Source organism: Anas platyrhynchos, chromosome Z (genome assembly GCF_047663525.1).
Source record: "Anas platyrhynchos isolate ZD024472 breed Pekin duck chromosome Z, IASCAAS_PekinDuck_T2T, whole genome shotgun sequence".
NCBI classification, from domain to species: domain Eukaryota; kingdom Metazoa; phylum Chordata; class Aves; order Anseriformes; family Anatidae; genus Anas; species Anas platyrhynchos.
The window spans coordinates 16,577,041-16,820,000 of NC_092621.1; the positions used below are offsets into that span (position 1 = coordinate 16,577,041).

The 242,960-nt window shown below is 38.5% G+C and overlaps 2 protein-coding genes across 9 annotated transcripts; one reads left to right on the top strand and one right to left on the bottom strand.

The window, feature by feature from the left end:
• Positions 1 to 60,135: 60,135 nt before the first annotated feature.
• Positions 60,136 to 86,500, bottom strand: EMB (embigin). Of its 2 annotated transcripts, none has more exons than XM_072031075.1 (11): positions 86,478 to 86,500; positions 80,806 to 80,889; positions 79,690 to 79,782; positions 78,229 to 78,318; positions 74,231 to 74,405; positions 72,901 to 72,989; positions 69,498 to 69,625; positions 68,269 to 68,551; positions 67,457 to 67,490; positions 65,528 to 65,601; positions 60,136 to 64,275 (listed from the first exon to the last, which is right to left on the bottom strand). In XM_072031075.1, exons 2-10 carry the CDS (start codon positions 80,831 to 80,833, stop codon positions 65,544 to 65,546), a joined length of 978 nt encoding a protein of 325 aa, XP_071887176.1. In that variant the 5' UTR covers positions 80,834 to 80,889; positions 86,478 to 86,500; the 3' UTR covers positions 60,136 to 64,275; positions 65,528 to 65,543. The 2 variants fall into 2 exon arrangements, with proteins under 2 accessions (XP_071887176.1, XP_071887177.1); XM_072031076.1 differs by lacking the exon at positions 86,478 to 86,500 and adding an exon at positions 85,793 to 86,063.
• A 15,290-nt stretch (positions 86,501 to 101,790) lies between these two features.
• On the top strand, positions 101,791 to 226,667 carry PARP8 (poly(ADP-ribose) polymerase family member 8). 7 transcript variants are annotated; one of them, XM_038170727.2, is made up of 29 exons: positions 101,791 to 102,012; positions 115,834 to 115,982; positions 116,355 to 116,507; positions 117,763 to 117,836; positions 118,510 to 118,564; positions 168,355 to 168,392; positions 173,592 to 173,681; positions 175,028 to 175,098; positions 177,425 to 177,502; positions 182,102 to 182,196; positions 185,260 to 185,320; positions 186,358 to 186,448; positions 189,891 to 189,957; positions 191,673 to 191,798; positions 193,861 to 194,425; positions 195,743 to 195,796; positions 195,899 to 195,994; positions 209,592 to 209,684; positions 213,427 to 213,552; positions 215,007 to 215,072; positions 216,357 to 216,424; positions 216,773 to 216,821; positions 217,672 to 217,784; positions 217,951 to 218,023; positions 220,040 to 220,109; positions 221,940 to 222,016; positions 223,099 to 223,168; positions 225,160 to 225,244; positions 226,284 to 226,667. In XM_038170727.2, exons 3-29 carry the CDS (start codon positions 116,491 to 116,493, stop codon positions 226,384 to 226,386), a joined length of 2,571 nt encoding a protein of 856 aa, XP_038026655.1. In that variant the 5' UTR covers positions 101,791 to 102,012; positions 115,834 to 115,982; positions 116,355 to 116,490; the 3' UTR covers positions 226,387 to 226,667. The 7 variants fall into 7 exon arrangements, with proteins under 7 accessions (XP_038026655.1, XP_038026652.1, XP_071887223.1 ...); XM_038170724.2 differs by lacking the exons at positions 101,791 to 102,012; positions 115,834 to 115,982; positions 116,355 to 116,507 and adding an exon at positions 116,721 to 117,193; XM_072031122.1 differs by lacking the exons at positions 101,791 to 102,012; positions 115,834 to 115,982; positions 116,355 to 116,507 and adding an exon at positions 116,721 to 117,193 and having other exon boundaries at positions 193,861 to 193,972.
• The last annotated feature ends 16,293 nt before the right edge of the window (positions 226,668 to 242,960 follow it).

Genomic DNA, 242,960 nt, shown 5'->3' on the forward strand with positions numbered 1-242,960 from the left:
CAAGTTCAAGTACCATTCTCAAAGCAGGGTCAACTAGACCAGGTTGCTAAACTTCTATTTCCATTTTGTTTTGTTTTGCTTTGTTTTAGGGAAAATAAAATAAGATTTTTCAATAGCACTAATGAGACCAGTGCCTTGCTAAAAGGGTAGATGAATAAGAAGAGAATGAGCCTGTTATTACAGGTTTCTGCATCTCCTGCATTTGTTTACTCTCTAGAGGTCACCAGATGGCCTCTATTTTATGCACAGGCCACTTTATTTTATAGTTGTGTGTAAATTCCATACTGTTATCATGAAAAACAGTATTGATACTTAGGTTAAATAGGTTTATTCCGTAGCCTCTGCTTTGGAAGTGCTGCCTATACAACCAGCTGAGGTACCTTTCTGTGGTTAATTTGAAACCACTCTGAGTTTATTAGGGCTCATATGTACTGTAACATAAAGTGATCCTGTCTGTCTGATATTACCTGATGCTTTTTTGTATCTCCTGGCGTAAACAGTGGCACTTAGCTACATGATACCCTATCTGTTCTCTGTTCCTCGTACTTCTCTGTTCACTGTTATTGCTGTCTGTAACAGTGCATTGAAATATTGGTGGGAAGGGTATTTTAATATTGTTTTGTATGTTCCCATCTTTAACGTGAAGACATCTTATGGATCAATTCCCTTTCTTGCTTATGATTTTGTACATGGGATTACTGGGAAAAAAAAAAAAAAAGTCACGGCCAAAGTGAAAAAACAGCAGCTATAATTAAAGCTGTCTTAGCAGTAGGAAACAAATGCAGTTTAATCACACAAGTATTTTGGTTTGCCATATGATAGACCTGAGAGGCTATTTCTAATATTTTCCTGTGTAAGATTCTGAAACGTGAATTTAGCTAATATATAAAGTAATAGAAAATGTTCAAATAGTTAATGAAGCTTGAAGGTTTCTTTTTTACTTGAAACAGTAATTTATTAAAATTAATAGAGGATGTGGATAAAGGCACAGTACAGAAACTGTTAAGCTTTTTAATTCAAATACAAATATTCAAAATTAATATACAGTTGTCATTGCTGTAAGATTATTTGCTCAGTTACTTGTCTTTCATGTGTATAAGAGTGTATTAGCTGAACTGAAGATAGAGTTTGGCTTTAGCATTTTTCCACTTTTTCTTAAGTTTTATAAACAAGCTTTTCATCTCCTTGGATTATCAACTGATTAAAAATCAGTTATCTACAGCCCTTGTTACAACTTCCTGTTGCTTAGGGACTTGTCACATCTATATTCTGCTGTTCTCTAGAACATTCCACAACCTTATAACATTGATTGCTTTCACAATCCTTTGTAGTATTTCTGTATGCTCAGCCATTGGGGTGCATATGAATGCATAAATGAGACTCCATTTGTATGGGTATATTCAGAAGTAACTTTTCATCTGTAGCTTGGTAATAGCTTGATTCATTATAGAATTGTAGATTAGTTTAGGCTGGAAAATACTTCTAAGATCATCAGATCCAACTACTAACCTACATGTCTTCTAAATACTTCACAGATGGTGACTCAACCACCCAACCCAGGCTTCCCTGGGAAGCCTGTTCCAATGCTACAAAAACTCTTTCAGTAAAGAAATTCCTCCTAATATCCAACCTAAACCTCCACTGGCACAACTTGAGGCCATTTCCACTTGTCCTATTTCTTGTTGCTTGGGTGTTTTCCACCTGGACCCATACATTTGTGTACATGTGAGTGGTTTAGCAGGTCACTAACCATTTCCTCATGGATTATGCTTCATTCTGCTGCCTGTCCCTATCTACCAGCTTGGGGAGCTGAGTACCCGGAGAACAACTGAACCGGTCTTGCTGCTAAAGACTGAGGCAATGAAGGCATTAAAAACCACATCCTTCTCCTCATCTTTTGCACTTATTTTCTCCCCACATCCAATATTTGATTTTGGTTGCTTATTCTTTTCTTGTTTATGTATTTATAAAGACATATTTTATTATCCTTAATGGAAGTAGATAGATTGAGCTGGAGTTGGGCTTTGGCCCTTCTAATTTTCTCCCTGCACAGTATTATGACTTTTTGGTAGTCCTCCTAAGGGTCCTGCTTCTCCTTCCAAAGGTCATAAACCTTCTCTTTTTCCTCCTGAAGTCTAGCCACAGCCCTCTGTTCAATTAGGCTGGTTTTCTTCTGCGACAGCGTGTCTTTTAGAACATGGGGACAGCCTGCTCCTGTGCCTTTAGGATTTCCTTATGTGATAAGGCTGACAGCTGTCAATGTCCAGTCCTCAGCTATGAAACCTGATATGGGAGAGGCTGGAAGCTCAGTGTGGAGCTGAGAAGTTAGAAACATCTGGGGTAGCAGGTGTGTACCTGAAGGGTTAGGTAGAGCATATCGAGTCCTTAATTACCGCAGTTCATATTCTTTTACAGAGCAAAGATATGCTTAACCAAGATCTGCCCTTTACTGAAGGTACACTGAACTGATTTTTGCTCTTATTACTGAGTACTTCTGTTTTCTATGTAAAGGTTATTTCAGTGTATAGTTTGATATATTTGCATAGATCATCTTCCTTTTAATAGTCTTAAAAATGAGAAGGAGAAAAACTTTAACTCTTTTACTTTAAACAAAAGCAGCTTTCTAAAATAGAGTGCTTAATCTGAGGCTTTTGTCTCTGGAATTTATTTAGAGAAGCTCAAAAGTTCAATATTGATATAATTATTTCTGTTCTAAAATCATGAAAACAAAAATAATAATAAAAAATAGATAAGTGTATGGAACTAAAAGAAAAGAAAAGAAAAGGAAAAAAAAAAAAAAAAAAGAAAAAAAAAAAGCTTCCAGCACAGAATTTGTTCCCTAGGGAGCATTTATCAGGAAGAACCCATGTAGTTCTTGATGTCTTACATTTTAAAAGCTTCCAAATTCCTGGTGTGAAAGAAGGGAGACCTGAGACCTGATAAAAGTGGAAAATACTTGCCTTAGAGTGCAAGGATGATATAAACTGTTTTAAAGAAGTGTATAGTTTTATAACTCCTTAGAGGTGATCTGTAGCAGTTTAAATCTGGAGGTTATGTGGAATAGCTACAAAAATGCTAAAATATTAATAATTTGTTAACTAAAGAACAACATGAACTTCCATATTGTAACATGACATGACTTTTTTTTTTTTTCACAGATAGGTAGGCAGATTTTTGTACCAATTTTTGATTTTTTAAGTATTTTTTGATTGCAAGAAAAAATAAATAATTTGGGGGGAAAAAGGCCCAAATTACTGTAAGATGCAGAAGCAACTGTCTATGATAAATTGTAGTAGCCTTGATGAACACAGTCAGATGGATGGATGTTGTGCAACACTTTCAAGGGCTGACTGGTCTGTTCCAAAAAAAAAAAAAAAAAAAAGAAGAAGAAGAGAGAGAGAATATCTGAGAAGAAAAAAAAAAAAAGTAATGTCAATGCACCAAGAAAATTTATCTTTAGAAATCTTGTAAATAAACTCTGGGCAATGAATGAAAAATGTTGAAAATAACATTTCATTCATCTAAAATCTCTAATACCTTGACAGATATAGCAAAGTGGAAAAACTTTGTTGGGTACATCTACATATATAAGTGCAAACTACTGCATACTTGAAACAGACTTCATTATTGTTCTTTATCCTGTTTTCCAAATCAGTAAATAAAACTTCGTTCTGGTAGGAAGAAAGTTCTTTCCTACCTTCCCCTCCCACCTTCCTTCTTCCCACAGAAAGGAAAAGAAACAAAATGATTCCATGTCAAGCCCACATGTAAGCCTATTTCTTATGGATTGTAGGATGAAGTGTGAACTCTGATCAAGCTTTTCATATGGCTTGGGCAGCATGGAAGTTTTTCTTCACATTTATTTAGCTGATAAATGAGCAGTCAACTGAGCAGTTTTCCCACCTTGGGAACACTGGAAGATTGGTTTTCACAGCATTTTCACAAGTTGTTTTGTTTTGTTTTGTTTTGTTTTGTTTTTGTTTTGTTTTGTTGTGTTGTGTTTTTCTGTCAGTTGTGGCTGATCTTGGCCAGAGTGTTCAAAGGTTGTCACAGGATCATGGGCATGCATTTCCACAGATTTCATTTTTGTAGGAAAATAAAATAATAACTTCAAAGTTTTGGCTGTATTCAGAGTACAGATTTTTGACAATGAATTGCCATCATGTTGGTGGTAAGTACTCAGTTCCTCAATATGAAAAAACTTACCTATGATAGGAAGGATATCCGTAAATTAGATTGTCACTAAAATTACCAATTTCCACAAATAGTTGGAAATATTGGAACATTTACCAATATTCCACAAATATAAAGCAATTTTTATAGTTTTTATATACAAGTTTTATATAACCTAATTTTTATAGTTAGGTTAACAATGAAAGTCATCTGGTTAAGGGTGTTGAATGAAGTATCTGCAGAATAACTTTAAACCTGTTTATTCATTTCCTAAAAGTAATTACCCTGTGGGCTTTGAGGAAACACATTTCTTACCATGTAGGATTCTTGAGAAACCTTCAGAGAGAATCTAGAATGAGATATCAAAGGATGGGCTTGGGTGGTGGTTCAAAAAGTTGTCATAGATCTGGGAGTCCTTTGTGTCAAAAAGAAATCTTAAGCCCTGAGAATTGTGCCAGCCATGAAGTAAGAATAAGAGGGGCACGGATCCTGAGTGTCTGCAAGCACTGAGATGAAAGAGTTGATATTAAAAAGTCATAGCTATATCTCTGACTGTGACAGCCCCTCAACAGTACAAGTGTCAGAACCTTATCCTACAACCAGGGAGGTGATGATTTAATATTTCATGTTGTTCTGGTCTTCTGTTTTTCTCACTCTTGCTGGTTTCTATTAAAAGACCTTCTCTATATATTAAAGTAGGCTGTTATAAAGAAAGATTCTAAGTTTGGATTGTTTGTAAAGAAACTTGTGTGTCTCTGAACCTGGAAGTGCTGTGGAATAAGAAAAAGACAATACATTGTCAGCTGATTGTAGCAGAGAAGTATGTGTAGTGGCTTTTTTGAGTGACCTAATGCAACAAGAATAGCATGCAAAGTGGTAAATCTGGAACTGAACATGCAAAGGGGTAAATCTGGAACTGATTTAATAGACGTGACTTACCACAAGTTCCTTTCTAATGGTAGCTAGAAAACAACCTTTTTAATTTCTAGAACTCTTAATTTGTCATTAAAAACTGATCAACTTCTTGCCCCAGTCTTGTAGTCTATGTGGCTCATCTTGGTAGCTCAGAGATTACCACCATTCTACCTACCTGATTGTTTTGGTACAAAGCAGTAGAGCTATGGAAGGGAAACTGCTTGTATTTACTACAAAAAATCCTGGCCATAAAAATATTTTTGGTTATTGTTTCTTAAATGTCTTAATGGTTATATAAAATAGTATAATGGATAATAAAATTTTGGAAGACAGAACCTTTCATCACTGTTTGTTGTCATCAGTTTTGATGCCTGTCAATTTTCAGGAGTTGGTGGAGGTATAATGACATTTAGAATGGGACAGCTGCTGGAGCATTTTGCTATAAATTGTTTGTCTTGCTTCTTAGCAGTCAATGCTGGGTCTTGATCCACTCACGACAACTATTTTGCTGCTGACCTATGTCAAAATGTCTGCTGTTTCGAAAAATGCCATTAAAGTTTTGTTGTTATAAACACTGAATCATAAAAGGAGGGTGGGGGGGAAGGCCATTGGCTATCTTTTGGTGGCTTTAAATGCAGGAAAAACAGGACTTGAAAGAGCATTCAAGACATTATTTTCAGCCTACAAAAACAAACAAACAAACAAACAACAACAACAACAAAAAACTGCTGCTGGAAGAAACCCCAAATTGGAAATCTATTTATACTTGGTATGATGTAATTAGCGGAGCATTTCAGTTTGAGTGGTCAATTTTTGCTTCATTCTTCATCTTTTCTTTTTTTTTTCCCAGTTTCCAAGAGCAACTAGAAAAGTAATCTTAATGGTGAAATATTTGCTCTTTATTCCATTCTCAGCCTTCAGAATGTCAAGGAGGAAAAAACTACTAATAAATTAAAGAGGCTCTAGGAGGCCACAGATCTGAACATTGGTATTTTTGCAAGAACATTTGTATTATGGGGTCTTTCTGGCTTTCTAAATGTGTGTGGGTGTGTTTTTACATTCAGGGTCAGGATGACTTCTGTAGAGAAGTTGGTACTCTGAAAACTTGATGTCTGCTAGATCACCTTTCAGTTTTAAAGAAATTGAGGAAGCAACTAGCAAGTGCTTGGGGCATTGCAAAGCCCTCTCACTGACCCTGTAGAAAGTACTGTGTGGTTCTTCTTTAATGTTTGATGAGTTTATCTATTCTGATTATATGAAACACAAATGAACTACTTAAAAGTGATTAAAAGATATTGCCATGAGCTCTTTTATAGGCAATGTTGATGGGACCAATATTCTGACACAATGCCAAATATTAAAAAAAAAAAAAAAAAATTTTTGGAAGATGTCGGATATTATTATATTTATTGGGTATTTTTCTAGGGTATTTTACATGATAAAATACTAACCGTTGCAAATTAAGGTAATTTATTCATTATTACCTCCTTGAAATGAGGTAACTAAACCACTGTAAAACTGAAAACTAAGAAAAAATAAAATAAAATAAAATAAAATAAAATAAAATAAAATAAAATAAAATAAAATAAAATAAAATAGAATAAAAACTTTTTTTTAAGAAATAGGGGGAAATAAAAGCTACCTCTAACTGGAAAAATTAAATACTCAGATCCTGGAAATACCTTTAAATCTGGATTTTTAAGTAGAAAATATGTTATTTAATTTTTAAACTTCTCATAAAACTGAATTTAAAAAATGCTTTCATATTAAAACATATCTGAGGAAGTTAAGTGGTAATTTATTTTCATGTTCACTTTTTGTTACTATATATAATTATTACTTTTTGAAAGGATGCCTGAAATTTAAGCGGCAGTAGAAATTTGAATATCGAATCAGGAAACTGCAACTTTACCAGAGTAATCTTTTCTTCCTTTAATGCTTTTAAGGAGATAGGAATGCTGTTTTTTTGAAACACAATTTTCAGGCAGAAAACTTTAATCCAGTCATACATAGTTCTGTTTCTGTTCTTAATAATGTTCTGAGATTTAAATAGCTCTTTACGGCAGCAATGGCTTATAACTGTTTTTTGTTTTTCCAGTGATAAGTAATGAATTAACAAAAAGTCTGTATTGCTTTGAAAAAATATTTAGTTATTTTTTGATTTGCTGCTCATTGTATTGAAAATCAAAAGTGAAATATTTATTTATCAATTATCAATTGTTATATTCTCATTTGGAGAAAAAAAAAAGTAAATGAAATCATTTGTACGTTGTTCTTCTGCCACGTAGGCCTTCACACACTGTTAAGAGTAGTTTATACATAGTTTGTGTATGTAAGTGTGTGTTTAGAGGCATGAGAAAAACTACCTATCCTTCCAAAGAAGTTTTCTTTGATCACAAATCTGTCTCTGATACTTTCATATGTGGACTTCTAATGACTTTATGGTTTAGATAATCAAAAAGTAGTATTGAATCTTTTGAATATGTGCTTAACACCACTCCTTTCCTCTGTTTTTCAATTTTGCCAAATGTAAAAGAAGCAAAATGAAACAAAAACACAACACTATGCAGTGGCCTTCTCAAGCCAATGCTTGTTTACCTTGTGACTTTCCAATACCCTGAGCAATCAGTTGCTCAGAAACATAGCATCCATAGATAAAAGTATTTTTTCAGCTAAAAATAAATAAATAAGAGAACTGTGCATTGGGCTGAACCCTGTTGCCTGTCTTGATGGTATTGAATTATTCCAGAAAGCTGACTCAGTTATCTTGTTCTTCTTCATCAGACAATGAAGTGTTGGTCTCCTAGATCCCATCACATGCTCTCACATCTCCAGACAAGGTATTTGACAGAACCTTTATCTAGGATGTTACAGTGATTGCTTTGCACTAGCTGGCAAAGCTCTTACAGGCCTTTCTAACAATATGAGAAACCACTCATACCAGCAGATGTCAGATCCTCAGTTTGATCAGAAAATATACCAGCTTAATGTGATGCTTTGTTGCATACCCTGCAGCTCTAAGGTATTAATTTCTCGATCTGTAACAGTGAAGTTGTAGAGACAGTCTTAAAATGTTAGTGCAAAGAGGTAATTTTTTTCCATGTGGAATGAAAGTAATCTGAATCCAGAGAGCATCAGATTTCTTTAGAGTAAGTTTGTATCTCAATTTAATCTCCTTAGCAAGGATTGCATCTGAATCTAATCTACTTCCAACGTGTTTGTGAGAGGGAAACTACATCAGGAAACCATGGATCTGAAGAAAATCTAATTTCTGATTTTGCTAGTCTCTGACACATTACTTATCTATTCCTTTCCATATTAACAACTGTCCTGTTCATCTCAGGTAGATCAAAAGCTTTGATAAGATACCACAAAAAATTGAGGTAGTATTTGCTCACACTTCTTCATTTGCAAATAGCCTCTTACCTAGCCCCAAGGCTCTTCAGTGTCAGACCTGACACTTAGAGATGACAAGTTTCCACTTTCCAACATTTCTCTAGAATTGTTTTTCCTCTTAGGAGCGCTTATAGTTAGTGACTTCTGTCTGCTGTGTGCACTGTGTGTTTTCAAGGAGGCTTTTTTTGTGATTCAGAAAATATTAGGTGGTATTTGTTGCTCTGTGAACAGATAATACAAATGACCACATGAGGAAGTTTTGATAATGTTTTAAATGATTGTGTCTGATGCATTATTAACAGTTTTCATTTAATGTGGATCATACTCTGGCAATGATCTGTCACTTCAAAAACAGCAAAGGTTTCAGCATCTATTTACTATTGTGGGTGTACTATACAGGCAAAAATAAATCATGGAACCATAGAATCACAGAATATTCTGAGTTGGCAGAGATGCACAAGGATCTCAGACCCACTCCTGGCTCCACTTAAGGAAAAAAAAAAAAAGAAAAAAAAAGAAAAAAAAATGTGTGAAAGCACTGTCCAAATACTTCTGAACTCTGGCAGCTTGCTGCTGTGACCACAGCCCTGGGGAGCCTGTCCCAGTGCCCGACCACACTCTGGGTGCAGAACCTTTCCCTAATACCCAGTCTGACCCTCCCCTGTCCCAGTTCTATGCTGTTCTTGTCCCTTAATCCTTACTCAGGGGCTGCCAAACATGTCATCACCACCTGCAAGCTCTGTACAGAACAGCCCTCCCTTACATGCAGGGCCACAACCCCAACTCACCGGCCCAGCCTGTCCCTTCTGAAGAGCCTATAAGAGCCCTTCATAACACACCAGTCACAGGACTCTTCACACCAGGTTTCACTCAAGCCAGTGATGTTGTAGCTGTGGGACTGAGTCAAGGCTTCTGTCTCCTCTTGCTTGTTCCTCATGCTGCATGCATTGATGTCGAAATATTTCAAATGTGCTGCAGTGTACCCAGCACCTTATGGAGCAGACTAAGAAATAACACATGCTGTCCATCAAAAGTTGTTGTGCCATCCCATAGTTAATGACTAGCAAGCCTGGTTTTATCCTTTTCCCCTTCAAAAGTAGTTTAATGCTCTATCAGTCACCCCTGTTAACTCCTGTGCAAAAATCCCTTTTCCCCTCTGAGAAAGATACATCCCATTAGGTGCCAGCAGGCCCGGTGTTCTGTAGGCCATACCATGACTGAGAAACCTAAAATTCTGCTGGTGACACTAGCCTCGGAGACACACATTGATCAGCTGGATCTGCCTAGTCCTTTCAGTATTGCTCCCCACTACTGGAAGGATAGAAGAAAATACCTGTGCCCCTGGTCCTTCAACCAGTTGTATCAAGTCCCTGAAGTCCCTTTTGATTGCCATTGAACTTTTTGCTACTTCATTACTGCCAATACAAAACAAACAAAACCAGTAATAGTTAATACACAGAGGGCAGTACCAGGTTAGTGAGTTCTCTAATAACATCTCTTATGTGGACCCCAGGGAAGTCGCAGACCCTATAGCAACCCTATAGGTTGGGTCTGGTTGGCATGTCACACCCTCTGTTCCCCTCAGAAGGGAGTCACCTATAACAAGGACCCTTTTACCTTTTTTTTTTTTTTTTTAATGGAGGTGGTTGTAATATGGGGGTACGCTGACTTGCCCTAGGTGCAAGTCAGTGTGGACTTACCTGCCTGTCCAGGTCCAGAGCCTCATACCCTTTGTGTAAGGGTGCCTATGAAGGTAAGGTAGGCAGGATTTAACCTGCCTCTCTGAGCAGAAACTTGCTTTCATTCCCCCCTTTCTCTTGGTTCCCCTCCTGCCTGGTGGCAAGACAGTAGGAGATTCTTCATTTCTTGTGTTGTGGCTGGCTGACACATCTGTCTCGGGGATGGTAGGGTATGGTTCCACCAGTCAATCTCCTTCTCCGAGTCCCAGATGTCCCTCAGCGTGCCCACCTCCTCCCAGCTATGTCAGCAGGCTGAGCCATTCTTCTACCTGGGTGCACCACCCATCCAGGGTACTCACGGCTGCTGCCAGACACTGACAGAAAACTCGGGCACACCCTGAAGCCTGAGACTCAGATAGCCACAGGTTCCCCTGGGAGCCCTGTCTGAACATTGTGGATGTACTCTGGTGCTGTCTCTGTGATGATGTGAGTAGTAGCATCACATCTATGATGATGTGAATGGTTAGCATATTTCCTTGTATTTTTTACACTGCAAGGTGGTGGGTTATTATTCACAGGGGTATGCTAGGATGCCTTTCCCAAAGACCTTGTGGAGACAGAAGTTCTCCTGAGGGCCATGCATTAAACTAGACACACACAGCAGCTGCAATGTTTGGTGCCTTCTGAAATGAAAGATGTGATATTTCTTTGATGTTTATTTAAAAATTCTAGTTTCATAACTGTTAACTATTTCTGCTCTGGGACAGGAACATTTGGTGAGCCTGTCAGCCAAGGCACAATTATAATGATATTATCTCTGTCATCAGTGCTCCAGACTGTTCACAAATGTGCCAGAAAAGCTTGTTTTGTAAGCACAGGCTATGAGAGACAAGATGAAAATACATTAACAGGGTGGCAAAAGTTTTTCAAGCAGGTAGGGAAATTACTCTGACTCCAGATGTACATATTACATTAAAAGTGGTGATCTTTGGGACTGTAACTTCTCTGCTGCATGGCTGCTGGGCTGGGACAGAATGGGGGAAGGATTCAGTTTACCAACATAAACACCAAATATGTTTACATTTTATATTCTGTCTCATCATTAGTGTTTTAAAATACCGCTATTTTAAAATACCGCTATTTTTTTTACCGCTAGTTTCAGCTCTAATGAATCAGCTCTAATCACAAGCTGGCTCTTCAGTTGTGATAGACACATCTATTCTATTTCTTTGTCCATGTCCTGAAAGGATGCACCTGTGTATGTGGAACAGTAGAAACAAATGGGAAACTCCACCCTCCTTCGGGAGAGCAGGGAAGGGATGGGAAGGAGAGGGGAGGGGAAAGGATGGGGACGGGAGGGATGTGGAGGGCGGGGGAGAGGGGGAGGAGAGGAAAGTGGGAAGGATGGGGAGAGGAGGGGTGGTGGAGAGGGCAGAGGAGGGGGGGGGGATCAGAGGAGTGGGGGAAAGAGGGGAGGGGGGAGAGAGAAGGAGGGGGGGAAGGGGGAAGGGGGGAGGAAGAAAACGGGAGGGAGGGGAGGGAAGGCGAGGCAAGGGGAGGCAGGGACGGCAAGGCAAGGCAAAGCACGACAAAGCAAGGAGCTTGCTTTATAGTTGATGGAGGAAGATGTGGTAGACATGTTTGATTTTTTGAAAATGTTCAGTTACTCCTCTGAGACAGTCACTTATTACTGACTAATTCCAGGTTGTGGTTTGATCAAGATTAGAAGCAGTGCTTATTCTTATCACAAGCATTAATTAAATATTATTTTTTTTAATATGGATATAACTGAATTGAAGATTACATATATTGCAACAGTAGCAACACATCTATGAAAGTACAGAACAAAAAGCAAAGCACACAGCTATACCTAACAGAGATCACAGAATCACAGAATATATTCACGCTTGTGATTGGCCATAATATAGATCAGCTAGCACATATCACATCTATCACATAATATAGATCAGCTAAAGATCACAGGCCATAATATAGATCAGCTATCAGATATTGCTGCTGAAGATATGAATATAAGCAAGATATTGATTAAAATAATAATAAAAAAGTTTAATTTAACTACATTTATACCAATCCACTGAGCCAAAGCGTTGTTCTCTGAAGGGAACAAGATGTACTAGGCAGTAGCTTTTGGTTAAACCTGAATTTCCAGTAGAGATGCAACAGCTAAAAACTTCAGAAATTACATTGTTCGTAGATGACAATAAGAGGATAATGCCAATAAAACCACAATCCTGTCAGCAAAAAGGAAAATGGTTTCTATGGAAAGGTAGTGATGAGATCAGTCTGAAACCTTTGGTTGGTTGCAAATGAAAATGATCCAGGAAGGTACTGAACAAGGAATTGAGATTTCCTAGGGCTATGAGGGGCCCATAGAGTGATGTATATGCTACTGGTAAGTATCAAATTACAAGATTTTTAAAGGTTTTCTCTTTCAAAACCCACATGAGACTATTAGAATATGTGAAATATGTTCATCTGATTCATGTCAATATGGAACAATGCTAGGGCCGCATGATGAAATGTGACCTTCTGTCTTACATACCTTTGTATAACCACAAGTCTAAGAGAAACAGAGTGGTTAATGTATATAGTTCTTGTATCTTGCAAAAGAATGGTCTAGCAATTCATGTCAATTCAGGGTTTGAAGGGTAAACCTTGAGACTCGGGTCTAGGGGATAACAAAACAAAGGAGTTTTCAAAAACTTCTGACTTTTGCATGGGACACTGCACAAGTCCCTGATATCCAGGATAAGAGATTACTAAATAAGGAGAAAGGGGAAGCTGAAGGATGACTGAAGCCTGGAAGGAAGACTACAAGCCTTCAGTAGGAGCGACCCCCCAGAGGGACCACTGGAGACTAATACGCATGAGTCTGTGGAGGGTTCGGATCCTGGGAAACTAATTATAATAACCCTTCCTTTTCTAGAAGTACCGATGAATATGTATTAGCCTAGAAGCATAAAAACCAGCCACCTGATGTAATAGGTATGCATTTTGGTGGAGCGGAGACTCCCAGCACACCCAGAGCTGTTTGCTTGCCTCTATTCGTTTAATAAATTGTAAACTTTAACTGCAATCTTATTTGGGACTCAGTCATTTATTACAGAATACAAAGATATAACAGTGTAAAAATAAATAGATAAACAATAAAAGCTTCCCTACTGATCATGGGGAGCAGTGGAAATAAAAGTGTTCTATATTAGAACTGGGGATAGGAAAAGGAAAGCTATTCTGAAGTCCATAATTGGAGTCCATGACACATTAAAGGGGATTTATCCAAGTCAAAGATTTACCTGTTTCAGAGCCCTGCTAACTTTCTCTAAGACAGTTTCACAAAATTGAACTTTTTAAATAAAGTGACATATATAACAGGTTCAGAACAGTCATTTATGAATTCACTTACTGCAATAGAGCTAATATATGATAATAATGCTAACAAAATGCTATCCTGGGTATTTGTCACCAAAGTGTGAAGGCACAGAGCTTACTAAGAAAGCATCCCTGTCCTGGTGGAAGACAAGAAGCATAGTCTGTTGACTGCCTCTTCTAGATTTCCAGTTTCTTCCTTGTCACCCCCACTCTACTTTTTTCCTCACTCTTTTTTTTCCTAACACTATTTTTTCCTCCTAACACTAATTTTTTGTTATTAACACTAACTCCTAACAGTCTTTTATAACCTAACCTTGTCTGTTCCCTCCCTGGGGTGATGTTTAGCATGATTTTGAGTGGAGAGTCGAGTACTATAGTCACGTATGTTTAGCATGTACTTCATTAAGCCCATTCTTGTATTCAGGGGCATTAACTTTAATATCCATTTTACACCTAATGAAGCAAAAGGTTTCACTCAGGCACCGTGGCCTTCAAGATTCTGTTCTGCCGCCAAAGCAGGGCCGTCCTGCCAACACAAGACTCCATCCTTCAGCAGCCTCTCATACCAAACCTGCAGACCTCTGTCCACATAGTTTGTGTAAGAGATGAACAGGAGCAAGCTGCTCAACAACCTTTTGCCCAAAGCTGGTGTTTAACAGTGACACTAGAAAGTCTGACTCTTCTTCACATTATCCACCTGGTGACTATAGCCACTCAGTTCAAGATACAAACCATGCTTGCATGGAATCAATCTTGGGGGTACCCCTTATGCTCAGATTTTCTTCATCTCAACCTAGACACAGCTCTAGCTCAGTCTATGCAGACATCGTGCACAACTGATGAATCAACATCCAGGTTAGCATGGATTTGATGCAAGCTACAAAACAGAATAGTTACAATAATTACTGTCAATGTAGATTTCAATAAAGAACAAGCCATCCTGATAGTAAGAATCCTAATTCATGCAAAAGTTTGTTCAACCATCCTCCTTCCATGCTTTCTGTAAAGTCTCTGCTCACTTTTGCCACGTGCCTCATGCTGTCTGTTTGTTCATTAAGGTACTGTGTTACTATTGGTATTTGGATGCAGCAGGCACTGTTGACCAAGTCCAAGTAGCCATACATTCCATTTTCATGCAATAATAACAAATCTAATGTCAGTCTGTTCTGTAGTGCCATGTTCAACATGGTTTGTAGTTGCATATTCAGTTTTTCCAGCATGACCCAAATTGCAGTAGCCAGTGCTGCAATTTGCCTGGTGAGGTTACACAACATCATTTGATTCTGGAATGCTGTGGCTTGAGGTGTGAAAATTGATTCCAGGGCCCATTTAACTACAGTTCCTTTCTTGGGGTATTGACAAGGGTCATTTGATTACCTTTTGGTTTGTCTCCATGGAGCTGGTGCAAGGTATTGTTCTCTCCAGAGGTGGCAAAGTGTTAACGCTTCCAGCACGTGTTGGCATCACTGACCTCTCACAGGTAAGTCTGTAGTCCATGTTCCATCACTACTACATGCGGTGAGTCCCATAGAGGGTTCAGTGAGTTCTGAACAAATCATATCAGACCAGGTATCATTATTAGTCAAATGAGACCAAGTGTCATTAATTGGGGTGGTACAGTTACAACAAATGCAGCATATTTGGAACGCTTGAGCTACCAGGCACAATCTTTGAATTCCAGCCTCTCAACTGCTGCAATTATAAACTTTAGTACAATTCCAATTATTGTGTTTTGAGCTATCTATGAACAATATTAAAGTTTGCATACCAGATACTGACCTGTATGGGATCATTCGGTAATCCAGTGGTCCCATCCCAATTAATACACCAGTCAGAAATCTGCATATAATACCAGTCATCATGCTGAGGCACTCTCACCCTAGGAATATGCATTCTCCGTAGTGTGTTTCTGTACTGTTCTCCAAACAACAGATTCTTCCAGCTTTTTCACCACTAGCCTTATTTTTTGTGGTAGCTTAGTGATATTGCAATTATCTATGGTTACACTTTTCTTAAGGGTCCACTGTAGGACATATTTCCCTTCCTCAGTGTGCCATGTTTGGTATGTTTGATACGTTTTTGTGTTTTCCACATAGCCTCCCTAGTTTGGGTCTGCCCCATGGTTGTTATTCCCCAAGTCACTGGTAAACTGGCAGACTGGGGAAGGGAAAAACATTCTGTAATTTGACTAACATTAGCCATGTACTCAAAAGCTTGAATTAATCTCAATATGAGATTTGAATTTTCAGGTTTTCCAATAAAGGCTCCTAATAATATGATCAAAATAATCCACATAGCTGTTCCCATGTTAAAATTTTGGTTTCTAAATTACTATCACTATTAAAACCACAGTAACTCCAAACATAAATATTAAAAGCCCTTGAGTGCATCCCAGCTCAGTGTAGCATAACCTGTTGTCCCGTGTGCAGTTTCTTGGTGTCAGTAGTCCTGTAAAATATAAAAGAGAAGATGGTCGGTCGTATGTGACTGACAGATATTAAGTTAAAAGGGGTGTAGTATCCATCCAGTATTGATTTGATGGAGTTTTCCAGAGTGATTTGCTTCCCAACCATAAGAGTTCTTTGGGATTGTTAGCACCATTTCCACTGTCCCATGTTGAGGCATTTTAACCAGCACAGGCTGGCCTGCATAAAAGCCAGTAGTGTGTTCCCCCACTTTTTTGTCTGCTTTTGGTACTACAGTTGTGGCAGGAATGCTAAAAGCTTTCATCTTTGGACAACTATCTTTACTCCATCTATTGTTTAATTGGTAGACGGCATCACAGAGTCGTAGATGCCACCCATATTTATAGGTTTTAGCATATTACTTTATCAACCCATTTGTTTGCTCAACAGTATCATTGGTTTGGGGGTAGTATGCGGTGCGAAGTACCCACCGGATCCCTTCCTCCTTTGCCCAGTCTTGTACCACTGTGGTTGTAAAGTGTGGTCCATCATCACTCTGAATCTCCTCTGGAAGGGGAAGTACACTAAACCATTCCTTCAGACTGTATTTTCCCCAGCTACAGATGTAACAGCACTGGCTGTGGTAATTCCTGAAATTAATTCCACCCCCACCAATTTGTTACCCCCTGAGGGTTGTAGTGGACCTATATAACCAATCTGCCAGGTGTGCCACAGCATTTTCTTTTCTCGGATATGTAAGGGAGGTGCTTTACTTGCATGGTCTTTGTTAAATCGCGAGTGGCATTGTGAATAGGCAGTGACTACTTGTTCACATAGCTTTACTGATACAGGCCATCTTCGAGCTATGCCTTCTCAATATAAATCAGCTTGACCAGTGTGGCCTTGTCTTACGTGTAACCATTCAAGTAAACGTGCCCATTTGTGGTCATCATTCACAACATCAGTATTTTGTAATTGTGTGAGATTGTCAACTTGCTGGTTAAACTGAGAAGTGACAGTGGCTAAATGATCATGTCCTTTTACCCAACCAATATGCAGTACCCTTTGTTCTCTTATTTGTAGCAATTGCTTCCAGCTGTCAGTTTGCCAGACAGGGACTCTATCTACCTGACAGCTGTTGGCTGCCCAGTGGCCTATCCACTCCGTGGCTCCTTTATAAACTGCATACGAGTCAGTATAGATATGACTGGCACCATGCTGTGCAGCTAGTAAGACTGCTCTAAGTTCCCCCACTTGAGCACTCCCTTTACCTGTTTCTTCTAATCTTTGTCCTGTGGCTACTTCTAAAGCCATGGCCTTGTATTTCCACTCATTATCTTGCATATAGGATGATCCCTCGGTGACCCATACCTGGTTAAAGTCACTGCCTTCCCTCAGAGGAGATGCCACATGAATTGGAGATGGTTTGCTTGGTGGGGTTTGGAATAGTAAATTACAGTTTATATCTTTCTGGAATTTAGATACCTTAACACTGCCTTTTGTAATAGGCATGATTTCATTAATACCTTCCAGATAGGCATACCACTTACAGACTTTGGGTTTCTTTTTTCAGATTTTGGGCAATACTTGCAGGGGGTACCATACCCTTGCGAACTATATCTAGAAGACAGAAAGGCCCTTGAACAATTACACTCTGCTCTCTTCTTATCTGTTCCACCCGCTTCACTGCTCGCACTAGAGACAGCAATCCTTTTTCAAGATCAGAAAATCTCATTTCATTGTCATTGAAAGAGTGAGAGCTAAACTCTAGTGGTCTCTCTGGTCCTTCTGGTCCCTTTTGCCAGAGGTTACAATGGGAACCATGCTTACTGAATCCCCATTCGACAAGGATAGGGTCAGTTGGGTGTAAGGAACATAGCTGTTGAAATAACCTCAGTTCTTTTATTAACAAATCCAATGCATCCTCATGCTCTTTACTCCAGACCCATGATTTCTGCTTTTTTAGCAGACTGTATAAGGGACGGGCAACTTTAGAAAAACAAGGAATATATTTATGCCAGTAACCTAAAGCTCCCAGAACTTGCTGCAACTCCTTTGTGCTAGAGGGACTCTGCCCCTGCTGTATTTTATCCAGGGTGTCCGGAGGAATAGAAGCAGCTCCTTTAATACACCAGACTCCCAGGAATTTAACCTCTTGCATGGGCCCCTGGCATTTTGATATAGGAATGTCAAATCCCGACACTATCAATTTTTCTCGTACAGCTTCCATGGCATGTCTGACTCCCTCTGCATTTTCCCCTCCTATCAATATGTCATTAATGTATTGATATATTACAGTGCCTGGTGGGGTGGAGATTTCTGTTAAAATCTTTGCCAAGACATTGTGAGCAATAGTAGGGGAGTGTTTACATCCCTGAAGCAGCCCATTAAAGGTATACTGTACACCTTTCCAAGTAAAAGCAAATTGAGCCTTATCATGTTCCTGGAACGGAATCATGAAAAACATATTTTTAACATCTAAAGTTGCCATCCACGGGTGTGATGCTTCCTGAATTTGTGTTACCAATGCTGAAATGTTTGGCACAGTGGCAGTTAAAGGTGTGGTATTGGCATCCAATTGCCTATAATCATTCATAAGCTGACACTGTCCATTCAGCTTTTCCAGCAGACATACAGGAGAATTGTAAGAGGAATGCATGCGAGCGATAATACCTCTTTCTTCCAAGTCTGATACCACCCTGTCAATGCCCAAATGCCCAGCTGCTAGCAGAGAGTACTGCCTTAACACATTCCCCTCATATATCACTTGTATGCAGGCTGTGTTTTGCATAGATGCAGCCAAGTCAGAGATCCCCAAGATCTTATTAACAGGGGAATCTCCTCTTTCTTGCGAGTCTAAACCACCATCCCAATAAGCAGCTTGTGTAGTCAATGAACAATTTTTTTATCTTCTGCAATAGTCAAAAACACTCCAGGACCCCCAGAGCCACCAGCCTCTTCCTCACTTAATGAGATGCTGTCTCCCCCCTCAAGGGAGACTCGCCACTCATGCTCCATCCTGGATTCCTCCGGGTGCCTAGAATACTTTTCCTGTAACTTTGCTAATTTTTCCAGAGACCATGGGATGGTTTGTACTGTAGTACAAACATTGTCTTTTCCATCATTTGCAGTTTCAGTTTTGATTAACGGTTGTATAGGTACAGGTTCTAGGGTAAAATCATAATCTGAATCTCCTACTAGTTCCTTGTTATCACTACTATAACAGATGTCTCCATTGCATGTCTCAGGATTTGTGCAGTGTATTAGTTTGTGGGTTTGTTTATCAGAGACTGAGGATGGCAGCTGATTTAGTAAGAGATCAAATTTTTCCTGTAGTTGTCTTTCTCGCCTTTCAGCTAAGGCCAACAGCATTTTAAGTTCCCTATTTTCTGTACCTAGTTTCTCCTGTTTTTCAATTTCAAAAACCAGTGATGTTTTCAGCCCTTTGTTTTCTGATTTTAATGCAGCATATTCCACATCTGCAATTCTTCCAGGGGGACAGGATTCTTTAACTTCCTTTTGCAAGCAAGATGACCAAGCCCCAAGTACAGCACTAACAATTCCTTTGCCTTTGCCTTTACATTTCCAAAGTTTTTCCTCACTTCTACATTCTTCTATCAGCTCTATCTCTTTGTCCTCATCATTCCAAAATTTTTGGGCCCATTCTTTTCTTGCCTTTGATGGTGCACACTTATATTTTCTCAGCAGTTTATCCATGGCAATCCTGCCAACTATGCCAACTTTTACACCACGTTAAAACAGATTTATCAGAGTCAAACATACGCCAGTTTCAGAGCTCTGCTAAAAACTTTAACTAAGTTGAATGTATTTAATAAGGTAACAGATATATTATTGTCATTGATAAACACATTTATTGCAATAGAGCTAATATATGATAATAATGCTAGCAAAATATTATCCTGGATATTCCTCAACAAAGAGTGAAGACGCAGGGCTTACCAAGAAGGCATCCCTGTCCTGTTGGAGCACAGCCTGTCATCTGCCTCTTCTAGATTTCCAGTTTCTTCCTTGTCACGCCCACTCTTCTTTTTTCTTCACTCTAACATTTTTTTTCCCCTAACATTAACTCTTTTTTTAATTTTTATTTTTCATGAGCTTCTTACAGTCTCCTATATCCTAACCTTATCTGTTCTCTCCTTCAGGTGACGTCTATGGGTGGAGAGTTAAGTACAATAGTTGTGTATGTTTAGCATGTACTTCAGCTTATTATCATATTCAGGGGTGTTAACTTTAATATTCATTATACACCTAATAAAGCAAAATTTTTCACTCGGGCACCATGGCCTTTGAGATTCTGTTCTGCTGTCAAAGCAGGGCCATCCTGCCAACACAAGAATCCCTCCCTCGGCAACCTCTGATACCAAGCCCATAAACGTCTGTCCATGTAGCTTGTATAAGAGATAAACAGGAGCAAGCTGCTCAGCTCCCTTTTGCCCAAGGCTGGTGTTTATCGGTGACACTAACAGTCTGACTCTTCTTCACAGTCTAAAATGTTCAGAAGTAATTCTAATCATTTTTCTTGGTTTCAGGAAAAAAAAATAACATCAGAGTACTGTGTCTGAACAAAACTGTTGCCTCCCAGAGATGGATCTCCTATGTAGACAGTTTGGTCGTTCTTATCTTTCTATATAGGAGGCCATCTATTCATAGAGAGTAAGAAAACTGTTATTCGTAGAGAGTAAGAAAACTGTCTATTCATATAGAGTAAGAGTGATTTACATTGTGTAAGAGTAATCAGTTTCCATAGCCTATTACAAAAGACAGAGGTGAAATAAACAGGATTTTCAAATGTGATATTTTCAATTTTGGATTCTTTAAAAAATAAATAAATCTTATGCCCAACTGGACACTCTGAAAATGAGATGCAGAAGTTTTTCCCAAACAACTTCATAGTAACAAATGGGGGAGACAATGATTTTATGGAAATAATTTCTGAAGATGTAACATAGATGGGATGTTGATGAGGCAAAGGAATGTGTTGAATATTGTGTTTTTCCACTACATTTTCTCATTTTAGTGGTATTCATAGCTGATCCTCCTGTTATTCATTTGCCACAGGCTTATTTAGGAACAGAAGCTTTGCAGTTGTAGTCAGGAAGAGCAGGAGAGTATTGTATGGGAGTGGTGGTGTGTTCTGTGGAAAAAGGTCAGCAGAAATTAGGCTTGCAGATCATAGTTATTATACGCTTTTTTTTTTTTTTTTAACATCTGAGTTTTGATACAGCTGTTGGGTGTGAATATACCAGTGGGAACATTCTTTTCACTTATCTGTTCTGTTGGTATGTATCAAAAGAAAGCAGAGGGAAGCTGATTGATTCTTGCCTGACTTTTCTTGTCTGTCCCAGTTAACTACAAGAAAGATTAAAAACAGTTCTTTGTCTAAAGTTTCTTTGTCTAAAAGGTGTAGGATACTGAAATCCTTATGTATGTATATATATGTTTATATATATATATATATATATATATATATATATATATATATATATATATAAGAACAGTGCTGTTTGTAGGAAAAGGAAAATAAATTGAGGTTTATGTTCTGTTATTGTTGCAATTAAACATGTATTTCCTGGAGCTATTAAACAACTAGGGATCCAATGCCTGTTCTTCAAAAGCAGTAAAGTGGAGTAATTTCAGTTGGACAGTTGGCAATAGAACACAGGCAGCTGTGGTATACGCAGATTTTGTCTCACTTAGAAGCCCTGCTTTTTAAACCCTTTTTATTCCTTAAAAGATAATACCTAGTGCATGGGTAATCCTGAAAGATGGTATCTTACCTTCTGGCAAAATATAAAAATTTTACAAAACATGTCTAAAGCTGTTTTGAGTAAATATATGGTAATAAATTACTAGTACACACTAGAATTTCTTCCTACATTTTTAGCATTAATTATGTTAACTACTATACATGCTATGAAAATTTATAAATGTTTTCTTGTAGTGTCAAGCATCACAGATGTCAAACTTAAAGAGTTTATTTATCTGGATATGTACATAAGTAAACTTTTTCTAGAATTAATCTGTTTATTTGAAACAGCATATGCTCACTGTGTTTTACATGTAACCATTAAAAATCTGTGAAATATTAAATATGATATTAACATAATTGATAATACCAGGAAAACAAACATTTTCTTCTCAGTTTTTCTATTACAGTACGTATAATAGGACAAAATATTTTCTATAGTGTATGTAAATAATGAGCATTAATTATTATTATTGATGCAAGACAAACTTAAAGTATCATGGTTATGAAGACTATCATCATACATCATGAAAGGGCAGCATATTCCCCAAAACTATGTAATATAAATGTAATACAATGACATAAATGGGATCATCCTTCTGTAACTATCCCAACAATTTAAAGTGCTTCATTAACATAAAGATCTTGCATAGAAGAGGATTTGCTGACATTTTTCTCTGATTTTGGGAAGCTTTTTCCCATGAGGCCTAGATGTCTGCATCCCACAGGGTCAGCAGCTGTAGGACCTGCACCAGCTGTAGGCTCACAGGCCCTCACTGATGATCCCACTCCTCTTCTCCTGTCTCTCTCTGGAAAAGACCTGTTCCTTCCCCTGGCCCCCCTAAGTGATTTGCTTGAATAGCACCATTTTATTGGGTTGCTGCTTAAATCCTGGGGTGCTCAGGATTTGAAGCTTTGCTTCCCTGACAGGGATCAAGCCAAGGCATGCAGATGAACAAAAGGGCCTCATTCTCCTGGAGTGCTTTTTGTGACCACCTGTCCCTTGAGGATATGATCAACCCCCTCCTGCATTCCAGCCACAGCCACAGCATCCTGGGCTGGAGGAGCTGGAACTGGTGTTGTAGAGAAGTGTCACATAATGGCTCCGACTGGTGTGGCTGGAGAACAACAGAGTACGTTGGGGTATGGAGTGACAGGGGTTGTCTGTGTTTCCTGTGTACTTCTCAGGATCTGCAGCCTGGCTGCTGGTCTGAGGGTTTGGACATCCCTGCCCCTTGGAAAGGGGAGGCTGGGAGGGTGGGAGTGAAGTGTGATCTTTTGCAGCATTTACACTGAATAAAATCACCACATATTCCAGGAAATATTCACAGAATCACAGAATCTCTAGGTTGGAAGAGACATCAAGATCATCGAGTCCAACCTCTAACCTAACACCAACAGCACCTAAGTTCTACATTTAAACGTCTTTTGAAGACTTCCAGGGATGGTGACTCCACCACCTCCCTGGGCAGCCCGTTCCAGTGCCTAACAACCCTTTCAGTAAAGAAATTCTTCCTAACATCTAACCTAAAACTCCCCTGGCGTAACTTTAGCCCATTCCCCCTCGTCCTGTCACCAGGCACATGGGAGAACAGGCCAACCCCCACCTCGCTACAGCCTCCTTTAATGTACTTATACAGAGCAATAAGGTCACCCCTGAGCCTCCTCTTCTCTAGGCTGAACAAGCCCAGCTCCTTCAGCCGCTCCTCACAGGACTTGTTCTCCAGGCCCCTCACCAGCTTCGTCGCCCTTCTTTGGACCCGCTCAAGCACCTCGATGTCCTTCTTGTAGCGAGGGGCCCAAAACTGAACACAGTACTTGAGGTGCGGCCTCACCAGAGCCGAGTACAGGGGTACGATCACCTCCCTAGCCCTGCTGGTCACACTGTTTCTGATACAAGCCAGGATGCCGTTGGCCTTCTTGGCCGCCTGAGCACACTGCTGGCTCATATTCAGCCGACTGTCCACCATCACTCCCAGGTCCTTCTCTGCCTGGCAGCTCTCCAACCATTCCTCTCCCAGCCTGTAGCTCTGCTTGGGGTTATTGCGCCCCAGGTGCAGGACCCGGCACTTGGCCTTGTTGAACTTCATACAGTTGACCTCAGCCCACTGGTGCAGCCTATCCAGATCCTCCTGCAGAGCCTTCCTACCCTCGAGCAGATCGACACATGCACCTAGCTTGGTGTCATCTGCAAACTTACTGAGGGTGCACTCAATGCCCTCGTCCAGATCATTGATGAAGATATTAAAGAGGACCGGCCCCAGCACCGAGCCCTGGGGGACGCCACTAGTGACTGGCCTCCAACTGGACTTGGCTCCATTTACCACAACTCTTTGCGCCCGGCTATCCAGCCAGTTTCTAACCCAACGAAGCGTGCGCCAGTCCAAGCCAAGAGCAGCCAGTTTCTTGAGGAGAATGCTGTGGGAGACGGTGTCAAAAGCCTTGCTGAAGTCAAGGTAGACCACATCCACAGCCTTTCCCTCATCCACCCAGCGCGTCACTTTGTCGTAGAAGGAGATCAGGTTCGTCAAGCAGGACCTGCCTTCCATAAACCCATGCTGGCTGGGCCTGATCGCCTGCTTGCCCTTCAAGTGCCGCATGATGACTCCCAAGAGGATCTGCTCCATGAGCTTCCCTGGCACCGAGGTCAAACTGACCGGCCTGTAGTTCCCTGGGTCTGCCCTCCGGCCCTTCTTGTAGATGGGCGTCACATTTGCTAGCCGCCAGTCAGCTGGGACCTCCCCCAATAGCCAGGACTGCTGATAAATGATGGATAGGGGCTTGGCCAGCTCCTCTGCCAGTTCTCTCAGTACCCTTGGGTGGATCCCATCCGGCCCCATCGATTTGTGCACATCCAAGTGCCATAGCAGGTCACCAACCAGTTCTTCGTGGATGGTGAGGGCCACATCCTGCTCCCCGTCCCCTTCCACCAGTTCTGGGTACTGGGTATCCAGAGAGCAACCGGTTTTGCCGCTAAAGACTGAGGCAAAGAAGGCATTAAGCACCTCTGCCTTTTCCTCATCTCTTGTAACTAAGTTTCCCCCTGCATCCAGTAAAGGATGGAGATTCTCCCTAGTCCTCCTTTTTGTGTTGATGTATTTATAAAAGCGTTTTTTGTTATCTTTAACAGCAGTAGCCAGGTTGAGCTCCAGATGAGCTTTGGCCTTCCTAATTTTGTCCCTGCACAGCCTCGCTACATCCTTATAGTCCTCCTTAGTGGCCTGCCCAATTTTCCAAAGATTATAAACCCTCTTTTTTCTCCTAAGCTCAAGCCACAATTCTCTGTTGAGCCAGGCTGGTCTTCTTCCCCGCTGGCTCATCTTTGGGCGCATGGGAATAGACCGCTCCTGTGCCATTAGGATTTGCCTCTTAAAGAGCGCCCAGCCTTTCTGGATTCCCCTCTTGATTTCATGCATCATTGAGGAAATGTTGGACAGAATTCCCTGCAACGGGCTATTCTTTGCTTTTGAAGAAACCACCACATGAAAAGCACTGCAATGTTTACTGGTCTCTCTGAAAGGAGAGCTGGACATGTAGAAGTGGCAGCAGCAGCATGCCAATGCGGACGTACGTTCCATACCCATGGTTGACCAGGCGCTCCCCTGTGTTTGGTGGGCTTTGCTCCACAGGAGCACTGGGTGCAGGAGCCTGATGAGAGCTGATGCTTGAGGGCACTCGAGCTCTGTGACCCCTTGACACTTGGCCACTGTCCATGCTGGGGGCACGACTCCCATAGCTTCTGGACCATCTGCGCTGCCATGGGGTTCTGCTGTGGGGCCTCTCCCTTACACTGTTCGAACGCCGATGGGTAGATGATCTGAATACATACTCCTGATAGTCGTCATCTGCTCTCACACTGTGCAGGACATGGTCAAAAGGCTGCCGGCAGAGTGGGCACAAAGCTGCCCTGGTGGCCCACTTCTGGATGCAGCTGGAGCAGAAGCGATGCAAGCACAAGGGCAGGCAGGCTGCATTTTTGATGTCACACAGACAGATGGGGCAACAGTGGGGTTCTGATGCCTCTGATGGCTCTGCCTGTTGTGTCCTGCTGCCAGTGGCCATCACAACAGAGCCACTTCCCTCCAGTGTCCCCTCAACACCTGAGGCCATGTTCTGCAAGAAAGATGTGCAAAGTGTCAGAGTTTTCCATGTGCTAGGAAGAGGAAAGCAAAGAAAACTCAAGAAAGCAGAGGGAGAAGGGAATTGAGGGCCTCCCAAAGGGTCTCCTTGAGGACTGAAAAGCACCAGCAGCCCTCAGGCCAGCCAGCCCCATGGACTGACCTTCACCCTGCCTGTCGCCTTGGCTCTCCCTGTGCTGGGAGGGGTTGCAGACTCTGTCCTCCCTGCAGAGTGGGTGCTGGGACCCTGGGGCTGCAGAGCAGTGAGGCCGTGGGCAGTCACAGCCACCCCACAGTGACATCACAGGGGCCATCAGGGCCACTGGGTGAGGAAAGCAAATGCCCCGGGGACGGGGGGGAGGGCAGAAAGCCTGCTTCACGGGATGTTTGCTGTCTTTTTGTGGCTTTGCAGGGGGTGGTTTAACCTCAGGGTAATCAAATCTTGTGACAGGAGGCTGGTGTGCCTGGGCAAAGGGCCTGGCAGTGGGCACTGGAGCTGTGCAGGCAGGGAAATCCTGGTGACCTCCTCAGTGCCAGCAAAGCGCTCAGTGCCTCCTCAGGTTCAGCTCCTCTGAGGCCCTTCAGAGGAGGTCTTGCACCTTCCACGACTGGGAAAACCCAGACATCACAGTATGTTTGAGGTTGAAAGAGGCCTCAGAAGACTTTCTTTTCCCCCTTTGCCCTATCACCCCAACTTGAAGCAGGGCCAGCCTGCCCTAGACAATGCCCAGGATGACATCCAGACAGTGTGAGCCAGCAGTGTGCTCAGTTGGACAAGAAGGCCAACGGCATCCTGGCTTGCATGAGAAACAGTGTGACCAGCAGGGCTAGGGAGGTGATTGTCCCCCTGTACTTGGCTCTGGTGAGGCCGCACCTCAAGTACTGTGTTCAGTTTTGGGCCCCTCACTACAAGGACATCGAGGTGCTCGGAAGAGTCCAGAGAAGGGCAACAAAGCTGGTGAGGGGTCTTGAGAACAAGTCCTGTGAGGAGCAGCTGAGGGAGCTATGTTTGTTCAGCCTGGAGAAAAGGAGGCTCAGGGATGACCTTATAAAAGGCTATAAATTCACATTGGAGTAAAATATTAATTTTCTAATTATTTGTATGTGCTTATAGTTTAATTAGCAGCAATGATTTGAAATTGTTTCAACTTGGGCTATTAATTGCATTATCTCAAGGTTAACAATATTTTAGAATCATAGAATCGTCGAATCATCATAGAATCATAGAAACACAAGGTTGGAAAGGACCTACAAGGTCATCTAGTCCTACTGTCCTCCTATCACCAATACTACCCACTGAGCTACTAAATCATATCTCGTAGCACCTTGTCCAGGTGCTTCTTGAACACTGCGATGGACGGTGAAACCATCACCTCCCTGGGCAGGCCACTCCAGCACCTGACCATTCTTTGAGATATTTTTTTTTTCCTGGTATCTAATGTAAATCATCCGAGATGCAACTTGTGGTCATTTCCTCAAGTCCTATCATTAGTTATCCGGGAAAAGAGGCCAACCCCCTCCTCAACACAGCCTCCCTACAGGAAGTTGTAGAGTTCAATGAGGTCTTGGCTGAGCCTTCTCTTCTCCAGACTAAACAATCCCAGTTCCCTCAGCTGCTCCTCATAGGACTTGTGTTCCAGACCTTTCACCAGCTTCATAGCCCTTCTCTGGACACACTCCAGCGCCTCGATGTCCTTCTTGTAGTGAGGGGCCCAAAGCTGATCACAGTACTTGAGGTGTAATCATCAGAGCAGAGTACAGGGGGATGATCACCTCCTTGCTCCTGCTGGCCACACTAGTTCTAATACAGGCCAAGATGCCATTGGCCTTCATGGCCACCTTGGCACACTGCCGGCTTACGTTCAGCCAAGCATCAATCAACACTCCCAGGTCCCTTTCCTCTGCACAGTTTTCCAGCCACTCTGCCCCAGGCCTATAGCATTGCTTGGGGTTATTATGGCCAAAGTGCAGGACTCGGCACTTGGCCATCATTCAATTTGCCTCAGCTCAGCAGTCCAGCCTATCCAGATCCTTCTGAAGGGCCACTCTACCCTCCAGCAGATTGACAGTACCTCCCAGCTTGTTGTTGTCTTCAAACTTACTGAGAGTACACTCAATCCCCTCATCTAGCTCATCAATAAAGATATTAAACAAAATAGGCCCCAGTACCAACTGGGTACTTTAATCAGAGGTTGTACAGATTTGATCAAAATGTTAGAACTATGAGAATCAAAGGTACATAAAATTTGGAAAGGGTATAAGGAGCAGGCTGAAAAAGCAGGTAGGTTGTTTGAGAACTTGGGAATTTATTTGCACCTTTTACTTTCAGTTGTCTGAGCATAGGTACTTAAAACAGAACCAAAACCAAAACAAAGATGCCTTGGAGATGTCTAGAAAGTCTGTGAGAATCTATGCTGATGAATGAGTGACTTTTTAATATTAGATCACAGTTAAATGAGATATTCTCTGATTATTGCACAGATTCTCAAGGATCTGACACCATTGGCTTCCGTATGTGGATTCAGAAGGTGGTGGAAATGTTTACAATACAAACAATTCAAACCAGTCTAACACAATGGTAATTAACATCAAGCCCACAAAAAAAAATATTTTGTCTTCAGCTTTTCTATTTCTTAAGAAAGCTTTAAGCTTCTATAGCCTGTAACTAAGTGCTTATGACATAGGGATTTCCTCCATTTATAAATCATATTATATGGTTACTAGAATTAAATACTCTATGTAACAAACTTAGATCCATACAGTCGTTTTTAGACCCACTGCATTCTGAAGGTAACAGATCTAAAAAAGACATTTGTGATGACTATTAATGATGACTTCTAAAGATACCTCAAACATTCAGTTTTTAGTTGTTATTTATTATTTTTAGTATGGTGGTATAAGACAGCTTGGTTTACAAGAAAGTGAAACCTTGTAATAGAAAGAACTATATCTTTCAAAGGAGACAATCCACTAATAATGGTGCCTACAATATCATTGCAGGGGGTACACTCACACTTTTTACCTGGAAGAACAAGCATTGTACTTAGGGGAAAGCTGATGATTAAAGTACAGCAGAGCATATGTATCTCTCAGAAAGATTAAAATCAAAAATAGGTCATGTAACATTTAAAGTTACATGAAGTAATTTGTTTTGAATCTTGTGATAGTTCCTAATATATTTAAACCATATTAAGCCATTTCAGAGGAAATGGAAGAATGCATGAACGTTTTATAACTACATTCAGAAGAGTTGTAACAAGTAATGAGACGACTGTACATGATTTGGCAATGATATAAAGCCTGCAGCACTGTATATCCTGTATGCAAAATAGGCACAGATAATGTAATAGTCTCCTTTTAGAGTCTTTTTTATTTTTCTTGCTTTGAGAGAATGAAAACAATGAATTAGAAAGATGGATACTGAAGACTTACTGCCCTCAGGTGTCTGTATAAGGATTAATTTGATCGTTCCTCTCTGGTTTTACTGAAGCAGCAATATTCGTCAAGGAAACATCTTCCTTTTTCTATCAAAGAAATCAGATTTCACATTTTTATCTTAAGTATCCAAATAATTTCACTTTAGCTTAGTGTGCGCATTGTAAGATTGATTAATTAATTAATTAATTAATAAGATCTTGTCTCAGACTCTGACAAAATACCTAAACTGAGCTTTTGCTTAAGAAACAATTTGTAACTGTTTTAATTGGTATTGTTCAAACCGAATATGTCATCTGTGTACAGCTAATGGTTAAACAAGGCAAAATAGGAAAACAGTGAATGAAGCATGATTTATGTACCCAGAAGCACTATAACAATCAAACAAACAAAAAACTAAAATGTGGAAAGGAAGGCATTCAGATTTGATTCTCTAGAGACTAGAGAACTAATGGCAATTATTTATATAGTGGAACCACTGGAGAACTGATGCTTTGTTCTTTATTCTGCATATCCATTGAGTTAATTCTGTGAACATGATGCTTCCCACGTTTCATATGTGATGTGGGTCACCAAATAGGGAAGTGCTGCTGGATGACTGAAGCAGGTGGGCTTCTCGTGGGCTCCTGTGCTCTGTGGAGGGCAGACTAAAAGGTAGAGTACAGTGGGAGCTGCCTTTCACTGCTTCAGAACCTCTTCCCTATCACTAACATCTGTTGTGCAGACCCAATGCACCAGCAGCTTCTCCAGCCTTTGGTGCTGTCTCTAAACTGAAGTGCTTCTTTCTGCAGTCATGCTCATAGACTCTGCTACTTATTCAAATAGTAGAAGCTTGTGCTCTTGGGGTGTCAAATATTGCTAACAATCCAATCTTGATAAAAGTTGTCACACCAGTATATACAGTTAATATTCTTGTATATTTAAGTATGACAACAAAAGAATATGAGTAATGCTATTCCAGAAGGTATACTTTGCAGGAAACTGAAATATCAGCTGGCATTCTTCTCTTGATATATACAAAACCTAACCACATTTTCCAGCATGAGATGAAGGGCCATACATAATACTTTATTTTTTTTGTTTGTTTTGTTTTGTTTTTGAATGGTAGAGTGATCTGTTCTTGTTAAGTCTTCTTACTACAGATTTAGAGATTTTAAAGTGGGGTAGCAATTAAACAATGTTTTCTGACCTAGAAGAACATGTCACTCTATTACCCCGCTTGCAGAATTTACAGTAGTAAGATAATTTAAGCAGTGCTACATTCATTCTAGAACTGTGTCCAATTAAAAAAATCCTGAAGTCTATCCTGCACTAGGCTAATTTGTGACTAACCTGGGACGAAAGGTGCTGCTTAAATTAAAGATTTTATTACTCAATATCCATAAATTTGGATAAGAATGATACATACACATTAAATACTTGATGAGTACACTGAAGGCAGTAGTATTTGTAGAGGGCCTCCTACAGCAGGTTTCCCAGGAGCATGTCCAGGCAATTTTGAAGACCTCCAAGAAAGGGGAATGCAAAACCTCTCTGGGCAACCTGTGCCAGGGCTCTGTCGCCCTCACAACACAGAAGTGCTTCAGAATATTCAGATGGAGCCTCCTGTGTTTCTGTTTTTGCCCATTGCCTTTTGTCCTGTAACTTGAAAGAGCTTGGCCCCATCATCTTTACAGCCTCCCTTAAGATGTTTGTACACCTTGATGAGATTTGCCCACCTCCCCCCTGTCCCCAAGCTCTTGAGTGAACCCTCAGCCACTCCTCATAGGAGACATGCTCCAGACCCTTCATCTTTGTGGCCTTTACTGGACTTTCTCCAGCTGCTCCATCTCTCTTTTGTCTAGTTCTGGGCTCCCCAGTATGTGCTTCTCCAAAGGTGACCTTACCTGAGGATAGAGGAAGTGTCACCTTCCTTTTCCTGTGGTAAAGACTCCTCCTAATGCAGCCCAGGATACTGACCTTCTTTGCAGCAAAGGCACAGTGCTGGCTCATGTTGAACTTGGTGTCAGCCAGGACCCCAAGTCCTTTTCTGCAAAGCTGCTTTCCAGACTGGAGGTCCCCAGCATGTACAGCCTGGGGTTGTTACTCCCTAAGTGCAGGACTTTGTGCTTCCCCTGGCTGAAAGTCATGAGGTTCCTGTCAGCCCACTTCTCCAGTCTGATGAGGTCCGTAAGGAGGGCAGCATGACCCTCTTGTGTATTAATCTCTCCTCCCATTTTTTTGGCACCTGCAAACTTCCTGAGGGTGTACTCTGCCTCATCATCTAGCTCATTAATGAAGATGTTAAACTGGACTGGACTCAGGATTGAATCCTACAGCATTCTGTTAGTTACTGGCCTCCAACCAGGATTTATACTATTCATCATAATACCCTAGGCCTATCCATTTAGCCAGCTTTCAGTCCACATCACCTTATCTAGTCCATGCTTCATCAGCTTTTTCTATGCAGATCTTATGGGAGACATTGCTAAAAGCCTTAGTGAAGGCCAGGTAGTCTAAGTAAACAATAACCATTGCTCTTCCCCTATCTACCAAGCCAGCCATTTCATTGTAGATTATTAGGCTGGTCAAGTGTGACTTCTTTTTGAATTCATGATGACTACTCCTGATCAGTTTATTGTCCTCAGTGTACTTGGAAATGGTTTGGAGGATTTGTTGTTGCATCATCTTCCAATGTGTTCCCAGGAGTTAAGTAAACATAATCTGAAAACCAAATTAAGCATGGGATGCAGATACACATTGCACAGAATAGCTAAATTCTATCTTTATTTAAATGTGGGGAAGTTGTACTGGAAACAGAAATCCTAGTCCCTAGCAGGTAGTCACAAGTGCAACTACAATTTTTACTATAAAGTAAAACTTTACTTATTTATGTATAGTAATCTTATCTTACTAGATCAATAAGATCAATAATGATCCCAAGTGAGCTTTCTTTTAAGGATTTGAGTATTGCTTAAGAAAATGGAAACAGACATTTTTTTGGTTACACATAGGAGCAGACACTTGGTACATAGTTTGCATACTCTCTGTGTAGCTCTCAATAGGTGCTATCCATGTGGAGGCTGTTTGGGAATGGCAGATCACCTGTGCTTTGCTGACCTCACTGGAGTCAGTGACTGTCTATGGATGAAATGCAGTAAAGGGATCTTCTGACAGTATGTCAGCTGGCCTTTGCCAGCGTCCACTCTCCAATGAGCTCTCCAGTTTGGAGAGTGTGGTACAGAGAGAATTTAATTGCAAAATGGTGTCAAGGATGAGTGAGAACTCTCTCCACAATTCATTACAGACACTGGAAACATGCTTGAAGAAAGGTTTGTGATGACTCACAAAGTCTACTGCTATTTTGCTTTATTTATGTTATACAAAAGAGACTGCGTTGGAAGACTAATTAAGTCACCCACCCCGTATGTTTTTTCTTCTTATGTCTGTATATAACAAATCTTCAGGATATTGAGCAGGCAGTAAGAGTAGGCACCTAAGTCATGTTGCAGTAGCTAATGAATATTGCAGTAGCTAATGAGTAAGCTATTTAGTTCTATCTTTCCACAAGGAATATTGCAAAATGGCCAGTATGCAAGGTATGCATTTTTTCATCTCTGTACAGAGGAAATGGATTTTTATGCTTTGCATGCATGAGACCAAATCTAGAAAGCAAATCAGCATGGTTGTGCTGACTGAACTTGAGATCTGCTGATGATCTATGTGTATGTGTGCACTCTCATGCATAGGGAGTTTCCAATATTTGTCCAGGCAAAATTAACAGTTATTCACTGTTTTGTTTTGTTTTGTTTTTGTTTCTGTTTGTTTTTTGTTTGTTTGGTTGGTTGGTTGGTTGTTGTTGTTTCTTTTTTTTTTTGCAATTTAGATATTAAGTAAACTTGAAATCAGAATTACGTAACCTACTAATGTTTTGCTAAAACAGTTTAGAGGCCATCCTTGTCATTTGTAAGACTGCTAAGTAGACTAATAAGTGCTAATTTCAGTGATCCAGACAGATTATATAGATAGACTGAAATATCTATCAGTGTGTATGTTGTGTGTAGATAAATAATTTAATCAGCCAAAAAAAGGGAATTAGAAAACTAATAGAATGAAGAGTAGGTATGAGATTGTATGTGTTTATGAAATATTTTATTTGTCCTACTCATTTTTTTTACCAGTTATGTTCACAATATGCTTTTTTCTTTCTGAGTTTTCCATCAGTATCAATTGCTTGTTACAGTATGTAATTTTTTAGCATAGTTTAGAGAGGTTTTTTTTTCTCTCATTTTAAAAGAACTTAAAAATATCAGTATATTTAATAAACCCCTGTGAGACTGTGAGACAGATGAATGCCATCAAGTAACTGTCTTTGAGAGTAGAGAAGAGTTTTGTACACACAACAGTTGTCATCTGGCTGAAGTCCAGATTATGAGGTGCATGGATGTTGCAGGTATCATTCTTCAACATTTGTCAAGCTTGTATGTGATCTATTATCCATCTGACAAAATGAAGAGTTCCTCTAGTCAATACTTTCAAGATGGGCAGTCCTTTTCTGATCTTCCCAGTAGCTATTCTCTGTATCACTTTGTTTTTTAAGCCAATCAGTGGCCAAAGCTCTATTAATTTTAAAGGTCTCTCCAAATATGTATGAGAACATGTCAGGCTTTTATTTATTTATTTATCTATTGAACAGAGCCATTCTTACTTATTTCTCATGAATATGTCATCTGGTTTATTCTAAGTGGATCTTTGGCTTTTCTACAGCTAATTCACCTAATGTGAAATCTTTCCTCCCCTTTCTTACTTCCAAGATCCCAATTATTTTTGCTTAGCCCCTATGTGTGTGCCTTCACACTTTGTATTATTATATTTGTTACTCCATTGCTAAAGATCACCCAATTCTTAATTGTGTTTCAGAAATATTTGTAATTATGTTATCTTTCCAGATAAAATCTTACACCTCTACAATATAGTTCTGGTATTGCTGGTTTTAACAGAAACTTCAGACTGTCTACATTTGAGAATTAACCTATCCAGTGCACATCATGTTCTTTTTGTTACAGGCTATTAATATGATTAATTGCCAATTAATTCTGTCGTGTTTCCTACTAGACAAACCATTTTTATATCAATGACATTACAAGAAACCATTTTTTTTCCAAATAAATAAACGTACAGCTCATACATTGACTATTGAGCTATTCTTTTTAGTAGAAAAACTCTGGAAAACAAATTATTTACTTGTTAAGAAACAATATATTTGCCTGTGATTTAGCTAAGCTTGTTTCTGAGGCAGCCCTCTGTTGTGGTTTAATTCAGCAGGCAGCTAAGTAGCACATATCAGTGGGCTCATTTCCCCCTATTATGGAGAAGAGAATCAGGGGAAAAAGGGGTGAAAAGGGTAAATACTCATAGCTTGAGACAAAGACTGCTTAATAGGACAGAAAAGAAAGGGAAAACAATATGAATAATGATAAAAGAATATACAAAGCAAGTGATGTACAGTACAATTGCTGACTGATGCCCAGCCAGTCCATGAGCAATGGTGGGCCCCTGACCAACTCCCCCCAGTTTTACTATTCAGCATGAAGCCATGCTGAATATCCTTTTGTCCAGCCTGGGCCACCTGTCCTGGTTCTGTCCCCTCCCAGCTCCTGGGCCACCTCCAGCCCCTCGCTGGCAGGGCAGCACGAGGAGCTGAAACTTCCTTGGCTCTGTGTAAGCACTCTGCAACAACTTAAAACATCAGTGTGTTATCAGCACCACACCAGCTGATAGAAGGGAAATTAACTCTATCCCACCTGAAACCAGGACAATATCCAACCCTTATTCTATACCATCTACATCATGTTCAGGTCCGACACTTTCCAATACTTCCCCGTTAATCACCACCATCTTTCCTGTCTTTTGATACATACACACAGATATAATTCTGTTAGTCTATGGTCTATCCCTCTAAAATGTAATTTGAGTTCATTTAATCTGTGACTTTGGGCTCCATCTGTCATAACAGTCCTTCAGGCTGGGCAATAAGGTGTGGCATTAGACACAGCTGCAGCCAACTCTAGTTCCATCACCACTGAGCTTGTGTGGTTCTATCACCACTGAACTTTGCTCAGTTACATCAAAATTCATTTTTCATTAATCTGGATAACTCTAACTCCTTTGATATGAGCAGGCATAGTAGTGATGACCTGCAGCATTATGTAATAATTAACATTATGAAATTAAAATCATTGGCTGTTCTCACACAAATCAATATCCCTATTGGACTTCCCCATTACCCACCAAGTGCACCCAGGTCTGTGACCAAAAGCATCCCCATGAATGAGTTTGCCTTTGTCCAAGGCAGTAATAGTCCGGCTCTCCTCCCCACTACGTTTTTATGTGCACTACAGGGACCTTATCCCCTTTGTGTGTAAGAGTTTGGGCAGGGCCAGCTTGGTTGGCAGATCTCCTAGTGTTGATTAACCTTTGCCAAATGTGTATCTCAGTGTTTGAACATCCATTGCTCTCAGTGTAATCTTTAACAGTCCACTGTATTACTTAATTTTCCCAAAGGCTGCTTCATGACAGAGGATGTGATACATGTATACCCACTCAATACCATTCTCTTTGGCCTAGATTTCACAGAATCACAGAATTTCTAGGTTGGAAGATACCTCAAGATCATCGAGTCCAACCTCTGACCTAACACTAACAGTCCCCACTAAACCATATCCCTAAGCTCTACATCTAAACGTCTTTTGAAGACTTCCAGGGATGGTGACTCCACCACTTCCCTGGGTAGCATGTTCCAGTGCCTAAAAACCCTTTCAGTAAAGAAGTTCTTCCTAACATCTAACCTAAAACTCCCCTGGCGCAACTTAAGCCCATTCCCCCTCGTCCTGTCACCAGGCACATGGGAGAACAGACCAACCCCCACCTTGCTACAGCCTCCTTTAAGGTATCTGTAAAGAGCAACAAGGTCATCCCTGAGCCTCCTTTTCTCTAGGCTGAACAAGCCCAGCTCCCTCAGCCGCTCCTCGTAGGACTTGTTCTCCAGGCCCCTCACCAGCTTCGTTGCCCTTCTCTGGACCCGCTCAAGCACCTCGATGTCCTTCTTGTAGCGAGGGGCCCAAAACTGAACACAGTACTTGAGGTGCGGCCTCACCAGAGCCGAGTACAGGGGTACGATCACCTCCCTAGCCCTGCTGGTCACACTGTTTCTCATGCAAGCCAGGATGCCGTTGGCCTTCTTGGCCACCTGAGCACACTGTTGGCTATGAGTTTGTTTCAGGAATGAGTCCTGTTGTCTCACTCAGTTCTTTGCAGGGTGCCATGTTACTGTAAGACTTGCTTTTCAAGGCCCAGTATAGTGTTCTGATCAGTGTCATGAGGCACGGCTATGTTTCCAGCCATCCAGTGATAGCTTCCACCATTGTATGTGGCACTTGCCTTGAACGGTTTGTGGCAGTGTGATATAATCAATCTGCCAGGCCTCCACATATTTATATTTCAACCATTGTCCTTCATACCAGAGAGACTTTAACCATTTGTCTTGCTCAATTGCAGTGCGTGTTTCACAATTATGGATAACCTATGCTATAGTGTTAATTGTCCAGTCTACCATTCAATTACCAGACAATCTTATATGTTAAATATCTTCCTTGATGGCCTGAGGTGTCATTGAACTATAAGTAATCCACTGTTAAGTTGCCCTGGTCCACCTGAGCCACTTTAGTCTTAGCATCCTGATCCACCTGCTGTTTGTTCTGATGTTCTTTGGTGGCCTGACTCTTGGCTACATGAGCCTACTTTTACAACCAGGTTCTCTACTCGGTCAGCAGTATCTTGTCATGATGCAGCAGCCCAGATGGATTTGCCTCTGTGCTGCCAGTTGCTCTGCTTCTGTTGCTCTGCTCTGTTTGTAGCCACCCCCACGGGGCATTTGCAGAACTATAAGGAAAAAGAATTTTAAAATTAACCTATGTTTTTTAGTTTTTCAACCTATTTATTATTGTTTTGCCCACCATTCCCCCAAATGATCAAATCTATGAAGTGCATTAGGTCATGCACTTTATTGTTACTGATATAGTTATTGACATTTCTACTCAGTTTGTGACTTGGTTTAACATACTTCAGTTTAGGAAATCAAGGGAAAAGTAGTCAAGGTACATCACTGTATATTAAACTCATATGAGTCTTTCTTAACAATTTTAGGCTCTGAAGAGTCCAAAATTGTGTAAATGCTAATTATCAAAAGGTATTTCTTTCTCAAACGATCATCACAGTTTGAGACACCCAGACAGACAAATAACCAGAGAAAATACCAAATGTATAGCTTTGTGCTCTAAAACCTTTTTCCCTCTGAGAAAGTTGTAAATTGGACCAAAGATCCTCACAGATCAAAGGAGAAAAGAAGCAAAAGGACAAAGATTAGGTAGCACTTCCCCAGGACATGCTGCCAAGGTTTCATTGCTAAAGGTCTGTCTGATTCAGATGTAGTATCCTGATGCATTTTTCTTGAACTGTAATTTGTTCACTTCTTACAGATCCTGGATAAGCTTTTAGCACCTACTGCATCAAGAAGTTTGAAAATTCGACTTCATAGTGTACTTGGTGCCCCTAATTTTGATACTGGAAAAGACAATAAATAATTGTTTTGTGTTTGCTGCTTTCATGCCATTCATAATTCAGGTCTCACATACAGGTCTCCAGCAGATCCCTCTAACAGTCATTTCTGTGCTGAAGAACCCTAGTGTAAGTGCTTTATTTTGCTGTTAGAAAGCCAGGAATGGACATAACAGGAACGACTAGATCTAAGACTCTCTGGCCTGCAGTAAGTTGGAAGTTTGTGAAATCAACAGGGAATGATTATACATTTTCTTTTCCAGTGTACAGGCTAGGGAACTTTAAATCAAGTTATTGTGGGCAAGCTGAGAACAAACCAAAGCTTTGGTGGCTTTTTGCATAATGTTCATTTAAACTAGGGAAATTTACTACCACAAGCTGCTATGCATACAGAAAGTTAGAGTTAGTTCAAAAAGCTTGTGAACAAAGGAGAAATCTTTTGCAAGTTCTTAATGCAGAGATACAGCACTTGGTCAGTAAGCACCAGACCTGCATGTTTTTTAAGGTAATGAGAGCATTTGGAAAAATGCTCACTCTGTTCTGATTAGTTCTATAAGCATACATTATGGACAGCTATCAGAGCATGGGTAATACATTAGATGGAGCTCTGATATATGCAGCCATTTTCACCAGCACTATCATGATTTTTGTTTGGCAGAATCTTTGTTTCTTCTGGTTTTATTTTCTGTAAGCTTTTGCCAAAACTAAGAAAACATGAAAACTCAGATTAACATCATAGTCCTTGATCAGGTACATCTAGGACAAAGACTTCCTTCTAAGGACTGAGCATAATAGTTTTGGTCAATTGATTTGTAAAGGCATACTTGTCTAGCTTATGTAGAAGCTGGCAGCACAGTTAATTTGAGGTCTTTTAGCTGAAAAATCCCTTTAGCAATATGTGCTCCTCTCTCTGCCAGGTCATTTGCCTGTGAAGCACGGAAGCTGACAGTAATATCTTTGAAATGAAACTGCCCTTTGGAATTACTGCAGCAAACATTGTTCTTTCTTATAATGAAAATTTTCCCCACTAGAAAGTTTCATCTGGCAAATACTGACTACGGTTTGTGATTTTTTTCTTCCAAGATTTTAAATTTAATAGGATTATTAACTTATTTGTAAGTCTGGCAAGAACTAAAATTTGTACAAATCCAAATACAGATGCTTATTTCTGGATATACAGAAGAATCCCTTTTCTTTCCACACACACAATGTATTATTTCTTAGAATCTTCCAGATAGTATGTGTATGAGTCATTTTTCCTCTTTGTACATTTTTTTTTTCCTAAAATTCAATTTCAGCTGTGTCGCTAAGATGTAAAATGACATTTATAAAATATTTTAAAGCCATTAAGTGTATTTTCACATACATGTATGCCTTCTTAAACTGCTATTTGCATGTTGGTTCCTCTAATACAGATATTAAATATAACTCAGGAGGCTAACAAGGTTAACTATTCTCTCATAGTCTGTTTTAAATTAGACATCTAATCCTGTATCTAACCATGTATCTAACCATGGCATGCTAAGTGTAGTTGTCCAGGCTGGAAAGGAAATAATGTTACTCTCCAAACAGACTCATTCAGTCCAATGTTTGGATGCCTAAAACAAATCAAAACACAATTTTTTAAACATAAGGGTGCATTTTAAAACTTTATTATATAAATATACTACTAAAATCTTTTTATATAAATATACTACTAAAATCGTGTACCCTTTCTGGCAATTTATTCTGAAACAGTTTAAAGGACTTCAATTCTCACATGCCTCTCAAGTTCATCTGATAGAGATTATTGCACTGAGAATCTGTTGTTTAAAAAGTCAAGGACACAGATGTTAGTTTCTTTTTCATTCTCTCAATTTCACTCATTAAAAGAGGAAGTGGTGAATGACTATCAGGACTGAAAACTGATTAACAGTGCAGCTGACTGAAGTTCTAGCTAGCTATTTTCAAAAGGGTGCTTACCCCAACATGGGCTGTTCTTCTGTATATCCAGCTATTTGTCAACTCTCTGACTCCATAGGGAAGGGGTCCCCAAACCTTTTTGATCATGTATTCCATCAGCAAAAAATACTTCAGAAAACCTACCTAATATAATTTGTTATTCGTTGCTGTTTCTACATGCATATTACTGTACTAATATACTATGTACATTATAACACCTGCACAAAATTAAGAGTTAAAAAAGGATACGTTAAAGAGGAAGTAAAAACTACGTTTTATTTTAAAATTTTACATATTTGTTTTACAAACACTGGTGCTCTGTGAGCCCAGACTTTTAGGCTCTCTTCTTATTTTCTTATTTACAAACTGGCTCTGGGTTAGCCTTTCTCAGACCAAATCTATTTCCAAAGTAACGGCACCCTGTGTTACAATATTGTGGGCTTAGTCCTTGGAGCTTCACAGAAGCATGTACTGCAAATATTCAGGCACTCCAAAAATTGATATTCACATCAAGAATGAGACAGTATATCTTTATGTTTGTAGCTCCCTAAGAAGCAAAGCTGTGTATTACTGATGAAGTTTAAAAGCATTTTTTTTTCTTTGTCTGCATCTTCCTATGCAGAGAAGCAGACAGAAATCCTCTTCTCTCTCTATTTTGTCAAGTCTTCTGTTTAGCCACAGTGGTCAGGGACAGAGACACCACAGGTTAATGAGCTGGATCAGGCTTCTCCAGAGCTGCTTAATTTGCACTTGCATCATGTCTCAAATACACAATGGTATTTCTAGGTGTCTCTGATTCTGGTGGCTGTGTTACAAGTGTCAGTGGCTTGAGCCTACCTGGAAGCTTAGATCTGCAGAAGAGCTTAGTATCTGCAGCACTGAGTGTTGTGATGCTGGCACTGATGTTCTTCAGCAGAACTGGAGCTCCTGGAAAAACACAATGGCTTCCTGTACAGTTCTGGAAAGGAATTGCATGCTTCAATAAAATTATAGAGGAAAATCATTGTACTAAGTAAAGAAACTGTGCCCTGTAGGGTATACTAAAGCTTTCCACGAGGAAATAGTGAAGACAGTGGTACTTGGAAAATTGCTGATGTTTTCAAAATGCAAAACTGAAGGAATGATAGTGAGATGAACTCTTACATTCATGTAAACTAATATAATTTGTTGGATTCAGGCAGAAGGAAATTAGGATAGGCTTTGGAAAATGACATTTTCTGCAAACTAATTCTTCTTCCTGACCTGCAAAAAGACAAATAAGTTCTTACTGCCCTATATACATTAAAATGATATAAATTTTCTATGTAGAAAAAATTCCAGTTTTGACAGACTGGAAAAGATGATAGCAAAATGGAAATACACATATCTTAAAAACGGACAGACATTTTGATTTGTAAAATTAGAAAGTTTCATTCTGAATGTTTTTTGTTTGTTTGGTTGGTTTTTTGTTTGTTTTTTTTATGAAGTTACTACTTCTTAGCTGATCTTGCTTCTTCAGTTCTGCAGTCAAATAATAATGTCATTTTCCTGATATTTCAGCTCCCAACCTCAGTTTGTCCTTTCCAAATTCATTTCTGTTTGGATTGAGAGAACTATCAATCATGCAGCTTAATCAAAGTATGCTATTCTTTGTAGCTGTCAGTGCTATCCAAAGTTTCATGTATATTAATATTGTAATTTTATTTATGCTTTTGAGCAAATAATGTGATACCTTGTGGGACACTGAAGAGGGAATAGAAGTCATCAAGACTAATAAGTGAGAGAAATGTATATTACAGAACAATGTTACAGTCTTTTAATCATTGTCCAATTTGTCTAATTTCTGGTTCCACATGAAGAAACAACTGAATTGTAGAAAAAAAAAAAAAAAAAAAACTGAAGCCTATGAGTAATTTCAGCTTCTCTTCCATAAATTACAATCAATCACATGTTTCCCACTTTAATTGCTGATGCATCATACCATCATATAAAATATTAGTTACCATTCCCTACATATTAGGCTGGGGAGTCCCTCACAAACATCCAGGTGTAAGATTCAAGTCATTTTTGAAAAGACAGCTCTGGGGAGGTAGAGGTTTTTCCAGAACTGCTGGTAAATTGGAGAAGACAGTAGAAATAAGAGTGATTTCATTGTTTAAGTCAGCAGAGAGAGGTGGCTTGCAGGCTGCACGCTAATGCCTATGCTGCCTTCAGGTCTGTCAACTAAAATTAATGACTTGCTGCAAACTAGAATGGACTGTTTTCTGTGAGCTGCTGGGGAAAAAAAAAAAAAAAAAAAAAAAAAAAAAAAAAAAAAAACCTTGGCAAGGTCACATTCTATGAAAACTGTGTTCTCATTAACCTCAACCCAGCCTAATAATCAGTAAATCAGTAAAAAATAAAATTCTAGTGTATATTTGACAAAAAGGCAGTACTATCTGATTATATTTGGGATACTAACAAGAGTTAAGGAAGCTTGTTCTATAAACAACACATTTAGCTAGATAAGATCTAGGAGGAGCAAAACCATATTTACTGAAATTAAAAGAAGCAAAATATGAATACATTCCATACCTGAGAATGAAATATGGTCCTATGATATTCCTACTAACATTATGCATCTCTTTTATAAAGCACAGACTCTGTAGGCATTTTAACTTCCTTTCTTAATTTTCCACTCTATCAGTGTTAATCATGAAGATGTGTTTTCTTTATGTTAAAGAAGGGCCACAATGTTTTTGTTTCATATTGTTTAAACTCCTTAGGAGATTTCATAATAGAAAAAAAAAAAAAAAAGAGAGGGGGGAGAAAGAGGGGGAGGAAGCTGAGACTTTGGATTCTTTGCCAAAAAATAGTGTATTTTGATCTGTAGCCAGGATACTCTGCCCAAACCAAGTCAAAAGCTATGTGCAAAACCACACCACATTGTGTCTTTATTTTTTCTTTCATAAACTTAAACTTGATGTTGTATTTTTTCAGACAGGAAAATAATTTTTTTCTCTTGAGCGAGTGCTAAGAAAATTCATGAAGCTAACTTAAAACAGAAGAAAAACCACAATACATTTTAGAACTGAAAATAAGGCAGCCTACAGAAAAACATGAATGAAGTTTAAGATCATCAAAATTTATTTCAAATACCACATCTGAAATAATACAGGAGAAAATTTAATGATTTTGCATGATATAAATTGACATAATGATGTTATACTAGTTGTCAGCAAACTATGCCATTATGCCAGGCACTGTGCACACAGTAACTCAGTCCACACCCCAATAAGCTCACAGCCTGCAGTGAAGCAGCCAGCCTCCAGCAGCTCTTTGGAGCTGCTAGCCGTCCTTGAAAGGAATAAATTCCTAAGAGGTTCTCAGGAGTATGTGTCTTTCTTATTTTACAGTCTCCCTGTGTGCTGTGGATTGGATGTTAGGAAAAGGCTCTTCACTGAGGGAGGGTGGTCAGGCACAGAAACATGCTTTCTGGGACAGTGGTCACAACATCAAGCTGCTGGAGTTCAAGAAGAATTTGGACAGCTTTCAGATACATGGTCTGATTTTGGGGTGGTTCTGTGAGGGATCAGGAGTTGTACTTAATGATCTGCACTTGGAGCACAGAAACCCTATGCGATGCTGCAGGCTGGGTGAGGAGTGGCAGGAAAGCTGCCTGGCAGAAAGTGACCTGGGGGTATGGGTTGATAGCTGGCTGAATATGAGCCAGCAGTGTTCTCAGGTGGCCAAGAAGGCCAACAGCATCCTGGCTTGGATCAGAAACAGTGTGGCCAGCAGCGCTAGTGAAGTGATTTTCCCCCGTACTTGGCTCTGGTGTGGCTGCACCTCTGTTCAGTTTTGGGCCCCTCAACACAAGAAAAGCATCGAGGCCCTGAAATGTGTCCAGAGAAGGGCGATGAAGCTGGTGAGGGATCTGGAGAACAAGTCTTATAGGGAGCAGCTGAGGGAGCTGGAGTTTAGAGCCTAGAGAAAAGGAGGCTCGGAGGAGACCTTATGGCGCTGTATAGTTACCCTAGAGGAGGCATTAGTGAGGTAAGAATCAGGCTCTTCTCACAAGCACCAAGTGATAAAATAAAGAGAAATGACCTCAAGTTGTGCCAGGGAAGGTTTAGGTTGGATATTTGGAGGAATTTCTTTACTGAGAGATTTTTGTGGCATTGGAGCAGGCTGCCCAGGTAAGTGGTTGAATCAAAAACCCTAGAAGTTTTCAAGAAGTATGTAGGTGTAGAACTTAGTAGCATGGTGTAATGGTGGACTTTAGTATTAGGTTATAGACTGGGCTAGATGATCTTAGAGGTTTTTTCCAACCTGTATGATTCTACAGTTCTATGATCCTTGTAGGTCCCTTCCAACTCAGGATATTCTGTTCTGAGTCAAAATTAATTTTGATTATGCTAACATTTATCATATTTGAGATATTGTACCTTTAGAAACAGATAACCTAAACTAAGTTTGAGGAATCACATAATTCTCTGGAAGAATAATAATAATCTTATATTTCTTTTGCCACATGGTAAAGGCAATGCTGTTCTCCTTTTTCACATCTTGAATTTTTTCTATGAAGCATTACTGAAGACATTTAAGATCTCTCTCTCATTTTTTCTTTATGAGCTAGCAAGTTTGTCTTTTTCCTTGTCACCTTGGAAAAGAAAAAATATACTCAATGAACTTTGTTGTTCCTAATTTGGAAAATAGCTGTGGGAACAAGTGGAGCCTTGCTAGGAAAAGAGGAATCTACACCTGTTATGACTGATACAAGTTGATGATTCAAGCCTTGCATCTTTGGCCTTCCTTGTTTAAAAGAGCCACTGAAGAGTTAGTCCAGGTTCATCCCAGAGCTAATTTCTTGATCATCTTACTATGATGCCTGACTTGAAGAAGTTGTTCAGCTCAGGCTGTTGTGTATACACAAGGCTACTTTAGATTTTAAATCTTTATTTTAAATCTCAGCTGTCACTGGAAACATCTCTCTCTGTCTCTGCATGAAGTGCAGGGTGAGCAAGATAAATAGACATCTTAGCTAGGAGGCTGAGTTAAGCATGCAGCATTAGGAGAGGTAATTCCTGGACCGGGAATACACTCCTACTACGAAACTTTAACATACCTCATCTCAGTGACATTGCATTCTTCATCACACACTTCCCTGTCATCTGTTATCTGACAAAAGCAATAGTATTTCCTGTAGTTTACAACAGCAACAAAACCCAGAAACTTAAGTGATTAGTGCTTAAGTAACTTAATTGTTTGTTTGGAAAGGAGTCCTATCTATTGTGGTGTGTGTGAAGTCTCTCTATTATCAGTCTCTGAATGCTTTCAATAAAAACATTGAATATCTTAAAAAAGGTATAGTAATTTAGGGGTATTATATAATTCTCATATCACAAAATGGTGACAACCCTTACAAGTATCAGAAATTAAAATGATGGACTCCTTATAAACGGTCTTCTTATATTGGCAGGCATGACTAGGGGGTAGATCAGTGGTGATCCACACCTGGGGAGAAACAGCAAGGATTGCCAAAGAACTATCTTTTGCTGAAAGAGAAGAAAAGGAATACCTAAGAAATGAAGAAAACAAATGAACTTGTCTCCCTGGGATTTTGGTGAGTGTCTATTAGCATTTAAAGCATGGTGTGGTCTCCAACACTCACTCAAAAAACAGAGAAACATCTCTGTGCTCTGATGAAATTCATAGTATTGCCTTTCATTGCTGTAGGCAATCCTGTCCAGTGACAGGATGCCAGAAGTGATGTATTTATTTCTAATAAGTTTCGCATCATTTTACGTATGAATGTCATGTCAGTTTTACAGGTCGGAGGCATGACTGTGCACCACATGCAGGTACCTGCAGTCCGTGTGTTTAGGGGTAATCCCGGCATGGGGTCTCAGTAATGACAGCTACTGGGTTAAGCGGAACAAAATCAGCTCGTCCTTAACACGAAGTGCTCAAAAAAGGCAGGAAGAAAGTGACATCTTCTGGCCAGAGAACAGATTTGCATAGCCCGCAGACACCAGCTCGCGTGTTTTAGGGAGAGCAAGAGGGAGTCGTCATCGTCTTTACTGAAATCTCCATTTGCTTTTAAAAATAAATGTTAGTGGTCATACCTAATTGTTTTCCACTGGTATCATTGAACCTCGTAATTTGGGCAATCTTAATAGTCTACTACTAGTATTTGGTCACTGATGTTTTTGAATTGGGTTGCACTAGATAGATGAACTCTAAATAAGTGAAAACACACTTTTTTCAACCATTTTTGGTTTTAAAACTTTTAATGAATATTCATTACTTAAGGGAATAGAAAGAATAATACATCTGTAGTGATATATGGTAATGGCATCTTCATTATCTTGTCCTAATGCTATATGGCATGCAAATAAGTGCTCGTCCTAACTCAGAGACTAAATTTATGCAAAGGAGAGTTTCATATTTTATAACACAGATGGTAAATTCCAACACCCAGTTTCTTTCAGTGTCTGAAAACTGATGGACAGCTTAGGTTGCTGAGTGCCTGAAATGCTCCAGGATAATTTAGTTCAGAAAAATTTTATGATATTCTTTCTGCATACTGAATTTACTAGAAGTCTTTTGAAAGTCACCATAAAATTTCCATGATTTAAATGTTACCTGTCAGTATAGACATTGATGAATAGAATTGGTGGTGAGAGCTGAGGAAATCATACAAGAGGGTTTTGTTTGTTTGTTTGTTTGTTTGTTTGTTTGTTTCTGTTGGTTGTCTCAGCTGATGTGCCAATTTAAGATCATCTGAGACTTTATCAAGACATGTAAACATTCTCCTAAAAGTTGCCTGGGGCTTAGTAACTTGGGCAAATCAATGACTTTCTATGGCGTACTTGAACTTAAGCTGTGACACTAGAAATGGAAAAAATTAAATAAACTAACACGTCTCTTTTTCAAAAGATGGTTGGGGATGTCTGTGATAGGGGCAAGAAAAAAACATCCTTCCCCTACTCCTCCTCCCCACTCCTTTCTCTGGAAAATAAATAGATAGATAGATAGATAGATAGATAGATAGATAGATAGATAGATAGATAGATAGATAGATAGATAGATAGATAAAAGTGTTTTGGTAATGAAATACCAGACCTTGATCATGCTTCTAGTTAGGTACATCGGTGCTTTGCCATTGCCCTTAATTTCACCAAGATAACTATATACCTTTCTCCTTGTGGATCTTCAATTATTCACCAACCCTTTTTTATGGAAATTACACTTCCACATACAGCTTTTTTTTTTCTCTGTTTTGTTCTCAAATTGTACGGTAATACTTTTTTTCCAAAAATCTTTTCTGCTTTATCCTTCTCAGCAACAATCTCTATCTACTGTTTTTCAGGAAAATCAGTGCACCATGTCTTGTGTTAGGCTGCATTTCAGTCTTTGGACTGTGTTTCTGTGATTCCTTCCATGCAGCGATGATGAACATCAATAAGTCTTTATAATCCTGTGTGCAATTTCATCGTCTTTTTAATCACCATTACTAGCATTGGAGTAACAAAAAGGCAACAGTATTTTGACTCCAGTTATCATGCCTTGATGAATGGGTTGTAGAATTTCCTTCCTCATCATTTTTCATTAAAATGTCCAACAGTTTAAACAATTTCCTGAAAAACATCAAGTGTCATATCATGTTTCCTGGCTGGTTTCACTCTGTCAAAGCAATTTATCAGCTGGCTCATTTGGTCCCTGAAGTTTGGGAGCAAACACCATGTGCACTTCTGTCACATTCTGCATTGTGCTAAGTGGATTTCCTTTTGGAGGCTGGGAGTCACATCTGTGTCAGACAGAATAACAGGGGTCAGGCAGGAGAAAAAAGAGATTTGCGTCTCTTTAAAAGTGACTTTTTGTGCCTTTTTGCCTATTGCAGAAATTATTCTTCAATTTATCCAGAACAATAACAATATATTTCTTCTGTGGAAACAAATTTAAACATAGGGTATATTGGCCAGTGAAATCATTGGAATAATAAATCAAATCAAGATACCTTATGTACTTATTTCTACATACTTAATTCCTTATGCCTTAAAGGGTGGGGGTAGGAGGTCGGGGTTGTATTCGTCATATTTCTTAAATATGTGTTATCATTACTTACATCTCGGAGGTTTTGGTTATGTTTTTGTTGTTGTTTCTTTTCTTTTCTTTTCTTTTCTTTTCTTTTCTTTTCTTTTCTTTTCTTTTCTTTTCTTTTCTTTTCTTTTCTTTTCTTTTCTTTTCTTTTCTTTTCTTTTCTTTTCTTTTCTTTTCTTCTCTTTTCTTTCTTCTCTTCTCTTCTCTTCTCTTCTCTTCTCTTCTCTTCTCTTCTCTTCTCTTCTCTTCTCTTCTCTTCTCTTCTCTTCTCTTCTCTTCTCTTCTCTTCTCTTCTCTTCTCTTCCCTTCCCTTCTCTTCCCTTCCCTTCCCTTCCCTTCCCTTCCCTTCCCTTCCCTTCCCTTCCCTTCCCTTCCCTTCCCTTCCCTTCCCTTCCCTTCCCTTCCCTTCCCTTCCCTTCCCTTCCCTTCCCTTCCCTTCCCTTCCCTTCCCTTCCCTTCCCTTCCCTTCCCTTCCCTTCCCTTCCCTTCCCTTCCCTTCCCTTCCCTTCCCTTCCCTTCCCTTCCCTTCCCTTCCCTTCCCTTCCCTTCCCTTCCCTTCCCTTCCCTTCCCTTCCCTTCCCTTCCCTTCCCTTCCCTTCCCTTCCCTTCCCTTCCCTTCCCTTCCCTTCCCTTCCCTTCCCTTCCCTTCCCTTCCCTTCCCTTCCCTTCCCTTCCCTTCCCTTCCCTTCCCTTCCCTTCCCTTCCCTTCCCTTCCCTTCCCTTCCCTTCCCTTCCCTTCCCTTCCCTTCCCTTCCCTTCCCTTCCCTTCCCTTCCCTTCCCTTCCCTTTTCCATTGCCCTGGGACTGGCTGGGCATCAGTCACTGGTGGTGAGCAACTACATTTTGTATAACTTGCTTTGTGTATTCTTTTTGTGGTGGTGGTGGTGGTTGTTTTTTCTTTCTTTTCTTTCCTCTTCTTTTCTTACCTTTTTGCTGTTGTTGGTGTTTGGTGGTTGCTTTTGTTTGTTTGTTTCTTTTTTAAATGTCCTTATCTCTGCCCATGAGTTCTGGTACTTCTCAATTCTCTCCCCCATCCCACTAGGAAGGGGAGTGGGCTAATGACTGTGGTGTTTAGCTGCCTGATAATAACAGCCATAACAGAAGTGTAACCCTTGGGGGCATATACCCCTAATACAGCATTTCTAGAAATAAATTTGAAGAAAAGATACTTAGTACTATTTTAACTATTTATTTTGAAATATTTAGTGTACTCCTTATCTTCATATAAAAATGCTAAAAACAATAAAGTGAATTACAGCTGAGGAGTTGTAGTTGCATTAATAAAACACTGGCTTGATAAAGTGTATAAATGATTTCTAGATGGTGATGGTGGTTTCACCCTGATGAACAGCTAAACTCCACCACATCACTTTGCTTTCTGACCTGCCCACAATCCCTTGAAGGATTCCTGAGCAGTTGTGTTTCCCCATTCAAGCCCATTGCATAATTAATGCTACACACTTACTCCATATATCATCAGTTGCATGCTGCGTAGAGAGGATTCTCCCTTTGAACGTCCAATGTAACATGGGTAGTCATGGTGCCAGGAAGAGCTGTGCTTCTGTACAAACAACTTCTGAAGAGTCTCAACCCCCCTCATATGCTGTTACTATCTCCTTTTCAGTTGGAGTGTAGTGGGCTTCTGATCCTTGATACCCCTGACTCCAAAATCCAGAGGTCGACTTTGAGTTTCTCCTGGGGTTTTCTGCCAGAGGCTCCAGGTGAGGCCATGCTCCCCAGCTGCAGTGAGTGTAAAGCCTATTTTTCAAAGCTGGTCCAGTACAGACAGGACCAAGGGCTACCTCATGAGTTATTTCTTATTTGTTTTGTATGAAAGCCTGTTGTTGCTCAGGGCCCCACTCAAAATAGTTTCTCTTGTGAGTCACTCGATATAGAGGACTCACAAGCTGACAATAGCCTGGCACATGCATTCTCCAGAGCCCTAAGAAAGCTTGTGTTTCTTTCCTGTTAGATGATGGAGACAGAGTTGTTGTCTTATTGATCATATCCATGGGGATGTGGCAATCTTTCTTGCCATTTTACTCCCAAGAACTGGATCTCTTGTGCAGGTTCTTTAAGCTTACTCTGTTTAACAACAAAATCAGCTTTCTGAAGAATTTGGATTATTATCTTCCCTTTCTCAACTACTTCTGCTGTGTCAGTCCACACAATGATTCCATCGATGTACTGCAGGTGTTCAGGAGCTTCCTCCTGTTCCAGCACAGACCAGATCAGTCCATGGCAAATGGTAGGGCTGTGTTTCCACTCCTGGGGCAGCCAATTCCAGGTGTACTGGATGCCCCTCCAAGTGAAAACAAACTGTGGCCTGCACTCTGCTGCTAGAGGGATGGAGAAACATGCATTAGTGATATCAGCTGTGTCACACCACTTGGCTGCATTTGATTCTATTTTATATTGAAGTTCTAGCATGTCTGGCACAGAGGTGGTGTGGCTTCATTCAGGCCACGATAGTCCAATGTTAGTCTCCACTCTCTGTTAGATTTTTGCACTGGCAATATGGGACTGCTAGGGGGTGAGTGAATCTTGCTGATCACTTCCTGGCTCTCCAGTTGATGAATTAGCTTAAGGATGGGAATCAGGGAGACACGGTTGGTGTGATATTGCCACCAGTGCATTACTGTGATAGCAATCAGCACCTGTGGTTTTTCAGCCCTCAGCAACCCCAAAACAGAAGGGTCTTCCAAGAGACTGGGCAAGGTGGACAGCTGCGTATTCTCCATACTTAAGGCAGCTATAACAAAAGACCACTAATAAATTGTCTTTGGGGTCCTTAAGTACCCGCTCTTGAGGTAGTCTATGCTAAAGATGCATGGAGCCTTTGGGCCAGTCACAATGAGGTGCTTTTGACACTCACTTCCAGTTAGGCTTACTTCGTCCTCCAATACAGCTATTTGTTGGGATCCCTCTGCCACTTCAGAAATGTAGATGGGTTCTGTCCCTTTCGAGGTTGATGGCATTAGGGTACAATGTGCACCAGAGTCCATTAAAGCCTTATATGTCTGTTGGTCTGATGTGCCAGGACATCAGATCCAAACAGCCCAGTAAATCCAGTTATCCCTTTCCTCTGCGTGGCCAGAGGCAAGGCCCTTCTAGTCCTGGCTGGAGTATCCATCACTTAATTCTGGCAAATGTGAAGCAGAGGTCCTTTCATTAGGGTCAGGAGTAACATCAGCCCTTCTACTCCTTTTGGAGGACTCCCAACAGAAACTGGAGCTGTAATTTTTCTAGGGCAACCCCTCTTGGCTGTTTTTGCTTTCAGTTCATGTACCCGAGCTTCTAGAGTTGAGGTAGGTTCACCATTGTGTGGAATAATTAGTGGAGGTGACTTACTAAGACTAAAGGTATGTCCACATCTTAAGAGAAGGTTCAGCACTGAGGAAAATTCCAGGGTGAGATATGGCAGATATGTCAGGAATCTGTTCCACAATAGTCTTCTCGGCAACATAACATGCAGCCTTAGATAGTGGCACCACTACAGGAGCTTGGTGTGCTGACTGAGAGAAATACCATGGAGGGTAGAGTGACATGGAGACAATGTGGCCAGGTTCCATGATATCACCACAGGGATGGCGAATTTGGTGGTACTATGGAACTGATAGACTGCATGGACAACCCTGAGCCAAACTGATAAAATGCATAGCCAGACTTTAGCCAGCAGTTTTCTGTTTTTGTCAAAATCTTGTCCTCTGGGTGAACTTTGCTCATTATAATCTCATTATAATGACAAAACACACCTCCATCCTGAAGGCTACCTGCCTCCAAAGTACAACCACCCTTTGCATACCCTCTGATTTTCTCTAAGCCTGTATCTTTAAAGCTAAGGTAAGAAAACTCTGTACCAATAATAACAAAGGTTTGTATGTGTAGAGTCATTCAAGCTCCATCTGAAAGTAAGAACAGTTCAAGAGTAAAAAATAAAAAGTGTATATAAAGTGTAAAAATAGCTCAAGAGAGGAAGAAAGTTAGGAAAGATAGCACAGACAAGCCAGGAGGACATCATTGACTTCTGAGATGAGTCAATGGGCTCAACCTCTTTTCTCTCTCTTGCCCTCCCCACACCTTTCCTCCCCCACCCCACCCCCATACAGATACCTATTGGGTGAGATATGGGCCCTTGGTGATACTGAGAGCTTCCCTGGGAAACCTAACATTCTTTATGGAGTTGTTTCCTAAGTTAATTTATTTGCAGTTGGCCATATTAGTCATATTTTTGTTATTTGCACATGCTTTGTAGAGAGTGTTTTTATCACTAGCAATCCAAAAGAACCTGTACTCCTGTTGCTTCAATAAACTGCACCAGTTAGTCATCTACTAGGCTGAATATGCATCATAAGATTTGTGCATCCGTGGTCATGGTAGTTCAGTATATTGTATGTCAATGGACATACAGTGCTGAATTGGGCATTGCTCAGAATCTAAGCCAGTCACCCCTGGCCCCTCCGATATCTAAGGACAAGCTGGAATTCAAGGGAGTTTAGTTCCTGCCAAACTTCTTTACCCTTTAATGAAACACATCCCACTTCCTCATGTCTTCCCTGTGGTCACACACATAAAGATACTCTTTCCCTCAAGGAGGAAAGCACTGTCACATAGTAGCTGAGATACTGGGCTATGTGCCTGAGAAGGAAGATGTATGTTCTTCAAGGTGCTGGAGTTGTTGGGACAGTTACTCCACGGCCAAAATTCAGGCCCATAGGGAAAGGGAGATTTTACAAATTTTATGAAATTGATGAATTTTCTTCATATTGCCAGAGCTAGCCAACCAATAAATCCACTGTTGGTTTCTCTCCATCACTCCAGTTCGTTGCTGCCAGTGCACTGGATTACAATGATTCACTCTGTACAAACTTCTTCCAAATGGACTGCTTGCACCAGATTTCATTTGGCTTTTTGGGTGCCTGGTCATTGTCCAGATCACTATTAGCTGTCTCCAGCATGGCTAATTCCCTCAGGTCCTGAAGACTTCTCTCCATGGTGGTCGACTCGCCTGGATGATATACGACATGGTCCTTGAAGGGATATCCTTCCTTCATGCTTGACAGGAGTCACCTCCAGAGGCTCGTGCCTTTTTCCCAACTGCTCTGTCAACAGCCCTTTCCCAGGAGAGGGATCCCAGCTGTCTGGCTACCAGCCTCAGTATCCCAGTATTAGGGCAGCCAGGTGAGAAAGTGCTCGCCTAGGTGAGATCTGAAATCCTTTCATATATCTCACAGCTCACTCAGAGATAGGGATTGGGTGTTTTCTGGCTTGTTTATGATTTCTGTCCTGCTGTTCTTGTGATGGTCCTGCCCTGCAGCAGCCTGCCCCTTCCACTTCTCCCTCATGGAACCTCTTAAGAGGAGCTTCTTCCCTTACAACACAAGCTATTTGACTATAGTCACCACTGACTGTTGCCCCCCTGGGTTAGCCACAGGGTGTGTTACCAGTTTCAGAGACCTCCTCCCCCCCTTGAGGGTGCTGGATAGAGTTAATTATCATTTGCTAGGAGCAGGCCAGGCCCCAGCAGAGTGCAGCAAGCTGGGCATTGCCAGGGTCAGGGCACGCATCTTTCAAACATTTTGTCAGCTTTTTAGGATTCTGTACTTGTTCAGGGGTGAAGCTCAAAACCATCAGAGGAGACAACCGTGACAGGTACCTGTCCATATCACAGAATCACAGAATCACAGAATTTCTAGGTTGGAAGATACCTCAAGATCATCGAGTCCAACCTCTGACCTAACGCTAACAGTCCCTACTAAACCATATCCCTAAGCTCTATATCTAAACGTCTTTTGAAGACTTCCAGGGATGGTGACTCCACCACCTCCCTGGGCAGCCTGTTCCAGTGCCTAACAACCCTTTCAGTAAAGAAGTTCTTCCTAACATCTAACCTAAAACTCCCCTGGCGTAACTTAAGCCCATTCCCCCTCGTCCTGCCACCAGGCACGTGGGAGAACAGACCAACCCCCACCTCGCTACAGACTCCTTTGAGGTATCTGTAGAGAGCAATAAGGTCACCCCTGAGCCTCCTCTTCTCCAGGCTGAACAAGCCCAGCTCCCTCAGCCGCTCCTCGTAGGACTTGTTCTCCAGGCCCCTCACCAGCTTTGTCGCCCTTCTCTGGACCCGCTCATATCCTCCCACACACCTTGCCACCCACCACCACACGGTCTCAGGGCAGTTTCCTGGGTGGTATTCTTAACTAATTGTTCAACTTTAGGAAAAAACAGAAACACAGTTTGCAGATCTAGCAACAGGAGTACCGAAGGATGTTCAAAACATGTAAAAGCTGTTGTAATTAACCCATAGGGAAGGGGGAAGGAGGTACTATTCCTTACATCCTCCACCTATTGACTCCCAGAGGAGAAAAAGGAGTGAGTGTAACTGTTAATATTATACAAGAAAAGGTTCCTGAAATACAGACAGGGTAGCAAGGTAGGGCCTGAATACCAGATTACACTCGAGGCCAATGCTTTAGAGCACAGTGAACTGAAAAACAAACAAACAGAACAAACAAACAAGCCACAGCCTTTAACAAGCTCTCAGACCTGATAGATAGCAGAAGGGCGAACATGGCACAGATCACATGAAATGGGATCACACAGAAAAATATTGAGAGCAAACCAGCCACAACATGACCAGCAACTATTAAATAAATATGGTAACTGTAAGTTCTCTCTAAAGCACTTTGGTGATATCTATTGTTATCTCAACCCTTCAAGCCCCACGCTGGGAACCAAAAAGGATTGTGGTGGTTTCATCCAGCTGGGCAGCTGCACTCCACCATCCCTCTCTCTCACTCCACCTCCTCAAAGGGAGACAGGGAAGAAAGCATGACAGGGAAGAAAAAAGTTTCACAGGTTGAGATAAGGATAATTTAATCAAATGGAAAAGATAGAGAAAAACAAGCAAAGGACATGTGGAAGCAAAGAGAGAGAAAACAGTTATTCTCAGCTTCTTATCAGCAAGTGATGTTCAGCCACACCTTGGGAAGAAGGGCCTCAGTAAGTTTCAGTGGTTTTGGGAAGCACAGATGTTTTCTTAATGAGAGACACACAACCCCCTCCTACCCCTCCCTTCTCCCTCCCAATTCCCAGCTTTGTTTGCTTTTTTCTACGGCTTTCATTGCTGAGTGTGCCATTTCACACTATGGAATATCCCTTGGTTGGTTTAGGTAGCTGCCCTGGTGATGTCCCCTCCCCACCTCTCGCCCACCCCCAGCCTGCTGGCTCTGGGAGGTTTGGAGGCAGTCTTGGTGCTGTGCCAGCACCACTCAGCAATAGACACAACACCAGTGTGATACCATTGCTGTTCTAGCTCTAGGTGCAGAGCACAGCACTGTGTGGGCAGCTGCAGGGAAAGTTAACTCCATCCCAGCCAGACACAATATAATGTCAATTTTCATAGGGGAAAATTAAAATTGGGAACACTGTGCCTTAATTTATTTTGTTCTTATGAATCTGTTTAGTCGTATGTGATGACATCACCTTGAAAAAACAGGTCAGTATTATGCAGCTGAAATATAATCATCGTAGTATTAACCCATAAGAATAACAGAACAACAAAAATCAGCATGTTTCTGCTCGAAGTCCTTAAAAGATACCAGGAAATGGTGTGAGAACAGGGTTGGCAAACAGGGATATGCTTCAGGGATGCCCACCACAGCTTGAACCATCCTTGGATTAAGCTTGTTGTGAGACAAAGGCTCTAATCCATGTTTGACAGACTTTTCTTCTGTGAATTTACATAATTACTTTTCAAGCTTGTCTACACTTTGACATTGACAATATGCTGCAGCAGTTAGTTCTCAGTTTAATGACATCTTCTGGGAAAACTACAACCTAACAATATGTAGATAAGCTAGCTGTTTTTCTCTTATCAACTTCTGTTACCTACCGCTTAAACTTGTTTACAGTTTCATTCTTCTACAATTCTGAAAACTGATTTTCACATTTAGAGTTTTGTATTATTGGCAAACTTTCTCATCTCACCAAGAACCCTTCTTGCTTTTATGAGTATGTTGAACAACACGGATCTTAGCACTGATCCCTTCGTATGCTCTGAAAGTTCAACATTATTCTTTACGTTTTACTGCTAAAGTCTACAATAGATCTATTGGTCTATATATTGGCCTATAATAGATCTATTGTTTCTTCCCTAGTCTTTTCAGGATTTTTGGTGTGCTTTTGGAAGTGCAAATTCACCAATTATTTTTTTCCACATGCTTACTGATTCCTTCAAATAACTCCTACAAGTTTGTGTAGTGATACTACTCCCTCTGCTGGCTCTTCCTCACTGTATTGTTTGTCTCCGCTGATTTTATTTTTGCTCTGCTGATGTATTGACCAATTTACACATCTGTCACCTAAAAGATTTCTTTCCAGATGCTCTCCAAACTGTAATTAATTAAGAACAGGGTACACTCTGTTCTGGAGGATAGATTTTCCCACATCTTCTTCTTATACTTCTGTAAGAGAGAGATGTGCTGCCCTGATATCTTTCCTGGCTATTTGTTCTGGCATTCCTGAGCTTGTCTAGGATCAGGAGGGAGTATACTTTGCACGATTTTTGAGGGATAGGTCACTAGGAGGACAAAAGCAAAGGCACACTGTACAGTTTTCATAGACAGTATTTGTGATCTTGCAAAAGAAAACATAAAATCTCTGGATTCAAAGAAAAGGTCATGTGATCCACTATTAGTATTGGTTTTTTTCCTGTCACTTAACATATATTAGAAATATTACATATATATTACATATATTACAAATAGCATCTTAGAAAATAAATTAGGAAGGGCAAAGTGAGTTTTTCCTAATGTTCAGTTTTAACTGTTGCTGTATGTAGGGTGTGGCAGAAAAATTATTAGCCTTGTTGACTAAGTTTGATGTCAATTTCATCAGCTAGTAAACAAAGTCTACTGTCTTCCACAGTAAAATTTTGCAGAGACAATTGCTGTACAGTAGCTAGTAGGAAACTGTTCCTTCTCTTTTCCTCTTCTCTTTAAAGCCAGGACTATCCCCCTTCTCCCTCTATTTTCTGGCAACTTTTCCTTGGTATGCAAGTTTTCCTTTGTATGCAGTAAGATATAGTGCCTGCAGACAACTTTACATAACACCTATACTCTTGTTAAATCAATAATGGCAATGTCATTGACCTTTTATTAGGTTTGATGTACCCCATTATCAACATAAGCTGAAACAGCAGCTAGTGCCATTCTTTCTAAAATGTGGGTTAGCAGAAAGTTTTCTGTTCCTTCTCTGTGCACACTTTGCTAGCTACCATCAACACGAGAAAACAGCCAAGCAACATGAAACTCCAAAGATGTGGAAGTCTGAAGTAAGTTATAGGAAGTGATTAAGAATATTCATTAACTCACAGATCCACACTGTTAACAACTGTGGCTTAGTAGAAGTGAAAATACCTGAGTAATTTTTAACCATAGCATCTTATTTCCTCATGATGGTATTTGAGGTTGCTGCAGATACTTGTAGTTCCCTCTGCCTAGCCTGACATACATGTAAGAAACACCAATTGGGAAGCTAGTTCCCCCGAGTTAACCAATCTGACAGAAATATTTTTATTTAATTGTCAAACAACACACTGCCAAATTGCATCAGATATCCTAAATAATATATGCACATATTTGGATGGAAAAAGGCCAGCAAAAACATTTACATACACTGTACTTTTCTAATTAGTGTATATATCTCTTGTTTATATTTTGTTTGTTTTTCAAAACATTTTCCCGATTCTTTATCTCCTTATTTTTTTTATTATTTATTTATTTATTTAATTATTTATTTTCATTTCTGTGCCATAAATGTTTATGGTCACAGACATTATTATGGGCACTTGCTGAGTGGAAGAACCACACTTTGAGCCTAGAATGATTCTAGCAATTCCTGATTGTGCAAGAGTAAAACTACAGGGATTATGCTACAGTTGTTAAAAATATGGAAAGGCTACTGCTATTGTATTTGCACAGAGGAGATGATTTATTTCCAAATCCACTGGACAACAGTTGAGCTGTCAAATTTTATATGGTATCATTTTATGTATGTTCTTTTAGAATTTAGAAGACACTATGACCATCAACAGCAAAGGATATAAATACTGCTATTCCTCTCTTCTGAAAGAATTCCGATTTTTGCCTCCCCATGCTATTACTGTATCTCCTTTCTACTTGCTGCATTTTAAATTTATATTGCAGACTTTTCAAAAAGCAATAGAAAAGCATTGGCAATGCAAGCATGTGGCTTAACTCTTTTATTCTATGACATTGTTTTCTCAGATGTCCTGATTATCTTTGCTGCACATCCTATATCTGCTCTGGATGTGACTTTATTGGTAGCAGTTAGCCGTTATTTCTACCATTGAGAATTCCTTGCTCCGAAGTACTAGTCTAGGCAAAAATACCAAGTACAAAAGCTAAAGGAGTACTCTACCCTCTTCCAAAAGTCTGCCTGCCTATCTTGGTCTCCTGTGCTAGGGAGATACAGCTATTTAGATAGCTGAAAAACAACTGACAAAAAGCACACTTGCTGCTGTGCGGTTTATTTTAATTATTTTATCTCAGCTGAACTCTGCAAGCAAATAGGGCCATCAGCAAGGTCAAGATGCGTTACTTACCCCTGGGGAGACAAAGCATTAATATGTACTAAGATGTCATGTTACACTGACATATTGCATGATGTAATCATAGCAGAAAGTAACATAATGAACTATTACTGGCTAGGTAGTTGCAGCCAGAGAGCGGTGGTGAATGGCTCTGTCCAGGTGGAGTCTGGTGATAAGTGGTGTCCCTCAGGGGTCTTCCTAGGACCAGTGCTGTTTATATCTTTATCAATGACATAAACAGTGGGATCGAGTGCACCCTCATCAACTTCACGGATGACACCAAGCCGAGTGGTGCAGTTAATATGATAGAAGAGATGTCATCCAAAGGGACCTGACAGGCTTGAGAAATTTGAGAAGCAGGCCCGCATGAACCTAATGAGGTTCAACGACACGTCCAAGTCCAAGGTGATGTACCTGAGTCAGGCAATCCCAGACATGAGCACAGACTGGAAAAAGAATCCACTGAGAGCAGCCCTGCAGTGAAATACTTAAGGATTCTGATGGACAAAAAGCTCGACACGAGCCAGCAGTGTGTGCCTACAGCCCAGAAGGCCAGCTGTGTCCTGGGCTGCACCAACAGAGGGGTGGGCAGCAGGTGGAGGGAGGGGATTGTGCCCCTCTGCTCTGCCCTTGTGAATCCCCACCTGGAGTGCTGCATCCTGGGCTGGGGCCCTCAGCACAAGACAGGTGTGGGACTGTTGCAGCAGGTTCAGGGGAGGGACATGAAGATGATCAGAAGGCAGGAGCACCTCTCCTACGAGGACCTTTTTGGTCTCATTGAGGGGAGACCTCTCTGAAACCTTTCAATACTTAAAGGGGGCTTATAAAAAAGATGGAGAGCAACTTTTTACATGGGCAGATTTGACAAGGGGGAGCAGTTTAAAAGAAGGGAGATTTAGATTAGATGTTAGAAGGAATCTTCACTACGAGGGTGGTGAGGCACTGGAAGAGGTTGTCTGTAGAAGCTGTGGATGCCCCATCCCTGGAGATATTCAAGACCAGGTTGGATGTGGCACTGGGCAACTTAATGCTGTGGGTGGCATCCCTGCCCACAGCAGTGAGATTGGAACTAGGTGATCATTAAGGTCTCTTCCTACCCAAGCAATTCTGTGATGATATGGAAGATCCTTAGATCTCTCAATATAGAGAGCAGAATTTAATATATATTTCAATTTCCAAGCCCATTGCTGAGATTTGTCTTCTTAGAATAAATAAAACCACTTAAATGTGTTTCCATATCTTGTGCTTTATAAAAAATAAAAATAAATAACAGTATCTCAGATGCTGAGACTCACCCTGCATAATTAGACTTCACTTCAGCTGTTTACGTTATCCTGGAACAATACCAACTTTTTCCCCCATTGACACAGGAAATAGAATAGGTTCTGATCAACTTACATGTCTCACTAAGAAGGATTAATTGCAGTATGTGCATTTAGAAAGGAATTACCTGGACAACACCTTCCTTTGACAATTTCTACCTAGAAGGTTATAGATCTGAGTAAAGGCAGTATGGTGGTCAAGCAGATGAACAGGTCAGAAGAGCTGTGGATGTTCCATGTTAAAGGTTATTCATACAGACAAAGAAATAAAATGAGTTCGATTTCACTTTTCCAAGGCAACACACAAATTCAGACTTCACTTTATAGATTCTTTGTTAAGTTTATTGTAATTATTTCTAAAAGTACAATATTGCTGTTTCATACTACTTATAACTATTCTCCTTATTGCATATATATTAAACATATAGGAGAAGGTATTTCATTTTCTGTATACATCTTACTGCTCAAGCAAAACAAAACAGTCAAGTGAGCACAGAGTATAAAATCAGAGAGTAAAATATGGCAAGCATCATAAAAGCAGTAGGCTCAGTAGTCTTTTAATAGAAAAATAGGTTTTGCTGTCAGATTTCCTCTCAAGCTCTTGACAAACATTTCAAAAGAGAAAAAAATGAACTTAACTATGGTAAACACATTATTTCCTTCAAGGCACTGTTGAAGAACTCATAATGTCAACTTGAAAATAATTCAGCAAGTCAGCTGATGGAAATACTACCCTACTAATGAAAAATAATACAATCATTATGTTCTTAAATGGAAGGTTGATTCAAGAACAAACCAGACAATATCTTTAAGAAAAAAAAAAGTCATTTTGGCTAAGATGGAACAAACATTAGAAGTTTGAAGTCTTATAAAATTCAACAACAAAAACAAGCCCAGTCAGTTGTCAATAAATTTAGACAAATCAAAGACCACTTTGGTATAAAGCTGTAAGCCTTGGAACTTTGATTATCTTATTTTATATGTAGTTCAATGCATTTTATGCGTGCATGTCCTCGAAGAGAAAACAGGACTGCAAAACTACTCGAAACGTGAAGTTTTCAAGAATCAACTTTTGTTTAGAATTAGAAAGTTTATTTTTAGTTAAAATTTTAGTTGCTCAGTCAACGGTGTTGAAAGTTTTAAATACATAAGGCAGAATATAAACCTTGTTTTCTTTGGCTAAAAAAAAAAACAATTACAGGTGCACACATGCAGATTTTGGTATCAACATTAGTAATAATGGCTTTTTTCCTCTCTTTCTCAGGATTGTACATCAACAGACCTACAGCTAATTATCCTGGCCCACTATTAAGTAATTCCTAGGTTTCGGTCCTTGGGAAGTATTCATATGGTTTTATGCATGTTCACAATCTGGTAAATTTGTCCAATATTTGTAGAACTTAACTAGGAATCTGGTCTTGCAGCTGCTCTGCATGTACAGGAAGTGGAGGGATTTTCAGTGAATAGCTCAAAGCATTAGGAAACATGGCCCTTTAGCATTCTTTTGAAGACTTTAGTGCAATTATTTTCCTCCACAAAATGCTTAATTTTTTTTGTTGGTACGGAGAACAGTAAGATATCACTTCTTGCCAAATAAACAAGGATTTGATCCAGGCAGACAAGGTTTACCAGACAAATACAATGGTTTGAATCAGCCTACCAGTTTAACTTAGTTGTTAGAGATGACTGCTTACTAGAATTAATACTGTGGATCCTTACAGTTGGATTTAACTGCTGTGTTTGAAGGAAATAACCTAAGAATTGTTTTTGGCTCTGATTCGGTATCTTTTGGCTTGAACAAGATGAAGAGAGTCTTTGCCTAGAATTACCTATTTTTTATTAATGGCCTTTTTTGTTTTGTTAAATGCTATGTTTGCATAATAAAACAGATACAAACAACAACTGCAGTAGGAACATTTTGAATATATACAACATGTGTTAACTATTTCTCATGAGATATGTATTTATAGATCCTTAGAGATTCTTTCATGGTATCTAAACTAAAAAAGTTGGTTTTGCCTTTAGAGTTACACCAGTTACTTACACCAATTATTTAATACTTTTTTTTTTTTTTTTTATCATTTCCCTCAGTATGGGAAATGATAAAAAAAGGACCTAGAAGGTCTGAACCAAGGCAGACATGAAGAATAAGCCTACTTGCCAACCCAAAAAATATCAAGTCCCTTGGAGACAGAGCAAGCAGAACATGCTGGTGGCAGGTAAAGATCAAGCTACGATTTCAGCAGCCAGTTTGATTCTAATACAGCGCTGATAGGATGAACACATCATAGATCTAAGGTACAGTTTAGGTTCTCTGGTTCTTGCCTTCTGTCACTGCAGCCCTTGTTCACTAAGACAAAACACTATTCATGTAACATGCCTATGGGTGGCCAAGACCTCATACCACAATTATAAGATCATGTAGAAATGCTAACTGAAGGCAGAAAAAAGTTGTTCCAGTTTCTGATGAGTAGTCCCCTGTCCCCTCCTCACCTTATAGTATGCTTTTTTGGACTGTACCTAGCCTCATTTTAGTTACAAAGAATTCTGCTTTATTCAGAATCCAATTCATAGACCTGTAAGTAAGCTTCCCCCCCACTTTTTTTTTTCCTACCACATATCCTACAAAAATCCATATTCTGTAACAAATGACAAACTTAAAATTATGTTTCAAACTATCAATATACAGAAGTAGTTATTTTTAACCTGAAAACATCTACTTGCTACAGCAAAAAAGCCTGTTATATCAATAAGAAATTCATATAAAAACCTGTAAATGCATTGTCTTTTATAGTGCATAGAAACTCCAAGGCAAAATATAATAAACATTGTATCTTATCAAGGGAAATCTTTATCAGTATTCAGCCCTTACAGTCATTCATTTCATATTTATATACTTCCATTGTTTTTTATTCAAGCTCTAACCTTTAATTGTTTATTGCTACTTTTTCACATTTATGTAGCAGCTTTAAGTACAGATCAGACTAGATTCTGCTCATTTCTAATAAAACAGCCAATGCTAGCCTTTACCTTTTTCTGTCTTCAAAAAGAAATGGCCACTTGAGGCAATGCAATTTATGTATTTTCTTTTCACTTGACTAGGGAGTTTGCAAATGCTGCCTGTTTTTTTCCTTATATTTTTGTTGGGAGAAGAAATGCTTTTGGTGGGAGAAGAAATGCTTTTGGAGAGCCCACTTTCTCCTGTCCACAACAGAAAATATTTTCTATTTTTTCTTTTGGATTAGCAAAAAAAGGCTAGTAATGCAATCAACTGTTTTTCTATTAGTTGCCTGTTCTTCCATTAGTTGCACATTTTCAATTGCCAAATATATAATGCAATTAATTAGTGTATTTATTATGGCAGCTAACCCTTCTACAACAATAGCATAATTTAAGCAGTGCCACAATTCTGTGTGTAAACAGAACTAGCGGTACTCATGCTGCTTTATTGTATTACCCTAGAATTTTTCGTTGTTCAACACCTGTTCATCACCTGTTCTCTGATAAAGAGTTTGTCAAGCAACACCATAAGCAGAAGCAAGTAGAAATACGAATTGCACAGTATATGTTAAGAACTGCATAGGTGAAATTCTTAAAATTTCTGTGTTCTGTATAAAGTATAGTCAGAACTGGTTCTGCATATCTCATACATCCTGTGGTCTACATTTGTAGAAGTGTAGAAAGGAATTATTTCAATTATATTTTGATATGATACCCCATTGCTTCGCTTCTTCCATCTATTCTGAAATAGTACCAAAACACCTAATCTGCACAGTATTCAAGTGCCTAGCCTATATGGAAATAGTCTGGCACCACAGCCATACGGCAGGACATCTTAAAAGAAATTCTTAAGTACTCAAAACATTTCCTCAAATATTTCCTTCTGATTTAAATAAAGCTAAGCAAAAGGTATAATGAAGACATTTTCCTGTTCACTGCATGTTGCAGAACTGCTGATGTTTCATTTAAAGTCATGATAAAGATTTCCCTTTGACCATTTCTTTGGTAAAAGTGGCTGTGTGTCACATTTGCTTTATATGCTAGTAAAAGGCATTTTCTTTGGTGGAAATACATTTTTGATCTTGCAAGTCCAGCTTTCTAACAAGCCTTCAATATCCACTTTTTGATAATATTACCTGTTCATTCAGTAAAAGCAAGCATAGTTCTAATTTATGACAAAATTAAACAGATCAGTCACAAAACAATAAGAAATCTGACCACATACAAACTGCCTTTTAGTAAATGACAAATATCAATGTTACAGACACCAAAAGTCTATACACAGTATATTAGAACTCATTATCTGTATAAAATGAGCTATTTCACAGCTATTTTAAAAGCATCATATTTCTCACAAGTGTAGAAGAGTCTATGTAGAAGCACGGTTGATGTTTAAAATGCATAGCTGCATATATCTTCTGTAGCTTTGTGATGATTTCCGCTTCTGTAGGCTTAATCTCCTGAATTAAAGAATAAACACGTTATGACATCAATTCTATTATTTTGCTGTGTAATATTTTTCTATGTTTGTTTGAAAGTAAGCTGCATTCCAGTTTATTTTTAATAAAGTATTTGAGTTCAGTTCATGATGGGCTAGGTAAATAATGAAACCCAATTTGGAGATGTGAATCCTTACTGATTCAGTGAGAGTCATATGTCACGACTATGGAAAAGGGTGCTTAACCCAAATGGGTTAAGTCCATGGGAGCCTAAGTCACAGCAATCAACAAGCACAATAACATGCAAGAAACAGTGAAGACAACATACTCTTGGAAAGCATTTGTTCTTGTTTGTTTTCTGATTTGTTATTCTCTTTATACGTGCTTTACCTCACACTATTCTCATTTTGTTCTTTAGAACAATGGACATGGAAATGTTCTTCCCTGAGGTAGGTGACTTCTGAGAAGGAAGAAGGCAGTCCAAGCAGTGACACAAATGCAAAGTCTCTCAAAGCTCTCATCATGAGATGATAGATCAGGGTGCCAGATGTAGAGGGAATGATAAAGGGGAAGCAGCTAGAGAGTGTAGGTTTGGTCCTCAGCTGACAGATCTTCTTACAAACATTTCCAGATGGCCTAAGCAGGAGCTTGTCATTAAACTACAGGACAGAATCTAGGAAGTTCATTACATAGCTTCCACAGGGATACAAATCCTCTGGTTTCTTCTACCACTAGTTCCTTCAGTCACTATCTATCGAGCTTTGTCTTTCCTAAACTCCTATAATCCCTTGTTTCAGATCTCTGGTACTGCCACATTCACCACTTTGAGTTCTACCCTTGTTATTGCATCCTTCCTCTATTAATCCCACTTAACATCTAAAATTCCAGCTTGAAAGATTCATCAACAATCCTGCATCTCAGCACCTACTCTGAAATTCACAGAAATGTTTCATGATCAGGAAGCAAACAATTAAGGAAGTTAATCAGGGTCCTAATTTAAGGCCTGCATGGGTGAATGGAACTACTACTCCACAATGACAGCATCCAGCTACAAAGTTCTGGACTCACTATCTTGCTATGTCAAACAATTAATGACTATATGTTGTTTCATCTAAATGGGAACTCTGTTACTATGTTGTCCCCACATTTAAATAAATAAACAAACATTACAAACATTTGGGATGGCATAGTGGATTTCTTCATTATCCTTGTACTAGGGTACACCAAGAAAAAGAAAGTAAACTTTGCTCTATGGATTTTGTCTTTTACTTACATTTCTAGGAACCGGATTAAACTTTTCTGTGTCTAGTGCTACTGTTTTCCACACCGTTGCTTTCTTCTGATTTACTGTAAGAAAGAGGATAAATTTCAAATCTCAACTTCAAAATGCAGGATCAGCATAGTCATCCCAAGATTCAGATTGCATCTGAGATATATTTGGTTTATAAGAAAAATAAGATTATACAAAACTGAAACAACAGAAACACAGTAAGTAGAGTCTTTGAGCCAAGTAGTGACGGTTTGAGTCAATCACTTTCAAAAACAACACACCATGTGACAGCGATAGTCTTCCCAGAAGTAACTGCTATGCTATCATTTCATTCAGTTCTTTTAAATTTGTATATAAAGTAAATGACCACATAAATAACATAGAAACAATACACAGGATAACATTGTCAGTACAACTGACTATATTACGTTGGTCACAATCAAGACTTATGCTAAACTTAAATTAACAGTTCCCTTGCTGAAAAAAAAATCTTTCTGAATCACTATCCTCCTATCTAATACATTGCTGGATGTGACATTTCAATTATAATCTCATCAACCAAGTTTAGCTACATATTAGTCATCATTTGACGTAACAGACAAGAAGTGTTCCTTTGGAGACATTCTCTGTGGTATACAAATTTATCTTCTAAGCAGCCAGTAGTTGAAATAACTTTCAATTATTAGAATGAGACAACTAGTAAGGAAAATCTATTATCCTGTGTACATGTGGTTATCTAATGAGATAGAGCTGTGAATTAAAAAATCAAGGAGCTGATCAAAACTATGGCATCACAAAACATCCCGCATTTCATCTAACATGAAAACTTACTACTTTAGTCCACTATATTGTGTTATAGTCCTATTGTAATACAGTTTCAGCACATTTATAAGAAGCATGGCTGAGCAACAAAGGCAATTATTCAATTTTCAGCCCAAGACATATCCCCAAACATTCAGCAGTATAATAGCACACTATATTCCCAAGACAAATCCCCACTTCATAGTATAATGGAATTACAGCTTTAAAGCTGTTTGGATAAGGGGAAAAGCACTAAAATGTATATTCAGCTAGCACTGAAAAAAGAATGGGAGAGTGAAAACAGTGCACAGAAACAAAGAAGGTCACCGCAGCAAGAAATTCAAAAAGGGAAAGGCACTATTCAGAGGAACAAGAACAGCAGATCCACGATAGTAGGGGAAAAGTCCTTGAGCGAAAAGAAAATGGGAGCCAACTGCAACACATCTAAAGAGAAAAAGGAACTGCTGGGCATCTTGGAAGAGAAAAGGAAAATTAATAGGACAAAGTGTCTGGACTTCAAGGGACAGGGAAGGGAGAGAAGTAAAATTTAGGTCAACTACCCTTTAAAAAACACATCATCCTAAGGTACAGTGAACCACCAACACTCTAACAGAACAGTGGCAGAAGTGCCTGCAGCTGCTCCCTTGACTCCAGCAAGGCAGTGGATCCAGTGCCCAGGGAGCCCAAGCTCTCTGCACAGTGAAGGGTCGCTCCTGAAGATGGAGTTAACAAGACAGCTGACAACACCAGCTCCCAACACCCAACCACTACAGCCTTACAGGGTACTTAGGACAATCAGGGCTTTGACTGCATGCAATTTAGAGAAACACATTAACAAGAACAAAACAGAAATATATCAGAAAAAAAATTCAAAGCTCTTCTGAAAAGTTTCCACTTGAATGTGTTTGTCCTTTTAGAATGAGAAGATAGTTTCCTAACAAAAGAAAATTGAAAATATCTTCCAAACACCAAAATTAAGTGCCAGGTAGAAAACAGCATTCTGCAATCCAGAGTTATGAAGTCTTAAGAAAGAGAATGAACTGTACTTTAGCATTCATTAATCTTTGCCAATTGGAATAACAATTAGTATGAAAGAAGTATTGAAATATAAAATATAAATTCTTTACTTACAGTTGCTCAGTTTGGTCAAATTCTTTTTCAATTTCTGCATAACAGGAAAAGGTAAAACAGAATTATATAAGGTCTTACTTGACTGTAAACACTAAAAAGAGTTATCCTATTGTTAATTATATCATTAATTCTATGCACAAGCAAAACCAATTTATGTTTTTTTTTTTTTTTTTTTTTTTTTAAAGTTTCTAATTGTTCCTCTACCTAGTGGAAATACTTGCAAATCTGTCAATAAACTTTGATCAAATTATATTAATGTGATTTTATATATAGTATATAACATGATATGCATTAATGTATACACATATATAGATATACAGATAAAATACATGCATACCTATGCATGTACTACCCACATATATAATACATACATATAATTATATATCAAGTCTTGTTTCGTCTTGCACATCTAGTTTGGCTCCTCTATGTGCCTTTGGTTCAGCAACCAGGATCACTGAATTTTGTTTAGATGTTTACTTTTTACCTACCACCTGCAGTTGCTTCCATTCCCACACATTCTCCAAACAGGTATAACAAAACAAATTAATTTGGAAGCAAGGGGAAAAAATATTAAGGACTGTATCAAATCATTTATGAGGAGCTATTTCATATTGAAAGAAATCCATACTTGAACTCAAGATTCATGGAAAAGATTAAAAATTCTGAAGTACATTTTCCTAAAACACTATATTATTTTATCAGGAAGTGTACAGACTAAGTCACACAGAACTTGTATGTGAAGCAGTGTAAGTCATATCCAGCCTTCGGCTGTAATGTCAATGGAAAACTAGGAAAGACTAAAAAGAGCCTACCTGCACATTTCTCTCTCCTTTTCGAATATATCTCAAAAAGGAAAATAACAGCTACTAATACAACAACTTCAGCCACTATTGCTAGAAAGGGCTTGAGTGGCACCATGAGTGACAGAACTTTAAGCTTCATTTTTCCTTTGCTTTTTCCTAGTTCAAAAGCAGCTTCGCACCAGTATACACCATCATCTTTACTGGTGAGCTTCAGTATCTTCAGTTGGGTTACATTGGGAAATGCTTTATCTATTACATACTTGTCCAACACCAAAGAGTCATTAATGGCAATCTGAAAATAGAAAATTAGAAGTCGTATTAATACAATGAGAAAGTGTTTAATCAAATTACTTGTAGCAGTTCTAGTATAGAAAGTAGTTTAGAGAGAGATGTAAAATTAATTAAGAATATGTCATTTATGAGATATAATTAGTCCACCTTAAATGGATTTAGAATAATTTATCTTAGCTGGGCACCATGCGTTCCCTTCATATTTAGTGAACAAAAATATGTACTGTTAGGGAGCAAGTTACTTGACTTGCTTTAGTCAATTAATTTAAGATCACATTAGCTCCTCAGGCTAATGGGGAACCTAAATGGTGGGAAACTGCTGATCTAGGCTCTCAAGGTAGGAGCTGAAGTGAAATGATTATTTCAGCTCCTTCAGAATCAAGTTGCACAACAGTGTCCACCTTCACTGATGACTACCTTCAGGTCCATTTTTAAAAAAGGTCTTATTGGCTAGGAAATGGGAACATGCTTGTAAAGACAATCAGAAAACGAACAGAGACATTCCTGTTCTCTGTCAAGTTTCCAAAAACATTACTTGTCTAAAGAAATCATCCTGCTATGGTAAGGTTCTTTGGTGTCAAACAGTAAGATTTGATAAATGTAACCATCATTAATATATTTTTTTATTCTTATTTATTTTTAAAAAGCTACCATGAGACTCACCTAGTTTGATTTACTACTTTACTCCAGACTGTAGGAGTATAGCAGAGACTTTTTGTACAATATTTATTTTCCAAGCCAGAACACAAACACTACATCTCTGTAATAATGAGTACTTCTAAATATCGCATAAATGCCTTTTTTGTTTTTAACCCCCCCCCAGCAGAGATTTGCATTACCTTTCATGGAAATGCAGTCTGTAGTGCCTGAAGTGATTATACTTTTCAGAGTGTCTGTGCTCTTTTTTTTTTTCTTTTTTTTTCTTGGCTGACATATGGGAATCTTACCTGTTCGCTTCCATTGGTCATATACCAGGTCCAAGAAATGGGAGTAGAATTGAGACTTTTACAAACCAGCACAGCTATATCTCCTTCGTAAGTGATTACAGGTTTGTCTTTTACATCAATTTTCGGTACTAAGAATAGGTAGAAAAAAGTTCATGAAGTGAGGACTATAGGTTTATACTACAAGAAGACAAAATATATTTAGATACATATTCATAGTAGTCTACTCGTTTTATTTCCCTTTGAATGACAAACAGGTAATTATACCACTTACCACATGACTAATGAAAAGTCATTTCAGGCTGATGTTCCAAATACAGAATTTCTACAGAAGACTACAGAAATACTGTTCTGAGTTTATATATAATCATTAAAGTTGCCAACTTGTATTGGTGATTTCTACCCTCGTTCATTTCCTCTTACCTCCTTGACAGCTGTGAACTAGGTTTCATTTTTAGTACATTAGACAGTTACAGAAGCTTTTCTGCAATTTCACTCAATTTAGAAACTGCCACACTTCTATTCCAGCTGTAATGCTACCAGGTAATAGCATCAAGCAAGATCTGCATGCAGATCTTTTTGTATATAACTGAAAAGGATCTTTATAGATTAAGGGAGTTTTATAGTTGTAAATATTTTCTTAGCTAAAGTAAAAACAATTTTGGGGTATATGCCAGTAAAAAGGACTTTTTGTCCAACCTTGCTAAGCAAGGAACCTGGCCACAAGAAACAAGACGTCAGGTTCCAACTTTGGAGCTATTTGTCCTAACTATTACAACTGCAAATACTCTGCAGCCTTCCAAGAGCAGAAGCCCATAAATGACTTTTGAATATGTTGAGGCATTGCACAGAGATAGAGCTGAGCAAATGTATCACGATAGACTACATATTTCCCCCTTCCCCTCCCTTCCCTCATTCTTTTGATGTCTACCAGCATGTTTTCCTTTTATTTTATTTTCATTTGTGAAGTTTCACAATGAAATGCTCTCTAAGTACAGATCCGGTACATCTTTTAAACGCTATTGGTCACACAAGAAAAAACATGCCAAAAATTTACTTTTAGCAGTTATGACAGAATGATTTGGCATATTTAAAAGAGTAGTGTCAGAATATCTTCACCTCTGTCATTAAAAGATACAACTTCACTAATAACTCCTACAACCTCCTCTGCAATTTACACATGGTGCAAAAGAAATCAAGTTGGAAAAAAAGCAGAAAACATGTCAAAGCAAATACAAAAATCCTTGTAGCCAGCCCAACAAATTTCCATAGTAGTCAAAAAGATTTTGGCCATGCTGATCAGTCTCAAAGCACAATTGTAGACCTAAGCAGCAACACGTGACCACCTCAGATATGATTACAGACATTAATGTCCATCATGCATTCTGGGATCTGGCTCTCCAACAGAGCAGTTTGCAGGCAGGGATTGTATTCTTTGTCCTCCCAGATTTTTTCTATTCAAGTCACCCAGAATGGAGACAAAACACTGCTGCTAAAAAAAAAAAAAAAAAAAAAAAAAAAAAAAAAACCACAAACAAACAGGTATTTATATCAGTTTTCCACACTGTTTTAAAGAACAGGTTTGTTTCACAGCACACATACCGGGACAGTTGCTGAAGCAAGCAAAATCCATGAACAAATGGCAAGTATAAATTACTGAAGACTACAATTTGTTAATGTAGCCATTAATATAGCCTTTGTTAATATAGCCATTATTACAACACTCTGTACTAGTTTAAAACACTCATGAAAAGTCACCATGTTTAATAATCTGAACTTCCTATAAAACTTCTCAAAACATTACACTTTCCTGCAGAAGAATTTAACTCCTCTCAAAGCCTTCAGGATTATTCCAAGCCAGGAGAGGAGTGGTGCCAGAAGAAGAAGCAACACATCCAACAGTGCCTAGCAGCCAACTGGAAAAGCTATTGGCATTAGTCACAGCTGTAATGACTTTAGCCATTTTGTCTAGACCAACACATTACTCATCTCTTGCTGCTTGAGAATTATTCTCACGGCATTATTGACTAAAAGATTCAAGGATTTCTTTCCTGTTTCCTGCACTGTTGCATTAATCATGTGACATGTTGTGCCAGTATTCAGCTACTGCGAGGCAATTCTCCCACCTTCTTATAATAAATCAACCAGTCCTATGCACTGTGTTCTGGAAAAGATTACTTCCTGTTGATGTATTTTTTGCCCTTACTGAAATTGTTATCTTACATTTTCAAAAGAATAAGGCTTCCCTTACCTTTTTTAATCTATACAAACTTTGGTAGCCGTTCAACTAAATCTTACCCACATATCGGTAAGAGAAGTATACAATCCCTTTCAGAAAAGAAGAGCTTCAAATAAACTACAACTTTGTCTTTCCACAGAATAGCAAGGTAGTCTTCCCTGGTTGAATGCTTGAAAGCAGATAACATCACTATGCAAAACTTTAATGTTCATGAGTTTCCTAAAGTCATATGACCAGATACCATGCTGAACAAAGCCAGTTTGCAGCACCGAGTATTACACAGCCTTGCCAGTTAGATCAGTTGAAGTTACAGTAGTTATTTAAGAGTCAAGAGTTTTTAGGAGGCCGTTTTCAGTCAGAATCTCTCCTAGTACAGAGTCTCAGGAGCTTTCATAAATCAAATGATTGCCATGCTCACTGCAAACTCTGGATGGTGTGTAGACTGAATGGAAGTAAATTCCATCTGAGATGTATCTCCTCAGTATCTTGTATTTGTTTCATTTCCATGTTTTCTCAGTCAAATGGATTTTACCTATAACTATCAATGGTGAAATTACTGGAGAAAGAAGGTCTAAGTGTTCAGCTCGTCACTCATGCTCTCCAATGAAGCACACTTACTGTTTATAGTAACACAATATATAAATTAAAGACAAACTGAAGCATTAATTTGGTGTTACAGAAATACAACTGAATTTGTTAAAAAAAAAAGTTACCCCCATTCTGCTAATCATTGCTGCTCATGTAACACTAAATCAAAGGCCAAGTTTTCAAGTCATCAGCTCTGCTGTCTGAAGAACTAATATGAGATACCATCCAGAGAGCCTTTTCCACTCTAACCAACCTGCACCAAAAGTAATGAATATGTACTCCCTCTGGAGGGATTGGGAAGGTAGGGGAAAAATAAGTTACTCTTCTATGGGGAGAGAAAAAAAAAAATAAATAAAATCAGCTTACAAACTTTTGTTTGTTATCAGGTTTTATTAAAAAGGCTTTTAGTTTCTGCTGCAAAACTTTAGCTTTCTTTCAGTTCTATGGAAATTGTGTTTGGTAGTCATACTCACTTAGCTTAGTGACTACTCATCAAATTAAACTGCAATTTCCATATTACCAGGAACCATTAATACCAGATTTCAATTGTCAGTTGAAGCAAAATATAACATAACTTGCCTTGTAAATGAAATACCACGCTGAATTCTTTTTCACCTTTCACGGTACAATTGTAACTTCCCAGCTTACTGTTATCCGAGATTGTCAATCTTAAAAAAAAAAAAAAAAAAAAGTTTCACCATGTTGGTTTGTTTTTTTTTTTTTTTTTGTGTGTGTGTCCTAGAGCCGTAAGTTACTGCTGATTAACATTATGAAGAAACCAGCAAAGTTTAGTAGTGGAACAGAGAACAGACACTGGTAAAACAGTAAGACGCCAGGTTCAGTGCAATGTAAACCAACACAACATTTTTAAGAAATTAAAAAGCATATAGGGAAAATACACACCATTCTTACCCTTGTTATTCACAGGCATTCACACAGGACCAAATGTCTTTAAGTAGTATAATCCACAACTTACTGAGTTAGATGTGGCTTTACCATGAGAAATTTATAGCATATGCTATAAATATAATGCTATATGAAATAATTTAAATGGTTTGATCTTTTTAAAGCCCATCCACCAATGGAATAGTTTAGGTCCAACACAGAACAGCTTAAGAGCTGTCACCTAATAGTTTAACAGCAGAGAAGATGCTGGACTAGATTGATTTTGCAGACATTTTTTGTGTTTGTGTACATGGAGTAGTAGAACAGTGATAGAACATTCTCATCACATTTTCCATTACAGAAATTTTATATGGACATTACTGATGTTAATTTCTTTAGGCTTTGTTTTCTTGGAACTACCTGGTAAAAGTTAACCCATTTAAGTCAAATAATAAAAAGAAAAAAAAGTAAATTGTATCAATTGAATAACAATTTTTACATTATTTCTCGAGTTTATGCAGAGCTGTAAAACAGTTCTGAAAACCTTTAAAACAAGCCAAATAATCTCTCCTGTAAATCTTATTCTTTCTTCTCTTTCTTCTGATGGTTATGAAGTAAAAAATTGGTCACTGATGCCATTCAAACCTCTGCAAAACAACTCTGATGAGAGAATGGTAGATAACAGTAGTAGGAAAAGAAATTGAAACCAATTAGCAATCTCAGACTGCAATTACTACTTTGCTTACTGAACAGAATTACCAGGCCTCAAAGAACCATTACCCTTATCCTATATTCTTGTCTTGAAGAAACATTATTTATCCAGCACTGAAAGAAGAAACAGGAGATCTTCCTCCAGGCTTGATGTAACTGCAACCTTCTTTCCTCTTCTCAGCTTCAGTATGCTATTATGAGCACCTATTAATCATTGCATTCAATTCTTTTTTAATATACACAGGCATATACACATCCCTAAATGAATGATGTAATAATTCCTTAAAGTCAAACTGCAAAGAATGCTACTTACTGGATGCTCCAGCTATTTTCCGTTTTATTGATGTGTCCAATTGTTTCATTTCCCTTCTTCCACGTCACTTGAATCACTTTCAGAGAGGAATATTTATCATGCAGTTTGCATATGAGCTCAATTCTCACTGCACGGTCCAAAGTGATATTTTTTACCACAGCAGGACCAGAATCATCTAACAGAGGTTGAAAAGAAGATATTTTTCATATAAATACTAATTTATTTGTTCTAAGGAAAGAAGAGATTCAAAGATAGCGCTCACCATTACACAGGATTATAGGTGGATATAGTATTCATTGTTACACTTTCCACTGTGAACAAATTACAATACAAATCAGCTTTTGACAGCAGGGTTTTTTTAAACATAACTGAGTTATTATATATATCCATTACAAAAACAACATAGTGACTCAATTATACAGGTAGACATCCTAGAAGGTTCAAATATAGATTCATATTCATATAACTGAGAGAAAGACAGATCTATGATTTGATTTTTTTTTTTTGGATTAAATTATGAAATACTTTGTTCTCACAGGAGGTGGGATATGAATTGGGGTAACAGTGTCTGCACAGTCTAAACCTCCGTTTTGACTTGTATCTGACATTAATTTTTTTGGACTTCAGCAAGGCTTTTGACACGGTTTCCCATAGGATCCTACTGGACAAAATGTCCACCATACAGCTCAATAAAAACATCATACGATGGGTGAGCAATTGGCTAACGGGCAGGGCCCAAAGGGTTATGGTGAATGGGGCTGCGTCAGGCTGGCGGGCGGTCACCAGTGGGGTCCCTCAAGGCTCCATTTTAGGGCCGGTACTTTTCAATATTTTTATAAACGATCTGGATGTAGGAATAGAAGGTATTTTGAGCAAGTTTGCTGATGACACCAAACTTGGAGGAGTTGTGGTCTCGGATGAGGGTGGAAAGGCCTTGCAGAGGGATCTGGATAGGTTGGAGAGCTGGGCGATCGCCAACCGCATGAAGTTCAATAAGAGCAAGTGCCGGGTCCTGCACCTGGGACGGGGAAACCCTGGCTGCACATACAGACTGGGCGATGAGACGCTGGAGAGCAGCCTAGAAGAGAGGGATCTGGGGGTCGTGGTAGACAACAAGTTGAATATGAGCCAGCAGTGTGCCCTGGCACCCAGGAGGGCCAACCGTGTCCTGGGGTGCATCAAGCACGGCATCGCTAGTAGGTCGAGGGAGGTGATTGTCCCGCTCTACTCTGCGCTGGTGCGGCCTCACCTCGAGTACTGTGTGCAGTTCTGGGCACCACAGTATAAAAAGGACATGAAACTGTTGGAGAGTGTCCAGAGGAGGGCTACGAAGATGGTGAAAGGCCTGGAGTGGAAGACGTACGAGGAACGGCTGAGGGCACTGGGCCTGTTCAGCCTGGAGAAGGGGAGGCTGAGGGGAGACCTCATCGCAGTCTACAACTTCCTCGTAAGGGGGTGTTGAGAGGCAGGAGACCTTTTCTCCATTAACACCAGCGACAGGACCCGCGGGAACGGGGTTAAGCTGAGGCAGGGGAAGTTTAGGCTTGACATGAGGAGGGGGTTCTTCACAGAGAGAGTGGTTGCACACTGGAACAGGCTCCCCAGGGAAGTGGTCACTGTACCGAACCTGTCTGAATTTAAGAAGAGATTGGACTGTGCACTTAGTCACATGGTCTGAACTTGGGTAGACCTGTGCGGTGTCAAGAGTTGGACTTGATGATCCTTAAGGGTCCCTTCCAACTCAGGATATTCTATGATTCTATGATTCTAAGATTAAAAAAAAAGGTTAACAACATTGTAATGAATACACACTTAGAGGATTAAAAGTGTATTGCTATATACATATAGTTCATCACAGAATCATAGAATACCCTGAGTTGGAAGGGACCCACAAGAATCACTGAGTCCCAATCCTGGTTCCACACAAAACCACCCAAAAACCAAACCAAGTGCCTGAGAGCATTGTCCAAACACATCTTGAATTCTGGCAGGCTCAGTGCCGTGACCACTGCCCTGGGCAGCCTGTCCCAGTGCCCAACCACCCTCTGGGTGCAGACCCTTTCCCTAAGCCCCAGCCTGACCCTCCCCTATCCCAGCTCCATGCCATTCCCTCGGGTCCTGTCACTGTCCCCAGAGAGCAGAGCTCAGCACCTGCCCCTCCACTCCCCTCGGGAGGGAGCTGCAGGCCGCCATGAGGCTTCCCCTCAGCCTGCTCTGCTCTGGGCTGAGCAAACCAAGGGACTCAGCTGCTCCTCGTATCTCTTCACCTCTAGACCCTTCACCACCTTTGCAGACCTCCTTTGGGCACTCTAACAGTTTTATGTCCTCCTTATACTGTGGAACACAAAGCTGCATACAGTACTGAAGGTAAGGCCACACCAGTGCAGAGTAGAGAAGGGCAATCACTTCCCTTGACAGGTTATATTAACGTTATATTAGTAATGTTATAATAGTAATATCAAAAGGAGCTTGACTTGTCATTACTTATATGCATCTATGTATCAGCCAGCTGCAAATTTTTTCAGTGCTGTAAAATTATGGATATTGTCCTGCTGCCAGTGAAGTTGTTAAAATCCACAACCTTATTATTGCTGGATCTGGCCTTTACTACTATAGCTGCTCAGCTTGAAACCAAACCATTTTCAAACCTATTTATGGCTGACTCCTATTAATGAGCCACTGGAATTATATGTGTCAATTTGAAAACCCTGCAATGTAGGAGAAAAAGTAACTGTTTTTTGGCTTTTAACCAGATCCATGAGCCTGAAGTACGCATAAACAGAAAGTAGGTTTCAACAGCAAAGTTATCCTCTCCAATCCATATAAAGAAACAGTGTTTTATGAAAGACAAAAATCACCTCTGACTTTGTACTCATCAACACTGGCATTTTATTTCATAAATTTTATTTCATGCCTTCTAGACACAACTGAGGTTAGCCTATCTAATACTCTGTGAAAATTCATTCTGGACCTCACCTCAACCGCAGGCCCACCCTATAGTACTTGACAGTCAAAAAAGTGTACTTGGATTTCACACCTTGAGTCCTTTCTCAGAGAAAAAGTTTTAAAGTACACCTCTGACTTGCTAATGAAAATCATACCTAAAAAGCAGAAAAGTCTGGCTGAAGCAGAACCACCAGATACTCCCAAAGAATATTCCAACTCTTTTGGGTCTGGCAGAGACATTTTCAGCTTACAGAACAGCATGCCCAGAACTCCAAGTCCCAGCTGAAAAATTACAGCTCTATTGAACTCAAGAGGTACAACACATCAATCTTATACAGCAGAGCCATAATCAGTGCAACTCATTTATTAGATCCATTTATTAAACTCAGTAAGTAAGCCAAGCATAACTCACCTCGGCTGTTTATGATCAAAGTAATTTTGCAAACAGAATTAGTTTCACAGTAGTAAAGTTTTACAGTCAGGTTAGTCACAGTGGCTAAAAATAGAAAGGGTACCTTTTGAAATTCATTATTCTAAAATTAAATCCACACTTGAAATGAATGGAACATGAAAACCCTATGCTGTTGAAGATTAGCCATTAGGTAGGCTGCTATCTAGGGCATCTGTACCAAGAGTACTTGTACCAGAGCAAGAAACAGACACTATCTTATTAAGTACCTAGTTTTATATTAGAAGAAAATCATTCTGTAAGAAAATACAGCATAAATGCTATGTGACTATCCTTAAAATATCATACCAGTATTTTGCACAGGAGTTCTAAATGATCTCTTTCAATTCTAAGTAATTCCCGTTAGATCAGTTTTTCTATTTATAACTATTATTTTTATATTATAACTATTTTTTTGGTTAAAAATAGCTATAATGCAACTAATTCATTCATTTTTCTCTAAATGACCTCATCACTTGCCCATTCACTTGCTGTGAATGGCTTACTTCAGAAAGAAGTTACCGTCATTTACCTCCTGAAACAGAAAATATTGCATGCAATCATTGATATTTGGTGTAACGTAACTGGAAGAGAACATACTCACCAGGAAGGACTACTTCATGCTTCTCATAAGAGCCATGAGATATGTTCGACTTGGTGTCCTGCTTGAACTCCTGCGTGGTAAGATCCAGACCTACAAGGTGGTAGGGAACGTGAAGTGGTATATTATGATGCTATAAAAGGTAGTCATGCAGAAATATGGTATTGCATGTTTCTTACAGCAATCTTTCAGGGGGAAAAAAAAGTAAAGCTTTGCCAAAGCTGACTCCTATGGAGATCCTTTCACATAGTTTGTATTAGTAGCCACAATCTTTAAGTATCAGGGTCATATGGCCATTTTTGTAATAATTATACCATTTTAGAATATGGTTTTTACTTTTTATATAACGCTTTAAATGTATATTTCAGAATACTCCAAAAAGGCCACAATTATCTATTTCACAGCCTGATTCAACAAGTCATTTTTAAATGCGTCCTTTTCTTAAGGACAGGATGTGGATCCTAGACCTGTACGGTACTACAGCAAAGTTAAACAGGGCTTAGAAAAGTAACAAACATTGGAAAAACAGGAAGAGAATACAGAAGGACGGAACAGTTATTCCTGATACCACTACAATTTAACAGCCACAAAGCTATAGGTAGACCATCTTCTCCAGATACTGCTTCACTGAATCTAGAGGCAAGAATGCTCTGGGTTTCAGTGGTACATGGTCAGAGTTCTACAATACTCCACAAGATTCCTGTTATACTCACGGGGAATTTGCTTCCCCCCATAGTATGCATTGACGCACTTTATCATCTGCCTTACTTAGGTGTAGTCCCTTCCTTCTGGGGGCAAAAGTGACATTTAAAAGGGATTAGATGGCCAGCAATATGCCTTTTCTGTAGGGCTAAGGACAGCATACTGCTAAGAGATTACACTTACAAATCTGCAAAACTTGAGATAGTTGTCAGGTAGGCAACTGTGGGATTAAACTTTATGCTTACCACTATACTTCTGCTCTTCACATTTCAAGAACAGCGCAATAAAGTAAATTAACAGAGGTGTAGCTTTAACAGCAGATGCAGACCAGCTAAGGAAACATCACCCTTCCACTTCTACATAAGTAATTGTTTCATTGGTTCTGTAAACAATTCAATTTCATTGGTTCTGTAAACAATGTGAACAATTGGTTCAGTAAACAAGTTCCTAGTAAACTGAAGTGCACGCTCCGGGAAAATGCAGTAGAAAATACACTTAAAGGAAAGGTCGATTCAATGCAACTACAGGAATCTTCCATTTTTTCAGTTTCCGGATCCTTTCTGCACAGCTTTAAACAGAACTTGTACAGTCTTGATTTCAAACTTTTTATGGAGGAAATATATTATTGGTAATTGCCAAGATAATTACTTGATAAGTTAAAACAAAAATGACAACAAAAAAAAAAAAAAAAAAAACCAAAGACATGGCAGAACCTTGGGGTAGCTGAAATTTCTAAAGTATAAGACATCTAATTGTTTTTACCAAGTGTAGATGCATCAGGTCCAACTGTCAAGTGATCTGTAATGCTGCCTCCCCGCGTTTGCCGGTTCACAGTTTGTGTAGTTGTCATGGGCTCTGAAAGGTTTAAAAACAAAGCTGTTAGATATCGACTTTATTATCTTTACATTTCAATGACAAAAAAAAAAAAAAAAATCCACACGTTAAATAAAATACACTATGTATTTTAAGCCATGTGTTTTACATACTTAGACAGTAGTTCTGTTCTCAGTTTTTTATTGTTTACATAATTTAATATGAATTATCATTTTAGGTTGAATCTGCCTAATCATACAGTACTGTAGGAGAAAATGATCCCAGGTTATGTAGAAGGAATGACTTCATTATCTCTCTTGTCTATGGATTGAGAAGGTTCCCAGGTGTTCCCCTTTGGAGTCAGGAAGGTAAGAGAAAACTGGGCTACAGCTTCTCTAAGCACTGGGTGGCAGAGTTGATCACTATGCAGTAAAAAACCCATCTCTGAAAGCCTAAGCATACTCAAGGTATTTCTTCTTTCCTTTCGCTGCATAAAATAATGATTTTAGAGGTACGGTTCTAAAAAACACACACACGCTTCTCAGCTATAGCTGTTGCCAGAATCTGGTTGTGCTGAAGGAAGTCCCTGCTAGTGGTTTGCACCTTGTCTATCTCTGAGCAAGTGTAAGCAGAGGTACCACATGCCTTCAAACTGATTGCCCATTCTGTAAAGCAAGTTTGTTTTGTTTTTTTTTCACCATGTCAGCATGTCAATTCACAACCTGAGGAATGTTATGCCACAGGCAATTAGCCTTATGCCCGGGTTGTGCCATCTGTGCTTTCACACCTTCCCTCATGCTTCAGTCAGTTTAAAGAAACAATAAACCTGTATATTAAGGTGGACAATGCGGGAACTGTCAGCTTTTTCCACAGTCCATGAGTTGCTTATGATGCTTACATTTTTGAAGTGGCTTGAAAAGGCCTAGATAATGCATTTGCTTCTTTTTCTTCTTAAGAATATTACAAAAGAATTAATTAGTCTGAAAGTGTAAACTCTACACACAGTAAGGTAGGATCATTGGGGAAAAAAGTATAACTCTAGGTATAGTGAAATAAAATAATTACCAGGAGATGATTTAAGTCCAGTTGGCATCTGAGTCAAAGAGTTCTCGTGAGTCTGATTGGCATCCTGTGGTGTCACAGCTAGATCTAAAAAGAAAAAGGCTTTAAAGAAGCTTTGTTCTCTCAGAAATGATTAAGAAATACCTAGTTCAAGAACAGAATTCAGAGAGCCTCCCCAATACCATTGGTTTTTTGACTTCTGAGCATAAACAGACAAAATGCAAAAGAACTTACTTTTAATTAGTTGACTTTCGCTTATTTTAGGCAAGAGAGCTTGAAGAGGCTCTATCTTTTACTTGACCTTTCTAATTACCTGATGGAGAGTTTTGTGTTCAGATCTTTTCCTCTAGTCAGCCTTTAGTCAGATCACTCTTCTCAGCTATTCTTCAGAAATTTCAGCAGACTAGTAAGCTTTATAACCAGTACTCAAGACCCATCCTGTTTGTAGGCTTAGCTTATGGCAGCAGATAATACTGATACTAATTGATTATTTTTAACAGATTGGCGGATTCAGCAATACAATAACAAATCCATTACAACCTCGCATACATCTACCTTTTGACAGAGTGAACCACTACATTACCTTCAACTATCAGCTTTTCTTTTGCTCATCAAAGTATCTGTGTCACCCTGTACACTGACTTCACTAAATAATGCTAATCACTATTTCAAATTTCCCCAACACCAGCACAAGTTTGATTTGACTCTTACAATACATTTTTTGTAAGACTCAAGCAACACTCCAGAGTTTTGCTTTACATTCCTGACTGGAGAAAGGACAGCAGGGGAAGAGGGAAATTTTTTAAAATTAGTTTTAGTATGCTGCTATGTCACTACTCAGTTGTGAATTCAAGATCCCTGGAAAATTTACAAAGACAGAGATGCTTTCAGCTTACTTTCTGCTCTCACATTTGGATGACAGAACTAGTTAGATTAAAATAAAGATTATCTTCACATGATTAGTTATTTCAGGACATATTCCATTGACTTATCTGTAGGATGTGTTCTTCCTTAGAGCAACCTCACATCAGTAGCTTTTAAGGGATTTGGCCAAATGCTGTTACAAAGCTGCATTTGTAGCCAGGGAAAGAAGGGCACATACATTGTGTTTTGCAGTTTTAAGTACAGACAGAAGAGGTAATAAACTCTACTAGATATTCAAGACAGCATCAAGCATGGAATGAAAAATGAAGAGCTGCATCAGTTTGAACACATTCATACTTGTTGAGAGCCATGTGCCTTCAGAGCAGCTGGTAAAGTTTCATACAAGTGAACAATGCTACTAACACTCGTATGCTGTTTCAGCACTACAGGCACAGACAGCCTACAGGCTTTCCCAGTGGCACCTCCAGTGTACTATCACTAAACTGCATCAGAATCATGCCTGGCTCGCACGATCTGCTCTCTCAATCTGCACATCATACTTCACCCAGTTCGGATCAAGATTATAAGGTAGTTGAAGAGTGTAATTTAAAACAAAGCATTTGTGGTTATTCACAACTGGCATTTTATTTTTCATAGTTAGTTAGTGCACTGGTCCCACAGCTGAAAGTGCCCCTCTGCCATTCTCCCAAAGAAGGTAAGAAATAAAGAAATTTGTTCAGACTGAGTACCTGCTGTCTTATGAACCAGCTGTGAGAAAGACAAGTCTTATTCTCTGCTTGAGAGAAGTGATGAGAGGGAGGGGTATAATGTTCCTGATATTAAGGATAAGGTTGAAGATCCATGAATTTTATATCTCTGCAGCATCTTGAGGCATTCTGAGGGAGTCATGGTGCCATGGATCACCTGATTCTGTGTCAGCTTAGTAGACATAGCACTTGCACAGTAATTAGAATCCCTCAAGATGATAAATTTAGAAGGCGCCAGTGCCAAGCTCTACAGCACCTCTGTTATCACTCTGCAATGAAGCCAAATACCATGTTAGTATGCAACATGGTTTGCATACTAACAGGATTCTCATCTTGGCTGTCCTCCTTGATTAACATACCAAGTGAAAGCAGTTGAGGAGTGTTATTTCTGATCACCATTGATTCTACATCTGTCCATACATAAAACTACATGGCATGGAAGTACCACCACACCTCATCCTTTCATATGCATCCTGCCGAATAGCATAGGTTATCGAGATGACCCACTGCTGCATGATCAGTGTGATCAAGGCAGGCAGTGATGTAAGCATATCCAATAATAACTTCTCAAACTATTGACTCAGGGCTGGAATGCCTTAGCCTACAATTGATTTGCATTAGCTTTAATCAATAGAGAGGACTGCTGAGTTCTTCTTGCCCTGATCTTTACACAGAAAGGAGCAGATGAATATGAGGACACCAATGTATTTTTCCACCACCCCTGCTGTAGCCAGTATTTGGGAGATAAAGCATGATGTATACCATACTTGTAATCACCAGAGAAATTTCAGGCTTTTTAATTTATTTGCTCACTTTGATTTCTACAAACAGCCTGGCCCACTTAAATGTCTTCACTAAAATGCAGCAGAGAAAAATGGTTAAATAGGGAAAGAATGAGATACAATTTGGTATAATTTAGCATCATTAATTTAATGTTTATTATCAATGAATTTAATACCCATTATTTCCTGTGGAAATGCATTCAGCAGTTTCCAAGACTGGCAGCCGGAATCTCCTAGTGCCACTAGAAAGGAAAAAGCTGCAGTCTGAGCTCTCATGAAGCACCGGAGGATCCAAACAAAGGGCTTTCAAATGCCCCTATGAGAAGCCCTGCCTTCAGGGCAAACCAGAAAACAAGAACACGGAAGCAGAGTCTAAGAAAACAGGTGTATCCACCACTCACAGAGCTCCTTGGTATCTTTAGGGGCGGAAGCTAGCACATGAGATGTGGTGGGTTTGCTCTTCCTAAAAGAATCTGGCAGCATGTGCTCCAACTAACCCAGGCAACTGAAACAGAATTCAAGTGAAGCAGCAAACTCTGAAGAACTCTGCATCTTGACACAGCAATTAGAGATTACCCTAAACTCAGTACAGAATAAAAGTAATGGTTAAAATATTTCAAAGCAATTAAATTTATCAGGACTGGAAGACAAAAGTAACAGAATCATAAGAACTACTCAAGTTACTTATCTGAAAATAACATCTAGGAGGCCTTTTGCATCAGCCTGACCAGCTGCAGGGGGATATCTCACCAAAACTCCTGCAACTCAGTGCTTGTGCATGTGGTACTCCTTCCATTTGCTTTTGCTGCAAACATTCATTTTGATTGAAGCCTGCTGAAGCTGCACTTCTCCAGAACATACTGTTTTCTGGACTTCACCAAAAGGCAGTGTTAGAATAGTTCTTTCAGTTCTTCCAAGGTTGCAAGAACTTTACTTTGGAGAACCTGTCCAGATAGTCTCTATGCTTAAAAGAATAAAGCAGTATTTTCCAGCACTTAAGGCAATATGCAAACCATAGTATGAAGCCTTTCTACTTACTCAAGTTGCTTCTCTTAAACGCTTTCATATTTATATGAAGTCTGAGAAACAATAGCCTCACTTTATACACACAGAGGGTAAAACAGGGTAAAGTCATTGTTTCATTTCTGATGTCTGCTCAAAACCAAACATGGTATCTACTACTTTAGAAAGATGGTAGATTTGCAGAAACTACCTAACAGAGCGTTTTTGTTTTGTTTTTGGCAAAGAGGATCTCATTTCACTGATGGCTTTACATAAGTTTAGAATTGCTTCAGTCACCATTAGGTACAGGCTCTGGTAGTAATAATCATCAAAAATTAAGTGTCATCTGGCCAGGTTGCCAAACCGTGACTCACAGGTTCCTACAAATATTATGCCATGTACAGTCACACAACTTTTTGATCACTGAGATCCTGTTAAAAAGGTATTTTACTTTATGTGTGTACATAAATACACATATTTTACACAAGCTTTGAGAACTACAAGACATTTTCTGTCCTTCAGTGTTTTCTTGTTAAACTACTATGAACTTGAAGATTATCACCATGGAGGAATCTGTATAGCTCTCCTCTCAGTGTTGGAGTGATTAACAGAGGAACCACAAAATGTGTAACTACTTACTCATATACAGCATATGGAAAATGCAGCTAAAGCATTAATAATATTCACGTAACATGCAGAACTGCCAGCCTTGGCAAGATGTGCCCCAACAACTGCATCCTCTATGCAAAATATGCAGAAATCTGGTATTTCCATCCATCACCCTTCTGTGGCATTCTGCCAGACTTTAGAAACAGTGGTCAATAATAGAAATCCACTAATTTTAGAAGTAAGCTCTTGCTTCCTTAGAAGGGGCTGGCCTGCTCTTGGACTGCTGAAAAACACCAGAGAAAGCAAACATCCCAGAACATTCAGGTCCTTTTTTCATGAATATTTTAAAAGCAGCACTGAAAGCTGCTACATAAGAATCCTCCAAGAGACATTTTTCAGACCCTTAAAGGTATACTGATGTTTGACTAAACTAGCTTACCTGCTTAAGGCTCAGAGGGACTGGGGGGTTTTCAGGACCTTAATAACGCGCTATTTGTTAAAAATATGGCAGCAACCAAGCACTACGCCTCAACCTCCCTTGCCCTAGCCTCGGGAACTAATAAATCCTCCCATCTGCGAGGCAGAAGGCGGGCAGGGCGGAGGATCTGGAGCCACCAGACCATCACCCGTCCCCGGGGGCGACCCCACTTGCCAGCAGGCCCGGGCTCTGTCCCCAAGCCGGTTTCGGAGGGACATGGCGACGCAAACCGGGGAGCAGGGGGGCTCGCTTCGACGCCCGGGGGGGGCGGCTGATGGAAGGACGAGCCTCACCGCCGGGCCGAGAGGCGCCTCTTGGGCACGCCACCGCCTCAGCCCGGCGGCAGCAGGACCCCAGAGGGATGCTCCGAGGAGCCGCGGGACCGGGTGCGAGGCGGCGCTCCCGGACCCCTTCACCCAGCCCACCCCGAGCCCCGCGGCGGCTTCGCACCGGCGCCGGCCGGCGAGAGGAGGGAGGGGAGCGCTTACCTGCGGGGCTCCCTCCCGGGAGGCTGAAGCAGAGGCAAAGCAGCAGCAGCAGCCGCCCCGAGCAGCTCCCTAAGCAGCGTGCAGGCATGGTGGGCTCTCCGCCGCTAGGATCCTCCGGCCACTCGCCCGCCCTCCCTCCGCGCTCCGCTCGGCGCCGCGCCCCGCCGCAGCCCCGCTGGCCCAGCCCCGCGATACCGCCCTGCTGGGGAAAGCCTGGAGCGGGCCGCAGCAGCTCTGAGGTGGGGTAGGGTGGGAGGGAGGGCCGGCTGCCGCAGCTGCGACAGGAGCCTAAATAAAATTAAAAAAAAAAAAAAAAAAGGAGAAGGAAGAAAAAAAAAAAAAAAAAAAAAAGCTCGCAACGCCACAGGCACGGCGAACCTCAGGAGGAGGTTGCACAGGTCGCCGCCGCGCCCCGCGGCCAGGACATGCCACCAGCGGGGCGGCAGCGGCCCCGCTCGGCCTTTATGCGGAGCCGCGAGGGCGGGGGTGGGAGCGGGCGGCAGGCGGAGGGGGCTGCCGGCCCACCGCGGCCTCGGCGGCGGCCCGAGGAGCTGCCCCAGCCCTTTCGGGGGCTGGCCGGCTTCGTGGTGTTGGCCGAAAGGGGGCTGCTGCCGCCGGACCACCTCTTGCCTGAACGAAGTCATGGGGCAGCTGGCTCCAGTAAGGTTTCCTGAGAGAAAATTACCTAGGGAAGAGCACGGCCTTTCTCTGCCCTTTGTCTGCTGATCTCCTGGAAAGCCCAGCTTTGAGGGTCAGTGGCTCTAAGGCAGCTGGGTTATACTGTATCAGAGCGCAGGCTTTTCAAGGGTCTTTGCTGAATCTCCTGGCTTGGGCAGCGACACCTGAGAGCACTATTTTGAACAAACATTTTTCAGGACTTGACTGCCTGGAACCTCTAAAATCAAAATTTAATTGGTCAGGATACCATAATGTATATGTAGTTGTGTGCACATACAAATAAATGCACTTACAAATAGAAATATATGTTGTTGTTACTTGATAAATAATTCAGTTTGGATTTTGCAGTATAAAATCTGGGCAGCTGGCATGCTTTGAAGGACAGTCTCCCAGATGGGCTACTTGCTTCTTCCTTTTTGTCAAAATAAGGCTGCTTCAGCTGATATAGAAGCTGAATTGTGCTTATGGTTTGTGTCAATAATGCAGAAAGGTCCCTGCATTTATGCTTTTACATCATCTTGGCATCATGACAGATAACAGGCTGGAAGATCTGTAGAAATTTATGCAGAGTGTAAGTAAATCAGATCTTCCACTTGTTGATTTTCCAGCACTGCACACCTTCATGCTCCCATCCATGTCCTCCAAGACAAGTACTCTTTGACAAAGGGGGGTGGTGAGGGCAGTGGGAGGGCAAAAAAGGCTGTGGTGGCTGTCTTACTGTTTTAAGATATGACAGAGCTGGTCGATGGTTCCAAATAGCTCTTCTTCCTGAAATGGGTGGTGGGACAGGCAGGTGTGAAGCGTCCTTCCTTGTAAGAGAGATAAGAAAACCTGATGTTCACCTGATTCAGCAGTTAGGTATGCAGCACGTTTTTGTGAGGCAGATTTTATCTACCAAAAAACCGTGTGGCTGGATTAGTGCTGGACAAGTCTACATAGAGGTCTGTGGCTAAGCTCTGCCTGCACGCAGGAATTGGGCTGCTAGTACAGTCAGACCTAGGATCTAGCTTTGTCAGGGATTGCCCAAGGGAAACATAGAGGTTATTTGTTTTGAGTGACTGTAAATGATGTCCTGTTTAGGATGGGCTTCTGCCTTTCTCACCAAGTTATCACAGATAAAGCATCAAAGCAGTCCAAGGGCATGCTGAGTATCTGTGCAGGATTCCTTCTCAAGTCTTCCTTGCAGCTTGTTGTTTGGTAATAATACATCCCACCCTTACCTGATGCTGCAATGGGAAGGAAAAACAAACAAACAAACAAACAAACAAACCAAAAACAACAGTTACTAAACGACTCTTGAGTGAGCTGGTTTTTGTTTTTTGTTTTTTTTGTTTTTGGTTTTTTTTTGACACTTGCAGTATAGCCACAAAGCAACGGAAGAGGGAGAAAGCAAACAGGAAGCTCAATTTAGAGGAACCGTTGAAGTAAAGAATCTAACAGCCTTTTAAGACTTTCAGTCCTGTAAAATTTTTACCAGGACTTCATTATTCCCCAAGTACTAATGCTGGATTTTTAGATCACAGAAAGTGTTGGAGTTTGTGATAGCAAATTATGAATAAACTAAGTATTGGGGGCATTCAAAAAAAAAAAATCAGTTCTCATATTTGCCTTTATTTTGAAACACTGACAAACAAGCAATTAGGAGTTTAAGGAAAAGTATCTCTATTTAAACTTTCAATAATAAGACTAATCTGTGCTGTCTATAAATACCCAAGGTATTTTCTTCTTTCTCTAGCTATCTCTTTTCTCTCCTTTCTAGATTGAAATTTTGACTTGCTCACATGGTAATTAGTTGGCAAATATGACAGCTGTATTGGAACAAGGATTTTTACTTTGACCTGTACTCTGGATTACAACTAAACATTTATGTTGATAAAACCTCTATTAGAGGGGAAGCTGCTGGTTTGTTCATCTGGAAGTTTTTTGATGAAAGTTTTAATGGCAGAAAGAAAGTAAATGGATCTCTGAAAATTGCTGTGATGCTATTGATTATTGTCTGAAGAAAAATCCAGTTGACAATTCATTACACTTCTCTTCCTACAGCATCTTTTGTGTAACAACTAACCACATGTTCTCAAAGCATATTTATTGGTGTTCATTTATTTCTGCTCATATCTAACAGCAAAGTAACCAAGAGACATACCTGATCCAGCTGTTTCCTTTGCTGAAGGCATGCTGTGTAAAGTCAGCTCATGATGTGAAACGGTAACTAAGCAAGAGCTGACTCAGTGCTCGACCACCCTCTGGGTGCAGAACCTTTCCCTAACCCCCAGCCTGACCCTCCCCTGTCCCAGCTCCATGCCGTTCCCTCGGGTCCTGTCGCTGTCCCCAGAGAGCAGAGCTCAGCGCCTGCCCCTCCGCTCCCCTCGTGAGGGAGCTGCAGGCCGCCATGAGGCCTCCCCTCAGCCTGCTCTGCTCAGGGATGAACAAACCAAGGGGCCTCAGCCTCTCCTCATACATCTTCCCCTCCAGACTCTTCACCATCTTTGTTGGCCTCATTTTGACACTCTCTAACAGTTTTATGTTTTTCTTATATGGTGGCATCCAAACACCCACACAGTTCTGGAGGTGAGGCCACCAGCATAGAGCAGAGCAGGACAAATCTCTTCCCTCACCTGGCTAGCAGTACCGCACCTGATGCACCCCAGTGTACAGTTGGCCTTTTTGGCTGCCAAGGCATATTGCTGGCTCATGTTCAGCTTGCTGTCAACCAGAACCGCCAGATCCCTTTGCACAGGGCTGCTCTTCAGACTCTTATTCCTTACTCTGTAGGTATATTCAGGGTTGCCCCCTTACAGGTGCAGAATCTGGCACTTGCTGTTGTTAAACTTCACATGGCTGGTGATTGCCCAGCCCTCTGATTTGTCAAGATCTCTCCGCAAGGCCTCTCTGCTCTTGAAAGAGTCAAGAGCTCCTCCCAGTTTCCTCTCAATTTAGTGTCATCCACAAACTTTCTTAGTATACTTTCAAGTCCTGCATCCAAGTCATTTATGAAAACGTTAAAGGGAATTGGCCATATACCTTAAAACCACTGGTAACATTTGTTTATAGATGCTTGCTGTAGATGCTATTCTACATCTAGATGGGATGAAGTAAAAATGCTGAATGCATGTTTCTGAAAGCCAAAGCTAGTGCAAGCCATTGAATGCACGTACAAGACAACAAAACTGAATTTTATTGTCTTCCCCAAACATTTATCTTTGGCTTGCTCTCTCTAAAGGATTTAACTGAACTGACCTCTTGGCTGGATTTTAAATTACTGGCTGATTATGCAATCTGCATACTCTGCAGTTGCCTACTCTGCAATGTCTGGATACTCCTGAGTGGCTGAGTCCTGTTACCTCCTAGCAGGCAATTTGCAAGATTAAGCATATAATCCCTATTGAGAATTCTGTCATTTATGAAACGCTTGCTAGGATCTGCACTGTCTTAAAACAAAAATTTGTGTTGTTCTTAAATTTTAGTTTGCTATCACTAATGATTTTAGAGATTGGCAATGCTTATCATACATGATATGACATTTTTTGTTATTGTAAGGGGGTTGATATTGCACAGGGTTGCACATTAGGTGGTGTGGGTCACCTCAGATGTCTTCATTCAAGTGGCAAAGGTACCTATAATCAGACACTGGCAAATAAAAGTCAGCCAAGTAGATTTTCGACTAGCAGTTCTTTTTGTTCCCCTCCTCCCCAGTAGCCCGAATAAAACACAGCTTAGGCTGAAACCTTTTGTAGAGAAAACTAAAAGCTTTTCTACAATCTGTTAATGTAGAAGTTCATTGTGATACCAATGTACGCCACCCGATCTGTTACAGTTTAACACAGAAGGCAGCTAAACACCACACAGACACTTGCTCACTCCCCTTTCCCTAGTGGGGAGAGAGAATTGAAAACAAAAGTGCAAGAACTGGTGGACTGAGATAAGGACAGGCTAATATGAAAGGACAAAAAAAAAAAAAAAAAAAAACCATACACAGCAACAAAAAACACAAAAGCAAGTGATGCACAATGCAATTACTAACCACCAGTGACTGATGCCCAGCCAGCCCCTCTTGGCCCTCCTGGCCACTTCACCCCTGTTTTATTGTTCAGTATGATGCCACATGGTGTGTGGGCATCCTGGCCAGCCTGGGCCAGCTGTCTTGGTTCTGTCCTCTCCCAGCTCCTGGTGCACTCCCAGCCCCTCCCTGGCAGGACAGCAGTAGGAGCTGAAACGTCCTTGGCTCTGTGCAAGTGCTGTTCTGCAACTAAAACATGGATGTGTTATCAGCATTATTCTCATCCTAAATCCAAAGCACACCACCACACCAGCTACTAGCAAGAAAATTATCCCAGCCAAAACCAGGACACTATCACAAGGTTTGTTTTACAGGTTGTTGCTTCAAAATATGCAGAAAATATTCTAAATGTCTCAAGCAAGACCAGCTTTTGAGGGAAGTGATATACTTCATTACAGTAATGTACCTGGAAAAAGTAAACCAGCCTTTGATCTGAATACAATTAGGGAACAGTTATTATGCATAACGTTAACTATGCTGAAGGCATTCAGTGTCAACTGCTGCTTTAGTAACATGAAAAAGAAGATCACCTCTGATAATTCTTTTTCATGAATTCTGCATTTTCCAACCATTCAGACTCTTTAAAAATAGTTTCTCTTTTGTTGCAAAGATAAAAATCACAAGAGGTCCTATGGACAATGAACTACACAGGAAAGTCTCCTCTGTTGTTCAGCTGTACTTGCTCAATTATTATTAGTAGTGGCCAGTGGGAGCAGTAAATAGTCTGGTGGAGCTGAGGTCTTGTTTACATCATTGAAATTAGGCTATGTGTGGTTCCTGCTCTGGGGGAAGTAATCTGTGTGCTACAGGAGATAATGCTCTTCTGGCTTTTTCTGTGTTTTTGGTGACCGCTTGTTGACTTTGCCTAATTCAACTGACCTGTTTTATAGCTTTACTGCACTGCATTTTTTTTCAAGTAGTCCAGACAAACCTAGTTTCTTTCTTTTCTTTTCTTTTCTTTTCTTTTCTTTTCTTTTCTTTTCTTTTCTTTTCTTTTCTTTTCTTTTCTTTTCTTTTCTTTTCTTTTCTTTTCTTTTCTTTTCTTTTCTTCGCTTCGCTTCGCTTCGCTTCGCTTCGCTTCGCTTCTTCCCTTCGCTTCCCTTCCCTTCGCTTCCCTTCCCTTCCCTTCCCTTCCCTTCCCTTCCCTTCCCTTCCCTTCCCTTCCCTTCCCTTCCCTTCCCTTCCCTTCCCTTCCCTTCCCTTCCCTTCCCTTCCCTTCCCTTCCCTTCCCTTCCCTTCCCTTCCCTTCCCTTCCCTTCCCTTCCCTTCCCTTCCCTTCCCTTCCCTTCCCTTCCCTTCCCTTCCCTCCCCTCCCCTCCCCTCCCCTTTCTCCTTTTGCAACACTGAAGATCAGACCTGAAGGACAGCATAAAATAAGTAACAAGCAATGTGGCCTAAGTCTTATTGATTGTATCCATACAATCAATGCAGGGAAGTCATTTAAGCTAAACAGCACACTATAAATTTATTAGTCATCTTCAGTAAACTTTACAAAATCTACCTCTAATAGCATTCTTTCATTTTCAAGGCTGTTTTCCATTTAATCTCTAAGTATTATTTTAGAAAGAGAAAAGAAGGCTTCAGCAAAAAAAAAAAAATCAGAAAGCTATGTAACTAAAACTAAGGTATTTATAATTTCAAAATCCTGAGTTTCTAAACAGTTCATATTGCTTTTTTTTTTTTGGATGCTTAGTGTATAGTGAAATTACATTTTCAAGCTCTTCTTTATAAGAATGTGGCATAGAAAATTAGCTGAAAGTTTTTTTTTTTTTTTTTTTTTTTTTATCATAGAACTGCGTAAGTGGGTGCTTTGTGGAAGAGAGAAGAAGAAGAAAAGGATCACCAAACCTGTAATAAGATCTTCATCTCTTTTACTGACTGCAGAGTTGTTATAGTCAAAAATGAAGAACTATGCTGTGATTTAATCACTTCATAACATTACTGAACACAGGTAAAATGTCCCATCCTTATCAGAACAGAGGCGGAGACTGCAGTCTGTATGAATTACAAACAACTAACGGCAGGTACTCTGATTATCAGTGTTCACTCTCCTAAAACTTATGCATCTATATACATGTTGGCAGAATCACTCTGCATCAGACAGTGCAAACAAATGTACCCTGGAATCTGCAAACTGTAGGAATTTACTTACATCTCTTGTACCATACACTATTTCTAATAAAGAGAAAATTCAGCTTCTTGGTTTATCACAGTGGTAATTCTCATTGCTTTTAATTCGCCCACATGTAACATGTATGTAATAGGTACAGAACTATTTAAATATTCTCTAAAATGAGTGTACTCAGAATTGAATAGGTTGATACTTTAATAAAATAAAAATAAGCATGTTGATCCAAAGGGAGGTAGTGTCTTTTTTCTTTGTGTGGGAAAGAAAACACCATTCTAAAGCAAAACAATTTGCAAATGTTTCTTGTTCTTCACATGTAGGAGGCCTTCTTTCAGAAATCGATTGTTTTTCAGTCTGCAAATATTTTGCTTGGAGTAGCGGAAACTGCATGTAGCAAACAGAGCTTAGACAAAGGAAGGAAAGCTACCAGAACTCTTACAAGGAACGCATTTGTCTGCAGTAAGGAGGAGGATCAAGAGTCAAGTTTTGCATGTCTAGAATTTGTGCAGTATATATTTGTACATAACCACTTTCCCTTGTTGGCCTTTACAGGCTGACTATGCATCAAATTCCTTCAGTTTCTCTCATGTCTACAGTGTTACACACTTTCTACTCCTGTTCTGGCAATATTTTCATCCAGTGCTGTAAACTGTCCCATGGAAAACGGTCCAATGGGATCTGTGAGAGAGGAACCACTGGGCTGTTGTACAATCATCTTACCTATCCATGTCATCCTTTTAATACTTAAATTTTATTTGACACTGGTGAAAATGAAGTTAAAGTGCCTTTTTCAGCTCAGTTTATGTCATACCAGAAAGGATCAAAGATGAAGGCGACTTTTTAACAGCAGATTTGATCTGGGAAGTGCTTCCACAAAGGATTCATCAGGCTCATACTATAACTTGTGCAACGTTACCAGTATTTCCAGGGAAAAAATACATATATAAGTGAAAGATGCTTCAAACACGTTAGTGTGTATGTTGTGAATTTCAAAGAAAAAAAAAAAAAAAAGGATGTTAATAGGTAGATTTTACTTTCATGTCGGATTCTGCAGTTGTTAATACATTCTGAAATGTTTCTGTACTGCTGGGGGAGGATTATGCAGAGATGATTTATCCTAACAGTTTTACTTTATAACAATTAAAAATATTAAAGATTCCTTATAAGGAGAAGAATATATAGGGCATATCAGCAGTGAAAAATCTACAAAGGCAATATGAATTTCTTCAGAGATAGCTGACATAAAGTTATCCTAGCTGATCTGTCAAGTTTCCTTCAGGCTTTGCAAATCCCACAGTTGCCCCAAAAAAGCATCTTTTCATTCTTTATTGTTCCAGTTTCCATTGCTTCAGCTTGTTTCACTTCTATTGGTTATGATTGCCACTGGAACCCATACTATACTGTATTGCAGAATTTCAGTTTACAGTGTAAAACTTTTTTCTTTTTTTTTTTTTTTTGGTAAGTATTGCATATTGATTAATTCAGCAGCAAGTTAGTATTGTTAAGAGAGCTTTTTATAAGGAAAAAAATCATTTTGTTTGTTTTTTAAATAACTCAGAAAAACAGTAAGTAACAAATTACAAATGATATTTGTAAGACTTTAGAAGGCATCTTGCTAGGGGTTGCGTAATTGTTTACCGGAAAATAAGGTTTCAGAGAATAATGTAAAGCAGACTGATGTGAGGATGTTGGGTCATTCTGACTGTTCAGATAACATATATTCCTCTGTCTGACTTCATATATTACTGGAAACAAGTCTGTCAGAGGAAATTGTGTTCTGTGTATATGGACCCCACTCACATGCATGACAACATTTAATTTGTCCTCATGTCAGCCATGTGGGTAGTGTTAACTCCAGACAGACACTAAGTAGCTCACCTGAGATAACCTGGAAAAAGTGTTACGCTTGACTGTTCTTTCCTAGCTTCTTCTGCTTTGTGTTAGGTTCTTTTTGATTCCGTAGGATAAAGCTGGGTAGAAAAGGCTATTCAGGTTGTAATGAAGAAGTCAGGGACATTCCCTGCTGGCCTATTTTATTCCTCCACTTTCGTTAAGGAGAGAGCAAGCCATGACTATTGTACAGCCGGCTTGTTAGGACTTGGCTAGGGAAGAATTTGATTTGCCCACTCTACAGATGGGGGCAACTGGCACAGGTTGCAAGGTGACCATGTAAGTCTGCAGTAAGTGTGAATCTGATGATTTTCAAGTAAGCAGAAGTTTGAATGCTTTTATACATTGGCATTATGTAGGCAATCAGATTCCATGTACGGCTGACCTGAAAAACTGCTGTTGTGTAACAGGTTTGTTATCCTCTAGGATTTCTGCAAGGAATTTGAACGTTTGTAGATCTCCAGGACTTGACAGTTACAGATCTACTGAACGTAGAGCTACCACAGTATATCAACTAGGAAAAGGCTATTTTTGAAGCTGAAGCTTCTAACAGAGATGTCATTTCTGGGTTTTACAGATAGATACTGTCCAGCTTTATTGTAAAAGTGGTATGCTCACTACTACGTTGGACTGTTCTAGGATCTTTAGAAGAAAAATTTCGGTTACACTTTCTTTCTGGTACAGACTTAAACCTTCCTGAATGCTTCATAAAATTAGATAAAGCTTCTCACAAAGTTGCAAACTCAAAGCCTATTAATTCAAAATTACGTCAAAGTTTTTTCTTCTCTTTTCTTTCTGCCTGAAATCTGTGACTAGCATGGTTGGAAAATACATGATCCTCTTTTCATATGCCTTTCTTAGTCACTGTTCTACTCAAACTTTGTAAGGGAAAAACAGACTCTTGTATGAGTATGGACAAATCCTGCATCATCTACTATATCCCAGTTACTCAGTGCAGCAGCACATCTCACTGTTTCTAGAGCTTCTCTGAAGCACCATTCCTGATCAGTGGAAGAGAAAACAGTTCTAAGGCAGCTCTTATTACAGTAGTGTATTTTCAGCAGTTTTGTGCTACAAAACTTGCTCTGCCCACCAAAACTCCACAAAACTTCCTTCTTAGTAGAAAAATAAACAAAACAAAACAAAACAAAATGGATTCATGTGCATGTATTACTTTTTTTTAGCAGTTTCCCCCTTATGCTACATATTAATTCTTGAAGATGTTTGCACTCTTTACCAGACCTTCATGCTCTGCGATGTCTCGGGTAGAAGTACTGCAGGTGTTACTACTGGAGAAACAGAGACACTTGCAAGGAAATTCCATCTGTAGATGGTCTTGGACTATGGAACACAATATGTTCCATATAGCATGTTATTTAATCTCATGAATGAGCAGACTGAGTGATGGGCTTTCAATTAGTTAATTTCGCTCTTGTTTTTTGCAAACTGCAAAAATTAATCTATTTTCAAGTATTCTTTGATGTTAAGATGATGTCAGAGTAAAGGGGTCACTGTTACTGTGCACATTTTCTTAAAACATACATTGCATAATGTTTTATAACACATGAAAAAAAAAAAAAAAAGAACACTTTGAGCTTTTCAAAAGAGGAACTTTTCAAAAGAGAACAGGATCTTGTAATGGCAACCTGAAGGCAACTGAAGCCGGATACAACATGGTTTCCAATTCTTTGTCTGTATGCCAAGTATGCAGCTTATCTGATTCACAGTATGACTGTCCACATTTAGTCCTAAACAGGCATCCTCTGTAGTTCAAAAAAAAGTAAAGGTCTGGGCTTTCTAAAAGGAAGCAAAATACAAAAGGGACATATCTGACAAAAGGACTGGATTTCTCTGGGAACTGACCAAATATTTCTCCAGAAGATTTCTACTGAGAACAGCACTGCTATCAAGTAGCATTTTTTTTCTCTTATTCAGATAATGCCTTTGTGCAGCATTTGCTACTTTTCTGCTCCTGCAGCGGAAGTTAGAGAATAATGTTTATTGTCTGCATATTTGTTTCTTTCTAGACATATTTGTCTGCTTTCTAGACGTTATGTACATGTGGTGGCTTTTGCCTTTTTTTTTTTTTTTTTTTTTTTTAGTGTGTGTATGAGTGTAATTTCAATGCAGAAGTAAAATCCTTAGCTCTATTTATTACTGGAAAAGATGAGATCAAGAAATATGAGCATCATTCCCTTAATGCTAAAACATTCTAAGTTTATATAGTATTCTTATCATTATTTCATTATTGCACTTCTTCCTGCATAGATGTAGAGGGAAAATGCTGCGTGTACAATGCTAACAGATCTTGAACTGCAGTAACAAAAAGCAGCTGATAGGAAACTGCATTAGGTTCTTCACAGCGTCTCTGAGGCAGCAGTTAGACTGGCAGTAGGCACTGACCAGAGAACAGAAGGGATCACACTAAACAGTAGCGTGTGATTCACTGTCAAATTAGAAACAGTCAAATCTCGCCCAAAGTCCACATACTTCTGGCACGGATGAACTTGGACTTGAGTGCAGGTTTGGGCCTGTATCTGGAAGGCAGTGTAGACATATCCAAAACAAACCACGTTTATATAAAATCCAACTAACAAGGAATATGCAAATCAGGCCTAAAGCAAAACAAGAAAAGTTTATCCAATGCAGAATTATTTTTTTGTATGATAACGACAAGTCATTAGTTTCTTTTCAAAGATAACAGTAGTCTGCCCTGGGGCACAACTCTGCCAGGAAGAAAATCTCCTGTTAATAATTCTGCCTCATTATCCCTAGGCAACGTTACTGCTGATATTAACATACTGACTTGAAGAGAGGTTGGATGGGTGGTAACAGATACTTTATTTTGGGGAAAGAAGGTGGTCTCTGCTCAGCTGGGAACTAAATTGACTTTCATCACAGTGAATCTTCCATTAAACATATTTTTAAATTAGAGTCTCTGCTTTACAACTCAGTACACTCTGTTAAACTAACAAGACGGGAAAGTACAGATATCTGCAACAATTAACTGGTGGGTTAAACATGTCTATAATATAAATGAATGATACATGCTAATCAAAAGCCTTCACTTTAATGACAACTGAGAGTAACTTCCATCTGTAATTCATACAGAATCTGTCCTTCTCTGTGAGTATTCACCAATTTTTGTTACAAATATTTATCATCACTCTGACAGAAAATTAGAATAGAAAAAGTACAGGCTTTGACCTCTTTGCACTTCCTGTGGCACATTATGTAGGGCACCTTAATGCTTTCTGGTTAGAGTAGTGCATGTCTGGACCTGATTTCTGACTAGCGAGCTGGAGGGATATCCTATTCCTGGCACGCCATCTAGTTTCCTCTGCAATTATGACTAGAAATCCTCTCTGAGTAGAGCCAGCCCTCGTCTCCCCCATATTCCATGTAAATTGGGATCTCCTGAATCCCAGCTCTAAGCAACAGAGGCACAGCTTGCAGCAAGCAGCCTGGCTGCCTGGCTACCCTGCCGACTGGCTGTGTTTGGACAAAAACTGTGAGGAGCCCAAGCTCTTATACCTGGTCCAGGAACTTTATTATTCCATTTTAAAGCCATCTTCATCCAAAAACAGATGTGCAGTTTCTTTTCTTTTAGTTAGGACTTCTCTAAAAATGAATATTCCAGTTGTTTTTAAAAGTGCTAAAATTATCTTCATGTAGAGTGGAAGAATGTTCTGGCATTAAAAGCTTAGAAATACAACAAAACTTCATGGTGCATTATATTGAGCACTGAACACTTTTACGACAGTAACAGCATTGCTGAGACTGGCTGTTTTTGTACTGCTGACCTGCAAGATTAAAGGAGAGGTGATAATTCTCTGGAGATACCTAACCTATGGTCTAGTTTTTAATGTTAAAAAAAATATATATATCATTACTTCTTGATAGAAGATCCTGCATGTTTGGTTGTTTTAGGAGATATTTTTTGTTGTTGTTGTGAGTGTGGAGGGAACAGGAGTGAGGTGAGACTGATTGTGGTAAATAACAGTCATAACATAAATGTTCCTAACAACTGAATTATACTGATAATATGGAGCTTCTGAAGTGTCAATTTTCTCTGTCTTGCATTATATTGTTCTGCTGAGTATTGCATAAAACTGTTGAAGCTATAATACAGTGTACAAGACATTTTAAAAGTGAGTATTTTATTGAACAGGTAGTTTTAAAGGAGGAGTGGAGAGTTTACAGTCGAAACAGAGGGGAAAGGCTAGAATAAGAAAGGAGCTGTGTGTGTTTTTATAGGGGTCTTCTACTCCTAGATCTGACTGCAGTTTCAGTATCTTCCACAATGAGGTCTAATAAAGAAACAGAAGTGGCACTTAAGCTTGCAGAGAATTTTATAGGAGGAACAAAAAAAATCATGGTTATGAAGAACTAGTACAACCACGAAGAAACAAAATAAACATTGTTAAACAGAGTGTTTTCAACAGAAGGTTGAAAAATTGAAATATTTTCAATTGTCAGCCCTTGCAATTTGCTCAGTCAAGAGACAAGGACATTGTTAGGATTCAGGATTGCATTTTGGAGTGTCTCATTTCTTCTTGATTGAAAGCTGTATTATGAATATTGGTCATATGACTAGATATAAAAGTGCAAATGTTCTAACATGATCTGTGTGATCTTTTTGCTGTTATTTTCTGATAGTGCTTAAATCACTCAAAGTTTTTCAAGCATTATTTCTCTCTAAAATAGAAAATTGGATTATGATTTTGCTGGATCTGTTTTACATGCTTATAAATCTGCAAGGATACTAAATAGTGAATGCTGGCAAAGAGTGCTTTATGTAACAATTAATACAAAATGAGGAGATAGCCTTAGAAATGATTCTTTGGCTTTTCCTCGTGAATATTAAAATGTGTTGTTTCAAACATTTGAATGGTACAGTTAATGCTAGTACATCTGCCTAAATGCTACTGATGACATCCCTGTAATCTGGTAATTACCAAAGTAAGACCAAAGTACTTCTAGTTGGTAATTCCAGAGTTTTACTGATGGTGATAAACAAAAATTTCAGCACAGGGGCTTTGGAGAACTTTTCTTTCTTTTAAGAAAGAAAAATAAAAATGGAAAGGTGTGGGTCAGGTTCTTAAAGGTTGCTTGGCACAGCACCCTAAATGTCTTTAAGTGCTAGGTGCTTCATGTTTCAGAAAGCATCTAATGAAACCAGTGGAAAACCTAGGGAAACCTCTTTTGGGAAACAATGGTTGTTCTGTGCCTTCCTATTCCTTTGCATGCCTATCCTTGCTTGTAAAGTCTGCACTTTTTTTTTTTTTTTCTCTTACTTGCTGTCTGCCTAAACTTCCCCTTTTCCCTTTATGGTGAGAAAAGTTGTGACCTGAGAAAGTAAGATGTGAGTCCATTTTTCCTGTCTTTGCTGGCACTAAATTCTCTCTCTGTTTACAATTCAAATGTGGTTCTAGATTTCATCTCAATGTTTCATTTTCTCAGAGCAGGGAAATTCATGTACTCCTGCACATGAAAATCCGTTCACCTACTTTTATGCTGCATTTAAAGCTGCCTATTCAGTACTACAATACTCACTATGTTTTTATGCATGTAGTCTGTCATCATTTGTATCTTCTCAGGGCTCCCACAGTCTCCCCCTCACCAAGAGCTGTCATTTCTTTTCCCTATCCCCCAGGCTTGTCCTGACATTCTGAAGAGCTTTGTGTTTTTAACAGACTCTCATCTGTCCCAGGTCCAAGAATGAAGACAATGCACTTATTTTGTAGCTATTTGGTGTTCTTTGTGATTTTTTTTTTATTGTTTTGGTAGCTGTCCTTGTACAGACACTTCAGAATATATTAATTTCCTGAACTAAGTAAGTCTGTCTTTGTCTCTTATACAGCAGTAAAAGTACATAACCAGATACTGCAAGCCTGTTCTCAAGGCAAGAGTTACTGATACCAACATCCCGACTACATTGCCCTTACTGCATCTATAGCTAGAGCAGATACAAGGACCTACCTGTCCCAGGGGCTGACCCTGACCTGAGTTGGCTGGTGAAATAAAAATTGTAAAATTACACTCCCTCAACATTCTCAGCGGGATAAGATTCCCTTGCCAAGAGGGCACTAAGAGGAGACTTGCTCTTTCCCTGGGGAAGCCTCCAGTCCATTGCTCGCTCCCTAACCCTGGCACGCCCCCTACCACTCTGCCACAGCTTGTACATTTGTCATGATGTAATTCAAGATTAATTAGGCAGAAGAGATGGACTGAAAGGGAGCAAGAATTGTGGCCATGTGGTCAGAGCACATGCTAGGGAGTGATGGGAGATAATTTAAATCCCATGTGTTTTGTTCAGGAACTGTTCTTGAAAAGGGGCATTGGGAATCCAATGTTACATTTAATTTTGCATTCCGAATTTTCACTTCAGAGTGAAAATCTTACCCAGTAAGTATCAAGTCACGTTTGTCCTGCATTGAAAATACTTGTCAGTCCTGTAATCAGAAGCAGAAGTGGCCCCAGCAGATGGGGAAGGTGCCAATCCCCACCCCCTGAAGTGCGCATGGCACCCTCTGTAACCCCAGCAGCAGTGAGCACAAATTTGAAAATGCACATTTCTTCAGTGGTGTGAAAGCAGAGGAGCAGCAGAGTATGGAGTGGTAGAAGCAGTGCCCTCCTCTTCCCTTCCCGCGCAAGGCCCGTCATGTCCTGCAGGGCAGAGCCCCTCACAGACTGTCTGGCAAGGCTGCCTGGAGGGCCTGGGCTAGAGGGCTGCTGGTGGGCTCTGTGACCAGAATCCGCCTTTTTTATGTATATCTTCATTTCTTGTTTCAAGTAGGTGGCCAGCCTGGGTGGAGACCATGACTCAGGCAGAGTCCACAAAGACCCGCAGGCTCAGGTTGGGGCGAGACCACCAGGGTAGGCAGCTCTGGCCTTTGCACAAGCAGACAATGCTGCCATGTGTGTGTTAGGCTCTGCTCCAGTCATTACACGAGAATTTCATCTAATGACAGTTTAATTAATAACAGACCTTGGAACAAAGACCAGGGAAAGGGTCTCGTGAACTTAAATCCCTTTTACATCACTGCTGGCCCCTGAAATCCAGTTAGCAAACAGGGACCGCAGGGCAGCCTCGCTGGCAGGACTGGCAGGGCATCCCCTGGGCATGGGACGCCTCACAGAGCAGACGTGGCACAGTGGCTCTTCCTGCAGCTCACGACAGTGTCTGACCCACTGATCATTAACTTGGCTCCTGGGACGGACTGACGGTGGGGCTGTTCCCTGTCTGTCCTGCGTGGAGCGAGTGTCATGGGACTGACTCTCCAGAAGAAAGGAGCTGGTTCTTAGCAGCACTAAAAGAAACTCTGAAACACTTGCATGGATTACAATGGAGACTGTCCGGGGTTGCTCAGCACATCAGTCCTGTCAAAACTAATGCATGATGCGCAGAAGCAGCCCTTCTGAGGCATACTTTCTAGCAGACCATGGCATTTGGATGTTTCCAAGGTAAGGTGCCAGCTAAACACTGTTAGTAGATAATTTATGTCTAATGCCTACGTGCAGGACCTGTCTCTTCCTTGGATCCATACCAGGTTCATATTAGCTATCATTTCATTATTACGTATCTCCTAAGCATTGTTTTCTCTAAAGGACTCATGTAATAATCAATTCAAAACAAAAATCTTTCGTTGCCTTGAGAGAGTCAAACACTTTGTTATTGTCATTGTGAATATCCTCAAAACTATAGTGGTTTTAGTTCAGTTTTTAAATGTCAGGTTTATTTTAGTTCAGTTTTTAAATATCTTTTTTTCTCTCACTCAGGGATGTCTAGATTTGATATCAGTGCAGGATTTTGGTATTTCATTTTATCTAAAGTAAAAATGGCAAAGGAGAAACATGGTAGTTTTTATTCCTTTAATTATGATTTGTTACTTTAAGTACATAAGTGAATTTTTACCCCTGACATGTAAATGTCTGAAGTAAAATAATCCTACCTATAATTTTAATATTTTAGCAATTAATGCAGTAAAAATACACTTGTATGTACAGTTTTGCTCACCCACTACTCTTAAATGCCAGTATCAACTGCATATGTTGTACATGTCAGCATTTTGCTTATATTTTTTATGCACACAATTCGTCATCACTTTGTACCTCTTCAGGGCTTGGCAATGATTTCTGCATAGTCTCTTCCAGTTGCAGTGTCCCTTTCGGAAAGTGTTTTTCCTTCCTGAAATTTCTTGGCAAAAGGCATAAGCAGGTGTAAAAGGAGAAGTGTTATTAAGTAAAGCAAAATGGCATTTCACTTTCAGAAAATATAGTGAAGCTTCGACACAATGTTAATTGTCCTATAACCCACAGCATTTTTGCATTATGTTGAAAAACAGCCAGACTTTTCCAGGAGGAAGTATTTTCATGTCATTTATGAAGGTATCAGTAAAATAACATTCAAATAAATAGAATCATTCCAAACTGGGAGAACTTGGAGAGGTCAATAATTATCTCATGTCAGGACTTTGGCTGGGTGATGCTTTTGAAGATGTCCAATCCTTTTTATGACCATATTTAGTATTGTCATATAACTCAGAGACCCTTCATAACTCCAAGTACTGAAACATCAAGATACTGAGAAGAGCTGGACTCAGTCATGTCCCCCTAGCATAGTTTCAAGATGCCTGTTTCACCTGGAAAAAAAAATATTTGGAGAAGGAATAAAGTATTTGCTACTGTCACAGAGTCAATAACTTTGGTAGGCTAATTACTTGCCATAAGCATCTGTATTTTTAGAGATGAACACAATGATATTAGATCTGAGATTCCAATTTCCTGAACAGGCATCAGAGAATATTAATGTAACCACAGAGGCAAAATTAGTATCTTCAAAGTAAAACAATAAACAAGCAAGCTACCCCTTGTTTGTATGCTTTCTCTTTTCTGAACAGGCTTTTCTCTTGCATTCTTTCACGTTTTTTATTTTGGCACGTTCATTTTCTATTCATACTATAAGACTATATTGCTAAATTTTATGCAACAGACACTATCAACCTTATATAAAATACAGAAGCAGTTTCCAGTAATAAATCTTGCATGTGCTTCTAAATTGGATGAAGTGTTTGGATCTTTTCTTAGGTCCTCCCTGCAGCATTATTAAGTGGAACAGTTATTACAAGACAGTGCAACACAGTCTGTATATATGGATGGCTGTTTATTAACCATAAGATGATAGTTTAACAGCAACACCTCCTAGTTGGCTTTGCTTAAACTACAAGTGGTCATGTTTCCTCAGAAACCCAGGAATGATTTTTTTCTCTTAATGAAAAATTTTGAGAATTTTTTGAGTAATAATCTAATTCAGAAAATCTCCATTATAAGAATATAAAGTAGTATTAACTTAGAATGCACATCATGAATTTAATGAATCTGAAATTGTATTTGGAAAAAAAGAGTTATCACAGATGTTTACTTGCATTGAGATATTTAACCACTTGGGGAAGATAATAAATATTTTACCAGTGAAACACTGTCAAATAAGCTGTAAGGTAAAACTATAACATCAAGGTTAAATTATGGCTATAGCCAAAGAGGGTCAGAATCTATCTTGTCCTACATCTTATACGGGGGTCTATAGGAGACTTTGCTTCTTAACCTCGAAGCACTGACTTTGACTAGCTCAAAAGGGGATTTGTAGCTTCTTTCTGCAACTCTTCCTCCAGTGTATTTTTCACCAGCCTGAAAACAGTGTAATCATATTGTCCATACTTTTGTTCTACTGCACATTTCAGTGGTGTGAATTTCGTTTTACCTGTCTTCATGCCTTTTGAAAAAAAATGTCACTGTGTTTCCCCTCTTTCTGATTTTGATGGAAATCTTGCACAATGGATTTTAAGTCATCTCTAAAACTGCTGGCAGAGCTCACAGACTGGAAGACGAGAGGAAGAGGAACAGTACGGAGTATAAGAAACTGAAGGCAGTGGCAGGGAGAAATGAGCAGATAGTCAGAGGATGACACCTCCAGCCCACAGCAGAGGAAGCTCTTGTAACCTCAGAACTCTTGCAATTAGTTGGACAGGGGAGATGGGTTTCAGAACATACACAAGCACTTTAGTAGGACAGCCAGCTTGCCTGTGGTTATTGAAGGAAGAGCTGGGGCATGTACAGGAGCCTCCTTCACTGTTATTAGCTGTACCCCAGCTCCTTAGACTGCCACAATAATTTTTGCCATGCTCTCCATGTTCAATGGAGAACTTGTAGCTATGTTAAACCTGTAGCAATGACCAGCACGCAAGTGGGGAGACAAAGGCAAAGTGTTTTGGAAGACATGATCTAGAACTCAGATTGTTACAAAAGCACAATTGCTTAAAACAAACAAACAAAAAACTTCCTTTCTTCCTCTTATTTTATGTTTAATCCTGTCCCCTTCCAAAGATTTCAACCCCACCTTTCTCCCAGAAGACCCCAAACAAAACAAAATTGCACAGATCAACTTGATGAGCAGTACTAGAGCCCCAGGAGTCTGTATAGGCAATTTTTAGCTTACAGAAATTTTGGATGTATGCAGCCTCAGTTGTCTAACTGAATAGTTCTGGTTATATACAGTTAGAGGGCAGTGGTACACACCTTAAACATCTCCTTTCTCACACAGATGTATATTATTTATCATATCAGAGACCAGAAAAGAATAAGGTGGGATTTAGCAAATACTGTCACTTCAAATGATTTTTATAATCTGTATTACGAAGTTAAATAGCATAAATGTACTCCTTTTCTCCCAGTTATTTCTGGATGTACATCAGAAAGTAAATACACAAAATCTTTAAATAAAACTGCAAGAGGCACAAAATATGCTTTGTTATTTGGATTCAGTGGGATTCCAATACAACATTTCTACAAGTACAAAATGTTTCAGGATAACCTGGATAAACTGACAAAAAAAAAAAAAAAGCTTAATACTGCATCAGACAAAGAATAAATACAAGGATACGAGTCTCTACATTAATTTCTTCCTGAAGAATTAGAAATGCTACATTACTTTCTTAAAAGGTAATATGGCACAGGATAATAATTTTAAAATGTGAAAGAATTTGATGGGACATATGCTACTAAAGGAAATGAGTTTCTGAACTTGTGCTCAGATGCTTACATGGAGAGTAACAATGCCCTTTTTTCTGCAGTATTTTTTTTTTCTGAATTATATTCCTCACAAGTGTTGTTTAAAATAATTTATTGGGTAGTGTTCTACTTTTCTATGGGTAGGAGGACAGAAGTGAGAGATGGTCTTAACAAGGCTTGCTTCCGTGGTTCAGTCAAGGAGCTCCCCACAGCCAAAATTCTGGCATCTATTTAGGTAGAAGGGTGACATTTGTTATTACAGACCATGAGAAGGTGGTTGCTTTAGTTGGGGCTCTGTGCTCACAGATTGTTTGCAAAGTGATTTTGAGACTGCCATTTCCCCTGCCATGGAAAATCTTTTTTCCTGATTAGTTTGTGTCCTTACCCACATGGCAATGGCCCACCCTCCAGATCTTAGCTATCCTCATCACCACTAAGGTGAAGAATAGCTCAGGTAATTGCACCACAGTATTTGGCTTTTCAATTTCTAAATCTCTGATTTGTGATGAGTTATTGTGTCCTTCTCACATAACTTTTCATGCAGTAAAGCTCTACTGGCATTTTTAGGAACCTTAATGTGAAGGGCAATATTCTGTACTCAGTAGAAGGTTTATGTTTTAGAACGTAAGTTTTATGTTCCTGCCTTTACAAGGGGTAAGTACTGATTCCTTCACTGTAATCAGTATATATGAGATCAGATTTGAACTTGGGAAACTGCTTGGAGTAGCTGCAATCTATCAGTGGGGTCTGCCACGGTCCTGTCCTCTCTCTTAAACCAGCACATTGCTTAACACAGTCAATATGCTTTAATAAGCCACTTGAAGAGCTGTTCTTGCAGGAAATTGTTTTTTATGTGCACCTTATTTTTGGTTTAATTCCCTGAACTAGTTCACTTTTCTGTTTCCCTCTTTGTGTGTATGCTTAAAAATCTCCTCTTTCATATCCATTTTCATTGTTGGATTTTTGACCCTAGATCACCATGCCAGAAACATGGCCTTAAGTATCACTAATGACTGTCAATCAAATATTTTTCTAAGAGGCAAGGATTTCAAAACTCCACAGTTGTTTAAACTATAACCTGTTTACCTGGACATTCTTCTTAGCTGGCCTTCTACCTTCTTAGGAGAGTGCCAGAGTAACATATAAACAATTGGTCTTTTTTATTGAGTAAGAAAAATGCCTTCAAAAGGAGATCTTGAATTATTTGTTCTGGTTAATTGTATGGATTTTTTTTCCCCAGCTAAAAATAATATTCTCTTTCATTGAGTAACGTGGTTAATGCATTCATTCCAGAAATGGGGAAGTTAAACTGAGTTCCTTTCTCTTCAGGAGACTTAGATCTTGTACTTCTAAACAGAGTGCCTTAAATATACTGCTCTCAGACGAGACCTTGTAAAGCTGTTTCTCTTTGTCTAAACCAAAAGTACATTCATTGAGCAAGGGGCTAGAATCCTCTTGAGTAACTGTTCAAACAATGGAGCTGAAGGTTCATTGCTTCTCCCTTAATGTGCAGCTCAAATGCAAGCTCTGTTCCACTCAAGACAGGAATAAAACCAAACTTGACTTCTACAAAATATCCTATCTAGAAGATGGAGGGATTTTCTGGGGCGAGGTGCTCTTGTTGAGGCTGTTTTACCTGCTTCAATAGCTATGGGGAGGCAAAGATGTGAAAGAAACAACAGGTGGCCTTGTATGACACAGAGTAAAAGTGCATTTAAAAAAGTGCCCCTTAAAAGGGCAGTTTTATTACTTCTTTTTCCTAAAATGAATGTCCCAAAGTGAAACTTATTGTTTCAGGCTGAAAAGAAAAACATTGTGTTAAATGGACCAGAACTTCTCTCTTATTTCAGTTAGAAAGAGATGACAGAAATAAGTTTAGCTTAATCCAAACCAAACATGGTTTTCTTTTTTCTTTGGTTCAACAGCAGAAGTCCCAGTCAAGGGGACCTCTGAATGCTGAAGGCCTTTGACCTGTCATTTTAGGAACACATATATCACATCTTCATTACTTAAACACCTTGGTGTGAACAGCTATCAAATCCTGTATTGCTTGAAAGCTGTTCACTCTAATCATGTCTTTAACCAATTATAATACTATATCCATGATTTGTGTGGGAATTATGTTACATGATGTCATATCTATTTCTTGATTGTGTAAACAGAAAAAAAAAAAAGAATTTCTGAATCAATTGTAAATAGAATCATAGAATGGTTTGGGTTGGAAGACACTTAAAGATAATCTAATTCCACCCCCCCCCCGCCATTAGGTTCACCTAATACACATACAAGATATAATACCTTTATTACACAAGTATCATGCAATACTTGTACAAGATATTAATATACATGAAAAAACTATCATGACTGCATACTGACATCATCAAATGAAAGTCTTACTGCATATTTTTGAAAACAAGCAAGTACAAGCAATGGGATGATAGCCAAATTGTAAGGGATTTGTAAATGTCTCCATGAATAATTTTTCCTACTATTTACCCAGCTCTTCTCTTGTGACTGACTTTACTGAAATGCTTAAATCAGTGTTGAGTATTTTAGGAGTCTACCCAGCTGCATTTCTCTTTTAGCATTCTCTTGTCAGAGTGAAATATTGTGCCAAGAGCTATATCTGTGTAGTTTACAGAATTTAGATAATTATGTAGGAAGACCAAAAATTAATTTAATAAAAATAAAAAATAAAAAAGGGGTTTATAAGTATAGAACTGTCAGTAGTTACACAAAAAAATCACCAAAACACAAAAACTAACATGAATCTTCTTACGTAACATTTTATCACTGCTTTGCACAACAAAACATTATAGAGAATTGCTATAAAACTGAAATAGCATAGCAATTATGATGGATGTATTAATCTTTCATTTAGGGGAACTGAAAATGTTTAAAGAAAAGGTTATTGAAACACTAAGTAATTATTTTTACTAGAAATTTCTTTCCAGCCTTGAAATGTTTCCAAATATTTAAGTGTTGGCCTCGTGGTTTTCACCACTTTGGAAGAAAACAAGGAAAGCATTAAACATAAAATGCTGTACAAAAATATGTAATAATTAATATTGCCACCTAGGAATCAGTAACAATGACCTAGTTTTGTTTGTGGCTGTTTTTCTATACTATTCCTGTAAAGCAATGATGTTGTTTGATTGACTTAGTCTATTTACACAAGTATACATTTTATATTGTGAATGTTAGAAGAAATTGGTTTCATAATACAAAAGGCATAGTATAAACACACTGTTAAAACTTGTAAAAAAAAAACTTATCAGACAACTGATCTAAATTTGATAAAATACTGAATTGCTGTTTATCGATGTTAGATTGGGCAAAATAAATACAAAGTTCAACCATAACAGATGGGGCTTCAGCAGGTTTTGTAAAATGGGCTACCTTCACTGCTGGCAGCCTGGACCTCATTTCAGAGAAAGAGAAAAGCAGAATTGAAGAATGGGTAAGAAAAAGAGATTAAATGTAAGATTTGGAAAACACAGTCCAGAAACAATTTTTCCTTTTCCTTTTCCTTTTCCTTTTCCTTTTCTTTCATCTTTAATTTTGTGGTTTTGAAGTAATAAGGCATCCCTCTGGGCTGTGGTAGAGGAATTGTGCAAGAGGGCATCTTTATCTTACTTTTAGTATGTAACCTTGGTCTTGTTGCATGTTTTATATATAAGAGAAGGAAATAAGAAAATAGCATTGTGAAAGTTCAAGCCCTTACATCATTATAGTCATTGCTTCATTAGTGAGTTTATTTCTCTTTCCTTACAAAGTCATTTATTAATTTTTTCAATAAAGGCAGTGGATTAATTTGGTATCCTTTTCAAGAATATGTGGCATTTGGGGAGGCTTGTTTTTAGTGTTTATCTGAATAAAACTATTAGAAATATTGAGAAACAATATTATTAGAATGATATTATTAGACTAGGTAGAGCTTCACCAGGCTTATGGAAATTGCCACTTGTATATGCATACACAGGTTTTAAATATCAGACTAAGAATGGATGTGAGTTAACTATGACCTGTGTTTAAAAACTAATTAATTGCTTCATTTTAATTCATTACTTGTCTTGCTTGCATCAATGGGACTACTCATGCTGAAAGCCTAGATGTGATTTGTAAAAGCAAGGTCTAACTGAATTCACAATTTCTGCGATGAAGGCTTAGCCTTTGATACTAATTGTTAATACAGATGGCCTTTTTTTTTTTTTTTTTTTTTTTTTTTTTTAAGAAGAAGTGAGAATACTGACACGATCTCCTTTTAAAAAAATCAAGTTAAGTACTTAACTATGTCTTTTCTTCCCACTAAAAGCAATCTTGCTCCTTGTCTCCCAGTTATTTACGGATGTTTTTTCATTAACACCTTTATTTTTTCCTCCCCTCCCTCTCCTGGTCCCTCACCCTCAACAACTGTAGATTCACCTCTGAGGGATCTTTCCCCTGTAAGCACTGCAGGCTTTGCTTTGCATTTGATTTATCTATTTTTGTGGGTGCATCAGGTATTCTTTCATTGCCACTTTTCCTGTTTCATTAATTTCTTATCTTGTAGACAGGCAGCAGTCTAACCACTGGGTATCAGAAGCTGGTCTTCTGCTGAAAATAATTGTGAAATTAGCACATGTTTTTAGAAGGAAAGACACGTACTTGATATGTAACAAGCATGTTTTTGTACTTAAACTGTACAAACTGCCTCAAATACATAAAAGAGAAATGATTTGTTTTTCCAAATACTTGGGTGGGTTTAATTTATAGCTCCACAATCTTTTTTGCCTAAGGATTTTTTAATTGTTTTAGTCTCACTGGGAAATAGGAAAGCCTGCAGATTTTTTTTCTAGTTTAGATTATGGCATTACTTAGTTTTTAGTAGTGACTTCTTCATTCTGGTACTGTTGGCTCCTACTGTACCTCAGGGTTAAAGTAACAGAAACCAGGGAACAGATTGACTTGTAATAATCACGAACATGGCTTGCAAACAAATGATCTTGGTAAGTACCAAAAGACACGGTCAATGGGATTAATACTGTACACTTTTGGCTGGGTTTCCTATGAGCTCTAAAGAAATAGACAAAACCCCACATAATGTACTCATGTACTCCCTTGTACTAGTTTAATGTTAAATACAATACGTGAGCTACTATTTATAAAAAGGAAAAAAAAAAAAAGGAAAAAAAAAAAGACCTACTCCGGCTCCTGCCAGGTTATAGTACCATTTTACCAGAGGGGAAACAGCCAGGGAAGATGGCCTATAAACAGATAAGAAAGAAAACCCCCTTTTTCTGGCCACTGGGGCTCTGTACATGAGACTATGGGAAAGTGCCTAAAAAAGACAAGGATGTAGAATTCAAAAGTTAGGCTGTTGTATGGAAGCTTGGGATGCTTTTGGTAAAAGATGCATACACTCATTAATTATTGTAAATGTCACTGTCTTTTATGTTTAGTTCCTTAAGATTAAAGAGTGCTTTGGTTTAAGAAGACTGAATGAACATTGCATTAACCCCCGGTCCCGATCTTCTGAAGGGAACAAATGCAGGCACCCAAATCTAATTACATCTCTGGGGTTCAACACAGTTGGTTGTGCAGTAGTAGCTGAACAAATGCTAAATGAGTTCGCATGGGTACAGGAAGCAGTGTAAGTGGCAGCAGCACGAAACTCTGCATGTGCTAATTTTCCCTTTCTTTGCTCCTCATTTAGAGTTAGGTCAGAGATCAAAACAGTACACCACAGCTTGCAGTATAAATGTGATGCAGTCTTCTGGTGGAATTAGTCTTTTGTTTCTAAGGTCTAATCTTGCAAGGTGCTGAGTGCTTCCCACCCTATCAGTTTCAGCTGAACTGAGAGTACTTGGCAGTTCCTTTTAAGTTTGGGTTACAAATTCTTAGTTAACGACAAGCACAGGTTGGCGGCAATTGAGGTTGTTATAGCAAGAAAGCATCGGTACCTGATAACAGATGGTGACATGGTGAATCATTTTTACTGTTGCAGAAAATGGACTATATGGAATATTTTTAGCAAGGTAAGTATTTTACAGTTTGAGTACTTTCTGGCATGACAATTTGCAATTAAGAAATTGCAATCTGGATATAGGCAACAAAGTGTTTTTTTTAACTATGCATTTGCTCAGCAATTGAGAGATTTGCCAGGTAGCAGGTTCAGCTGTGGTAAATTACACCAGTGATGCTATGGATTTTAGAAATAGTCTGTGTACCCTTGAGCCATTCAATAAACATTATTGCCTGTGACTAAATGTGGATTGGGAGAGACATGCTTACATGCTGCCTGCTCAGTGAATGAAGGCATTAAAGCTCTTGGGAAGGGAATTTAGAATAGATGCAATGCTGGAAAGTGAGCACAGCACACAGCCAAGTGAGAAATGGATCTCAGATTTTGCCTCTCCCCTGGGCTTAGGCGCTTATCTGCACTTGAGATAGGCCTCTTGGTTCTGATTTGGAAACCATTTCTTATGCTCACGCAGGATGATGTACCTTCAGGACTGATCACTGTTTGAGCTCAGGGTGTAATTCTGATAACAGTTAATTGTGGAGACAGTATTGTCAGCCTACGAGTATAAATTCACAGCTCTTATCTCCTAGAGCGATAGCCTAGCTACTGGGCTGCAGAATAATTGAGATGAAGGCCACGGCTACTTGCCTTACAGAGCACTACCAATGTGCAGCCAAACATGCCCATGATTCACAGAAACGATGATGCTGGCAAGAGGCAACTCACTTCAGGAGCTAGTGGGAGGCAGAGGGTTCCCCTTCTGGATTTGCTTGTGATTGACTTCAGAAAGTCCAGGATAAAAGGTTTGGAAATATTCCCACTTGCAGCTCTTCAAAAACTCAATTTCTGTGGACAAAATTCCATTATACCCCTCTTCTTTGAGCTGCTCTTGAAGTGACCTGCTAAGAGCAAGATGGAAGAGATGAACTCAATGGATATGATAGACAGGATCAAAACTTGAAAAGAGAGAGCAATGATGCTTATTAATGGTGTAACAGTAAATGAGGAAAGGAAGAAGAAACAGGAGAAATGAGGGTGGCATGCAGAGACTGAAAGATGAGATGACATTAGTGAAGGAGAAAAAACATGTTGAAAACATCATTAGAAAATGCACTGCTAGGAATTACAGTAAACTGTGGTATTATTTGGGACTCTGATTTCATTATTTATTGAATGTTACTGAGGCCATTTGTCATGCCAGCAACCATAGCTTTAGCTATTGTGGGCCTCAGTGGCATCTGGAAGGATGAGTACTCCCATCTTTGATGGAAAGCTATAGGCCATTATCAGCAATCCCCACATCTGTGTATAAAACCCACACATCCCTTGGTTTTGTTTGAGGTAACTCTTGCTGCTCTTTAACAGGAGACTTAAATAAATAAATACAATCACGTTGGAAATCTCAACACAGATTTAAAAAATAAGCCTCCCCCCCCACTATTATTCTACAATTGCTTTTCCCCCCCCGCTATTATTCTACAATTGCCAATAGAATACTTATCAATAAAATATGCTAGCAGAAGGTTTCTCTTTTCTAGGCTAGATGAGAAGGCTTAAAATCACTTTCAAAAGCTTATGGTGAACTGGACATGTGATAGTTTAAGGTATTGTTTCATCGTGTAATGTAATTAACTCACTACTTCAGTTTTTATCACACAAAAATATTTTATGTATTTATCTATCATACTAGTATTTTAAGTCATGTTGTTAATTCCATTTTAACTGGCATTCTTTTTTAAAAAGCTATAGCTTTTTATCAATGGACCTGTGCTAACCCACTCCAAACATCAGTTAAAATGTTTTATTCACAGTAAAATTCAATAAATTATGATGTGTACATCACACTCCTGTGTTTTGAATCCAAACCACGTCATGCTTAGAGTGCTGACTCAAGAAACCAATCTATTAATAACCATTTTACAATACCAGAGTGATTTGAATGGCTTTATATCCTTATGAGATGCTCTAGATACCTGTGGACTGTGGCTACCTAGTTTGGCAGTGACTACTTGGATGAACAGCTGAGGGCATTTTTGTAGAAGACAGCTGACTTGAAATCCGTCAAAGAGTAGAACAGGCTTAAAGACAATTAACTGTCAACTCAGCATTTCCTTGATCTATCTTACATCAGAATTCTAAACTGAAACTGCCAATATTAGAATTATGGTAAAAATTACACCAAAGTTTGAAGCAAAACATTATTTTTTTATGCTTTACATCACTTCATTGGGATTAATGAAGTGCTACACCTACATATTTCACAACTGAGCACCTATGTTTTTGGAATTTAATGCCTCAGTACCATTTAAAAATGACTGTGTCATTTTAAGAAAGCTAACTGAAGGATAGTATTGTATTTTCCTGCTGTAAGAATTGAATAGTATTGATCCTTTATGTGTTCCACCTCCAGGAACTCAATGTCTATAGAAGTCAGCAGGCTTTGCCATATTGGTGACTGTCTTGATATTGCAAAAAATGCTCAGATTTAGTTTTGTTTTGTACTACAGTTTTGGCTGGTGCATGTAGAAGTGAGGACAGGGCTTATTTTTCTTTGTTTTAGAGGGCTGATGGTGGTTTTATATTTTGTAGGATTTTGGATTCTTTTCAGTGTCCCTGCCCTTTTGAACTCTCTTCCATATTACAAAGACAGCATCCATGCTGAATGCAGATTGCCACATTGCATACGATGGCAAATCTTCATATCTTCATTGTTCTTAAGACTTAAAATATATGTTTAAACGTAAGAGGAACATTTTTAGAAAACAAATAAAGAAAGAAAATACTTTGTGACAGAAAAGTGTGCTTTAATGCTAACTGGTAGATTTCTAACAATTTTACGAATGGATGGAAAGGTGTGTTTTTTCTCCACATAAGTTGAAAAAAAATCTGCTTAGTCTAAAGCAGACAGAACCCATCAATGAGCTGAAATTGGCCAAACTGTGCATTTCCTCAATAACTTTTTCAGTCAGTGCTCACACATTATTTCAACGTATTCATTATTTGGTTTCTATCTCCCTGTATTTTTCCCATTATGTTTCGAAACAATCTTCTCATAGACATTCCAGTCATGTAAATCCTCAGATTTCAATTTATTTTTTCCCATTTTACACCACTATAAATATTATCAGGTTAAGTTCCTGGGAATACAAATATAAAATTTACATTTCTTTTATTTAATTGAGGTAATCAGTTCTGTAAAACCTACTGAGCTGAGATGAACTTAAGATATACCTGACAATGACAAGAACTGATTTTTGAGTCTTGAAAAAGCAATTAGACATACATCAAATTCCCTTAAGCCAAAATCATTATTTCCATGATCAGCTGTCCTATTGTTCATGAAATTACTTGTAAAACTTGTTGGAAAGTTTCTTCAAGGGAGTGGTATAATCTACATCATTATAGGGATTACAGCACACATACAGACATTATTGCAGTACAATTTAGGTTCCATGGATGTCAGCAGCTTGTCAACCTTTACAAATTTAAGAATCATGCATACAGTCACAGAATGGTTTGGGTTGGAAGGGACCGTAAAGACCATCAGGTTCTGACCCCCCCAGCTATGGGCAGGGACACCTCCCACCAGAGAGGTTGTCCAAAGCCCCATCCAGCCTGGCCCTGAACATTTCCAGGAATGGGGCATCCACAGCTTCTCCGGGCAATCTGTTTTATCTATATACATACATGTATTTATCCATGTATGTATATATATGGATCAATTCTAACTGTAAAGATTCACCTAGATTTTCGAACCTGTTTTTTTTTTTTTTTTTTTTTAATCCATAGAATGATCTCACTATATATCTAGCTTCTTTTCACTAAAAGACACCATACAACAGTACTGGAGTCATCAGATAAATCAAAGGCCAAAGTGGCCAAGAATCTAGAAATTTAAAAACCACTCACAACAAATAATTATAAATGCTTAACCTACTATATTTCTAGACTTCTCATTCTATTCAGCTGATGCTGTGAAACCAGCCAACATCCGTATTAGTTTTCCTCAAGACTGGAGTGATTCTTTGTGGATGGCTTTTTAATTCACTGTTACTGAGTCTATGGGAAGTCTGACACTTAAAAAGGCAGTCAGGAATTGTGTTAATTGACATGACACTGAGAATAACCCTGTGGTCAGAATCAGCTGTAAGACAAACTGCCAGTATAAATTCCCGGTAAATATCTTTATCTCTAATATCTCTATCTTAACATAGACCTTCTTCTACAACGCTTGTGACCAACAACCCACCAAAATAATCAAGTTCTGATTACATCATCCAATTATGATGAAGTAGAAGGCAGCAAAGACGGCTGCTGATGCCACCTTACCATCGAAAACAGAATGAGCACCCATAGCAAGCAGGTAAAAGAAAAAAGCTGTAACTGCAATATCCAAGAAAAACACTATAAAAGCATTGCTCGTTGACCATGCTGGCTTAACTTTACAGAATGGCAATGCCTTAGTGTATTACAAGCGACAATTTCTATATCCTACCTTGGAAAAGTCATGCTGCAGTAAAAGAGAATTTACGGAGCAGCATTGAAAAGTAGTCTGGAAATCTCCTTTCAAAGATAAATTATTTTCTTAGAGGTGGAGAGTTACATAACATGATCAATTTTTGTTTTCTTTAAACACTACCTGTTTCTTATTACAATTTCCCTTCCTCTTCCTCCATTAGGCAAGAAATCTTGTCCAGATAGGAACTAATATGGATTTGTTTTTTTCTCTTTTTAGCCATTTCCACCTAAGAATGAATAACCAAATAATGATCGTGTTTGCCTCCTGTCCTTGAAATCAGCAATACCTGGTTAATACAAACTCCCCTAATGAAGACACTGCTAGAACGACTGTGCTCAGTAGCGGACCATTGATGGGTGCGGTTGAGAGGTGGGTGAATACACAGAAATTGGATTTTATGACTACTATTCTGAGCTTTGTCATCCAATCTGTCTCCACTGCCTTCACACCCGTTTATGGGTAGGACTGAGCCTGCACTTTGGCCGGTGAGGAAGGCTGGGTTTTGCACAGCTGCCCATCCCCTCCGACTGTCTGTATGCCTGCTGCCACCTGTGCGGCCCCCACACCCCAGGGGCCCTGGGGCCCGTGAGGCGAGAGATGACACGAGACCGGAGGGGGGGTTTCGGGTCACGGTGCCCGGCACCGGGTGCCACATGCGGTCGCTCCCTTCCCGCTCCTTCCATGGCAGCGGGGCCTGGCCTCGACCTCCCGCCGCCCGGGGAGGGCCGGGGGGAGCCTCCCCCCGTCCCCTGGCACGGCGGGCGAGCAGGCCCCGCTACCCCGGCACCGCCCGGCTTGCCAGCCGCCCCGCCGGGGCCGGGGCCGGGGCCGGGGCCGGGTGAGGAAGCGAAAGCCGGCGGCCGACGGCTCCATGGAACCCCGGGGCGGCCCCGCCGCACCCGCCCCTTCCTTCCCCCGCGCCGCCTCCGCCGGGGGAGCCGGCGGGGCCCGTACGTGCCGGGCCGGGAGCGAGGGGAGGCTCTGCGGAGCGGCACGGCCGCCGCAGCGCCAGCCCCGCCGCGCCGCCAGGGACCGGGTGCGGGAGAGGCAGGGATGTGAGCCTTGGCGGCGCTCCCCCCTCCCCAAATACCCCCGAATCCCCAATCCCCCTCTTTCTTTCTTTTTCATTTTTTTTTTTTTTTAATCCGAAAAGCAGCTACCACAAGGAAAGAAAAAAAAAAAAAAAAAAAGAAAACCCAAACCACCCCCCCCCCCCCGAAAGAAAAAAAAAAAAACGAGGGCGTGGGGGGTGGGGGGATCCCGTGTCGCCGCCGCCACCCTCCGCTGGATCTATTGTCAGGGAAGGAGGAAATTGGCAGCCGGCGGCAGCGGCGGCACATCTGGGCGGGCACATCTGGGCATGCAACATCGGCTCCCGCCCGCCGCCGCCGTCCTCCAGCCGGCCGAGCGGATCCCTCCGGGGCCCCCGCGGGGCGGCTTCTGCTCGCCAGCCCCGGGGCCCATCTTTCGGGGCTGAATTATTAAACCTGGCAGCGCGGGGGGGCAGAGGGGGCTGGAAATAAAAGCTGCCTTTTTTATTTTTTTTTTTTCCTTCTCTCTTTTTTTTTTTTTTTTTTTTTTTTTTTCTTTCCCCCGGGATCTATTTCATGGGGATGTGTTCTAGGCAAGAGCGGATTCAGAAGGATATTGACGTTGTGATCCAAAAGTGCAAGGCGGAGAAGGACTGCCTGTTTGCAGGTGAGTTCCCCCCACCCGGGCGCCAGCCAGGTCGGCGGCGGGGAGCCTGCCGCGGAGCCCGGTGCCCTTCGCTGCCGTTCCCCCCGGCGGGGCCGCCGCGGAGCCCCCTTCCTCCTCCTCCTCCTCTTCCTCCTCTCCTTCCGAGGGCATGTGAGGGCAGAGGAGGCCAGGAGCCGGCTGGGAAAGGGGGGACATCCCGAGCCGGGGAGCGTGTGCGTGCGGCCGTGCCCCCCCTCTCCCACCGCCTGGCGCGGAGCCCCCGTGCTTTCCCTCCGTGGATGTTTCACCGATTATTATTTTTTTAAGTGGGGGGTGGTCGCAGGGGGTGGCCGAAGCCCCGTGTCCCCCCCAAACCCGCCTGCAGGGCCGGGGGCACGGCGGGTCCCCGCCGGTGCCCGGCGGCGGGGGCTCGGGCACGGCGGGCGGCTGCCTGTTGCCGATGCCGGCGGTGGAAATGCCTCGCCGTTGTTGCCATAGCACCGGGCACTTGTTGCAGGGGGCCGGGGGACTTGGTGCATTTCCCCCCGGTGCCCGCAGAAATTCACCCCCCAACCCCGTTCCCAGCTCCCCGCGTCGGTATCAGAGCGCCGGGCTGCAAAACCGCGGCGATTTCGGCCGAAATGAGGAGCGAGCGGGATGCCAAGTTGTCATAACGCAGCGCTTTGTGTTTCAGATTTCAGGTACTCAGACTCCACCTTTACCTTCACCTACACTGGAGGCTCCAAAAGGTACTCCTTTCCACAGTCGCGACACCCTTCTTTTCTTGCTCTCAGGGAGCTCCCTTGCTCCACTGCCCTGGCAGGCTTTTTTTTCCTTCCTTTTGTGAGGAGGTTCTGTCTGTAAATCATTTGCGTTCTTGCAAACGTGAACCGAGCAGGAAGCGCGGAGGGAGGTGGTCGGAAAGGTGATCCCAGCTGTCGGAGGCTCCTTCGCCTGGGTGCTGCTCCCTGGCGCTCCTCCGCTGCTTCAGGCTTTTCGTTCCTGTCCCTAGAATTTCTGCCATACCTAAGCTTAACTGAAGTGTAGCAAAGGCATCAGTGTATTTGATACAAAGTTAATGCCTCCTAAAAAAACATATGAAAAAGGTATGATTTTATTAAAAAATTGACCAAATTTCAATTGGCACCGTATTCTCTGTCATTTGAGAGCCATGTTTAGTCCCTTGACAGATGCAAGACTGTCTGCAATTGACCAAATTAAACTACTGAGACGCTAAGTGAAATGTCAGTATAGCTTATAAGGTTATAAAATTGTCTTAAGTGAATGGTGGCTTAAATATCATTTCTAAATGGATATGAGGTTTTGGTTATAAACCTGATTGTGCATGTATAAATTTATTTGAATCTGTCACCATTTATTGTGTTCATCTGTTTTCAAAAGGAAATATCAGATGAACAGTCAAAAGCCCATGTAAGTTGAACACGTCATTTTTGTCTCCCTAGACCTTAGTTACCGTGTACTTGATAGGGTAATTATAGTACATGCCAGGTCGTCATCTTATCTTTTAGATGAATTTTATCAGATTTGGCAAGATGTCTTGGTTTTATTATTTCCTTTTTAATTTTCCCAGTTTGGTGATTGTTTTTTCTTCACAGGGTGTGCCAGGTTAAAGTACTATGCTCTGGAGCCTGCTCTTTGCAAGCGAGCCCTTTGGTGCAGGCAGCATTCCTGCACCATCGGTTCTGCTCGGTGTGTGCTTCGGGCCCTGGCTGCAGGGTCAGGATCCCAGATGGGCTCCAGGCTGGTAGGCTGCTCAGGAAAATGTGTTCCCCACTCAGGATTCTGCCCTTCCCCACTGAAGGAAAGACAACGTAGGCCGTGTTCAGTGCAGTAGATTAGTTCCACTAGTAGCTGAAGATCAGATGTGTTTCTGGGTTGCTTGAAGCATACTCTTTTATTTAGGGTTTTAGTATACGTTTTGGTCTTGTTTTAAAAGGTAGTTTTGAAAGTCTTGGTACAATAAAAATTATCTTACAGAAAGCATTATTGTTTAGTTAAAACAATTGAATATGAAAGTTACTTAGCACTGATCTCTAAACCAAATATTTCAGCAAGCAACCAGGAAGTGAAACCTGTCTATTGTTTCTCTTTTCCAAGCTGAATAACGTAAAAAGCCTAAGGGCATAGGTGATGGAAAACAAACTGGTTTATAAATGCTGGAACAAAATGTTGTCACTTCTCCAACAAGAGAAGGAAGATGGCTGTGCATCCCGCAGCCTTGAATTTTAACTGGGGTCAACAATTGCTTAGGAAATTGTTGATTGGAAACTAGTCACAAGATCTTGAAAATTCAGAAGTTATGCTTACAGAAATTGGTGAAAGTGGATTGTTACATAAAGAATACCCAAGTTTCACTTTCCTTTGGACATTTTAAGGACATTTTAAAAAGCATCCTTTGGGCTACAGGTTTCAGGTTCTCTGCTCTTTTTTATGTTTATTGGAAAGGTGTTTTATAATCTTCTTAGCGTACAGTGGCATACTGAGTGGCCAGGTTGTGAAGTACATAAAAATGAAAGCTCCAAGCTTTGACCATCAAAGGCCATGCTTTTATTTCTCACATCAAAGATGAGTTAGTGGTTTCGTCTTAGAGGAGGTGCTGGCCAAACACCAGCTACCCTGTACTTTTGTGTTATTCAGGACTCCAGCAAGGACTCATGGAGGGTCCGCGGTGGTGACTTACCCATGGTATCCCATTAGGAGGGCACAAGGCTATTTAAGGATCTTTTTTCATGCATTTGTCCATGACTTTTTTCCTACTGACATTGCTGTAGCCCTGGACTTTTGAGCAGTGATGCTGTTTATGAAGCATTGCATTCCAGAATTGTCCCTAAAACCTCTATTAGCGTGTGACCACAGACTGGGGATCAGCTGATAGGTCTAGCCCTGTTGCTTCAGATATTTAGTCTGATGACTTTGTTCTGCAAAATGACAGAAACACGGGTTTTCAAGTGGTTGACAAAGGGTATATACTGGGTTTGCAAACTGAGAGAGAGATTTATACAAGTAAGAATGGTGTCTAAGGTAGATTACAGTATTTTAGCACTCTCTTGTTTTGCTTTGAACTAAGTCCTTTCCATGCTTCGTTTCCTCTGGATGTTCCTTAGTTCAGTGTGTGCTGTGGCTTTTTTTTATCCATAGTGTTTAGATACCAGAGCAGAACCCCCTCAAAAAAGCTGATGTGTTTTCTGTTTGAGAAGAATTCTTGGCTTTACTCTGTATATAGGCAGGTTGCAACAGTGCCAAGTTCCACATCGCTAAGGGTTTTCATCTTCATCCTGTAGCTGCCTCAAGTACACATTAAGTCCAGTTGTCTGTGGTCTTAACATACTCAGAGCCAGATTCTTGGTATATTAGTGTAAGCCTATGGAAGTCAATGCACCAGTATTGTTTCGGTATATGAAGGACCAAGGATTTCTGTGTTCATTAAACTGTTAAGTTTATACCTGTGAGATTTTTCTTCCTGGGCCCAGCTTCTCTGCCTTTACCTGATTTTCCCTGCTGCTCATATTGATTGCATGGACCCCTCCTGGGTTAGTTCTGTTCAAACACTGGGGTGGTACATAACCACCTTGCAGATCACACCAGGTAGATAGACCTGATCCAGAGCATATTCATTGTAGCTTCAGTAGAGTTAATTTGTATTCCCACAGGACAGTCCTGAACCAAATCCTGAGGGCATGACTTAGCTTTTGTTCAAGAATAGAGGTTCCAGGGAAACAAACTGAGAACTATTATTTTATTCATTATATAGACTTGTTCCAGCATTTGACCTTTAGATCGTATTAAGCTACTATATATTGTGTAAATAGCATATGTGTAAATGATCACTGCATTGGCATAAGTACACTTAAAGGAGGTTGATCGTACATCTGCAGGATTTTTCTTGAAAAGTTAGGAGGAAAGAATATCTGTTAAGTGCAAGCATGTTTTTATTGCATGAATTATCATGAATAATCTCTTACCTGTGTAGTTTGATTAATTTTTTTTGGACAGTACTTCATGTTCAGACATATTTTTTTTTTAATGCACTGTGCTCACACTTGCAAATTATTAGAGATGTTGCACACTGTGGAGATGCTTCCTAGTTTGGGGAGATTGTAGTTAGTAATTTTTAGTGAAGCATGTCTTTGTACGTAATATGGGCAGTAAACATGAAGCAAATTGTTATCAATTTGATGATTTTTAATTTCACTGTCAGAAAGGGATAGATACTGTATAAAGTGAGGTGTTCATTTGGGTGCTGTGACTGTGCAAGATTTACTTTTCTTTAACTACAGCCGGCAGAATATCAGAAATGGCTGGATTCCTTATGATTTTTACCGCAGGATCTAAAAAGGATATTAAAGTGTGAACGCGTTGAGGTGCTTTCTTTTTTTAAAGAATCTCTCATTTCCTTTGTCCTATTATCTGCCCCTGAATGAAACACTGCTTCTCCAGAAACCCTGCAGACTGAATAGAATTGTGGTCTGTCATCTTTGAAATAAAAATGCGTGATGCCCTGAAGTTGTTTTCACTTTATGTGTCATTTGACATGGTTTACATAAAAGCAGTGCTCGGTTGTGCTGAAGAAAAGATGTTTCATTTTCTTAGTGTTTTCTCACCTCCACTTTTTTTTTTTTTTTTTTTGAGGCTAACCAAGGACATCATATCAGTCTTGAAATATCTCTTTATTCAAATATGTACTTAACTATCATTGGCAGTGAGGGACAGTGACAGTAAGCTTCGCATGAGAACAGGTCTTATATTGCAGCATGTTGTTAAGAAACTAAATAACACATACAAGAACTAAACACAAAAGCTAATTAGTTCACATCTCTCATTTGCACAGTGGGCTCTTGTTGTCTGCTTTCTCTACATAAGCAGGATGATCATACTAATGGCAGTTCTGCAGATGCAAGGGGAGTTAAATGTTGGTCTGAGATAATTGTTTATTTTTACTTAAAACAACGACAAATTGTTAACTTGCATTGTTTTGATTTTGAATATTTGTCTTTTTGTTTTCTGTTCGAGGGTGTACACATAATGCTTAATACTGCAACATCAGAGATTGTGATGTAAACTGATGAGTTAACTCGCACCTCAATATAGCAGTGAAATATTTGTGGCTATCTATGGCTAGAGACAAAACCTCTATCTGAAGTTGTGGCACATTATATGTCCACTACGTGTTTGAACCACTCGTTGATAAATAGATTCATATGATTGTTTTTTCCCCTTTAGTGGCATGCCCTTTGAGTTTTTAGGTTCATACTCTAGTGTTACTTACTTGAGTTTAATAAAATTCTGTCTACATCAGACTTTCCATTTGTTGAATAGTTCTGAAATTCTGGTGTCACTCTGGTAATGCTGAAAGTCAAGACAAAAAAAAAAAAAGTGAATAAAGTAGGAAGGGAGCTATGTAATGGCAGGGAAGAAGCTGTTGGAATGTTCCTTTTAGAAGCTGTGGTGGCTTGCATCAGATGCAACTGTTGCTGGAAGTATGACTTAAGACAAGGAAATGGTTTTGATGGAATTCATTGCTCTGAATGGTTTTAGTTTAGGTGGAATCATTTTTATAGAGGCCTTAGGAAGGGCTGATGCAAAGGGCTGATGCAAGTACGGTTCACCTTCTGTTGCTGATGGCTGCACTTTGTGTTCAGGTTATTAAATATGCAACTGTATTCCTAAAATCTGTCCCTACTATAGTAAGATGGATATGAAAAGTAGATATGCACCTTGTAATTAATTCTGTTTATTACTGTTCAAAATAGATGGAATACTGTACACCGTCTTTCAATTTGAACTTTCTTATCAAATGTGACTTAACATCTTGGTTGGGACTGCAGCATTTCCTGGAAGATAAGTCTGTGATATGAGATGGAAATCTAGTTTAGATATAACATGGCATGCACTGAGATTTTCATTTCTTCGTTAGGGATTCTGTATCACAGAATCATCTGGGTTGGAAGAGACCTCCAAGATCACCGAGTCCAACCTCTGACCCAACACTAACAAGTCCTCTACTAAACCATATCACTAAGCTCTAAATCTAAACATTTTTTCAAGACCTCCAGGGTCTTGAAATGCAGTAATGTTGAAGACTGCCATGGGTACTTTTAAAAAACACTTTTGTGTCAAGTATTAATTAAGTTTCAGTTTTAAAATCTCTCTTTAAGACAAGCCCCTCTATGAATTCCAGCTAAACAACCTATTCTGATACTATGCAGTCTTCTAATATTGGCTGTGTAGTACGTACATGAAACTTAGCCATATATTCCTGTACATAGCTTTTTGATAGATGATACTACAAGAGATTCAGTAGGTATAACTTAACAAATGATTCATCCTAAAAAGATATCTAGTAGAATGCTGTAGTAAAAAAAAAATGATTAAATGCATTGTTGAGGGTTTGTGAAAAGCAAAATCAAATCCATTCTACTCATGGTCTCATTGAGCTTGTCTTTGTTTGTTGATCTTGTTTCTGACAGATTTTTCTTGCCTTGCTGTTAAAAAATCAGTAGCCTCTGAAGTGAACCCAATTACCATCCCTGCATCTGGTAAAAATGACAATCTTCAGGGATTGTGGTCCCATGGAGATCTCAGACTAGTCTGTTGAAGTGAAGGGCTACCCTCTCTCTGCTACATGCTGTACTGAAACTAAGAACAATACATTCAAATCATTAATATCTATCCTTTTGTCAGAAAAAATGTGTTTTCAGGCATGTAAATAGCCTAATTTTCAGAAGTGCTGAACTCCCACACTACATAGTGGTCTCAGTATTACCATGCACTGCGTGGCACTTTTCAAAAGCTTAGGGTTCTTTATGCAGGTGTATTTGTATGCACTGGTGTTTCAATGTTTCAGTAGCACAGAGCTGGGAAAAGTGCTTGAAGGTTTCTATAGAAAACATTTTCAGTAACTTCTTCTTTCTCTGCTTTCATCACATATTTTAACATATTAAGTACCTAAAAATAAACCTGTAGGCTGTCATTGTTAGTCTTAATGTGATAGGACAAATAATTTTAAAAGTGGAGTTCACTGTGACAAAATAAATTTAGATCACTTTTGTCTGTATTGGGACCAATGCCATTTCTGATTTTTCATGCTAGTCCCTAATAATTACCCATATTTTTCATCACTCATAAATAACGAGCTGAAGATACCTGTTGGCATCTTTCTTCCATGGACTACTTACTGTGCAGAATGTGAATTCTTATTTGAGTCAGAGTCAAATCACTCTGAGCCAAAACACCTACTTTAATAAGCTTGAGCAGCTGGAGGGAAAGCAAATTTTAAACTGCTGGGAGAGTTTAGTTTAGTTACAGATAAAACAGTTAGTTTAGTTACAGCTAAAAACGGGATGAAATGTGAATAAATCTAGAAAATGTCCAATATGCAGCTCCACCTTGGCATTAAATAAATCACACTTACGAGTACAGCTTTTAAGAATTAATGTCCTCCTTGATACAGGAGGTTGAAAAATTTTACGGATGTTTCATTTTAACTTGCCTCATCTGAGGAAAAGGAGCTCCTTTTAACAGAGTAAAATTGACTCATAAAGATAAGTCTGCTATCCTGTGCAGCAGAAGCTAGAAAAATCTCACTGAAAGAAGAGGGACTAAACAAGGTACAGAAATACATCTCCTTCCCATGCCTACCCCTGACAGAGCCTTCTGCATGCTCCAGATCTAAATGCCAGATTGCGTCCAGCCTATTTCTATGGGAGGAAGAGCAGGAAAGAGCCTTGCATCAGGACTGGGAACAATTGTTGCTTTTATGAGTCAGGCTTCTCCTGGGAGGACCCATTATATCGAGGGAGCTTTATATCAGACACTGTGTTCCCATACTACAGGGGTTAAACAACATCATAAATGCTTTTGGCATTGTCTAATCCAGTGGGAGTAAGTCACAGTCTTGTACATACTCACATAGGGTTAGTTCTCAAGGAGGAAACAATCATGGGTGGAGGCTGCGGACTGAGCATCTTTCCATGAAAACAGAGTAGTGTTGTGAGCCCTGCAGAAAGGCTTTGGCTTTTCTTGGCTGTTGTAGAAGACTGGCTGTAGTATGTACAGTCTTGTACATACTACATACTACTGTATGTACTCATACTACATACTACTGTATGTACTCTTGTACATACATACATACTACTGGCTGTAGTATGTACAGTCTTGTACATACTCACATAGGGTTAGTTCTCAAGGAGGAAACAATCATGGGTGGAGGCTGCGGGCTGAGCATCTTTCCATGAAAACAGAGTAGTGTTGTGAGCCCTGCAGAAAGGCTTTGGCTTTTCTTGGCTGTTGTAGAAGACCACAGCCAATCCTAGCTATCAGTACTGAGCTGAATCCCTTTGATGAAGTTCTTCCCAGGGAGACTCGTGTAGTGCTTAGCAGGAGCCTGTCTGGAGCAAAGAATTGAGGGCAAAGAGGAAGCTCAGAGAAACAAGCAAGCCCTCTGGATGTCTTCTTCCAGCCCCAAGGCAGTGATCAGAAATAAAAGAAGAAACAGCATGCCTCCTGTGTAATGAAATGTACTGTTTGCCAAAAAGGAGTGCAAAAAATGGTGATACGCCATCTGTAAAAAGAAGTATATAGTTGACAAATAAGTTCCTTTCAAACTGTGTAGCATTCTGCATTTTTCTCCTGTATTACATGTTGCCATCTTGAAATCTTGTTGCTTTAAATGAATGTTCCACTTTATGTTTCTAGGTAAGAATTTTTCATATTTCAAGAGCAAAGCTAGAAGGCAGGATAATTTTGCACTGCTCAACTGCGTGGTTTCTACCCAATAAGGTGTTTGTAACAGCATTTTCTCTCAAGTAGGAAAAATTGCCCATGGGTTAGACATGGTATTCCAGGTCATTAGCTTTTCTACAAATGATAGAATGCTTTATTTTAGGGTTGTTATTTTGTTGATTTGTTTTGTAGTTTTGCTCATTCTTATTCATTCTTTTTTCTTAATGTTTAAAAATTCATTTTTAATGTGAATTCTTACCCAATAATAATCATATCATTATGAAAGATAGGAAAATAATTAGGATGCTCTTCTGTCAGAGTAGGACCTGTGGTTCATACAGGTGTTAAGACCAGGAAGCACTTCCTTGTCTCAAATGTACTTGGTCAACTGCTTGATCTCAATTACAGCAGGGTAAATCCAGAGTAATTCCTCTCATGTGATGGGGCTCTCTTGGGTCCACAGCGATACTGCCAAATTATTTATTTGTTCTTGATGATACGCCTAGTGAGCAGGAGTCCAGGTGACTTTTCAACTGGGGTGTCAGAAAGATCAGAGTTCTGTTTTAACACTGATATCCTTGCAGGTGTTCTCTCATATTTGAGTACCTTCCTGGATGGTGGGAGAGTTGCAGTTTATCCAAGGAAACAAAGCTTTCTTTCATACATTCTTGTCAAGCCACTGTCATGGCAAAATGCAAAGATAGAAGGCCAGTTGTCAAAACTATGCTGTTCTGTATCCTTTTCAGCTTTAGCATCTGAAAACCAGGTTGTCACAGTCCATCCTTAAGAATGTAATTTGCTAGGCCACATGAAAATCTCTTTACCTGTCATTCATTCAGAATGATTATTAGATCTTAAACTGAATCCCAAAATGTTTTCAGAGCTTTTTGTACACATAACCATTAGTTGAAACAGTTGCTGATTTCTTAAAGAGAACTGTTCTGTGAATACACCTAAAAGGATTGTATTAACTTAGTCTACATTAAAAATGTGCGAAGTTACAAGTGTGAAAACTGGTCATTTCACTATATATTTGTTCAAAACAGTGGAAACATTAAAAAAAAAAAAGTTTTACCGTACTTCAGACAAAAAAAAGACAACCTGCAAGTGTTAAAAACTTCTGGAAAACACACATTAGGTTAATGCTTTATAGCAGTTATGGATACTATCAGTAGTCTTACTGTATGGATAGATAATTACAAAAATTAATGTTTTCTACAGGTTGAATATGGTTCTATGAACATTACATCAAATCTTTGTACTTTGCCGTAGTTCTAATGAAGTTCCAACTGAAAACTGAGCTTACTAATTCTTGTCTTGTAAGAAGTTGTAAAGTTAGAGAATTATTTTCCTATGAAGATTTAACTGTCCTATACAGCAAGGCTTGTTAAGCTTGGTGTAAAATTTCATTAAGATTTTGTAGGCTTGAATGTTGAAAAAGGACTCATGTTTTATCAGTGGATGATGAGTAGACTGAAACTCATCATATTTAGGTGGCAACAGGGGCAATGTAACCCTCTGTGGGAATCTCCTTGGACATGTACTAGTTTTGTTAACTCAGGCCAATAGAATTTTTAAAGTAGTTTAGTGTTGGTCTCTAGAGTATGAAGTGAAGAGTCACCATCATTAGCTTACAAAAGATGCAGTCTCTTGCCTTTAGCTGGCTTGTGTGCACTTGCTTTTTAAAAATTTTTATTATTATTTAACTTTTATTTACAAGTATCTGTATAACATGAGAGCAGCAGAACATTGGGCATATATTTGTGCTTCCTAAACGTTCCCCATGCTAAATTTAGCTATTGAAGGAACTTTCAGAGCAAAGTTCAGCCTTCATTAAATGTGCCCTGCCTTTGTTACTGAAATAAAATTACATGGGATTAGCAGCCACCAGCTTAGTTCTTGTTAAGGTATTTTACTAGCTAATCTGTATCTGAAAGGACATCTACAATTCCATGTTTTGGATATTACATTTTGTTTGTTTCTTTGAATGTTTGTGTTTAGTATTCTTGCTCTTTGTACCAATTCATATATTTATTTTGGGTTTAACTAGAATAGTGAATCAAAAGAAGTACATCCTCCCTATGTACAACACTATAGGGAGTAGATGAATAGAAGACTTAAAGCTCTTTCTGTACCTGAATTTATATTATACTGATAAACTTTTATTTGTTTTACGTCATTCCTTTTGTTATATTGTTTCTGTGTTTAAACAACAATAAATAGATATTTAAAATACTGCTTCATAAAGGTATTACCATTTATTTAAGGCATAAAGAATTATATTCATCCTGTAGTTCTTCTAAAACCTGACCTTTGTCAAGGACAACAAACTCACATATATATGGAGTGTATCAACAGATATGGAGTGTAAATACCTTTTACATATAGCACTGCCTCGCTTCAAACCAGGCATGGATGTGTGGAAGGTACTGGCCTCCTAGTGTGCTAGTAAAGATTAGGCATTTGTTGTCTGCAAAGTGAGCAGGAACTGCAGCTACATGAGTAAGGATAAACATTTCAAAGGCTATCAATTTTACTTGTGGAGGACATAAACTGATCATCATTTAGGGTCAAGAAAAGCTTTTACCCTGGCTACTAAGTCTTTCCCCACATCCTCTGTTAATAATGGCATAATCAGGCAAGAGCAGTGGGTCAGGTCTTTGACTAACTATCAAAGAAGGGCTCTGTGAAAAAATGGCATGTCTTCTGTGGCTTGGCAATTTCTAAAGCATGTCTCCAGCTTATTTCAGAGTATGTTACAGTTGTAGAGCTTTTGAGATCAGTTCTGAGAAAATTGTCATAAATTGCTGGCATTAATGAGCATTTTGTGATTGCTGTGGTTGCTTACAGCATATTCCCATCTGTATTTTGTCCCAAGTTATTCCTCTGTTGTACCTTACGTGATGTAACATTATACATATTCTCAGCTAATTTAAATTGACAAATTGCCATGGAATTCAGTAAAGTCATGCCAACTTATAGCAATGAGGAGCTGTCTATTATATTCATCTTGTTAAAGAATCTTAAATAGAGCAAAGTGGGGCAGATATGCCTGAACTGATAAAGAAGTTTACCACATGGTAAACACGTGTTCTCAGCAGTGTGGCATTAGAGCCGTAGGTCTGCGTGTGGTGTGACTGCATCAGCAAAAGTGCTGGCCAAGACTTTCCACTTGCAGTGCTAGGATGAGCTTGACAGAGCCCTTGCTGGTCTGTTTGCAATGAAATCGTTCCCACATGATCACTTTGTTCCAAGGAAAAGTCCTTTTCCCCAGAAAATACCATCTCTGCACTCCATCTTGAGAGATAATGATGACTTGAAACCGCGGAAGTTGGAGGTTTCACGCCAGTTCTGGCCATGTCATTTCCATTTTGGCTGTGCCACTGGCGAGCAGGGGCTCTATGCAGTTGTCTTCGCATTGCTTCCCAACTTGCCATTTTCCTCCCTTCTGTCTGCTAGCTTTTTGTTTTCCAGACTTGCTTTGCATGTTGATTTATTCTGACAATAACCATATCCATTGTGATCATACCGTTGGAGCAGAAAGATATGAATTAGTTGGTATTATTAACAGTACTAAGAAAGTTAACACAGAGCAGCTATAGATCTCATATCTTTCATTTCTCTTTATATTATATATACCCTGACATGCTTGTTTTGGTTCTTAGGAAGTTCCACCAGAATAACGAAGGATAAGACTGTTAACCAGAGAGATCACGTATTCATTGCTGTTCATTATTCTGGCTTTTGTCTCTAATCTGTGGGTGGATAGGAAAAAAAATTCGGTTGAAATAATTGCAGCTGCAGCTTGAGTAGTTGGCCGATTTTGATTTAAAAACCTTTCTAACTATGATTTCTGTTGTACCCAAGTAAGACTCAACAGAGATGTTTAGAAATAGTATGCATTTCAGGTCTTTCACTGTAGATGCTGCACACATATAAGAATGTATTTTAGCTTGAATCAATAATTGCTCTATGCTCTTAGGCATATTAGAAAAGGTTTTAAATAGGACTGCAGAGTAAATAAATTAGGTGTTGCTTTACTCTGTGTCCTTTTCCTCAGTTTCCAGGCTACTTACTCTTTAAAAAGCACGCTTTCTGGACCTTTGAGATTATTTCTCCACTAACTTCTCTTTCAGTTCTGTCTCCCTTGGATATATTCTGATAATTTCCATCAGTAACACCACACAATTTGTTAGGTACATGGTGCTGTTGTCACTCTGAACTTCCAGGGTGTTGAGTACTTGCTTTGGGAATCATTAAAACCTTCCTTTAATGCATTCATCCAGTAATGTAACTGATGTAGGGCAACTGTTTGCCCTCGGTGATGCTTTTTGAAGTTTTCCCTGGTTGGCTTCTGCTTTGTTCTGTACTGATTTATGTGACAGGTGAAAGCTGGTCCCTTTTCATGTCGCAGGCCAGTTGGCAGAGTTTCACTGGTGCGAGCCAGGCTCCTTGGGTATGTCGATGCTTTTTGAAAGGTGAGGCTTGAAGACCAGGTGTGCCTATTGGCACTGGGCCACTGCGGCCTGCACCACTGCACATCCGAGCGACTGTTCTCTGCTGGTGCCAGCGCAAGCGCAACGTGTGACGGGCTGACAGATAGCCCAGCTCCTCGGCCCCGTGTGGTGGGAGTCAGCCAGGGGAAATAAATTGTGAAATACTTCAGTGAAGTAATGGCGGGGGGAGGAACACCCTTCCCTTGCCAGCTAGAGGACTGTCAGGCAAGCGGAAGCAGTTCTGTGAATTCACTATCTGTGAAATTCGGAAAAAATAGGTTAAAGGTGGATCGCAGGCCTTACTTAGTGCTTTCTGGCGGGCTCTGAGTTCTTCAGGTTGAGCATAAAATATTTGCTGCTGGAGAGGAGCTAAGCAGAGAGTATTTCTTTTCCATTACCAATCTCATATCTTGTATGCAAACCTGCAGCATATGCAGCCACTCCAGACCATATCAAAAATGTGCATGCATGTTGGTTTTAGATGTTGCCAGCTCCCTCTTTAGCATTCTGCCCCTTCTCAGAGGTTTTATAGCCCAGAATACTACATCAGTTGTGCTCCATAATAAGAATTTTCTTTCATTCTTTGAGTCAAATCTGTGTGCATTTTTATATGTACATGCAAATGAGTTTAACCCCTCAGGTTCCTGGTAAGTTGCCACAATGGCCAGAAGTGTGGCAGAGGTTCTGCACCATTGCCTTTGGGAGCAGTAACGTGTGACCATACGCAGCAGAGCCTTGTAACAGGAAGGGGTTTGCTGTTTCCTTTTCGTTGTCACTGTTGTTGCATGAAGGACTATAGAAGAGAAATCCGGAGGGAGTGGTAAGAAGAAAAAAAAAAAAAGGCAGGGGTTTGGATTCAGCTGGATTACAATGGTGCAAAGTGGAAGCAATGTCATAAATCTCTGTCGGGCTGTGGATGGAAAGGCATCTTTACTAAAGAGATTACGAGTTAAACAGTGAGGACAGGATAAGATGCTATTTGTTGCCATCCATCTACTTTCACCTATAATTAAAATACTTAAGAAGACAACAAGCACAATGTAAATAGCAGCCTCTTTTCATTATTTGTTTGCCTCTCTTTTGTCTGAGAGTTGTTAATCATTTATTTTTAATGCTAATGAATAATTCTTTAAAGAAGTTGAAGCTGGGTGTGTTAGGTATTATGGTAGTGTTACTTCCTTCAAAGATGTGTTGCCAGGTTTTGTTTCATTTTATTTTTAAGAGCTGAGGCTGATCAGTATCATGTCTTGTTCTAATATATATATGTTTTTAATTAATTAATTTACATATCTGGCTGACATGTATTCAAGGCTTAGCTGGATAAAACAGTGGTGCTGTTCTGTCTCTAGTATTTTGAAGTTCCTTGTTGGATTGCTACACATGGCTCTGCAGTGGTAGTAAGTTAACGGGGGACATTTGCAGCTACTAAATGAGAATCCTTTACTGCTCTCAAACTTCAGTGATTTCAGTGTCTAATGATACAATATGCTTGTGATCAACTAGATAATGTTCTCTAGTGAGAAATTATTAAATTGTGAGGTGAAGGCTGAGTGGCCTGGGGTGATTTTGAGACTTTCCTGCATAGATTATTTTTACTTCGAAGTCAATTGGTCAGAACTGCTGAATTTTTTATTGTTGTACTTGACAAGTTTCAGTAGATTATTGCATAAACATTTTCGTTTTGTTGCTGATTTGTATTCTGACTGAAATTACATACAAAAAAAGGTTTCTACATTTAGTCTGTTCCTCTTCACCTCAAGACTATGTAAATTGATGAGATGACATAAGCCTAATTAAAGAGAAAGTGCAGTATAAATTCCTTTATATGGTTGTATTTTGCAAGTATCATTCCACTAATTTCAGTTAGAGATGAATGGATTAACTGAGGCCAATATTTACATATTTGACCAAATTTCATTTGGAAATAATTTCACTTATGCTTTAAATTGCTTCGATTTGTTTTGCTATCTTAATACCTGTAGCTCCTGTCATCTTCATAAAGTTAAAGCTATGATACTGGTTTTATTTACAAATGAAGAACTTAAGCCCATCTATCTCTCTGGCCATTGTCTAGCTAACAGTCTTTAAACACTCCTCATACGTGCATTTTGTTTCCTTTTTAATGTAACTTGCATCAACATTGACCATTTCACATGGTCAGTGCCGTAGTCAATAGAATTTTGAAAGAAGAATAGATGATCAGCAGACTGTCCATTGATTAGACTTGTGAGGGATTCTGCTTTTTCTGAGATTTTCTTCAGGATTCTCCAACACATACTATGCAATGTTTATCTTGCTGGCATTAGTATATGTTCATAGTTATGATGGGACATTGTGTCACTGTACTTTCAGCTTTCATTATTTCCTAACCAACTACTGCACAGTTAAAATAATAAAATAACACATGATACTGCAGAGGTGTCCTGAGAAACAGTTTGGTGAAAACACTCATCTTTAAGAATAAAATCTAAGAATTTGATCTAGTGGGTGGCATCCCTGCCCATGGCAGGGGGATTGGAACTAGATGATCTTCTAGCCCAAACCATTCTGTGATTCTATGAACTTTATTTTCTGTTGAAAGTGAAGATAGATGAACACATTGAGTGAATACCAGTGTTTTAGTAAGAGTGTAGTGTGGTGTTTCTATCAGAGAAGCCTATGCTTTTTGACCTTTTGAGCCATTCTCAAAATATCTGTGGAATGAAGTTTATTCATTTCTTATAGCACATGCATCACAACACGTACTTGGCTTTGTGTCTGGTTTCCTGTGTATTGGAGCTGCCAGTGTTGAGAGCCAGCTCCAAGGATGCTGAGAGTAGGCTTTTTCAAGCCTCAGCAAATGAAGAGGAAATGTCCTAAGGTAGCTAGCTCATAGAAGAAGCTGCCAGGCTTATGATGGGACATGCACTCTCAGGGAATTTAGGTACTTACTTCCTGTCTAGTGTCGTGAAGCATTAGGTATCTGCACTAGCCTTTTCATTCCAAAATGTCACTAAATGTTTGGTGGCAGTGGTTCCCTTTCCTTTGCAGCATTAGTGGGGCAGAACCCCTCTGGGAACACGTTGCTGCTCTCATGCCCAAGGTAGCAGTACTACCAGGATGCTCAGCTGTGAGACTTGACAGACCCTCCAGTCCTGCCTTTAGGCTGCTCTGGCCTAAAACCAGAGCCAGGGCCACTGGAGGAACCTGGTGCCTAAAGGTGCCTTAAAACCCATGCGTTGTCCAAGGCCCATTTTGTTTGCTGTTTTATCTCTAAAGGTTTCTAAAGTTTTGTCTCACGAGCCCTAATTCTTTCTGTATGGCCATGACTAATTGTGTAAGGCTGCTTGGACACAGGCAGCTCTGGTCAGGTTCTGGAGCAGAAATGTAGGTGCTTAGGAGACACGGCTGGTTAGCAACATAGATATCAAAAGACTTTTTAATGAGCATTCAATTTTCTGTCTCCTGGGTCAGCTAATGAGTTCCTTTTGTGAAGTGAAACTCATCTGATGTCAGTTGACATAGCTTCATGTATTTTTCAATGGAATTTTCCTCTATATCCATCTTTTAATACAAAGCAGTTATTTGATTCTTGCTTTAAGATTCTTGCTTTACTGTGGTCTTTTGAGTAAAGTGACAGCTGCAGTTCCAGCATACCGTCTGTGTGAGATTTGGGAGCCACTGAATTGTGAAGGATACATCAGGCCCCTGACATCTAGGATATATTCCACCAGTAAAAAGAAATAACAGCTTATTTTGTTTCACTGGTAAAGTCAGTGTATTCTGATCCGTAAATAAACACATCTCAGTCTTACAACTTAAACTCAAACTGCCTTGGTGCAACATGTTTTTTTAACCTATTTCTACTGTCCCATGTTCTCCTTCTTGAGATGATAGTCTCAAAAAAAGTTAGTGATAATAGGGTACTAGCTTTAGATTCTCTTTCACAGATGGGCATATGAAATGGTATATGGATGTATGAGATGGGTATATGAAATAATCTAATCCAGTCATGAGCTTAGGAATTATACAGTATGAATGAATGTACTTGCATTCAGGTATTTGAAGTCGTATTCAAGGTATTTATGGCATAGTGTGAAGTGACATATAGTTGTATCAGTGCAGACATCTGCAGATTTAAAAAATGAGAAATTCTGTTAGGTCAGTTTTAAAACAATATGATCATGCAAATCCTGCCCTAATGTACCTTTGGTATTGTCTCACAACTAAAGGAATGCTGTTGTCATATTTCATTATGAAGTCTAAAATTCAGAAGTTTAGTGACATTAGAAGATGTCACTGGATTCATGGGAGTGCTCTGGGGCACTGTGGGAATAATGCTCTCCCACTGTCCCATGTCCAGCTTCATGCCTTCCAGTAGCTGACTCAGGCCATAGATCACCCTGAATACATGAAAACCTGTATCCTCAGATGGATGTGCTGCACTTTTTGCCTGCAGTCAGAGCCAGAAATGGTGTAGAGAAGGACATGATAAGAAGAGACAGAGGTGGAGAAACTGTTGGAGAATGGGGAGCAGAAGATGGCTGGGTGCTGATAGAAGGACAAAGGGAGCAACAAAGAGATGCCCACATGTGTGTTTGGAAGGGGAAATGGAAAGACAGGTGTGAGAGCTAGAGTCAGAAAGAAAGCACTGACATTAAGAACATGTGAGAAAAGGTCTGAAAAAAAGAAACCCTCTTGAGAAAGATGGAAAGGATTTTAAAATGCATTATATTCTGTATAAATGTACCATTCCATACCAGAATAGTTAAAAGAGGATAGGAAGGGGAGTAAAAAGAAAAGCACATTTTGTTGCTGTATTCATAGGGACAAAATAGACTACAGGAAAAAAAAAAACAACAAAACAAAACAACAACAAAAAAACTTAAACCCCTTAGAGCAGTATTTAACTGTATATGTATTCTGTGCAGCTGTGTGGAATAAGGCAGGTTTTCTCAGTGTGCATTTTGGACAGAAGTCTATATGCATGTCTATTATCTATATGTAATAAGATAATGTTGGTACGAAGTCCTCTTTCTTGCCAAAAGGTTCAAGAACCATTAAGTTCTTGATCCCAAGCATCATGCCTTCAGGTCTTACAAAATACATTTATGCTCTTTTGATATGGGTAGAAAGCATATTTTCTCTTAGTCTTAGAAATAATTGGCCCATTTAAGATTTTACTTTAAAAAAAAAAAGGGATAGATACCCTGTTTGTGAAACTGCCTCTAAAACAGCACAGTTTGACAGAATTGTAGGACATTCTTAATAGTGTCCGTAAGATGTAGCATGATCAGATTCAAATTTGGCTTTAAACTCATTTGTGTCTCTGTGACCTATGAGTTTGATTACAAACTGTAACAGCAAACATTAGATCTAACTTCTGGAAGAACTAGCATTTTTATTTCAGACAAACAAATTAAAACTGTGTTAATTATGGAATACTTTTTGGATGTGTATGACCTAAGTTTCTTATTAAAATACTTCTGTCTGCAGTCTGGAAACTAAATATGTACGCACTTGTATGCATAAAGATGGAGAGGTTTGTAACATCTGTCTAATTGTCAGTGGGATTTTAAATATGGATTGCAATCCTGATTCACATAAATTTACTCATAAAAAAGTTACAGGGGAGGATACTGAGATGGAATCAAAATGAAGCCTGCAGAAGTACATGGGGATGGTGGTAGATACAGTTATTGGCAGGAGCAGCAATGAGGCATGGATCTGGTGCTGGTAGTTCCACATTTTCAAAGCAGCTCTCATGATATTCCAAAAGCAAAAACTCAAGACAAGACTTGGCATCATCAGCTAAAATCATCAATGCTCTTCAAAGTTCCTTTTAAACTAGAGAAGTACACTATTGTTGGGACCTGCATGAGTTAAAATGGAGAAGACAGAGAAGAAAAGTGTAATCTGGATGGATTTGAAGATTTACAGAAATGTTTGAAGTCATATTGCTACAAGGAATCAAAGTGCACAGCAAGAAGTGAAAGCTCCCAGGGTAGACTGTTATGACCTGAGTCAAAACATTGTACCATACTTTCATACTGGTAACTCAAGAAATATCTAACATACAGTGTATGAGAATGTGTCAGTCTGCATTGACATTGGCATTTATGTGATTTTTTTCCCCCAAAGAAAGAAGGAAATAAGTTGCTAATTATTTTGCAGCTCAGCAAGTTCCTTTCTCCCCTCAGTAATAGCCTTTAAATAGCGAACAATTTCCTTTGAAATTAATAAAGTTTGATGGAAGTATAACCAAGCAAAAAAAGAAGAAACTCATTTTCTTTTAATTTTCCTGTATGCTTCCTTTCCCACATCTTAGACTGTAGATCACTTTGATCCTAAGTTATAACAATGCTTACCTACCTGGATTTGCATAAAATCTGTAAAAATGTTTTCAAGTGTAATTGAAGCATGTTAAATATTTGTATACATTCCTAAGATTGCCTTAATTACCTCGTGTTTTGCATAGGTGTAGCCACTAAATCTGAATGAAACAAAGGTCACCTTTGGGAAAGCAACAGAAATCAGAGGTACTCTTCATGGTTCAGGGAAATGAAGTCAGGTCAGGATAGCACTCTGCACTTTAGAGGGTTTATTTATGTGGCCAAAAGCTATTTTGCCTTCACTGATTCACTTTAAAATAAACCTTCAAGCATGTCTGTCTGACAGACGTAGAGAAAATATGTCTGAGGTAGAATCTGATTTAATTCAAATCTTCCTTTTTAATTTAAGACTTCTGGTAGCAATGGGAACTCAGAAATATTCAATGGACCTGAAAGAAAGATGAATGACATTTTTATGGTGCCGTTTATTTAATCCATCAGTGCTGAGACACTTTAAAATTAAAATATATAGTCCCATTAACTGTTTTTTACTATATACATTCTTTAAAGAAGAGTGTCTGATGCATGCTTTTAGAGCATCATGGGGCTGTGGGTTACAGCCTGTCATCTGTGTGCTCTCTGGAGATGGCATTGGGAACATCAGCTGTCTAACTCCCATTCTGTGAAGAGTTTCCTCTTTTCTGAAAGAGGAGTAATATTTATGCACATGGCTGCTGCCAATGCTGTTTCTTAACAGCATATCTCCAAAGTGTTTCATTAAGATCTGCTGAACCTGCATGACCGCCCATGTCTGTAAGGAGTCGCATGTGGAGGCAGAGCAGCTGCTCTATGTTTCTGCTATGCAGATCTGATGTATCTGCATGGTGGGATGTACTCAGGTTCGTAAGACTCTTTGCTGTCTTGCACAGAAGCCCATATGTGTAACCAAATACTCTTTGTATCAAAGTTTAGACTCTCCTAATTTTGTTCCCATTTGAGCATAAGGCCTCAGATTTTGCTGTGAAGTGACCTCAGTCTAACTTTGATTATGTAATTTCTGTAGATATATAACACAATAATCTGTAGATATTTTTCTAAGGAACACGTGGCTCTTCCATACAACGTAGCCCTTGATAATGAATAGTCCCCCCCTTGTGAGAAGTTTTTCTACTCCCCTGCCTTTTGCATAGAAGGCATTTTGTGTTGTGAGTGTTCTTTTGGGTGTGTTAGGAACGCCTTGTCTGACAGGAAGGGGTTACCACCTATCCTAAAGACACTCCGAGTGTGAATTCAGTTTACCTGCCCTAGGGAAGTTACATCTTCCCAGGTGAGTGTTTTGTCCTTGGCTTTGATGTAGATCTCAACCTGGCAATTCTTGTTTTTTTTTGACAAAGCACTGTTGTGAGAGCAGCGACTAATAGGTCTCTGCAGCTAGATCCCAATCTTTCAGAGAACCAAAGCAATTCCTGGGGGAATGCAAGTTTTGGGGAATGCACTTGGTATCATTAGAGGCTTTTTAAAAGCAGGTCAGGCTCACCGCCTTGATCTCCTGGCAGATGTGAAGCAGTGGGGGCGGCAGTGAGGGAAGGGTGAAGAGTGGAAGACACAGCAAGCTGAGCTGCAGGGCCGTGGTTACCCCTGCCTCCTCCTGGGGGGGTGAGCCCTCTGTGCTCAGCAGGTTTGGGCCATGTAAACTACAGCTTCCACGTTTCATTGAATTTTGTAGAGGCTAATGTTTTTTTCTTCAGTGTGCTCTCTGAGTATAGGTGCTCCTATACTTCCAGGCCAGGGACCGTGTCCCCTGAAGGCCCCAGGCCTCAGGTTCTGTGCTGCTTTATACTGTTTTTTTTCCAGAGCTTCACCTCCAAGATGGATTGATGCTTTAACAAGTACCTATTGATTGAGAGGTAACGTAAACAAGTAGAAGGGTAGGTTCAACATGTGTTTCTTGTCTCAGTTTTGCATAACTTAGCCTATATTACAAATGTAGGTTCCCCGTTTTTTTTTTTTTTGCTGCTGTGGCACATCCTATGACCATGCGTCAGGGACTCTGTGCCGACTCTTGTCTGTGTAAACCACTTCCCAAGAACCCAGGTTAAATCCCAAATCTGAGGTTTGCCTGCCTGCTAGGAAAGCCCCATTGCAGCTTGGCACTGCTGTCTGTGTGTCTTTCTCCTCAGCCCTCCAATGACTGCAAAAGGCAGCATTAGGGCCTGGACTCCTTTTCTGTTGCTGTGGAAGTGATTGATCTCCAAACTTAACACAGAAAAGCCATTATTGTGCTGAAGTAACTGTACTCATTACTTGCTTGCTCTTAGTTTTTTTTTTTTTGTGTGTGTGTATCTTTACCTGACAAATCACTAGTTGTTATTTCTGTTCTTTTTAATGGAAGGAACACAGCTCAATACACCATGAGAGTGAAAAGCAGCTGTTAAACACAAAAATAGAGGCAGTTCATAAAAGCAAAACAGAATTCATGTTTTGTGTATACAGATTCACCCACGACAATACAGATAGCATTTTCAAGTTTTGCTTGTGCTTTTTTCTTCTTCTCTCTGTATTGATCATTCTTAACAAAGTTTGAACACTGCTGTAAATTTTTTTGTCACGCTTTTAGTTGTATGTGCATGTTTATCTGCAAAAAATACATGTTTCAGGTGCCTGACGCAAATAGTCTTTTGTTCTAAGTCCTTCCTCTCTTGCATGTCACTTTCTGCTGTCCTTAATAATAAAATGAGTATATTTTTTTTTTGTCCCTGAATGTGGACTTGAAATCTGGAGTGGAAAGGGGGAGAATGCATCTAGTATTATGCAATTTTCATCTCCAATTGTAATGGCAGCCATCTCACACAGCAAACCCTGCACAGAATAATCACACAGTCTCCATGTGTGAAGGCAAGAAAGGAAGTCTGACATACTTGAGAGGGAAGATGCTACATCTATATGCTCATTGCACTTTTGGAGAAGAAAATGAACAATTTTAGAGGAATTACTGCATGGATAGGACCTCCTAGTATGTTGCTAGAACTAATCTGATAAGCATAGAAGGTCTTTTGAAAGGCTTCTTTTTTTTATATGCATAATTGTTTGCATAGTGACTTCACAATAGAGATTTGGCAGGAAGGTTAATGTGTTTTAAGCACTCTTTTGTGTTATACAGTGTTCAACTGTGTGCAAAAACTGAAAATGCTAGGTTATTTTTCATTTTTTTGTGCTTCTCAGCTGTCATGTTCTTAATCTTTATACGGGCATAGAAAAAAATGATCAATGTGGTGAGTTCAGCTTGCTGCAGTATGTATGTATGACTTCTGTGCCTATGAAAAGAAGTCTACAGTACACATCTGAAATTCAGAAAGCATTGTTTGAACTAGTCTTCTAGTATCTCCATTTCAACACTATTTCATGGGAATAATGTAATTTCACTTCATAGCGGTATTCTGATATTAATTAGTTCGTAGTGCTTTATCAATACTAAATCAGAACTGTCAAATCATCATTCGATATCCAAAGTTCAGGCAGCAGGAGCACTAGCAGTTTCAACACCGGATGATCTCTGATCCTACTGCTGAACTGTGTGTGCTTGTTTGCTAAGGCTAACATGAAAACTATACAGTAAACCATTTATCTGCCTAGCAAACTTCATGGTGTTTTTTTTTTTTTCTTTTTTTCTTTTTTTCTTTTTTTCTTTTTTTCTTTTTTTCTTTTTTTTCTTTTATTGCCTTTGCTTGTACAACATTTACATTTCCTTTTTCCTTGAACTACATATGCAGTTGGTACTTTAAGTCTTTGTGTATATATACCTGAGGACTTAACATTTTCAGTGCTTAGCTTTTGCATGATTTGCAAGAAGAGAATTTCACAGTTTATGCTTGTGGCCATGCTAGTTATTTCCTTGGGAGCTTTGACATCCCTTGATATAACTGACAGCTTTTCATTATAGTTTTGGGACTAAATGAGAAAAATGTCTTAATAACCAGTATGGTCTCTCATGTGTACAACCATCCGGATCTGAAAATTTAAGTCAGATGATACAAATTCAAGGGTGAAATGAGTGAAACATGCAGCTGCTCAGTTCCAGAGTGTAGTTCCTCATTGTACTTAATGTAATCTAGCCGCAGACTGTTGCCCAAAGGCAGCTTTTTGATCACCCTCTGGTAAAGCGGGATATGTGGCTATATTAATATGTCCTCCCTTACATCAGTGAGTTGATTTCTTAGAAGACAGATGGTTATGGCTTGCACAATCTTTAGATGCAGCACAGGTGAGAGAGTGCAGTGGGTTGCTGAATTTTGGGGGGGGGGGGGGGGAAGAAAGGGATGTAATTCTTTTTTTGGTGGCAGTCCAGGCTTTAGGTCAAATTAAACACAATATAAAGCTTCTCTCTTGGGGGTCTAATATTTAGCTACATTAAGCTCTTTTAGCACTCCCATAGCTAACCATCCTTGTTCCTGCATATCTCCTCTGCCAGTCAGAATATTTCACTCCCCTCTGGTTGTAGGTTGTTTTGCTTCATCCCTTGTAATTATACATTTATCATCTCAGACGTATCTCTATGCCATACGCATTCTGATAGAGTAAGGCATAAGCATCTTGCCATGTTCCCCTGTGGTCTGGTTTGGATTTCTTTAGGCTTACACTTCTAGTGTTTCGTTCCTCTAAGAGGTGATGCATTCTGTAACGTTTGCTCCTTCAGATTCATGTTTTTATGCAGAGTGCACATTGAGAAAATCTCTTGCGGTCTTGCTGCAGCGGCAGGAGCAGGCACATCCTTACTGCATGCAGACCGTTTAAGCATTCAGGAGAGGTTTTGCTCACACTAGGCTCTGGTTATAGCTGGCAGGTTGAGAATTAACTATCAGAAAATTTCCGTAGCTTTAATATTAATCATTGTAGAGCAGTGATAGAATGACTTCTAACTATATGTATCTGCTAAAGCAGATAATTGTGATAACTAGGCAGCCACTTCCTCAGACATGAAGATAAGAGCTGGGAAAGGGGTGAGCATGTGTAAAACATCAGGCTTTGGGGTTTTCCTACCTAATAATGTAGATGAGAATGAGGTGAACTTAGTGAGGATGATGTATGCTGGTGAGAGACCTGCCTGAAGCTTTGAATATAAAATTGATAGATTCTGTAGCACTGAATAGCACAAGTTATTTCTAGGTGACCCTGTCATGGAATGTACTTAGTAGATATATAACACGCCATATAAGGCAGATTAATTACATTGAGACACACATTCAGACACCTTTCTTTTGATTATTAGAAACTCTTTCCATTTCTGATCTAAGAGTAGGTAATGAACCAGTACCCACACAGTTGTTATCGAATGAACACTTTTCCTTTTCTTTGAATAGTTGCTCTTTCTTTTCTCTTGGAACTTCATCAGAAAAATGTCACACTCAGCTCAGCTTTGTTTTTCCTTGGCGTCATGTAACGATGATTCTCCCTCTGCCCAATCATTCAGCTTGGGAACAACTGCCAAAAACCTGTGAGATGAGGTTTGATTTCAGATCACAAAATAAATTTCCATCCTTTTTTTTTTTTTTCTGCAGTTCAGCTTTTTGTGTTAGGTGGAGCCTATTAAATCTGTACAGAATGTTTGTTAGCTGCACCACCTTTGACAAGTGCATATGATTAAAAGAAAGAGAATTCTAAATTAGAGTTTTCTAACTGAACACCATAGCTTGCTGAGGAATCCTCGACATGCATAGAGCTGTGTTTCTTTTATTCTGCTCAGCTGAAAAAGTTCAGCAACTGAATAAGTGGCAGCCATTAACCTGGCATCTCATAAGGGAATGTTTGCATTCCCTTTTGAACCATCTGTTCTTATTAAAAGACAATAGTGTAAATTAAGGGACTTGGTGTTCCCTAGTATTGTCTAACAATCTTATTTGTTAGACTTGGGTGTTTCGTCGTAAAAACATATGGTGTAGTTTAATAAGCTGTGGACTCACAAATGACAGAGGTGGAAGGAAGACCCTGTGAATAAGTTCCTCAGGACTTTACTGCAAGCAGGTTGCAGAGAATTCTGCTACTAAAATGTGTATCTGGAAAATCTATCCTAGTTGTTAATGAGATGGCTGTAACTTTCTTTTTCCTTTTATATTAAAAAGAGAAATGTTAGGATAAACTTAAGGCAAGTTCCTGTATATGTGTATATGCATGCGTGTGTGTATATACGCATATATATGTGTATATATATGAGTACGAGTACATTGTTTTTTACATAGCTTTCTGATCTTGATGGAGTCTCAATACATGGCATACAGACATATCTCAGAAATGCCTGTAGAAGTAAATTTGTTCTCCTTAGCAAGGGGCTAAAAACATAAAAGCTCCACCATGATTTTTTCATTGGTTATGTGTTTCATACTTGTTCCTGATGCACTATATGACAAAATAAACTTGAAATTCATATTTACAGGTTGCAAGCTTCTACTGTGCATATTAAGGATGGGATTATTCCTGCCATAAGCTAGTTCTGCATGCTTCACTAGAGCTACACCAATATATGAGCTCCAAGTTGGGCCCTCAGCCAAGATTACTTTCATACATGTTATTTTTGTGCAAGAGCCTTGCTTTCATTTTTCAGTGGGTTTCTTGACATTCAGATATATGCCACCTAACTTTAGGTACTTACCTGGAACTTCTGCTCTAATAGGTGGGATTAAAGCAGAAAGTGTATTATTTAATATAACTCTTTAACTCTTTCTTGCGTTTAGCTTAGGGATACGGTTTAGTGGGGACTGTTAGTGTTAGGTCAGAGGTTGGACTCGATGGTCTTGAGGTCTCTTCCAACCTAGAAATTCTGTGATTCTGTGATTCTGTGAATATATTTGGCTTCTGGCTTTGGATATGTGATTCTGTGATGTTTGTATGATTTTTGATATGGGAAGGGTGAATGATCAAAATAAGCTGTTTTTCTTCATGCATTCTCTCTTCAGCTGTTCTGTTTTCCTCAAGGAAAAAATCTATTTCCCTATCTTCCTGAATTTCAGAGAAGTCAAGGAGTTACAAATCTCTCTTTTTGTGTAAACCTGTTGGATTCCTGTATTAAATCAATAGGTGCTCTTCTTTTTGAAATCCTTGATTTCTAGACTTACTTACTGGAGTGGGACCATTTAGCCTGTCATGCTGTATTAAATGATGCAGTGCTGTAGCTTTTGTTTCCGTTCTGAATTGCTGTGTAATGAAGATAATTTAGCATTCCTGACATAGTATATACTTGTGTTTGAGTTGTGTCAATAATATATTTCCATGGGTGGAAAGATTCATTAAGAAAGTAATTTTAATAATGCATGAGGAAGGTAGGAGTTCTGCTAATGAACAGACTCCAAAGTAACCAAAACAATAATTTAGCTAGGATCTGTTTTAATGTATTTGTAAGTAGGCAAAATGTGAAACACTTGTTTGGAACTCTAGGAGGATCATATTAAATGGTCTTAATAGCTTTGCACAAAATATTATAATTTAGTCATTATGGGGACAGTGGGATTTGGGTTTTGTGCTTTATTTCCGTACTTGACCAATATAGCCTATGTGGCAAATGTCAAGGGAATAATAAATATACCTTCTATACCCTGTGGATAGTTTCCTGTGCTTGCACTAGCATTATTTTTTTTTTATTATTTATTACTGTTGCCACTTAGATGACAGTTGCTCATTCTGTGTCCTAATATGAATGGGGGAAAGATGAGAATATTAGTTTAATGCAGAAGTCTGTGTATTCTCTAATGAGGCTCATGCATCTCACCCCCTTTAGTGCTTTTGAGTAAATACTCTATATACTCTAAATACTTAGAAGTATAGCTCAGGGAGGATTTTAATTGTGAAGTGCTATTTTCAGCTGATTTTTTTTTTCTCTCCCACTAAGAGGCAAAAAAAAAATGTCCTTGTCTAGTGAAAGAGGTGTTGGGAAAAGCTTTCTTAAGTTTTGAATAACTGGAGGGAAGGAGTGGCCTCCTTGACAGCTTTTGTCTAACTTGATTTGTAATGTCTTGTTTCTCAGTCGTGGCATCTACTAAGAACTGTGAGAGAACTGGTCCAAGTTGCACAGTATTTTTTATTAAGTACAAAAAAAATACTCACTGAAAGCTATTACATTGCTTTCACTGCTTAGTCTCCTAAGCAGTATTAATTACTGTGGTGAGGATTTATCGGTGGCTGTCTGCATGAGTTTGGTAAGATCATCTTAGTGCCTCCTGTCAGTGAACACGATCTCACTACTGAGTTTTATGGTTGTCACTGTCAAGTCATCTATCCTGGTAGGCAGGAAAATAATTAGAATGTCTAGGTTTGTACAACATACACAAGCAAACGTATGTTAATGTCGCATTGTCTTATGCATTATGTATTTGCAGAGCCTTGGTGTGAAAACTCTCTCCCAGCTTATATGCAGGATCTTACATCCAAATCATGACTTTTAGCCCAGATTTGCTCTGTATTTGTGTGTTTCTGTAGCATGAGACCACAAAGGCTCAACTGAAATGAGATTGTAGATTTACTTGTATAGGTTCTCTGTTAATATATCTGAAAAAGAAAGAGACTTTTTAAAAGTCTTTTTCTTTTAACATATTCTCTCTCTTAATATATCTTCAAGGCACAGGGGGCAGCACTTTTGCTTGAAATTTGGGATGTTAATGTTGTACAAGTAATTGATTTAAGCTATTCTTAAAGAGATTTTTTTTTCTTAATAAGTCATCTAATTGTAAAAGTTTACAAACATGTCAACTTAGATACTGGTCTAACATTACTTCTTGTCTTCATTATTGCGTTATTGGCAAGGAAACTGCAAAACAAACAAGCGCTGCTGTTCCTTGTGACCCCTGGGCTGTTGTTGCTGCATTCTTCGTGCTTGTGTTATCTGGCAGCACAATGAGCAAAGCTGCTGCAGAGTAAACTTCTTGCTACAGCCCAAGACATTCTGTACGTTGGCTCCCATGGAGCATATGCTTCGGTTTTCCTTCTGGAGTTACTTTTAATATCCCTTTGCAATGAAATGTGTGTTTGTTTGGTTGGGTATTTGCCTTTGGTGATAGATCAAGTGCAAGAGGTTCTGCCACTGTATTAAATAAAGGGACGCTTACTGTGTTGAGGCTACAGAGGACACAAGGTTCCACAACTACAATTTCCAAAATGCTCTGAGGCCATGTAAAAATGTTTCACTTGGAAGTTGTTTAGCATTTTGATTAAAAACTCATCTGTAGGAAGCATGTGCTTCGCATGGATTTTTTTTTTTTTTTTAGCAAAGACACCATTTTCAGTGTTTAAATAATAATGACAAATTTTTAAACCCTTTCCATTTAGCGTAAAGAATTATAGCCATTTTAGAACTCTGTGTGAAGAAAGAAAGCAGCAATGGATGTGAAGAGATGAAAAAACAAAATGTAAAACACAAGTGAGAAGGAAGAAAAGGACCTTGTAGGTAAATTGGGAAGGAAAGGTCTCTTAGGGAAGAGAGGCAATGGAGGCATTGACTTGTGCCTTACGTGAGAATGAATTGAGGTTTATCTGTACTAGCAAGTGTTGAGAAAACAGAACAAAGAGAAAAGTTATCCTTTCAGTAACTTCAAGGCAATGAAACCTGAAGTGCAGGAATAATTACTAAAAATCTTTTTAATAATTTCTTTCAAAAATAAGTGTACACTTTAAAATTGTAAATATAAACTATTAAAAAAAAAAGCTTTGGAAATGTTAGTGGTCCACAGAACCTGCAGATTTAAGAAACTGTCAAATTAATGAAACCAGATTTTATTCATATGCTGAAAATATAATAACATACACATTTTTAACTTAAAAATAGTCCTGAACTTATTGTTACTTAGATTTTTCTGCAGGGTATGAAAGCAAGTTGGTACGTATTATGAAATTCAGGCAGCTCAGTCCTAGGAGTTAGATTAGGTGGGAATGTGGAAAACAAGAGTTCTTCCTTTCTACAGGCGGTGAGTGTCAGAGCCCCATGTCCTCTCAGCAGAACTCAGGTGACATTCTTCTCAGAAAGTCAAGTGTTGTTCATATTCTAAACAAAATGTTGTGTACAGGGGCAGAGGGAAAAAGTTATGTTCTAGAAAATAATCTATGATACCCTACGGTATTGTTTGTCATACTTGCCATTGGATTTTTTCAATTTTTATTCCAATGCTTTTTGTTTCCTTTCTGTTTCTTATAGTGATCACTGTGAAACACTTATTAGCAGAGAGATTTCTGCCAGACGTCTGACCTCAGTGTATCTAAAGAAAGTGCCAAGGGTGAAAAGTTTATCTCTCTGTGAAGGAGGTAGCATGCTATTGCTTAAAGTACAAGATTGTCATCTAGATGAGTCTGAAACTGAGGGAAAGAGAACTAAACCATTCTCCATTCTTGTTTGTGTTAGGCTGTAGGATGTGAATGGATTGAAAAACCCTCTGAGCTTAGCATTTGCAGATCTTTCATGTTTTGCCTGAGGGCTATGTTCTGACCTGTGCTTAAAAGAAATAAAGTATAATACAAGTACCTTGAAAGACAGCTGAATCTTTGAGCCCTGTGAGGACAACTCCAGCAGTGTTACATTGCTTTGGAGGTTCACAGCTAAGGAGAGGTTTGATAAGCCTGCAGATGCCTTAGATGAATTATGACTACTCATGACTAACTTGGAATTTTAATCTTGAGTGAAGATGGTAGTCTTGGACAACTGTCCAGTGAAACCTGAGCTCTCTGAAGTTCTGCAGGTCTTCAGGAAAGCTCTCTCTTCTCTTTTGGCAGGTGATTTGTGTTTATCTAGTATTTTTGTAGCACAGACTCAGACAGATATGGACAGCATATAGCCTATGTTCATGATTGTAGGCTTACATGTGAAATATATGCTGTTTGTTGTTGCTATATCCCTAAACCTGGAAGATGTGTCTAGAGTAGTTTCCTCACTGGGCTCAATATTGTGTAGTCATGCATACTAGATTTCCTTGGCCTAGTCCCTGTGTGTGTCAAGGTTTCATAAGTGAAAAGTTTCACCAGGAGAAATAACCACCCATATATGACAGCTGTCATCTCTTTGCATCGGCAGGTTTCAAGAAAACTACCTCATATTTGAGTTGGAAATGCAGTAAACATAAAACCGTAGTGCCTCATACCTCAGTTTTTCATTTTTCATTGCTTCATCATATAATACAGACATTATTGAATCTGTTCGGTGTTTCCCACCTCTGGATCTGAGGTCAGTAAAAAATGCCTGGGTTAAAGTCTGTATTCTTATGTTGGGAAATCTGGGAAGTAAACCTGTAGATGTTTATTTGGTACTGACTTGATCAATGAAGGGTGTAAAAAGGCTTCTTCAAATCTGCTCTCAGATAAACATCTGTTGGGTTGAGGATTTTATACCCACAGGTGACTGGTTGTTCTGCCTGTATCTTTAGGGCTGCTCGCACTAATGCTCTCAAAGCACAACTTTTTCGAGTGTAACTGTGGTTGCTTGTGAAAATTTTCTGCTGCCTGAAAGCAGCTTTCCTCTCTCGTTGCATGAATAAACTTTGATCCTTTCCCCTTATAAATGTACAATCAAAGCAAGATTGTATTATCTCAGATGGAGATCTATGAAGCATGTCAAATATTTGTTATTGGACGGGTTTAGCTGAACACCTGCATTTTTAACTGGCTGAGCATGTACCTGGCGCTCTGTGATGTTTAAACCTGAATAAATAAGTTTATCTAGCAAATAGGAAAAGAGCATGAGAAGGGATTCTTGAGTTGTCACAGGCAACCTTATAGTCTAATGGCTTTTGCATCATAGCAAAGCATTAGAGAAAATGGTCTTGACAAGAGATAGTTAAGTTTCAACTTATACACAGTGATATTTCACTGAAATCTGAGTAGAAGTGCCTTTTGTCTTAAGCTAAGAAGAAGACAACTCTTGATTTACCTTTAGATGCAGAACATAGGACTTGTTGGGGCAATCTGCATTTCATTTGCTTCCTGTGTAGAGTGTTTTCTGCCTCCTTCCCCATACAAAGACTGAGGTGTGCTGGCCTTGGCTGGCTGTAGCTAGGCCTGGCTTCTCCCCATCTTGGCAGTGGGTTGGGCATGTGAGGGTAAAGGGAAGCATGGGTAGGCCATGCTGTGGGGCAGAATGGCTCTTTGGTCTGCAGGAGACACGTGAATGGGAGACCCTGCCTCTCTTCTGGAGGTATTTAAGGCAGTGTGAGAGACCAGACGGCAAGAGGTGCCCACTCCTTACTGCCTGACCAGAGCTTTCTAAGCACACTTGAGACTAGCTCCTCCAATCCCCTTGCTTTTCCAAACCCCCACATTTTCTGTCATCTCAATTTCAACCCTCTGGAGTTTAGTTTCCAACACTCCAGGATGCTTGCTCTGTCTTTACTGGGAAAGACTCGGAGTGCCCGTGCTGCTGAGAAACCATGAGTCAGCTTACTCAAGGGAAGGAGGAGGAGGCGAGGAAATCTCCTTTTTATGATGTCTTCCCACACTTCCTGGTATTTCTGTTTTGGGCATGCTGACTCCAGAAGCTGTGGGCTGTGTTTTGCCCAGCTTCAGTGTGTGTGAAAATTGTTTCTCCCATCTAAGGATGCTGGAATCACCTACTTCTCTGATAGTAGGTGTCAGTATCCCAGGTGCCTTTACCCATCTATAACAAAGGGCTGATGTTATCATTTCCACTTCGAGTGAATTGTAGTAGGGGGGCACTGGGGCAGGAGGCAGAAAGCCTTTGCTCAGCTCTGCAGATGTCAAGACCAGCTTGGTTATAGGGATTTTCCGAGGCATTCCTTACTCCAAGAGACTAGTGGGTAGAGTATAACCCTTGGGGATAAATAGAATTGTCATTAAATTCATAGGAACTGTGGTCCTAACTTAACTAAAACATAACTGGACTCACAACAGTGAGTGAGTAAGTTTTTGGAAATAACACACTATCAATTTGAGCAGTTTGTACAATAAAAAACGCACTTCTACCTCTGTGTTTGGAAGGTAATATTCAGAGGGTCAGCATAACAGTGCTGAAATGATTCAGATATATTAGGCGTCTAGATAAAAATGATGACAGAAGAGGTATAAAATAGTGCTGCTCAGTTCACTTGCTGAAAACATCTTGCAAGTGCTTCATTTCTATTTCACGCTGGAGTTAAGAACTGCTACAATAGTGCCAGGAGGAAAAAAATAGAATTGCTTCAGCTCTGTTCTTACACCCACAGACGTTCTTTAGTGTGGAAAATGAGTCATCAAGAAAAGATATTTTTACTTTGCAACAGACATTAGAGAAATGTTGATCTTCAAACAAACTGTGTGTCAATTGATTTACCAGTCAAAAGGTTCGATCCTGCTTGCATTCTCTTACACAGATCTTCTTTTCTTTGAAACCATTGGAAAGTCACAACTACAAGTGACCAACCTGAGCTGCCCAGAATTCACAAACAGCTCAGATACAGTCCCCACTTCAGTAGTTTTGTGACACGACTGACGGGAGAGGTCTGCTGGGCTATCTAAGTCTCTGCATTTGCAAGAAAGTGGCTCAGAGATTAATTGTCCTGGTCTCTTTTGCCACCCATCCTCTGGCAGCATGGTAGGGCTACCAGCATGGGGCTCACTCACCAGCTCTGCCACTGCTCCATGGGATGCAGCCAGGGACATTAGGAGGTGGAGGCTTTAACATATCTCAGCTTTGCAAACATCTTTGGAAAAATTTCCTGTGAATGGTGAAAATTAAGTAAGAATTGATTTGTAATTTTTCCTCTTGGTTTGAGAAAACTGTGAGCCAGGAATGGAGGGAGCCTGCTGTTTACTATCTGAGAATTTGGCCATTAATTCATCTTTAGTTTGTATTTGGGATTACAAGTCTTTGCGATTATGTGCAATAAAGATATGCTTTTCATCTGTAGTTTTCAAAGCATTTTGCAGACGGAAACAGGAAGCACGATCCTCAAAGCCATGTAAAGGAGTTTATTAGTTGCCAGGTGCAAAGTTTAGAACTCAATTAATTAGTTTTTTTTAATGGACCATGCTTCTATCAGTGTCAATTGTTCAAAGATGCTAGTGGCTCAACTGAGTATAAGGCTACAAACCTACAACCACAAGCCCTTATTTATCACCCCAGGCTTGTTTTCTGGCAAGATAATGTGACTTTTGTATTAGTATTTAATGTTAATATTATTATACCTGTTATTCAATTGGCTAGTATTTATTCTTAGATTTCCAGATGTTCCCCCTGTGCAAATTTGCAAACTTTCTGTATTGTTCTGTGATAACTGATCGTTGGAAGTTTGTGTGCTGTGAGGATTATTTTTAGGATATCCTTAAACATACTTGGTGGGTATATAATTCTTCCTATTTGGAAATCAAATGAAGAATTGGCAGTTAATTGTGCAAATCCCGCACACAGGTGCTCCCTGCTAGGAGCTGCTGTCCCTGGCTGCATGCCAGCGGTGAGCCTGCCAGAGCCCCAAGTCCAGCTGATGGCAAGGCTGAGCGTGTGTTCCCACTGGGCTCAATAAGCAGCAGCACTCGGTTACCCTAGTGGTACAAACAGCCTAATCCTGTCCCTCTTTCTCTGGCAGTTCAGGCTGAAGGTCTGTTAATGGGAAACATGTACTCTGTGGTCACTCTGGTAGCTGGGCTCAGGCTTGCCTCTGCCTGCCACTGTGCCTCTGTGTGCCTGGAGATGCGCCTTTAATCCCCTCACCTAACTTTAACACCCATGAAACGTGAAGTATCCCAATTTTTTGCTACAGCTGTTCAGCATCTCCCCCTGCCAGCTCCAGAGGCTTGCTGCTGCCGGTGCCTTCAGCTGTAGGCCTTGCTGTCGCAGGCACCCAGTGTGCGTGAAGGCCATGGAGATCTCCTTCAGCTGCTGCACTGTACTGACTCATCAGGCTCTTTCCGGAAGGCTTTAGCTGTCTATTAATAAACTGACTTGCATTACTTTCGCTTGTGCCTAGGCAGACATGAACTCCTTGAACCCTTTTGTCTGTTTATTTAAATTAAATATGATTTGAGAGCACAATGATTTGGACAAATAATCCTTTATTCTCTCTTTTTTTTTTTTTTTTTATTCCCTCTATATGTCCGAACCTCTTGATGGGACATAAAGAGCCAGTTCACTTCCACCTCTCAGACTGGATAGTCATGTACCGAAACATCCACTTGCCTGCTTCTTCATGAAGCTTTTTAAATGCAGGAAAGCAGTTCTTCTATGGAAATAGGTGTTGGGGCTCCTACTTGTTTTAGCAGCAGTTTAATTTAGAAATGTAATTGACAAGTATTCACAGTGCTTGTCACTTTCATCATCTTTACAGCCTCACACACTCTTTGGGTTAAAAAATCCTTGCCTCTCTCTTTCCCTGGCCTCTCCTATAAAAGAGGGGCTGTCAGGTTGTTTTCAGTTCTTAGAGAAGGAAAGAGGTTAGTTTCTGTGCCTGTGGATTTGAAGGAAGAGGCTCTAAAAGGAGAGGCAAACAACCTTTGGCTTAGAATTTTGTTTTTCTGATGGTGTAAGATTCACCAAGGTCAATAGGGGGGTTGCATGACCTTGAAAAGAAGAATAGACTCCTAAATTAAACATTTTACATTCTGAGACTTCTAATTATATGAACGTGCTATACCTGCATTTATATAATTATGTATTTTATGTTTTTTGTTTATTTTAGTTTTTGTTTGTTTTTAGCTCAAGATTGTATCTTCTGCTTGCACAAATACTTTGAAAACACATAGAACTTACTGGAATTACATTGTATAAGTTGTTGATGCCTACGTTTGCTTACTTTATCAAACACATTTGCAGTATACTGCTGCATTTCCGCTTCTCTCCTGATCTAATAAAGTAAATATAGTACATCAAATGAAATTAGCTTCATTTCACACTTACTTAGCAGTTGATCCAGTGTCCTGCAGGATCTGCTTTTTATTTTTAAAACAAATCAAACAAAATGTAGTTATTTCTCTGTAACTTCATTTCTTTCTAATTACCATCTTGGGAGGCAAGTGGTTTTGATGTTAGGAAGATGTAGGATACATTACGCTGATGTTCATTAAGTTAGAATGACATGGTGAATTCACAGAAGGTGAGGGACAACAAATTGCTTAAGAGATTGAATTTGAATTATCCTAAATTCTTATTATAGTTAAGATTCGTTAGTTGTGTGAAGCATCTTGTACAAGAGGAGTTTTCTTTCCCAAGTTTCAAATGGAATAGTACTCCAGTGGTAATTCAAATGGTCTGTAGCGCAAAGAATGTTTTCAGAAAAAGAGAATCTAGAATTAGAAGATTTGTTTTATTTCTAAAGAAGTCACTTAACTGGCTTTGTGTGATGTTTCTTCCAACTTTGCGTACCACTTTTCTGTATTACTTTTGGCTCTGTATTGGCTTTGCCACTATTGTAAAGCTTGTGGTGATGATAAGATCAGTCCTTTCAGTAGGACTATGTAAGGGTATTCATGCTCAGTAAATTCTTCTATAAATGCAGTGTATAATAGGAGGTATGTAAGTGTGTCTTATTCCTAATGGAAGTCTCTCGTGTGCCTATTGCCTTATTAGTGCATGACATCAATAAAATTTTCAAGCTTTAAAAAAAATCAAACTGATTGCTACCCATCTCTACAAAGAGACTTCAGCAAATTTAACTTCAGTAAAATTGCCTTGTTCTAGAAATCAGTGGCATTCAGTCAATTGCTGTGACTATGGAAGTTTTGTGTATTGAAAAAGTGTTTTAAAGGTGTTCCAAAGGTAAAACTTGAAATCTTAATTTCATTGAAAATGATGAGCAGCTGTCTTCACAAAGACCTGTGAAAGTGACAAAGTTCTGCAGTTTGCAGAGGGAAAAATCAGAATTGTCTGGTCTGTAAGGAATTTCATCGCGTGATGTATTCACAGTTGGACATACCTAGATGAATTAGGCAGACAGTAAGTACAACATTTTAAGTATATAGTTGGTGATTACAGAAGGTAGCCAAAACTCAGTCAGCTCTATTTCTTCAGTTGGTATAGAAGATAGCTGTATTTGGCAGGAGTCAATCAATGTGAAAGGCATGTATTCTATGGATGACAACAGTTTTGCCACCATTGAAGAACTTTATATGAGAAAGGGTGGTCTTCCAGATGGTGCTTGTGGTACAAAAGATCTCTTGTTATCTGCCCCTGACTATCTGTGTTAACTGGAATGTTTCAGTGTCATTCCTGTGTATTAGTTTCCTGCCTGTAAAACAAGATAGCAGCAGCTTTCCCACAAAACCATTGCCCGAGCGCTTTCAATGGTGTTCCTCCAGTGCTGAGACCCAGAGAGAGCAATAGGTATGTTCCTGGTGGTCCAGCAATTAGACAAATTGGGGGTTGCCAGGAAGGAGACGGGAGAGAGGTTTTTCTGCTGTCTTCAAATCAACCAGTCTTTTGCTGTTGTGTTTAGTTTGCTTTTTTTGTTTGTTTGTTTTAAAGAAACAAAAGCTTGAAATGTGTTTGCGTACATTTCTAACTGTGTTCTTGTTACATGCTGTTAGTTAATACTGCTTGATCTGACTGAGGACTGAGTGCTGTAGGATATGTTTAGTATAGATTTTCCTTTATGCTTTGAGGGCCTTATCCTGCAAGGTGCTAAGCAGCCTCATTTCCCATGGGCTTCTCACCAGGGACTGGGAACACAGCACGAGCCAGGAGGTGGCCCAGTCCTCGTGAGACTGGATCACGTGCAACCTAGTGTAACTTAAAAACATGATGAAGCTGTTCAAATGCTGCGATTAATACATCATGAACTCTCCCACAGTAGTAATTTTGGTGCTTTAATATATCACTGAAAATATTTCATTAAGCAGTAAAATACTGCTATATATTTCAGGCCTCTGCTGTGCATGTCCTGGTGTGAAAGGGGACTGTTATCTTCCCCTTAATTTCTCTGGTGCAAATAAGTGCTACAGCTTCACCGTTCCATTTCACCCCAGGCAGTAATTCTGAACAGTTATCCCACTACTCTTGGGCTTAATGATGCTATCAGATGACGGAAAGTCATCTTCATCTTCATTTTGAAAAAACCTTTCAAAATGGAGTGAACTGCAATCACTCTGCCACCGGGGTCCTGGTTTGCTGTAGCATCTGATGGGGCCATGGAAGGATATTTATTGATCTAGGTATTCGCATGACTCGCATCACTGATGTATCTGGTGACAAACAACTGTGTAAGCAGGTGAGCAGTTTGACCCATGTCTGCTGGTAAGCTTTTCAGGGGAAATTTTCTGAGGACATTAAAATGCAATGTACCCACACACTTGGGGAAGTATTATGTGCATTTTTTTTCTTTGTGAGTCAAGGAAAAACCAAAAACCCCAACCCGCAAACTAGTAGAAATAATTTTTCCATATGTACGCGTTTACATTATTTTAACTCTGAATTATTTACAGTTCACTTAGCCAGTGCTGTTTTATATATCCTCACATGGCTGAGCAGACACTTTGGATCTTAGTGAAACCAGCCTGGATTTTAAGACACAAATGTCTGAAGCAGACCTCTAGTTCTCTATATTTAGGTGCCTCAGTACAATGGCCTCAGTAAGCAGGGTGACAAGCACTTGCAGCTGCATTGCTGCTTCCATGTATGCTTTCTCTTCAGCCTAGGGCACTGCTGTCTAAACAGTTTTTCAAAGCATTGAAAGCACATGTGGTGTCAGTAAAGCATCGCCAGAGCATTATTCTTTGATACTTCTTTTTTTTTTTTTTTTTTTTTTTTTTTTCTCTTTTATTTCATTCTGTAGGTTGTTTTTGTTCTTTTTATGCTGTCAATATTTTTATTTTATTTTATTTTATTTTATTTTATTTTATTTTATTTTATTTTATTTTATTTTATTTTACATCAGTATTTGTATCTCTGTCTCTATTAAAAGGCTTTGAGGCAATCTTTAGATTAAGAACACTGCATTAGTGAAAGAGTTACTGGTTTTAATCTCACATTAGCAGAAGACCAAAATTTTCTGACCATGCTTATTCTTCATTCTAGAGTCTTGGTGGAAAGTCTTTGTAATAGAATGACTGATTACAGGACTTACCAATTACAGTTTGTTTCCAATCATCAGGATGCTTTCCAAATTTTTTATACATTTTTATACATTTCTGAGTACACTGGATTGTCTAAAACAGTGTATGTGTACTGATGGGATTTTCAAGAGAATATAAACAGGTGAAATGTTGAAGTGTGATTTCTGCACAAATTTTATTACAAATTTTATTATTATAACTATTTTTTAAAAATCTGGACTATAAAGCCTCATTTTCAAAACTGCTGATGGTTCCCACTGATTTCTGCTGGAGAGGCAGAGGTTCAGCACACATGAAAGGTAAATCAGTCTCTGAACACTTTGTAGTTACTGACTGCCTTTTTCTTGCTGGGAGGCATATAGCAAGTCGCAGTAACAGCGCTGAGAATACAACAGCCTCTGCCTTTGCAAGAATACTGGGGCTTCCTAAGTCAGTGCTTCAGCTGACGTGTAATTACTTTTATGGGAAGACAGGGATCTAATTAAGACCAATGGAGGGATTTTTTAATTGCATCTTTGCAAATTAATATAGTATTCAAAATCTACCTACATATTGGGGTAGTGCACTAAAATTAGCCTCAGTTACTTGTTCTGTAGTTTGCTAAGCATTTTCTACAGGCAAGTCTGTCAGACTATTTTCAGGTATGATTTTCTGGCTATAGCATGGAATATAATTTTCTGTGAGCAGTTGTGCACCTGGAGGCATTCTTTGGCCAAAGAACAGCCCATGTATTTAGGAATTATTCTGTGCTAGATGGGTTGATACTGAATGCGCTTAAAAAGTAATTACAAAAATTGTGCAGTGTGAGTTCTATTGCAATTTGTCATCAATAAGAAATGAGCACATGCGATGTTCGGGAGCAGCTAAAATTCATGAGCAGTTGGTGGAAGGACTGCTTCATTCACATCTTATCTTTCCACTTCAAATGCATGAAAAGTTTTTGGACTGAATATGTTTTTGTACACTATTGAAATATTGTACAGGCAGTAGTACACTTTGAATTGTTTGCCGTCAGTCACATTGGGAGTCATCCATGTCATACTCCATCTAGAACTTAGTTCTCTGAGCTACCAGTGAGAAGACGAGTAACATTTTACCCATTCGTAGCTCTTTGAAACTAGCAATGTGAAATGCTGCTTAGTATCCTTACCAATGCAAAATTGTTCTATAGGTTTTTCTTAAACTCTTTCTCCAGCCTGGCTTTTAAATGGCTGTGGGATTAGACCACTACCACTTTCCCAGGAGACTAATTCACATTTTAATGGGGTTCATAATTTCTGTTTTTTGGCTGAGTAATACCTTTTCATGTAATTTCACCTGAATATGGCTTGTCATTTTCCCTTGGGCTCCTGTATAAATATCATACCCATCATCATATGTACCCTCTGGAAATCATGCTGCAGCAGCCGTCATATTTCCTACCACACTTGCTCATTGGATTGCCACACTATATACCTTGCTGTCTGAACCAATTCATGTATTTTTCCTCTCTGGCTTGTTCAGCCAGTTTGGCAATTGTTTCTTGATAATTTCTGAACTCCCTCCGGTTTACTGGCATCTTTCTAATGCTCAGGACACCCTGCACTGAATGTTGTGTTTGAAGTATTATTTCACCTGTGCCCTGTGTGTGTGCATCCCTGAGTGTCTCTAGTCCATAAATGCCGTCTTTCAGCTGTACCAAGAAGAATCAGGGATTATTTATTTATTTATTTATTTGTGGGGAAACAAGGAATATTTTTGATTCTGTCAGGTATCTCAAGCAACTGAGGAGCATGAACATATTTCAATATGTTACTTTTTCATTGTGCAGCAGTGGCTGTTGCACACCTCATTAGATAAACAAGCAAAATGTTAACTAATTAATGAATGTGTAGAGTGGTATGAGAAGGCTGCCTAGAACTTTCTCTGATGTATGCATGTAGGGGGAAGGAGACACACACTTGTTAGGGACACGATAATGTTAAACAGTGAATGTCTCTGAGGCTTTACGTAGGCTTCATTTAAGTATTTAACTATTGGTGAGATGCTGGAATTGTCTCTTAAATGATTGGATCAAAATTCCTCTGACAAGAGACTGTTTTCTGTCCTTGGGACATGGGTACTCTGTAACTGCTCCATCTGCAATTTACCTCATGTGTCTGCCTTGGGATTATAATTTTTTTCTTCTTTGTATCCTTTTTTTTTTTTTCTTGTTTTGAAAGATCTCAACACAGAGGACTTAGAGAGGAGCTGGAAAAGTTTTCTGTTCAGTTGCTGTGAATTGAAAACAGAGTTACTAGAATGATAGGCAAAAGAGTACGTCTCAGAATAGAAGCAATAGGAACAATGTGGATCAAAAACTCACAGCTTTGAGATAATTCTTAACTGGTTCCAAAAAGAACATATAATGTGGTTGCTTCTGGCAGCAATGCTCCAGAAGGAAAAGAAAGCAGCTGAAGAGAGAAAAACCCTTTTTTCCCCTGAAAAAAAAAAAAAAAAAACACAACTAAAATATAGCAAACACATTGTTTGCTAAACTAAACTAAAACTAAAATATAGCAAACACATTGCGGGTGAAGACGGGCCCAACCCTGGAAATATGGTGCCCAAAGACTGTGATCATTTATGCTGATCTGGTTGCAGCTGAGCTTGTTTAAGAGGTTGGTGTCCAGTTTGTTTGGTGATCTGTATGCTGGGGAAGAGTGAACTTGTCTGAAGAGCTGATGGAGAGAGAATGCAAACCAGTGTGATCAGCGGAGAGAAGGAAGAGCCTTCTGAAGAGGGGTTTGAAGTGAGTCATGTTGAGCTGGACCTGGCCAGACAGGGTGACTGCAAGAAGACACTGGTTATGTAATTATGAGTGAAATAGTCTGCTCTTGATATAGTCTGGTTGTGAACAATCTGCCATTGCACATTGCCATATTTTAGTGTAACTTTCTATGTATAAAACAAGTGATAAATAGCACATGCTTTTTTTTTTCTCCTCAAGTGTCCCTGATTTGCTTATTTTGTAAGTGCTATTTTTATTTTTAGGACTGCCCTCATGATTGCTGTAGTGATGATTAATCCCATAGACTTCTGTGCATTTACTAGAAGTTGTTGTGCTTTTTTTCACTGGAAGCTTTGCAAAAGGGAAATGGTTGAGCTGCAGTCTTCTGTGTCCCCTTTATTTGAATAACATGCTAAATCAAGCAGTGCTTTATGAATAATGTTCACCATTTGATTCAGATGTGCTTTGGTTGTGTGAAAGGACCAGTAGTACAATTATTCTTAGTGACAAATGCAAACATGCAATAGCTTTGACTCAGCACCTCTGTTCCTCCAGGTTATGTCAAGAAATGATAGCAGTGCTAGTTTTGATATATTGACACTGCCCATATCCCTTTGGAGTAGTTTTCATTTGTCATCAAAAGAAATAGTAGATATGCCTGGGATTTCTCATATGTCATTGCACATACACATTCTACACATCCAAAGGAAAAGATTACTCAGTCATTTGTTATTCTTTCCCATATAATTGCAGGTGCACCACAGGGAGATTTGATACATAGTGAAAGGAAGAAAAGAGTGTGCACAAATTTCAGTTCTTTGCAAGCACCTGGCTCTATTGAGCAGCAAAAATTGCTGTGCCTGATGCTGGGTCATCAATTACTGGATCACAGGGGATCCAAACACTCATTGAACTAATGTGTTTCAGAAAGATATTTAAGGTGGCCTGTATATCTGAAAACAAGTTGCTGGGATGCACATATACACATTCAAGAAATTTTAAACAGTACTTAATAAGCTGTTTAGAAATCCACAAGCATGGATAAAGTGGCAGGTATATGCAGTCCAGTTGTATAGCAAGCTGCAAATGTGTAAAACAAGCAATCACCAAGGCTTGCACCCTTTGGAATACATCTTGAAAATTTTTAGCAAAGTAATTAAGTACTTGCTTGCAGAAATACCAGGTGATTGTCAGGGGCCAGAAGTCTTGTATTTTCTGTGCAACCTGTCTGTAATCTTCTTTGTCATGTATGAAGGATTCCTTTGGACTTCAGTGGGATTTAGTTCCAGTTCTAAATTCTTAAAAAAAAAAAAAGAGAATATTCTTGCTACCCTTGATCAGCTATCACTTTTTCTGTAACTGTCTTATGTGTGGGAGAACTTAGGTCTACCTTCTTAAATTTTAGTCTAAATTTGTGAAGACTTGATTATCTTCTCTGGAAGGTAATAATGTTGTTTTTTAGTAGTTGTTACTTTATTTAATGACATCAGTTTTTATGTCACTGTATAAAAAAAAAAAAAAAAAGAACAGCACACAGGTCCTCTATTTACATAGTTATTTGACTGTGTGAAAGAGAAAAAAGCCCATATATTTCTTTGTGTTTTAACAAGCCTTATGCAAACTTTTATTTTCAGAAATACGGAAGATAGCACAAAACATGACATGATTCTAACTTGCACGATTCTTACTGCTGTTTGTCAATGTGGAGATGAGTGTCACTTTGTGGTTAATGTTTCATGCAAAAGAAACTTTTTTCAGTTCTATTTACACTTTTGTCAGATTATTGGGATTGCACTGTAAGGATACCATGAATGAATATAATGCAGTACTTGCTAATCTTTACACTTTACACTAATAGTATTTACTTCATTTATGAATGTGATTTGCAATAAATTAAAAGGATAGATTATATTGTTATAAACGTACATTTACAAATGCATTTTAAGACTATCATATTTTTTTTACTAAAGACATTGTGAAGAGAATATTACCAATAATTGATTAAATAATTTACCCAACAAGCACATTTAGAATGTTGATATTGTTTCGTTTCTGAAAACTGGCTTCAGCAGAGCCCTTCCTTAGATGATGTGTGCTGAGTGGGATGGATTCTTTCAAAAGGTCCTGTGTAGAAGAGAAAGATTGTTTTTTCCCATACCATCACTGTATTATTTTTGAAGAGTTTCATAGAAAGGTAATAAACTGTACAGTAGCATACTTGGTGTAGAGACCAAACGATGAAGTATTTTGCTAATTCACTTGTTCACAAATTGTCAAAAGCCCCTCACATTTATCATTCACTTGTGATTGTAACAGTTCAATGCTGAAAGAAGAATTTGCATTGTTTTTTTGGCCTAGCTGTAGATAATACAGTAGTACTTCTTGCTTATTTTTTCAGTTGTTTTTTTTTTATGGTTATTTTGTCTGCGCTGTTTTCAGTGTAAAACAAAATGGTTCTGCCCTATCTGATTTTGGAGGGTTTGTCTTTTGTCAGTGTCAATTTAAGCAGAACAAAGATATTTGCCATAGAAAATTGCTGCTTATGGCTTCTGGGTTTCTTCTGCTGTTAGTTGCATGTATGTCATCTTCATAGAAATTCGAAGAAAAACTTGACATTGAAGTGTTTTGTACCCTGTTTAACTTTTAGTTTTGAATTTTAATTTTGTTCAGAAAATTTGCTGACTCAAATAAGAAATAAGCTCAAAAAAAAAAAAAAAAGATTTTGCTTCTTCTTAAGTATTCCATATTCTCTGTGGAAGTAACCTGCTGAGCTTTTCAGCTGACCAATAACTTAATACTTCCATCTCCTACCAGTTCTCAAGGCACTTGTTCAAAGGTCATACATTGCAGGGATCCAATTTGAGAGTTCTGTTTGGATGGGATCCCACATTACATCTTCTGAAAATCATTATTTCCACCCTGTATTTGTGATATGGTTTATTGCCAAGCTACTAGGTTTCAAACTGGTTCTCAAACGAATTACTGGAAAGGAGTGTGTTAATGTGTTTGTTGTAGAATTCTATTTTTTATTTTTATTTTTATTTTATTTGAGTGAAAAGACTAAGACATTAGGAAGCGTCCAGCTTCAGTGACAAATTATGGTCTTGTTGAAATAGAAGAGAAGGCTAAAGGGCATGAAAGTAATAGGAATATGTTGAAGGATTTAGATGAATTTTTGAAGATCAGGGTACAAAGCGAAGGTGGGAGTGAAAATACTTTCTGTGTGATTAGTGGCATGAAATGCTGTTCTTCTGTTGTATGTGTTTTATTTATTTATTTATTTTATAGATACTAAAGAAAAGTATATATGCTCTAACTAGAAACTGGTAGAAGATTACAATTTCAGTTGCATCTGTTCAACTGGAACTTGTTCCTATTCCTTCTTATTGCCCTAACTAGAGTAGAAAGTGAAAATATCATTTCATGCTCTGCTTTCAGAAATCTTATACAGGCCCTCAACCCAAAGTTTTCACTGGTGTAATTTTATCATTCTTGAATGGGATTCACTAACCTTTCTTTCAACTCACCAGCTTGTTCAGAATTTGACCCTGGCACATGATCAATCCCACACTAGCATCTAATCTTATATATTTGTACATAGGCTACTTTTCTGAGTGTTAGTATTGATTTTCATGTATAGAGTTTTGCGCATCCTATTAATTACTTTGTTGCATAACTTGAGCTAGATTTTGGATTTTGGCTATTGCAAACAAACGTAGTTTCTTTGGAATTTTGTAGCTCCAAGTACATTAAGATGGAGAAAGTCTTATTAACTTTCTTGTTACATTTTGTTATAGATCAGATTCAGACTATCATAAGGTGATAAAAAATGTTGTTTCCTTTCTTCAGCAAGCTTGTAAGCTGCAACATTAGCACATGGAGCTCTGGCTCTAGTAGAAAGTGCTAAAACTGGAAAAGAAACTAGATCACAATTTCCACACTTAATAAAGCAGTAAGTCAGCAGCTGCCATGGGACAGAGCTGGCTGAATTGTCAGAACCATTCCATGGGCATAAATCTTAGACTTGCGCCAGATGCTTCATGCTGTTCCTGCTGTGCAAAACAGCTGGAAATTCAGCTTAAAGGATTTCTTTCCTAGAGAGAAACTACAGCTGGCGTAGGGTTGAGATAAAGTGAGTTTGACGGGAAGATACGTCATGTACTCTTGCTACAGTGTCAATGTTGTGGCTTTGGGATGCATGTCTGACCCTATGATTTTATACAACGATAGGTAAAATCGTTCAAGGCATGGAAAACAATCTTACGATTTCATTTAGAGAGATAGAGCTGTGCATAAAGACAGGTAGAAATTTGACAGGAAGATGATCTTTGGGAGAACGTTGCTGTTTCTACTTTTTCTCTGTACTAAACCTGTGGAAACAAAACTGCTACATTTAGGGGATTGACCAGGTACTTTTCCTTTTTATGAACCTACTTTTTCTCAGTAAATTTTGTTTTGCTTCCTTTAGCAGTTTTCATGTGTATTTTTATTTGTTTGTTTGTTTGTTTGTTTTCCTCAGGAGCTTACATTTTGGGGTAATGTTTTGCCTGGTAGTATATTCAGTTTGGGCTCTACTTTGACCTCATAAGATATGGCTCATGAAGAATTCTTGTATAGGACTGTGATTTAGTATCTCAAAAATTTTGCTTCAGTGGGCTATCTGAAGGCCATTCAGTCTTACCTCCCTTGGGTCTTAGAGTGTTGGAGGCCAATGTAGTGAGTAGACAAAGTGCACTAATGTGCATTTCAGTCCTGACTCTGCAAATAGCTCTGTGAATCTACAAAGGCTAAAAGTCCCTTTTAACTAACTTCAAGAAAATGTGGTAATATCAAATGCAGGTGAATCTGCTTGTTCTGTAACAAAATGGGAGGTATGTTGTGACTTAAACAGCAGGTATGTTGTGACTCCCCATTTGGCTTATGAGTTGGTTCTCAAATGCAGATAGACCTTTGCAGGATAATCTCTCTGAAGAAGAAACAGATGCATTTAAAACACATTAGAAAATGCTTGCAGGAAATAATTTATGAATAGAGTTGTTACTAAGTAAGGCTAGAGCCCTCTGCATGTTAGTATTATTTCAAGCAATAAGAAGTTTACATTAAGATTACATAAGCAGTGAGACATGACATTTCTCTTTAATTTATCGTATGTTGCTTTACTGTTTGTTAAATAACAAAAAGTTTACAGGGCCGTTTACATGTAAAGTCTGAAGGTTGTTCTGAGCTTAAAGGAAGAGAAATACATGTAATGTAGGATGCCTTCTGGAGTGGGTCTGAGCTGAATAAAACAGAAATAACATGATCATTGAGGGTTTGTTTACACCCAGGAGTTTAACTGTGCTCATGTAGCTAAAGCAATGTAACAGAACTAGCCAGGGTGATGGTTGGCTGGTTAGAATGTGTTTATGGGAATGGGAATAAATTATAGTGCTATAAGCTGTATTTATAGCAATAGCTTCACTAGGGTTGTACAGAGGAGCTGCTATGCCAGAAGGAAAAATCACATCCCTCACTGGAATAATCATGTTGTACTTCTGTGTGGAGGCCAGGCCTAAATTAATTCCAGTTGCCTTTCTGAGTACTTAAACAAAAAGGCAGCTTCAGTACAGGATTTCTTTGGCTCTGGGAGGATTTAACACGGAGAGGTGGTGAACATCTGTATCTTCACTGAGCCTGTGGTTTCTGAAGATGCCTTAAGCCATCAGCGTCTTGTGTTTCTGTCTTGGCTCCAAATCTCATTAAAGTCAATGGGAAAACATTTCAGTGCTGCAGGACTGGAGCCTCTCAAGAGGTGAGCCTGGTGTAGCTGGGTTTCTGACAACTCAGGTGCACAAATGGTAGGAAGCAGTTTATGCTGGGTGTAGAAAAGTGTGCTGAAGTGTGATCACACATGACAATCACGGGCGAGCTGGAACAGATAAAACAGATTTGCGCAATTTGGTAGTCTTACTTTGTTTTTTTCGTTACTTTTTTTGATTCTGCATCCCGAACATAGCTAACATATAACTACCAGCCCAAGCAAGGCACCACCTCTCTCTGGGGGCTCTGACAGGTCATTTATTCTCTCCGAAATGGAGTTTAAGTATGTGCAAGAGGAATGGCCTGTCTAAAAGGCTGCTCCCATGGGAGCTTCCTCTGGCATGACATGTCTCAGCGTACAATGTCCTGTGGATGCTGAGGAGACGGCAGCACAGAGATCCCAATGCGTGCTGGAAATATGAATTTAAGACAATTTCCCACTTTTCTTTTTTTTTTTTTTTTTGGTAAGATGGAAGAGGCTAAGAGTGTAAAGAATTTCAGGTTAGACACACCCAACATAACAAGTAATTCTGCTGAGTTGAGGTCTCCGCTAAGTTTGGTTTATTCCTAAGCTGAGTCAGTAGTGTTTCTAGTAAAAACTGATGGTTTGTTACAATTGGAAGTAAATATGCTATTTTCAAGCATTTTACTGTTTAATCTTGGGTTCACATCTTGTTCATAATCTTTCCTCTGAAGTGGCAGCTTGGGCTTATGAGATTCCATTATTATTTCTAACCATATTACCATTTGATTTTTGTTTGGCAGCCAGGTTTTCTGTTAATGCTTTTCAGATGGAGGTGACATCAGATTTTGGTGGTGGTGAAATTTTACCCATAGGGAGACTTCTTATTACTAGGTTTACAGAACTATGTTACTTCATATAATTTTTACCTTTTCTTTCCCCTCTTTGGTAATATTCATCGCAGTACTGAGACGACTACTAGATTCAGTGGGCTCTGTATCAGACCTTGAACTTGCCTACAGTCATTGCAGGAGCCGGTTGGAGGTTATTTCTAACCTGCATCTTCATGAACCTTGCATTTTATTTCCATCTCATGAGATTTTTTTTCACAAGTGTATTTTTTCACATTAGTTTCCATTTAATGTGACCACAGTTGCTGCTGTCACAGCTACCACGTGACGAAGAAGGAAGAGAAACACACTTTCACAGGGTTTCTGCACATAGTAGCATAGAGTAATTAAAGGCGGGAGTGACCTGTGCAGGCTACTTGGTTCCCCCGCCCACTCAAAGCAGGACTAGCTTCAGAGTTAGATCCAGCTTCAAGGTTAGATTAGTTTGCAGACAGTGTTATCAAGTTGAGCTGTGAATATCATCATGGATGGAAATTCTGTAACTTCTCCAGCCCCATTTCTCTCCTCAATGTGAAGAACTTATTTTATGTACATATATATGTGGAATTTCACTTCTTTGCTGCAGCTTTTATACTGGCTTGAGGGAGGTTTTTAATTTAATCATAAAGGTTCTAGTGAGGTTTTTCCTAGGTTCTAGGAAGACTTTTATTTTCTTGGAATGAAAGTCCACACTTTAAGATAATACAATATGACAGTAGTCAAACCCATACCCAGCAGTTCTGGTGGCAGTGAAGAGTTATACAAGCTGCCAGTCTAAAAGAGTGAGACTGAAGTACAACTTTGGGTAGTAGAAGGAAGAAGTAATGGTTACAAATGCAACATCTAGAGGATAGTTTTAGTAAGAACCAGCCCTTCATTAACTTACAGATTTTTTGTTATTTATTTTATTATTATTTTTAATCACAGGACAAAATTCTTCACACATGGTTGCACTGAGATATAATATTCCTTTATTTTGGAATATTTCCCTACTTAAAATAGTGGCATTTTATGCCATGACAGATTAATTAGATTTAAATACCCCAGTCTTTAAGCAAAATGCTCCAAGATGATGAGACACAGATGCTGCCTATCCAAAAAACTGGAAAGGAACTAAAAGAAAAATCACAAAATGTTGACATTACACAATGATGGGATTTAATCCTGGCATGACTGAAACTGTCAAGAATTGTGTGGCTAAATCTGTTGTCAGATATAATAAACACTCTTTCTGCTCCCATTTATGTGAACATGTGCAGCTGTTGAAGAAATGGGCATCTTTGCTTCTTAGTCAAACAATACATAAAATGTATTATGCTAGAAAAGATTATGTACAAAAACAGGTGACAGAGCTGTGCTGCAATAGATTGATTTAGGGAAGAAAGTATGAGACCTACTTTTTCATATTGATTTCCTCCTGCAGTCATTGAATTGTGGAAACAGAGCTCATTTAACTGAAGTCCTTGAGAGAGAAAGAAAATACTGTACGTGCATTCATTTTATAGTCTACACGGGAGTTATATTCATGTAAATGAAAAAGATTCACCGAATCAGTTTTCAACAACATACAATACACAACAGAATTTATTAAGAGGACAGTGCCATCCTATCTTTGTCTGTCTGCTTAACTCACTACAGACATGAACACGCATCATGTATTATTTAAATGTGTACATTGACACATACAATTTATAGGATTTAGAATTGGAAAGAATATGAATTATACAACAGAAAGCTTTCAGCATGTTGCAGAGTTGAATTTTTTTAGGGCTAAATGAAGATGTATGTTACCCTTAAAATAAAAATAAAAATAAAGAAAATAAAAATAATAGGGTACTTAGATGACTAAGCAGACTACCATGTTCATTCTTACTGCTCTCAGTAGTGAATTTAGTGAGCATCTTGCTAGGTCTTAGGAAAAGCACATGTAGGCTGAGCTAGAGGATGAGGACAATATGTTTGTATCCCTCTTTTCTGAAGAGGTAGGCTCTGGTAATCCATGTGTTGAAGATGCTCTTTAGTGTTACTGTGGCTCTTTACAATTTGATTTTAACTCACCTTGACAGAGAGGTGTGGGTGTTAAATAAGATTGCCACAATTTTTATAAATACGTGGGTTTGAGGAGAGGAAGAAGCCTAAGCAATTCAGAGCTTGGCTGAAACTAAGAACATACAGCATGTTAAGGGCTTCATGCTGAGCTTTGAGTAAACCCCAGGAAGAAATGTGAGAAAACTGGGCTTTTCTAGTTCTGATGTTCACAGAGCAACTTTTTTTTTTTTTTTTTAGCATAAGTACATTGTGAAATACTACTCTAAAGTAAATATAATGCAGTCTTGATATTCTTTTTAAGAAAGTTGAAATCAGGATATGCCAATTTAGCCAAGTAAACTTGTAAACTTTCAAAATGGGCATGACATTTTTTTTTAAATTGCAGTGCACTTCAAAAGCCATCAGTTGTTACCTTCTGTCCTGGAAACCATACGGCTCCTATAAATAAACATAAGATAATACAGGAACAGGAAAAAAGATCTTATGCCAGCAGTTATTCTTATTATTAATTCTGTTGTTTCTTTTTTTTCTTTTCTTCTTTGCAGTGTATCCTATTCAGTGCATGTCTCTGAGGACTACCCAGGTACTGTGCAACATTCTTGTCCATGACACATATATATGTGTTACTGTAAATTACAACATTCAGATTAGAATATTTGAAAGGGTGTTAATGTGTTCCAGGTGCATCCTTGTGCTAATCACTTTCCATTAGTCAAATAATTTTCACAGTCATTTCTTCCTTTCAGGTATCATTTATCAACCGGGTCAGGGTGAGAAAACCTAGTTCACAAGTTTACTGAGACCAGAGCTTGTGATGCTTTCCGTGTCTGGAGCCAACACAGTGATAGAGGAGGGAGAAAGTGCCTGGCTCCTTTTTGGCATGGTAGATAAAGCTTGATCTTTCAAGAGGCTGAGCAGTCTGGCATGGGGCCAGCACAGCACTTCAGTGTGTTAAACCTTAATGAGACTGACAACTCACGTTCTTAAAATTAAGCCTGTGAACTGTGCAGTGCTGCTTTTCAGGGTCTGCAGGAGTCAGGGTTTGTGTACAGGTGTCTCTTTGGTAGCGTAAGCTTGCGAAGCTGTTCCCAGCTGCTCACTTCTGCCTCCCTGCCATACCCTGATCCGGGTTGGCAAAAGCAGTTATGTAACCACGTGGCCAACCTGTACGGTTGTGAATTATCCATGTGAAAGACAATCAGCCAAGAGCAAAAGGTAATATTAAGCTAACTTGTTTCCCTGATTTCCTTCACAAAGAGCCTTCACAGATATATTTATGGCACAGAGGTTAGCAGAAACAGGAGAGATAAATGGGACACTGTGTAAGCAGTGCTATATGGTAGTACTGCTGGATTGCATCACACTGTGTATTTTGTATCCTAGGAATATTTAATAACGTAAATACTATGAATTATATGAAAGCCTCTCTCTTTATCATTATCCATAATATTTACAAAAGATAATATTTCCAAAAGAAATATTTCCAAATATTTGTAAAAGAAATATTTCTTGATTCTTTTGGAATTTCTGAAGATGTGAGGTTTTACTCTTCTTCACTAATAAGCAGGCATACACTGTCTGGTCAAAATACCAGTGTTTGAAGCAGATTCAGAGAGAAATCAGTGTGTCAGTGATGATAAATACAGTTGATTCTGTTAAAGAATGCATACAACCTTTAAGAGAGAGATTTTCTTTTTTTTTTTTTTTTTCACCAGGAAAAACTGCTACTAATAACGATCTATTCAACAGGTATTAAGTGTAGAAAGTGAGATTCATTAAGTACAGTCATACCACTTGTAAATTGATAGATCGGTTACTGGATTGGCCTGGCAATGAAAAGAACAAATAGTTCTTTTCAATAGTTAGAAAAAAATGTTGATGGTTTGTTCAATTAAGTGTCAGTACTGGATTTATTCATTTCAATGATTAAGCTATTACGCGCCCATAGAACTTATTCTCTGGGAACCCCTAAACTAAATGACAACACAGAGCACTGAACCAGCAGGTAATCCTGCAGCAAATGAGATTTCATCTCCTGGCAGGCAAGCTCTTCTGTCTGACAGACATCAAACCTCCCTTACAGATGCTCTTTGCAGCATGCCCTGATGGTCTACAGGCCTAAATGACTTACACCCTGAAACCTAATGGGTATTCTCTGCCATCATCCCCTATTTTTTAAAGCCAGATAAAATTTGATCTTTTTACACTGTAGCTGACTTGGTGACAGGGAGCAAACCAGTTGTGCATGTTTACTGATTGAAATCTAACCCTTTGGGCCTTTGGAAGCACTGTTGTTGTATTTTTTTTGTTATCTCAAGCTTTCATGGTATGTACATCTGCTTTGTGAAGAAGAGATATCTAGTGTGTTAGGAATGATAATGACTCTTTGTCATTTTACAACATTGATGCTGAAAATACTCACTCTGATTTGGTGAGCCAGTGTCTTTGTCTCCTGTATTTGTACTAAATCTTTTAAGTTAGCCATGATCAGCAGCAATGTTATCCCTTTTCTGGCATGTATTTTAAGGGATATTTTAGGGACACATCAAAGCGAGGTGGTGTCAAGTAAAGAAACTCTCTACTGGTATCCTCCTCCTCAACTGGAATATGCCTTTCAAGCATTGTTGCTTGTTACTAGAGTTCAGAGCAGTAGATGCCCATCAGATAAGTTTCTCACTGGATAAGTCTTTACAGATCATGGTTTAAGTCAATTAGTGTGTAGCTGTATCAAAGTTGTATCCTTTAGAGATTAAGGGTGTGCAATACACAGTGGATCAAACTTCAAATACTAGCAGAAGACCATCAGAACTGATTATCAGATAAATCGCTAGTGTATGTAATAAATATATGGAGAGATAAAAGTGCTGCTTTACAAATGTTCATTCAGCCAGAAGTGATACCACAAGTGAATTTTAGATAGCATAAAAAGACCTTTGGGTACTGTGTATACTCTATCTCCCTGCACTGCTATTGTATATGCAGCATCACCACGTTGACACTGATAACAGTGTGCAGATATTGCTGAATTGCTTCATAAAGCATCAAAAGATTACAAACAGCTAAGCATTAAATCATACCTCTGGGAACCATAATATGACATGACAACTTTCAGTAATAGAATGTGTTTGAAAGTTTCATAATTGCAAGTGAAAGCTAAAAATATGCTCACAACGGTGCACTGAAGAAGTTAATCAGAAGAGTGTTGAGACAGTAATGTCTGAAAGTTATTTATACATTGCTGAAAATGTGAAAATATAACTAAAAATTTTAGAGGCAGATAATAACAGTTCAAGCAAAATATCTTGGTAACCATTTTCTCACAGCATTTACAAAAGTGGGGGAGAATAGTGCTCCTAAGGAGCAGTTACAGAATATAACATCAATGAGTAGACTAAAGTCCCTTTCATATGAGTGGATCATGACTCCTGTGAGAACCATTACAGCAGCAAGTATTTTGCTAATGAATATATGTTTTGACTGATACTTGCTAGCTGCCATAAACTTTTAGAACTGCTGTGGTCTTTTATCCTGGTGGTCTGTGGGTTATGGACACATTAACAAAAACATCCCTCTCTTAGACTGCGTTAGACTGCAGCAGAGATGGGGACACCCAGATTGGCAGTGAGGAATTGGTTGCCTACCTGCAACAAGTTCAGGCAGACTCCACCTAGCTGTGTTGGAAATGGGATCTTGAAGAAAGCAGACCAAAACCAGTATCTTCATTTCAAGTTTCATTACACTGACAGGACAGGAAAGGAAAAACACACACACAGAAACAAATACAAAAAAAGCAGTGGTTGCCAAGTAGAAAAGGAAAACAAAAGCTTGGCAGTGAAAAATATTATCCAGCTGCCACGAAAGAATGACAAGCAATGGGCATAAAATGTAATTAAAATCAATAAAACCTTAATTGAGTCAGCCTTTTTTTCCATATATTCTTGGTAATCATATATTCTGTACAGCACAGATTGCTGTATTTCCTACTTTTTCATATAGCAATACATTCTAGCACATGGATTTCCTTATCTGCACCCAAATAGTGAGAGCTGGCTAAATTTATTTAGATCTAAATGATGCTCTCTACAGCAGTAAGCTACGCTTCCAGACTTGGGAAAGGAGTGGGCATGTGTTGTATGCCCAGAGCCATCCAACGTGGTGATGCTGGCACTGAAACGGTGACGGCAAGGTGGAGCCTGCAAATAGAGGCTAGGCAGGGGGTCAGGGGGAGGGTGAGAAGCAGCTGCCCTGGGTGCATAGCTTACAGACTGACAAAAGTGGCAGGAGGAGTGAGTGCTGGCAGATGGCTGGAGGCAGCCCCTCTTACTCTCGCTGTGCCGTGGCTCTAAAACACGTCCCCGTGCCAAGCATGTAGCCGAGCAGATGCAGACTGAGCAGATGGAGCAGGTTGTGGTGCCCACGGAGTGCAGCACTCAGGGGAAAGTGGGGTCAGCCTCCGGGAGCAGCTACCTGCTCGCAGTATGTGTTTGCTGTGCTGTGCACAGACTACTTGGGTTACCTCACGGGACAGCGCAGGAGTGGAAGTAGGCGAAGGTGTGGGGTAGTGCCAGACATGGTAGCTCTGCGTGAAGGTGGCAGAAAGGCTGGTTCCCAGGTGGCAGGCTGGGAAAGCCCCACGTGCCTGTCTGTGCATGGCGGTGCAGCTGCCTGTCTGCAAAGGCAGAGTGGCACACCTGTGGGAACCGCTGATGCTGCTGCAAGGAGGGGGCAGCCTCCCTAGGGCTCAGTCTGGATGCAGACTTCCCAGGGCCACTGCAGTATAGGTGGTAAATTGCTGGATTTACGGATCAATTAATGTTTACATTATTTCTAGCATTCCACAGAAGCACCGTGGTCAAAGGCTTTAAGACTTGGGTTGCAGCATTGTGTTTAAAAATGCATGCGAGTTCATGCCCTGTGCTGATGCGGAACCAAAGTGCTCAGAATCATGATAGATCAAGCCCTTTCAATTCTCTTACTAGCCTCTCTATCTCTGATTATCTTAATTGTCAGCCTTTCTGCTCTAGAGTGGAAAGTCCAATTTAGCCCAGATAATTAGAAAAAAAAATTTTAGTACTTTCATAGGCAGTTCAGCAGTTCATGTAAAATTAGCTTCTGTTCAGACTGCATAAAAACTTGCTGCTCCTTTTTTTTTGTTAGTGGAGATTTGGTTGGAAATAAAAAATCACAGTCTATTCCCACGTTTTATAAGAAAGTTTGAAGTGTGCTTTCAGTATTCATACCCGTACTGAAAGTTTTTGAAGGGAACAAAAGATTTTTTTTTTACTGAATCAGGCACAAGAAACGTTCTCCATTGATGAGAAGATAATTCAAACATCCTTTTTGTGACTAACCAACAACATGAGGCATATATATTTTGCATAATATGCTGTTAACAGCCAGCTCACTGCATGTTTGACCAAGCCTAAGTGTTGGTATCAAGCATGACAGAAAATGTAGAACAAGTCTTCCTTTTGGAAAAGGTTGGCAACAACCCCCATGGGTCTTGGGACAGTTCTGAGCAGTGCTTGGTACACTTCATGAAAGCTGTGATGTTGGAATGCAGGGGGTTTGGATGTATATTATTTGGTTCTTCCATCCTTTTGGTACTTTTCTTTTATGTACAATCTCTTCAGAAAAAGGCACAGCAAGAATATGATAGTGTTGGGTTTCCCTCATCATCTGGGAAGTGATTCATTATGATAGAAGGGTGGGTTGTGCAACGAGGGAAGGGACTGGCAGAGCACCACAGGACTTCAACATGCAAAGTGTTTTTCTTTTGTAGATAACACATATGTTTCCAGTTCTGATAACGATGAAGATGTGTTAGTTACAACAGAGCCAATTCCAGTAATTTTCCACCAAATTGCTACAGGTAATCTTATGTCCTGATTATTTTACCAAGTTCATATTTTGTGAGGAAGGACAAGACATTTCCCGTACTTAAAGGGAGATGTGTTAATGTGCGTACTTGTACAGCTCACTAGTTCTTCACAGGCTTGCTGTAGTAAATTGTCCTACATTTCAGAATAGAATAAATTAAATACTTCTTTTGGGGATCAACACAATTGTGTAGGCAGAATGTATTTTATTCCTTTAATGTCCTGCAGTCTGTGCTAAAGTAATTCTCCTCAAATACAGTTAGAGGTGCTTAATACTTCCCAATTATAAGTTTTCATGCTCACTTGCTTAAACCTTTATGAAATCTGTACCACTGGGGATGAAACAGTCTATAACTATCATTGCCTCTGGTGAATTATTTCAGAAAATTTCAAACAAAATGGTTCAGCTATTTCACAAATGAGACTACGGGAAAAAATATTTTTTCCAGTGATTTTGGGAACCTCTTCATTGGAAATTACATCCATACTTTCAAAAAAAACCTAACCAAACATTTAATACATATAATGGTATTTAGAGATTTAGGCACTTATAAAGAATATATAACCACAATCTCTATATACTCCATACAGATTTTTTTAGACTTTATCAGCTAAATTCCTTGATGATTTCAGGCTATAGGAGAAACTGAGTAAAGTTTCTTCTATATGAGTAAAGTAAATCTAGCTGTTCTGCAGATAACTGTGTTTGACTTTGTGGTGTTTTTATTATTGTTACAGAGCTTTAAGGTATTTTTGTGTGCATGTATAACACAGAATTACTTTGAATTCCAATGGAAAATCAATACGATTTTCAGTCTGTGATTTCATTTATATAGTAAATCAAGAATAATTTTACTAAAGTGGCACCCTAACAAAAACTGGTTGTAATAGCCTGAAGTTTAGGATTTTATTAAATTTTATTAATTTGAATAGATTAAATTTTATTTGCAAATGTGTACGTAATTTGAAAAGTAAAGCCTATCATTTAAAATAAAATCTAAACCTATATTTTGTATATAAGTCAATCTGATTTAATTATTGTAGCGGGCTTTTGATCTTTCATTCTTTTCATTCTTGTTTTACACAGAAGTTTAAATTACTGATTGGGAAAACAAAATATCCTGAATGGACCAGCTGAATTTCATTTCACAGTTAAAAACATGAGTATTCTGAAACGTAGTCTCTTGTTAATTTTAGACTGTTGTATTGTAAACACTTTGGTGTCCTTCATACCTGTAACTTAGATACTTAACTATTTCAACCAAGTATTTCAAGTCAGTATATATACAAGTATTTCACATTTTTCACAGATGTTCTCTATTTTCCCTTTTATTTTAAGAACTAAGAAAAACCAGCGATGTCAACTATTGCTTATCCATAAAATCAAAATTACAGAGGGAGAATGGAGAGGTATGTATTTCTTGTATGTATATTTTAACAAAAGATATTTTAAGAAACAACAGAAAATAATATGTAATGGAATAGAATTCCTGTCAAATGCACCCTTACAAGACATTTTGGAAGAAATGTCTTGGCTTACTTAGCGCACTGCTGTGGCCTACAGCAATCCCACTGGAGTCTCTGGAACTTTTCCTGACAATGTTCACTGTAAGTAATATCTGGAGTGTGAAGGTTTTTCAGTCATCATTGTATTTGTGCTGTACCTCTGGTATGGGCCCCTAACTAGTCTCACTGAGATGATATTAAGAAAGAAATGGCAGTAAAAGATGAGGTCTTCAGGGGCTGACAGTGTTAGAGCCTCAAAGAAAGTACCACATAGGCTCCCACCATGACTGGTGGAAGAGATTGAGCACAGTATCAAAAATTCAAGTGCTTAACTTCAAGACTTTCTCTGATAATGCTGATTTCTGGATTAGGAATATTTGTTTTATGATTAATGCCTTTTAGGCTGTGATCTGTATTTTATTCCAGAAAAAAGGGGCTAAATATGATCAGATGGATAATGGATATTAGTTGTTTGTTGGCTAATGGATAATATTGGATAATGTATATGGTTGTTTGTTTTCATTATGTGAAATTCCATTTGATTTTAAAAGCTGGACTTGGAAATATTTTGATTCTACTGCCACATAATTGTATGCAATGCTCTGTAAACATTAAAAGTTTAAATGCAGTATTTACCCTTTTGATGCAGAATTTACCCTTTTGATTAAAACTTTGAGATATAGTTAAGTTTCCATGGGACAGACTTTTGAGTTTTTCCTTTTTTTTTTTTAATTGAACAAAGGTGCATAAGTATAAAAACACTGAAAAAGCCTTTAAATAAGTTGCTAACACTGTTGGCTTGACAGTTAGAAATCTGAGTTAGGATAGGGTGGGTTTTATACTGTTCTCATGTGAGAGTTTCATTTCTCTTTAGTTGGCATTGATTTTTTTTTGTTCTCTTGGGTTCTGTTTTAACACAAACTTCCCCTTTAGCTAGGGTTATTATTAAACAAAGATGATTGAAGTCACTTTATTTCTTTTTAGTAAGGTAGAAGGAGATACGAATTTTATGCCTTACCTCAAAAAATCGCTGTGAAATTGGCTGAAATACAATTTTTGTTCTATGTGTACATGTAGTAACTACAGAAGGACTTTAGAGGTAAAGGTAAGGAGGTGGGATTGTATTGTCTGACCATAGAAATTGGTGATGAGTATATTTGACATTTATAAATGTAGGGCATTTTGGGGTACCTTCTCTTCTTTGATTCACACGTCTGATTTGTATTCCATTGTGACAGTTCTGTGTATCATGGAATCATTTAATGGTTTGGGTTGGAAGGGACCTTAAAGATTGTCTAACACAGGAATGTGTAGGACATAAACACAAAATGTGCAAAAAGTACATGGTGTTTGGATTGAAGTAAAGAGTTAAGATTTTATCAGGTATTCTTTATGGGATCGTTGTCAGAACAGAGCCTAGAAATAACTAATGTATTATGAGAAACAAGGATTAATATTTTTAATTAATTACATAATTATAACTAAAGGCTTCATTGGTAACAAGCAGAATATAACTCTGCAGTTCATGCTAAGTTGAAGTCTGTACCATAAGCGGTTCTATTTACTTGCGTGCAATTATTCACAGAGCAGCCTATTTAGAGCAGGTTTTACTTGGGTAAGCATATTACTTTCTAATCTTTAATTTTCAAAGTCTTAGAACAGAGGCAGTCAGAAAATTAAGTTTTAACTTTCCTGGAAACAGGCTGGTACTTTTGTTACAATAATTAAGTGGAGATTTGTCAGAGTTTTTCACAGAAAGGGACTTAAAGGATCCCATGCTTAGGCTTGAATTATTTCCTTAAACTATTAGAATTGATTTACCAGAATCAAGTTAATTAAAACTATATTAGGTCACTGAAATGCTTAGTGAATTAAGTACAGAACCTCTGTCTTGGTGGGTAAAGTATGCTTTGTTTAGCGGGACCACAGGGTGAAGTAGTCCTGAATATTCTAGTCCAATTCCTAAAATTCCACACTGTCTGTATCCTCTGACAAAGTATTTTTCTCCGACATACATTCAGGGTTGTTTTCTCGTGCCCCAACAGTGTGTGTAAGCTTTGTCTGCTCTTTCACTATGCTTAAAATCGGCCCATAGTACTCCTCATGAAAAATAAAATGTTTATTGTGTGCATAGAGATTATTTGCAGAATACACTCTTCCTGCACTCAGAACAATAAATGCAAGACAGAGATACTGCTTTTATCATTGTTAATTTTCATTTTTAATTAAGGAGTCACAGCACAACAGCACACTTGAAGAAGATTCTGAAGGGGATAATGATTCTGAGGAATTTTATTATGGAGGACAGGTAATGAAGGATATTTTGCAAATGTTTCAAATTTATATCTGAAAACTTCTGTGGTTCATTCTATTACAAATTTTGGATAATTAAATTCATCTGTTTTTTCAATGTGTGAATGTAATGTAATATAGTATTTTACAGTAAAAGTAAAAGTATTGAATATGTTATGCTGTATAATCATGTCAAACTTAAAATAAGGTGAGCTCCTTTGCATTTGTAAAACTGCAAGAACAGAAAATCCAGCTGTTCTTTGGGATGTTTGAAAATAGAAGCCAGTTGCTTTTTTCCAGGAAATAGACATTTACTCTTTACAGCATATCCCATTATTGATATAAATGGGAAGTCAGGCTAGATCCAAATTTGTTTCCTGCTGGAGGGTTGCCATTTTGTAAAGTCAAGAGCATTGCAATTTAATGGTAAAAAATGGTTATTACAAAACAATTTTAATCTAGGCAACGATCCATTCTTTCTCTGAGGTCTACAGTTAAATTCACCTTGAAAAATGCTACATATTTTTAGATAAATGTGCAGCTCTGTTTTCCTTCTTGTTCTCTTAGCAGAATTAGTTATTATTACACCCTGTGATGTGCTGGGAAATAAAATCTCTTTATATCTTTTTCTTTTGCAACGTCAACAGAACACGCTGCTAGCTTTCTTTATTCAGATTTTTCTTATCACTGTAGTCTAAAGATTGCCCCAAAGGAATCATTCCTCACTTACGTTTTTAGAACTGTTTGTTTTGATGAACGTTCTAGTGAATTACAGCTGGCGTTTATGAAAGTTGTTGCTACCTACGCCCAGAGGCTGAAGCCATCCACGCCCTGGGAGTGCAGAGTGAGGCTGCAGGAGCGTGACGGCAACGCCGGCCGGTTGGGTTGGAGCAGGGTGTGCGGCATGCTGATGAGCAAGCAGGGCATTGCTGAGCTTCTCCTTCAGTAGTGTGGTGGGGCTTGAACACAAAATATGAGTTAAAGTGCATTATGTTTACAATAAAGTATAGAAATCCCACCCCTAAAAAGCTACAGAAAGTGCTACTGAAACTGGAACTGAAATAATGTATTTTCAGTATCAGAAAATGACTGATGGGGGTACAGACTCACGTTCACTTGAGAAATGACTGCAGTAGTTGCCTCTCTTCCTCTGCCTATTAGTATAGCCCCGCAGAGTGCTGGAGGGGGCTGTGTACACATACTTCAATGCAAAGACCAGTATCTTGTTTTAATGTGCCTGAGAGGAAAATTCTTGTTATTTTTGCCCTGTGGTGATGTATTGTGTGTACTGGCTTCATTTTTCAACTCTACTGAGAGAGCAATAACCTCAAGGTGAAGGAAAAGCCAGCAAGCAGCTGGGAGTGCTTGCTTCTCGAACCAGTGCAACTACATTTGGTAGAGGATGCCTGCCAGTGCCCAAATGGATGAATAAATGTTAACACTGCCTATGAGATATGAACAGAGAGAGCAGTAAATCATTTTGCAAGGTGTAAAAGAGCTGTGTAATAGCAACTACAGGTCAGAAGTCAGTTGACTTATTTTTGAGGTTGGAACTGCATTATATTGCTGTTCTTTGGGCTACTGTATTTAATTGAAGGAACGATTATAGGAAAAAAAAACAACAGTAAAATTGTAGTTAAATAGCAATAAAAAAAAGATAGTGGATAATTGTAAATGTCTTTAGATTGGAACACTCCAAAAGTGATAAAAGGAGAAGAAACTAACAACAACAACAACAACAAAAGACATCCTCAAAAATGTATTTATCAGGTGGAAAAAAAAAAGTCATGGTCAAAAAGATGAAATTTTAAGGAAAATCTATAGATTGAAGTAGCTAAGGACTTAGGAATTAAGTATGAAACCAGGTACTGAGCTAAGTTCCTTGAGAGATAAAAAAACAGTCCTTTTTCAAAGAAGGTAATTGTAAGAGTTATTAAGTGGGCACCACATGTATTGGGATTCAATAATATGGAAATAGAAAAAGTAGTTGACAATATATGCAGGGAACAGGTAAGGTAAGCTGCTTTTGAGACAAGTGTTTTCTGTGCCCACAGAGAAGGGGGACAAAAATGTTGACATTAACAACTATGAGAAATAGCTACCAGTGCAACTCTGTGTGACACAGTTGGAAAAGGCGGAGGTCAGGGTTTATACTAACATTTCTAAGTGGTTACAGCTGGAAAGACAAGAAAGCAACTGATGATGAAACAAGGAGCATGGGAAATTGCATTTGATGGGCAGTGAAAACAAGATACGACCTTTTGGTCATAAATTAAATGCTTGTATCTGCTTCCTATCCACCTGCTTGTAATCCTCCCTAAGGATTTAATGGATAAATACTTTTAAAGTAGCTAAGTGATTCAATAGCCTAAGTCCTATTGATTTTCAATGGGATTTAGGTCTGTAAATCACTTAATCTCCTTTAAAAATGCAACCTTTTGTCATTATATTGGACAGAATAATCTGAATCAGGTCTCAGATTAAATACCAGGACTTTCTAAACACAGATCCTTCAGACACAGCAAAGTTATCAGATTTTTAGCTTTTATTTTCACTTTCTGGGCAGCTCTTTGTTAATTCTTACTTTGAATCTCTATTTTACACATTTGCAATAGAGAATAGCAGTTTGAAATAGTAATACTACAGATTTTGGTGCTTTCTCCCTCTCTTGTGCTTCAGTTACAGAACATACTTGCAAATTCAGATACACAAAACTCTGGCAATCTCCCCTAGATTGCATGTCTGTGGCACTAATTTAGGGGTGGAAAATGGTGGTCTTCCAGTTTGCCAGAACAGTGCTTTGGTCCTTTCTGGAGTTCATTAGCTCATACCACCAGAAAATAGATAGAAGGCAGTATTCTGAGCAATTTAGTGTTTTGCATAGTGTTCCATTTGGATTTTATTATTACTTATATGTTAGAGTGGTTAAAAAAATGTGCTTTGGGAGCAACAAAGTGATGGGTGAACCATGGTTATAATCTGTGAAAACATTGCTGTGCTTTCTTTGGAAGTAGAACAGCAATTGCTTATGCATATTTAAACAATTCATTTTTGAGTAACGATATATACATATATATATATATATATATATATATATATATATATATATTTACATATTCAAAGGTTTGTTTACTCCCACCTGAAGTAAAATAAAAATAAATTAGTAAAGGTTTTGTTCCTATGCTTGTCTAGGTGAGAAACTTTTCTGACGTGCCTATCCATACAGAGCAGGGATAGCTGGTTTATACCTTTCTGTTTGGGAATATCATCGATAGCTCAAAGTATGTTCACATGCTATGCTGATGAACTTCTTAATGTTTGATGAAATCTATGTCTAATCAAATTATTTGCTAATTTTCATAAGTAAAAAGTGATCAAGTGATTATTATTTTAATTCAATTGAAATGTATTGAATTAGGTATGTAATGAAAAATACAGCTCCAGATATCAGAACTGAAGTGCTACAGCACTGAGGTCAGGTAGATTTGGATGTACAAACTGAAGAACATTACTGCGGTTACATAGACCTCTGCAATAGCAGGAACACTCAGCAGGATTCATGTGTAAGGATATATTCATGTGTCTAAAGGGATAAATTGCACTCTTGTGCTCTGCTGTCTGAATTTGTCAAAGGTACAAGCCAAGTCTTATTCTCGTTTCTGAACGTGCCCAAATTACGAGATCACTGACTTTAGTGGAATTACTGTTTTTCTAATTGGTGTAAAGAAGTAGAGTCAGGGTCATACAATCACAAGCATACTGCTTAATGAGAAAGTAGTAATTGACTTTTAATAGATTGTTACAAGCCTAATAAGGTATTTTTGTCCTTGCAGACGATAAGAGGATATTTAATTATTTTGACTTCATACAATCCAACTAGACAAGCACACAAGTTTTTTCTTTATAGTATGAACACTAGACATAACCATAACCACTCTTCATTAAACTTCGTGAAAAAAAATGTGATGACATCTCAGTATATGTTTCTTTAGACATTATCTGGTAAAAAATGCTTAAAATTGGAAGGTGTTTTTTTTTATTTTTTTCTTTTTTATTTTTAATCTGACATCATTGCACTGGTGGTTTCAAATGTAGCAAATGTAACTAAGATGTTGAGAGACTTAGTGCATGGAATAGTGTCATGCTTCTCTTCTTGAGACCATGCCATTCTGTGTCCAAAATGTATGAGAGTGTGACAACAAGCAAGAGGGAGCAAACCTTTGTCCTTTTGTAGTTAGACTGGAATGGTATAACAGGAGTTATCTTATTCTCCTTCCACTTGCCAGGTTAAAAATGCACAAGTGTCAAGAGGCCCAGAATAGTCCCCAGGACAAGATAGAATAGAGGCATCTATCTATCTTCGCATCTTTTCTTCCACAAACAGGAATTGGGCCATCTGTAGTTCTGATACAGAGGTGCCTGCTTTGCAAATCTCATTGCTTAGAAGAGCTAGACCACCTCAGTGCTTCAGCTTATCAACACAACGTCCTTTCTGAGCATGGCATTAAGAAATCTTTATGCAGCACATTTTGCAAGGAGAGCTGTCATGAGCCTATATCAGATGCCAGTAATGAAATAAATAAGAACTCCTACAATTTTGCTATTGTTTTGGTAGGTTAGCTATGATGGAGAACTTCACAAGCACCCACAGTTGGAAGCTGATTTGACAGCAGTGAGAGAGATCTATGGACCTAATGCAGTATCTCTCAGGTATGTCACCTACCCTTCTGTATTGTGGAACCTGTCACATGTTGGAGGCTGTTTTGTGTAAACTTTCCCTCACTGCCAAAACACAAGTCTTCTCTGAGCTCTGTATATTGTGGCAAAAGGAAGGGGCACTCATAGCTAGCAATAATGCAGTATTTGGCTTCATTTTTGTGGCAGAGTATTCAAACAACTAACTATGCTTGGAACAGGCCCTGGAAGCTTGTTCTAAAATATTGTTCTTTGCACTTCAGTAGGCATTTGATCAAGCTGTTGTATGTTGTTGAAAATTACTATTCATCAGAACTCTAAACCCTTGTTAAACTTTTTATTTGTCATATTCTGTCTTCTGCCCTGGGGGTGGAACAAGAGATTTACTAGATGTTGTCCCTAGGCAAAGATTGAAGGAGTTGATTTTGTCTAGTCTGGGGAGAAAAAAAAAAAAAAAAAAGAAAAAGAGAAGATTTAATAACAGTTGTTCTTCTTCTTCAAAAAAAAAAAAAACTTCAAAAAATGGTGATCAAGTGTTCTCCATTGTCACTGTGAGAGATACGATAAGAAAGTCTGTTAGAAACAAACAAGAATTTGGTTAGATTTTAGGAAAGCTTTCTAATTGTAATGAGGTGGGAAACTGAAGAATCCTACACAAGGAAATAGTGGAACCTTGGTCAGGGGTGAATTGCAAAGATAAATTACACAAAAATTCTTTAGGGCATATATGAATGTACCTGATTCTGCAGCAGCATATAGCTTTATGGTATGTTTTATTCACTTCAGGTCTTTTTTAACTTCATTTTCCATCTATGTAATTATTAATAATTGAATTAAAATAACAGAGAAGATGTAACAGACCTGTCAGAAACATTACAATTAAAATAACAAAATTGTTATATAAACAAAGTAATAAAATACAGAGATTATAACCTTAAGCATACATATATTGCAAGTAACAATAACATCTGTTATTTTAGAGTGTGAGAGTATGTGTACAACTGTGATGTACGATGCCTTTTGAAATTAAGTGGAAATTCATTACATTTTTAGGACCTGGAGAATTAAAATCCAAATGGTTGTGTATGGGTTTAGGAAATGAATTAGATAATGTTTAGGTTCCAAACTGGTAACTATGAAATTGAGAATACCCCTTGATAGCATGCTTCCTAAGGCTTCTAAAATTGAGTAATGGTAAATAACCTTTCAAAACCTTAATGAATCTAATACATTCAATCAACTGTTTCAGTGGATGCATTGTGATCTCCTCAGGCTCACTGTATTAGAAATTGGCATTTGTGGTTGCTTTTGGTGTGTGGAAAGCTTCCATGCTTCTTGTACTCTGCAGTTGAAAATACACGTGAATTCTTGGAAATTGTAAGCACAGCATTAAGCATTCAGTTTCATCCCTCTCCAACAGCTACACTTCTCTGACTGCAACAGGCCTGTCTGACAGTGACACCCACTAAAATGCATTTCTTAGAGAGTTGAACCCTATTATTCAGTAGTCTCCTACTATCAGAGTGAACTTTACATATATACAGAAGGGGAATTCCTAAACCTGCATGCTTTTTACCACAGCCCTTTGAAAGCTGGCCACCAACCTTTAAGAAAGGCATCTGGACCAACTCTTCAGTATCTACTTACATTACTTAAGCATTAATAAACAGGATCTCTGGAGCTTCAAAATCAAAACGTGTTCCTGGAGAGATTGTGGGCAGTAGATCATAAGCTTCAAGCACTAGAAGAAAACATGAGTTCTTCCTTGCTTTTAGCTTGAGGAAGTAAACCATCATGTCTCTAAAATCCATTTTCTATGATGGTAATGGAGTGCAGGCAAAGGTATTTCAGTGAATATGGAAATTCCAAAGTTGTAACTTATTTTTATCTTCTCCTTTCTTATATACTAGCATTTCTGTGTTTAGTTGGTTCAACTCCATTCCTATTTAATTAATAAAATTAAGCTTTATTCCAACATTTTGAATCTATCATGTGAGTAACACCAGCCTGTGTTCATAAGTATTACTGGTGAGTTTACAGCAATCTGTTCTTTGGATCTTCAAGAAAATTAACAACATCTGAGATCAGCTATCTCCTAAGAAAAATACTTCTGTATTTCAAGGTTACCTTATCAACTTCATTTATGCACAATTGCTACAATGCACTCTTAGTATACTGTGTGCACTCTTTTTAGTAGGAAAGCAATGAATTCATTGTGAGAAGTGTGTAAATGCAGTGTAAAGCCAAAATCCAGAGACTAGGAGTGTATCAACGAATCTGTGAAAAACTGGAAGTTATTTCACTTTTATAGAGTTATCCAGTCAAGTAATTAAAATAAAAGTAACTTTTGTTTAGGTATAAGAATGAATATTTTCTAGCCCTATTTTTCGGAAGTCTTCAAATACCTTGGTGGAGGGCAATGAGAGTGGGTCAGAAAATAAGAGGGAAAAGAGTTACACTTTAAGATTTCATATGGCAATGAAACACCTATGAGCATAAATTAAATCTGCACCTTAGAGATTCCAGGAATACTACAGGTGACAGATGAAGTAAGGTAGCTATTGCCTTGAGCACGTTACAGGGCAATCGGCATGTTTTGACAAATAAATACCCTGAATGTAAGAAGCAAGCCCACAGGTATAATGTGCCACGGTCAGGGCTTTGTTTTTGTCTTCAATTATTTATCTCAAGCCTCTGCTTAGGTTACTGGCTGTTAACCTAAAAATCAACTAGGATTTTCTTTTGTCATAAATAACAACAGTATATGACCATTATTGTTTCCTTGATTTATTTGTGCAGTACATCAAAGGTACATGGCAGTGATGGAACAAAAATTTTGGGGAATTATTAAATAAAATAAAAACAAATAGCCTATTTAAGCAAGGTAAGAAAGAAAGTTGCAGTACAGCAGATGTTCACCCAATGGAAATACTGATCCAATCTAAGTAAATGTGTATTTTATAATCATTCTGATTTTACAGCCAAGATTATCCTTTATAAAATCTTCCCAGTTATAAGTACTCCTGGGCTGAGGAGTATTTTAAAGAGTTCTAATGTAATGTAATTCTTTCCTTTCAGGGAATATGGAGCCATTGATGATGTAGATATTGATCTGCATATTGATGTTAGCTTTCTTGATGTAAGTAATCTAATCACAAAATTACATAATGAACATTAATACCCATTTAATTCTGCTACACATCAGGCACTCTAGACAACTACTGAGACTTGCGTTTTTCCGAGGCTTGACCTTCACAAGTGGCTGTGACGTTAATGATTGCTACCTAGTGGAAAGATTTCCTTTTCATTTTACGGTCATGTTGTTAAGATGTGTTCTAGGCTTTTATTTACTGCTTGTGTATTTCCTTTCAAACATGCTTTGTAAATGGTAGATGTTTTAACTGATGTAAATGAAATACATTTCTTTTTTTACTATCCTAGACATTAGTTAGGTGAAAGCACTTCATAGAGTCCTGGAGAGAACACGACCTTGGCTAGAGATCTCCTGTCTGCTTCTCACATCCGCAACTGATTAGGGAGAGGTTTGAGTGGCAAAGGAGACTCGGGACAGTGGTGCTGTCGACTGGCAGCATGGCTTGTGTAACTGTAATGCTGACATTAGCTCCACACTTCCTCACCTCATCTGTGCAGTAACTTCCTGTGCTCTAGATGCAGAATGAAAAGTAGTGCTATTAGGGGCATCATTACCTTCTGTACAGATGTATTATATTCTCAGGTCAGCACAGCACAGAAGATAGTTTTTCTTGGGCTCTTTTAAAATTAAGAGAACCTGATTATACCTTGAATAATTTTAATCAGTCTTAAGAAGGAGCAAACATTTCCTTTGCCCTATGTTACAGGTTCAGTGTCCTTTCCATCTTTATTTGCTCCTTTGCTTCTCAGTTTTGAAGCAGTATGTGAATGTAGTGTCATGTAGAAACCTGTGTTCAGTTTAAATGGGCATATTCAAGGACGGGAAACAGTCTAACACTGCTCTTAAGAGCATTAGCAGGCAATAGTTTGTCTGAAGTCTCACGTTTAAAGTTGGAGTAGATATCCCATGATGGGTAAGTGGATGGATAGTGTTTATACCAGCCCCTAATATAGACTAGCAAAATGCAACGATTCTTCACGATGTCTAATGGTATCTGTTGTTTTCTTTTTATCTTGAACTAGGAAGAGATTGCTGTGGCTTGGGATGTAATTCGCACAGAGCCCATAGTAGTGCGACTGCACTGTTCGCTTACACAGTACTTAAATGGCCCAGGTTAGTCACCTATGTATTCTTCATATGCCATGTTTGTTGTCTCAGTCTCAGCCATATCCTAAGTGACAGATACCCATTTACTGCTAAATCTTTGACCCTTCATGTACTTAAATCTTTTGCTGAGAGCAGTCTTGCTGGTGTGAAATCGTTATATGTATTTGCAAGACTAGGCCCTAATATTGGCATGTATATCTAGTTTAAACTCCTGGAAGCTGAGTTTAGGAATTTGTTTTCTTGATATCCTTTGAAATGCAGCTGTTTCCACTAGGAACCTGAGGGTTTATGAATAAATGTCTACAGTTTCTAAAGTGATTTTCTGACTTTGGAAATCAGGGATCATCTTCTCAGATGCAGATACTACTGATTAGGTGTACATGCACAAATCTATGGAGCGCATTAATATACCCTTTTTCATATACCTTTTGAAGAACTAGACCATGATAATTATACTGTTAGCTTCTGATTTTTATATGAACATATGTATTCTTGGGGATCTTTAAATTTGAATGAGATTTTTGAACGCTATGTTGACATCCTACTCTCTGGTTGTTCAGTAAAGCTTCCTCATGACAGTACAAATATCCCAACTCATGAAGATTCAGCTGAGAGAGAAGATTTGGAAACATTCATATGCAATAGTCAACTTCAGATATATTTTTACAGAGTAAAGTCAAGAAGTGTGTGACTTGGATCATAACTTGCCTGGATTTGGAGGATTCCAGTGCAAGCTGTCAATTCAGGCTTGTATCTGTAGGAGAATTCTGCCTCTGCAAATTGAATAGATATTTCAAGTCATAATGTGTTTAACAAAATCTGTCCCAATGAGCTATTTTTATAGGATATGTTGTCTGCTGATGCTAACTATCAGTTATATTCTGTTCGTTCCAATGAGCATTTCGTTACAACCCCTTATTTTTTGCTCAACTTTGGTCCTTTTGCCTGTATTTTATTGCTTTGATCTTTTATTAATTCTGGAGATCTTAAAATAGTTATTTGCCATAGCAAGTAACAGTGTTAGTATTCAGAATATTTCTATCAAAATGTAATTTTTAAAAGTGCAGCAAATAAGAGAGACTGAAGTGTGAAGAGCATCATGCAATAAGAAATGATCCAGTGAAATGAGAAGTAACAAGAGTTATCTTCTGCACTGCTGACAAGGTTAAAACAGGACGTTTAGTTCTCAGTCCTGCAGCTGACTGATTATGGTGGCACTTGAGTACTGAGGGGCAAGATCAGGGCCAGAGTCAAATGCTCCTTTGTTATGTCTGCTGTTTCAGCCATGCCTCTTTATTTACCAGAAACAGCAGAATGAAATCCACAATCTTTTGTGTAAATGAGGCTCTTTCTCTGAATACTTCTTTTGCTCCTTGGATATGTTGTTTTGAGATTACCAAGTCACAACTCTGTGACACATATATTTCTCTTTTAATACTTCCTGTTGTCTGCTAAAAGAAACAAGTTTCTTGTGTGCAGTATACTCCAAGGCACAAAGGGGGATATTTTTACCACCTTCCAGCTGTTTACTATCTTGATTTTACACAGTCATTCTTCTAGTTAATGACTTTTTTCATTGTTTTACCTGAGAGCAGTTTCTCCCCCAGGCCTTAGAAACCTATCTGAGATTAGGATTAATCAGCCTTTGAGGATACTGGGCTGTCTCCTCTGATTTTAGAGTTTAGACAAGAATTACAGTCTGGACATCAGATTTTAAAATTGGTGAAACTAAGTGTAGTAATTCTCTCTGAAGATAGTCCACACCCTACCAAGCATCCCAAATTTGAAAATCTAAGGACATTGCTATCCCTAATCAAGTAATTTCTTCCTTTTGAAAAAATCATCAGTTTATCTTTAAAAGATGAGGTTATATTTGAGTGAGAATATTGGGGCAAGCATTTGCAGTGTTTTGAACTAAGTGAAATTGGATGGCAAGTTTATATACACTGCATTTTATTTTTTAAATTAATTTGTAAAAGGGAAATTAAGAGATAAACTGGCATTCTGGTTAAGAGTGATCAGAATAATACAGATTTAAAAGTACTGATTTTCTAAGAAGAAACCCCAGATTTTTTGTTTTCATTCCTTTTTATTTTACTATGGTCATTAGTTCCTTATGTAATACAAAGTATTTAGTCTCATTTGTGTTTGCAATATGTGTTGGCTGTTGTTCCACCTCAAGGACCTGAGGGTCTCGCAACAAATGCTGGACTTCTGACACCTTCTTCTTCTATGTTACTCAAAGATTTTAATAATACCAGGAGCTAATTTCTAGCCTCTATCCCTAATGTTTTCAATTTTCTGACAGATGAATGTGGATGTATCACTGGTAGGATGGGTCTTGAGTAAAATGCAGGGTCACTTGGCCACTGGAATGCATACATCAGGCACTTGGATGATGAGTATTAAGCATCTTCTATAAAAATGCCCACAGAAGGAAAACCTGATACTAGTAAATTCAGTTCATTCCACTGTCATTTTCCTCGTAGTCATAGGAACTGTAACAGTGTGGATAAATAATTGATTAGATAAGGGGTTTTTCTCCGCATCTAGATCTAAGGTCATGTAAGTTTCTAAGGTCTTAACAGGAACTTAAATTAGTTTACTTTTATTTAGGAAATTTTAATTCTTAGATACAATAGTCTTCTGAAAAATAAAGGAAATACTCCGGTGAACTACACCTTTATAGAATTCTGAAGATCAGATTAGGTGTGAAAACTCTCATTTTATTGCAGAAAACCTGATATGTTTGATCACAGAATTCATAGAATTGTAAGGGTTGGAAGGGACCTCAGGAGATCATCAGGTCCAATATGACATGCTAAAGTATATCATGTCTTTCAGGGAAAGGGCTTAATTTTGTTTTCAGTTACAAAGGGATAAAATCGTTGTTTTCAGTGACAGCAAGTTCACTTTGGACTACAGTAACTACATCTAGCAGTTTATTGAGATTGTCCCATGGCTATTATTAACAAAAGGTAACAAATGGTGCACTCAGACTTCTCAACTAAGAATATATTCAGTACATAAATTTATTTATAGATAGGGCATTTTAATCTGTGTATGTAAAGACTATTTACTTGGAAGAAAAATTATGAGATTAGATGAGACGAATTACCAGCCCAGATACATTTAATCAGTAGTTAGTAACAAAGCTCTCTAGTAACAAAGGTACATTTGTGTAATTAACAGTAGTGGGAAGGCATACATTCTAGGGAATCCAATGTTTAAAACATCCTTTTGTTAAGACAACAAATGATATTGGCTGATACTCCTAAAAATGGCCCTTAATTTCTTCATAGACTCAGGTGACACGACTGCTTTAACCATTGCTTCAATGCCATTACTTACACTAAAGGTACGAATAGAGCAGAGTCCTTAAATATAATTTGTATGGTTATGATTTTGATTATTCATTTAAACTCAACAATATCTCCATTTTCCATAGTGCCAACTGTGGATGTATTTCAGATTTCTACTAAGGAAAGATTTGGGCTGGGACATCAGCTGAAAAAGTAAGTCTGGAAAAGTGTGAACTCCTCTTTTTAAGTAAACATGACATATTTCTTAGTTCCTGGCCCATGTCACAGGTTGTCAGATCGGTTGGATGAAAGTGTTTTGGTTTTATTCAAGTAAAAGTAGCATTTTTTCCTCTGTAGGTTAAATTTTGACAGTTGTTGCAGAGAACCTGGTTTGTGCTGTCTGCCAGGGTTTTCTGTCACTTTACTGTCATTTAGAAGGTAAGATACATAAGTTTGAAAAGACAGTAGCTAAGTGTTTGATTTAATGTTTCTGCTCAGATTACGAGGTCTCTAGCAGGAATCTTTCTGAGCATCATGAATACCATAAGGAGGCAATACTTTCATGGTGGCCTCTAAGGTTTGCCAAAGTAATCAGGCCACCCAGTTTTGAGGACAAGAAGAAAGAATAGTAGAAAAAAACCAGCAGTTTCATGTGTTCCTGATACAATTCAATTTAATAGAATTTCGCTGAGCAATTTTTTCTTATGTGCTTGCATATGTGTAATGAAATGACAGGAATATAGGCTTCAATATTCGATCCTTGAAATAGTAAGGCTCCCTTAAGAAAAAAAAATCTTTTGCTGTTTGGTGTTTAAAGAAATTTAGTGCAGCATTTTCATAATCTTGCGAATGAAACAGTTATTAAAATCTCTCTGATACATGACTTTGAAGAAAAAAATTAAAAAGCTCCCCACACAAGAAAACTCTTTTAAAACATTTTAGTATGAGCACTGCCTCTGATTTGTGTACTGGGTAATTACCAAAGGCACCCATAGAACATTTTCAAGTAAATAAATCACAGATGAGCAGAAATCAGAATACTTGTGAACACCATGACCTGTTCTGGCTATGAGCACCAGATTATTCATATTTGAAGATTCACTAAATTTTCAATAATGTCCATACTGACTTCTACTTTCTCTTTAGCTTAGTTCTCATAGACCATGAATGCTAGATTAGAACCACAGAATAATGTAGCTTGGAAGGGACTTCTGGGGGTCATCTAAAACAACCTCCCACCCCAAGTTGCACTAAATTAAAAGTTAAATTGGTTCACTAAGAACCTCAGGCAGTTGAGGTGTGAAAATCTGAAGCCTTTCTTGGTAATCTGTTGTACTTAGCCACTTTTCCTGTGGATGTGTTTTCTTTATAGCCTTTATGTTTTTTAGCTTCCCTTAGAGTGACTTGTGGCCTCTGCCTTTTGGTGTGCATATCAGGAAAGTGTCTGGCTCTAGCTTCATTATAAGCCCCTCTGGGTAGTGTAATCCTTGACATGCCTACCTTTATGCCTTTGGAGAAATGTGCTCCTACCTGAGCAGTGTGGATGTTGTATCTTGTCTCTGCATTTACTGGGGAGAAAGATGCCTAGAGCTGAATGGGATGTCTCTGAATCAGTTTGTTTTTAGATGAGAGGCATGTGTTTCACATGACAGGCATGTGTCTATTAAGTCTTGTGGTGGTATTGTATGCAGACATTATTGTTAATAAGAGTGCCTTGTGAATTAATCTTATCTGGGGTGGGGGGGAACATGAATTTTAAAGAACTGAAGTGCCTAGTCATTGGTCCACATATATGATAGAGAAACTCTGCCTCTAGGGTGAGGATGTTGCATTATCTAGCCTACGTGGTTCACAGGTAAACCCTAATATTTAAGTTCATATGACTTGGCTATGATGAGAAAATCTTTTTTCTCTTTCCTAATTTGCAGAATCATGCAGACATTTGTAACACAACAGTGGAAGAACAGCAAAGAGAAATCTAATTGTACGCACAATAAGAAGTTGTCTGACAAAAAGGTGAAATCTCCTCTGCACATCTTTTCTACATTGCGCAGGTAATAGCAAGGAAAATGAGCTGTTACTATCATACCCTGTTCAAAATCCACAGCATACTTCAAAAGGTGAAATGTTGACTTTTCTCCACAGAGGAGTGCTCTGTTTCTATCTTACCTCATGTGTTTCCAGTGATTTCCTTGCATGACTTCAAAAGCAAACTCTGAAACAGCCATGATTCATCCATAACTGGAAATAATTGATTGTATATTACTTAACTTGGTTGTACTTATATCTTTAGTAGCTTGGTAGCATTTGACTGCTACTTTGAAGAAAAAGAACATATATATGTAATTTTGTGGTTGTCCAGCTGTTCTTTGCACAACTGTGTGTATTATTATTTTTTTTTTAAATCTAGAATGGTCTTTAATCAAAGACTGATTTTAAGAGCTGCTGAACACCCACTCCTCTCCACTAGTTGAGTAAATGAATGTTCACTATTTCTGAAATGTAGGCACAGAATTTCAAAAAACAAAGGCATTAAAAACATATGAAAATAGTTTGTGAATTGTTCAGTTGAATTCATTATGTTACCCATACTCTCAAGGACTTGTAAAATGAGGCTATGATTTTACCCCTTTCAGGAATACGGCTATTTACTCTAGTATGTTTGCTTGCTTATGAAGGGTTGACAAATCACCCCTTCTGTGAATTTGTATTGAGTACTTATTTGAACATTGCTTCTTCTTGATGAATTTTGCAATTCTAATTTCCATGTATTTAAAAAAATAAATGTAGATGGTTAGTACGGAAATCACCCACATTTGATGAAGGGAGGAATGTTAAAGATGACTGAAGATCTGTCTTCTCAAATGTAGAAGAAGAAGATGGTGTTATAATTAGGGTAGAGGGTAGGCTTGCTCATTGCCTACCATGCCACACCATGCCCCGTGCTTGCTGAAACTTGGGGTTTGGTTTTATTCAGAAAGGGCAGACAAAAGACAGATCAATCCTTCTCCTGTTGATTTGCTGGCTGCTACTACAGTTGCAGAGATCACTTAGTCCAAATGTGGGGACTTCTCTCTCTCCATAGAGCGCCATTCCTACTTTCTTTCTGCCCGAGGGTGGTAATGAGCTAACTGCAACTGTGAGTCAGCCTCCACATGCATTTTCTGCTGTCATCACTTGGTAGCAGGGTGAGGAAAGCTGCCAGCCTCTCCCCTTGGGGTTTCACCTCTTTTTTGCTTGATTGGAGTCCAAAAACACTAGAAAGATTGGGATTCCTTATAAACCATAGAAAAATGATTTGGCATACCTGATGCTGATTCTTGCTTTGCAAAGACAGTTGAATGTGAACGTTATAGAAATGTAAGAGATCAAGTGTGTATTGTTTTATTAAAAAAAAAAAAAGTCTTCTTCTCTCTTATTTTTTTATTCAAAATGTGAGCCCCGTGCATTCTCATTTCCAGTGTTAAAGAGCTAGAATCTGTTTAAAACAGGACAGAAGAGCATCAAATGATCTTCCACAAAGCATCCAGATTACTGTGAGGTTTTTTAAAAAAGTTAATTTCAGCAGAATCAAATTTGTTTTACTGCCTGCAAATTTCATTGCTCATTATATCTTCCATAGCATCTGCACATAGAAATTGTGATTCCATGCCCAAAAGACAATAATTTGAATGGGATCATGCCATGATGGAATGACACATTTTGATAAGATAAATGCATTATAATCTTGTGTGAAATACACACTTTCCATTTCAAAATTATTTTCCTGAATGAATAGTTTGTTTAAAGATGTAGGGACCTGTACCAACAGCTGTAAGTATATAGCCCTAACTTCTACGTAAATAGTTAGTCATCCTATCAATCAGTGAGAGTTTGTGTATACATGGGACTAAGAAGGTATTGGAAATTTGGTTCTACATACCTTATTATTATTATTATTATTATTATTATTATTATTATTATTATTATTATTAATTATTTTGGGCTGTGTTTGCCACTAGTTAAATACATGAAGATGGGCAGCACTTAAAAATTTGGACATATATCTGGACTTGCTTATTTCACGCACATTTTTGATTATCCTCCAATTATGTCTTCCCCTTCTTTATTTTTAAGGTCGCCGAGTTATCCTCCACCTGGCTGTGGTAAAAATAAATCAAAACTGAAGTCAGAACAGGATGGCATCTCCAAAACTCACAAGCTGCTGAGGAGGACTTGCTCTAGCACAGTTAAGGCAGAGGATGTGTGTGCCACAAAATCTCACAGAACCTTTGGCCGCTCGTTGTCTAGTGACCCTAGGGCTGAACAGACAATGGCTATTAAATCACACAAACTGTTGAACCGTTCTTGCTCTGCAGCTGTCAAGCAGGAAGAGTGCATCACTTTAAAGTCCCATAAGTTATTAAGTAGGTCATGTTCTGGGGATCCTCGATGTGAGCACAACAGCACCTTGAAGCCCCATAAACTTTTAAGTAGGTCTTACTCTAGTAATCTTAGAATGGAAGAATTGGATGGATTGAAGAATCAGAAGTTACTCAGCAAGACCTACTCCAATGCCCCTAAATCATCCAAAATGGAGCCTTTCAAGGAGTCCAACATAGCAGAGGGCAGGAGGCTCTCTCTTACCTCAGGGCTTATTGGTATCTTAACACCATCTTCATCATCACCTTCACAAGCTGCTGTGCGTAGTGTTTCTTTTTTTATTCTGCTCATTTACCCTTCATCATTTTTCAAACATGTTGTTATGCTTATTGTGCAAAAGTATTAATATTCAGGGGGTATGTTTGAGGATATTTTGGAAGTTTTTAAAAGTAACCGAAGAATAATGGAGTCAGCTTTTTAAGGTGGATTTAAACTACTCATACATTTATGTTGTAAAACTAGAATCTACCTAGGTGAAGACAGACTTCACAACTCACCTTGAATATAGCTCACTGTACAGTTGCTGGCCACAGGAAAAGTTCAATCACACACTTCCTTCCCTACCTCCTTTCTTGCTGCAGGAAGAGGAGACAGTGTGAGCTTCTCTGCTGCAAAATTGACATGGTCACAGAGGTCTTTACTAATTTGCCTGTTTGCTTCATGGGGGAATCAACCATCTTTTGGCTCATTAAGGTGCCATGTCACCTCTTCTGGTCTTTTCATCTGGAGTTAACAGCATACTGGAAGAAATGCAGTCATGGTTCAGCTCACCTCTTGCACGTTTGTGCTTTGTGAAAAATTTAGCCTTCAAATGTGTTGGTGGCAGCTGGAGGTCAGGGAAGGAGTTAGGCCCACAATGCCCACTTTTCTTTCCCCAGAGATATGATTGATTGAGAAAACAAAGGGTAGCACATATTGTTATTTTAAGACATTGAGCTCACACTTAATTCTTCTGCTTCTGCCTGTGGAGCCAATCTGATTCTTATTCAAAACAAGGGCTGATTAAAATAAATGTCAGCCTAGAGGGAGTTCTGTACCTTACTGACTCCTATAACAAAAGTACTTTCTAATTTATGCTGTCGTACATTGAAAGAAAAAGGCAGGAGGAACCTGAGTGGGATCTGAGCACAGAGTCCTGTTAGCATGGTGCTCACAGAGGTGAGATTTTAAAAGATATAAAAGAAAGATTTTCAACACTTTTGTGAATTACATTAGTCATTCAAGCCTAAGCACACAGTCCATATTTAGATAGACAATATGCAGTTAAAATTTAAACTTACTAAATGCCAGTTCATCAGAGTGGAGTGAAGGTGTGGGTGTTTCCATTTGAGATTAAAGTTTTGGGGATACTAGGGTATAAAACCTTATCAGATTTTAGAAAAGCTAAAAATCCATCTCACATTCAGCAAATAAGTAAAAGGATTGATTATTTGTAATGGTTAATGCAAATTAGATACCTTTTTAGATGCAAATATTGTTTAATTAGCATATCTGCATACAAACATTACAAACGTTTTGCCATTTCCATATAAGTAGTCTACCAAAACTGAAGTTGCCTCAACTTCTTTCCTTGCAGCAAAATTATGGTGCAAAATGCATTCCGGTACGAGACCGTGGCTTTCTTGTGCAGGTAGGATGCCATATCTTACCCATTTTTGAAACATTCTGGAGCACATGCTGACTTTAATTATTTTTAAGCAGATGTTGTTATTCTCATTTTCATTGTTCTCAGACTATTGAATTTGCTGAGCAGCGGATACCAGTATTGAATGAATACTGTGTTGTTTGTGATGAGCCCCATGTGTTCCAGAATGGCCCTATGCTGAGGGTAAGTTGTATGCTTGCTGGGATAAACAATGCATTTTCTAACGCCTTAAGTAGCAGTGGACCATACAAAGTTGTTAAACTATTGAATTATTTCAGATTTGTTTCATGCTATTGTTCATTTAAGATGCAAAAATGTAATGCATATTAACTAGATTTTACTCCAAAATTAAAAAAAAACAAAAACCAAAACATATTGCAAGTAAGGGAGATGAGAAGTAGGCTTGCATAGTAATCATAGAAATTTAAAAGAGTTATATATTTCACTGACAGCTATTATGCTAGAGTAGCCATTATCAGATAAGCTACAGGAAGTGCACTGGGTTGTTTTCATGTTCCTCTGGCACCCTTCTAAAAGCTCAGGGTCATGTCAGTCCTTGAGCTTCTATCTCAGCTCTGTTCAGATAATACACTAGTGATAATGCTACAAGGTCTTGAAGTGCTTCTGGCCCTTATTTGCTCATGGACCTCTGGAAAGAAACATTCTTTGTATTGTGATAAAAAAGCCATGAGGAGATTTTCTTTGAATTGTCTGATCTAGCAGTGACCGAGGCCAGGAGCACTGTGGTGGTATGCGCACAGTCTGGCCAGTTTTGCAGGTTTTCCTTTCTTCGAGTCCCATATGAATGAGAACCAGGAATTTTACATGCTAAATGATGCACCCTCTCATGATGTTTGGGAGTGCATACAGTAAAAGAATAAGATTCATTCTGAAATTAATCTTTGCCTCAAGCTACTGGATCAGTGCAGTATTGTAAAAGAGTATATAGGAGGATAAAATTTCTTAATTTTAGGACTGACCTTGCAGTTTAGAATCCTTTTCATTTCACCTCTTATGAGTTCTATGGAACCCTGTGTAATCTAAAAAAAACACTAAAGCTGTGGAAAATTGTATTTAATATCAGTGTATGAATGGTCCGACACCATTCATCACAGTTTTTCAGTGTGGCCAGCAACTACATATGAGTTGAAGCTGGCATCATCTATGATAGTCCTGTGGAACTAAATTCAGAAAGGTTACTGCTTACACAGAAGTCATGTCAGAGTTATTCCCTGTGACTCTCAGTGGCATCATGGTCAGGCATTCTGACTGCAGGCATGGTATGCATATATGCTGCGAATAGGATTTGCAAAAGCATCTATTTATTGGATTTACTCTGATTTAAGCCAAAGGTAAATCTGTGTACTTTTTGAGTAGGCTATTTGCCCCCTCATGTTCATATCTGCCTTTTAAAAATATGGCTTTCTGTCAGATCTGTCAGCAACCAAACCCTGAATAGAAGCCTGTGGAAAAGGCACCAATTCCTTCTCTCTCACCTTTGAATGTATTACTATGTGTGCTGTCTGTGACAGAATGAGATAAGACAAAGTGAGTTATATGTAAAGTTTGGATAATAAAATTATATAAATCACCAGGTTTTATCTGTTGTCCATGGGACGAATCAAACAGCAGGGTTTCTTCCTGTTCAGACAACTATTGAACTATTAAAATGAAATAAAATTGAAAGTTACCTGCTCTACAATAAAAAACAAAAAATAAAAATCTTGCTTTCCCACCCTAGAGATCAAAATCCCGCAGAATGACTTTTCTCTCAGACATCTCTCAGCATAAAGAAAGTGCATTTTTGCTATCCTTTTGAGTTTGTCAGTGCTTCAAAACAAAGTTAAAAATATATTTGCCATTGGACACATATTCCTCAGTGCCTTTGCAAGCAGCATAATCTAACAAGCTTTGCAAAAATGCAAAGGTGTCCTTGCATAACCTGGAGAGATGGAGATAGCAGGAAGAAATCTAGCATGCTCTGTGTATGCTTGAATGACTCAATAAGCAATGTAGAGTCTCCATTAATGATTTTGCAGTGCTGTAGGTGAGAAGGGAAGGATCTTAGTTTGAATCTAGCTTGAGTTTGCCAAAGGATCTTAAGGAAATTTATGATTCATTCTTCTGAAAGCTCTGGTAGAGGCAGCTTATAGTAGTCAAATGTAGGCTTTATTGCTGCTTCATCTACACATAAGTGTGCATATGTTCCTCTGTGTGTGTTTATATAAATGTATACATATAAAGGGAGCAAAGAGTGACCTGACTGAAACAATACATTTAATACTGCTGCAATAGAAGATCTAAGAAATACAGTAATTTATTAAGTAGAATCGGGAGGACTGTTATTAAAGGTAAAGCTACATGGGATCTAGCCTTAGGTCACTTCATGGATCCCATATTTAATATCCTTAGTGGATAAAGAGGTTGAGAGTCCTTGTGGTTTTGATACCACAGTAACTTCATCAGCTGTCATAATCATCAGGTGTTTTTATTTTTAGATTCTGTGTCTTGATCCCATCTTCTACAGATAGCCATGTCTCAAAGCCACTTACATAGTCTCTCTGTATCGAATGAGATGCCACAGATTAAACATTCATGGATGGATGACCATTCTCTTTCAATAGTTCCTCCACACAGATGAAGGTGGGGTCGTGTCTGGGTGTATGTATACTTAGTGATGAGTTTCACTTCTGTGACTTGGATCCTGGGTTATTTAGTGGAGTTTTATACAGTTTCAAAGAAGACATACTAATTGCCCAGAGAGGTTGTGGTGTCTCCTTCTCTGGAGATATTCAGAACCCTCCTGGGTGCCATCCTGCACAATGTGCAGGTGATCCTGCTTGGCAGGGGGATTGGACTAGATCTTTAGAGGTCCCTTTCAACCTTAGCCATTCTGTGATTCTGTGATTCTGTGATGCCAGTAAAGAGTTTTATTTTGCAGTCCTTTATTATGTCTGCCCGAGACCTTTTCTGAACTGTGGTGTAGTTTAATTAATTTCCTTGAAATACAGATTGAAATTTTAACAATTGCCATCACACAATAATGATGTTATTTTAATACTTTAATGATACTTAAAACTCCTATAGCTTGGTGTAATTTTTTGTGATGATCATTAATGACTTGCACGATTCTGGTGTCAGCCCTGGTACAGCTGAAAATACCAAGCAAAGTTGTGAGGTAAAGCTTTTCCTTTCTGCAGATTTGCACTACAGGCTGTGTTTTTGTCTTGATTATACACTACCTTTCAATTAGTCTCTCTCAGTGCAAGCTTTCTTCTGAGAACTGTGACTCTTTTTCCTAGAATACATTTTAGGCACGGTGGTCTGTTTTTAATACCTATTTCAATTTACTTCTGCTTTCTTAAAATCTTGACATCTTATTTCCCATAAGGTAAGAGGAACTTGATGACAAGATGTGTCATTTTTGAACAGCTTAATTTAGACACTAGATCCACTTGTCAGATGTACCATTGGAAGATGTCTGTTGTACAACAGCTGCACAGCACACTTGCATACATTTAGTTTTATGCTCTTACAATGGACACCTGTCTTACTCCAGAGCCTGCGGTATGAATCTAACCATGCAAGTGCTCCCTGCAGGTTCAGGGATCCTGTCATAATACAGAAATCTTTGGAAGTTGTTAGGCTATCTTAGTGACTTACTGAAGATGAACAGAGAGGAAATTCTTATATTTCTCCTGATAATTACTTTGTGGAACAAATTACGGAGTTTGGATGACAAACAACCAGTTCTCTTTTGAGCTTCAGAAGTTCCCTGATGTACAGAAGAATACCATATACAGTCCCCGCATGTACTCCATCAGTGTTTGCACATATAAAAATATGGTATATAGACATTGTAACTTTAAAACACAAACATAATGCTGTCATGGGGAACTACAGCTGGATTACTGTGAAGGTAAAGGATGAAGGTTCTCTGAAATGGAGGAAGGGGTCTTAGAAAAGTACTACTTGTGTACCACTACTGTAGCATTGTGTACCACTCTTTTTTTTATAAAGGTCTGTGGTCTACTACATCATTCCATCCTTTATTTTTTTTTAAAGAGTCAATGAATTTGGCAGTGCTTCCCTGTAGGTATTCATACCTTTTCCATATGAGATGAGGATCAATGCAATTTCTCTTCACAGCATGTTCTTTTAGTATTTATTTCAAGAACATAATCATATAATATCACATGACAATTATTATTTACAGTGCACCCAAAGTTATAAATGCTAAACTGGATACATAGCTTCCATGGAATGCCACTGAAAACTGTAGATTACCTGAAATCAGTGCATGGTATGATTTGCAGCTTTTTTGTAAAGCACGGGGGAAGTTTAATGATCCTAAGAAGAAGAAGTGTTATTTGACCTTTTGCATAGCATAGGCTGTTGCTATTTCATACAGTTATTGCTGATAATGATCTGAATCCTGCATATTTCTACATATACTTATATAGTCCTATATACAAAAGGATCAAGAAACAATCTTGAAATTAATAGTGAGGTTTAAGACTGCATGATCTTTTGAGGTCCCTTCCAACCCCTACAGTTCTGTGATTCTGTGATCCATTACATCCAAATTGGCCTTTTTGGCCCATAAAGAATCACATTTCCTCCTGAAACGCAACCTGTATTGCACAGCTCAGGAGCTCTGCAGTCAGTCTCTTCTTAAGTGTCTCTTCACTCAGCTTTGAAAAATTGTGGGAAGAACAAGGTCAGATGTAGGTTTTGTGCTAAGGAGAGATGGTGAAAGCAGACCTGGTAAACATAGAATCATTAGGGTTGGAAAAGACCTCCAAGATCATCTGGTCCAATGATCCCCCTACCACCAATGTCACCCACTAAACCATGTCCCTAAGCATCATGTCCAACCTTTCCTTAAATACCCCCGGGGACAGTGACTCCACCACCTCCCTGGGCAACCCATTCCAGTGCCTGACTGCTCTTTCTGAGAAGAAATGTCATTTCCAACCTAAACCTCCCCTGGCACAACTTGAGGCCATTCCTTCTAGTCCTATCACTAGTTATCTGCAAGAAGAGGCTGACGCCCAGCTCCCCACACCTTCCTTTCAGACAGTTGTAAAGAGCAATAAGGTCTCCCCTGAGCCTCCTCTTCCCCAGACTAAACAACCCCAGTTCCCTCAGCTGTTCCTCACAGGAGTTGTGCTCCAGGCCTTTCACCAGCTTCGTAGCCCTTCTCTGGACATGCTCCAGGACCTCTTGTACTGAGGGGCCCAAAGGTGACCATGGTACTTGAGGTGCAGCCTCACCAGAGCAGAGTACGGTGGGACAATCACCTCCCTGGTCCTTCTGGCTGCACTATTCCCCATACAAGCCAGGATACCATTGGCCTTCCTGGCCACCTGGGCACACTGCTGGCTCGTGTTCAGGCGAGCATCAACCAACATTTGAAAGCAGGAGAAGTCTGCTCATTTGAATCATTAGACAATGCCTTATTTTGCTGCCTTTGAATTATTCTGAACACAGTTGTAGGTCAGTAAGATGTAGACTACTACTTGTTTGTAAACTAATGTCCAAATTTTCCTACTGAGACTTGAATTGGTTCAAGAATATTTTGAATTGTTTTTTATGATGTTTTCAAATGGTTGGTTTCTCACATAGATTGTAAAAATAGTAAAATCATCCTGATGTTTGTCAAACTAATATGTTAGACTAAATATTAGAACTAATGTTAGGAAATGTTACCCATAGCTGCAGACCCCACTCCACAGTACTGTGATACTCTACTGTTGGGCAGGCATTCCTAGCGAACACCCCCTGAAGCTGAAGCTTGTTTCATCCACTGCATTTAGAGATTTTTTCAGAGATTTTTTTTAGAGATTTTTAACTATTTAGAGTTTCATGGAAAGCAGTGTCTGAACAAAAGAAAATTTCACCTGAGTCAATCAAATTACTTTTGTTTTATACTAGACTTTAAATTGTTCCAGTCACACTAAGATAAATGGATATAGTATCCTCAGTTTTTGTGCAGTATTTTCTGTATCTCTTTGTTTGTTATGATTTATATGATGAATAAACACCAAGACCAACATATCTGTTAACATGTTTTTGTATACCTTCTACAGCAAAAGGCCAACAGAGAGATTGCAGTCTTATACTTGCAGTAGTTGGGTATTTGTAAATACTAGTTCCTTCTTAACCAGGAACAAAATCTTCATGTGCATCTGTGGTATTTATTTGTCTTAATAAGATAAGATGAATTCATTTCACTCATTAGAAGGTCCTTTTTCTCCCTTTTGATTCCTGATTATTGTCCATTTTTACAGATTTTAGAGATGTGTGGAAAATGAGGACCTGTTGCTGTTAATGTTGTAGGCTTTTTTCCCCTGTTGTCCATGCACAAAGATGAAGAGATTCTTTAATACCTGCCCTAAAGTATTTTTAGTTTAGATGATGTACCAAATGCAGGATGAAAGGTAGTGTGTCCTCCTGTGGTTTTCTCTGTGTGAATTGCTCTAGAAAGGGGAAGGCTGGCTAAATTAGTACTGGCAATGATAGAAACACCAACAGGGAAGATGCTGCTGAGGAGGGTCCTTGCTCTGCTCCTGTATATGGTGTTTGGGCTTGAAAAAGAAGGCACTTCCTAAATATAAAACTCATATAAATATACAAATGTGAAAGATAGTTTGGCTTCTCTTTACACAAAATCACAGACGAGAAGCGATCTCTGGAGGCCATCTGGTCCTACCTGCCCTGCTCAAGCACCTTGCTGCACCTGGAGCAGGTTGCCCAGGTCCATGTCTAGATGGCTTCTGAATACCTCCAAGGAGGGAGACTCCACAACATCTCTGGGCAACCTGTTCCAAGGCTTGATAAAGCTTTAGATAATACTATTTTTAGCTTCAGGTAAAGCTTAGATAGAGCTAGTCCAACATGAAAAGATAAAATGAACTGTCTTCCAAGAGCCCTTCTGAACAATATGATTTGGTTCAGCTAGCCATAAAAATGTGTTTTGCAAAATTGATGTCATAAGATAGTAAAGAAACTTCAACATTATTTGTTTTAAAATGTTAAAAGAACCAAATATATTAAAAATACCATATGAAATTCTTCATGTTACTCTAGAACTAGTAATAATATTCTGGGGAAAAAATTACTATTCTAATAATGCAACAGTTTTGCTGATATAATACTGAAGAGACATCTTGTTTCAGGACTTCAGCATGTGATAACTACTTTTATGACAAACGTTTAAATATAATGACATCATAAGTATCAAACGTAGTTATTATATTTAAGGATCTGATTAAAATAAGTGAAGTGTTATAAAAATATATTATCATATGCAGCTTTTAAAAAATATAATTTTAAACGTGTAGCTAATGTCTATCTTAGTGTGTGTATGCTATATTAAAGTCATTGATAAAAGAATGTCATGGATTGGATTTTAAAGATGTGCCAGACAATTTTACAGGAAAAAAAATCCTTGAACACATTCAGTAAGATGATTAAAAAAAGAAACAAAAAAACACCTGTGGAAATCTGGATATCAATAATTTTTCTTTGAGTCAAGAAAGCATTCTTTACACTGCCACCTTGTGTTGAAATATCAGATGAAGACTTTTTTTCTTTAGAACAAAGCAGGAAATAGCCATAAAGAAAAAAAAAAGCAAAACTAAACTAAATATTTAAATTAATTTCTTTGAAATTTAAATGCTGGTGTGGACATCTTCACTGTTTAAACTTTTGTCTATGAAATATGAATGTAAAACGATATTTGAAATACCTGTTGTAAGTATTTAGCAGTAAAAATAAGTACAGTGGTGTAATAGTGATATATCTGTATTTATATCTGTAACCTTACATTTTTAGAATGTTTTTCATGAGAAAGTGCTCAGTTGTGATTTATTCATGATGAGTAGAATCATTGCCTTGGTGAGCTCCCACTGACTGGAATAGGTCTTGGATTGCTGCATCCTTTGAATATATGTTCCTTATCCACCCGTGAATAACACAGTGGTATTGATGTTCCAGAATTAGTATGCTGTTTAGGAGTGGGAGGTTTCTGGAGTAGAATAAACATGAACTATGGAGAAAAGTGTAGGTGTACAAATTTATTTAGATAGACTGGAGTTTAACCAAGATGATGGAGATGTTTTCATTCTTGTAGAATAACACTGTAATTTTTCTTATCCTCAATCTACCATATAGTCTAGTTTTACCTCTTTTTTATGAAAAGAAAAAACAAAACAAAAAGAAAACCACTTGTTACAAGCAATACTTTGGCAGAATGGACTTCAATCACTTTATTGTTTACTGAGTGTAAAATGTATAGCTTGTCCTGTAGCCAAGAACTTAACCAGAGCTCATGTTGCCCAGATAGCACTCTATAATGTTTGTTTACTTGCCACCTATTTATGTATTTGGAAAGGAGGGAAAAAAAAAAAAAAGTGTCTAAGCTTTCCAATAATAGGAATTAAAAGAAAAAGCAGAAAATAAAACCAATTTTTTCATCTTTCTACAGATTATATCTGCTTACCACCGTGGTATCCCCTACTTATTTCAGCAGTGTGTTTCATATTTCACATGAATATTGTGAGATTGTTTAGAGAGCTTACCTTACACATTTATAGACAGATAGGTTATTCAGTAAATATGGCAGTGTGTATATATACACACTATATAGATCTTGGGTCAGTAGTTTGACTTCATTTGAAATTTCAGAACAGAGATGTACTTGTTTATAATTATCTATTTTTTTAAAGGAATTCTTAAATCAGTGCAAGTTTAGGCCATAGTATACAATTCTATGACTAAGTACTTAATTTTGAATATGTTTATTTTTAAATATGTATTTTCCTACAACATAAGAACTCGTCAATAATATGAGCCACCCCTCATATTTCCCTCATACGTCACATCTGTAGATACAACGGAGATTTTTGTAGCATTTGTTCATTCATTTGAAAGCATGACTATTAGATGTAAACTATGACAGAGCCAGGAAAGCAGCTTCCCTGCAGCCCTGTCTTCAGATGTGGTAATGGTATCCTTGTTGGCCTGAATGTAATTGTTTCTTAGGTACCATGGAGTCAGGTGTTAATGAATTAGCAACCGCTTTTCCTTACAAATATAACTAAGAAATACATCTAAAAATCCATACCTGGCACAAACTGAGAAATGAACCTCAGAAACGTGAAAGTTCCCTTCCAAAAGAAAGCTTTACCCACCAATCTCCCTTCCTCACTTCATTCTTCTTTCCCTCTCTCTTCTACTCCCCCCACCCCTACCCCCCATATATTTTGAATATTATTCCTGCTCCATCCTCAGCCTTCTAGCAAGTGTAATGAAGAGAGACAGAAGTTCCTCCTGTAGAAAAGCTTAACAACTACCATGGTTGAAAGCAGGAAACAAAACATAGATTTGAAGATAGATTTCATTTCCCCTGCCTGTTCCTTTCATTAGGAGAAGTGAGATGCGCTCTAATGGTTTCACCTTTACCATTTGTTACATTTGCTGTAAGTCAGCCTCTGAGCTTTCCTCGAGCTTCTCCTTTTAGATCAAGAGTTTTTAGGTGTGTCAGTGATACTGCAGCCTCATTAGCATCTGTGTGACATCCCCCAGGATGCGGGAGAAGGTTGCACATTGCTCATCTTAGCACAGCAGCAGCACACATTTGAAAACAGTGAGATCAATATCAGTTATGAAGGTTTCAACTCTTTTGAATTGAAAGAATGTCTGGAAAATATTTTAAGTAATGCATGAGTCCAGGGATCAGAATATGTCATAGTAGCTGGATGGTTTGCCCATCTGCCATTTGTGGTCACTACTGTCAGAAGTGATACTTAAATCATCTCATGCAGAAACTCTGACCGAGCCTTTTTTCTTCTCAGTGTTGTGGATGAGTGCTACTGAGCATGCAAAGATTGGGGGTGGCTAAAGGAGAACTCCGAAAGCCTTAATCTGCTCAAAAAATGCTGTCTGCTTTTATCAGTGCCTTCTGCTTCTCAGCATTAGCGGTCTCAGGTTAACTGCCCAGCTCTTATTTTGTTCTGCCTTTTTCCCACTGGAATAATTATCCTACTAAAAAGTCTTTCAGCACTGATGGTCTTCACTTAGCTAACAGTTTTGTGTAAGCCAATGACCTTACGTTAATTTTCTCCTTTCAAGTTAAATATAAGGTATATGTGTGAGAGCACTGTTGAAGGGAAGGTACAACTGCCCACTAGTTTTGGGAAAAAAAGTTTCCCGGTCAGCTCTGGGGGCCTTCAGGGGTTGTAACTGGTAAAATTCTGCATGCCCCTAAGACTTTGTTACTTTTTTTGTTCTTTTTTTTATGTGTTGTGGCTAGGGGCATTTCTCATATTTAAGTTACAAAGCCAGAACAAAACTGTGTCAGTCTGATGGGCTCACATCTTATTATAACAAAAGAGACAAGTGGCAGTATGCAAAATGCTAGCAGCAGTGTAAGAGCCACTTTGAATTCAAGTTTTACCACAAAGCCTATGATTTTCTTTAAGCTCTGTCTCCTATAATTGATTTATTACCTTCTTTTTCATATTTTTCCATTGATTCTAGCATGAACAATTCTGGACAAAACTAAAATAAGGAAATGTGATACTGGCATCATCATATGACAAAGAAAGGCTCCTGGAATGTCTGTTGCTTAATTTTAAGCCAGACTTTTCCTTTTGGTGGGAAAGGGAAGAGTTTAAATGCTTGAACGTAGCTAGTGGCTAGTGGCTGAAGTAGTGTGAAATGACCATACCAACATCTCTTGGAACATTCTATGGTAATATGTGTATGGGAAAATTTAGTTAAAAGCTTCTGATTGGGTTAGACTGGGACAACTATCAGAAACAAGATCCAAAAGTGCTCTAAAAATGGCTAGAGTTCAGATAAAAAGGCTTCTAGAGTGGGTATATGAAGGCAGACTATTGAAGTGTCCATATAACTGAAGGGCCCTGATTATTTCCCCATTCAACTGACAGAGCCCTGACACTTTCATGTAATGTAAAACTACATATTTGTTCAGCTTTTAGTTGAAGAGAATATGTAGAATGCAGAGGTTGTACAGAGTTCATTTTTTTTTCTGTGTAGTTCTTTCTGTGCTTTTTTCTTTAACCAAAGTTACTTCAGATGGGGATTTCAATATTTCTGAAGGCAGACAATTTACTTCCTTGAAAGCATTAAGGAAGACAAATTAAAACTAGAGATACATTACTTTTTTAATAACTAGTTTAAAAAATTGGAGAGAAAAATCTGGAAGTGCTGTTTATTATTTACTAGAATTTTGTACAGCAAAACCATGTGGCTTCCTGACAAGTTTGTTTCTCAAATAGAAAAGAGTTTGGGGAAACCCATTTCCATTACTGGGAAAAGATTTTTCTTGTGTTTTGAAAGAGATTGACAAAGCCATTCATCTGGCTTTATTATCATGTAATTTACTATATATTATATCACACTTACTGGACTGTGAGTTTCTGTGAAATGTTTTGGGAGCCCTTGAATGATTTTGTGTTCGATTTCAAGGTATTTTCCACAAATGTCTTGAATATTGAAATATGTACCACTAGATTGTGGCTAACTTGGGAATGTAGTGATCTGCATTTCTTAAACACTATTTTATCAGCATTGTCTTGTCAAGTCTTTACTCTAAAAAATATTCAGTAGGCATACAGGTACATCAACTACATAAAGTCAAAAGAATTTTGTTTAACCTATCAGTATTTTTGTTCCTCTTCAGAGCTCAGATTTTGCTGCCTTGTTTCTCATACCTGCAGTTCTCCAGCCTTAAGATCTTAGCTCCAGTGTCCTGAGAGAAAAAAGCTTTTCAAATGTCAAGCATAAGTGCAATGATCATTTTCCTAATTTCAATCTTCCAGCTATTCAGACATTTCTGGGATCATAAAACAGTAAGAAAATTAAAAACAAAACAAAACAACAACAATTAAAAAAGAAGAAAAAAAAAAGAAAAAGAAAAAGAAAAGACAAATCCTATGATGTTCCATTTGCTATCTGTAAATCTCAGGGTAACTTATTTTGTTGAGGTTATAAATAGAATGACAGCAATGAATATTTTCTCTTATTCATGGCTAAATTATTTATCAATCCTTTGCTCTCAAATTGAAGAAAGTCTGTATATACTATTGATTGTTAAGATGGCAGTGCCACCATGCTTCCCCAGCTAAGCCAGTGATTGAAGCACCTTCTGAATGTGAAAGCCTTCGAATAATGACAATAATAAATACTTTTTGTCTAGTGTGCAATGGCACAGCGAATTGGATCATGTTAGGCTTCATCTGCTGCCTAATGCAATGTAACATAGCAGATAAAATAAATCAAATGGATGATACTCTTAGACTTGAAAGATGATAGCTCTTGTAAAGCAATTGATGTAAGAATATGTCAATGCAGTACATTTCAGATGTTTATTGAAATCTACAATCTTTGAAAACAAACAAATGCATATTTTAAAGGCTATCAAACAAGTGACTACAAATACAGCAGTATGCCTATTACTGACGGATTTGTTTCCTGAAGTGGAATTCAAATAATTTTATTTATTTATTTATTTATTTATTTATTTTTGTGATCTGGACCTGAATTCTTAGCTATAAAAGTTCAGTAGTGCTTGCTAAAGCTTGTTTTTAAATTTCAGTGAGTTAGGATTCAATAACATGGATTCAAGCAAACAGTATCCAAAAATATTTTTTGCTTGTTTTCAGTATTGTAATAAAAAGTTTAATTTATTGGGGTCAATTTTAAGGAAGGCTTTATTTTTCTTGTTTATATTTGTTTCAACTGTTTGTTCATTTTTAATTCTTATAACAATTAACTTTTTATGAATCATTACTTCAGCCTTTTAAAAGTTGATCTGCTAATTACTTTTTTAGTAAGTAAGTGTGGAGTAACTGTGAGGAGTGTAAGTGATTAGGGAGCATATGAAGGCATGCCTGTTCATAAAGCTGTATTTTTTGTTTCTGTTTTATGCCTCATGAAGGCACAAAGCTCAGGTCTCATTCAATTTGTAGATGTTTTGTTTTTTATTCAAGTATTGTGATTGCATTCTGAACTGAGTTCTTTGGAAAAGCAAAAAAATGATTAAACAGCATTTTTTTCTATTTTTTTCTTTCCTTTGGTATCATAAAAAAGGATTCAGCTCCTTTATTTATAAAAATAACATGTAGCCTTCCCTGATACATTTATTATTCAATAAAAATATAATGCATTTTCTAAAAATGTACATATACATGTACATCGTTAAATTCGTTTTTAAAAAAATAAACCTAGCATCTTCAAGACTTTGTCATTTGGATCAAATTTTTAAGTGTGTTCTCAAAAGCAGAATAACAAGCTGTGAATAAGCCTGCATTTATGAAGTGGGAATGCCACCATTTAGTTTCTGGATTTGTTCTCTACAATTTTTAGTTATATAAGACATTTTATGTTTGATAGGACAGTCTGAAGGACATTTGGGTACTATGGTTGTAATTTTGATATTGTAATCTATTTGTATTTGGATTTCATTTTGTTTAGTCTTTAGGAGTACTTACAAGTTTTAGATTTCTCAACACTTTAATAATGTTTTGCACATTATTAAAATGCTACTGTAATGTATCTTCCTCAATAATTGCCTTGTATTCATAATTTGAAATTAATGTTGCAGTTAAACATCTGGAGAACAGAGTTAACATTAAATGTGTTTGTGCTTTTTTTTGTTTTGTTTTGTTTTGTTTTGTAGGTATTGCATGATAAAACCAATAACCTCAAACTAGAACAAAAATATAATTAACTTTCTTTCTCTGTGTAGCCCACCGTTTGTGAACGGGAGCTCTGTGTATTTGCTTTCCAAACATTAGGAGTGATGAACGAAGCTGCTGATGAAATTGCAACTGGGGCTCAGGTAGAATTATCTAATAATTATTACGTATCTGATTTTCTATAGTGTGTGCAGTTTTTTCAGTGTCTTCTAATACTTATTTTACTTGTATTCCTTGTATGAGTATTCCTTGGTAAGTATTATTTATTTGTGAATTCTTATAGCCATAAATGCACTGTTTATGCATGACATTTTCAGATGTTACTAATGAGGTGCTTCCATTGTTTTCCTTCCATGTAATTAGAGTAACCCGCTTTTCTTGTTCTGTTGTATTCAATTAGGTCACCTGGATTGTTAATAAAGGCAGACGTTGTCATCTGCAGATAATTCCCATTTATTTTCACCTAATGAGCCATTACTACTCTCATTCAATTAATAAGCCACTTCCTGTTCATGGTGTTGGATGCAGCTATCCACTGAGCATCTGTTATTTTGATCATTAAATAACAGTGGGAAAGTCCTTATTGATGTTTCTACATAGAGTTTTTTTCTCTCTTCTCAAGGATTAGGAATTTAACACAGCCTTGCTTTCTGACTCTAAATTCTGTTATCAATGTTTTTATAACCATAGAATTACTTGTTGGTTTTTTTTTCTTCATGATTTTCTATGTGCCGTAAAACAGTATTTTAAACTATGTTTTCAAATCACCATTTAACCTTAATTTACAGTAGTTACAGGGCTTCAGTGTATTCAAAAGTTAAAATGGCCTTTTCAGATCTTATGGAAAAATGCATTCCTCTCCGATTACCTAAATATATGTCACTGACTGTGCATTTCCTTGGTAAGCAACATGTTTTTTGGAAGAGCAACCATTCAGTTCAGTTAGCTTTAACTAGCACTAATGAATCTAGCCACTGGAAATAAACTATTTGGCTGAGTGCCAGAATAACGTCTGTGAGCATTTCCTAAGAGGAAGAAATTGGAGAAGTGTCTTTTTCCCTTAAGAATATAACTGAAGACCTCAGTTGTGTCATTCTGTAGTGCTGGACTTTTATTTTCTGAATATACCATATTTACATGGTATTTAGGTACAAGCAAGTAGCTCTCACTTCTGTTTTTAAATATGGCTGAGGGGAGAGGTGGTCCATGTTAACTCTCACACTTCGTTTTACATAGGTCTTACTGTTACAGACATATGCAGAGCTTTCTCTAGCTCTCTAGAGCACCTCTTCATCTACAGAGCATTGCTGAAGAGTATTGAAGTGATTACAACCTTAATGGTGCTTAAAAAGAGGTAGAAAAAAATGATGTTGAAATATCGGACTGAGGTGACTGAATTTTGTTGGGTCTCACTGTAGTGTTAGCATCACACCCAACTCACTACATCTGATCTGGTTGAGCTCTCTTTCCTGTTTGCAGAAAGAGTTCAGTGCTTTTAGGGTTTGATTCATCAGAGCTATTTTTGACAATAGTTTAGGATGGTGTGAGTCACAGCATAGGCCATCAGCACAGAGGTTATTTTCTCCATTGATTATGAAGAGAGTTTAGGCTGACTAGTACGATGTAGGTACTCACACTGTGAATTTCTACATTTCATAAAATAAAACTTCCTCCAAGTCTCCAAAACATTTTGTGTAGTGAAGATCCTAAATACAGGTTCCCATTATTAGAAATTACATCCTGTTCTTCCTACCATGCTTTGATCTAGTTTTCTAAGGTAGACACCCCTACTTTGTCACTCCCTGTGTTCTGATGGCCTCTTCTTAATAATAAGAGATTATACTTGATATACTTTGAAGCTCAAATTCACATCACCTTCTTTTTAGTCATAGTCAAAACGCCTGAAAATTAAACACCTGATTTTTTTTTTGGTAGTTTGGATTTCCTGTAGAGATGTACTGAGAGATTTTTTCCTCCTTGAAAATATTTAAACCATACCTGAGGTGCTTCAATGCTCACTCCTAGGCAGGAGAAGCTCACACCCAGCTACAAGAACACTTAATAGATCCACAGCACTTCTTATTACCAAGGAGCACATGTAGAAGTTCATATTATGTTTGCCTTAGACTTATCTCACAGTTTCAGCTGCTGTATATTCTATCAGCTCAGAACAATGATCTCAGGGGAAATCAGGGGATTAATTAAGCCTAATCTATGCACATTTTCCCCAGGTTAAAACAACCTGCTGTTATCATGGTGAGAAACAATACAGAAGTCAACATTTGTTTTAAATGAAGGCTTTGGGATGCTGTTCTAATAAGAACTGTGCCAGTTCTAAGACAACATCCCACTGTGCAAGTAATAAAGGAAGACAACTTTGGATCACTGTATTAAGCAGTCTGGAAACTCAAACAACTCTTCCCTATTAGTGTTTTGCAACTGAAAGCAAAGAAGTGCCTGTAAGAAGTTTGAACTTGGGCCCAGTTTCATGGTAATAGACAGCTGCAGGCCTGGTTGCCTGACCTGGCTGTGTATAAAGTCTCCTAGTCCCCTTTGCAAATACTAATGCAGATGCCCTATTTTTGAAACATTTGTCACGCTTGTAGCTATTATATACTGGATGGAAATCAGAGCACCATGGAGAAAGCAATGATTATTTAAGTATCTTCAGTTTTCAATATATGTGAGCTAGTACCTGAAACTAACAGAATATTTTTAAACAGGTAGAGAAAATTGTCCATTCATGCTGAAGGAGCAGAGGAGAATGGCAACAGTATGACTCACTGCAGCACAGTTTCTTTTCTCTTTCATTATGATTCTTATTTTCATTCTTCTTCTCTAAAGGACCATAATTTTTATTTCTTCCATATGATCAGATACAATAGCAGACATATAATGACTTCTAGAACTTGAGCTGTGAGATGAGATCTGATTTATCTGGAATTGTGGGAGGAACCAGGGATGCCCACTAAGTACAAATCTTCTAGCCCTTTTGTTTCTTTCATGGAAAAATTCATTTTTACAGAGGAATTTTTTCAGATAACACAGAGAAATCAGATGGAAATAAGCCAATCTGCAGTGATGTTTTTACATAGCAACTTTGAATTTTATTATCAGTGGGATTTGGGTTTCACAGCTGCCAGAAAGCTGCTTTATCTCTGCTTTGTCATTGCTGTAGGCTCTTTTTAATCTGTAATTTACTAATTTTGAAACAATTGCACTTAAATCTGTTGCAAAATTGTGTATGTGTCAACATGTACCTATGTGAATATGTCTGTACCGATTAGACACATGATCTTACAGTGAAATCTTGGAAATCATAGGTAATCAAATTCATGTTATAGTTATTTGTAACAGAAAGGAAGGGAGAGAAGTTCTCCCAGTGTGAGATATGCAAGTAACTTTTAAATCACTGTGCTGTTCTGGCTTTAGTAAAATCAATGTTTAGTAGTGTTTTATGATTACAGTGTTCAGGAGAACAGCAGGTGGTGGTACAAGTTCACAGACTCTTCCTCTTTCTTGAGTAGCAGTCTTCATTGGCATCTTCCACCCAAGGGTACACAGATCCAGCACAACTACATTTTCTGAATGAATTTTGTCCAAGAATTATCACATGTACACAAGAGAAAGTAGGACAACAAGCAATATGTCTGGAATGATAGTACATTTAAAACTAGATTTTGGTCTTACCTAGGCACCTCAAGTAGTATAGCAGGGCTGGGCCTAAAGCTTTCTGAAGTCAATGGGAAAAAATCAGTTGTTACATGCTATCTGTGGAACATAATTTTAGCTACAAAAAAAAAAAAAAAAAAAAAAGCAGTCTGGGTGATGAAATATGAAAGTACATAGTACATATATTTAATAAATATTTTTCTTCGTCTCTAGGTGGTTGATCTGTTAGTATCCATGTGTCGGTCTGCATTAGAGTCACCTAGGAAAGTTGTCATTTTTGAGCCATATCCTTCTGTAGTTGATCCTAATGATCCTCAGATGCTGGCCTTTAACCCCAGGGTAAGTAGTTGCCTTTCATTGTGTCATTGCTTAGTTTTAATAATGCATTAGGTTTCAAAGCAAAGCCTTATTCTTGAGTGTCCTCTACTAAAAAAGATACAGCTCCAGCATATAGCACAAGCATGCGGCTGTTTTCAGAACTCTCTGTTTTTGTTTAATTGTCTCTGAGAAGGTATTTGGGAATAAACTTTAAGTTGCATTGAAAGTTAGATTGAAGCCAATAACTTATTTTAAGACACAAACTACAGATGAAAAAACACCATCTTTGGTGTCTTCTCTCAATGTACAATTTGAACTTTCCATTCTTAAAGTGGTTATTGCTATTATTTCATTTTCTCTTTGCAAACTATTATGTCCTTAAACTTACTTTTATCAAATGTTGGACATAAAAGTCAGGTCATGTACAAGTATTAAATTTTGAAGAATTGTTTGCTCTTCAGACTGCAAATGCTGCTTCTCAGGGAAACTCTAGGGAAGCCATGAACCTATTATAACTCACTTGAGCCATCCTCAAGGGTATACATGAGAACTTCGGATGGCCTGCATGGGGAAGCATCCCACTTTTCCTGAACAAAGGCCAGCTAACAGTGGTTCTTCCTCAGAGGAAGGGGTGAATGTATTCTGTAGCGTACGGGAAGGAAGAATTGCCAGAGGAGCTTGGAAAGGGGCTGATGAGGAGACTAGTAGCTGGGCAGGGCAAGAGTGTAAAGTGGTATAAGGAATATGAAAAGGTGTCTTGCAAGAAGAGGAGTAGAAACAGCCCTAGGCTGGCATGGCCCACTCTTATCTCCTCTAGCAAGAATGCCAGCATGGATGAGGTGAAAGTCCATGGGCAGGAGTTGGTAAGACCCACAGACAGGGAGCTGGAGCTCCTGAAGGTGGTGTTGCATGTGGAGCTGGTGAAGCACAGACTGTTAAGCTCATCTGCTCAGAAAAGGTGGAGTCCTCTGGTAGCGGTTCCTAGGCAGAAGGTAAGCAAGGGTCAGGATGAAGCAGAGAGACAGCTGAGGGACCTCTGACGTTTTCTAGAGTTGTTAGCAAAGTGAACACATCTGCTTATTTAGCATCTTATTTAATAGCTGTTTGTTCATTGCATACTTAATAGCATATTATCCAAATAACCGGCAGAGCCTGTGTTTAGTTACAAATATTTGTTTAAAAAGTGACCTAATCTTTTGAGTTACATTGTGGTGTATTTGAGATTCTAGTGAAATTCAAATAACAGCCATCATGATAACATTTTTCGTGAAATTTTTGTGAACTATGAAGGAGTAAGTCTGTGTATAGATAAGGTGGAAGGAAGCTATTCAAAAAAAAAAAAGAAAAAAGAAAGGAATGGCTTGGTGAACATTCATCCAAACTTTGATGAGGACTTCACATCAAAAAAATGAGAGTTTTGTAGAGCCAAAGACCAATAGTCTGTTAATTTATTTGCTTATTTTATATTACATCAGAAGAAGAATTATGACCGAGTCATGAAAGCATTGGATAGTATCACTTCTATTAGAGAGATGACACAGGTGAGTTTAAAAATCTTTACATAACATAATAGCTTTTTCTAGAACTAGGAAGATGTTTATATGAGGCCTGTTATGGGTGGGGAAGGCAATAGTATCAGCTATTTTCTATAGAGCCATAATAATAATAAAATGTGTGCTAAAAATAACAAACCTACAGTATCCACAGTAGCAATGAAATTAAGGTGATGAAGTAGAATTCAGGTCTTTTGAAGTTTAAATAAGAGATAATAACAGCAGAATGGGGCATTGTAACAAGATAATCACCAACTGCTGCATTTCTGGAAATATCCAAGTCAAACTGAGTCTTTTATTTCCAAAGCAAAAGAAATTGATTTTGTGACGGTGTTCTGAATGATAGCTTTATTTCTGTTATAACAAAACACTTGTTCAGCTAAGTGTGGTTGGGGACTTGGAAGGTTGGGTCTCATGGGATTACTACCATATGATTTCTCAATATTCACAGTGGGACAGAATCTGATAGCTGTACTTATGTTTATAGCAACACTTCATTTCCCAAGCAGCCCAGCTGATTACAACTGATTATTGAAATCTCTCCGATATACCTTGCTTTTCCAACTGTTATATACATGTAACCTCACAAGAGCTTAAAAATTATATTTTATATGTATTTCTAAAGTACTTTGGGATTCTGGAATGAAGAATGAGGTATAGAGAGCAGTAAAACATATTGAAAATAAAACCATGTATTTTTTTACTTAATATAATAATCTCTTAAAGAGAAAAATAACCAACATTTTACTTTTTTTAATGTTAAAATAACAATTTGACTGAATAGTTTTAAAGGAATGAGATAAAAATTAAGAAAATGCTTCCTAAGGAAATTTAAGCTGCTAACAGTATTTTACTTTACCAGTTTATACCATGTAACTGTTTAAAAAAAATGGGGTGGATTATCTTGGGGTATTTTGAGAAACCAGATTTTGTGAAGTTCCAGTCCAATTCCTTAACCCAGAAACTTAACATAAGTACATCTTCTACTGTTATCCCTGAGATCACCAATGTTTTGCTATAATATACTCATTTTGATGCTAATTACATGCTTATTATTTTACTCCAGGGAAAATAATTGCTATATTAATTCTTCTTGTTGTCAAAACACATTTATAACTGTACAACGCCAAATGTCAGCAAAGCTATGATTTAAGCTTAATAACGAGTCCCATGTATTCGTCCCATTTAATAGAAGAAATTATGGGCAATGTAACATAAAATTTAACCTTACGATTTCAACTAACAATAAAGGACATAATTACTATTTTCTAGGCACCTTACTTGGAAATAAAGAAGCAGATGGATAAACAAGACCCACTTGCACATCCTCTTCTACAATGGTATAAAATTGACTCACGTGAGATGATAATTATTAAAGTACCAATTTGAATGAATAATGTCTTCACCAGTTTAATTTGGTATAAGCTTACCCTAAGAATTAATACTAAAGCTAATGTTTGCAGCTACTTTGTTTATGAGCTGTTTCTGGAGCTCATCTGGAGCAACTGAGAACACTGCTAGCTTATTTTATGGCCTCAGATTGATCTTGCAGTCAAGATTTGTTCTACTTTTATCTGATAGATTCAAAGGCGTGCAGCTCAGTGCTTTGTTCTGGCTGCGCATAATGTTTTTAAGAAGGAAAGTTCTTGGTTATCATGCCTAATACATATAACTGTTTCTTCTTGTAGGGTTATTTCTAGTAACAGATCACACATTGTGAAGCTTCCAGTGAATAGGGTAAGTGTCTGTGGGTTCATTATTTTCTTATTTCTCATGGCTCTTATTTGATGAGAGTCTCCTGGCCACATGTGGATGTCTATGTTCAAACTGGTCACATGGATCCTATTAGCAGACAGTGGAGAGAAGTTGGCAGTTTCAGGTTATGACTCATAGAATCATGTTGTGCATATCTAAGTCAAACAAATTATAGTCATAAAAATTCTATCTGAGGTGAGTAGCTCAAATGCAAGTGTCTACCTGCAATCATCTGAGATTGGGTGAAAAATTCACTATTTTAGTTACCGTTTAGAATGTTAAATACAAAATTGTAGTGTTCATCTGCACTGCTTTTTACATAACACACCAGTTCTGTAAACTGAGAACACAAGTTGAGAATACTATGAACTTGTAGTTTACAGAGAACTTGAATATACAGTAAAAAGAATATAGCTCTGGAATTTTAGAAGTATGGTGCTGAGATTAATTTATTGGTATATATATGCCTCCGATGTTCTGTTTAAGGGCATAGTAATCTGCAGCCTTTCAAATCTGAACTTTAATTCAAAGCCAACTCTGATCAAAATACTGTGATGAAATTGTTCAAATTAATTACCTTACTAGAGCCATATTAGGCTGAAATCTGTTTCAGAAACTTCCATATGTTTCATATGCCGAAGACTGTTTTTAATGTTTGATTTCAGATAAAAGGTATGGTAATGAGACCTATTTCAATTTAGTTTGTGTAGGTATTTAGATGCAGTCCTATATTGTGCAAAACAGCGTGATATATTAAGAACTACCGTTCTGGAAATGCAGTTCTTTTGTGTCCATCAATTTTTTTTCACATATGAACTTTTATATTTTACAGCAACTAAAGTTTATGCACACTCCCCACCAGTTCCTACTTCTCAGCAGTCCACCAGCCAAAGAATCCAATTTCCGAGCTGCTAAAAACCTTTACGGAAGTACCTTTGCATTTCAGTGAGTTCATATCTTTGTATTAATCAAAGGTTACTAAAATGCCATGCTGTTTTTTGTTCTTACCATTTGAGGTTTACAGCTGCAAATGTATTGTTTTAAAGGATTACTGATTTCATTTTGAATTTTACACTGTGGATTTTAATGCTTTCTCTTTTTAATTTTTCAGTGGTTCACACATTGAAAATTGGCATTCCATCCTGAGGAACGGCTTGGTTGTTGCTTCCAATACGAGGCTTCAGGTAAATAGACTAAAAGACTTTAGCTAACCTGTGCATGTTTGATTACATATTAAAATTAGGTGAGTTGTCAAGGGTTGTGTTTCTGGTAGTCGTGTAGGTGGTAAAAAGAGGTGACTTCCTGGAAAAGAGACTTTTCTGAAGCAATTAAAATGAAGTTAGGTATCTGCTAAAATAGCTTTAAAAAATCCCATTGGTAGAATCTGTGTTTCAGTTTTACATTACACAGCAGCACCTCCAAGAGGTTTAGCTCGGTACTGCCTAAAAGCAGTCTGAGATTAAAATGTATGCCTATATTATAGGATCCCAGAGTATACTAGCTTTACAGAAGCCAGGTTACAGTGCCTTCTCAGCTCCTCAAGTTTTCTTACAAGGGGAATGCAAGCATACTGGTAAGGAGGGAACTATAGCAAACTTCAGTTTGATTTCTCTGCAAGACCACTCTTGCAGAGCAAAGTAGTCAGTAGCAGAGGGACTAGAGGACTGTGATTCGTAGTGTTTTAGCAACACAGTTTTGACAGCTGTTCACCAGTGATGAATCCATGATCCTGATTAGATACTTTAGAGGAGGATTCAAGGGTTCTTACTATGGTCTAGGGAACAGGATGTACTAGAAAAAAAGGAGTGGAACTCTCTGCTGTTCCTCTTAATGCTTTGGATGTTTTTCTTAGCATCTTTGTAAGACACTTCACCAAGAAAGCAAGATTTAAGCTCCAAAATTACGCAAGTAAACCCCTTTATGCTTGGTGTTTGTTTTTGTATTTTTTTTAATGGAAATAGGAGCAAGCAGTTCATACAAGTCTGTTTTATACAAGTTATCATTTTTAGATCTCTCACATGACTAATCCATATTGTGAGCCCTGTTCATTCTGCTTACCTCAGTACCAATCAGTCAGGAAAAGTATCTACTCACCAGGGATCCTGTGCAATACTGTAGGACTTGGAGGAGTGAGAGCATGACTGTATTTCTGTAGGAGTGCTGACACATTGCAGACATAAGGCAAATGTTATGGGGTCAGAGCAAAGAAATGAGGGTGAGCATGACTCTGAAGCTCAGTGTCCATAACATTTACCTTCACAGGAGATACTCTGGGTTCTTGCATGTGCTCCACCAACTACTTTGTGTGGTTTCTTGAAAGCCTCATAAGGCAGTCTATCTCTTGAGGAGAAGCAAAAAGTGTATATCCCTCTTTCTAGACAAGAAAATCACTAATAAAATGTGCTTGTTTTGTTGCTTTGCCTAGGCTCTGTGACATAGAGCAGTTATGTTGGTGAAGAAGATTCTTCCTTTTCCTCTCTTCTTTTCAGACATTTTATAGCTCTGTGGCTAAAACACTGTCCTGAAGAGACAGAATATGTATGGCTGAATTGGCTCAGGCAAAAGCTTGGTTGAACCCATTCTTCCAATACTCTGGTTGAACTAGTGACAATTTTATTATTTTTTTTAGCATATGAGTGGTGTCATCACCATCTCTTCATTTTTGAAAGAAAATAAAAGCAGCTGTTGCTGAATTGTTTGCTCATCCAAGGCCAGCTGGTGTACTTTGGAAACACCTTCTGGACCTAGACCCTCAAAGGCTGGCTTAGGCTGTGGTTCCTGCAAAGGTTTTGATGTAAGACACATGGTGAGCTGCTCACCCTTGTTAAGGCTGAAGTGTATTTGGCCACTTCAGAAGCACGTAGCATCCCTCATGGTAATGTTAGGCATCCCTCATGGTAATGTTAGATTTTAAGACAGAAAATGCAATTTTATGTACAAATCTGATATAAAATTGTCTTTGGGCATTTGGATGCAGTTTCCAGAACATATAGTTGTATATTCACAGCATTTTGTTTTCTTTTGTTGTTGGTTTTGGTTGTTTTATTTTTAGAGACTTCTTTGAACACCATTTATTACCAGTCAATAAATCAGCGCAATGGGCTGAATACTGATCTACATCAAGACATGTGTTTATCATTTTTACTTTGTCTAGATAACCAAATAATTGTTAAACAGACATTCTTCTCTCTCTTTTTCAGCTCCATGGTGCAATGTTTGGAAGTGGAATCTACCTTAGTCCATTGTCAAGCATATCATTTGGTTACTCAGGTGATATTTATAAATCACTCTAAAATTGGAGAAATATAGGGGGGTGTCTTAGTCAACTGCTTTTCTTACCAGTATCACTGTTTACAATACTGTAGTATTTATCTTTGTAGTCCAAGCTTAGATTTTCTCTTTTTTAAATAAATTATATTTTCCCTTATTAAGTACCCATCCTCATTTTCAAAGGTGCTGAGTACCTTGAAAGCTTGAAGTAAATAGTAGCTAGAGTTGGATGCTGTTTGTAGTGAAGCAGGCCTTGACTATGCCATGGAAATCCAACTTTGTTTTTTTTTTTTTTATCCGTATCTGCCTAAGTTCATCTAGAACTATCCACGTAGTTATAGGCTTTTAGGACCTGATCTGACAGAACAAGTATTCATCAACAGACATGTTCAACAGCATATGTTTAAGAATATTCCCAAGTATTGCCATGTCAGGGTCACATAAAAGATACAGGATGTGTTCATGTTAACATGGCAAGGGCAGGAAATTTAATTTGTCCCACTAATAAATCCAAAAGTGAGTCATGTAGAGTTTTCTATATGAGAATAAAATCATAAATAGAAGCATAACAGAAACATGATATACCAATGTGTACATTAAGAAACATTTATAGAGATTTTAAAGTCTCCTTTAGTTATGTTGTATTTACCATTTCCTCATATATAAATGTGTGTTCATGTGCATGTAGGTAAATTTAATTTTGAGAGTGTTAGTTATACCTTCTGGTAATTTTAGGTAATGTCACAATCAGTTTTTAGAGCTTAGCATTTCTTACTACTACTTACTCGGTTTTAATATCAGCAGACTTTAAATGCACTGTTAGCTTTTCAGAGATTACACAAGTATAGAAGCATTTTAGGACTCACTGAAAGCTCAGGTTGAAGCACCATCATCTAACAAAATTACTTAATTTTTGGACAGCATTGTTTTGTCAATTTCAGTGTGCTTTTTCTCCTTTTTCTGCCTTTCTCAGTCCCTTCCATCCAGTCTCCTCCAGAAAGGAAGTCTATGCCTATGAAATATATAATACTTTATGTAATAAAAAACACAACAGAGTCTATAATCCTCATTACTTCATAAACTTACTTTTTGCCATAATTCAGTTTGTGTTTTCAAACTGTCAAGAAATGTGGGACAGTGGAAAAGAAAGGATGTCTGTAACAGCATACAGTACAGGAATTTTATTAAACCCAATGTGATGAATGTATGCAACATCTAAGGTACAAACATAGACGTCTAAATTTCTCAGATGGAAATTTCATCCAAAGTGTCTGAATAATAATATATTCAGCTGTAGATAAACCATTTAAACCTAGCTAGACTTTAAAACTACCTCTAAATAAATGAACTACTATTGAAAATTTTATTTTGATTTACTGAAAGTCTAAATAATGCTAAAGATGAATACATAAAGTTCTTTCTCATTATATTACTGTCCCACCTACAGTAAATCAGACTGTTATTTCAGCCTGAGTAGGGTCAGTTAAACTCAAGGCATTTGAAGATGCAAATCTGTTAAACAATGACAAACTCAGGATTAAATTCCTGAGCTGAACTCAGTGTCATTTAATCTCACTTTCCTACCTGTGTGGTGCTAATTTGGCTTTCCCATGGTCTTTGTAACACATGCAGGTATACAGGTAATTTGCAGGTTTAAATCAAATTATCTTTGACAAAGAAAGCTGTCTACCAACAAAAACTACCCTTCTGGCAGCCATGAAAAAGACTGTGTGTGATTCCCATCATGTTACCTCTTGCATTCTCCATACTTAATTTTGGTTATTGTTGCATTTATATACCAGGGTATTTTACGTGATTTTAATATCTTAGGGATGAACAAGAAGCAGCAGAAGGTGTCAGCTAAAGATGAACCAGCTTCAAGCAGTAAGGGCAGTAACACATCACAGGTACGGTAGTGTATCAACCATCTCTGGAAGTTCTATGGTTTTATGTTTGGGAACTTGATATCAGAAAAGAAGGCAATATTCCCTTTGTGAAGGTTAACAATTTTACTTCATTGAATGAAATCGACAAGTCCAGAGACTATAACCATCGAATACAGCCCAGTTGTTTTAGTAAGAATTTGTGGAGTGTACTACTTCTTTTCCAAACAGAAGTATTTGGGAAGAGAACAACAACAAAATACAGATAGCATTATGACCCTTAGCAAGTACTTGCTTTTTGAACTCTAGATTTTTTACTGAAGAACAATGCAAAAAGAATTTAAAATGGCTATTACTGGAGAATTAGCATAGTATTTCACTTATACCTAGTCATTTGTTGTTTTTGTTTTGTTTTGTTTTGTTTTTTTCAGTTTCTACACATTAGACCACTATAATTCTGCTTTATTTAAAGCAAATGAAAATGGTTATTACTGGAGAATTAGCATAGTATTTCACTTATACCAAGTCATTTGTTGTTTTTGTTTTGTTTTGTTTTGTTTTGTTTTCAGTTTCTACACATTAGACCACTATAATTCTGCTTTATTTAAAGCAAACTCATAGCAATTATGTTTAGGACTAAATGTTGAGAAATTACGTCTGTCTCCATGGTTAACACACAAGAACTGTAAGATAATCTTGCTTTGAAGAAAAATTGGTATGTAAGTGCAGAAGCTCTCATAAATGAGCAGGCCAGCAGTATCAAGATAGTAGCCAAAGAATCACAGATCAAATTCACTGTGTTTCTTTTGTTTTTGTGCAATTTGTTTATCTATAGCACTCTGATATTTCTAGTACTATTCTTGATACTATAATAATTGGTAAGCTTTCTTTCTGGGTAGAGTTCAAATCTTTCCTATGATAATATAAAAAAAAATGTTTTAGAATGGCAACCTCTATCTTTGCTATCTTTGCTTATTAATAAACCACTGACAATAGCAGCTTTACTACTTTTTCACTGTTTGCCTTACAGCGCTAATTAAGTTTTCTCTTTGTTTTGTTTTGTTTTGTTTTGTTTTGTTTTGTTTTGTTTTGTTTTGTTTTCTCAGTCACAGAAGAAAGGACAACAGTCACAATTTTTGCAAAGCCGTAACTTAAAATGCATAGCCTTATGTGAAGGTAAGCTGAAAGTAATTGAAAAACTGTTTTAGTCATAGGCACAGCGACACTGTATATAAATCAGCATCAACATTAGTTCCAGTATAGGTTGGTTTTAGGTCAGAAACAATTGGTAGGTATATAAAAACTTGTTTAATAATCTTTGTGTTTCAGTTCAGAACACTTCCTTCTTCAAAGAAAACCTGTAACACAACCTGATTTTTTCTGAAATAATCATATGCACAAAGTGACTGATCATTCAGTCTGTCTTTCAAATATGATCATATTCCTAAGTCATCAATATGATCCAAAGAAAGTCTTTATTTGAAGTGGTGACTTCTTGCAAGCATTTAATAAAAACATTGAACACAAAATTCTGAGAAACAGAAGCTTTCCTATCGAATTCCAATTAATTTTGCATTTCTCAGGCAAACGTGTTGTTCATCTGGTAGCCAGCTTGTTGTTCTGGACTGCTTCAGAATTTTTGTGAAGTTAAAATCCATTCCATATGATTACAATTATTCCTGAAAGACTTGGCTATTCTTTTAGTAATAAATGAAAACAGCAGCTTCCGAGAAAAAAAAAATAAATAAATTTGAGTAAGAGCAATTGGTAATGAGTCTCATTGGCCAAACAAAAAGAAATCAGGTTGAACTCAGCTTGATCTCCATTTTCAGCATTTGTTTATTTTAAAAAGTAAAAATTAAGGCATGGTAGAAAAGATGTTCTTTCAAAATGAAAGCTATTTTTATGCTACTTTTTAAAATAATTATTTTTTCAGATGTTGAATTAAAATATTTAATATGATCAAGGCTGTCAGTCAACATAAAACTTAAACATGATCTGGATAGGAAAATATACAACTTTATGAGTGTAGCTTTCAAAAAAGCTATGAAATGAATGCAGGCTTTACTAGAATTTACTTTTTAAAAATGCTTGAAGTTTCTAAATATAAATTATACCTTTCCCAAGTATTAATATGGGATAGAAGAGATGAATATGTAGGACTTTTTTATCTCTGACATTCTTCCTTTGCATTTCTCAATGGATTGTGAATGTTGTAAGGGTTAAAATATATGGTAAAACATATTTTACTTTATTGTAAAATTATTTACTATATTTATTACTTCACTTTTCTTTGCAAAGTGTTTGGGGGAAGGTGTCTATCAAATACAGATTTGAAATAAATTACAACAAATAAATGTTTGTTAAAAATTAAAATTAAATGAAGAAATAATGTAAAAATTTGGTATGCACTTATTCATGGTAGTGTTTAGATGCATTTATAGAAACTTTTTCAGTTATAGATTCATAGCAAAGCTACTACCTAGAAATAAGAATGTTTATCTCCTATGTTGTTCTAATTAGGCTGTTTAACAGCTTGTCATTGTTTTCTAAATGTTGAGCAAGTTTTGGCAAGTTTCACAATCCCCTTGATTATACTTGGTGTGCTTAAGTTTTAAAAAATATTTGGTAGTATTGAAAATCCCTAATCTTTGGCATCTCAGTTTCAGGCGTTGTCTTTTACGTCTTACTGTTGTCTCAACCATCATCAAACACAAACATGTCTGTGCCAAAGTCATTAGTTGACTCAGATCCTCCTTAACAGCCCTATGCCCATTTAAAATCAGTTTTTAATAGGCATACATTTTCATTTTTCTTGTTTACTAGTCTCTAGAGCAGGTCTTGGGCCTTCAAAGAACTCTGTTTATGAGAAGTACCAAATGATCATACAAGCCAACTTTAGTTTAAAATTATTTCTTAACAAACTGGCTCCCATACATCAAGCATTTGTGTTTTCTGGAAAGTAGAATGTATTTTGGAAACAAGAATCAAGTTCATCTCCCTGTTTGTACTGACAGCCAGCTTGGAGACTACACTTTGCCACAGACATGCACTGGAAAATTCAACATTCCCACAAAGCTATTTAAAGTGTGTAAAAAGCAAATATTTTAAAGCAGTATTTTCCTGACATGTTTTGATCACTATGAAATTTATTCTTTCCCTGATAGTGATAACCTCATCTGATCTGCACAAACATGGGGAGATATGGGTAGTTCCCAATACAGATCACGTGTGTACAAGATTTTTCTTTGTGTGAGTACAAACCTTCTTTTAACATACATCTGTCTTTTCTAGGCCTTTTTCCCCATGATCCTGACAACAGTTGGAAATGAAATAGATAAAAGTTACTTCTTTCTAATTCTTTAGAGAATTGCTTCAGTTTTTATTCAGTTTTATTCAGTTTTTTATTCTATAATTAATTTTGATAGAAAATATATGGATACATTAGTGACAAAGATTTAGTAGTCACTTTGATAAAGAAAAAAAATGCAAGGAATGGAGTGTTACTGATTTTTCCCACTCTATAGCATTGCTTTATGTTGCAGTAAGTCTCTCCATGTATTGCAAAATCTCTCTTCTATTCAGGTGTGTGATTGAAAGCTAAAGAATTCATTAATGAGAAAAAGCTTCCTATCTGTGATGTGAGCGTTTTTCCTCTCAGCTATGACTTGTAATTACACATTGACATAGATTTTAGCCCTGCAAAGAAAGTCATGCAAATGAGTGGAGAAGCACAGACTTCAGATTCACCAGCTCTGAGGGTTTGCAGTGATCAGGATTTCTTTATCTATGCAATCCCTTAATGCAGATGGGTTCTTAACAAGGACAAAACCCCAGAAGATTTCATGGTGTCACCTCTAAGTGGAGGTCCTCTTGTGACAAAAGTTTGGGTGCCACAGGCATTGCAGTGCCTTGTGCATGCTTTGGTACCAGCCTTGTGCGGGGCTGTTCAAGAGCAGGCACAGAAACAGAACTTTCCTTTATACATCCACCAACAGGGGAGCTCCTAGTGCGTTTCCATGGGCCCAGTGCTGGCAGCACTGCAGAATTCCCAGTGGGCTGTTCAGCCTTAGGGTTTCAATGCCAATGGAAGTCCTACCACCATTCACTCTCTATAGAGTTTAGGATCTGTGTGTAACAATGAAGTACAGCAGAACATTTGAATAGTAAGCATGGTAAAGCATAGAATAAGTGCTTTTGATTATTGAATAAAACAAAGTTTTGAATGCTTTTAGGTAGATTAATTAAACACTAACTTGATTTTATTTTTTTTACTTTTTTTTTTTTTTAGTTACGAAGATGGTCAAGTGGGTGATACAAGTATAAATACACAGGAACCAAGCATTCATAAAGAGATTCTTCGAGTCATTGGCAATCAAACTGCTACTGGTTAAAAGGACCACTGTTATTTAATTGATGTGATTTGGAAGCCTTCCTCAGTCTCAAAGCTGGATTTTGAACTGAAGAAGATGCAAAAAACTAATTTATTATTATTATAAGCAAGTTAACCCTTTGAATACTTACTGTTTTCTTACTTAGTATTTCTTATCTCATCAAAATACCTGAGATGGTATGAATTAGCAACTGTAGGGTGCAAAGTCTATTAATATACTACAACTAATAATAATTAAACAGGCATTTGGGTTGCTCACAATAAACAGAATTTAAAAAAGGAGTTTTGTGCTGATATTTTTATATTAAACTCTTCAATTGGAGGTTTTAGTACTGTACACTGGTATTTTAAATTTAGAATGAGAGAATTATAAGCAAGAGAGAAGATTTTATAGCGGAGAACCTGTGTTATACAGGATACTTTGCAATAAGTAAAATATTCTCATATTTAAACACAATAAAAGGTTGTCTGGAACATGTCAAATTAAAGAGATTGGTTACCTGCAGCTATCTTTGATTCATTTTATTTTACACAGGTGTAGCCAGGATTTAGAGTCAAAAGGTTAAAACAACAATACATTTTTGACGTAATGAATGAAACAAAGTAAAGCAATGACTCTAATGGTGTATGTTTAGTTTTTTTATCCTCTCTGGAAATACTCTTATCCGTTAAGCGTCTCAATTATATTTTTTAATTAAACAAGATTAGCAAACACCTGGAAATCCAGAAGCTGTTAACTTTCTTTCTACAAGTTTGGTTTTTATACACCGGATTTTACAGTTTCTTCAGATAAACAAAGTTCTTTAATGTTTTTATCCCAACATTAGCAAGATTTTCTGTGGCTAACTTTATTCAAATAAGTAAAAGTACCTGCTAAATTAGAGCTTTAATATGATTGGGTTGATTTTTGGTACATCAGAAACTATAAACAAATGCAAAATTTTATTGACTTTCTCCATGTGAAATATTTTTATTAATTTATTTCTAAGGAAAAACAAATCAATTAAAATCTTTGTCCTTTAAACTAATTGCTTTTTTTCCAAGTAAGCATGATGGCAACACAGGTAGGGCCTAGTCTCCATGGCATAAAGAATATCCTGTGCCCTCAGCAGCTCTCACAGGAGCCATCCTGCACCTGGTGGTACAAGCCACCAGAGAAAGTAAAAACAGACTGAATCAGCTATTACATGGTTTTTGTTTTTAATAAAGATACTGAAGAGCCAAGTAAAAGCATAGGAGAGAGACCAGCTAGTGGTTGTATTTATTTTTTTATTTTAAATAGAACTCCATTAGGAAGATAATGTTCATATTTACTGGTAATGGGTGATTCCCTGGTTTTAGTCCCAAGTTATACTCCCATATTCCTTGCTGCAATTGAAATGCCCTGCAAGTAAAATAATATTACTGGAACATACTTAAAGTCTTTTTTTTAGCATTCCAGACTTATTTGCTGGTGACCTCCATTTTTCTGGGTTCACACCTGACCTGTCAACCCAATTTTGTTTTCGAAACCCATTTTGCTATTGAATTTCTGTTGACTTTCACTCTCATTTGGTGGACACCTCATGTGAGAACCACTACTCTAGTTCTTTTGTGACACAGGTTCTTGAAAACAAACTTATTGAAACAAAGAGGATTCCTGAAATTTATCTATCTACATAAAGACTGCATTAGGTTATGTAGCTGCACAAAATCAGCATAATTCAGAAGTAGAGCTGAAAACCTGGAATACTCATTCCCCCCATATTTTGTCCTGCAATATGTGTCTGAATCTCTCTTTTTGCAGAAAACAGAAAGAGACTAGAAAGCAAGTCCACAAATTGTCCTGCAAGTCCTGCATTGACTTGCTGGCTGACCGTTCATTTCTCTGAGAGACCTCAAAAAATAAAAAAGAACAGAAGAAGACCATGAATGAACTGGAGAAGCCAAGTAAGCAGTCATCTTCCCAGTCCCCTCAAGTTACAGCAGGGTCATAAATGAACCCTTTTGAAGAAACCTTGAGTGTAGCTGTTGGAGTGAGTTAGCCTTGCTTTGCACAGTGGTGTCATGATGCTGACCATGTATGGTGCCCTAAGTACAACCACTGGAAAGGGAGTGAAAACATAATGTCTGCCAAATTTTAAGACTGCTCAGAAGATTGTCTTAAATGGATTAGAGGGAGGAAGGGAAGGTGGAGAAAAGCAGGCCACAGAGATGTATGAGGAGACCTTGCTGTTACAGAGGGCCCGTTTCAGGGATTATCAAGGGGACTAGCTAAAGTATGGGGGTGAAAGAGGATGACCAAGAGTAAAAGACAATGTGATGAGCACAGGCAATGGGACAGGGCAAAATCTGTAAAGGAGAAGGGTGGATCTGAAGGGGCAGGTAGTTTGTCGGTAGGAAAGGTAAAAACAACAACAACAACAACAACAACAACAACAAAAAGTGTCAGCAGCTGAGGTCCCACTCTTTGTGTGGTGAGAAAACATAGGGGTAACAAAACTGCAACATGGGGAGAAGTGCAGCATTGTGCTTGGGGGAGCTGGGCCACCTTGAGAGCTGGCAAGGATACCTGGGACAATGCAAGGACACAAGCCCAGTGTTGCATACAAAGCAATGGAATTAAACAACACTTCACTTGCTACACAGTAACTCAGTCAATTTTTTCCTGAGCCAAAACACTAATGGGAAACTTTTTGGTGTTATGTTGCCTGCTGGTGAAAACGAATCTTCAGATTGTTCCTTTAGCAAAATGTTAGTTCTCATTTTTTAAAGGTGAAGGAAAAAATGGAGGTTCTCTGGATTTGTTAGTCAAAAACAAATAGCCCTTCTGTAGCAGACTTCAAAACTGAAGCAAATACTTTCTCACAAAGAACTGGAATGAGGGAGGAGGAGATTTTATTTGAATTAATTTTGTGTAGTTTTTATGCAAGGCTGGAGTTGCATATTGTCCAATTCTTACAAATACTAATTTGCATGTTTTCCACAGGATGAGAAACAAAAAGCCAGAGTCATCTGAGAAAAAGCCCTGTGTTATCCATAAAGCCCTTGCATTTGCCTTCCTCTGTTGTCATGTGCATGTACATGACATGATGATAGAGCAATCTTTATAACTCCTACTGTAAAAATATAAACCTTTCAAAACTAGCTTTTGACCTCTGAGAAAACAGAACCCCAAGCTCTTAGTATTTGCTTGGTAGAAATCTCCATGAAGCCATATCTATCTAGCTGTGACCATGTCCAGTATGCAGCAACCAAGGGAATTCTTGGGAAGGAGCTTCGTTAACTTACTTCTGCATCAGACACCAAATTACAAGCCCACAAATATGGAAATTTAAATGGAAAAAGTATGTTAATCCCTTAATGTTGCACCCTAATTATAAATTGCCATATTTGTACTTCTATATGTATTCTAAACATTGAGAAAAGAATCAAAAAAAGATATTTTTAGACCTTTCTTGAAATTCAGACTGATATTTAGCATTCAAGGGGTTAAGCAATTTGGGTTATTTTCTTACTATATCTATAATCAGCATAGCTCTATTTTCTTCAGCAGTGCTACACTGTTCTGATCACCTGAATCTTGGGCTCTGCATTATTTATCATCAAATAGTCAGTTTGTGTAATATTCTGCTTAACATTTTAAAGGAACTAGTTGATGACACCAGAATTGTTTATGCTTGTGTTTTCTCTAAAGCCCTTGAAAAACTCTTACTGATGCTTTGTAATTTTAATATTATAACTGTTGGTACTAAAAATGCATCTGGTGAAATAATGCTAAGGTTATGCTTTTGTTAATACAAATATAAGACCACTTCCAAAAGAAGACTTTGTGCTTAGATCAGTTATACTATGCTTATAGACCACTTCTTACCGTGGAAATAATTAGCAGACAAATGAATGAACTGAATCATAATTTTAAAAGAAACACGAAAAAAACTAAAGAAATACAGAAAGAGTGTCTAGTTACTTCAGCATTATATTAGTTTAAATGGATTTCTTCTTGGCTGTAGAAAATGTAAGTTAAATAAAAAGAGTACTTCTTGTGGCTGACAAGAGAGGAAACTCTACCAGAGCAAAAGCACTCTTTAATCTTAGCATTTTCAAAACATACAGATTTGGGGGCTGATCCCACATTATGCTGACAGCCACTACAGGTGCTGGGAGCTAGGCCCTTAAACAAATAGAGGCGTTTTTTGTAGTCGTCGTTCTTCACTGTCATGGTAAGTGTTTTACAAGCACCTCTGATGAAAAGACCTACGGCAGCTGGCATCAGTGTGCCCAGTCCATGGCTGGTGGGCCATGGCAGGTCTTCTTTGGCTGCCCAAGGCTGGGGTAGCAGCAGAGGCCTCACTGGTGAAGGTGGTGGGGAGAAGAGGTGGGAGAGACCCTGGCAGGTAGGCCCAAGCCTCCCCATGCTTTGCAGGGCCTACGCTTGCCTGGTAGGGCACTGTAGGGCCTATGGCATGGCATGCACAAAACCAAGGGGTGGTCAGGTGTCCTGCTGGATTTCCTTGTTACAAACACTACCTCAAGGGGAAAGATGGGCCTGTGGACTAAAGTGAACAAGGCTGTTTGTTTGCAGAGCATGCAGGGTGAAAGCAGTTTGAAAAGTATCTAGAGTTCAGGCAGTCAGGGCTGTAATGATAACCAAATTTATTCCTTAAAACACTGAGGATTGGGATTGTGCTTCTGAGTGAGAGAGGTAAGGAAAAAAGCAAAGATTTAAAGCAAAGCAGTGCTCTGCACATGTAGCATCATGTACAGTGCACAAGGCTATCACAAGGAAGTTGAGTTACCTGATCTGGTTTTGGACATTTTGGTTATGAAGACCCCGGGCTCTTCTGCCTCACCATGGCATCAACTATGGCCACCTCCAGGCCTGCAGCTGCCTCAAGCGAGCAGAATAAAATACCGAGCCGCTGTTTGGTGTGATGAATGCAATACTTGGCTGGGTTTTCCTGCTAAACTTTCATCTGCTGGGGAATGGCAATGATGTAAATTATGACCCATTACACTTTGCATTGGGATTTTGTACACAGTATGATATACTAGGTAGAACATTTTGTTAGGAAAAACAAAACAAAGAATTCAAGTAGTAGTTAGATGAACATATGTAATGTGTGAAAAAGCTGTTGAAGAATAGATTCCATTAAACATGCCAGCAAGTCAGTAAAAATAGTCCTTATACACATTCAAAATCATTTAATGTTCTAAAAATAATTTTTAAATTTACCCAGTATGTGTTGTATCTTTGAATTTTAAGAAGCAGCCACTCTTTTATGTAAACATAAAATATGCCTATGTTTCTTTTAACTCTGCAGCCTTTTTTTCTCCAAATAAATTTGTTAAATTCTGTGCACAAAACATTACCGCAGCCTGCTATTTAGCCTATGGTGCCTTAGAGTTACTACAAATATTTAACAAAATGTACATAATGTAAATACTGCCAAAAGATCACTAAGGCCAAATATTTTCTCTATTCACTTTTTACTGCACTTGCTTTCTATTGCTCTTTAAGCCTCTTTTATCCAGCTTTGTAACAGTTACAACATTGTAGCCAATGTAAATGTTTACTTTCAATAAATCAGAATTTGTTCAACAAGCACTGTGCATTTGGGCACTATTTTGAAAGCTCTGTTCGAAGTTAAAACAATCTTCTAAGAATTAAAAGGAGTCTCATGCCTTTTCTGGACTTTTGCTAGTCTCAACAAAACCTGAAGCTTATGCCATGCTTCTACACATATGATTGGAATAAAATTCTTCTGCAGTAATCTTCTTAAAAACACTTAGGTGATCAGTAAAAATAGATTTTCATGCTCTGTTTGTCTGAATGTGTTACATGACTGGTCCAAAATAGAGATACTAGAATTAAAGTAGGATTTCACATGTATGGTGTCATATAAAATGCACAAGAATGTCTCAAGATGCATTTTATAACTGCTTTTAAAGAAGTTCTCTGTCTTTCTGTAGAACTGTTTTTGTCATGGAAAACACAACAAATATATGAAGAAACATGTCGTACTTAATGTGGGTATGTTTTAAGTATAAATGCACATCTGCAACTCATAAAATATGCAGACATTTGTGGGACTGGTTATTAATTCAGTGAGTGTATTTTTTTTCCCCTCTGCCTATGAACTCATTTTAATTACATGGGTGAATGTTGTATCTTTTGAAAGTTTTAGCTTTTGCTTTGTAAAGTTTATTTATTATTGCAGGATTTGGATTAGAAATGTTAAAATTATACTATTCTGAATGCTGATAAGTATTTTACACAAATATAAATAGAGAAGAAAAAATGTCATTGCTGCACAAATGACTGATCACATGCCTTTGATTGGAATCTACAGGCTGGAACCTGGGTTCTGTAATGGAGGTATAATTCCTGTTTTGGGGACCTTACATTTGGAAGAAATGGTGACTTCCAAGCTCACAAGCCAAGAGTTGTATGATTAGTGAAGTTTCAGACTCCTCTAAAATCTGCTGATCTGTTTCCAAACTGCTGCATCTCATGCTTTCTCAATGTTAATCAATAGTCAACGGTATTCACCTGTTGAGCAGTTTAGTGTGGGACCTGAGAGATAAATAATCCACATGTTAACTGACAGCAGTACAAAATTTTTGCAGTGGAGTGGAGCTGCTTTCAAATGGAAATATTGCCTTTTTGACAGGAGGAAAATCATAAAAGATCTGGTGGCTGTTGGAAAGAGTACATGCTGTATTCTTAAAGCTGTATTTACATGCTTGGCCAGCTTTGTTTTTGTGCATTACTGTGCAGTGCAGATTGCAACAAATGATTTTGCACAGGTCGCACAGCCAGGGCCCCCTCCAAGAGGGATTTGTCAACCTGAAATATTAGGAGGCTGCTTAAATAGAGCTGCAGTAACTAAATAAAGTCAATAGTAGGTGAGGGACACAACCTTGCTATGCCCCAGCTCTCAGTGCAGTGCAAGCTCTCTGATTACAGGAGAGAAGAAGTCTTAAGGAGTATAACAAAAGCTTACTTGAGGGCTCAGTGCCTTGCAAAAGCCTAGCATCAAAACAGGTGAAAAAGAGCAACAGCATGTGCAAAAAAAAAAATACAGTAGATTTTAAATTGACGTTTTTTATTAGCCCACATAATAGCTCCCTCAGGATGATTTTCTTAAATGTGGCAAACATTTTCCATTCCAGTATGAGGGGTAGAAGTGTAATTCAACACAAGGAAATTGAAGCGTCTGAATGGGGCGTAAGACCCTTTTAGTAGCAGCACTAAATGTAGCAAGCCCCTGCGCGAGGCATCAGTTATTGGATTTCAGCCAGTTCCAGAAAACTGGCATTTTGCAAAATGCTGAAGCGGTGGGAATAACACTAGCAGCAGGAACAGTGACTGCTGCAGAAGCAAGAACAGCATGAGTCTCGAGAGATCATGTCTGGAAAAAAATACAGGAACTCCTGGCTTAAGGTTTGCTCAACAAAAGCCAGAGCTTATCATCAGCAAAGCAATTCTAATTTGTAACTTTTAAAGAGAAAGCTTTCCATTGTTGGGAAATGGGGGGAAAAAAGTTAGTTTTCTTCACCCTGCTATCCTCTAGCTGTATAGCTCAGTCTAATACCGTGCCTGGGGCAATGTCCTACTGTACTTGTATATAGCAGACTAGGGTACTTATGGCAGCAGCAACTTTCCTACAGATCTCAGGCTTATTTAGCCTGAGAATGGCTCATTAGCTGACAATTCCTTGGATCCTGTCTTGTATTTTATTCACAAATTTGGTTAAGTCTGGACAGGTAAAACTGTACAGAAAGGGAATTGGTGGCTGATATTTTCCTCGCTGGTTTTTAGCTCTGATCAGCTCATTTGTCCCATGTGAGCTGTTGAACAAGTAATTTTTCTGACTGGTTGAAAAAAAAATCTTGTTCGCTCTTTCCCTACCAGGCAAATAGGGGTTTGGGGGGACTTCTGCTCACAACCATCTGCTGATGTTAATTCAGTATGAGGAAGTTTGAGGATGAGAGGGGTCAGAGCCCAAACTAATTTAAACATGTATTTATATGTAAATATATGTGTTTCTGTAATATGTGAACATAAATAAAAAATAGTTCTATTGACTCAATACTAAGAATTGGGATATTACTGTTTATAACACTTTTGACAAATGTAGTTTGTTACAAGAACAGGCAAATGCCCACTTGTGGTAGCTTTTGATAGACATGATTTTCTGTTTTCTGGGGATGACATGTCATGCTAGAGGCTTCTAAATTCCTGCTCATCAGGTGTTTCAAGGGGTGAGTCATGCCTTTTCTGTACATGCTACTCCTTAGTTGGAGTCATAGAATATCCTGAGTTGGAAGGGACCCTTAAGGATCATCAAGTCCAACTCTTGACACCGCACAGGTCTACCCAAAAGTTCAGACCATGTGACTAAGTGCACAGTCCAATCTCTTCTTAAATTCAGTCAGGCTCGGTGCGGTGACCACTTCATGTGGAGTGTTGATCTTCATGTAATATTCCATCTGTGTAAAACAGTATTTTTCCACTCTTTGCTTCTTTACTATCTTTGGCAAACTTACATTTCATGCCTGTAATGCTAATCAGGAGGATGTAAATATTAGAGAGTTAAAATCTGTTCTGTGCTTACTGAGCTGCTCCTACTTGTAGCATTATTATTATGATTATTATTATTTTCTGCTTAAAAAACATCTTGATTCTTGGCTATTGTTAGTGAAGGAAACTCCAAGGTCTACCTTACCTTAAAAAAGATTTTCTTTGGGTTCCTTCAGATTGTTTGCTTTAAACAAATGCTTTTTTTTTTTTTTTTTTTTTTTTTTTTTCTTTTTTCCCCAGCATCACCTCCTAAGAGTACCAATAGCATTTGTCCCATTTTATGCTCTGGTTATATAGGTCCAGGTGTCTGCTAACTCTCTCTCTCTGACAGGCTGGCTTATCTTTTTGCCCAGGTTTTGTTTTGTTTGTTTGTTTTCTTTTATTTTGTTTTGGTTTGTTTTAAAGTCTTCAGATGTAATCACTTGCACTACTTTGATGCTGAAAATTTATATTAAAATTGAGGACTTATGGGGGAATAAGCATTTTGCTGTTTGTTTTGTTCAATGATTTTATGTTCTGTATAACTAATATGACCTGAATTTCTAATCCATTGCAATTCTCTTCCCTGTCAAGCCTTTAGAAAAGCTCAAAATATTACTGTTAACTTGCAATACTGAGGATATTTCAGTTAAAATGCAAAAATGTGTAGGCATAAATAATAAAAAAACCTTTTAATTACAGTCCTGCAATATGAAAAGCATGTGTGCAAACCATTTACGTGTACAAGTGAATGAGACTGTGTAGCTGCAAGAGTTTGCAGAGGAGGATGCTGTTAAAGGCTAAGGAGTTTTATATACACAATTTCCTCTCATAATTTCCTTTCATCTATGCACAACTGGCAGTATAAGTTTCAAATTCTCCCTACCTGTAGTTCTGGCTATATCTTTAAATAGGGGTCAGGTTGGATTGCTGGTCTTTTCCAGATTCTTCTTTTCCCATGTTATTATTAGGAAGCCTTAATGTGGTCTTAGTTACTTTAATGTCCATTATTGATCTGCTAGATTAATCTGCTTTGACAATTTTTATAAATTCATTTGAATTGGGGTTTTTCATCAATCAGCCACCACAAGCATTTGCTTTCTTCCTGCAGAGGTTTTTTTACATTTTTAAACCCCAAGTCCATTTACTTGAATCAAACTTTTCCTTAGAGGACTGAAAGATTTGGTGGCATGTTTGAATTTATGTTTGTATTAACTTTATTATGAGGATTTTTACTTGTTTCTTTCTAATTGGAGTTCCCACAGCCTGGGCAGCAGATACTTTAGTGTACTGTAACAACCTTATGAATTGGTCCAAATGAGGACTGCTTTTATTTTTGTCTTTTTGGGAGGTACCATTGACATATTGATTAAAGCTAAAAGTTCTGGCAGTTCTGATCTAATTCTGTTATGTGTAAATAATGTTATTTTGTATAATCTTTTCTTTACATTGACTACTTCTTGGATCTATACTCACAGATATTCTTGCCCACTCCAGCATGCATGAATGCAACGAAAGTAACAAAGCTACAGTAAGGATGTGGTTCATAGTCTGTGATGATTTCTGAACTTTGCCTATAAGTTTTGTGAGTGTTTACAGAGGATAAAACTGTGCAAAGGATCACAATAGCAATCTCTGAGACATACAGTCATGAGACATACAGTCATATAGCCCAGCAATGTTCTCAAGCCTGTTCAATTTGCTTGTGTAGGCACAGCCATCCTGATCAAACTCAGGAGGTTTGTTTGTCTAGACCTAGGTTTTTGCCTACTCTGTAGCAGTGAAGCTATTCCTTGGTGGAAAATTACATTTCTAAGGCAGTGCTATGCTCACTTTTCACTTTGTACAGTCTCCTGTGGGGAAAGCAAATGCAAAATGGATGAAGGATGCTATTATTTTGATTTGTAGCATTATTCCTACATCCTGAGTAAGTACAAGTCATTCCACAGCATTTAAGTCAATTACGATTCAGGCCTCTATAAAGACTTCAATATCAACAACAATTACCTTTGTTTTCTTTAATGATATATACATATATGCATACATATGCATATATCCTTTTTAATTTTGACTGGCAAAACATTGTTTGAATACAGGAAATTTGGGGCCATTGTATCTCTAAGGCAGAGATCATCTAAACTAGCAAAGACAGCTGGGTGAGTAGGGCTCAGCCATGAAGTGATTTATTTCACTGCTCTGCTGAGCAGAGGCTACTGAATCCTGTGGGTGGTTTAAAAAAAAAAAAAAAGTGAGCCAACATTCACTGGAAATTTCAGTCTGTATGATAAGAACAGATTCCAAACTAAGCTTCTTGAAGTGCAAGGTTTGTGGTTTAACATATTCCATCCCACCAGCCCCAAAACAGGGATTTGATTAAATACCTGTGCTTCTTTTTTTCTTTTTTCTTTTTCAACAGAAACTTTCTCTGGGAACATAACTATAACCAAAAACTTTTCTGACTGTAAAAGCCATTGCCAGTTAATCACAGCTGTGTCAGTTTAAAGATGTGATTTCCACAACTTAGTCCCTTAGATTTATGATGCTCTCTATGATTTTTATTTCCCCCCCACATTATGAATGCCTCATTTCTCTTGAGGGCCATAAAAACTTGAAAGGTATAGTAGCAATATGCAACGCAGACTTCCTTGCACCTTCTTACTCGTCTGCATAAAACCTGAATTGAGGTACTCATTTCCTGCAGTGATTAATCAACATAATGTGATCACTTGATGAAAATCATGCTGTAGCAGTTAGATATTTTGGAGAAGGGTGGTGGTGGATTTTTTGTTTGTTTGTTTTTGATTTTGCTTCACTTAGCTCCTTCAGCAGTAAGTGAAATTTGTTCCTTCCTTTTTCTACTGGTTTGAGATCATCTCTGGATATTTACTTTTGATTTGATGTCTTCAGTTCTGAACGTTGGGCCAACCACCCAAAGACTGCTTAACTGAGGAAGAAGTTTTACTTACAGGATTCTTCCTACAGCCTCCATATTGGACCAGACAACCTGTATGAGAAAGACTTAATGGGAACTGCATTTCCAAGCTGTTTTTTTTTTTTTTTGGTTTGCAAAGTTAGTGTTTCCCACAGGATGCACCCGGGATTATACCTCTAAATTTGACCATTGTCTCAGATTCCGTCTGAACCAAGAGCTATCTCCAGTCATACCTGAGTCACTGGGTCTTTCACCTTTTCCTGTTTGCCCAGTTATTTTTGTCTTTGCCTTCTGGTCTCTAACTTCAGGATGTTAAAGCTGAACTATTTTAAAATTCAGCTCCAGCAGCTTCAAAGGCTGTCCTGGAGCAAAGCACACATTCTCACTCAAGAAAACACTTGGTACTGTGCTTACATTTGCAACATTTGCTAATAATATACTTTTTTTAATGTTGTGCTGGAGATGTACTCCATGACGGAGAATACCTAATGGGAAAGGTCACCTAGCTATGTCCATATTGCCTTTCCTGGACAATCAATGTTGGCTTAAAACTACCTCACCTCTCCCTGTGTTCACTCCAGGTAGCATTGCCTCACCCTCCTCTTTTGTTTGTCTGTGTTTCACATGCAAACAGACCTTTGCTTCAGATTGGTTTCCTTATAACCAAAACAGCAGTCACCAATCACAAGTTTTTAGACAAATGATTCACCTTCACATATGGAAAAAAAAAAAAAAAAAAAAAAAAGTAAGCTGACAGGAAATAAGTTGGATATCATAGATCACAGAATTTCTAGGTTGGAAGAGACCTCAAGATCATCGAGTCCAACCTCTGACCTAACACTAACAAGTCCTCCACTAAACCATATCACTAAACTCTACATCTAAACATCTTTTAAAGACTTCCAGGGATGGTGACTCCACCACTTCCCTGGGCAGCCCGTTCCAATGTCTAACAGACCTTTCAGTAAAGTTCTTCCTAACATCCAACCTAAAACTCCCCTGATGCAACTTAAGCCCATTCTCCCCCATCCTGTCACCAGGCACGTGGGAGAACAGACCAACCCCCACCTCACTACAGCCTCCTTTAAGGTATCTGCAGAGAGCGATAAGGTTGCCCCTGAGCCTCCTTTTGTCCACGCTGAACAAGCCCAGCTCCCTCAGCCGCTCCTCATAGGACTTGTTCTCCAGGCCCCTCACCAGCTTCGTCGCCCTTCTCTGGACCCGCTCAAGCACCTCGATGTCCTTCTTGTAGCGATGGGCCCAAAACTGAACACAGTACTCGAGGTGCGGCCTCATCAGAGCCGAGTACAGGGGGACGATCACCTCCCTAGCCCTGCTGGTCACTGTTTCTGATACAAGCCAGGATGCTGTTGGCCTTCTTGGCCACCTGAGCACACTGCTGGCTCATATTCAGACAACTGTCCACCATCACTCCCAGGTCCTTCTCTGCTTGGAAGCTCTCCAACCACTCATCTCCCAGCCTGTAGCTCTGCTTGGGGTTATTGCGCCCCAGGTGGAGGACTCGGCACTTGGCCTTGTTGAACTTCATGCAGTTGACCTCAGCCCATCGGTGCAGCCTATCCAGATCCTCCTGCAGAGCCTTCCTACCATTGAGCAGATCAACACACGCACCTAGCTTGGTGTCATCTGCAAACTTACTGAGGGTGCACTCAATGCCCTCATCCAGATCATCGATGAAGATATTAAAGAGGACCGGCCCCAGCACCGAGCCCTGGGGATATGTACACTCCCTGCTGGAATTAGCACAGTAATATATGAGATATGTGTTCTATATTGTTTTGAGATACGACACCAGTGTTGCAGTAGCAAAAATGTGAAGACTGAGCTTTCAGTCACTTGTTTTCAAGCTTTCTTCACATCTGAATAATCAGATCTGGAGTCTCATCAGTGCTATGTGACATGAATTCACTTTGCAGTATACTTTACAGCCCCCTAAAACACGTGCTAAGCTCAGGTCATGGCCTAGTTTCTGCACGCGTGTATGGTGGTAGATCTTCCTCGAAAGCCCAGGCTTTTCCCACAGCCGTGCATGCAGCATGTTCCACATACGGGGGAATATCTCTAAGAAGGTGTGCCTGTTAGAGGGCAGAAATCTGTGAACAAAACACAACCCCATGTCAAATGTGCAAGAACTGGTGGTAGCAATTTATCCTGTTGTGAAAAACAAGAGGTGATCTGGGGACTTCCTTCTGTTTCAATAACTTTTCCATTACCCTTCACCTGCTGCATGGCAGCAGTTTTCAAGTCACAGTTAACACAAAGCCATGCCACACAATTGAAAGGAGGTGAGTCCAGAGACCATATGTGTAATATACACCAAAAGAAAGTGAGGTGAAAGCTAATTATACAACACCCCAAACTTTCTTTAGTTTGCAAAAGTGAAAGCAAGTATTTTCTGGGCTGTGTTGGCTGCACCAGCAGTGAGAAGAGAGCTGTTCCTTCAGCTGCCTTAACACCAGTGGAGCAAGGCAGTCCCAGAGGAGACCAGACTGGTGCACCATGCATGAACGTACACCTTCCTTCAGCACCTCCCAGGGGGCTATCAGCCTGAGAGCTACATCATGCCACAGAAAAGGTGAAATATGTCCTGCCACAACCTTGTCTGTTCTTCCCAGTAGAGCAGAAATTATTTTATTAATTACCACAATCTAAGGAACAAAACACTAGACCCAAACCTTCTGCTAGTGAAAAAATAGATTGCTCTTTCATAAAAAACAGCATCATTTTTTACAGTCTTTTTAAGAAGGAAATGAGTCATGCTCAGTTGTTTAAAAGAATAGGTAAAGCACACCTAACTTTGGTGCTCTGTATTATAGAACTATTTGGCTGTGGCTATCCAGCAGGTATCTAATCTCTGAAAAATTTCATTTCATGTATTCTGATAACTAATTTTAAGTGAGTCTCAGTTTGTATGTATATTTATGATGTCTTTTTACAGGGTGCAACTGTCTGCACACATTGTACCAGGACATGCTCACTACTGTTTGACTCTTAAGATCCAGTAGTCACCATTGTCTTCATCCTTTCACAGAATCACAGAATCATCTAGGTTGGAAGAGACCTCAAGATCATCGAGTCCAACCTTTGACCTAACATTAACTAGTCCTCCACTAAACCGTATCACTAAGCTCTACATCTAAACGCCTTTTAAAGACCTCCAGGGAAGGTGACTCAACCACTTCCCTGGGCAGCCCATTCCAATGCCTAACAACCCTTTCGGTAAAGAAGTTCTTCCTAATATCCAACCTAAACCTCCCCTGGTGCAGCTTTAGCCCATTCCCCCTCATCCTGTCACCAGGCACATGGGAGAATAGACCAATCCCCACCTCACTACAGCCTCCTTTAAGGTACCTTTCTGGTTTATAATCCCAGCTTTTCCACCAAGACCATGTTAGACTTCCAAAATTTCTCTAGAACCTGAGCAGTAGCCAGAAGAAAGAGGAATGATGAGAGACTATAAAGCTAAAGCTCAGATTTTGAGGTTTTTTATTTCCTTCTCTCCATATGGACTCATTTATGCCTTTAAAACCAGCTCAGAAAATTATTTGTTCTTACCACTTAAATAAAATATCATTTAATACTTGATACTTAAAATTTTACTTGCTTCCTCACAGAGGAGTGATGTATTAAAAAAAATAACTTTATCCTTGATCTCTTGCATGGTTGTAATATTTGTTCAATGCACATGTAATGGGGGAAAAAAAAAAAAAAAAAAAAAAAGTAGGTAAATGAGCATTCCTAAGTTTTATTAGGCATTTTTATCTGAAGGGAAATCATGAGGTATGCAACAGTAGCAGTTTTCTTCCGAATTTGCTGAACCACAGGATTAGATCTAATGCTATTTCCTCTTCCTACTAGTGTAAATTTTGGTCATTTGGTTCCATTTTCTATAATTCTGTACTACATAATTCTATAATGAATTATGTAAACTGATAATTATCATTATCAGCTATGTTGAGGTATTGAAAAATGTTATCAGATATGGCATTTAGCCACAGGCTGTACGGCCAAAATACATTTAATGTGTAAGCACTTAAGGACAGGGGGTTTTAAGGATCCCTAAGCCCTTAGGTTTAGGTTTTTACTTTATAAATCTTTGAGAATGCCATCAAGCACAAAAGATTAATACCTCTTCTTGGCTGGAGAAGGGTAAAATAAATTATCTGTATGAATAACTGAATATTTACTTTTTATGTCTATGAAATGGACAGTTCAAAAAACCTCTGATGTTATTTCATCTACCTTCAGCATTAGTCCAGAGATATTTGATTGTCATGTAATATGATACAATTCTTCTTCCATGTTCTGTCAGTATAAGAGCTAGTGTTGTCTCTTCACCAAGATGTCATCTGGTATAAGGCTGCAAGAGGCTACCAGTTAAGACTCATGATGTGGCTTACCACCTGGACGTTTATAAAGCTTACACTTTAAGAGAATGCTTATTTCACAGTATTTTTATTTATTTTATTTGGAAACAACACTAACAATGATCTTTAAATTAAGTAAAATCACCTAGATGTATATTCTTATACCAGTAAATGACCACATATTTGTATATATTAAACAGCAGCAAAGAAGAAAAAGTGTTTCCCCACAGAAAGCCTGGCCCTGACATCTGCATGAGAAATACTATGAGATGCATTTAGTAGATCTGGCTTTCCAAAATGTGCTACCATCTCACTACATAACTAAAAAATGATGATATACAAGACAGCCACTCCCAAGCACTCTGTGGTTAGTGTTTGTCATTAGGTTTCCCCTGATTAATCCTTGTTTCTGTCTTTGCAAGTATGTAGTTGAAGTGATGTATATTCAAAAGGGGAGGAAGGAAAGACTGATGGTGAAAGTGGGTAAAACTAAAAATTATCTAAGAGCTTGGAGCTGTTGTCCAGGGTATAAGAGTAGGTATGTCTGTTCACTTTAAACATACTCATGTATGGAGCTATTGCAAAGACCACATATACACTTCAAAATGTTTCTGAGGACACAGATTTATCCAGGTGCTCTAGATGGCTTGAAGGGAAAATAATAAATATATTATGCTCAAACACAATGGCAGTTGTATTTAAAATACTTT

Bases quoted from the DNA above. Each gene is read 5' to 3' on its own strand.
- EMB (XM_072031076.1), bottom strand. From the start codon at position 85,880: ATGCCTGCACGCTGCTTAGGGAGCTGCTCGGGGCGGCTGCTGCTGCTG. The intron at 79,783-80,805 runs GTAATTATTTTA...TAAACCTTTCAG, and splicing joins TGGACTTAAATCATCTCCTG to AGCCCATGACAACTACACAA. The intron at 67,491-68,268 runs GTAGGCTCTTTT...CCTGTTATGCAG, and splicing joins AAGGAGAGAGAAATGTGCAG to AAATTGAAAAAGAATTTGAC.
- PARP8 (XM_038170724.2), top strand. From the start codon at position 116,736: ATGACACGAGACCGGAGGGGGGGTTTCGGGTCACGGTGCCCGGCACCG. The intron at 173,682-175,027 runs GTAATCTTATGT...TTTTATTTTAAG, and splicing joins TTTCCACCAAATTGCTACAG to AACTAAGAAAAACCAGCGAT. The intron at 195,995-209,591 runs GTAAGTTGTATG...TTCTCTGTGTAG, and splicing joins AGAATGGCCCTATGCTGAGG to CCCACCGTTTGTGAACGGGA.